The 280063-nt window shown below is 32.6% G+C and overlaps 37 protein-coding genes, 2 long non-coding RNA genes and 1 other non-coding gene across 75 annotated transcripts in view; 22 read left to right on the forward strand and 18 right to left on the reverse strand.

The window, feature by feature from the left end:
• Positions 1-3696: 3696 nt before the first annotated feature.
• Positions 3697-5486, forward strand: LOC115700525 (F-box protein At5g39250). The gene is made up of 2 exons (XM_030628074.2): positions 3697-3855; positions 4422-5486. Exon 2 carries the CDS (start codon positions 4482-4484, stop codon positions 5241-5243), a length of 762 nt encoding a protein of 253 aa, XP_030483934.1. The 5' UTR covers positions 3697-3855; positions 4422-4481; the 3' UTR covers positions 5244-5486.
• On the reverse strand, positions 5000-6543 carry LOC115700526 (expansin-A23). The gene is made up of 2 exons (XM_030628075.2): positions 6355-6543; positions 5000-6271 (listed from the first exon to the last, which is right to left on the reverse strand). Exons 1-2 carry the CDS (start codon positions 6488-6490, stop codon positions 5655-5657), a joined length of 753 nt encoding a protein of 250 aa, XP_030483935.1. The 5' UTR covers positions 6491-6543; the 3' UTR covers positions 5000-5654.
• Positions 6544-16382: 9839 nt separating this feature from the next.
• LOC115698551 (sister chromatid cohesion protein SCC2) lies at positions 16383-27575 on the forward strand. Of its 3 annotated transcripts, none has more exons than XM_030625641.2 (28): positions 16383-16969; positions 17680-17789; positions 18363-18493; positions 18600-18696; positions 18791-19047; positions 19271-19378; positions 19512-19623; positions 19805-19901; positions 19994-20180; positions 20350-20781; positions 20858-21390; positions 21473-21683; positions 21817-21867; positions 21952-22110; positions 22198-22365; positions 22576-22875; positions 22964-23116; positions 23245-23414; positions 23807-23915; positions 24538-24696; positions 24780-24884; positions 24952-25185; positions 25483-25616; positions 25693-25974; positions 26051-26435; positions 26521-26613; positions 26695-26820; positions 26924-27575. In XM_030625641.2, exons 1-28 carry the CDS (start codon positions 16710-16712, stop codon positions 27161-27163), a joined length of 5403 nt encoding a protein of 1800 aa, XP_030481501.2. In that variant the 5' UTR covers positions 16383-16709; the 3' UTR covers positions 27164-27575. The 3 variants fall into 3 exon arrangements, with proteins under 3 accessions (XP_030481501.2, XP_030481500.2, XP_030481502.2); XM_030625640.2 differs by having other exon boundaries at positions 16384-16969; positions 24535-24696; XM_030625642.2 differs by lacking the exons at positions 16383-16969; positions 17680-17789; positions 18363-18493; positions 18600-18696 and having other exon boundaries at positions 18910-19047; positions 19508-19623; positions 24535-24696.
• Positions 27576-28141: 566 nt separating this feature from the next.
• Positions 28142-31041, reverse strand: LOC115698554 (biotin carboxyl carrier protein of acetyl-CoA carboxylase 2, chloroplastic). Of its 2 annotated transcripts, XM_030625645.2 has the most exons (7): positions 30302-31041; positions 29688-29741; positions 29431-29591; positions 29012-29336; positions 28842-28913; positions 28615-28680; positions 28142-28530 (listed from the first exon to the last, which is right to left on the reverse strand). In XM_030625645.2, the coding sequence occupies exons 1-7, from the start codon at positions 30452-30454 to the stop codon at positions 28507-28509; spliced, it is 855 nt and encodes a 284-aa protein (XP_030481505.2). In that variant the 5' UTR covers positions 30455-31041; the 3' UTR covers positions 28142-28506. The 2 variants fall into 2 exon arrangements, with proteins under 2 accessions (XP_030481505.2, XP_060958010.1); XM_061102027.1 differs by having other exon boundaries at positions 28142-28680; positions 30302-30977.
• A 136-nt stretch (positions 31042-31177) lies between these two features.
• On the reverse strand, positions 31178-35781 carry LOC115698552 (probable mitochondrial-processing peptidase subunit beta, mitochondrial). Its single transcript, XM_030625643.2, has 9 exons — positions 34890-35781; positions 33854-34018; positions 33551-33688; positions 33317-33468; positions 33103-33211; positions 32654-32752; positions 32294-32359; positions 31695-31802; positions 31178-31575 (listed from the first exon to the last, which is right to left on the reverse strand). Exons 1-9 carry the CDS (start codon positions 35565-35567, stop codon positions 31489-31491), a joined length of 1602 nt encoding a protein of 533 aa, XP_030481503.2. The 5' UTR covers positions 35568-35781; the 3' UTR covers positions 31178-31488.
• Positions 35782-45185: 9404 nt separating this feature from the next.
• On the forward strand, positions 45186-47210 carry LOC115704630 (uncharacterized). The gene is made up of 3 exons (XM_061103444.1): positions 45186-45542; positions 45908-46771; positions 46866-47210. Exons 1-3 carry the CDS (start codon positions 45186-45188, stop codon positions 47208-47210), a joined length of 1566 nt encoding a protein of 521 aa, XP_060959427.1.
• Positions 47211-50532: 3322 nt separating this feature from the next.
• LOC133029964 (uncharacterized) lies at positions 50533-51826 on the forward strand. The gene is made up of 2 exons (XR_009683894.1): positions 50533-51439; positions 51498-51826. It is a non-coding gene; the product is annotated as an uncharacterized LOC133029964 (long non-coding RNA).
• Positions 51827-52972: 1146 nt separating this feature from the next.
• Positions 52973-54663, forward strand: LOC115700636 (small ribosomal subunit protein eS19x). The gene is made up of 5 exons (XM_030628247.2): positions 52973-53127; positions 53210-53339; positions 53582-53672; positions 53759-53942; positions 54368-54663. Exons 2-5 carry the CDS (start codon positions 53256-53258, stop codon positions 54432-54434), a joined length of 426 nt encoding a protein of 141 aa, XP_030484107.1. The 5' UTR covers positions 52973-53127; positions 53210-53255; the 3' UTR covers positions 54435-54663.
• Positions 54664-56697: 2034 nt separating this feature from the next.
• On the reverse strand, positions 56698-57156 carry LOC115700306 (uncharacterized mitochondrial protein AtMg00810-like). The gene has a single exon (XM_061103445.1). It carries the CDS (start codon positions 57154-57156, stop codon positions 56698-56700), a length of 459 nt encoding a protein of 152 aa, XP_060959428.1.
• Positions 57157-58468: 1312 nt separating this feature from the next.
• LOC115701266 (microtubule-destabilizing protein 60) lies at positions 58469-61812 on the reverse strand. 2 transcript variants are annotated; one of them, XM_030629015.2, is made up of 8 exons: positions 60469-61812; positions 60306-60354; positions 60120-60212; positions 59769-59888; positions 59576-59674; positions 59015-59074; positions 58818-58912; positions 58469-58740 (listed from the first exon to the last, which is right to left on the reverse strand). In XM_030629015.2, exons 1-8 carry the CDS (start codon positions 61407-61409, stop codon positions 58623-58625), a joined length of 1575 nt encoding a protein of 524 aa, XP_030484875.2. In that variant the 5' UTR covers positions 61410-61812; the 3' UTR covers positions 58469-58622. The 2 variants fall into 2 exon arrangements, with proteins under 2 accessions (XP_030484875.2, XP_060958011.1); XM_061102028.1 differs by having other exon boundaries at positions 58469-58912; positions 60469-61663.
• Positions 61813-68665: 6853 nt separating this feature from the next.
• LOC115700715 (UDP-glucose 6-dehydrogenase 1) lies at positions 68666-71612 on the forward strand. Its single transcript, XM_030628343.2, has 2 exons — positions 68666-68977; positions 69817-71612. Exon 2 carries the CDS (start codon positions 69842-69844, stop codon positions 71282-71284), a length of 1443 nt encoding a protein of 480 aa, XP_030484203.1. The 5' UTR covers positions 68666-68977; positions 69817-69841; the 3' UTR covers positions 71285-71612.
• A 3991-nt stretch (positions 71613-75603) lies between these two features.
• Positions 75604-78700, forward strand: LOC115700307 (uncharacterized). The gene is made up of 3 exons (XM_030627875.2): positions 75604-75790; positions 76477-76648; positions 76923-78700. Exons 2-3 carry the CDS (start codon positions 76507-76509, stop codon positions 78173-78175), a joined length of 1395 nt encoding a protein of 464 aa, XP_030483735.2. The 5' UTR covers positions 75604-75790; positions 76477-76506; the 3' UTR covers positions 78176-78700.
• A 4600-nt stretch (positions 78701-83300) lies between these two features.
• On the forward strand, positions 83301-86007 carry LOC115698836 (uncharacterized). Its single transcript, XM_030626032.2, has 2 exons — positions 83301-83808; positions 84018-86007. Exon 2 carries the CDS (start codon positions 84042-84044, stop codon positions 85752-85754), a length of 1713 nt encoding a protein of 570 aa, XP_030481892.2. The 5' UTR covers positions 83301-83808; positions 84018-84041; the 3' UTR covers positions 85755-86007.
• Positions 86008-87931: 1924 nt separating this feature from the next.
• LOC115700461 (small ribosomal subunit protein uS13c) lies at positions 87932-89113 on the forward strand. The gene is made up of 3 exons (XM_030628000.2): positions 87932-88265; positions 88533-88757; positions 88851-89113. The coding sequence occupies exons 1-3, from the start codon at positions 88152-88154 to the stop codon at positions 89016-89018; spliced, it is 507 nt and encodes a 168-aa protein (XP_030483860.2). The 5' UTR covers positions 87932-88151; the 3' UTR covers positions 89019-89113.
• A 713-nt stretch (positions 89114-89826) lies between these two features.
• LOC115700460 (alpha-1,4 glucan phosphorylase L isozyme, chloroplastic/amyloplastic) lies at positions 89827-97341 on the reverse strand. The gene is made up of 15 exons (XM_030627999.2): positions 96947-97341; positions 96052-96290; positions 95836-95937; positions 95106-95282; positions 94705-94980; positions 94025-94296; positions 93514-93631; positions 93060-93437; positions 92755-92907; positions 92494-92622; positions 91813-92049; positions 91226-91302; positions 90830-91016; positions 90477-90677; positions 89827-90355 (listed from the first exon to the last, which is right to left on the reverse strand). Exons 1-15 carry the CDS (start codon positions 97161-97163, stop codon positions 90239-90241), a joined length of 2880 nt encoding a protein of 959 aa, XP_030483859.2. The 5' UTR covers positions 97164-97341; the 3' UTR covers positions 89827-90238.
• Positions 97342-105623: 8282 nt separating this feature from the next.
• On the forward strand, positions 105624-107724 carry LOC115700559 (BAG family molecular chaperone regulator 8, chloroplastic). Its single transcript, XM_030628128.2, has 2 exons — positions 105624-106499; positions 106583-107724. The coding sequence occupies exons 1-2, from the start codon at positions 105873-105875 to the stop codon at positions 107387-107389; spliced, it is 1434 nt and encodes a 477-aa protein (XP_030483988.2). The 5' UTR covers positions 105624-105872; the 3' UTR covers positions 107390-107724.
• Positions 107725-108870: 1146 nt separating this feature from the next.
• LOC115698609 (protein FAR1-RELATED SEQUENCE 5) lies at positions 108871-111719 on the reverse strand. The gene is made up of 2 exons (XM_030625728.2): positions 111527-111719; positions 108871-111268 (listed from the first exon to the last, which is right to left on the reverse strand). Exon 2 carries the CDS (start codon positions 111244-111246, stop codon positions 109138-109140), a length of 2109 nt encoding a protein of 702 aa, XP_030481588.2. The 5' UTR covers positions 111247-111268; positions 111527-111719; the 3' UTR covers positions 108871-109137.
• A 6908-nt stretch (positions 111720-118627) lies between these two features.
• On the forward strand, positions 118628-123740 carry LOC115699096 (probable galacturonosyltransferase 14). Of its 2 annotated transcripts, none has more exons than XM_030626332.2 (6): positions 118628-119627; positions 120479-120534; positions 120728-120883; positions 121061-121651; positions 121727-122029; positions 122730-123740. In XM_030626332.2, the coding sequence occupies exons 1-6, from the start codon at positions 119417-119419 to the stop codon at positions 123012-123014; spliced, it is 1602 nt and encodes a 533-aa protein (XP_030482192.2). In that variant the 5' UTR covers positions 118628-119416; the 3' UTR covers positions 123015-123740. The 2 variants fall into 2 exon arrangements, with proteins under 2 accessions (XP_030482192.2, XP_030482191.2); XM_030626331.2 differs by having other exon boundaries at positions 118823-119627; positions 120725-120883.
• An 890-nt stretch (positions 123741-124630) lies between these two features.
• On the forward strand, positions 124631-127340 carry LOC115701106 (membrane-anchored ubiquitin-fold protein 1). 3 transcript variants are annotated; one of them, XM_030628804.2, is made up of 5 exons: positions 124631-125277; positions 125688-125984; positions 126429-126593; positions 126897-126998; positions 127093-127340. In XM_030628804.2, exons 2-4 carry the CDS (start codon positions 125852-125854, stop codon positions 126950-126952), a joined length of 354 nt encoding a protein of 117 aa, XP_030484664.2. In that variant the 5' UTR covers positions 124631-125277; positions 125688-125851; the 3' UTR covers positions 126953-126998; positions 127093-127340. The 3 variants fall into 3 exon arrangements, with proteins under 3 accessions (XP_030484664.2, XP_060958028.1, XP_030484663.2); XM_061102045.1 differs by having other exon boundaries at positions 124936-125418; XM_030628803.2 differs by having other exon boundaries at positions 124936-125375.
• Positions 127341-129142: 1802 nt separating this feature from the next.
• Positions 129143-131793, reverse strand: LOC115699097 (bZIP transcription factor 17). The gene has a single exon (XM_030626333.2). The coding sequence runs from the start codon at positions 131600-131602 to the stop codon at positions 129365-129367; it is 2238 nt and encodes a 745-aa protein (XP_030482193.2). The 5' UTR covers positions 131603-131793; the 3' UTR covers positions 129143-129364.
• Positions 131794-133831: 2038 nt separating this feature from the next.
• On the forward strand, positions 133832-139512 carry LOC115699335 (chaperone protein ClpB3, chloroplastic). 2 transcript variants are annotated; one of them, XM_030626685.2, is made up of 10 exons: positions 133832-134497; positions 134605-134826; positions 135186-135423; positions 135676-135871; positions 136006-136060; positions 136206-136356; positions 136856-137164; positions 137583-137848; positions 138004-138930; positions 139040-139512. In XM_030626685.2, the coding sequence occupies exons 1-10, from the start codon at positions 134252-134254 to the stop codon at positions 139367-139369; spliced, it is 2940 nt and encodes a 979-aa protein (XP_030482545.2). In that variant the 5' UTR covers positions 133832-134251; the 3' UTR covers positions 139370-139512. The 2 variants fall into 2 exon arrangements, with proteins under 2 accessions (XP_030482545.2, XP_030482546.2); XM_030626686.2 differs by having other exon boundaries at positions 134608-134826.
• Positions 139513-140631: 1119 nt separating this feature from the next.
• Positions 140632-142039, forward strand: LOC115699338 (uncharacterized). 2 transcript variants are annotated; one of them, XM_061102043.1, is made up of 6 exons: positions 140632-140778; positions 140877-141014; positions 141225-141298; positions 141392-141471; positions 141561-141712; positions 141788-142039. In XM_061102043.1, exons 1-6 carry the CDS (start codon positions 140775-140777, stop codon positions 141868-141870), a joined length of 531 nt encoding a protein of 176 aa, XP_060958026.1. In that variant the 5' UTR covers positions 140632-140774; the 3' UTR covers positions 141871-142039. The 2 variants fall into 2 exon arrangements, with proteins under 2 accessions (XP_060958026.1, XP_030482550.2); XM_030626690.2 differs by having other exon boundaries at positions 140656-140778; positions 140874-141014.
• On the reverse strand, positions 142029-149357 carry LOC115699336 (EID1-like F-box protein 2). Of its 17 annotated transcripts, none has more exons than XM_061102034.1 (7): positions 149031-149357; positions 144494-147715; positions 144331-144421; positions 144084-144151; positions 142647-143421; positions 142490-142573; positions 142029-142384 (listed from the first exon to the last, which is right to left on the reverse strand). In XM_061102034.1, exon 2 carries the CDS (start codon positions 147667-147669, stop codon positions 146044-146046), a length of 1626 nt encoding a protein of 541 aa, XP_060958017.1. In that variant the 5' UTR covers positions 147670-147715; positions 149031-149357; the 3' UTR covers positions 142029-142384; positions 142490-142573; positions 142647-143421; positions 144084-144151; positions 144331-144421; positions 144494-146043. The 17 variants fall into 17 exon arrangements, with proteins under 17 accessions (XP_060958017.1, XP_060958016.1, XP_060958022.1 ...); XM_061102033.1 differs by having other exon boundaries at positions 144261-144421; XM_061102039.1 differs by having other exon boundaries at positions 143955-144151; positions 144261-144421.
• Positions 149358-154672: 5315 nt separating this feature from the next.
• Positions 154673-157345, reverse strand: LOC115699345 (uncharacterized). The gene is made up of 6 exons (XM_030626701.2): positions 156754-157345; positions 156296-156445; positions 155943-156201; positions 155635-155853; positions 155392-155534; positions 154673-155206 (listed from the first exon to the last, which is right to left on the reverse strand). Exons 1-6 carry the CDS (start codon positions 157036-157038, stop codon positions 154907-154909), a joined length of 1356 nt encoding a protein of 451 aa, XP_030482561.2. The 5' UTR covers positions 157039-157345; the 3' UTR covers positions 154673-154906.
• A 527-nt stretch (positions 157346-157872) lies between these two features.
• On the reverse strand, positions 157873-160199 carry LOC115699348 (uncharacterized). The gene is made up of 2 exons (XM_030626702.2): positions 160006-160199; positions 157873-159219 (listed from the first exon to the last, which is right to left on the reverse strand). Exon 2 carries the CDS (start codon positions 159066-159068, stop codon positions 158277-158279), a length of 792 nt encoding a protein of 263 aa, XP_030482562.1. The 5' UTR covers positions 159069-159219; positions 160006-160199; the 3' UTR covers positions 157873-158276.
• A 13303-nt stretch (positions 160200-173502) lies between these two features.
• Positions 173503-175463, reverse strand: LOC133030079 (uncharacterized). Its single transcript, XR_009683975.1, has 3 exons — positions 175006-175463; positions 174580-174636; positions 173503-173823 (listed from the first exon to the last, which is right to left on the reverse strand). It is a non-coding gene; the product is annotated as an uncharacterized LOC133030079 (long non-coding RNA).
• A 16711-nt stretch (positions 175464-192174) lies between these two features.
• LOC115699640 (cyclic nucleotide-gated ion channel 2) lies at positions 192175-197109 on the forward strand. Its single transcript, XM_030627143.2, has 8 exons — positions 192175-192750; positions 192842-193490; positions 194394-194609; positions 194698-195014; positions 195097-195208; positions 195318-195554; positions 195657-195743; positions 196430-197109. Exons 1-8 carry the CDS (start codon positions 192719-192721, stop codon positions 196919-196921), a joined length of 2142 nt encoding a protein of 713 aa, XP_030483003.2. The 5' UTR covers positions 192175-192718; the 3' UTR covers positions 196922-197109.
• Positions 197110-200801: 3692 nt separating this feature from the next.
• On the reverse strand, positions 200802-200908 carry LOC115701782 (small nucleolar RNA R71). Its single transcript, XR_004008762.2, has one exon. It is a non-coding gene; the product is annotated as a small nucleolar RNA R71 (small nucleolar RNA).
• Positions 200909-208216: 7308 nt separating this feature from the next.
• On the forward strand, positions 208217-211178 carry LOC115701316 (phosphatidylinositol 3,4,5-trisphosphate 3-phosphatase and protein-tyrosine-phosphatase PTEN1). 4 transcript variants are annotated; one of them, XM_061103009.1, is made up of 8 exons: positions 208217-208316; positions 208436-208817; positions 208906-209082; positions 209469-209582; positions 209684-209872; positions 209949-210221; positions 210305-210406; positions 210506-211178. In XM_061103009.1, the coding sequence occupies exons 2-8, from the start codon at positions 208539-208541 to the stop codon at positions 210725-210727; spliced, it is 1356 nt and encodes a 451-aa protein (XP_060958992.1). In that variant the 5' UTR covers positions 208217-208316; positions 208436-208538; the 3' UTR covers positions 210728-211178. The 4 variants fall into 4 exon arrangements, with proteins under 4 accessions (XP_060958992.1, XP_030484934.2, XP_060958994.1 ...); XM_030629074.2 differs by having other exon boundaries at positions 208221-208316; positions 208441-208817; XM_061103011.1 differs by lacking the exon at positions 208217-208316 and having other exon boundaries at positions 208323-208565; positions 208708-208817.
• A 2165-nt stretch (positions 211179-213343) lies between these two features.
• LOC115700895 (protein RETICULATA-RELATED 1, chloroplastic) lies at positions 213344-217781 on the forward strand. Its single transcript, XM_030628562.2, has 7 exons — positions 213344-213955; positions 214527-214625; positions 214813-215036; positions 215681-215750; positions 215892-215971; positions 216535-216599; positions 217301-217781. The coding sequence occupies exons 1-7, from the start codon at positions 213506-213508 to the stop codon at positions 217492-217494; spliced, it is 1182 nt and encodes a 393-aa protein (XP_030484422.2). The 5' UTR covers positions 213344-213505; the 3' UTR covers positions 217495-217781.
• Positions 217782-222336: 4555 nt separating this feature from the next.
• On the forward strand, positions 222337-232600 carry LOC115698683 (AP-2 complex subunit alpha-1). 2 transcript variants are annotated; one of them, XM_030625818.2, is made up of 27 exons: positions 222337-222795; positions 224267-224401; positions 224861-224986; positions 225164-225226; positions 225311-225408; positions 225513-225720; positions 226224-226295; positions 226409-226501; positions 226752-226853; positions 227070-227167; positions 227419-227500; positions 227626-227714; positions 227817-227922; positions 227997-228062; positions 228653-228759; positions 228846-228950; positions 229040-229160; positions 229282-229464; positions 229683-229919; positions 230366-230446; positions 230589-230753; positions 230836-230922; positions 231014-231139; positions 231258-231338; positions 231433-231504; positions 231800-231879; positions 231964-232600. In XM_030625818.2, exons 1-27 carry the CDS (start codon positions 222664-222666, stop codon positions 232115-232117), a joined length of 3069 nt encoding a protein of 1022 aa, XP_030481678.2. In that variant the 5' UTR covers positions 222337-222663; the 3' UTR covers positions 232118-232600. The 2 variants fall into 2 exon arrangements, with proteins under 2 accessions (XP_030481678.2, XP_030481679.2); XM_030625819.2 differs by having other exon boundaries at positions 224270-224401.
• A 349-nt stretch (positions 232601-232949) lies between these two features.
• Positions 232950-234693, reverse strand: LOC115698798 (2-oxoglutarate-dependent dioxygenase DAO). Its single transcript, XM_030625981.2, has 2 exons — positions 234246-234693; positions 232950-233783 (listed from the first exon to the last, which is right to left on the reverse strand). The coding sequence occupies exons 1-2, from the start codon at positions 234641-234643 to the stop codon at positions 233210-233212; spliced, it is 972 nt and encodes a 323-aa protein (XP_030481841.2). The 5' UTR covers positions 234644-234693; the 3' UTR covers positions 232950-233209.
• Positions 234694-238906: 4213 nt separating this feature from the next.
• LOC115698498 (2-oxoglutarate-dependent dioxygenase DAO) lies at positions 238907-241788 on the reverse strand. Its single transcript, XM_030625573.2, has 3 exons — positions 241227-241788; positions 240603-240927; positions 238907-239589 (listed from the first exon to the last, which is right to left on the reverse strand). Exons 1-3 carry the CDS (start codon positions 241619-241621, stop codon positions 239338-239340), a joined length of 972 nt encoding a protein of 323 aa, XP_030481433.2. The 5' UTR covers positions 241622-241788; the 3' UTR covers positions 238907-239337.
• Positions 241789-245983: 4195 nt separating this feature from the next.
• On the reverse strand, positions 245984-249646 carry LOC115700462 (uncharacterized). 2 transcript variants are annotated; one of them, XM_030628002.2, is made up of 11 exons: positions 249590-249646; positions 249317-249390; positions 248716-248797; positions 248452-248561; positions 248002-248120; positions 247814-247911; positions 247518-247605; positions 247299-247436; positions 247065-247176; positions 246795-246934; positions 245984-246402 (listed from the first exon to the last, which is right to left on the reverse strand). In XM_030628002.2, the coding sequence occupies exons 3-11, from the start codon at positions 248775-248777 to the stop codon at positions 246346-246348; spliced, it is 924 nt and encodes a 307-aa protein (XP_030483862.1). In that variant the 5' UTR covers positions 248778-248797; positions 249317-249390; positions 249590-249646; the 3' UTR covers positions 245984-246345. The 2 variants fall into 2 exon arrangements, with proteins under 2 accessions (XP_030483862.1, XP_030483863.1); XM_030628003.2 differs by having other exon boundaries at positions 248716-248805.
• Positions 249647-249843: 197 nt separating this feature from the next.
• On the forward strand, positions 249844-251595 carry LOC133030641 (uncharacterized). The gene is made up of 2 exons (XM_061103446.1): positions 249844-250336; positions 250861-251595. The coding sequence occupies exon 2, from the start codon at positions 250861-250863 to the stop codon at positions 251593-251595; it is 735 nt and encodes a 244-aa protein (XP_060959429.1). The 5' UTR covers positions 249844-250336.
• An 8-nt stretch (positions 251596-251603) lies between these two features.
• LOC133030642 (uncharacterized) lies at positions 251604-253381 on the forward strand. The gene is made up of 3 exons (XM_061103447.1): positions 251604-251725; positions 251969-252757; positions 253211-253381. Exons 1-3 carry the CDS (start codon positions 251645-251647, stop codon positions 253379-253381), a joined length of 1041 nt encoding a protein of 346 aa, XP_060959430.1. The 5' UTR covers positions 251604-251644.
• LOC133029967 (uncharacterized) lies at positions 252751-254037 on the forward strand. Its single transcript, XM_061102046.1, has 2 exons — positions 252751-253728; positions 253820-254037. Exons 1-2 carry the CDS (start codon positions 253394-253396, stop codon positions 253959-253961), a joined length of 477 nt encoding a protein of 158 aa, XP_060958029.1. The 5' UTR covers positions 252751-253393; the 3' UTR covers positions 253962-254037.
• A 1314-nt stretch (positions 254038-255351) lies between these two features.
• On the reverse strand, positions 255352-256113 carry LOC115700021 (uncharacterized). Its single transcript, XM_030627570.2, has one exon. It carries the CDS (start codon positions 256111-256113, stop codon positions 255352-255354), a length of 762 nt encoding a protein of 253 aa, XP_030483430.2.
• A 6646-nt stretch (positions 256114-262759) lies between these two features.
• On the forward strand, positions 262760-268852 carry LOC115700514 (DNA repair protein RAD5A). Of its 5 annotated transcripts, none has more exons than XM_061102050.1 (20): positions 262763-263606; positions 263696-263829; positions 263936-264071; positions 264212-264265; positions 264338-264484; positions 264573-264733; positions 264832-264916; positions 265006-265257; positions 265335-265481; positions 265572-265727; positions 266058-266125; positions 266214-266336; positions 266417-266516; positions 266636-266748; positions 266846-267127; positions 267273-267473; positions 267570-267663; positions 267757-267828; positions 267963-268061; positions 268307-268852. In XM_061102050.1, the coding sequence occupies exons 1-20, from the start codon at positions 262884-262886 to the stop codon at positions 268427-268429; spliced, it is 3270 nt and encodes a 1089-aa protein (XP_060958033.1). In that variant the 5' UTR covers positions 262763-262883; the 3' UTR covers positions 268430-268852. The 5 variants fall into 5 exon arrangements, with proteins under 5 accessions (XP_060958034.1, XP_060958035.1, XP_060958036.1 ...); XM_030628060.2 differs by having other exon boundaries at positions 262764-263606; positions 264356-264484; XM_061102051.1 differs by lacking the exons at positions 267570-267663; positions 267757-267828; positions 267963-268061; positions 268307-268852 and having other exon boundaries at positions 262760-263606; positions 267277-267443.
• Positions 268853-272275: 3423 nt separating this feature from the next.
• The window catches only part of LOC115701260 (DDT domain-containing protein PTM), an 8537-nt gene continuing 749 nt past the window's right edge, over positions 272276-280063 (reverse strand). For both annotated transcript variants that reach the window (XM_030629009.2, XM_030629010.2), the window contains exons 2-10: positions 279476-280063; positions 278231-278899; positions 276840-277971; positions 276112-276400; positions 275827-275951; positions 275224-275684; positions 275103-275131; positions 273823-274359; positions 272276-273715 (exon numbers count right to left, since the gene is read on the reverse strand). The exon at positions 279476-280063 is cut by the window's right edge. In XM_030629009.2, the coding sequence (XP_030484869.2) occupies positions 272748-273715; positions 273823-274359; positions 275103-275131; positions 275224-275684; positions 275827-275951; positions 276112-276400; positions 276840-277971; positions 278231-278899; positions 279476-280063 (4798 nt within the window). In that variant the 3' untranslated portion in view covers positions 272276-272747. The remainder of the gene's footprint in view (positions 273716-273822; positions 274360-275102; positions 275132-275223; positions 275685-275826; positions 275952-276111; positions 276401-276839; positions 277972-278230; positions 278900-279475) is intronic.

Genomic DNA, 280063 nt, shown 5'->3' on the forward strand with positions numbered 1-280063 from the left:
CCTTGTGTTTTTGGGTCGGCAGAGGGTGCCATTATCAACATGGGGTCACTCTCATTCTGCCCTTTTTGGTTATAAGCCCTACCCAATTGACCCCACTTGTTTTGTCTAACCTGGACAACTTTCACTTCTCTAATTTTCCACTTTTTCCTTCTCTCACGGCTCACCTCACCACCTTACCTTGAGTTGTGGCCTTAAGCAATTGGTGGTAGTAGTACTAGTAATGTGGTTTTCGACTTTCGATTGGGTTTTATTTTATTTTCTTAATTTCGTTTTTCAAGATTCAATGACTTACTTTTTCTTTTCAATTTTCAACAATAATAATTGGTTCAAACCTCAAATTTGTCACTCAGTTTAACTACCTAAGTAAGTAGAACTAAATTTTGTTACGTTTATCAAGGTTGCTATTGTGTTTACCGTTACAAATTTTGTGACTTTACTATATGAAAAAGTGATGATTAGTAAAAACTAACTTTGTTTCTGATGAAGTATATTTATTAGTTGTATTTTTTTTTTATGTTGTTTAATAAATAAAATTATTTTTATGATTTTAGTTTAATTACCGTAATATTTTTTATTATTTTTAAAATATCATTTACTTTTTTTATTTTATTAAATAATAATATATTTTTTTAGTAAAAAAATAATAATAGAAAAATATTTTTTTAAATATGTGAAACGAATTTAAATTTGAATTATAATATTAAAAAAAAAAACTTTATATTATATAGACATATTTAATATAAAATAAAAGATAAGAGGGATATGTGTAGTGAGTTTAAATTTGAATTGTAAAGTTTTGAAAAAAATAATACTTTTTGTTATATAGACACATTTAATATAGCTAGGTGTTGTCCATATTTCTGGTAGATAGACATGTGGCGTAATATAATCACCATTTAAAACTAGGCTTAAACCTTCTCGTGTGGGAAAGGCCAAGTCAAACTTGGAATGGGCCCAGATCCCCCAAGGATTAAGGGCTCTGCCTCAAATACATAACCTTCTTTTGAGGCCCTGAAGACGCCTAGCCTTTCAGGACACGAAAGGATTGAAGGCCTCTTAATAAAGATAAAGACATATCTGGATGCAGGGCGCAAAGGATGACACTTGGAAGCCTACCACAGATCGGGAGCTGGATGTCTATCGTAGGAAGAGTATTGGATACTATCCGAAGGTGAACGTCAAATGTCTACCTTAGAACGATGTGTCCACGTCTCTGACATAAGATCAGATATTATCCCTTGCGTCAGACCATGGTAGTGCGTGCACCACTAATACCCATTTTTGTCCGACAGCTCCACTGACACCTTATTTTGCCAGGTGTGACCTCCGTGCAACACGTGCCTTATACCAAACGGTCTCCTCATCAGTACAGAACCATCGTCCCATGAGCCTAACATTCTTAGTGGGTTTCATAGTCATGTATATTGTGTATTTTGCCCTAATAGTGGGTCGACTTTTACAAAAAACGTGGATGAGTCACAGGTATTCCCAGACTCGAACTCCAGTTTATATAAACCTCACTGTCTCTTCATGCAAAGGGATTGGTTTTATTATAAGCTCTCTTCTTCTACAAGAAATACCTAGAGAAACTATCTTAGAGCAAGGGTTAAGGCTCCATATTGTAAAGCTCATTTGTAACATGCTTCAAAGCTTAAAAGGCTAATACAATGACTCGTGGACTAAGGATAATTAACGCCTAACCACGTTAAAATTCTTCATCTTATTTACTTAATCTTTATTTAATTTCCTAAAGCTCTTATTTAATTATTTTTCAAAAATCTCAATAAATATTTTGGTGTTTTCATTGAGAATTGGAAGAAGTGTAAAGCAACAGTACGTTTGCAACAATGGTGGCTACACGTAAAATAGTGGTAGACAAAAATCCTCGCGTAAATCCTAATGTTTCCATGAGCGATGTTAATCCACTCCCTCTAGGGCATGCCCAGCCAAGCCATGTGAAGAATGGGGAAGCATCTGAAACTGGTGGAGGAATAGATGAGCCCACCAAACGTAAGGAACAGTTTATCAACGAGAACCCTCACGACAAGGAAAAGGAAGAAGAATATGATGGAGAAATCAAAGACGACTAATACAAAGATGGATACTAATATGAACAGGACCCATACCTGCTTTGAGTGTCCAGTGAGTTACTTGAAGCTCAAAAAAAGCAAGCACAATAGGAAAACTTATCTCAAAGAATGGAGAAAATGATGGCTTGTCTCCAGACTAATCTTGGCGACCTGGACGAAGACTCTAATGAAAATGCTTTGGAGGAACCCAATGACAAAGAGAACATAGTGAATCCCACAAATGTTGGAACCCCAACTCCTACAAAGGACAAAAGAAAGCAGAAGGTGGGCGAGCTTCAAACCAAAAATGCCCTAATACCCCTTAAGAAAAGTGTGAACGCGACCAATCAGCCCTTACGAACACAGAAGGCCACCAACACCTCCGGGCTTGGACCCCCTCTGCTCCACAAGGCAAAGTTGTGCCAAACAAAAGGTTTGGTGCAAAAGTACCAAAGCCTAAGAGAAGAAGAAACTGCCTTAGTGATACCATTAATCAATATGATAGGGTAGAGGAATTTTTCTATGAAGACAATTAGTCAACCGTAGACCTTTGGAGGCGTCATGATGCCAAATACGAGAAAGCCAAAGGAGAAAATACAAGACCTCGAGGGAATGATCTGAGGAACCATCTAAATGACAAGGTTCGTGAACACGACCTTCCAAATAGTGACACTAAAAGACTGGAAGATCAAATTGCTGCCCTTACCAAGTTAGTCCGAAAGCAATGTGGGGCCCTCCCAAATTAGACAAATCATTAAAGTCCCACTACATGAAAACTTCAAAATGCAACAAAAGTTGTATGATGGGCAAACGGATTCTAGGACCCACCTGTCCAAATACAACTAGATGGTGCAAGTGGTAAGAGTAAGTGATGACACTAAATGCCTTTGTATTTCACTAACACTAACCAAGTATGCGGAATACTGGTGAAAGAAGTTGTTTTTTGTATCAATTCACAATTGGAAGGACTTACAATCTACCTTCCACAAACAATTTATCGCTGCTAAACACTATGATATGGAAGTCGGGTCCCTCACCTACCTCAAATAACAGCCAGGTGAAAGGCTAAAGAACTTCATCCAGAATGATGGAAAAAGAAATAATTGGGTAAATACTATTTTGGACCCTATGTTTTGTAAAAGTTACTGATTGGACCCTGTGTTTTGTTAAATGACAAAATGGACCCTGTATTTTCTAAAATAGTAAAAATAGGATCCTGAGCTTAATTTTTGACAAATTTTTTTTAATATAACATATTGAAGACAATTCCTAATATGAACAAATACAAAAAATATAAACAGTTTTGTCATAGCACTTTTAGATTGGATTATAATTAAATTTTATTTTGACAAAAAAAATCAATTTAGGGTTCTATTTGTACCATTTTAAAAAATACAGGGTCCATTTTATCATTTAACAAAACAGAATGTCCAATTATTAACTTTTACAAAATACAGGGTCCGAAATAGTGTTTATCCAAAAAAAAAAAAAAAAAAAGAGAGAGAACTTAGACTTAACAATACAAGTCAACAATAGAAGCCCAAGTTAAGAATTGTCATATTTGGGTAAGCCCACAAGCCCATTTAGGCTTGAGATTTATATTTTTTAATTAATATATATAAAATATATTTTCAGAAAATTAGAATGATTGAGGCTGAGGGGCTTATTTGGTATTATATTTCTAATCCAAACCTTTCTTCTTTGATCTCCCTGCCCATTGTACCCGAAAAGAAATCTCTTTCTCCCACTGCTAATTAGGTTTTACGAATTCCTGACGACATTTAAGGTACCCGAATTCGAAGCTTCCTATTTATATATATATGTATTTTTTTTTTCTCCATTTGTGGTGATCAGTAACTAGGTAAACGTTAGTTCATTTCCGCCATCAAACTCTAGGGTTAATCCTCTCTCGATGGTTGACAGTGCATGCTTTTACCAATTATTATCTGTTGTTAGAATCTGGATTTTATTTTGTTGCTGTTATTGTTATTTGTTATATAAAAAAATTGCATTCTATCTATGAGATTATAATTGGTAGGTTGATCACACTTTTGGGGACATTTTATTAGTAGAGTTTGATCAGTGAAATTCAACTTCATGAGCTTTTTTATATTGTTATGCTGAGCTTACTGTAGTTAATAAAGAAAGGTATTAGATACAGCTGGTGAGCTGGGTTACGTTGTTAGTTTTTGATAATGGGTCTTTTGTTCAGTGAAATTGTATACCTATTGTTTGTATAATCCTTGCAATGGGGTGACTTTTAGGAGCTCATCTATGTACATTCAATGCTATAATAACTTTGTCATGGTAAAAATTTGACTTTTTACTTCATCTCTGTTAATTATCTGACAGGAATTTCAATGAGTGAAGCCATCTCAGTTCTGTTTTTGAGTTGGAGTTTATGAGTTCAAAATGATTAATGAAGAAGTCTTGAAGGCTGTTTTCCCTTTATTGGAGGCTGTGGACCTTGCTTCTTGTATGAGAGTATGTGGGCAATGGAAGGATATTGCCTTAGAAGATTACTTTTGGAAATGCTTGTGTGCCAAGAAGTGGCCTTCAATTTGCAAAAAACCCAAACCTCCCACTGTAACATACTATAAGCTGTATAAATCCTTTCATAAGCGGCCACAGAATCGAATTCTTCCTCCTCCAAGGATTTCCTTTGATAACTTGGAATTTTACATTGACATATGGATTGAGGATCGATTAATCTTCTCAGAAGCAGTTCCAGGTACTGCCCTCCAGTTGGGTTTTAAGATCTTGCCATCAGGAATCTGTGACAAGCTTAGAACTTACTTAGATGGCCCTGACTACAAGATGACACTTCCTGTTGAACCAAGATTTACAGTTCCTGTGTGTCAGACTGTTAGTGTTTCTGTGCTTGTTGGACGCAAAGATTCTAATAAGGTTGCTTGTATAATTAATAAATCTATGTTTGATTATATTGATCGGACAGCATTTAGGGCCATGGCATTTGACTACCTTGAGTTTGCTCCTGTGTACCCTTTTTCTTCGAGCATCCGGGCATGGATCTCTTTGCTTTTTATGGAAGATGGAAGCAGCGAAGGCAATGATGGTGCCCTTGATGTTTTCGGGATTCAAATGGATTTCTGTGATGCTGCAAATTCCAAGGAGGAAGTTTTGTGGCTATTGGACATGCTTGATTGGAAGTGAAGTGTTGAATTGTATATAGACTATGGAAGAGTGCTTTCGAAAAGGTCATAAGATGCTGCTCTCTTCTCTGTTTGTGTCTGTACATCATATTACTTATCGAATATGAAAATTGTTGTTATATTATCATTTTAGTCTCCCCAATAGGGAGTACCAATAATCTGTCTGGAGTTGACTGAATTTTTCTTGTACCAAACTATGTTCTATGTTAGAATAATTTGTCTACGCCTATATGGGATTGCAGAATATATTGTTGAATGCACAAAGTACAAGAAAAATGTTCATAGAAAAGTATACCTCATTAAATATGTAAAAAAGTATATTTCATTATTTAGTTTTAACAATTAGTGAAATTGCTATATGCAACCAATATTTTCTAGACAAATGCATCTATAAGCAGTTGAGTTTATACACTCAGAAGTTTTGTCTTCCCTCAAAAGTTTGCCCAAACTGCCAATTTGTAGGAGCAACGTTATCAAACTGCAACACTTTGTTATCACTGGTGGTCACTTGGAAAGACAAAGCTTGGCCAACTAAGTTGATTCCGGTCTGCCAATTTTGACCCCAGTTGCGAGACATTTGCTGCCAGTCAGTGCTAGAGCCCTTGATTTTGACATTAACAACATCACCTGCTCCTCCAACATTGTACAACAACACAAGAGCCCAATAGGGATTTCCCTTCACCTCAAACTTGACTCCTCCAGTTTTGATACAAGGAACTCTGCGAAAACGAACAGGCACAATCCCCGCTTTGTACTGAGCAATCTTCAAGAACATAGGCATAGACAGATCGAAATGCTTTTGTGGCGGATTGCACCAGTTTCCATCAGGTTTGGAGTAATTTGGAGGACAAAAATTAGTGGCTGTAACTGTAATATGAGAATGAGGTATGCACCACTGAGGTGAATCAACGCATGCTATCCTAAAGCAAGCACCACAAGTTTGGCCGTTGTTGAATAGTGCTGTGCTTAGTGCTGTTGTCTCAAGACCATAACCTTGTTTGAAAAGGTCACCATAGCCACAAGCTCCTTCTGTAAAATGTTCAAAACAATTAAAAATGATACATAAATAATGTGCCAAAAAGAAAAAAACTATATGCATTGTGATCACTTACGCATGGTTTCTCTACCAGTCATGTCACCATAAAATGTTGCATGAGCATCTTGCCAATCACTGATGAATTGTCCATCAATGGTGACTAGGGTAGAAGTGAGTGCTACTAAGGCAATCAAAATATGAAACTTAGCCATGGCTGTTTGGTGAAATGTGTCATTGTGAAACGTTTAATTTATAGGCAGAAGAGCAATGAATTACAGGAATGAAAAAAGGTAATAATATACATTATTCTTATTATGACCTTGATTTCTTTCAATTTCTCTCATTAATTTATGATCTAATTAAATCTGCTATATAAAGTAATCAGCTGAGAATGGAAAGTTCTTATTGTAACAGTAATTACTAATGTAATGAAATCAGTAACAGTCAATTTAATAAGTAGCTAAATGGTATATGCAACAAGTCTATTTTTCTAAAAAAAAAATTATTAGTTACGTACATACACACAAAGAAAAAAAAAAAGGTTTGAAGTCACTATAAATACTTTGATCTACTGAATTCTTTACAAGTTAACTCTTAATACATCCCAAAACTGGTGGTATTGATTTCCTTAAATTACTATTTTATTGAAGCACTGATCTAAAATGGTCAGAACTCACAAATCATCATATGGATACGTGTTGCATGGGATTTTTGCCATTTATGTTTTTTTTTTTAAAAAAAATAATAATAATTTATATACATATAAGGTAAGATTTTATTTAATGAGATATTAATGGGTATACTGTAAATGGAATTTTAGATGGTAATCAAATTAATTATTGATTTTCTAACCTTAAGTGTATTTTGTAATGCATGAAGTGCAAGCATACAAATCTTTCTTTCTTTTCTCTTTTCTCTTTTCTTGTCATAAATTATAATTAGCAAATATTTTATTGTTGACGATTATATTAGTATCAATTTGTATTTATTATCATGATGTTACCAAAATAAACAAATATAATAGGAATTGAAACAAAGAAGCAACATACTCTTTTTGTTAAAGATCATTTTTAAAAACGATGACATATATAAACAACAGAACTATGCAACCATTTTGTATATCATATGATTTATGTTTTTTTAGAACTTATTTGTTACACCGTTTTGTATTGTATTGTATTAAATTGTATTACATTGTATAATATTATTTTATATTATATTTGGTATTATCTTGTATTATTAAATTATATAAAATTATAATATCTTTACTACATAAATTCAAACCTCAAAACCAAATTTCGAACCCCAACTATGGCCCCAACCTCAAACCCGTACCCAATCTCGGCCTCTAACTATTTTTAAATATCATAATACAAGTTAATATAAATAATTTTATATGTGTATTAAATAAGATTTGTATTATATTAAAATTTATAATTGTACTAATAATTAATGCAATATAAAATTTTATCAAAACATAGCTGATTTTTATTTAATACAATACCACATTATATCATCTACTAAACAGACCTTAATAAATTATTTATTGCATTAAAATATTTTGCTTCTATAAATAATGACTCATATATTAGGTTTTGAAGAAACATAAATTCCATTACTATAATACTGCATCTAAATGCTAAAACATGAAAATTAAATATGCTGAGATTAAATAAAAAAAATTAAGATAAAGTCTTTAAAAACCAAGGACGTAGAAAGTCTTAAAAACTTACATCGTCTCCAAGCCATGTCTTCAGAGTATGTAGTTGGAGGAACCAAGCTGAATCGTGTCTACCAGAAAAACACTTTCTCGGATACTTGTTCCCAATCTGGCTGAAAATCCAACTATGAAAAGTCGAGAGCAGCTTTCGATCAATGACTCTAAGTGGGTTCACATTCACAAGTGTCTTCGATGCCCTGGACTTCTTCTTTATTTCACTGTACTCATCGAACCACCTAGGCCGCTTTCTCTTTCTCTGGTTCTTCCTTAGTTCTGGAGCTGTCTCTAACACCTGTATCTCAGAATCCTGAGTATCCCCGATGCTGGTGATCTTCGTGTTGTCAGGTGTACAGAACATATCATCATCATCTAGTCTATAATCATTTGGGAGAATAATTTTATTTTCCAGTGAATGAGGCTCTTCTTGTGATTGTGGTTGTGGATGTAGCTGTGTATCTGGTGTCGGCCTTCCAGGATCTTGCAGGAGTCTCATTATGGTCTTCAAATGACCTATAATCTCTGTTTGTCCTCTTAACAGAGCGGTATGGCCTTCCCTCAAAGCAATTTGCTCACTCTCCACAGTCTCCAACCCTGCCAAAATGGCAGGGTATACTGGTTCGCGAGCCTTTGAGGTGCTGGGAATAGATGCTGACGGGCCAAAAGGAGGATCCTCTGATGGTGGAGATGGTGCAGGTGGTAGGGGTGTTCGCGGTGCGGGTGGTGCAGTTTTTGACTATTTTTTCAAACCAACCCGCACATGCAGTTTTTCAAATTTCCCAAACCGCACCCGCACCACAAAATTAAAAACCCGCAAAAACCGCACCGCAAAAAATAGTGCGGTGCGGTGCGGTTTTTGTGGTTTATGCGGTTTCGACTATCACTAAATAATTAAACTATCACAAATATAACAAACTTTGAGCAAAACTTGTCAAAATGCCATGAGACTTGAAAATAAATATGAAAAAAAAAAATTAAGTGTCAACAATACAATAATTAGTAGACTTTAAGTTTTTTTTTTGAAAGAATAGTAGACTTTAAGTTGAATATTCACATATTGGACCTAAATAAATATAAAAATTAGTATTTTTATAATATGCGGTGCGGTGCGGTTTGAACCGCATATTAACAATTCAAAACCGCAAACCGCACCACACCACACCGCGCGGTTTAGGAAAAATTCAAACCGCGACCGCACCGCAAAGAATTTCAAACTGCATTTTTTTTGCGGTGCGGGCGGTTTAAGCGGTTTGGGTGGTTTGATGAACACCCCTAGCAGGTGGTGTACTGTCTCTAAATATTTTGGCTTCATGTGCATGCTCTTCTAATGTTGAGGCAAGCTTCTGGGCTTGGCTGCGCAGAGCATCTTGAGTTGGTTGCCCATCGTTGCCCAACACTAATTCCTCCAAGTTAACAAATATCGGCCCCTCACCGTCAGTGATAGTCCTCACGAACTCTTTCTCATTTTATCGGGGATATAACATAGAGTACACTGTCAACTGAAAATAAAAACCAATGTCTTATTATATGGAAATTAAAATAAAATATATATGACTGCAAAGCATAAAAAAAAACTTCATTTTTTGAAAACAATCTTATAATTTTATCCTTGTCGAGTGTGGTCTTCTCCTTACTCTCCTAGTTAACAATTATTGGAAAGCGATGTGATTTTCTCATTGCATATTCATTGCCCAACTCCAAGATGGCCTCATAGGCCCAATACTGCAACGCTACAGTATAGCCGTATGATGAGTATTTCGCCTCCTTCTGAGAAACTCCCTTCTCAATCTTCTTGTACATCTGATTCTTAATCTCTACAAAATCTTTGTTGAAAGTTTCCATCAACTTGTTGAAGGAGATCTTTCCCCACAGATACTCATAGAAGAATTCTAAGTTGTCAACCATTCTTAGCACAAATGGAGGAACAACAGTCTTCTCCTCCTTACCAGTGAGGACGCCCATAACAAACAAGGTCATCCCCAACTTGTACACATCATCAGCTTCTGTGCAACTCTCAAAAACTTTGCGCAATTGGCCAAAGCTGATGGATGAATCACCGTTGAAGTACTCGACAATCAACCCTTCTAAATTTCTTTTCTCTTCAATTTCTTGTTCCGTAGGCCTGGGTAACAAGTTCAATCCCGTCACCAAGGCAAACTCGACCTGATTGAATCTGCATCTCTTCTTTCCAAAAAAAAGTGTACCTCATTTAGCTTCTCAGATTTGATCTTGTGCATGAATAACTAATGGATCAATGCCCTGGAAAAATCTATCGAATTCCTCTCAAAGAATTGTTTAAAAGGGGATTCCTTCACCTTATCCCATAATTGGAACTCGTCAAATATTTCCTTGATCTTTGGATAGTAATAACTTCCACCACGCCAAGTGATACGGCCGGTGTAATGCTCTAAGACTAGAATTAGAAGGTGTGTCGGTCTTGAATTTTGAAAGAAAAAAACAAAAGAAAATTCAAGTAAGAGATTATGTTGCACACTATCGGGCCTTATCAGACCAATATCGAACAAAAAACAAAAAAAGCATGAAAAAAATGATGGGCTTACATCAGACTGGGTATCGGGGGTATCAGACCAATATCAGACAAACACAAAAATGCATGAAAAAATGAAAAATAAAAAATAAAAAAAAGCTCATTTAACCATCGGGCTAAATCGACCGTGGTATATGGCCATCGTCCCCATCAGACCCATCGAGCATGATATCGGACCATATCGGGCCTACTAGCGCCAAAAAAGGGGTGCATCGGGCCCTATATCAGGCTACATCAGACTACATAGGACCTATGGGTAAAAAAGGATGCATCAGGCCTATATCGGCCTATATTGGGCCGCTATTGGGTAAATCATCTTCAACCTCCAGCCCATACCCATCGGACACCCCATCGGATGGGCATCAGACCTACATCGAACTCGATGGCCGTAAACCATACACACGATAAACACAAATCACATAGATTTAACCCTAAATTTAACCCTAACTAACAGATTTCACACCACATTGCAACAAAACAATTGATTTCTACCATAAATCCATAAATCCATCAATTTAAGACCAAAAATTTCATGAAAAAATTGAAAAAAAAACTCACCTTTGACATTGATGCTGGTGATGGAGTAAACGTCGGTGGGTGGCTCCTCTCCTTTGTTTGTTGGTCCCCTTGTTTGTTAGCTAGTCCTCTCACTTGTTAGGGCAGTTTCGTGTGGGAGGTTAGGGTGTGGGCACCCGAGAGAGCGAGAGAGCAAGAGAGATGCGAGAGGAAAAGAAAGAGGGCTGATTTTGAATGAGGAGGGTAATTTAGGGATATTAGATTTGTTGACATATGCTACTTAGATTTAGGGGAAAAAATTTTCCCTAATATATGCATAAAAAATCAAAATTCCCTAATATTATTGTGAATGTATGAGAGGTGATGGATTGTTAATTTTATGGTAAAATTAAGTGTAGGCCTCGATATTATTTTTTTCTATAAAATAATGTAAGCTAATTATGGGGCATAGAAATTTGTATGTAAATTTTTATTTTCTAAAATTAATTGTTTACGTAAAATTTTTACAATGTAATACTCATGGCATGAAAGCTCAGTTTCTAACCTCGAAACCCAACCATGCATGACCACAACACCTCATGCATGTGAGCTCAGGTTCATGGAGGAACCCCGACCATGCACAGCCACGATGTGGCTTCAGGTTTCGTGCCCCATGAACCATCGCATGCCCATGCATGCATGTGCATGCTACGCATGAAGGACATGCAACGTCCATGACCTGAACGGAGTAAGGGACTTCAGTCCCTGAGATTGACATCGAAGGTCAACGTCATGGCAATTTGGCCGCAAGTCCTCCATCCTTGGTCCAGGACCGAAGCATGCATGGACTGTTTCGTCCAGTCGTGGAGACCCATTATCGGGTCCGGGTTTACCTGCCAGCTGATCGTCCTTTTCGTTATCGGCCATAGCCACCGTGGCCGTGGTGGCTACTGCAGCCACCGGCCATGGTGACCACTCCCCTCCTATACTTGAACCCACTATATTATATATATGTATATATATATAGTGTATTATACATATAGTATATAATGTATATATAGTATATAAACACTCTATATGCACTAATAATTATCATTATTATTATATTAATATAATATATAATTTTAAGGGATATTTATTTTTAAAATAAATAAATAAATAAATAAATAAATAAATAAAAATTGGTTATGGATTTAAAATTCAAATTCAATATCTATAACCATATTAAAACAAAAGTTACTTTGATCCCAACTAAAATAATAATTATTATTATTTTAAGACAAACTATACGTGATAATAAAGTTTTCTTAAATAAATAATTTATTTAAGAATAAATTAATTTAAAATTATTTTAGTTAATTTATGGGTTATAATTTATCTTAAATAAAATAAATTGATTAAATTGTTTTAATTAATTTAAAGAGTTTAAAAAATGTCTTAAATATAAAATTTATTTAAGAATAATTAATTAAAAATATTTTAATTAATTTTAAGACTTACGAGTTACGATGATCTTACGAAATTATAAAAATGTCCTTACAGCGATAAAGAGAAGATTTTAAATTTATTTCTATTTTTTAAGGGTTGTAAAATTAAAAATACTCAAATTTTACCTGGTTAATCATTATTGTTTATTTATTATTTTTAAATAAATATTCATTAATAGTTGATTGATAACATGTTCATGGGCACTAGTGAATTACATGTCATACATAAAAATCACACACAATTATATTATCATGCATCTTATAGTAAACACATAATACAGTAGAACTTCTATTTAATAATACTCTATTCAAGAATAACCTCTAATTTGTTATAAAAAAATCAAGTCCCAATTTAGGCCAGTTATAAATAAGAATAACCTCTAAATTGTAATTAGTTATACATTTTTTAAGTCCCGTATTACCAAAGTATACATCTATATAAGAATAATTACATCTTAATAAAATATATATATGTATTTTGTAAATTTATTTATGTAAAATTAATAATTTTATTTTAAATTATAATACATGTATGAATATTATATTTACTCTAAAATATTTCTATTATGATATAGTATTAATGATTATTTATTCTTATTATTGTTACGTTGATATTTTTTGGTTTTTTAATTTTTTTTTTTCTAGTGTAACTCTATTTAGTTATAACCTCTCAATTAGAATATAATTTATTTAGTCCCAAGTGTATTCTTGGATAGAGGTTCTATTGTATTAGGATTGTCCTATGTGCTTATGTGTTTACTACTCTTGAAATCGAAAGCATGTAAATTGACTTAGATTAATTTAAAATTAACTTGCTAGTTTAAAATTAATATATTAATTTTAAAATAGTTTTAAATTATGAGTTAAAGATTTTTAATTCAAATTTAATAATTGTTGACGAGAAATTTATTTATAATTTGAGGTTTTTATTATAACTAAATTAATTATAATTATTAAAGTGGTTAATATGTATTAATTCTGAAAATTAATAAAATAAACATATTAACCTAAAATAGTGAGTGGGAGAAGGAGTACATGTTAATATAACTTACGGTCTCCATTATTGGTCGACACCGAAAGAGTATAGACTGGCCTCGAGACGACTTTATTTTTGTCTCCCTAAGTAAGACATTTGTCTATACTATTGTTTAAAGTTGATTTTTTGACTAAGATAAGAGGAAGTGATGTATTTTAGTGTGATACCAACCATAAGGCAGCGTTACTAAGTTAAGTCATGAAATCTGAAATAATGGGTTACACTCACAAAGTGCAACTAAGCTTCCATGTGGTTAGTTGTTAACTTGACCAAACTACGGTACTTCATATTTTGAAAGTGATTTAAGAGATATTTAAGTTTTGAAATTATAAAGATGGGAACTATCTCATAGGCTCAATGAAATTGACTCAATACCGACTCTAAAGTGTTGATCAATTGTCAAAAAGTTTTATCGTAGAATAATTTAAACAATATTGTATATGTTTTACCTATATACGCTCATGCATCACGTTTACTGCTGATTGATTCCTTGATTCCTGTTGGTTCTCCTTACGTTCGAATAGAGAGAGAAAAGAGGCTTTAGTTTTTCTCTTAATTTTTTTTTTTGAAAAAAATCTGATAAAAGGGATAAAACTAAACCTTGTAGCCAAACCATTAAATCTAATATAAGGAATAATCCACAAAATTCACAAATTTCACAAAAAGACAAAATAAATTATAAAATTCTAATTTTGCCCCTTGCTTCACACTTAAATAATCTATATAAGTTTAGGAGTAAAATTGTCCAAAACCATAATTCTGCCTAACCGCGATATTCCAAATATTCCATATGAATACCCCGCTAAATAAAAAGTTTTAAATTCACCCATGTAGTCTTATTGGCCATCCATTACATTTTCCATTGTTATTGGACAAAAACTATAAAAATTATAAATTTCATATTTAGCATAAATTATATTCTTAGAGTTTAATAAAATATTTGGAATTGAGAAATTACAACTTTAATGCCTATTTTCTAAAAATAAATAGGACCCACAACAAATATAATTATGCATAATCATAAAATATCAATAATTAATGTTAATCGCCCTAATAATTCATAATCTAATCACACGGTTACAACTATAATATTCTCGTTTTTGTCTTTGTCAAATTTTCTTTCACAAACTGGTTTATTTTGATTAATGATTGTTTACGTTTTTCTTGCTCAATTACAATTTTTTTAGATTCGTTAATAAAAAATCACGTTAACAGATTATGTGAAGATATATTTCTTGGCAAGGACCTTTAGTCACCACCTGTTCAAAAAAAAGAAAAAAATCTAATAAGAGTCCATGAAAGCCAATTAAATCATAATGTACAACTATATACATATATTACAATTGGCATTTCCATGAAACCAAGTCTTACAATTGGTATTTCCATGAACTCCTTCTAAGTCAAATTCATGAATTGGGCTTTAACTTCTTTTTTCTTAGATTCACTATAAAATCAACTTAGCATAAGACTAATATCAAATGTCTCTCTAAACTGTTCCCCACTTTGAATATTTGGTAGAGATGTATATTAGATGAAACATTATTAAATGATTATGGTGAATAAAGTTGAAAAGAAAAAAATTCATAAAATCAACCAACATTTGCTTATATTTAAACAAACCAATAATATTTATATACATCTGCGCTTAAATAATAATAATTTAACATGAGAAGAGTAGAAGTTATGATTATCTAACTCCCCAAATTGGAAAACAAACTTTAAAAAAAGAACCCAAACTTATTATGATTTTGGAACAACATGTTTTTCCTGAATGATTTTGAAACGACATTAAATCAACCAAAAAGAAAGAACAAAAAAGAAATACTCACCTCATGAGAAACCCAAATTAGAAAAAAAAAAAAAAATACATGAGTTATAGAAGAAGAGAGAAGATTGAAAATAATAAAAACTTATCAAAATATAAAAGTCCTAAAAAAAAGTAATTCTGATTTAGTGTTTGGTGCCAAAATTATAAAAAAGTGGCAAAAAAATTATAGAGAAGAAAGTAAAAGAAATAGAGAGAAAAAAAAAGAGTGATAAATTAATAAAATATGTTTTAAAGAATGAACAATATTTACATGTAGCGACATATTTTAGCTATGTCGAAAACAAAATTAAAATGACTCATCTGATCACTTCATCTCTTCTTTATTTTTAAGATATTAGTATTTTGAAATACATTTTTATACGATTTTAAATTCTAATCATATTTTTTTTTTTCTATTTCTAATAAGAACTCGGCTATTCATTCTAAGCCAACTATTTCGATCCACGTGGTGGATGCGGGTTGGTTGATAGGTCTACAGTGAAACTTGTCGACCACCCACATCAATCACGTGAATTGAGTGGTCGGGATACTTGAGATGAGTGGTTTTATTGTCCTAATAATGTCATGTGAGATCATCTTATATTCATGTGTTTTTTTTTAAGTACAACATTCATGTATTCACTTAAGAGGATAATTGTAAAATGTATATATTAAAAAAAATTAATATAAAAAATATAAATTTGTAAAAAAAAAACAAAAATCTATAAATAAAATTGGATCCGAAAAACTTTAGTTCAGCTGGACATGACGGTTCTTAAACTGATCCGGATCGAGTCGGATCAGATCCGAACGATCCGTTTACACTCCTAACTGAAATGGGTAAAGCTTCCACAGCAAGCTAACACGTATTAAGAATTTAATTTTGAAATTGTGTAGGGATAGAATAAACATATGTTCAATCTGATAAAAATAAATAAATAAATAAATAAACATTTTCAACCAAAGGAGAATTCCGTAATTGTAAGATATTTTTCAATTTTAATTTTTAATTTTCTTATTGGCTTCCCATCTACAGATTTTCGATCTTCTCAAATTTTAATAGGGAAAAAAAGAAAAAAAAAAAGATTTATTTTCCATTTTCTCACTTTCCCCGCCAATTGTCTCCCACATAAAAATTCTGTTCCCAAATCTCTAATTCTTAGGGCTTTCAGTATTTTCAAACTGCTCTTGCTCTTACTCATAGTTACTCTCTCTGCGAAGAAAACCCTAATTTCGTTGTAAAAGCCCCTGGATTTCTTCGTATTTACAGGCTAAGCCACTTGTCCGACCTTCATACATGCCCTTACGGTGCCAATTGGGGACTCACCGGTTGACCAATCGATGAGTTATCAGCAACCCTCCGGCTTTGGTCCCGTGGCCTGGAGCCAACGCGGCATCGGTCTCACCAATACTATACACTCTGAGGTTGCGCCATGCTTGCCTTTGCCTTCTCTTCCCGTCTTCTGTGGTGCTTCAGACCCCGAGCTCAGTTTGTTCGACGTGCCAAATCGGAATAGTTTTTGGGCGTTGGATCGGAGTGAAGTTCTTGCTCAGTCGGGTAAAATTGCTGATCTGCTTCGACAAACTGATGTTTCTTACTTGTAAGTGTTTGCTTCCTCAGAACTATTCGAATTTTCTATTTTGGTGTATGAAGTTACATTTCGAAATTTTGATTTTGTATAGTGAGTGATGTTTTTCTGGAAATGTAATTTTGATTCGTTGTTACATTTGAATTTATGTATTTACGTTGTTTTAGTAATTAGAAATGCTGTTTTAGGTAGCTTACGTATAAGTAATTTGAATTTTGATATTTCTTTTGCATTTGGTCTCATGTAAAGTTTGTAATTTCTTTTTCTTCTTAAAGCGGAATTTGATGATTAATGAGAACTTAGTTACTTACAGTAGTCGAATCATTTGTTTATAGAGTTACCATTAAAGCGAGGCCAATAAAATTATTAGTTTCACAGTAACTTAAATAATTAATGGTATAAATAATTTTGCATTATTTTGGGTAAAGGAACCTTTGATGTAATAAGATTCAATGGCATTATCAAGTGAGTTGACTGGTGATTGCGTGGGATAATTTTTATTTTATTTTTAAAATGGCAAATTGAGAGCAAAATTTGATACTTAATGAGCTTTTGGTTAAGGTTTTTAATATGATTCCTCCCACATTACGGGAAAAGGAATGTTGGTAGACCATCACATATCTATATGAAGGGGAAAAAAAGAAGCAAATGGTCATATCTTCCTTATATATCATGGTTACAGTAGGTCTCTATACATTTCTCATATATCGTGCCATTTGCAGGAACCTCAGAGAGGACTCCAGAGCAGTTTCATATGGTTATTTGGAACCATTAAATCTTCACGATGAAGTGCTTAGATTCAATCCAGAAGCATTTGACTTAAGTGATCCAGGTAAAGAAAGTATTTGATTGCTTTTTAGCTGCCTTGATGGCTTGCTTAGAAGTTAGTAGTAGTGCTTTTGAGTTCGCAATTTAAATTGAATCTACGAAAGCAATGATTGGTTACTTTTATTTGATATTGACTGGTACTTCAGATGTTGGTTAATTGATTTCCTTAGTTTTATATACATAGCCACTTATTCCATAGTATGATGAATTTGGTTTGACCCAACAGTTTGAATCAGACCTGCAAAACATACGACTAGTTTGTATCTTTCTGTATCCGTCATATTTAGTTATAATAATTTATTTTTTTATATATCATATGCGAACACTTAAATGTCTATTATACATTTTTTTAATGCCAAATGGGTACTGTATTGTTAGGCAAAAATATAGACTCTGGGATATTATTGTATCTCAATGATTGCTTGTGCACATGCTTGAGCCTTGTTGTTGTCTTCTGGTTTTTTTCTTCTTCTTCTTCTTCTTGCTTTCCCCCTGTTGCTTTGCCTTGACATAGTTAGTCTTAAAACATATACAATGTACTATTCTTATTGTTTCTTGCACTGTTCAAGTTTCTCAGGTCCTCTCAAGGACCAGATCTCTGCTGGTACAGTACCTGAGAAGACCTTCGAGCCAGCATTACCTATTCCAAGTCATGATCAGAGGGGTGTCACAACTCGCAGTCGTCTGTTTAGTGAAGCTCCTGCTCATGTATAACACCACCCTTGTTATTTTTGGCTAAAGATATACATGCATCTACCTTTGGTAGTTTATGTTTGAGTTTATTGTGTGTTAACCTAGATGTTGTAAATTATAGGATGTATCAATGTCATCTTCTAGAAAAACAAGAGCCAAGAAGAAAGTCACTGAGAACACTTCAACATCAGTTGAACCTGATCCAACTGAGATTCAAGGTTGACCTTGAGGTTTTTAAAATTTTTGTTAAATCAATAATCTTTCATGTTTGCTTGTTTTACTAATATATTATTTTTCCTGGTTTTCTTGTAGATGCTGTTATTAGCAGTTTTTGTGAATTGGTGGATGACTTCTGTGGCAAAGCTGAAATATTTGGAGATGACCAGGATGAAGCAGAATGGTTATCCTTGCCTCTTTCTGATATTAGAGACATTGTAAATGAGATAATGTCTATTCGTACAAAGAAACTTCTACATTTGCTTCCTGTAGAGAGTCTTGTTAGACTTTTGACAGTTTTGGATCAGCAAATACATCGGTCTGAAGGCTTGTCCATTAATGATTACGAACATGTAAGTTTGAGGCGTACTTTTCATTGTCGCATGATCTTGTGCATATTGTATGGTTTTTTTTTTGGGTTAAAACTATGTTAGATTTTATTTTTGTATGTTGAAAACTGCATTTGAGTTTGGAAATATTAGGCGAGCTTATTACGTTGCAGAGAGTTTCTGGATTTGGAATGAAGTAAACATCATAGCCTTTTGCATGATCTTCTTTCTATCTTTATTTTTTCAGTCTGATTCTGATGTCTTTTCATCAATTTTTTGCGCGCTCGAGTCCATTCATGCCGTTCTGGCAGTGATGGCTCATAATGAGATGCCAAAGCAACTATATAAAGAAGAGGTGAATTCTTTTTTTCATTTTTTTATTTTTTATTGAGGGTGGTTGATTTTATGATCTTAATGCTTCAGTTTACTTAGCTTAATCTCGTTACTTATGAGTTACGGAGATGACTTACATGAACTTTTGAAGCCAGATAATTGAAAGAGTTCTCGAGTTTTCCCGGCATCAGATTGCAGATATCATGTGTGCTTATGATCCATCATACCGTGCTATTCATAGACCAAATGATAATGGGACAGTTGAAGGTGATGTTATGCTAGAACAGTTTGAGTTTCATTGAACTATATATCCTAATTTGCATTAATCTGCATATTTTGTTTATTAACTTATCTGATATTTGCACCCATAGGGCAATACTTTTTCTATATGCTGTGTCTCCAGTTGTTGGATTGATATTGAGTCTTACTCTCAACATTTCTTCTACAGCTGAGGAAGATGAAGATGACGATCCTGAGTTTGGCTCAGCAACGAAGAGACGACGTTCTGCTAAGACTGTTAAAGTGAAGAGATCAGCAGTAAACAAGTGTGCTTATCTATGCTGTGTCTGTGACATTGAATTTGGCAATATTGACTTACTGGAGGAGTTTTTTCTAATTTGTTACTCTGTATGTGTAGGGTTTCTGCTTCTGTTAATACCATGCTTCAAAAGATGTGCACTATTCTTGGCTTGCTTAAAGATTTGTTGATGATGGAGAAGTTGTCAGATAGTTGTATCTTACAATTAGTGAAAACAAGCTTTACGACATTCTTAGTGGACAATATTCAGCTCTTGCAACTCAAGGCAATTGGTTTGCTTAGTGGGGTAGACATCTGTACCATTATCATCTCCTTTGCAGCTTGTTCTCTCTTCAAGCATGCGACACGTGTGGCACGCTCATTTATGTTTATGAATATGTTTTTAGATTGGTATAATGTTATTTCTCAGTACTACTGTTTTGTAAGTCACTGATATCTATTTTATGGTGTTTCAGATATTCTATTCATACTCACAACACAGGACTTATGTGATAGATGAATTACTACAGCTCCTTTGTAAGTTGCCAATGTCCAAGCGAGCTTTGAGAGCCTATCACTTACCTGATGAGGAACAAAAGCAGATTCAGATGATAACTGCTTTACTTATTCAGTTGGTCCATTGTAGTTCAAACCTTCCTGAAACATTAAGGCAGACATCAAATGGTAATCCCATGTTGGAATTATCACTTGAAGCTAACTATCCAACAAAATGTCTTGAGGCCGCTACTGAAGCATGCTGTTTATTTTGGACTCGTGTACTTCAGCGCCTTGCTAATTTGAAAGCTCAGGAAGCATCTGAGTTGAAATTAATGATGGAAAATCTTGTTACTGATCTGCTGACAACACTAAACCTTCCAGAATATCCTGGTTCTGCGCCTATTTTAGAGGTAACATATTTCATTATATTATTTTGTTTTTGTAATTAGGTTTAAGCATTCCATACTGAGTCAGTGCTATTTATAGGTCCTTTGCGTATTACTTCTCCAGAATGCTGGCCCAAAATCCAAGGACATTACTGCACGTTCTATGGCCATTGATATTCTTGGTACAATTGCTGCAAGGTTGAAGCGTGATGCTTTATTTTGCAGCAAAGAAAAATTTTGGATATTACAGGAGATTGACAGGAAAGATGAGACTGAAGAGAATGATCAAAAAGATGAATGTGCTATTTGTTTGGAAGGGAAAGTTGAAAGATTGTTTTTGATGTGCCAAGACTGCCAAAGAATGTTTCATGCTGATTGCTTGGGAGTAAAAGAAAATGACATTTCTAACAGGGGATGGCATTGCCAGATATGCGTTTGCAGGAAACAACTTCTTGTTTTACAGTCCTACTGCAAGTCACATTGCAAAAATGATGGGAAAAAGGATAAAAATCGAACAGAGAAAAAGTCTGACTCTTCTTTTTCTATTACAGAACCAGAGATTATTCAGCAGTTACTTTTAAATTACCTTCAAGAGGCCAGCTCAGCTGATGATGCTCATCTCTTTGTTCGCTGGTACGTAATAATTGATTTATTTTTTATATTTTATTTATATTGTTGTTAAGTATTTTCATTGTACTTATGCATGTATTTGTAGGTTTTATCTCTGCTTGTGGTACAAGGATGATCCAAATTCAGAACAGAAGTTAATGTACTACGTTGCTAGACTAAAGTCAAATGAAATAGTGCGAGATTCTGGCTCTGTTTCGTCATTATTGAAAAGAGATTTAGTCAAGAAGGTTACTTTAGCTTTGGGACAAAACAATTCTTTCTCCAGAGGGTTTGATACAATTCTTAACATGCTTTTGGTTAGTTAACTGTCTCTTTTTCTACATCTTTGTTATTAATAAGGTGATAACAATCAATAAAGGGAAATATCAAATTACATTGCTGTTACTTTTTTTTCTTCTCATTTTTGTTCTTTGAAATTTCAAATTACAGGTTGGTTTAAGGGAGCATTCTCCTGTAATAAGAGCTAAGGCTTTGCGAGCGGTAAGTGGAGGATTCTCTTAGAATTTTTAGTCTTTCTTTAACAACTTTAAATTTATCATTCTTCTTGCTTGTTATGATGTGCAGGTCAGCATCATTGTAGAAGCTGATCCTGAGGTACTACGTGACAAACGTGTACAATTGGCAGTTGAAGGAAGATTCTGTGATTCTGCAATATCTGTAAGAGAAGCAGCATTGGAACTTGTTGGCAGGCATATTGCCTCGCATCCTGATGTTGGTTTGCAGGTGTTACTGAAACTCCCATGCTCTAGTTAACAGTTAACTATTATGATGGTTAGTTTCATTTTTTTCTGAGTAAGGGTTTTCTTGCAGTATTTTGACAAGGTTGCAGAAAGAATCAAAGACACTGGAGTTAGTGTCAGGAAACGAGCTATCAAAATCATTCGTGATATGTGTACTTCAAATCCAAACTTCTCTGAATTCACCAGAGCTTGCATTGAGATCATTTCACGGGTTGGTGATGAAGAATCAAGCATACAGGTAATAGAAGTTATAAAAAAAAATAATGGGGTTGGGGGTGGATAGGGGGTTGTGCTACATTTTCTCAAGAGATAAGTATGTCATGTCAAAAACTTTTTTCAATGATGATATGTATATATGACCAGTATTCTTCGCAGAAAGTTGTTAGGAATAAACTGAGCACTGGCGTTGAGGAAATACGCTTATCAAGTTGTTTTTCCCAATTTTCAGGACCTTGTTTGCAAGACATTTTATGAGTTTTGGTTTGAAGAACCTTCTGGTTCACAAATGCAAGGCTATGGAGTTGGAAGTTCTGTTCCATTGGAGGTGGCCAGAAAAACTGAGCAGATTGTTGAGATGATGAAGAGGATGCCAAACCATCAATATCTGGTCACTGTCATTACACGTAACTTAGTGCTTGATTTTTTTCCTCAGTCAGCTAAAGCAATTGGTATCAACCCACAGTCACTTGCATCAGTTCGTAAGCGCTGTGAGTTAATGTGCAAGTGCTTATTGGAAAGAATATTACAGGTATGGTGATTTGTGTGCTTTGATAAACACCCTAGACTATTGGCTTTTTGGATTTGAAAGCTTACTTTCAGAATTTCTTTTCGGTTAGGTGGAGGAAATGAGTGGGCAGGAAATAGAAATGCGTGGACTTTCATATGTACTGGTTTTGCATTCATTTTGCACTGTAGATCCAACAATATGTGCACCAGCTTCAGACCCTTCACAGTTTGTGGTCACTCTTCAGCCTTATCTTAAGAGTCATGTAAGTCCCTTTCGTTTATTTTTTTTTTTCCAAGTTTGAGCATATACAAATTCACAGAAGTATATTTCAGTTGAATGAAATGCAGAAATTTTTTGGTCTTTTACTCTTTTTTTTTTTTTCGTGTTCAGTCTGATAATAAAGCGGTGGCAAAGTTATTGGAGAGCATAATCTATATCATTGATTCTGTGCTCCCTTTACTTCGAAAGTTACCTCAAAGTGTTATTGAAGAACTAGAGCAAGACTTGAAGCATATGATTGTTCGACATTCCTTCTTGACTGTTGTCCATGCTTGCATCAAGTAACTTTGTTTGCTTTTTTTTTTTTCCTTTCTAAATTACTATTTTCTTAACTGTTACTGTTTCCATGTATGCACACTACTTTATATAAGGAGGCAGTAGTTACTCCGAAGACAGTTTTGATTCCTCTTCTGTAAAACTACTGTGTACGTAGTTAAATAGAAGATTATGTCATCTCTACTGGGGTGCAGTGGGAGAAAAGTGAACTAATTATGTGTGGCATTCCCCACTTGTAGTCATAATGCCTGTATTCAATGTTGTGTATCATAGTATGTTAGCAGTAGATTTTACTTTTTACTTTACACTCTGTAATGATAATGTGTATGTCCATGCTGATTTTTACTCAACATGTGAGACTTGCATTTCTATATCTCTCATATTTACATTTGAACAGGTGCCTATGTGCTGTGAGTAGAATTGCTGGAAAAGGTGCTACTGTAGTAGAGTATCTCATTCAGGTTTTCTTCAAACGTTTAGATGCTTTGGCAGTTGAGAACAAGCAGGTTGGTTGCTAGAATCAAGAGAAGAATGTATTTTTAATTGTTCTGTTCAAGAAAAGAATGAAAATATATATTGTTCTGGTTGCATTTTATTGTCTTAGTGAAATTGAGGTTTTGCAGTTTTAGTATTTTTCTGACATATGTATGGTGTTTACTGTGCTCTAGTGTCATACTTCCCATTTTATAATGAAATTTTGGATTTGATCCTCTTTTTTTCAGTCTTTTCTTTGTTGGTAAGCCTGAACTTTGATTGTGGGCAAGCAGCTATGTTTCTGAGCTTATTTGCATCTTCATAGATTGTCATTGAACTCCAGTATTTTTGTGGATTGGTATAATTTCTCTTCACTGCTTGTGGGGCTTGACTTGCACAGGACCTTGACAACACCTGGAGTTTCTATAGCTTAATTTAAGATTCTCAATAGGCAGTACATAAAGGATCAAATCTGGAAAGGTTTCTGCATATATGTGTTTTGGAATTCTTAGAGATCTCTAACTTGACTTTTGGCATTTTAGCCTCAAAGAGCACATATCTGTAGTTGCTATAAGTTCTGGATTATATTAATTAGCCTTTCAGCAATTTTTCATGAATAATTATAAATGTTGGTACTTTTGCTTATCTCAGCAGGTGGGCCGGTCTCTTTTCTGTCTTGGATTGCTCATTCGATATGGCCATTCTTTGTTGAGTAGCTCCGGTAATAGAGTGGTTGATGTAGCACACAGTATCAACTTATTTAAAAAGTATCTTCATATGGATGATTTTGTGCTAAAGGTTAGAGCGTTGCAGGTGAGCTACCATCTCTTTTCCATCTCTTTCCCTACTTTCTTATCTATGTAGTTTATTCATAATGTTCCTTTCCACATTTGCAGGCATTAGGCTTTGTTCTAATTGCAAGGCCTGAATTCATGTTGGAAAAAGATATTGGGAAAATGTTAGAGGTGACCCTGTCATCAAGCTCTGATGATCGCATTAAGGTAACGTTGTCTGTTGGTAATATTACTTTGTAGCAGTTATCACATTGCTAATCATTGTATTTATCAGATGCAATCACTGCAAAATATGTATGAGTATCTTCTTGATGCGGAAAGTCAATTGGGAGCAGATGCTGTTGACAACAAGACAGTCCATTACTCTGTAGAAGGTGGTCAAGTGGTACCTGTTGCTGCTGGTGCTGGAGATACTAATATCTGTGGTGGTATAGTTCAGTTGTATTGGGATAACATATTAGGAAGATGTTTGGATTTTAATGAACAAATTCGCCAAACTGCTCTTAAGGTAAAAACCTGTCTATTATGTTGTTATAAAAAATATTTTAAATGTTGGTATTTGTATCAAATAAATGTGTGAAGTCTGGTATTATCCTTGACTATATTTCGAGATATGATTATTATTTTGTATTATGCCCTTTTGCACTAATTTGATGTCATTTATATGATTAGTCTTACTATTACCACACGTATTATAGTAATTATGATTATTAGAATGGTTGGTACACTTATTATTCTTATATGTTTTTTGTATTATCATTATCACACTCTTATTATAGTAATTATGATAATATGTTGAATGCAGATTGTTGAAGTTGTTCTGCGCCAAGGTCTTGTTCATCCAATTACGTGTGTTCCATACCTCATAGCATTAGAGACAGATCCTTTAGAAGTGAACTCAAAGTTGGCTCATCATTTACTCATGAATATGAATGAAAAGTATTCCTCTCTTAATGCTTTTGGCTCTTTCTTTTTCTCTTTTTCCTTTTACATGGAACTAAAAACAATTTTATAGGTACCCTGCGTTTTTTGAGAGCCGCTTAGGGGATGGCCTTCAAATGTCTTTTCTATTTACACAATCCATTAGCTCGAGTTCTGGGCATGTGAACGCCACCAAACCTTCTAGCAATGCAAAGGGGAAAACTGATCCTGCTTCTTTGACTCAAGCAAGGCTAGGAGTTTCTCGTATCTACAAGCTTATTCGCGGAAATCGAATTTCAAGGAACAAATTTATGTCATCTATTGTCCGCAAATTTGATAATCCAAATTGGAGCACTTCTGTAATACCTTTCTTGATGTAAGTTAAATGTCTAGTTTTAGTTGTAGAGCTCCTTTCGGTCCAAGTGAACTAACGATTTTGTTTCCTTTCCCAGGCACTGCACAGAAGTTCTAGCCTTGCTACCATTTACATTACCTGATGAACCCCTCTATTTGATTTATGCTATAAATCGAGTAATACAAGTTAGGGCTGGTGCCCTCGAAGCAAAACTGAAAGCTTTGAGTTTGCATCTTTCACAAAGAGTTGCCTCTCGTGAGAATGGAAAAGTTAGAGATGAATCCAGTGCCCAGCCTATTATTCATAATGAGATGGCTTATATGAACATGAGTGAGACAAATTATGAAGAGGTAGCATCTCATAATCATATGTTTTTAGTGGATTTGAATGGTACAGTAAAACCAGAGCCGGAAGATGGGAAAGTTACCTCAGATCAGGGTGAATCTTCTGGCATATCAAAAGAAGAGGAGCAGATGATCCAGGTAACGTATAATTTATACTTTATCATTTTTCCTCTGTTACAGATAAAACGCTTTTTTTGTAACTCTCATCTTCTGTGTTCTACAGCCGGATTGTCTGTGCGCTATTGCCTTGCAGCTTCTTCTGAAGTTAAAGAGACACCTTAAGATTGTTTATAGCTTGAATGATGCACGTTGTCAGGTAAAGACCCTCACTAGACAAGCGAGTTTTGTATTTCAATGGTGGGAGTAGTGAATAATGTTGTTGTTTTTACGATACCAGGCTTTTTCTCCAAATGAACCCCTTAAGGCTGGAGATGTATTTTCCAGGCAAAGCATTCCCTTTAACATCAGCGACACACGGACAACCTTGCCCACAACCTATCAAGAATTAGTAGAAATTTATCAGGTACTGGAAGCAATGATTGAATTGTGCTCTCTCTCAGTTTCATCTCTTAGATCTGTCAGAACTGTCTCTGCACTTTTTGATCACTGGTGTTGTTATTGTACAGGATTTCAAAAACGCACTTAAAGAAGATACTGTTGATTACTCAACTTACACAGCAAACATAAAGAGGAAACGCCCAACCCCTAGAAAAGTGAGGAAAGCTGCTGTGCCACTGCCAATGACCAGAGGAGGAGACGACGATGATGATGATGACGACGACGACGATGATTGGGCTGGTGGAGGTCGAAGGCTGAGTAGTAGTGGGAGGAAAGCCGTTAACACCAGGAGTAGGGTCCGATTATAGTTGTAGATATATGACAGCTAGGCTAACCTGTACAGCTTTTAGGTGGAAAGCAAAAAAAGATATAGGAGACAGAGCAAAAAAGAAAGAAATTTGGGAAACAAGAGAGGGATTTGTTAGAGCAATGCAATGCTTTCTCTTTAATGTTTCCGTCATTTGTAATTGGTTTTTGGCATTATAGCAATTGCATTATTTTTTTATAAAAAGTTAAAATGCATCTTTTTTTGTTAGAATTATAGTTTTTCCTTTGGGATAACGTCGTGGGGGTAAATTTTTTGAACTTTCTTCGATTCCTTGGAACAAAGTTCAGTTGAACTACCTAATTGGTTTCTGTGTCGTAAAGTCCCACGTCTTAGGGCATGCTTACATTTGTATTTTATTTTTTATTTTATGAGAAGTAGTCCATGCTTTTTCATGTTCTTTTTCTTTATTATTTAGTGAAAAAGGAACAAAGCTCTAGAGGTCAAGCTAAACTGAAAAGAAAGTGGACAACAAAAGTTGAGCACAATAACATAGAAACAAAGTAATTGTACTTTTATCATGTCAAGTACAATCGTGCCTAAAAGGTAAACTGAGGATGACAAGCTATTGAAGCACTACTGGGCACCAGCCGAAGCAACAATGGTTTGCAGGATGTTCGTGCCCACTGCTGCCAAACAGACAAACCCTCACCATGAAAGTCCCACCAAAATGCTAAAAAACCATGGACAACCTAGCCACCAAACCAAGAGATCGCTGCTGAAGCCCAAATACAGCCATCACCACCCCCTCGGCTCTAGCAGCAAAGCATTTACAGAGAAAATGATGCTAGGTTTGATTCAATACTACTTAATACAAGGAATGGCATGCTTTCACGTTCTATTCAATAGAGACTATAGATGTTCGAAAAAATGAATAATTAGATAGCCTTGATAGGTATCATTGTTTTAAGATTTACGATAAGTAGATTTGATAATATTCACTAATTTGTGTTTGTGTGAGTTTTTGTTGAATAAAAGGTATAATATTCAGTAATTGAATGCTCATTGTTATCATTTACAAGCCACGCAATAAAAGAGATGTATAAGAAGAGAAAATTATTACACTACCCAAAACTGTCAATGCCATTTCAATATTTAACATTACTCACTCATTGCGCAACATATTCAGCATTTTGCCATATTATACTCTTAAATTAATAAGTTTGTTGTCGGAAAATTAAATAAAAATAAATACTTGAAACAAACAACGTACTAACAAAAGTGAAAATACAACACATTAACCGTTGCAGTTGCAGACCTAAACTCATGAAACAGTGTTTGCACTTGCACGAACAAGTTTGGAAAGGTTCTCAGCCAACAAGTTACTCATGGTATAATCACGTACAGAGGCTGCATGGGACAGTGGTTATTGCTTAGATCAGTAGTTGAGATAAAAATACATATAAATAGACGGAACAGAGAGAGAGAGGTTACCGTGTCCACGCTAACGGGCTTCCCGTCCTCAGCCAATACCTCTGCTACAGTTCCAGATTGATCAGCCTGAAAGATGGAATTGTAACTCAGTACTAGAAATATTTAAGCATTTTAATGTGTAGATTTGACTGTATGTACTCAATATGGTGTAAAACGTTCAAAATCATATAGAAATTGAGTGAGCTAACTATTTATTAGATATGACTAATTAAGAACATAGGGGATACCTCTATTTCATTCATCAGCTTCATGGCTTCAATGATGCAAATGACTTGACCTTTCTGTACTTTATCTCCTACCTGAAGAAACAATATAGAGTTGCATATATTTTAGTATAACATGCCTGGGCAAAAATAATAACAGAAAAAGCCGATTGATAAACTAAGACATTAATTACCTTAACAAATGGTGGCTCCCCAGGTGCAGGAGACCGGTAAAAGGTACCAGCCATGGGGCATTTTAGTGGCGGGTGAGATGACTTGCTAGACTGTGCAGGGGCAGGTGAGACAGGTGCAGGTGCGGAAGGAGGAGGGCTTGCAGGAGGAGCATAAGATGTTGGGGCTTGTGGTGGCGGTGCTGATAGGTACATGCCTTGGGGATAATGAGTTTGCATTGGGGCAGCCGGGGGTGCTGGTTGTTGAATAGCTTCCTTTTTCCTTATTAAAAGCTCACAATCCAACTGCTTCAATTCCAGCTCCATAATATCTCTTGAATCCACTAGCCTACAACATCAAAATGATATACACCTCAGTGACTATAACATTCAGATTAACCAATTTCAAACTAATAAAATACATGAGACTCATTCAAGCTTACTTGACAAGGTCTGATACTTGAGCCATGAATGCCGCGATTGATGATGGATCAGGAACACTGTTATGTGCAGTATTTTCTTCCAAAGACTCATCCTTCTCTTCCGGTGACTCGATAGCAGACTTTGGGGGAGGTACAGGGATAGAATTTGAAGCAACAGCAACCTGAAATTCAAAAATTAGTTTTATTAGAAATCTTTGGTGATCATTCATCTCTACAAACATACCAAGATTTTTATAGCACACATTTCAACTCGTTACCTTATTTAGCTGAGCATGCACCTTCCATATAGCTGGCTGCTTACTGTTCTGAGACTGCAGAAGATAATCTCACATAAGAAAAAAAATCACAATGAAATTCTATTACTTTTGTCTCAACATAGAAAGCCAGTGTGTAACATTGACCTTCCTCTAGTCATTAATTCATCATTAAAACTTACTGAATCACAAAAAAAAAACCCTTTAACAAATTCTCTCACATTTTGTTTTATTACTAAGTACTTACAACTCTGTCAATTTACATCTTTCAACATAAAGTACATTAAACCAATTTGAACCCACAATATGATTATAAAATCTCATTGGATACTAAATTAACACAACAAATCCTCATGTGTATATCAGATTCAGAGCTAGCATTAAATAAATTGGTGTCATCTGACAATGCACAAGTATCATACAGTTTTTAAACTTCAATTTAGTAAAAGGTGGAGTACTAATCAATCATAAACCATGAAATAAAGCCCCTCAAATATTAATTTGAGAGAGGGAAAAGGGTAAGTCTATAAACAACGAAAAGTGAGAGAGAGTAGGTACGCCATGGATTTGATTCGGAAAGAAACGATATTTATATATACATACACACATACACTAACCTGAAAGCCGAAAGAGAGAGATGCATTATCGGCATTTTGAAAGGTGAGCCGCCTTGGGTGGTGGAAAGGAAGAGAATTCCTGACCGTCAAACCAAGGTGACCCAATGAGTTAGAGGCCGTCGCTTTGGGGCAGGGCACCGTGAATGTAGCCATTGTAGTCGTTCTCACTCAAAACTGAAACCAACCCTTTTAATAGAAGAAACCAAACTATGAACTGGTAATGGAACAAGAACACCACAACCCCAGATCCGAGTTTACCAAAGAATGACCAAAAACAAGCCAAAATTGGAAGAAGAAGAAGAATAAAGAAGGGTAATTTAATTATTTATTTCTGATCTGAAAACAGATTTAATTGGGTAGGCGGCGATAGGATCGAAGATATATACGAAACTTTTAACAAAAAGGCTTTGAAGTAACTGTTTGATTGATTCTATAACTTTAAGTATTATTGGGTTTTGTGAATCCGATACTTACAATGAGACCCATCAACATCGCCCTTTTAACTAACCTCAACAAACAACCACGAACCTCAGAACTAACGCAAATTCACACTTCATCTCTCTGTGTCAGACACGTTAAATAAATGTAAATGTACTTATTGAGAGAGGAGAACACAAGGTTAGGTTTCCAACTTTAAAGACTTTGCCTCCATAGAGTACCAATGCGTTTTGGTTTTGGTTTAAAAAAACAAATCAAATCCAACCAAACTCATTTAAGGGCTGTATTTTATTGTACTGTCGGCCTTAATGTTATATGCAATATTTACTTACTTCATCTATGTAACTTGATTATTATTTAATACCATGTGGAAGTCAAAATCAGAGGTTTACATCATCACCATCAATGACCCAAAACATTAGTTGAGAAAGAAAGAAAGAAAGAAAATAAGGGCTTTAAATAACAAACGGTAATTTACACTTTGTAGTTGGAGGTCTCGACATTAAGAGCTATCTGGAAAAACTCTCAGCTTTGATAAATCACAGTATATATCACTGAAAAACAGCGTGTGCATTGCTTATTTTCCGAAAATGAAATGTTGGGAAAGGAAAGATCTAAAAAAAATTTATTGAAAAAAATATAAACCAGCCTTTAAAGCTTTGAAGGACAACAATTGCAAAAGAGCAACCAAAGTATCCGATGCCAGACTGCTGGAGAATGGTTGTGCGGAAATAATTATAAGAACGAAACTAGTATCTGTTCCAGTAGGTCCTGCGTCTGAACCAGTTGTAGTCTGGCAAACTCTGGATTGGTCCCATGGCGGCAATAGCAATATCCTGTCGGGAATAAAAGACAAGCCTTAGCAAGTTGTAAGGTAACACAATGTAGTGATGCTGATGTAATTCAAAATTATGGGTGTTAATTGAAAGGGTTAGGGGTGCACTATAGTCTTTACCCTGTCGTAAATAAATCGGTTGGCAACACGTTTGATGGTGCTTGTGTCAACAGCATCAATCCTTGCAAACAGTTCAGCGAACGGAATTCTTCGGCCATAAGTTAGTAACTGCAAGAAAAATCCATTATCAGTAGAAAATTCAGAAAGGCTGAATAGTAGCATGATTAAATTAAATTTAAAACATCAATAAATCAGTAATTTACAACCTGTAGAAAATTCATTATCAGTAGAAAATTCAGAAAGGCTGAATAGTAGCATAATTAAATTAAAGTTAAAACATCAATAAATCAGTAATTTACAACCTGTAGTGTAGGTAGGGTACTATTTTGTTTTATTTTTAGAACGTAAAAAGTTACTATTCTCAATTCTTAGAACGACACCATCCAACTCTGGAATATCACCATTTTTAATTGGAACCCAATACTCGTACAATTCATTATTTTTATTGCGATCCCAGGTTATAATCATATAAAAAACAAACATAAAATAATAGTAAAAAAACAATGTTAAAATAAGAAAAACTTTGGCATCAAGTAAAGCTCCAATTCTTTGATCCTGATCTAATTCTTACTCATATTTAATATAAAAAAAAAATATACCTGGCGCCCAATATCTTCTGCTACAGGACTAGTCCCATCAATGTGAAGCAACAGAGAAGATTTCAGCTGAAAATGACAGAAAATAAGTTCAGTTGTCATGACTACCACAACTGTATCATACGTTTGACAACCGTTGGCAACATTAAAATTTCATGATATGGATTTAACAAAACTTGAGCAAGACAGTTGGGAACATCAGTATTATAAAACTGCTTTGACAACCGTTTCATATGGATATATTAGGCAACTAATCTAAATTACAAAAATCCCAGTCATAGCCTCAGTTCCATGATTACACCGATGCAAACATGACAAATATCAAAGAATATTCCAGAGCCAGTAAAAGTAGAATGCGAATACCTGATTACGAGCACGGATAACATCAGCTTCTGAAACTCTATAAGCTAACTTTGTTATCTCATACATAATTGCCCAGGCCAAGTCATCTAAGCAATCAGGCTGAAACAAGAGGATCAAGCATTGCAATTAAACTCACTTTTAAGGAAAATATACACATAACATACCATCTGTAACTGACTGTCAGTTATGATTTAATATACACTACAAACACTGAGACAATTTCCAACATAGATTAAAAAAATGCAATCAAACTAATGCAGGCCAAAGACACACTAGATCATACTTAATACAAGTTTAATAATAATTATCAAGAGAAAGATGTCAGTTAGAGCAAAGAATTTTTTTTTTTTGAATATATTTGTACACTGTGGCTTTCAATACTATGCATCAAAGATGCTGCCTGCATAAAAATTCAAAGCAAACATTGAAGTTAAAAGTAGATAGAAAACCTTAGCAACAGCATAAACACCAAACAGGCCGGTGTCTTTGTAGTTGGTGTTAAAAGCCATCATGCTTTCTGCAATTTCGTTAATGCCAATCCTCTGTGCCAGCTCAGAACTGTAAGCAGCAGGACAGAACTAATCAATACATGTTCTCTTTGAATGAAATTGCCAAAGTGAACTGCTGAAGACAAAAATAAGACATGTTAAACAAAAGGCTCACCCCATGTGCTTTCCGCCACCAGCATTCTTATTCCACGAGCCCAACAGAGCTTGCATGACCATCAATGGAATAGAGTCTGGATCTGTCCAAGATGCTCCATTGAAAGCAATGGCAAATTGTGCAAGGGGAATATCATCATCAATGATTCTAACCTGATGATGATATCAAAAGGATATTTTAGTTAAAGAAATAACGAGCCAATAGATGATAACCAAATAGGATAACATTTCACACCTCAGAACCGGTAAAAATGGCAGGTTCCTTTTCAACCAACTGAGAAGCAGTTGTTGAATCAGATGACAGCTTGGTGAAAGAATTCTTTACTGCCCCAACAAAATCTTCATGCTTAACAGCTCCAGAAGCGACAATTACCTAAAACAGAAGTTCCAAAAAATAATAAAAACTCATCATAATCACTTTAAAATGAAATTCTCAAAACTGTTATCTTAGTATACATATCCCAGGTTAAAAAAGAAGCCTGCTTCAACACTTATTACAGATCAATACCATAATTTAAAAAAGAAAATTCTCAAATACCATTCTGGGAGCTGTGTAGTGTGTTTTAATATAGTTCTGAAGATGCTCCTTAGTGATAGTCTTAATATTCTGAGCAGGACCAAGAATTGTTCTGCCGAGAGGAGTGTATTGGAAAGCAGTTGCATGCAAATGATCAAAAATAACTTCCTCAGTTTGCCCTTCAACCTGCAGCATCACCAAGACCATTAACATTACGAATATGAAAGAATAAAAATGCCTGCAAAACGCCGCTTTGAAACCGGTATACACATGAATAAATCAGAGGCAGCAATAGAAACTTAGAGCATGTTTGGTATTGTTTTCTGTTTTTTGTTTTAAAAAATTGTTTTTAGAAATGAGAACAAAAAATAGTTTTTGAAGTTTTTAAACACAAGTCACGTTTGGCTAGTGATTTTTAAAAACAATATTGACCAAAAGTGAATTAGTTTTTAAAACAGAAAACAACATTTTGTTGTTTTCAAAATTCTTGTTTTTTGTAACTTTGCTTTCTGAAAACTGTTTTTAAAAAATAAGGCCAAACAAGCCAAATTGTTTTTAAAAACAATTTTCGGTTTTTAAAAACAGAAAACAGTTTTTTAGTTATGATGCCAAACATGCACTTAGCTTCCACTACCCTTAAACTTAGCACTCTGGTAAAGTGGAGTACACGAATCAAGAAAGAAAGTCAGGAAAAAATGAAACATTAAAACCAAGCAAAGATTGTTTTTTGAGTCTGCAACCTAATTCTACAAGATCGGATAGATTAAACCTACAGTTTTCATCAAACACTTCATGTGACATAGCTACGGCATGAAAACTTTTTAACATTAAAAAACACAGCTTTTAATAAACTAACCAATTAAACAAATCAATCAGAATAGCATAACTACATATATACATATACATGCCCAAACGACTATAACTTAAACTACAAATTTGGATTTCCACGATAGCAATTATCAGGCCTAGTTCATCCGGTAAGAATATTTCTTCTGATCAGACTAAAAAGGATTTAACTTTAGGCAATACAAAATCAAATAGCAGAGTCGTCCATTACCTCCTCCATTTCTCTAAGAATGACATCACGCTCGCGACTAATCCGGTGCTCTTCGAACTTGGAATTCTGCAAAATATCAGAAAGGATATCAAGCGCCTTCGGCACGTCCTTGTCCAAAACCTTAGCGTAGTAAGTGGTCTGCTCCCTCGACGTGTAGGCATTCAAATGTCCACCCATGTTCTCAATCTCCTCCTCCAGCTCACGCGCCGTCCTCTTCTCGGTCCCCTTGAAGATCATGTGCTCCAAGAAATGCGCCGTCCCATTAGTCTCTTCAGTCTCAAATCTAGAACCGGCATCGATCCAGACACCAACGGTAGCGGACTGAGCCGCGAGGTTCGATTCAGTGGCCACTCTAAGCCCGTTAGGAAGAGTAGTGATCTTAGTCTCCGGTGCAGAAAGGATCCGAGTGTGATCGGTGACGGTCGGGTGGGGCGACCCGTATTTGAGAAAACGAGGGTCGGGGTTCTCGAGCTGCTGGAGCTTGGATTTGACGGCCTCAGCGAGGCGGTCATAGATCATGACATCTGGGGCCGGTGGCGACGGAACCGGAGACTGCGATGAGGCGATCGCGGGTGAGGTGGATGCGGTTCGAAGCGCTTGTGTGAGCAAGGTCTGAACGGGAAGTGTTCGGTTGTGTGAGCGGCGAGCTATGGTGGTAAGGAGATGTTTGATCGGCATGGCTACCGATTGGGGGACCTCTCGGAATCTGTCCGCTGAGGGTGTGCTATGTTAGGGTTTTATTTTGAGAAAAATTGTATTTTTGGTTTGGGGAAGAAGAAGATGACCAATGAAGCCAAATATCTCTCTCTTACTCCTGACTTTTCTCAAGGACCAAACGACGTCGTATACTCTTGTTTTATGTTCTCACTATTTGGGCCTAAACCTAATGTTAGCCACAATTTTATGAAGAAATTGCATTCTATACTTATTTTATTTTATTTATTTTAATTTTTATCTTTATTTTTATATTTTTTTAAGATATACCTACTTTTATAGATGATGTCCTTATATATCCTTTATGTTAATATAAAATATAGGCGAAGAACGAGCGTATATTAGGCAATTCACTCAAAAAAAAATGAGTATATTTTAATAAAATATAATATAAGGGTATTTTTATTAATAGATATAATAAAAGAGGTATTTCTCAACTCAACTTCAATTTCTTGAGTAAATTGCATTGTATATTTATTTTACATTGTTTATTTTAATTATTACCTTTATTTTCATATTCTTTAATGTTCCCATTATACCCCTTAGGTTAATGTAAAATATGTGCTAGACTTAAGTAGTGAGTGAGGGTATATTGGGCAATTCACTCAAAAAATTAGGTATATTTTAATGAAATATAATATGAAGGTATTTTTGATTAATAGATAAAAAAAAAAAAAAATATTCCTCAACTTATCCTCAATTTTTTTAAGAATTATTTCATAAAATAAAATATACAAAGGCAAAAAATTAAGTAAAAAAAAAGTTTTACAAAACTATTTAATTTTAAGTAAAGATTTACATATTTATATTGTCACATGGCAAAAATTACATTTTTACTGCCCTAGTCTTTTTTCTTTTCTATTATACTGTAAACATCGAAAATAAAAAATGAAGCCTCCATCTTTCACACTCACGGACAGACCACCACAGCAACACTAGAACAGTCATAAAATAACCATTAATTCTAACGAGATAAAGCACAAACATTAAAACTATTAATATTGGGGTTGTCATGATTTTTTTAATATTATTTTTGGGTTGTTGCACTGTTGTTTCGTATGTTTAATAAATGTTGGTTTCAAATTACACAGGTTAAACCAACTACTGAATATTTATTTAATGTAGTCAAAATGAAAGAATCATAGACATTAATAGTCTTACCTCCTATTGAAAGGGTGAAATTTGAAAGCCAAAAAAAAAAAGGATGGAAGTTGGTTGGGAAAAGAAACAACATAACAAATGCAGCAAAATGAGAGGAGTTGGGGCACAATAAAAAAACATACAGGATAAGGTATCAAAAATGAAAAGAAGTAGAACAACTAAAAAATAATAGTGAAACAACGGAGGAAAATTGAACATATATTGGAGCATAGGATACTGAAGAAAATAACTTCCATATAAATTTTATTATAAGTTGAAGAAAATGATAAGTTGAAGAAAAATATGATAAAGAAATAAAAGAAAACAACCTTAAAATAATAATAAAATAAATCAATAACAGAAAATGATAAGTTGAAGAAAGATGGTGGACTTTGAAGTACGATAGAGATGGAGCCAACACTTTGAGACCAAAGAAACTGAAGAACATGAACTTAGTGGGAGTTTCTAAAAGATTTATATAAGAAGCTTATCATAGAGCAAGCTCTCCATCTCTCTCACACACACAACTACACTCTTATCTTTCTTAATTCTTCTTCTTCTTCCTCCTTCACATACTCTTTTTTTATTTGTTGCCTACTACAAAAAGAGAGGGTTAACTTTTATTTGGGTAATGTTGTAGACTTAGAAAAAAAATAAAAAGAAAGAAGAAGACGAAATGGGAGATAAAGCTCAAATACAATGAAAAATAAATAATGTGTTTAGTGGTTTGCTCAATAGGAATATACATAGGGAAATTTGAAATTCTATGCTTAAAATGCCATTTTATTTTTTTCCTAAATATATAGTTATTAAAATTGTTCCTATATGCCAACTTTTCTAATTTTCCTAAACTACCCCTCACATTTCAAACAATCATCCTCTCTCTTCCTCTTGCTCAGCCGAACCGTCCCCCACGATACCCATCTATCACAGCCAAAAATTGTTCAACCCATCCCTCTCACAGCCACCCATCTCCGTCGACGCTCGGCAGGACCTACCCACCGCCGTCGAAGCTCAACCCCGACCAACCACGGCGACCAATCTCAGGCGAACCCGAAGCAAAAATGTCGAAGGTGTGTTTGGTTTTCTTTTTTTCTTTTCTTTTTTTTTTTTTGTAAGTGTTAAAAGATTGATTTAGATGTGTTTTTTGTTTGTGAAACTTTGTTAGATTGAAGAGAGAGGTCCGACCATCGGCTGTGGGGTTTTTTTTTTTTTTTCTTCGGATTTCGAGAGAGAGGAAGAGAGAGGCCCGATGGTCGGACCTTGGGGTCCGATTGGTCGGACCCCATCGGACCCCAAGGTCCGACCATCGGCTGTGGGTTTTTTTTTTTTTTCTTCTTCGATTTCGGAGAGAGGAAGAGAGGCCGATGGTCGGACCTTGGGGTCCGATGGGTCCGATTGGTCGGACCCCATCGGACCCCAAGGTCCGACCATCGCTGTGGGTTTTTTTTTTCTTCGGATTTCGAGAGAGGAAGAGAGAGGCCGATGGTCGGACCTTGGGGTCCGATTGGTCGGACCCCATCGGACCCCAAGGTCCGACCATCGGCTGTGGGTTTTTTTTTTTCTTAAGATTTCAGAGAGGGTCGGGGTTGAGCGTTCGACAGGGGTTCAGTTCGACGAAGGAATGCTTGGGGTCGGGGTCGGGGTTGAGGGTTGGTTCGTTGAGTGATGGTTCGGCTGGCTGTGTTTTTGAGAGAGGGGGTTCGGCTGAGAGAGCTAAAGAGAGAGGTTGATTCAAATGAGGGGAGTAGTTTAGGAAAATTGGAAAAGTGGTCATACATAACCAATTTTAATAACTTTGGATTCAGGGAAAAAATTATAGGTATTAGTAAGTATATTAATTCAAATTTCCCTATACATATATGAGTGCACTCTTAATGGGTATTACCCATGAATGAGTAATATTAGAAAATTTTGAATTTTTATGATTAATTTTTCTATTTAATTAGAAAAATTTCTCATTTTGACATTATATAGGTTGAGATTGGTCTATCAGTTGAAAAAAAAAATAATAAAAAAAAAATCACAAAAAAGTGATAAAAAAAAGTTGAATTCGACTTAAATATTTTACATATAAACATATTTTTTATATAGTGTAAAAAGAGGTATTTTTTGATATTTTTTATAATTAAGTAGCTAAATTAAGCATAGAAATTCAAATTTCTATTTTATTATTCGCTAGCGGACCAATATCTAATGGTTTAATATTTTTAAAATTAGTATTTATAGTTAAATTTATTTATTACCCATTAATAGGTAATACCCATTAAGAAGTATTCCATACATATATATTTCTATACTAGCAAAAAACTACGTGCGAGGCACGTATACTAAATTTTATGCTAATTTTTTTTATGTTATTTGAAAGTTATACAATTAAAAATTAAAGAAAAAATATTATTAGTTATTATGTGAGATTATTATTATGTGTATATGAAGAAATCACAAATTAATTAATCTTATAATCTTAACTTTAATCAAATACGGTTCTAGATATATGAACAATAAATAATCACGTAAAAATAAAAAATAATTATTTGAATAAAGAATTCAATATACACAGTTATATATATGAATTCCATTATTCAAAAATAATTAGTCAATATATGGACAATAATTTGTCACGCTATATGTTTCCAAATAAAGAAATCCACCTCCTCATAGTCAAAAATAAATAATACATGTAATACAGATCTTTGTAGTACCTAAAAGAAACAAAAATTCAGTTACCATAATCGGAAAAGGTTTAAGTAATCTAAATAATGACTAAGAAGATCTAAATTACAAAATGAAAATAACATGTCTACATGAGTATGATTTTTTTGTTATATGAGCATGATTGATATAAGAGAAAATAGATAAACCTATATAAATATATTTAATATTAATTTTGACAAAGAAACAATTTAATTATAAACAATTCTAAATATCAGCTTGACAATTTTAACACACTAATAACTCATTAAATAACCATAATGTATACATCATGATAATTTTATTTTATTTGATATCAAATGATAGAGATTATTGAGGTTTTCAACTATGGAAAATACACTATGATCAAAAAGTAATGATCATTAATTGTATATTTCAAAGAAACCCTAATTTCCATGAATGTCCCTAATAAGATATAAACAATAAAGTTGTAAATTAAAAAAAAAAAGTAGCAAAATTTCAGTTAATATAAGAAATAGAACAAATTGAAGATTTATACAATACTGGAATTTGAACTCTTATAGGCCATTAGCGAAGGGGCAAAACTCGTTAGATCCCCTAGTAAAACACTACCTTAATGGTCTGAACACAAAAATTGTAGAAGTCAAAATATGAATAAATTAGCATCATCAACAAAAAAGGAAAATTAAAGGGAAAAGACTTAATAATTACGTGACAAATAATTATTAATTGAATTAAAAAATTAAGATTATAAGATTAATTCAAATTATTGTTCATATATTGATTCTAGAAAGAGTAAAATTTAGATTATAAGACTAATTGAATTAAACTTTTGATACTAACAAAATTGTTACTTTAATTTTTCATCACACTGGAAACATATTGTTTTAGCTCTATTAGACAACTATATTTTCCCTCCTAAAAAGTCATTTTTTTTTATAATTGAAAGATGTGATGTTTGAGTAATTACATGTATCGTGTAATTGAAGATTTTATGTTGAGTTATTTTTTTGTTTTTATTTAATGATGTTTCTTTATTTTTTTTTCTTTTGAATTTAATGAGATTTATTTTATTTTTATTTTATTATATATAAATAAAAAGTGATCCATGAATTTATCATAAATCATTTTATTTTTAATAATAAACCATTTTATTTTTAATATAAATAATAAATCACCCATGAATTTCTCATAAACCAATAATTCGGTTATATAGGGGCACTTTATATCTTTATATATTAAAAGTGCCTATCTAACGACATTTCTTGGTTTAACAGAATATACGTTAAATTAGGTTTGATCTCTCGTTAAAAGAATATTCTGTTAAATTTAAGGATTAGTTTGATCCCCCGTTAACAAATAAACCCAATAATTAAACCCAAAAAATTAAACAATCTTTTAAATATTAATAATCAAATGAGATAATAGAACTTTTTTCAATTAGAAGATTAATGTACATTTTACTATTAATAACATACATTATTATAACACAATTATGTTTTACTTACTAAATATACTGACACATATTTTATTTTTTTAAAACAAATCGTTCAAATAATTATACTATTTTAATTATTAATTAAAATAAAAAACAAAAATATTAAATAAAACTAATAGTACGTGGCTTGGCACGTAACGATCACCTAGTAGAATAGATAAAATGTGGTTACAAAATTCTTCGTTTAACATTTTATTTTTAAACGTTAATTTTTCTTTAATAAAAAATAAGGGAGACTAATGTTTCCCGTTAGCATCCCAAAATAAAATTTACATTTAGCTTCTTCTTCATTTACCCCTATTGTGATTGACATATTGGAAGAGGGCTAGTACTTATCGATTTTCGGAGAAAGGGAGCAAAGGAAGAAACTTTCAACAATGATCAAGTAAATCCACATAGATTTATCAATCGTTCACAAAATTAACATATATATATATACTAGTGAGCGTACTCGTGCTATGCACGTGATGCATTTTTTAGTTTTTCTTTAAAAATTAATTATTTTAAAAGAAGACATATTACTTAATTCTTATAATAATTAAATAAATATTTTTTAAAAATAATTATACATATTTACAGTTAGCTATATACACATTTTAATATGATAGAGTTTATATTATCTTTATATAGATTTAATTATTAAACTAATGAGTTAACGAATTATTAAGCGACAAAATTAAATATACTACTATACAAATTTGATTTAGTGTTGGATGTTTTGCTCTTTTTAAGTTTTATATGCATATATATATAAATAAAAAAAATGATTTATCTCAATACTTCACTGTAAAATAGTACTGATGATAATGTATTTGCCTATAAAACAATATATATTTTTACATAGTCTAAGAAAAAAATAAAAATAGTATACTTAACATTTGTTAAAATAATAGAACCGAACAAATATTTTTAAATAAAACCAAGAATATCAAATTACGCAAAATACTCCAAATTATACGTAAAATTAAAACGAATTTTCATAAAAAATTAAGATTAAAATAAAAATTACGACAACTTAATTTCATTTTTATATCTTTAAATTTAAACTATATGTATAAATTACTGCAAGAAAAATGAATAAATATTTCATTAATTATTAATTAAAAAAATTAAAATTACAAAATATTAATTTAAAAATATCATTACATCCATTATAAATAGTTTTTTTTTTTTAAAAAAAAAAATGGAAGAAAAAGAAAAAAGAAAAGAACACATATAATTAATGAACTTTGAATATACATTGAACTCTACCAAAATTTAAAAAAAAAAAAAAGACAATAATTAAACTTTATATGTAAAAGTTTAAACTATCTTACAAAATGTTAGGAAAAATACATAAATTAGTTCATTAAATTATTAATATTTAGAAAATAGAAGGAATCAAAATTACAAAATAATAATTCAAAGATATCAAATTACTATTCATCACTTATTAAATATATATATATATATTAAAAAAAATGAGACAAAATTTTCAAATAAATAAAAAAAAATATGAGTTTTGAGACTAAACAATATTAAATATATAAATACATATTTGCTATAAATGGGAGTTTTTTTTTTTTCAATAATAAAAGTTATTTAGTAATTCAATTAGTAGAAGTTTATAGAGTAATTTGCGGTATAAATATTTAAGTTTAACTCTCAGTTGTAAATAAATACCTAAGTTTAATTTTTGGCGGTAATAATAATTATATACCTATAGAGTTCCAGAAATATAACTTAGGTATTATTGCCGCCAAAAATTAAATTTAGAATTTAGATATTTATTTATAATTGAGAATTAAACTTAAGTATTTATACCGCAAATTACTCAAATTTATAAATATCAAAATTTTACATAACAAAAATTAAGTTTGGAGACCAAAACAATACAAAGTATTGAATAAATATATATATATATTTGTTAAAAGAGAATTTTCTTTTTTGTAATTTCATAATTAATAAAGGTTATTTTGGTAATTCAATTAAGAGAAGCCCATAAACATTCTCATTTTTATTATAGTTATAGATATATAGAGAGAGAGAGAGAGAGTTGGTGAAATGGTGATCGACATAGGGAATGGGAGCAGAGAGACGATTCCAACAATCTTGAAGTATTGATGGTTAATTCATAGATTCAACTCGTGTCTATTCTTATGCTTTTATACAAATTAGGGTTAATTACGATTCTTCATCCCCATTTTCGTAGCCCTACCATGGCCGGCCAGAGGGTGGGACAACCGGGGCCTTGGCCCCAGGCCCCACAATTTCGAAGGCCCCGCAAAAATTAAAATTAATATTACATATATAAAAAAATAAAAATATAATATATGTATATATAAAAATTTTGGTTCAATAATTACATAAAATGGCTTATAGCACAGTTGGTAATAGAGGGGTTTTATGTTGAGGTCTGATAGAGGGTGCTGAGTTCGATTCCTACCTCCCACACATTTTATTTGTTTTAAAAATTCAAAGGTATGGTTAAAATTTGTAAAAGATATGTATGTTTATTTATTTATTTTTATTTATTTGATAAGAATATAATATTTTAAGATATATTCAATGCATTACCTAAAAATATATATATCATATAATGTTTAGAAATAAATTTATAGTAAATTGTTGGGGTTTTTTTTCTTAAAAAAATATTATTTTTAAAAAAATATTATGTTATAAATATTTTTAGAAATGAGCAAAGATTATGTTTAGTAAATAATTTTTTAAAAATTACTCTTGATGCAATCAAACAGATAAAATAATTTATTGTAATTCTAATAAATAAATCAAATATTTTTAAAAAATAACTAACAAGAATATTATAACTTAAATAAAAAATATATTTATTAATTATTATCTATTTTTTAAAATTTATAAAAACTTATTACATATATTAAAAAAAATTAACATAATTTTTGACATACTATTGATTTTTTTTTTTTTACAAAAGTCCTAAAATATATAACACTTCAATAAAGATGCTATTAATTATAATTAAATATTACGTTAAGCTACCTTATATGGTGAGAAAAATTATTTGTTATATGAAGATAAAAAGTTAAATTATATTGTGTCAAAATTTCAATAATAATCTCAAAGTAAAAATAAATAAAATTATATAATATATATTTTATTTTTTTTTGTAAAAAAAGCCCCATTTCAAATGGGAAATTTGACAATATATGCTTAAAAATAAAGAGTACACTAAAACTATGCTAGCATTCTTTATATTATGAAAACTATACTTAAAACATTTATACCTTACAATTTTACCCCTAAAACAAATAAAATCATAACACTTTCTCTCTCTCCATCTCTCGGATTTCTCTCTCTCTCTCTCTCTCTCTCTCTCTCTCTCTCTCTCTCTCTCTCTCTCTCTCTCTCTCTCTCTCTCTCTCTCTCTCTCTCTCTCTCTCTCTCTACAATACACACATTGCCACCACCGGAGCTAGTGTTCGGCCGACTTACTCAAAGGGAACTTGAAACCCAACCAAAGCTCTAAGAAAGTCATTCCTTTAAACAATAATGGGTATGTAATTTCTTTAGTAATTATTGTTTGATTTAGATGTATTTATGTTGAAAGTAATAGATCTACACATATCCGTGGTTTTTATGTACCCTTTTGACACCCTTTGTCAATGAAACACGAAATGCAGCAAGTCTGCGAGTTTACTGGTTTTTTGCAATTTTAGCGATATGTTTCGACATGTTAGCGACATTTAGCGATCCTTTTGGCTAGAGGTTAGGGATGACTTTTAGCGACATATGTCGACATGTCGCGACACACGTCGCGACACATAGAATTATTGTGTTATATTGTGGATATATTTAGTTTTCTCGACAAGTTCGCGACGTTTATCGACATATTTTTTTGTGATTGGTTCGCGATAAGTAGCGATAGGTTAGCGATATCTTGCGACATATTGGTTTGTTATAATTTGTGGTCATTTTGGTTTGCAGATTCGAATGTGTTTGTAGTTGTACTATATGATGGGGCTTGGGCAGTTGAAGGTTTCAACTGGATTTTCAATAATCCCAAAAGTAAGATGTTAATGTTTGAGGTTGACACTACTTTAGAAAAGATGAATGATATTTTGTATGAAGAATTGGATATAGACCCTATTGTGTATGAACTGAAAATAGAGGTGTGTTATATGTACATGAAAGGCAATATGATACCGCCAGAAGTTTTAGTGAAAGATAGTCAAGTAAGATTGTTCTTAAGAATGAAGGCAAAAATGAGTGTGGAGAACTTGCTGCCTTGTTTGTGACTAAGGTTAAAAGGCATGCGCTTTTGGGGCTACTCCGCCAACTTGTCCTCCCGAAGTGTTGTTGGGAGTTTTGTCCCGAAACGAGATCCGGTAGTAGGGATGAATGAGCAGGCCCCTACTAATATAGAGGAGGATAATAGGGTTGACTATGGATTTGACCAGTTCAATGAGTTTGATGGTGCATTTTACAACAATGATCCTATAGTAGATTTGAACGAGGATGGTGATGCGGAGTTGGAAGTTCATGAACCTATAGAAGTACCTTCTTTAAGGTTAGAACTACCTCCACCATCTCCACCACGTCCAAGGAGCAAAGGAAAGACCAAGAAAGAAGAACCCCTCGGAGTGAAAATCACGAAACACTGTGCACCGGTAGCAGCGCCTGTGTCCTCCTCGTAGTATCGTACCATCCGATTTTGAAGTTTGTACAAAATTCAAACCTAGTGTGTGGACAAGGGAAGACATAGAGGAAAATAATGTTTATACAACTTCTTTTCTTGGTACACATTCGGGGAAATATATGTTGGCAAGTTTGTATACAAATAAGGCGAATTGAAAAATGTGGTTGGAAGGTTTGCATTGAAAATGAATTTTGAGTTCATGGTGAAGAAGTACGGGACCGATGTTTTTTATGCAACTTGCGGGGGTTCGGATTGCAAATGGAGAGTGAGGGGGAGGACGAGGGCACGTTGTGACATGTTTGAGGTTCTTGTATTCCACAACGAACACACATGTAGCTGGATTCTAGACATGCCGATAACCGTCAAGCGACAGAGTGGGTTGTTGGCCACCTCATTAAGAACAAGTTCAAATCGGATGGAACTAAGTACAAAGCTAAAGACATACAAAGGGATATGTTTCGGGAGTATGGGATCAAGATGAGCTATGAGAAGGCTTGGAGGTGCCGAGAGAAGGGACTTTTGTATTCTAGGGGTACGCCAGCGGCGGCTTATAGTCGATTACTGTTACTTTTACGTGCTGGAACGAAGAATCCAGGTACTATTACAGACATTATCACAGAGGATAACAGGTTCAAATCTTGTTTCGGTCCTTTGTTTGCTTGTAGGAGGGGATTTAAGTTTTGTCGTCCGGTGATTAGTATCGACGGCACGTTCTTGAAGACAAGGTTTGGGGGCACAATGCTAGTTGCTGTAGCGTACGATGCAAATAACCAACTGTTTCCGATTGCCTTTGCAATTGTTGACAGCGAGAATCATGACTCTTGGAAGTATTTCTTGCAAAAGTTAAAGGAAGCGATTGGGGAGGTTGAAAACTTAGTGTTTGTATCGGATAGGCATCAAAGCATTGAACATGCTGTCGAGGTTATTTTCCCCGAAGCATGCCATTGTGCATGCTACAAACATATTTCTATGAATGTCACCCACAAGTTCAAGACTGATGTGTGTAACACGCAAATATGGTTGGCCGCTTACGCATGGTCGAAGAGGGAATGTGATAGACATTTGCAGGTGCTCCGACAGATGGATCCTCCCATCGCTGCTTATGTTGACAATATAGGATTAGAAAAATGGGCTCGTCCTTATTGTCTAGGAGACAGGTACAACATCATGACAAACAACGCTGCAGAAAGCCTTAACAACGTGATTTGAAGAATTCCGGGCATATCCAATAACTACTCTAGTTGAGTTCATAAGGTTCACACTACAAAATTGGTTTGCTAACCGTCTTGAGAAGGCAAGTAAGTGTGTTACCCCTTTGGCAACTCATTTTGAGGAAGATTTGATAAAGCAACACGAGGATGGTAGACGTAGAAGTGCCCTACGTAACGGTGCACAATTGTTTAATGTTGGAAGAGGTGCTGACGGTTCTGACTTTGAAAAAGGCGGAGATGTGAACTTAGTTGAGAGAACATGCACTTGCGGCATGTTCCAATTGTTGAAAATTCCTTGTCCCCATGCATGTGCCGCAGCGCTTACTCAGAATGTCAGTGTGTACGCTCTGTCATCTCCCTATTACACAAAGGAGACGTGGAAGATTGTCGTAAATAAAGTCGCGAAATGTCGCGAAGATTGTCGTTAAATAAATTTGCCTGATGTCGCGACAATGTCGTGACAATGTCGCGACATGTCGTTAAACAGAACGTGGAAAAAACGCGACCATGTCGCGAGAATGTCGTGACAATGTCGCGACATGTCGACAAATAACACAGAAAGAAAAAAACTTCTGTGTCAGCAACAATGTCGCTAAAATGTCGCTACATTGTCGCTAACACATCGACAATACAATAAAATGTTGCAAAAAAAATGAAAAATACTAATTAATGATTAAATACTTACCCCATCGTGAAGCCACTCTGACCTAAGAAACAGAACTGTGAAGAACTTCACATCGCCAACACCGGTGTGCACATTCCTAGGTCGAGCATTGGGAATGTCTCCAATCAACCACCTCTTGAACGTACGAAACAATCTACGGTCTGCTGGTCTCTCCGGGTCTACGTTCTCTGGAAGAACTCGCCTCTTTTTCTTTTCCGCAGTGTAGTCGTTCAAGTACGTTGGCGGCTTCCTCTTCCTCACAAATGGCACATTTTCTGGGGGTGCAGGTAGAAGTAGGACTTCGTCCTGTGATTGTGTATCCCCAATGGCCGTGATGATTGCGTCCAATGGAGTTGACGGTGCCTCGTTATCATCTGCTTCCCAATCTTCTGGGAAGACATCTTCGTTATCACTCGCCTGTTGTTCCTCATTTTGCGGTGCAGGTGTGGGCTCTGCAGGTGTGGGCGCTCCTTTTACCATAGCCATCAACTCGTCCATCTTAGCCAGTAGAGTCTCCTTCAGATCTTTCTGACTCTCTGTGAAGGACCGCCTCATACTGAGATGGCTATTTACTAACCCCGTACGTGCCAACATGACGGCTTCTTCTTGGGACTCAAGCTTCTGCAGCGGGCCTCAATGCTATCCAACCTCTTTACAAGGTCGGTATCCACGGTTATGCGGGTTGGAGCGAAGGACTGCCGAAGTAGATGGCTCGTGTACTTCAGTGCGGTGGTGGTGGAACTAAATTTGCCTTTGTCACGGCCTCGTTGATGGTCTTCGCTTGAGTTTCAAACACAGACTCTTGTGTACCATCAACGTCCACCGTCTGTTCTACGTCCATCTCAAAGCAAAGAGGGGCTCTACCCTCATTAATACTCTTGAAGTATGCCTCTTCACTGGGCGGGAAACAAGCACTTCTTCACCACCAACCGAAACAAAAAAGAAAACACGAGAATAATTAAAAGCTGTTAAAAGAAGTCAAAAATTATGATAATTGAAAAAAGAAGCACAATGTCGCTACATGTCGATAACATGTCGCGACATATGTCGCGATAACGGTCTGACCACTTCTTTTTCGACATCGCATAATGTCGCTAACATATCGCTAACAATGTCGCGAATATTCATTTTCAATAAATTTAAATAAAATACAGAACAGTAAAGAAACATACCCGACTGTTGAATAACAGTGCAATGTCGGTTGCCTTGACATCTTGTTTCCGCCGGCCCTCGGTGTTTTCCGGCTCAACATTACGGGAACTTGGTCCCGTTGCGGTGGGCATACTTCTTCCCCAACTTCTCGGTTGCTTCGTATGCCCCGATGCGAAAGGCGGTACATAGCCACTAACTTGTGTACTTTGCCTCCCGAGCAATCTTCTTCCCTTCTTCTTGTCAACATTATCCTTGTAATGTTGCATATTCTTTCCTAATGTCTCCATCAGCTTACGAAAAGCGCGCTCGCCCCACGGATACTTAAAGAAGAAGTCGAGATCGTTAACAAACTTCAACATCTCAGGCCAAACTTGGACATTGCCCTCCTTTGATACTAATACACCTTCAATGAAAGCGATCAGTCCAAGCTTGTAGGCATCATCTTTATCTTCGCACCTCTCAAGTTGGATCATAAGGGAGTCCAACTGAACAGAACTCTTCCCTTCAAAATAAGTCCGAACTAGATGGTCGTTGGACTTGGCGTGTATTTCCTCGTACGTAGGGGCCTTACCCATAGGTAAGCCGGTAATGAGTCCAAACTCTATCCGTCCGAATCTCATGTCATTTCTCCCTACATGAAACCAAACCTCATCCTCCTTTTCGTGTCCACTTTCATTTTTCGTAAGAGGAGGTTTGTGGACCAACGCGCCGAGAAAGTTAACTCTCCAGCTTCCCAAAAGTGTCCGAAAGGACTAGCCTTCACTGTCTCAACCAAATCCATCTCAGTAAACTTGGCCTTGATATATCTGAACCTATCTGTACCCCGATAGGTAAGACGTCCCGTGAAATGAGAGGTAATTGGAAGTTTAAGTTCAGGAGCCATCTGCAAAATTGTCAAAAAATTTGTTAGAAGTATGTCGCGAAACATGTCGCTGTATGTCGCTATACATCGCTAAACATAATCCTGATCAAATCGCCAAATACGTCGCTAATATATCGCTAATGAATCGCTAAACACAAAAAAAGAGGCTGCAAAACTAGTCCTATGTATAACTGTTATATATCGCTAATATATCGCAAAACATGTCGCCAAACACACATACAAGTCGATAAAAATCATGAAACCTAGGTACTAAAAATCAATATCGCTAATTATGTCGCTAGTATGTCGACAACACGTCGTGAAAAGACGTTTAACAGAAAATCCCTAACTTTTTCTAGACGATGTCGCGTTATGTCGTGAACATAGTCGCCCTACGTCGCAAATTTTGCACAAAAACCAGAAAATATACCAAAACAATGAAATTCAAACGAAATCAAACAAATTGAACCTAAACTAACTACATTACTTTAAAATGAAGCACAAACAGAAGAAAAAGTAATGAAACAACAAAAAAGTTTAGAAAAATACCTTTTTTTTAGGTTTTGGATCTGGGTTTCGTTTGGTGTCGCGAATGAGGGTTTCTCGATCTCGTCTGGGGTTTCACGATTTCTTCTTCGAAGAGTTCGCGATGTCGTCTGAGATGGGTTTCGCGATTTCCTCTGGATGCTGGGGTCGGGTCGTGAGGGGGTGGTCCGTGAGTGGGGTGAGGGCTGTCTGGTTTGCGTGAGGGGTGGGTGTCGTGGGTGGTCCGGTGAGTGAGGGGTGGTCCGGTGACTGGGGTATGGGTTGTCTGGTTTGCGTGAGAACGAGAGAGAGAGAGAGAGAGAGAGAGAGAGAGAGAGAGAGAGAGAGAGAGAGAGAGAGAGAGAGAGAGAGAGAAAACTGAGAGTTAGAGGGAGAGTGAAAGTTTGAAATGGGGAGGGTAAAGTTGGGATTATAATTAATTGGAGAGTATTTTTTTAATTTTTTTTTACATAGTATATTAAAACAATATATGCTATATTTAAGCATATATTGTCAAAACTCTCAACACCTTGAGACGGGCCTGAGCCCTACCTATCATTTGATCTCTCTCTCTCTCTTAGTCACACTCCCATCGATTATTTTCTCTTATAGGGATTCAACAATCTTAATGATACCAAAAGGTGAGGACCCTGTATGAGTCATGATTAGTCACATAAGGATTGGTATATTCTGAAAGAAATTCAAAGAAACAATGAACACATCCAGATCTTAAGTGAGCAGAGGACTGAAAATTACATTTAGGAGTGTGTTGGATAAAATTCAGTTGGGTCTTCAATATCAGGGGTCAGATTAGGAGTCTATTTGTTTCACAAATTTTTGGTACACACATGGTACTTGTTGCTTTCTGAAAAAGATTTATAAGGCTATCTACTCACTTTATTTAATTTGATAGATTTCATACTTCGACGAGGTGATTGTGACACTATTGTAGAATATCCGATTTTGGCTTATGTGCAGATTCAACACTAAAAGGGATGAGGTAAAGAGATGGCAGAATACAGATTATAAAAGGATCTTTCTAATTATTGAGAAACGCAAGAAAGTGGCCATGAAATATTTCTCAGCAATGGCTGGAGAGATGGTAAGTTTTCAATCGCATATAAAAGGAACGGAAACACTTGTAGTTGACTTGGTGAAGAAAGTGTGCACTTGTAGGGCTTTCCAATTATCAGGCATACCGTGTCCCCATGCTTTAACTTCTATATTGGCACCAAGATTGAAGGTATATGATTTTGTTGATGACTGATATAAAGAAGAAGCTTACATGGTTGCATATACTGGTATAATAAAGCCCATGCCTAGTCCAGATAAGTGGACTCAAACTGGGCTCAACCCCATGCTCCCACCTCTAAAGAAAGTCCTACCTAGAAGACCAAAGAGAGAGTAACCGAAGTAATGATGAACCTCCACCAGGTGCTAAAAAAATGTCAAGGGTGAGATTCAACATTGCAACAAATGAAAATCTCTTTATGTGTTATTTATATAATGCAGCCCAAAGTTACTAAGAAGAGAAGTAGACCAATTAAGGCTAACCCACTTCCTGCGAGAGTGAAGAAAAATGCAAGGAGAAGGAAAAAAAAAAAGCGAAGGAACATGCCTCTGGATCTCAACAAGAACAGTGATGATTTTTTTTGAAACCTATAGTTGTACAGATCATTAGATACTCTGTGGAGCAGCCTCTTTTGATTAAATATTTAGATTGGTTTAGTGCCTTGATTTTAAACATATAATCATGAAAGAAACATGTGAACAAAACATATAACAATGTCAATATATAATTTATGATTTTTATTGATAGTAAATAAGATTATATTGAAATTGTATTTAATTTAAGGCATTAAATCACAACACTGCTACCATCAAATGGTACATCACCGTACAAACATCGGTCAACCCTCAAATTGGGCCTCATTTACCCAACCCAAAATCAATATTATAATGAATTTTTTCTCATTAGTAGACTATTTTACACTTCAAACCCTAACGGATTCGGGTCTACCCGAGGACCCGAATACAACATATAAATAAGGTTTTTCACTTTTATGCAAAGAGTTACAAACTTTGGTTAGAAAATTTGATAAGAATACTTTTGTGTATAATACTCCATAGCTATACTCTTAATAATATTGTCTCGTAGATTAAGGTTCATTAACACGTTTACCATGTGAAAGTATTTGTCTTCTTTACTTATGATCACACTTTTCTTTGTCTTAATCTATTTTAATTCGGGTTTCGAAAAACTCGGTAAATAAGTTAAAAAATTATTTAGTGGAAAAAAGATAAAAAAAGTATTAAATTTGAATTAAATATTTTTCTATATAAATACATTTTTTATATAGTGTAAAAAAAATTTGAACTTTTTTCTTTAAGTTTAGTGACTTAAGTATAATAACTCAAATTTTTATTTTATTCTTCATTAGATTAAGATCTTATGATTTAATAATTTTAAAATTAATATTTATAATTAAATATTTTAATAATTATTTTATCTAAAATATATCTTTTTTATTGTCTCACTCTTAATTTTACTATAATATATAAAAAAGAGCTAAAGTGTGTGTGTGTTTTTTTTTTAATATATACTTTTTGTTCACATTGCGACCTCTTCAAAAAATAAGTTATTTATTATTGGAATTTTTGCACTAATAAAATTTTCAATTTTTTTACTTTTTAACTTTGAGGTAGATTTTTTTTTAAAAATCTGTGTAGGTTTTATACTGTATACTGTGTTAAGTTTTTATTGTTATTTTACGGTTGCTTTTTAGTTGTTTTATTATTGTTTTAATTATTTTATTTTGTTGTTTTATGGTTGTTTTATAAAAAGAAAATATTTTTATAAAAAATTATGTGTGACAGTAAAATTATAAATTTTTGTCTAAAATTGAGAGTTTTTTTTTATTTTTTATTTTTTTTATTTTTTATTTTTTTATAAAATCCCTTTTATCATTTAAATACATATATATTTACAGAAAAATAAGCCCAAGCCCAATAACAAATAAGGTGTAGATTAGGGTTTCATATAAATATATATTTCTATCTCATACTTTCCTCCATATCTGCTCCCACACTCTCTTCCGGTGACTCCCTCTTTGCGCTCTCCGCCGTCAACTTCTTCAGTCAGGTATGCAATAGCTTTTCATTTTCTTGTTATGGCACATCTGTTGTTTCAAATTTTTAAACTTTGTTAATTTCATGGTTAACAGTACACTCGCTAGATTTTCCATTAAGGGAATCTAGCCTCCGATAAAGATGGCGACCTCCAAGACTGTCAAAGATGTTTCACCTCATGAATTTGTCAAGGCATACGCCGCTCACCTGAAAAGGTCTGGAAAGGTTTGTACTCTTCCTCAATATCTTGTTTGGTTTGTCAGAAAACGCAGCAGAATAGTGAAAACTTATAACCCTAACCTTGTTCAACCATGTTTTGTTCTTGGTGACAATTGTATGGTATTGTTATTCATTATTTAGAAATATTAGTCAGGTGTTATTGCTTTGTTATCATAATGAAAGTTTTTATGTTTTTGGGTATCGATTCAACGTGTTGTGCACAATAATGTATGATGTTATCTACACAGATTGAATTGCCAGACTACACAGATCTGGTAAAGACTGCCAAGTTTAAGGAATTGGCCCCCTATGACCCAGATTGGTACTATATAAGAGCTGGTATGTGTTTAATTGGTGTGTGTTTTGATATGTAATTGTTTTGTATTTTGTTTTATTACTGTCTAATGTGTACTTTTTTTATGTAGCATCTGTTGCAAGGAAGATCTACTTGCGAGGCGGTCTCGGTGTTGGGGCCTTCCGTAGGATTTACGGTGGAAGTAAGCGGAACGGAAGCCGCCCACCACACTTCTGCAGAAGCAGTGGTGCGGTTCTTAGGCACATCCTGCAACAATTGGCTAACAATAACATTGTGGAGGTCGACCCCAAAGGGTAAGACGTTTTCATCTTTAATTGCTTGTAGCACTGAAGAATATGTATCCACCTTGACTATGAAGTTAAATATTTGATTGATTTGTTTATTTCTATTGCCTTAATCTTAATTAGTATTGTTGGAATCAAATATGTGCATCATGATCATAGTTGAGATTTTTTTTCTTACATGAATTTTTTCAATACTTCAATAGTTGAATTAGTTACTAGTTAGATTATGATTCAATTTTTTCTTTTGGGGGGTGGGGCGTTATTAATGGTTTTTGGTTCACGTGACAATCGACTGTGGGATTTTAGAGCAATTCATTTTTGTCTTTGTGGCACTATTTTAAATATGTTTTTTGATTCATGTTTGCTACTAATATTGTTGTGTTCTGTTTTTTAATTTGCAATTTGCTTTACTGTTGCTCTTTTTTGTGTAACAGAGGGAGAAAAATTACTTCTCATGGTCGGCGTGACCTTGATCAGGTTTCGGGCAGGATAGTTGTTTGAACCTGCTGGAATACAAGCATTTATGTGGTTTCATTAGGTTTATATAATAATATAATTTAGCTTTTGAGAGTTGTTACTTTGGGCCAACTTTTTTGAGATAGAACATGTCTTTGTTTATTGGTGAGCAGTTTTGAAATATTTTCTATATTTTCCCAGACTACTTGTACAAGTATTATTTCGTCTTGATGATTGCATTTTGGGTAAAGTTCAATTGGAGTAATTCCACTGATATTTGTTCTAGATTAATAGTTTAATGCCCGTATGCGAAGTTACTTGAATTTTGGATCCAAAAGTGTTGGCACTTAAATTATTAGATTGGATATTATATTGGGTTTTTTAACAAAAATACTGGATTTTGAGCAAAAGTTTTTTTTATAAAATTATTCTTTTTAAAATAACAGTGGAATAATTAAAAATTAACTGTGAATTGTGAAAATTTAACATAATATACAAATACAATATAAAATTTATCAAAAAATATAGTATTTTTTTAAAAAAATTTGGCTAAGTAAAAAAAATAACAAAGATGTAAATTATAGTATGTGTTTTAAAAATGATGTGTTGGGCTCTTAAATCAAAGGTTTTAATGAATTTATTCAAGGAAAAATGTGGAAATTATATTGTTTATTCATTTCATTTTATTTGTTTTAATTCTTATATTTATTTTTACATTCTTTAAAATATAAATAAATAAAAAAATTATGTTAGGCGCAATCCACAGAGCTAAACATAAATAAGAAACAAATTGAGAGAAATATTCCAAATCTGCTACCTGAGAGCCGCCACTGGCTGTAGGATTTAAAATCCATTGGACAACCTCCCTAGAAGGATCAAACTGCAACATGTCACTCCAAATACCCCAACTACATTTGAACCAGCATTGCCTAGCAAAGGGGCAATAGAACTAGAGATGATCCAAAGAATCTTGAGCACCATGACAAAAGACACAGTCCATCTCATTTCCAAAAATAGCTTTAAGCCATGTACCACAGGGAAGAATGCCTTTCCTAATCTTCCATGAAACAGGTTTCACTCTCTCTCTTGAGGAGAGGTGCCTTCAAAAGGCACTTGAAAATGTTATCGGTATCTCTAAGTTGTTGTTTGGTTAGGAGATCTATCATCTATGAACAGATTTAACAGAGAAGTTACCATATTAATATTATATTTTACTATTTGCGAAAGAAGGTTAACTATGTAAGAGTGAGCCCAAAATTAAAGTGAGGTTAACTATGTAAGAGTGAGCCCAAAATTAAAGTGCAAAACTGATTGCATTTTCAATGTTAGCATTACATATCTATATGATAAGTTTGTGGATAAGAAAAGTCTTTTCACACAAGAACATTGTTAGGAGGGACACTGTATCTTCACATTGGTATAATATTGTCTGCTTTGGGTCTAAGCCCTTACAGATTTGTTTTTGGGCACCTTTCCAAAAGGCATCATACCAGTAGAGATATTGTCCATTCTTTATATCAACAATCTTTTTTATTTTTAGTCAACGTAGAATTTTGGTTGCACACCCAACAAACATCATTTGTAGCACGAAAGCAAAATTAGGTTTTCCAGTTGTTCGATAAACTCATATGGAGAAGAAAATTGAAATTAAGAAGTAAATATTTCTGAAAAAAAAAAATATATGAAAAATTGACAACTACAAATCTTAATCAAAATTCCAAGTTCACTTTGCAAAAAAAAAAAAAAAAATCAATTCCCAAGTTTATTGTTTAGAAAGTCTTCTGGGTTCAAAATGTGAGCTCATGTTAAACTTCTTAGACATTGAAGCTGAAGACAAAACGAAAGAGAAAGAAAGACAGAAAAAACAAAGAGAAAGAAATGAAAGAAAGAGTGAATTGAATTCATTACAATCGAGAGAATCATACAAGGATCAATATATACAAGATGGAAGAGAGAATGAGCTGAGACAACTCACTAACAAACTACCAGAGAAACAATTAGAGTACTTCACTAACTGTTTTAACATATTTGACACCCTTGACACTCCCCCTCAAACTTAGAATTGAAGCATCTTCAATTCTGAGTTTGTGTCGAAAAGAGCTGAACCTATTGCTTGAAACAGACTTGGTTAGGCCATCTGCAATTCGGTCAATAATTGGTACATGTCTGATGTCAACATCTCTCGCACAAAATACAGATCAAGTTCAATATGCTTAGTTCGTGCATGTAGAACATGATTGATAGTTAGGAGCGCAATGCTGAGATTATCACACCAGACAACTGGAGTTCTAGGTGGATAAGCATGAAGTTAAGAGAGAAGAGATTTAAGCCATGTGATCTCAGCAACAACATTGGCAAGAGAACTAAACTCTGCTTCAGTATTGGACCTAGAAACAGTGTGCTGCTTCTTGGAAGACCAAGCAACAAGATTTGTGCCAAAGTAAATGGCATAACCTGAGGTAGACCTTCTGTCATCAACATCTGCTGCCCAATCATCATCACAGAAGGAACTAATTTCAGTGTGTGGGGGTTTCTTCAAATGCAAACCATGATTCATTGTGCCACTGAGATACCTCAGTATTCTCTTGACAACAATCCAGTGAACTTGCAGAGGATTGTGCATAAATTGACACACTTTGCTAACACTAAAGGAAATCTCTGGCCTGGTTATGGTCAGATATTGAAGAGCTCCAAAAGTGTATCTATACAATTGAATATTCTTAACAAGATCACTGCCATAGACTGACAGTCTGAGTCCACTAGTCATAGGTCCAGCATCCACTGGTCATAGGTCCAGATGCTGGTTTGACTCCTTGCATTTGTGTTTTAATCAACAAATCTCTAATATACTTTCCCTTGAGAAAGATGCAAACCATCTATAGTGTACTTGTAGTGTACTGAACTTCTATAAAGTCTTCTTGGTCTAAGAAGATTAAAAACTTGTATTTTGATTATGGCATGTTTTGGCTTTTGAGCTTTAAAACAGCGGGGTTGAAAAATGAAAAAGAAAAAGGTGGGAGTGAAGATTTATTATTAGAACCTATGTCATGTTTTGACTTTTGAGTTCTAGAAAACATGTTTTGAGTTCTTAAAAGCAAAACAACGGTATCCGTTTGGTTTGGTATATGGTGAAGCTTTATTTATTTATTTATTAAAATTTATAAGAATTTTATCTATTTGTATGTTTGGTCCCGCAATGGATCTTATAAAGGAATCGAAGTATTAGTATAATTGTTGTAATCTTTTTTCAACGTAGTAATCCTTTTTACACTAAATTTCAATGTTTTTATATTTTTTATGTAAAACCAAAAAAATAATTTTGATTTTAATGTTCTTTCTTATAACATCAAACATGGTAAGCCATTGAAGTTACCTAAGTGGCTTAGGTAGGGGTGAGAGAAAGGGGGAGTGCAAGGGTTATAACCCAAAACCCAGTAATACCATTCCAAATGCCATTTTAATACGCTCAATTAAAATTGAATATTAGATATTTTATGCTACAAGAATATAATATAAAACAAAATTTTAAAATGATACTTATTAGAAAAATAATAATTTTAAATTAAATTTTGTATCTATTTTAAAGCTACATTGATATAATAATTACTGTTTCGCGGAACTTTTTATAATGTCTCTTTTTATCGTGTAATAATAATGTCTCTTTTTGTAATCAACTCTCTAAAAAAATTTTATCGTGTAATTTTTCGTTTGTTTCGCGGTGTTGTAATTTTGCTGCCCATAATGTGACTAGATGGACTTTCGATCGAAACATTACTGGTTTTGTGGAACCTTCCTTAATACCTTTTTCTATCCTTTGTAATGACCATGAGGTCTAATTTTCCCTATCTATATAACGCTTTATTTTCAAAGAAAAAAGATATAATAATTACTGTAAAAATTAATAATTTTAAATTGAATTTTGGATCCACTTTAAGAAAGCTATATTTCTGTGATCATCTTCTGAACCCCATCTCTCTACTAGAACAAAATATTATACACATAATAATGCCACTGGTGTGGCAAAACACTGAGAAGGGAGCAGCAATATAAACCACAAAGGGAAAAAAAAAACAAAGCAATTGGACAATGAATGAGCTATATTGGCAGGTAGCTCCATTCTTCTTTCTTAGACTTTTTATTACTATAAAAAATCTCACATCATAACAATTGATTGAATAACAGAAGAGAATTGGGGGAGGAAATATCTATAAAAAGCTCTTCTTCAAGCTATTGTCAATGTTGTTGGAATGTGAAGGAGCTGGCATCATTCCAGGACAGGCAGCACTTGATCTTTTTCTGTTGGGGAATATGAAATCTGGGTTCTTTTGGAATTGTTGGATTCTTCATCGACCTATCCAACAAAACCGAAATCTCAGAACACACTAAATACTATCATCAATAGTTAAAGGAAACTGTCTTTTTGTTTACCTTCTTGGGATGAAAGGTCTATCAAAATAAGGCATGGGCTGGGCTTTTGGAACGAGTTCCTTTCTCAGTCTTCTAACTTCTTCCTCTTCTGCCATCTTTAGTAAGATAAAGGAAAGAAGAAACAAAGCAACATTAATAAAAACTCATTGAAAAGTACCAGGCTGTGTGTATGTGTATCAGCTAAAAATTATTATTACCCTTTGTTGTCTCTCTCTTTCCATCTTATATAGCTCTATCAGGGTCATTTTCTCTGCTACCTGGTTGTGAAAAAAGGTGTATAATGTAAGTATACACATCAAACTTCCATAACATATAATAATTACTTATGTTACAAAGCTGAGTGCCCAGTTAAGGCAGGTTCATTCATGATGACTCACACACCACTTCACATAGACATAGTAAACTAAATGATACCATTTCATCACTGCACCATAAACTTTACTTCTTTTCATAACATAGTAAGCTAAATAAATTATATCAATTCATCACTGCTCTATAAATTTTTCTTCTTCTCCATGCTTAGTAAGCTAAATGATACCGTTTCGTCACTGCACCATAAACTTTACTTCTTTTCATGACATAGTAAGCTGAGTGCACAGTATAAGCAGGTTCATTCATGATTCACACACACCACTTTCACATAGTAAGCTAAATGATACCATTTCATGACTGCATAAAAAGTATCTTCTTTTCTTTGCATAGTAAGGATCATAGAGATAAGGGGGAAGGAAGGAAGATTCAGCATGATAAAAGAGCACCTGATTATCAAACTCAGCTCGCTCTACTGCTCGAACATCACTGTGAAGCTTCAGATCCACAGGCTTTGTTCTCTCTTTCACTGGAGGTTTTACAAGACACTGAAATGACCATATTAGGAAACTCAGCCAAAGGATTCTATATTGAATTGAGAAGCAATAGACTATAATAGAAACAAGAGATTGTCAAGCTCACCTCTGGTTCATCTGTAGTCCATGGAAGACCCTGAGCAACTGGTATCCGCTGCTTCTCTTCTTCTACTATTATCTCCTGCAATTTCTTAACGAATTCCTCTTCCTTCATTCTTCCCCTTTGCTGCAATGAGAATTCTCCAAAAGTTATATTCAATTTCAATGCTAGTAATGTTTGTATTCCGTGAACAAACTTAATCACAAACACACACACACCCGCACTCACCTATTATCACTCACACACAGTTACATACATACATATATACAGTGAAACACAATCATTCACACTCAGACACACGCAGGCATTACTCAGAAAGTTATAAACATTTTCAATGCTAGTAATGTTGGCATTTACCTCTGTTCTTAGCTTGAATGGTTTCTGAGAAGTGGCTTTAAGCTTCTTCTTTTTCCATCTACTACCACCAATTGTGCTAATCGATTCTAAGCTCTGAGATTAAAACGCGAATAAAATGAGCCCATCACTTTGTAAAACATATACGATTTCCTTAACAATCTCAAAACAGTAAAAAAAAAGTCTTACATTTCTTCGACTCCTTCGCCCACCATTAGAGGAATTCCTGCTTGAAACACTACAATAGGTGCAAACCAGCAAATAAACCAAATCAGAAACTCAAAATGAGCAAATTCTAAACATATCAGATATAATACTTATTGAAAAAGAAATCATAAATTGGGATTCCAACCTTCCTTGACTGCCATCCCAAGAAGACGAAACCGAAGCTTTTGGATCCAAACCAAGATTTTCAGATGTCAAAAACAACTCGGATGGACAAAACGATGAAGATGAAAATTGCATTTCAGGAACTTTAGGAGGAGGTAATCCAGGTAAAGCCCACATCATTGGCTTTTTGGTCTCTACTAATTCCTGTTCCTGATCAGTCTTCTGATCATTAGACTCCTTAGACTTTGGTATGGAAAGAAGTTTCTCAAAAGCATGAACCAAATGCATCACTTTTCCACATTCAGGCGCACTGTTCCTTGCTTCTTCCAACAACTTTTCCCGCCTTCTCTTCACTGTCGAGCAACCTAATTGATTAGGCGAATCAACCTCACCAGATTCGCCATTATTGGAATCATTAATATCTCCTGCCTGCCCCTGATACCCATCGTCGACGTGAAGGTCTTGAATCATCAAACCCTTAGCTATTTCCTCTTCCAGTTCACTCTCAGCTCTATCAATAGCTTTAGAATTGTTAGATTCCGATACTTCCCCACTAACGGAATCACGACTCTTGAAAAACTCCTCTTGCGAAGCCCGGAGATTCTCATAAGCGACACAAAGACACTTCTTAGGATTACCACCAACGACCTTCTCTTTACACTTGCAAGCAACTTTCGGAGCCACGTTCTCTTTCTTAGAGTTCTTCTTCTTCGCCACTACGAACTTTCTTTCCCGGATCTTATTCCGCGGCGAGAAAGCAACCGGATTCTGGTTCGGATTTTTCGAAACCGATTTCTGAGACTTGGCCGATTTGATCACTGGCGAGTTCGTCGTTTTAGGACCAGGGGAAACATTAGGGTTCAGATTCTCCGAACATCTCAAAATTTCTGGGTTCTTTGATCGAGAACCATGTGAATCTTTTACAGGAGTCACCGCACCGGCGTTCTTGCCGATCAAATCCATCGGGAATCTGAGTCGCGAAAGGAGACACTTCGCCGGAAACGATTAGGGTTTCGTGGGTTTTTGGTGAATCGCTCAGTTTTTTTTCTTTATTTTAGTTAGAACTGCACAAATGAATGAATGAATGAAATGGTGCAAAGGATGAGAAGAAATGAGAAAGAAGACGTTGAGGTCTGTACGCTCTGCGTGTAACGGCTAGTTTTGTGGGGCCGTTGGATTGAAATTTTTAAATCATTGTTTGAGTTTCTACCGTTGGATTGGTGTTTAAGGGAGACAATGGGCTGATTTGGATTTGATTGACAACCGTTATGGCCGAGATAGTTGCCTAATTTTGCCCGTGAAGTTACCAAAATACCCCTGGTCTTTTTATCATTCCACGGTCGTAATGATAAAATTTTCAGTAACAAGACTGCTAATCTCTTTTTTTAGGGTATCCTTATATGTTGGGGAATTTTAGTTTATATCTTTCTTTTTTCATAATTACTTGTTCAAATATTGTTAAACCTTCACCTTTACCGCCTAAGTTAACGACGCATTCTTCAAGAAACGACATTTCAATTTGTTTTTCTTTAAGTACAAAATTTTAATTTGTTTCTTCTTCGTGCTTGTGCCGTATTTAAAAGCTCAGTCCGTATTTACAACACTATACATAAGTAAGAAATAGCCCCAACCGAATTTGATTACTATTATATTTAATAGCAAGATGAGAAAAAAAATGAGCTAACTAGTTACAACTTCTATTAGTATGCTTAAAAGAAGAACACCTCTGAAAGCACTCAGCTTGCTTGACCTCAGCTGCAATCACCTGGCCCAGCCCACAAAAGTCTCCCTAGCTAGATATACTAACATCACAATTAAATTAACACAAAAACAACCATGTCTAGGAGGTTCCTATCACTTAATCACCACAACTCCTTTTTGAGAAAAAACGTATTTTCATTAAAACGAAAAGAAAACCTATAGGTCATTAGAAATAATATCAGTTGGAATTGGGTCAACCTCAATTAAACCAAACTGATAACAAGCTAGCCCCCATTTAATTGTTAGAATCTATGCCTTGAGAAGCATGTAAAAATATCTCTAAAACATTTTCATATATGTTTGAATGTAATTAAATTATTAATATTAAATATTAAATGATTTACATACACATATTTAAAAAAAAAATTATTCATACATCTTGTATTGTACGGAGAATTAAGACAACTTAGCTATAAATAAAATAGTTAGCAGTATATTAAAGTTATAGAATCTTTAATCAATGGCAATCTCGATTCAAATTACTGATATAGTATGACATCTAAGTGAATGTGTTGTATTTAATAAAAATTATATATGGCAAGGGTCGATATGAAATTAAACTGTCTTTATCAAACATGTTTATTATAAAGACCTAATTCATATCATAAAGATGATCGATAGTAAATCAGCCTGAATCTTAATTAATTATGAACTCATGTTCATGTTATTAGTTTTTTTAATTTACTCGTTAAAACTTTTTATAGAAGATAATTTTTATAACTTCTGCTTTAGGAATCTAATAATATGGATAGCTGGGAACATGATCTACAATTATGGAATCCTGACTTTCCTAACAGATCGAATGTTGGTTTCTATTAAGTGTTAATTCTGGAACTAAAAAGTTGTGCACAAATTTAAATTGGATCAAAATTATACTTTCATTAGTGAATTAATGGTACCAAAGGATAAACGAGTAATTAGAAGGGTAAAACATTAATGTTATCTCAATTTGCCCACCTGACGTGGCATGTCTACGTGGCCAACATTAGTAGCATGTAGCAGTACAACTCGCCAATAAAGAAGGCCAAGTCATCTACTTAGTACTTCAATAAACGAGAAGTCTGAATACTCAAGCGGGATGACGAAGTGACAATCAACCACCTCAAGGAGGCTAGCCGACCACCCCTGGCCAGCCCTGTGGCCAGCATAGGCCAACCATGTTCTGGACATCCCATGGTCGGCCAGCTTGCATCTGGCAGGTGCATGGCAAGCCAGCTTTTGGCCTGTCAGGACTTTGGTGTACAAATTCATATATGGATAACAAGCCAAACCACGAATTAAGTCTAGACTCGAATGAAAATTGCACATATTGGGATAATTAGATCTGAAGTGTTTGGATCTTCGGAACAGTGGGCTCATATTTTATTAGTCGTCGGGCGATACTTTTGTATATGAAATATTTTTGTTAAGTTTGTAAAACAAAATCAAGATCTCAAAATTATATAACTTTTAGTATTTAGTAATTGTTTATTTAAAGTTTAATTTTATTTAAAGGTTTTAATTATTTACGTTTTTTTATAAATTTTTGATTAGTAAAAGAGTGCGCAATAAATTATAAAGTATAAAGTATGACGACGTGCCTAATCTATTAGAGTGCTACATTGGCAACGTGTAACATTCTATTAGAGTGTTACATTAATGATGAAGAAAATATGCCTATTGAGATTTTTAACATTCCCTAGCAAAAATAACCTCCCCACCCCATGCCAAAGGAATGTTATTTAGATAAACGCCACTCTCATATGTATGAAATGACTAACTTAATTGTGACAAATGCTTAAGTTCGTGAATTAAAACGCTATTAAAGAATAGACTTAATTAAATGATAAGTTGGCAAAATGTTGGAGACCATGGCTAATATTATACTAACCATAAATTATTATATTCATGAACATCCATTAAGAAATATACTTCATAACAATACTTTATAATAAACTAAAATATAGCTTCTTTGATAATTAAAGAGAGGTCCAAGATTTCAACTAAACACATGTATTCCCCTTGATTTTTTAAATATTATTATTTATTGGGTAAATACCATTTTGGACCCTCTGTTTTACAAAAGTTACTAATTGGACCCTGTGTTTTGTTAAATGACAAAATAGACCCTATATTTTCTAAAATAGTACAAATAGGACCCTGAATTAATTTTTTCTCAAAATAAAGTTTAATTATAATCCGATCTAAAAGTGCTATGACAAAACTGTTTACATTTTTTGTATCTGTTCGTATTAAACATTGTCTTCAAGTTGGTTGTATTAAAAAAAAAATTGTCAAAAATTAAGCTCATTACTATTTTAAAAAATACAGGGTCCATTTTGTCATTTAATAAAACACAGAGTCCAATCTGTAACTTTTGCAAAACACAGGGTCTAAAATGATATTTACCCTTATTTATTTATAATACTCACTCAAAATGTGACATTTATTTATTTTTTCTATACTTTTAATTTTTATTAATTTTTGAACGGAGAAACTTTAATAACTTTTCTCTATATATAATACAAATATATTTTTAAGTATGAGCATCAATTTTGCTACAACCTTAGCAAGTTTTCTTATTTTTTACACTTAGAAAAATTATAATTGTACATGCTCATAATATAGCTAAGTGGGGTCTTGGGCTTGATAGTGAGTTCATCTGGAATGGTTCTTTACCTTCCTTGTAGTCTTGTGGTGTGGTTTTGTTCTCCACAAGAGCTTATTTCAAAAAAAAAAAAAAAAAGAAAAATTATAATTGTAATGGATTAAAATAATTTTTAGGGCATAAAAATAATTTTACTTTTACGATAATAGCCAATTAATAATATAATGTGGCAGGAACAAATACACCGTTTTACTAAAAGAAAAAGAAAATGACGGGCGAGTTGACTTGAGCTTGTGACAACTAAGAGCGGAACTTGCTAAGCATAGCAAAAAAGAAAAAGCGCGCAAGGAGATAAGAAGGGTGTATTTACGTGGATCAATCTGAACAGAAGAAGGAAATAACATGACATACGTTCCGGCTTATAAATAAAGGATCTCATCATTCAAAAAAGAATAACATATTCTTAATCACACTAGACCAATCAAAACTCTACCAGAATACAACTCAGAAACACTTACCAGCTCGAGAACATGAATCAAAGAAAGGAATCATTGTTAACTTAGGAGGAATTGTGTAAACTAGCAGAGTTATAATTTTAAGACTGAATTAATTCTGGTGTAAAAAATTCAAAGTCGAAATACAATTTTATTATTGAGCTAATTTTTAGTATAAAGAATTATTTTTATTTTTTATTTGACAGTGTATTTTTTATTATAGCAAACATTTTACCAATTTTTTAGAAATTTTAATTAATACGATATTGAAATAGAGTTTAAAATATATAATTGTTTTATGATATAGTTCAAAATAATTAATTGCACATATGAAAAAAAAAAATTTGACTTAGCATGCTTAAATGTAAAGCATGATCTTTTAATATATTGCTAAATTAGAAATAGGGTATCTACACTTTTAATATATTTTCCTCTCAAAAATACTCTTACATTTCAAAAAAAGCCCCTCTCTCACTCTTCGGCATTGAACCTTGACCCAAAACTCCTGCTGTCGAACCCAAACCTAAAACCACAACCACATGCCCTCGTCGTCGTCTACTCTGATGATCTCTCTCTCTCTCTCTCTCTCTCTCTCTCTCTCTCTCTCTCTCTCTCTCTCTCTCTCTCTCTCTCTAAGTCTTCTCGTCTCCACCCCCAAATCCTCAAATTCCACGAGCTCAACCACCCCAAACTCTCGAAATCCCCACCCATCACTAGAGTTCTCAATCAATCGCTCATTTTTTGCATTTTTTCTTCTGGTTTTCCAATTTTTATGATATTTAGCGATGTATTTGTAATGATATACCAAATATGAGGTTATGGATGAAGTTTAGCGATATTTTGCGTATTTAGTGATGTAGTTACGGTATGAGACTAAAATGAAAAGCACATCGCTAACATCGTGAAAACTTGAGTATGTTTTAGTGACATTTAACGATGTATTTAGTGATGTGTTTTAGCAACATTTAGTGGTGTTTAGCGACATCGTGAAAACCAAGAAAAAAATGCTAAAAATGAGTGATGGATTGAGTACTCTGGCAATTTTGAGGATTTTGGAGTGGTTGAGCTCGTGAATTTCAAGACTTTAGGGTGGAGATAGCGAAACTTAGAGAGAGAGGCCATTAGAAAAGATGCCGACTGGGGCTTGTGATTGAGGTTCAGGGTTTGGTACAATGATAGGGGTTTTGGGTCGAGGTTCAATGACAGAGAGTGTGAGAGTTAGAGAGAGAAGCTTTTTTAAAATGTAAGGGTGTTTTTAAGAGGAAAAGATAGTAAAAGTATAGATACTCTATATTTAATTGAGTGGTATATTAAAAGACCATGCTTCACATTAATTTAAGCATAGTAAATCAATTTTTTCAAAAGAAAAGTCACATTTATAAACTGATTATGTAAATTCTATTTTCAATACTATAAATTATTTAAATTTTTTTAAAATAAAAGAAATAATATTATAACTATAATATAGATAAAAAGTCATATTAAAAAAAATATATTATAATTTCTACAAGAAAAAGTATGGTAATGTTTAATAAAAATCTTCCTATAATAAATATAAATACATTAGCAATCTAAATAAACCAATTTGTTCCTATCTTCAAAAAAAAAAAAAAAAAAAAAATTCCTAAAAATATAAATATATTAATATATATATATTTTTTTGCTTGAGCCGAAAAGCTCAATGTTCATAATGAGAAATTGCGAATGATAATAATGCTATAAAAGAAGTTAAAATGTAAGATGCATCGTATTCAATATGTGAAAATCGACTAGTTATATAATATTTTTTTTTGAGAGAATATTATCAACCACTAATGTTTATTATATTATTAACATAAAATACATTATTTTTACCATTTAATATTCATTTGCAACACATGGTCCGTCTTATGTTATCATGCATAAACATATAATTCTATATTAATAATAAAAAAAAAATCTGACATAGCATAAAACTGAGACTAATTTAAAGAAATGGCAGTAGTGATAGTGGATAATAATTTTGAATAGAAATTTTTTTAAGTAATTAACGAGAAAGAAAAATTAAATAATGCTTCTAATTATTGGATGTAAGAGCATACATTATATTTTCACTTTCTATCTCAAAAAAAAAAAAAAAAAATCACTTTTAGTGATAGTCCCTCGAACTTCATCTTAAGAAAAAAAAAATAATACAAATTCAAAAAGATACATGTAGTTTATGTTAGACATGACACTTATATAAATTTAGAGTTAACATATCAATTTAATTAATTAATATATGTGATTTATTTAGTTAGAGTTAAAACTTAGAACTTAAAGCTTGTCACCTCAAAATTTACTTCAACATCATAAATTGAGGTCTCTATATTTATTTCAACAATATGTAAAATGGAGTATAAAGTTCTTATATATTTATGCTTTCACATGTTTTTACAGACTTCCTTCACAATGAGTTTCATTCATTTATCACAGCTCTAATTTCAAAATATACATATTTATTTTTCTTTATTAATATATATTATTATAGTTGCTACTGCTTTTGTTGGTATTATTATGAGTCATCATCACTCAAGATTTTGAAGCTCTGGTCTTCCATTTTTCTAAATATATAAATGGCTTCAAAATTACTCCAACAATTCCTTTTTCTGAATCTATAAGCAACTCCATCCCTTGATTTTGAAGTTTACCCTTTAACACTTTTATTAAAAATGTATCATTACCTTAATGCACAATTACAAATAAATGTTGATATTACTTCAAAAATTTATAAAGAAAAATGAAAAATAAATCACTTGTCTTGCAAATTAGTATATCTTTAGTCACTTTCAATTTTATTTGGTTAAAGTCAAAGTCAACATTTCATGTTAAGTGAAAACAAAAATATCACCATACTACTTGGAAGTATGTGATCAAAGTGGGCATGTATCCATTCTTATAAGTAATGATATCCCACCAAAAAAATCCATTTATTCATTAATTACATTGCACAATGTAAGAAATTTTTTCATTACATTACTTTGAAAGTTCCAAATGTGATGTTTTTTAATAAAAAAACTGTGATTTTTCTAATAAATAATGTAATTTTTATGACAAAATTACTTTTTTTAATTAAAAAAAATCAATTAAATGTGTCACATTTGTTACAAAATAAAATCACTAAAAGAATCAATAAATATGGTTATTGCAAAGATAAATAGAGGAAGAAGCTGAGTTTTTTCTTCATATTATTCCAAAATTTGCTTTTGACTTTTTTTTATCCATGTGCAATTAGCAAGGGTGTTTAGGTAATTTCCCTTGAACCCCATCATTTAGACCGCGTCTAAACTTTGATTTACCATTATACCCTTTTTTATACACCTGCCAAATGGTATAATGTCTTTTTTATTTTTTATTTTTTTAAAGTCTAATTTTAATTTGATTTTTTTCTTAGACAAATCCAATTTTAATTTTTTTTTTATAAGAATCCAATATTAATTAAGTTAGGAGAAAAAATAATTAATTGTTGGTAGGACTAGAGAGGAGAGATTCACATCAAAAGCAAGCGGTGCATGTCCTTAATTGTCATTTTGACCAATCAGAGGGGTAGATCTTGGACATACATTGGGTATTTAAGACAACCCAAAACCATTTTTTTTCTTCAGACTCTTCTTATTCTCTTCTCTCGTTCAGAACCAGAAAAAAACTTAACTAGCAAAGAATTTCAGGAGGTAATGTTACTGTCAAGCTTTAAATTTCATATCTTTGTGTATATTTTTGCTGTGATTTGTTGGGTTTTGTGTGAATTATGGTTTTGTTTTGTTTTTCCACGTCGGTATTGGGGAGAATGAGAAATGGCTGTGTTGGTCTCTGATTCATATTAGATTTGCTTTTGTAGGATTGAGTTTTCCCTTTCTTATAATGGGTTTTGTTTTTTATGTCATGAGAATGCAGATCTAACTTCATTTTTTGTGATTCAACGTTGTTTTGGGGGTTAGTTATTGTATTTGAGTATAATTCGTGATACTTGGCAATTGGATCTGATTTAATTATTAGTTTTACATTAGAATTTGCGGTTTTATCACTGTTTTGTGTATAAAAAATTGTTCTTTGTTGGTTTTTTCCTTCGTAATGTGCTAGATCTGATGTGTTAATTATGGTTGATCAATTTATAGACCCTTTAGCTGGAATGGTTAGTTGATCTCTTGTGAAATCATATATATATTGCTCTCTATTATGTTAGCTTGTGTCTTTAAACTGAATCTAGACTTGTCAGCTTTGATGTACACATTTAACTCCTACTTAGGTATCTAGAATTTTGGAATGAATATTTATCAATGATTTTATCTTGAGGCTTAATTCTTCTAGCTGTTGTTTGAAATATTGGGAAGAAAAGGGTTGGGAGATTTGAGTCCTACATGAGACTAGATCTGGGAAAATGTATTGGGTGACCATTTGAGTTTTTATGTTTAATAGGAAGTTGAGTGTATGTGATCAATATTTGATTTAAAGCATTATGAATTCTTTTTTTATTGTCCTTTTGATGTATATGAAACTTCATTTTGGACAGGTTGTAGAGTGGTAGAAGAGAAAAAATGGTGAAGATTTGTTGCATTGGTGCTGGATATGTTGGGGGGCCAACTATGGCTGTGATTGCATATAAGTGCGCCTCTGTTGAGGTGGCTGTTGTTGATATCTCTGTGCCCAGGATCGCAGCTTGGAACAGTGACCAGCTTCCCATCTACGAGCCTGGCCTTGATGATGTGGTCAAGCAGTGCCGTGGCAAGAACCTCTTCTTCAGCACTGATGTTGAGAAACATGTCAAAGAGGCTGATATAGTCTTTGTCTCTGTCAACACACCAACCAAGACTCGGGGTCTTGGAGCTGGCAAAGCTGCAGATCTGACTTACTGGGAGAGTGCTGCCCGTATGATTGCTGATGTTTCAAAATCGGACAAGATCGTTGTTGAGAAATCCACTGTCCCAGTCAAAACTGCTGAAGCTATCGAAAAGATTCTCACCCACAACAGCAAGGGAATCAAATTTCAAATCCTGTCAAACCCGGAATTCCTTGCTGAGGGAACTGCTATCCAAGATTTGTTTCACCCTGACCGTGTCCTCATTGGAGGCAGGGAAACTCCAGAGGGAGCTAAGGCCATCCAAACATTGAAGGATGTTTATGCTCATTGGGTCCCCGAAGACCGTATCTTAACCACCAATCTCTGGTCTGCTGAGCTCTCCAAGCTTGCTGCCAATGCCTTTTTGGCCCAGAGAATCTCCTCTGTTAATGCCATGTCAGCTCTTTGTGAGGCTACTGGTGCCAATATTTCAGAGGTGTCATATGCAGTCGGCAAGGACACCAGGATTGGACCCAAGTTCCTCAATGCTAGTGTTGGTTTCGGTGGATCTTGCTTCCAGAAGGACATATTGAATCTTGTGTACATCTGTGAATGCAATGGCCTTCCAGAGGTTGCAGAATACTGGAAACAGGTCATCAAGATCAATGATTACCAGAAGAACCGGTTTGTGAACCGCGTTGTTTCCTCCATGTTCAACACCGTTTCAAACAAGAAGGTAGCCATTCTGGGATTCGCCTTCAAGAAAGATACCGGTGACACAAGGGAAACCCCAGCCATTGATGTTTGCAAGGGTCTATTGGGTGACAAGGCCAGGGTGAGCATCTATGATCCCCAAGTGACAGAGGACCAGATCCAGAGGGACCTTGCAATGAAAAAATTCGACTGGGACCATCCTCTTCACCTGCAGCCAATGAGCCCCACCACCGTGAAGCAAGTCAGCGTGGTTTGGGATGCCTATGAGGCCACAAAGGATGCTCACGCTATCTGCATCCTAACCGAGTGGGACGAGTTCAAAACTCTTGATTACCAAAAAGTATACGACAACATGCAGAAACCCGCCTTTGTATTTGATGGCAGGAACGTTGTTGATGCCGAAAAGCTGCGTGAGATCGGCTTCATTGTATACTCCATTGGTAAGCCCCTGGATGCATGGCTCAAGGACATGCCTGCTGTGGCATAGAGAAAGAAAACATTGTTCGGTTCGGTTCAAGTGAGGCCTTGGGCTTCAGACACATTCAATACCACCACCCTTGAGAGGCAGTCAATTGGATTCTATTATATTTTTTTTGTTACTTTTTCCTAATTTGCTCTTTTTTTTTTGTTCCTTCTTACTTGCCAACATTGATCAGGATAGTGATTCAAGTTCGGTGCAAGTAAGAAGCTTTCTCTGTTTTGCCTTGCATTAAATTTCAACTTGTGGGTACTGTCTGTTACTTTGTTAGAAGACATGATATCATAATTTGTTGTTCCAATCTCCTATCATAATTAGAATGATTACATTCTTGAAACCAGTCCTCTTTCTCTCTAAATTATATAAATATATGTATATATGCACTTATTTTAGAGAAGTATAGCCATAAACAACATATGAATCTGGAAACTGTGGATTTTGGTTAGTTGTCTGTCGGTGTTAATAGTTGACAACCTACCTTATACCGAAAAGGCATCTGTTGAGGCTTATATTATAGGTAAATCATTCGAAAGCTCTTGCTTATTTGGTGGTTATTTTTTAAGGGATTATTTGGTGACACTTTATAGAACTCGTGTCATGAAAAATATTTGTATAGTAATCTAATAATTTCTTATATACTATGAGAGAAGTTGGTGGAAAACACATGGATGAAAAAGAAAAAGAAAATAGAATGCTTCTAATGCTTCTCCTTAGTTTTCTTAAGGAATCACATTGACTAACTTTTATATATTTTTGTATACTTAAAAATTGAAAGACATGTCACTTGAAATAAAATAGAAATATTCTTTTTTTAAAAAAGACAATTTATATAGTTTTAAACACTTTGAAAGAAAACAATTATGATTTATTTTTTAGTCGAGTAAGAAAAATATTGATAAACTATGATAATAATGTTTTAATAAAAATAAGGAATACAAGGAAAATACATATCTTTTAACAAAACTGAGAATGTTTTGTTAGAGAATGTTTCTCTTCCATCTCAAGTACGCATATCAAAAATATCTATTTAGTTGGATTAGGTCGAAGTTTTGATCCGAAACATTCAAATAATTATTAGATATATGATCAGATTTATTTCGCCCTGCCTAATTTTTTTTCGAATCAGATTTGATTTGATCCGATTTCAATATATTAAAAAAAAAAAAATTAATTCAAGACTCAAACCCGAACCCAAACCTGGACTTGAACTAGATCCACTCGGGACCCAAACCTAGACCCGAGACTGGACTAGGGACCTGCACTTGGGACCAAACCCAAACTCGGGTTCTGAGACCCAGATCCGAGCTCAGGACTGGACTTGGACTCGTGTTTCGAGACCGGACCCAAACTCGAACCTGAGACCTGAACCCGGACCCCTAACCCAGACCCAAGACTCGAGACCGAACCTAAACCCAGGATTTGGGACCCGAGACCGGGACCCGGACTCAGACTCGGGACCCTAGATCTAGACCCAGACCCAAGACCTTAACCCAAACTTGGACCCGGGCCCAAGACTCAGACCTAGACCTGAGCCCGAGACCCGAAACTGGACTCGAACCTGACTCGTAGTTGGTGTTGGGGTCGAGTTTATTGAAAATATATTATAACTTTACACAATCTATTAATACAAGTCAATATCAAACATAGTATAGTATTAAATAATTCGAATTCAAAATTAAAAATGGATATAAAATTATAAGTTTAGATATAAAATTGAAATTCTAAAGGAAAAAAAAGGAAAGAAAAAGAAGTCGGGTCGAATCTAATCCGATTTGAGTATTCGATCTAACGAGGCGGGGCGAACGGATTATTACATGATTTACATTGAGTCAGATCATAGCAAATCAGATCTGACACGATCCATTTGCACTCCTAATCCCAAAAACTAAAAGTTTTGCCAAATGAGGCACACTATTGATAAATCTTGGAATAAATTTGCACCCAAAATGCCCTATTACATACATTTCATTACAAATCCAACTCACTTTTCCTCTAGAGGCTTGTTCAACATACCCACACTTGTACTATGTTTACAATTTAACTCCACCCAACACCAAACCATATTTGTAAATACGAATTGCTAAAAGGTATGATTAGTGCCTAACATTCTTCTTAGTGTCATACTATAATAGGATAATTAATGTAATTATATATTAAATCACATATAACTTAAGACAATATATTTTAAAGAATATCGCTAACCAATTATGGAGCGTACCAATAAAAATTGTTGAGCAGTGCATAATGCTCTTTTGTAAATATATGTGATAGACTAGCATTTTAATAGTAATGAGAGGAGAAAAAGGTGGATCCATAAAAGCACATGTAAAATTTGTAACAATACTACAACAACCCCCAACAACATTAATTAACAATCAAGCCACCTAATGGCTTCCATTTATGTGGTCCCCGGCCGTGTCTTACTTTTATGGGGTCTTGAAGAAAATTTAAAAAATGAACCTTTTATTTGAAATCTAAATTAAATTCAAATAAGATTTTAAACTATTTTTCTAAAATTTTTTTGGGACCTTAACGGATTAATGTTTTAAAAAATATATATTAAAAGAAAAAAAAAAAAAACTAAAAGACCTTTTAAATTGAAGGGTCTTGAGCAACGACTCCGCCCACCCTATCCTAAAAATAGATAAATTTTGTAGAACCGTATCTATACCACTTTTCTTAACTAATGTCTCAAAAATTATGTAAATAATTCGTTGCCCATTCTAACATAGAAGCCATTGTAGTTACAAATTTTCTTATGGGGCACACAATTCCTAACATTACAAGCCTCCCAAGCAAGAGTAAAAAAAAAACTCATATCTATGATCTACCAATAGGATCCTCTTAAAAACATGAGTTACTACTTTAATGTCGTTTTCCTTCCACATCTTTTATATGCAAAGTGGACAACATCCAATTTATTCAATTGAACCGATTTAATTCAATCAATTTACAAAAAATTGGATATCTAAGTATAATAGGATTGGATTGAATAATAAAAGTTGGATTCTAATTGAATTGAATCGGTTATTGGGTGTCAATCTTAAATCTAAAGATTAAGCTATTTATATGAAAACTTTGTAGCTTGGTGAGGGTTGTCTTTTGCTATTGCGATTCAATTTTTGCTACTCCGATAAATCTTGTCTTTGTGATAGGGGTGAAAATCGGTCGGTTATGGTCGGTTTTTAAAATTTTATAACCGACCGGTCGGTTACAGTTTTTATTTTACGAAAACCGTAACCGACCGTTTAGAAATTATAACCGTATAAAACCGACCGTACGGTTTTTGGCAGTTTTCGGTTTGGCGGTTTTAGGTGGTTTGGGGCGGTTTTTGGCGGTTTTGACGGTTTTTTGGTTAAACTATTTTTTTTATTTCAAGAACTGAAACCGACCGCCATGTCGAAAAAACCGAAACCGAAACCGACCGCCAAATTCGGTGATGACGTGGAACCGAAAATTCGGTTACGGTCTGGTCGGTTTGATGGTCGGTTTCGGTTTTTCGGTTTTTATGAACACTCCTACTTTGTGATATGGTTTTGAGTATTTTAATCTTATTTTTGTGATATAGTTTTAAGTATTTTAATCTTGAGCTGCAATAGGAGAGTAGACAAGAGCATGCATTATTATTTCATCATGGAGACCACAAACAGGGCATAGACCATTGACATCCACCCTCTTAGTGATCAATTGGACTTTCATGGAATTTGAAGGTCAGAATGCAAAAATAAAAAAAAAAGAAACAAATTATGCACCATATTAATGTAGATTCAAACTCTAACACCATTAATAATGTGTAATTTGGTCCATGAAGAGAGAAGAAAAAAAGTTGAAAATACGAAGTTGTAACAATAAATTTTATGAATTGTCAAAAAAAAAAACAATAAATTCTATGAAAAAAAATAATGTAATAGTATAAAAAGATAAATCAAGCTGTCAAAACTAAGCAAAGAATAAAATTTCGTAATATAAAAACATGTTGAGGAGTTGATATTGTTTTGCGCATTGCAATTAGGTTAATGTTTTGATATTTTTATGTTGTTCTATAGTTGTTTTTGTGTTGTTTTATAGTGATTTTCATTTTGTTTGTTAAGTTGTTCTAGTTGTTTTCTTTAATTTACTAAAAAAAAATATTTTTCAAAACTTAATACAGTAAAAATATATAAAAAAAAAATATAACAGTAAAAATATAAAATAACAAAAAAAAGGGTATTTTTGTAAGATTCTTATACCAAAGTATATCATAAGCATTGGATTTGAGATGGTGGTAGTAATGTTTGTTAGCCCAAGCCCAATAAAAAGCCCAATGATAAAGCAGAGTGGGTTTCATTCAATTTCATCCTTCCATAGTCATTGGACAACATCTTCGCTTTGTTGGTTCTCTCTCTCTCTCGGCCTTTTGGCTTTCGTCATCAGCGGTACCCTAGAAATATTATCAACGGAGATCGGAGATCGGAGAGGAGGACGTCCGTTTCACTCATCGGCCGCCGGATAAGGCAATTATTTCACTCTCAACAGGTACTGTACTTTCGTTTTTGAGCCTACTAATCAGGATGAAATACAGAGTGAAGGTTAAAACTTTGTTTGGTTGTTTGAGTTTTCTCAAGTGATTCTCTCTGTTTTGTATAGAGTTCTACGCTGGAATTCTACAAAGATAATGATTTAGCTATTATCCAATTCTCTTTTATTTTTACTTTTTTTTTTTTCCTTCTTTTAAATAATAGTTAGGTTTGTCATATATCACACGACATGTTAATGGGCCCTTGCTATATACAATCTCTAACCTCAACCCTCAAACCTCCACTTTTTGTTACAGAGTCCCCACCGCTAGTCCAAGAACTCGGTGGTGCATTTACTTTAAATTTGGTTACTTAAAAATGTACATATATTTCCTGAATTTTATATCCACAATAACTTGCAAGAGGAAAAGTTTGGTATAAGTGAAAGTTTTGTGTTATATATGTTAATATATGTGGAAAGATTTGTCTTACGTGAATTTATGTTCAGTAGATAATGGGAGTGACAATTGTTTATTATTTGACTTTGAACCCTGATTGCCTAGTTACTTTTTTTTTTTGTATTTCTATCATTGTTTTACTTCATGTAGACATTGTTTGCTTTGCTTGTTGGTTCACATGCAATCGTTAGGTGTTTAAAACTTTTTATGTGGCTTGTATATTTATGATCCACTGGTTTAAATATAGCCAACTCTTACTGGCGGGAAGCCAAAAAAAATGATAAACAAGCGGCCCTTTATTGATGAGGATTCTTGTGAAGTTGCTTCCAAGCACCCAAGACAATTAGAATGTGTTAATGAGCTTGCTCCAGTTGTAGATATTGTTCCATCTCAGAATGCTCACCAAAAATCTTTCTCAGGTATAAATAAACCATTCAATTGTTTACAGTTAGGTTGAATCAATGGCTGAGTCATTGTTATGGACAGTACTTATGGTGGGGTATCTTCTGCTATAATTGGACGTTCGTCAAATTTGTGCTTTGTCTTAGTAAATTTGCTCAGAGTCTTGAATAGCTGTTTTTATTTATTTTCATCAAGATGGCTGAAAACATTATGTTGCTGCTTAAGAGTACTTAGCTTAGCAATTAAATGGAGATATTGACTAAAATATTCCATTGTGATGATATGGTGAAGGTGATGACAGTTTTAATATATGTCAAGACAAAGGAAGATTTTCAAGTGATTTGATTATTGAGGTCTCAAAGCAGACGAAAGAACCTGATAATGATGTTTCAAGTAGCATTTCTCATTATTTGTGGTTCAACAACAGTGTCATTGATGGAGATACAAGGTTGGATACAGCTGCTCATGTATCACTATTTCCAGATTACTTTGAACATGGAGAGCGACTGAGGGGTTTATTTCAATCAGATGACATTCATGCATCTCCAGTTGATTATTCTCCTCAAAGGTCAGTTCCCATAGGTCCAGAGCATCAAGTTTATGTTCCAGAATGGGATCAACAGGGTTCAAAGTTGTCAGATTATCAAACTACTACTCAAAATTCAGTATGTGGATCTAGCCTGGACCTTATGGTTCATGAAGATGAGGAGAAGATGGGTACTTGTGTCATCTCCATGCCCTTTTCGGATGCATTCTCACAAGATAGAGCAAGTAAAAATGACTGTGTGTGCATTGATGAGGGTTCTATCAGATGTGTGAGACAACATGTTATTGAAGCTAGAGAAAAATTAAGGGAAAATATTGGACCAACTTTATTTGAGGAGTTGGGTCTTTGTGATATGGGTGAGGAGGTCGCCAAGCGATGGACTGAAGAAGAAGGACATATTTTCCATGATGTTATTCTTGCAAACCCTTTCTCGTTAGGTAAGAACTTTTGGGATCATCTCTCTATGGCTTTTCCTTCTCGAACGATCAAGGACCTTGTGAGCTATTATTTTAATGTCTTCATGCTTCGAAAGCGTGCTGGACAAAACAGGTTTGATCCGCTAAACATTGATAGTGACAATGATGAGTGGCAACAAAGTGATCTTGGAGATCTTGAGGGTGGTGAGGACTCTGTTGTAGAGTCTCCTGCTGATCAAGAGGCTTCAGTTAATTATCAGCAACACTATTTGGAAGACTGCCATGAAGACTTGGAGGATGCAAATGAGATTTATGGTTGTAAAGATAGTGCTGTTGTGGTTTCTAGTACTGTGACGGATGAAGAGGATAGAGGGGACATAATAGATAATGGTACAAGGGTGGGCGTTAAGGATTCGCCTGGTACTTATGGTGAAACTGATATGGATCTGCTGGGAAAAATTCCCAGTAAAAATGATATAGAGGAGTCTGATTTTCAAGATGATTCCTGCACATCTTACGAGTTTCAGAGAGACGGAATAGAACAATACTGTCCACATGACGAGAGAAGTCTGGGGAGCTAATGTAAAAGTAGTGTTGGTTGATATCTTCAATCCTAGATGGTTTATTTAGAAGCAACTTCGTATCCGACTTCCAACCTTGGCAATTACAAATATTTTGAATTGTTAAATATGGTGAAATTGGTGGATTCCCTGGACTGACCCCAGTACAACTTGTTGGAGGTTAGTTGCGACTGATTACTGTTGTGGTTTACACGAGTGATTCTTAGTTTATTGCTTCCACGGATTAAGCAACTTTAGTAGCTTAGATTAACCTCTAATGGAAATTTGCCTATATAGCATTGTTATCTGCAAGAGGAAATTACTCTTTTCCATTTCAATAAGTCCCATGACCATGGGTATTGGCAACAATACAGTCTTGAGGCCAAGGTTTTCTTGTAGAAGTGAATAAGGCAAAATGTCTATTTATCAAAAGAAAAAACAATGAAATTCTTTTTTTCTTATACTCTCCCTTGTTTGGTTACCTTTTTCTTTGTAAGCTCAACGCAGGGCCACCTGTTTGAGTATAATAAAATTCATTTTCATATAGATCTCCCCCCCTCTCTTTCTCTGTGTTGGTGTTAGTTTCATTTTTGGTAATTTGTCAAAGGGTGATAAAGCAAAGGAATATGACTTTTATGCAGAAGGCTGTGAAGAAGTTGTTCATCTCTCAAGTAAAAGTTCATGGTAGTTACAAGTAACTTGTCTCTGTCACTGTAACAAAAGCTAAATTGGGACTTAAAAGAGAAAAAAGTAAAGAAAAAGTTTTAATAAGATATGATTTGATTGACAGTCTTAGGTGGTTAGATGAAACAACTCTTAACACTGATTTTAATGGTTTGTTTAAAGAAATAATAAAGCAAGACTCTTTTGGTTTAGTGCAGCTGTTATGTATTGGTGAAGAAGCATGACAAAGCATAAATCCACGTGACAGGTAGTGCATTCACACACCCATTATTAACATAATACCATTCTATATAATAATCAATTAAACTAAGACTTGTTTTTTTTTATTATAATTGTGCCAAAAAGGAGTGTGCGTGTATACTGTGCTCATTTATGTGACATGAGAAGAGTTTGAATCTTCAGATGTTTGCTTCTGTATTTATATATTTGTTCATATTAATCAAAAAATTGTAATATCTCATTTCTTTATATATACGTATATATTCCACTTATACTACACATTCCATTATTTTACGAGAAACTCTAAATAATTTATGATACTAACTGAACTAAATTAATCAGATGTATTATTACTTAATATTTTTAATATTTTTTTATAAATGTATATTCCATTATTTTGAATTATAAATTATTCATAATTTTTTTTTAAAATAATAAAATGTATACATTATTATATAAAAAATTTCTACTATAATATAAGAAATATAGTAAAAACAGTACCAAGTAAAAATAATAACGGTAATCATATACCGGATCCTATCAAAACTCCGTAATTAAAAAATATTGTGCTTCTAAAACTTTATTTCAGCCGAAAGAAAAATAATGTTACTATTGTGCACATTTAACAGAGAAACTTCATTATAAATAATTGTATTTTTTTAGGTGGGGAAGGGGGAGGGGGTGTGTTAAGGACAAAGGTGAAAATTAAAATCTAGTGATCCAACAATGGCCAGCTTTTCTTTTCTTTTTCTTTTTTTGTTCCAAGTAAGGGAAATGCAAAGGTGCCTGTGTTCATGGATCTGAACCATGTTGCCAATGCCAAGGCAGAGTGTGATCATCCAAATAAAACCCTTTTAATTCATATATTTAATTCATAAAGCAACCTTTTTAAATTAGTCTAAACCAATTTAATAATTTGACTTAACTAAACAAAGGGTTGTCAATTTCAACCTCTTAAACACCGTAGACCTCGTATGTACATCATTAACATAAAAATAAAATAAGATAACATAAACTATTTATCAAGTGTGGGGCCATACTATGTCACCCCCTATAAGTACATTACATTTATATATTATCATATATTATATGGTATATTATCATTAATTATACTCCAACTCTCTGTTTTTTTTTTCTTCCTTTTACACCCTTATTTTATGTTTTATTTTTACATTTATGTGTATGTATATATATGACAAAGAGTATCCATATCTCTGACTCTTTCCCCCACTTTAGGCTTATCCTTATGTAGTGCCTACATTCATGGTGATTTTGCTTATTTATTTATTTTCATTTTGTGTTATTGGTGCTTGATCTACATTATTCATAATGGACAACTGAAAATGAAAACGACCTACACCTATACATGTAAAGTGTTATGTATATATAATTGGTAAATCAAAGGAAAGTGCATATATACATCTAAAGTTTAGGCCTCTAGGTAACTCTACAATATACTTTGTTAAAAGAGTATTTTGATAGACTGTCTATCTGTTTTGGCACTCAGATAAACTTTTTAGTTAATTCTTTTATGATCTTATATGTTATAATTATTTAATACTATTTGTAAATTTTTAAAAATTTCTGAGTAATTTATAATGCCTAATATAAGATTTATATCGTGTTGTGCACGCGTGACTATTATTTTTTATATGCGTGTTAAATAACTGTTTATTTCTTATTTTTAGCATTGAAAATTATTCGAAATTTTTAAAAATTTATAAGTGGTCCTAAATAATTATAATACACGCAATTATAAAAAAAAATTATATTAAAATTTGTTTTATGCTAAAACAAATAAAATATCTAGTAGAACGATTCTTTAAGGATCTACTAGATAAATTTCTTATAATTTATATATTATGTGAAAGTAATTATTTTCTCCCTTTTTTGATTATTTTTTATGATATTTCAAAACCTTCCTTGAAACTTATGTTGATTATGTCGCACTTGGAGCATCTTCAAAGTGTACCATACCACCAAATTGGTGTGAAATTTTTACACTATTTTTTATACCATTTTACTCTAAAGATTAAAGAGATACTAAATTGGTGTGTATTAAATTACACACCATTAATAGTATTGAATTTTAAATCTTTACAAAATTAGTGCATAATTTTTTCTTTAAATTCTAACTCTTCTTTTAACATGTTTTAAAATGTAACCATTAATTCTTTGTTGATAATATATATTATTATATTATAAATTACTTATTATTGCCTATTAATATAAATATTTGTTAATTTTGTGTGACTTTGTAATGTGTCACCTCAACAAGTTAGAGAGAAACTAACTTGATTTTACTAGTTAGTAGCTGTTAGTTTTTATTTCGTGTAATGATCTATAAATATCCCTAATATTGTAATTAGAAACTTAGTCTCTTACTTGTAAATTCAGGTTAGACATAGAGTAATCTTCACTTATGTTCTTTGTGTTCAATCAACGTTGGAGTTTGTTTGAGCTTTGAGGGCTGTTCTTGGATGTTCCTTGAATCATGCAAATGGTTGGAAATTGGTGGCTCATTGGCTAATGCAAAAATAGAGTGTGCATACCTTATTGTAATCCATTAGGCTTTTTTAGCATCTCTCAATAATATTGACTCGTGGACTAAGTCTCGTTAATATTTTTCTCAAAGTGAATGCATCATAGTCGAAAATTAAATTGAAGCTTCAGACTTGATTTTCGATCACAAATAGAGCGTGTTGAGCATCCAAAATTTAAATTTTTTTACTTATTATATTCTAGTACGCCAAATTTCATGATAAATCCATCATATTCATCTCATTTAACATATATTTTTATTTTTTCATTTTCAATTTATAAATATACTTAAACTAACCTATCAGTTATCACACCTAAAGTAATACAACGGTTAGAGATGGTCTTGCCAAGAAGAGATTAGTTAAAAGTCATTTTCTTTTGATTCAAACCTTAATGTTATAGTTTTGTTATTTATTAATGTATGCTTTACCAACTTCAGCTCTTTATTAACAATAATTATTTTCTGGTATCTGATTCTAACATGAAGACTCTCCCCTGTATAGCTACACCCAATCTATTTATAGTTAATTTTTGAAAAGCAATCTATACTCCATTCAAAAAAAAAAAGGCACCCTATATACTACTATTTTTTTTTTGAACAACCCTATACTACTAATTAAAATGGTAGTTAATGTAATATACATTATATATAAACTTAGGAGGCGTTTGGTTGGGAGGAATGAAAATATAGGAATAGGAATGGGAATGGGAATAGGAATAGGAATGGAATGGAATAAAATTTAAAATGCATAAAAAAAATTGATAAAAAAATAATTAATTTTTTTTTTCTTGTTACATTGGAATGGTCATTCCTTCCTTTTTAAAATGGAATAGTCATTCCACCAAAATGGTGGAAAGAGCATTCCATTGGAATGCCATTCCAATACTTTAAAATGCAACCAAACAAAGGAATGGAATGAAAATTGTTTCCTTTCCATTCCATTCCATTTCATTACCTCCAACCAAACGCTAATTCATTATCAATCCATGCACATTAAAAAAAAAAAATCAATACATAAATTTTAAAGGGATTATTTTAGAAATACCCAAAAATAACTAAAAAGTTACATTTTTTTTTTTACATAATTTTGAGTTTTTTATTTTTTATTTTTTTTTACATTTATAGATTTTTTTTTTCTTATAAACCGTTGTTTACACGCTGTTTTAATAAAAACCGTTATTAACCCATTGCAAAAATATAATGTAACATAAAAAACAAGATTAAAATAACACAAAATCGTAAAGATAAAAATAAAAAAAAAGTTCGTAAAAATATATTTAAAAAAATCTATTTTTAAATGTATTGTTAAATTTCCTGACTTTAAATACATTGTTACAACAACCTTAATATCTGTTTCATCACCTAATTAGTAAAAAAAAATCTCAAATCATTTGTATTAAATTTATTTGATATGCATATTTTTGTAAAGATTCTTCACTTGAAATGCATCCAATCTATTTTATTTTTCTTTCCTTTTTTATGTTTAGGGACCATGGAGGCTCTTTATCCATTGGAATATATTTAATCATTTTCCTTTTTTTAAAAGAAAAAATATTCAACCAAGGACAGCTCATAAAAAATAATAAGAAAACCACACAAGCACAACAAGGTAACTAATAACTAATAAATAAATGGAAAAAACCCCATATATTTTACGTAATTAGCAAATTGCCCAAATTAATTATTTTTTTTACTAACCAAACCAATGCTTCAGAGTAAAAAGTTAAATCCAAATATGGCATTGTTCAATCAAGTTTTGATCTTTACATATATAGATGATGAATGAGTAAGTGGGCCACATTCCCAATTTACGATTTTTTTTTTCTTTTTGTTTTAGCTTTGCTTCCATGCAAGGATTTCTGCACCTTACCAATATAGAATAAAAACCTTTGAGAGAGAATTAACTCATTTGTTTAGTAAAAATGAAAACTTTGAGAGAAAAATAGAGAGTATTATTAGTCCAAGAAATCCATATACTGACTTTGTAGTCGGTTTTTTCTTTTTATGTGTCTATTAAAATTCATTACATTGTGAAAACAAGGGGCACTATAACCATTTCTCTTCAGTTATAGAGACCTGTTGGTTGAAGATTCCAAGTACTGAGTTAGTGAGTGAGAGAGAATCAACCACTTTGAGCAGGTTATTTGGGGACCCAGATCTTGTTAAAGCCGAAAATGGTTTATTCTCCAATCACTTAACAAAGAAGAAGGTAAGAGAAGAAAAAGCAAAGTCTTCTTCTACTTGTTATGAAAACTTTGGTTATATTTTTTGATCTGGGTTTTTGTCGATTCCTCTGTTTCTTGAACGGGGTTGTGTTTTTCTTTTGTTATCTTCCGGGAAAAGTTTAGATTTTTGTTGGAAAATCGAGCTGTGTTTTGTTTTTTCTGATCTGGGTTTCCCTTGTTGTCTTCATTTTAGTTGGTCAATCAGTACTATTCTACGATGGAAAAAGATCAAGAACAGAAGCATGTATGCAAATTCTGTAACAAGAGTTTCTTGAATGGAAAGGTCTTGGGAGGTCATATGAGGTGTCATGGAGCTAAAAATTCAACGAAGACGGAGAAGAAGCTTAATAACATTGTACACACAAACATGGAAGGTGGTGAGCGCGTTGGCTATGGCTTAAGAGTCAACCCCAAAAAGTCTTGCAAAATTTCAGGTGGGTCGACCCAAGAAACTTCAGAGCAAGAAATCATCTGCCATGTTTGTGATAAAGGGTTCGATTCTTTGAGAGCTTTGTTTGGTCACATGAGGCATCACTCGGGTAATAAGAGAAGGAAAATGGTTTCGTGCAAAGAATGTGGGAAAGAGTTTGAGTCATTGAGGGCTGTCACTGGTCACATGAAGAGTCACTCAGAAAGGTTTAGGGTCCCCATTGAATCGAGTGAGAAGCTTTTTGGGGATAGTCAACATAGTGGTGGTGGAACTTCTGGCTTGGTTAAGAAAAAAAGATCAAGAAGATCGAGGTATAATAATAACAATAATACTGCTGCTGCTAATAATAATAATAAGATCACTCCAAATTCTTCTGTTTCTAATTTGAGTGAATGTTCTTATTATGATAATGAGTATGATCAACAAGAAGTAGAAGAGGTTGCTGTTAGCTTGTTGATGCTGTCTAAAGGGGTTAGGAATTGGGATGGATTTACTTCACTTACTGAGTCTTCTGATAACATTTCTTCAGCTCTTGAAGTTAAGTCTCCTAACACAAGTAAGCGAATTCTGAACAATGGTACCCTCAAGAAAATGAAAAAGCCAAGGTTGGAAAAGACTCAGTTTTGCTTTGCAAATTACAGCAATTATTTCCTTGATGACAAGAAAGTGTCTGGCTTTACTGAACTCAATTTTGGGTCTGCAAGTAGTGATGATAAAGTAGTGAACTTTGATGATCAATCTGCATTAGCTCTGGTTGATACTGCTGAGATTGAGAAAGACAGTAATGTCATCTCCATTGAAATGGAACTGGAAGAAGAACAAGATGATGATGATGATGATGATGATGAAGTGGGAGTGGATCTAGCTACTGGTTTTGGATCACTGAAGCCTTCTTGTTTGAGTGAGAAAAAAACCAAGTTTGATTACTCCAATTCTGGGTCTGAAATGTTGGAAAATTCTCCTAAGAAAAATGGCTGCTACAAGTGCAGGACCTGCAACAAGATTTTCTACTCTCACCAAGCACTTGGGGGCCACCAAACTATTCACAGAACACCCAAAAACTGTTCAACATTGCAGATTTACAGTCGCCAAACTGTCACTCAGTTTGAAGATTTTCCTGGAATTGAAGCTATTGGCAACTCTACCAAAACTGATTTCAATGAGGTGTCATTGGATTTGGTGCTGGAGGTGGATAATAATAGAGTAAGTACCATGACAAGTTTTGAGATTAAGGAACACAAATGTCCCATTTGTTTTAAGATATTTGGTTCAGGCCAAGCTTTGGGGGGCCATAAGAGAGCTCATATTGTTAAAGATACTGAAAGTGGACCAGAACCGATCAATATACTGAAGCATCATTCCATTTGTGGTGTCTCAGATGTACTTGATGGTGTTCCAATGACACCTGGGAATGAGGCCAATACTGAGGTTGACCTCAAATCATGGTGGCTCAAAAACGGCCAAAAGCATGAATTGCTGGTAGGTTTAATACCCAACTGAGTATTAGTCATTCTTTCTACAGTTCCTTTGGAGTTTTTGTTTTTAACTGAATTCTTTTTTTGTTTTTTTGCTGGTTTGGGGATATATTCATACAGAAAGAAAGCAAAAGCAAAAAAAAAAAAAAAAAAAGCTTTCATTTTTGTGATTATTGCTTGTAAATGTCAGTACAGCAATTCTTTTTCTTTTTTAACCTCTTGCAGTGATAGTTTGAACAATTTTTTCACCTGGGAAAATCTCAAAATTGATTTTTGTACATCATTGATCCTATTTGAATGAAATCAAAGCAAAATGGGTTTTGGTGTTTAGTTAAAATTAAAAGGCAAATAGAGAATTAAAAAAGATGGCATCTAAGCTAATAATGGTTTTTTAGTCACCGCCCACTATATACATGACAACCCCATCTCATCTAACTGTATATCTTTTATATTATATATATCATTGATCTTTGATTTTTGCTTTGTTGGATAATTATTATACACAACACAAGATTTGTTTACTCTTTCTCTTTCTAGTTCATTTGGCTTGGTCCCAAAGGAAAACAGTAACTCCATAATAATATCTCAGTTTATGCTTAACTGGCCTATTATAAAAAAAAAATAAAAAAAAAAGTTCCAACCTTGAAGAAATTTATGAAATCAATATGGAGGAGACAAAAAAGAAAATAGTAAATGCAAATGGTTGCATTATGGCGAGTTGACCAACTAATACCTTTGTTAATCCATAGTAAGTATCCACTCAGCACTGAATTTCGGGCTTGAATTTATAAAAACCAACATGATTACAAAGTAAGAATTAATTACACCAAATAGTGCTTTTTTTTTTGTACTCATTACTGAAGAGCCTTTTAAGCATAATCTTTTGGACATAATAGGGTTTATTTGGACATAATTCATTCTCATGATAAACAATGCTTTTTCAGAAGATAATGTCATGCTATTTTCTTTTGAAACTTTTTTCTTTTTGAGAAATTCAATTGGTATTTTTTTACACTTTGAATAGATAAATTTACACAGTATTATTTTTGGTAAAATTTTTATACTCTTACATTCAAATATATATTTATTTATATTTATTCGACGTTGTATAAAAAACACACAAATAATAAAAAAATTATATGAAAATAACAAAAAAAAAGTAATTATGGTATAAACACTGGCAGACCCAATGAAGGACCAGTGTGGGCTTAAGCCCATACTGAAAAAAAAAATATATTTTTTTTACTTCTTAACTTAAAAAAAATCTTTTAATTATTCTAATTGCCCACAACAAATGCGCAACAAAATGGGACAAAATGGGAGATCAATAGTTGAATGATAGTTTGACAGTATATCTCAAAAAGGATGTATTCAATGCTATTGACAACGAGTTTATTATTCATCGTTTTCAAAACATGAAAACTCGTCGATGACAACTCTAAAGATATGAGCTTAAAAATTGATATATTTGCTAAAATTTTAAGATATTGAATATGTTATATATTTTAAACATCGTTTTAGATTGTTTTTTTTTTTTTCTATTAGAAGATTTTTAGTGCTTGATATTTAATATCTTTTTAGTTGGGAATTGAAATATTGAATTGTGTTTTTCTTTATATTTACTTATTTTTTTAGAATATTTTTATATATGAAAAAAATTTACGCCCACCCTCCAATTAAATTCTGGGTCCGCCACTGGGTATAAATACTTAAGTTTAACTCCTAATTACAAATATATATCTAAGTTTAATATTTGGCGGCAATTAAGTTATATTTTCGTAACTCATGTAGGTACTCATTTGTTAAATGATAAGTAAATTGTATCATTGATTGGTCTAAGTCATGAATTTTTATTTCTTAAAAAAATTAATTTATATATATCAATAAGAAAATGACACGTGGATAATGACTTAACATTTAACGGTCAGGTACTTGCAGACTTATTACTACCGTCAAAAATTAAACTTAGGTATTTATTTACAATCGAGAGTTAAACTTATGTATTTATGCTGCAAATTACTCTAAAAATAATATACAAATAATAATAAAAGCAATAATAATAAGAATACACGCAAAAATTTTATGAAAACATAAAAGTTTATATTTTTTATAAATAAAATTTAAAAAATAAAAAAATATTTAAAATTCTGTGTAGCCATATTTTTCTAATTTTTTTTTAATTATTTTAAGTATTTATGAAATTAGTTCATATATAATTTTATTTTATTTTAACATTTTTTTAAAATTAAAAAATAAATAAATAAGATGTATAATAAGATGACTATTTTTAATTATTTTATAAAAAATAATAGGCAAAAGAGGAGAGTGGAGAAGGATAAGCAGTCCAATCACCACTTCGTTATCGTCATCTTCATCCACACACACAGAGACACAGACAGAGTCAGTCATTTACAGCGCTAAAATGGCACAAACGCTGGCTATGCCTGTGGCGCCCTCTCTTGCTGTAATCTGCAATGGCCGACCTACTAACACTCTCTCCAACCGCCTCTCCTTCCCCATTGCTACCCCACCCAAGGTACCCTTTCTATTTCTTCTTTATTTTTTTCTTCCTTTCGATTTTCGAATTCCCTTTCTTTTTTTGTTTGGATAGCTAGCGTTTGGTTTTGAATCATGTCTCAAATGATTTTCTATTCTCTTTCCTTTTTTCAATTTTAATTGTTAAAACCTTTGATGGGTTTTGCTCCCACCTGCCTCAAAATAGAAGAAAGTTCAATTAAGGGGTCATTACAGTGTTTCTGAAACTGGGTTTCGTCTCTTTTTTTTTTTTTTTTTAATCAATCAGATTGGTGGTCTAAGCGTGAAATGTGCTCGTGTTGGAGGGGTTGAGATTCCGAACAACAAGCGGATTGAGTTCTCTCTCCAATACATTCATGGAATTGGTCGAACCCGAGCTCGCAAAATTCTTAATGACCTTAGCATAGAAAACAAATTGACCAAAGACTTTTCTGAAGAAGAACTTATCGTTATTAGAGATGAAGTCTCAAAGTACATGATTGAGGGAGATTTGGTAAAGCCCCTTATGTCTTTATTTTTTTTAAGGGTTTAGCCTTTGGCATTGTCATTAATGGGTTCTCTTGGTTTTGTGGGTTTATTGATTCAGAGACGTTTCAATGCTTTGGCTATAAGGAGACTCAAGGAAATTCAGTGCTATAGAGGAGTACGCCACATTCAAGGCTTGCCTTGCAGAGGTCAGCGCACCAAGAACAATTGTAGAACTTTGAAGGGTAAGAAAGTAGCCATTGCTGGAAAGAAAAAGGCCCCTCGTTAATAATCATCATCTTGTTTGTACTTCTAGTATCAAAATTTGTCAACTCTTTGTATGAACTTGCAAATGGTTTTGAGGTAATCAAGTTCTGTTAATTATTTTGTTTTGTTGGTATGCTCTCTGTGAAATATTAAGGTTATTGGCAGTGTGGTAGAAATCCTGATGAGGTTTTGAAATCTAAATTCTTTTTATTTGTTTTTATGATGCTATAGAAGATTTTTTTTTTCTTTTGAAGTAATAATATGACCGGCAGCATCTTAGAAAACAATCTTAGCTAGCTTGTTTCAGTCTCTCAAGTTAGAATGATTCTAAGTATCCAAGGAAAAGTTTTATATAGTTCTCGCATAATTGAGGAGATATCTAAAATTGATTAATCTACTTCATGGTGGTGAGTTTCTGACTGCATTGCTTTTTTGGCTCTATTCGTAATTCCGAGCTGCGTTTGGTCCCTCAAATTAGTTCTCTTTCTATGTTTTAGTTGTTAAGTGGCTTGATGTTCCAACATTTATATGAACGTGTGGATAAGTAGTTTAATTCTTGGATATCTCTCGAATGGATCCAATTTAACACCATTTTTTATGTATAATTCTTCTGGGTATGTAATTTATAATTACGCATGCTAGTCGCTCTCTCTCTCTCACACATTCCAAAATATGTACATATTGTATAGTTGTAAGCATACATTCCAAAATATTGTCATTTTTTTAAACTCCATTATCTTACATGACCTGTGTGCAAGCTGTTGCAAGCCTTTAAGTAAGGCTGATTTTGAAGTATTATATAATGCAGAAACCACACGTTTTCCATGTCGTTTTCTTTATAACGAGGATCCTGTCATTAGTTCTCATTTTATAGTCTTTATTACAACCAACCACATTAGAACATGTATTGTCAATATGTATAAAGCTTTTGTTGCAAGTCAATGTGCGATGGTCATGTGGTGTGGGGGCGTAGTAGTCACTTGAAGCAGTGCTCCTCTGTCTGTCCTATCCATGTGCTCGTTCTGAGAAATCTTGAGTCGACATAAATTTGCAAACACAGAACCCAAAAAAGAATAGAACACTAGATCTTTATTTAGATTGATACACACTGTCACTGAGCTAGCTAGTGCTACACTTTATTACCCTACAAAACTCAACATAGAAAATAATAAAGATCCCCCAAAACACAGTGGTGGACTAGTTATTGCTTGCTATAACTCGATATTACAACTCAACTTCTATCTATGGTAATTCGAGTGGCTGAATGTTCCATATGTCCTTGGCGTATTCATGAATGGTTCTGTCACTGCTGAACTTGTATGAGCCAGCTGTGTTGAGGATTGACATTCTTGTCCATTTCTAAGCAAAAACAATGGTCACCCGAGTTTGCTGAGTTAGATAGAGTTTGAAACATGGATTGAAAGGAGAAGAAGAAACATGTTAAGAGTTATAATTGGAATTTAGAAATGTATATGCGGACCTTCTGGTCACGGTATGCCTCATCAACTTTATCTTGGCATTCTAAGTAACTGGGGAAGTCCTTGCCCACCAGGAAATAGTCCGCACGGCCATAACCTTCATTTCCTTCCAAGGATCCAATCATTTCATCATAGTTGTAAGGCCCGAATACACCGCTTCTCACGAATTCTTTCACTTCTTCGAAACGTGGGTCCGGAACAAACTACCATATCGTACCAGTTAGTAGGTTAATATGAGAAGATTGAATAAACGAAGTCATTGTGCTCATGAGCAGCATTTGAATGGATAAAATCTTTTAAACAAACAAAAATTGAGTAACATGAAACCGTCAAAATGGTTATTATTACTACAAACCTTTCCTTCAGCTCTTTCTTTTCGGAGATCAGCAATCTCGTGAGCCTTTGCACCAAAGAGGAAAAAGTTATCTTCACCAACCTCTTCTCTTATTTCAACATTGGCCCCATCCAAAGTTCCAATCAGGATACAGCCGTTCATGGAAAACTTCATGTTGCTGGTTCCACTGGCTTCCATTCCAGCAGTACTAAAGGGAGAAGACGAAAGGAAAATAAGCATTTCAGATAAAAGAGACCTTCGGAAGTCAGGGTATGACTTTCTGCTCAATCTTGCTAATAAATAAAGCATGAGTGGTGGCCAAATTTAAGAAAACGGTCTTTCATTTCGGATATATGCAGATGACTGAAAACAAGTGCAAGCAAGAAAAATCTTGTATGCAAAAGTACGAAGAATTACCTAATGTGCTGTGAGAGCTCACTTGCGGGTATTAGCAATTCAGCAACACTAACATTATAATCCGGGACGAAGATAACCTAATAAAACAAAGTATAAAGGTATGATGTAAGAGAAATGACGCTAAACTTAACGGCAACACGCATGTGCTCAAAGAAATTGGGTGGTTTGAGAAAACCAACTCATCATAGTTTAAAGTGTAACTAATTCAAAAATTCAACTAACATAAATCCATACATGGAGGAGTTATATCATTTATCTAGCATCATAAGGTTACACACTTAAGGATGTTGCCCGGATATGCCAAGATACATCAGTGAGATGAGAAGTATGAATATCAGATCATGAAGCATCTGTCTACCATACAGTTGCAGCTTACATGTTCTCTAGGTCTAAGATGTCAATTCAAAACGAAACCTACTGGAGAGATATACTGTTTCCTCAAAATCAGAGAAAATAATCTCAGCCCAAAAATTAAGATATTGTGAAGTGACGCAGTTTTGAGTAAGCAATTAAATAAAAACACTCAGTTAGTACCGAGTACGAAAGCTATGCGTAGCTTCATTTTCAGGAAAAAAAACTACGTGTACCTTCAATAGGTCACCAATTTCAGGATCATGATTTATAGTAGCGCCAACATCTGTGATAAACTTCACAATTCTTTTTGCCTGAACATATGTTGCAAATGCTTTTCCTCCAAAAATACATACTCGGGGAACAAACATTTCTTTTCTTTCTGAAGCAGTCATTTCTTTCATCTTCTTGTAGCGATAAACAATTCCCAAGATATTTAAAAGCTGTCTCTTATATTCGTGAATGCGCTTCACCTGAGAGTAGTTGGTCCAATTTAAGTCAGACATAAAGGAAGGACATATACACAGTAACAGTAACAAGAAAATTAAGACAATTTGTCATAGAGAAAAGATGGCATCACATTTGCCAAATCTAATGCATTTATCTACAAGCTCCATTAAACGTTCAATTTTGCGAAATATTGACCCAGTCCAGTTACACCATCAAGCAAACATATAATGATATAATCAATTGGGAGTTGAACAATGGTGGGGGTCATCTGTCATCATCCGTAATTTTCTCAAAAGTATTAAAACCCAAAATTTTGATGCTGTAAAAACAGTCACACTTATTCCATTCCCTTAATAGTTAGTTAGTTAGTTACTTCTTCATTGTAGTGATAAAATAATATTCATTGTCCAACATTTGTTCAAAAAGAAGAAAAAAAAACACACCTAATTCCAGCAAAATTAAAGTACCTGAACGTCAAACAAAGCATCAGGGCTGACAGAGTACCCCGTTCTCTCCTTGATCAGTGACACAACCTTCAACTTATTGTTCCTTTTAGCTGCCCTCCACTGGCTGTGAAGATCCTCATTATCTGCGAACTATCAGATACAATAAAATCCCGGTAAGTGTACAGCACAGAGTATAATAATCTGTATTCAGTGAACATAAATTAACTAAACACGAACTCAGGCAATCATACAGAAAAGTCACTCCACTGCTGCTGCTTTTACCTTACGTAGATCTGCCAATTTTTCAGTATCTAGGACCCATTCTTCTGTGCCAATCCATTTAGTTATTATTTCACTCAAATCTGGATTGCAAAACCGGATCCATCTTCTTGGGGTTACCCCATTTGTTTTATTCTGAAACTTCTCCGGCCATAACTGCCAAAGTTGCAAAAGAGCTATAATAAGGGAAAATAATTTCACAGCTTTGTAAAAGGCCTTCACTTGAGATAAAAGAATTAAACTGCATTACATTCTGATTTCTGTATAGATAGACAGAAAAGACATACTCCTCTGGCTGACATATTTACCTGATAAAATGAATTGAAAACTTCTTCCTTGACTATTTCACTATGTATCTCAGCGACACCATTTACTGCATGACCACCCACAACACAGAGATTGGCCATACGAACAAGCTTTGGCGGTTCTGGTACCGGCTCCGGTAACACCTGTTCTTTCTCATCAGGGCTTTCCTCTCCAAGTTTGTCTTCTTCATCAAGAGATTCGACTTTTTCAACATTTTCAATTTCAACTTCTTCAACAGGTTCAATTTCTTTGGGTTTAACAAGTATATCCGCATAGGCCTCAGGATAATCCACATTTTCTAATATCCTCATTTCTTTCAGTTTCTTTTCTAACAAATCATAATCTGCTGTACCGTACTCCGAAATTATGGTTCCAATAACCTGAAAATTGATACAATAGGAGTTAGAGCAATAAATAGCAAACAATTAGGTGTTGGTTTACAAGTTACAACCCTACCTCCTCATCTATCATTTGTATGATCTCAATATGTCGAGGTAGAAGCTTTTGCATAAGTTCAAAGCTCCATTTCTCCAATGCCTCAGGAAGAACAGTATGATTTGTGTATGCCACAGTTCTAGTATTATGGAGATTAGGGAACATGAGGAAATGTTAGGGAAAAAATACATTCATAATGAATACTTAAAAAATGTAGGCACATGTGCAATGTATATTTTGGTTGGTGGAGACCAAACAAGGTTAGGTTGGGACCAACTTCATCTAACATATAAACTGAATTCCATTATCAAGTGTAATATGATGGTACTAAAGAAAAGAAAAAAAAAATGCAAAATTGGGAAAGAAAAAATGCCGCAAATTCATTCACGTTAATCAAACTAACTTATAATATATATTTCCTTTTTCTTTTAAATGATGGGAATAGTAACAATAAATTTTAGATACTAGTCTCTTGTCTGTATTAATACACTCCTCTACAGTGAATGGTATGAAGAACATGAGAAAGTAATACCTTTGAGTAATATTCCAGGCATCCTTCCAGCTTAAACCTTTCAAATCAATCAAAATTCGCATCAGCTCAGGAATGCAGAGAGTTGGGTGAGTATCATTCATCTGAACTGCAACCTTCTCAGGGAATTCTTCCCAGTTTACAGATGCTCCAGATCTTCTCTCAAAGCGTGCAATAATGTCTTGAAGAGAAGCTGAACATAATGTATATTGCTGTTTCAGACGAAGGACTTTTCCTTCAATTGACTCATCCCCAGGGTAGAGTACATAACAAATCTGATATACAAGAAAAGTCATCTTTATCTTTTCTATAAGTGGTAAACAAAATTAAAGCAGCATGCAGCATTTAGAATAGGCATCGTCGGAAGTCAGACAACCAGAGCTGAGAGACACTCGCATAAGTATAAATTATAATTAGACATAACTTGTACCAGAAATGTTGACAAGGGCAGGCACAAAACTGGTTGGCCATTCTGGCACCTCCATTAAGATGGAATCCGAGATCGATATTATATACAACATACTAAAGAACGGCCCAAAAACATGCTATAGCCTCAATATTTGAAATTCTCAATAGTCAATACCATAATGAAAACTCTCAACATCAAGACTTTTCTGATATGAATGGCCAAAAAGCATATCAAATGATCAAAGGTAATAAAGGCAAACTAAGCTTGTACATACTTTTTCAGCGTTTCCAAGGGCTTCATATGCTTTGGTATGCTCCCCAGAATTAAAGGCGTTCAAATCAAAATCTTCGGATGGAGCTTTGGTTGACCAAAGGCGGAGATTAATTGTGGTTTTAGTTTGGTATCCTGGTATCGGAACATCATGTGCAACAGCTTTTATGTCTTCTCCTCCAATCCAGTGTCTTATACCATCTGATCCAGTAACAACCTTGCCGTAAAATTTAACAGGATAGGAGACATCATTTCTTACAATTTCCCATGGATTGCCCGACTGCAAGGAGAAACAATAATTATTTAAGGACAGACAACTCAAGATAACAGTAAATGTACTGACAATGCCATTAACCTTTACAGACAAAAGCAGATTAAATAAAGATTTTGAGCAGAGAACATTACTTCAAGCCAATCCTCAGCAATTTCTTCTTGGCCATCTTTTGTAATCAGCTGTTTAAATAAACCATATCTGTATCTAAGGCCATAACCCCATGCCGGGTAATTGAGAGTTGCTAATGAATCCAAAAAGCAAGATGCCAACCGTCCAAGGCCCCCATTTCCGAGTGCAGCATCTGGCTCCTACCATAAAAGAAGTCAAGCATTTATTTACAATAACACAGAGAAGTCATATACCGTATTAGATCGTTGAACTGAAACAACAGCTAAATTGGTTTCACAATAAATAAGAATTTTTTTTATCAAATGAGCTCATGTATTAATCTTATTTTAGAAGATCGTGATTTTTTAGAATTTGAAGTTATCGCATCATAGGTTTCCATAACTACCCCTTTGAAAGAAAACAATTTCAAACTTTATATTTGAATGAGGGGAAAAAAGTGTATGCAAACCCCATTTTCAGCTTAAGTGCACGTCTCATCCTCAAATTCTAGAAATCTGTTTCCAATGCTTACGAATTCTTGTGGTTGGTTTTCCACAAACAGAAATAGAAGATGTTGATTTTTGAACAAACGATACAGCATAAGAACAATGAAATGTTGAATGTACTGAATGGCCAAATAAGTATAAAAAATACTAATGAAAGAACTCTCGTGTCAATCAAAAGTGACAAGACTTTGATGTTGCCAAGCTTGAGCTTGTAGATATAAAAATTATAAGAAAAGAGTGTTCTAACCTGGGAAGCTATCTCTTCTAATTTGTGTCCAAGCTTATTCAAAGCCTCTGCATAAGCACCACGGAGCTCTAAATTACCAACTGCGTTTAACAGAGCTCTACCCTACAAACAAAATTAAAAATTTTAAAATGTAGAAAACATTGACATACAGAAAATAATTTGGTGATATAAATTATTTCTGCCTGCAGAATCATTGCAATATAAATTATGACAAACCTGGAGAAACTCCATTGACAAATAATATGCCTGCTTCACATTCAACTTCTCATAATAGTCATATGTTGCATTCCAGTTAATAATGAGAGAATCACGAACACTTTGGGCAGTGGCAAAGTAAGCCTTAGGAAGATCAAGTCGCTCAGGAGAAAATGATGGGGTGAACTCTGCATGATATTTTATACTTGAAGCGACAGATGCAGCATCAGTTGTGAGTGAGCTGAGTGTGGTCGAAGCTTCTAAGGACATATATTAAATGTCAGAATCTAGTATATCAAATCTAAAGAAATCAAACTCAAGAAGCAGTGTTCAGATACAGAAACGAGGAAAAAAATCTCAAACCAAGGTTTTTTTCTCTGATGTACATCTCCTGGAACTGAGCCAAATAACAGGAACTACTCATACATGATTGATGCCAGCATAAAAAATAGAAATAAGCTAACTAGATTGTAGATACAATGATTATCAACCAGTAACTATCTCCTTTCCAAATATCCTAAATGATTGAGATGATTTGTAGTGTGTGATCGTAACCGAATGGTAGAGAATAGAGATCATCAAAAAGCATCTTCAACTCACTTAAATGTCGATTTTATCTGAACTTAACAGGTATTAAAGAAAATGAAAGAAAGATCAATTGTACATTGCCTACCAAACACAGCTCGTTAAAGTTGATAAGAAATTAGTCACTATTTTATCACAATTTGCCATGTTTAATCTATATTAAACTCAATTTGACCTCAGAAGCTCCTTTCTACCATCTCATAAACCTTATTACCCAATGTTTAAGTCAATAAACGAAAAGAATAACAGAAACACAAGATTTCATTATTCAAAATACCAAAAAAAGTAAGTACAAATTCAGAGTGAAAATGAGGAAGAAGACAATCAAGACCTTCATCGGCAATCGGATCCTTCAATTTCTGCGTCGGCTCACTGGAAACGCTCTTCACGGAGAATGACCGCCTCGATTGCTTTCGATTCAGTGACCTGGTAAAAAACAGCTTCGATTTGCTGCTTCTGCATGTGAAATCGATCAATCTGGAGCGAGATTCGTAGTGAGGAAATGGCCTTGTTCTACTACAACTGGCTGAGAATTGCGATGTCGCCATTGGAGCTCTCTCTGCGAAATCTCACTCGGATCACGGACTTGTAGAGTAGTGGAGATAGTGAGACTTCTTATCCTCTATAAATATAGTCCCAGAACTTCTCTCGTGCTGTACTAAATAAATTATTATTATTATTATTATTATGTAAGAAAATAAATAATTATTTTTTAATTACAAGAAAAAAATCTAATTTCCATAATTTAAAAAAGGGTCCGTATTGAAAACGACGCTTCTCACGATCCCCACTTGAATCATGTTTTTTATTTTATGTCGCGGATGTTCGGATTTCCCGCGTTCAAGTCTTCCTGGAATTTTGCCACGTGTTATGTCAAGTCAATGGTGTTGTTACGCGTGTTGTTGAAGTAATCAAATTGCTTACGTGTTTCCTATTTATTGGTTAAACTCGTTTAAACACAAGAGTTTACTTGCATTAATAACAGAGGATACGTACTATGATGTAGATTTTTTAATTGTTGGTGAGTGTAGCTCAACATTTAGACCGTCCACTTGGCAGCAAGCTATTGGTCTTAAAGCAAGCAAATGTAATACCAGTTATTGAAATAATAATAAAAAAAAAAGCTAATTAGTAATTTTTCTCCCCGATATTTATTAAATTGTGCCCCTGAATTTTTTTGGCCGTTAAAAATTTCCTCCGAATTATTGAGATTGTTAAATTTAAGGACTTTTATCTAAGTTTAGTAAAAAAATTCTAACATGGATGAAAGTTCAAGGGGCATGATTTTAAACATATTAAAGTTTAAGGTCATGATTTGGTAGATATCAAAGTCTTGGGAGCATGGTTTTGTACATAAATAATCACTGAAACAATAAAATTGAATGAAATTAGACAAAAGTCCTTAAACTTAACAATCTCAATAGTTCGAGAGGAATTTTTAACGACCAAAAAAGTTTGAGAGGTACGATATAGACATGTCAAAGTTTAGGGGAAAAATTACTAATTAGCCAAAAAAAAAAATTAATAATTTTTTAATGCTAAACTCTCTCAACTATCATTTTATTTGCACACTCTCCAAACTCAATCAAAGGTAAACTTTCTAACCTATTGAATTATTATTAGTAAATTTCAGGTGTCATCTATTTATCATAGTTAACTGTCAACATAGATTACTTATTTTGTGCCAAACCTGACAGCAAGTTATTAATTTTGGCACAATATTTGGTATGATGTAAAATTTGCACCACAATAAATGTACTACTTTTTCATTTACATTTATGTATTTCTATTATTTTTTTTAGTATATTTAACTATCACATTAAATTATAAAATATTTATATTATTTTTTATTGTATTACATATTAAAATAATAATAAAATTGATTATAAAATTATTAAATTTTATTTTTTTTAATAAAACATTAATTAGATATTAAAGTTTACATCAAAATTTTATAATTGTGCATTGGAACACAAAGTTAAAATTTAGTGTGAATTTACCATAAAACTACTTTTTGTACTAAATATAGCACAACTTTTACATCTCTTATTAAAGATAGTCCGAGAGCTCCGTGATCAATCAAGAAGGTAAGGGACCCATCACAAATCAATAAGGTCAGAGCTCCATCATGGATCAAGAAGGTTTGGGCTCCAACCTAGGAGTTACATAAAGACTTGGAGCAAGTTACATTTTGAACTCGAGCCTTGACAACCAAGTGTGTGGCTTGAGTATGGAGCATGTGTCAATGAAATTTAGCTCCATCACGAAGGTTACAATAATAACCAATGTGCTACCCGAATCCTTCATAGGAGGAGTATGAAAGTTACAAAAATAATTAAGTTACCACTGAAAAATGGTGAACCTGTGACAATCAGTAGTCCCGTGATCCGTAAGGGGAAACACCGGGTAAGTTGTGCAATCCCACACCGCCTGGGGAAGGTCAAGTGGGATGATTCTGAGACTGTGTAGGTATGGGATTACACAGTTGAAGAGAGCTTAAATGGATTGATTGGTACTACCTATGTCAACAAGGTGCATCTTGTTTTTCGGTAGCCCATCTCGAAAGAACTCCACAGTTAAGCGTGCTTGGCTTGGAGCAATTTCAAGGATGGGTGACCTCCTGGGAAAACATGAGTGAGGACAAAGCACGCTGGAAACACTCGTGTTGGTCTGTAGGGTGAGTCATCAATCCATGAAGCATCCAGAGTAACGAACTCGTGTATAAGAGCCATTAGTCCGTGGGTGTAAGGACCCAATGGAGGCTTGAAGCGCGGACATTACAGAACCATTATAAAAATTTGATGTTGTTCGCGATATCAATTATTTATCACCTACGTTTTGTTTAATAACTTAAGATTGCTTATGTTTAATTTGTTTTACGATGTTATTAGATTTATTAACGAAAAACTATATCAACACGTACTAAATGTTTAAGTGTTTGCTTCAAAAAAAAAATGATGTTTAAGTGTTTTTTTGTTTTTTATTAAAAAATAGTGGAATTTATACTTAATTTTCTAATAATAGTTAATATGAATTGTGAAAGAAATTTTCCCTTCTATTTGTACTTTTTAGTAGTTAATCCCCTAGTATGAAGATAAATTAACACTAATGATGTGTAATTGTGTATCTAGATTTGATTTGAATGCAAGACCCATTTTGCCATTTCTAAGGGGTTATGGGCCTACATGATGAGATGATAGGGCCATTTCCGGACAAGAAAGTGTCAAATACCAAAATCATTATTTATTCATACTTGTTTAATTATATTCCTCCTGTGTCAAAAAAAAATAAAAAATAAATAAATTAAATTCCTCCTACATTAACGTTGTTAGCTTTAAGTCTTATGATAATTATTAATTGCTACGGTGGTCACACTCACGTGGACTGTACCATTACACCAGCAACCTTGTTTTGTTTGTCACCAAAAAGTCTCAAACTTTTAATTCTCTTTGCAATATCATTGTTTTGCTTTTTTACTTTTTCTAATTAATTATCATCAATTTTTTTTTTTTTTTTGACTAATTATGATTTTTATCATCTCAACTTTGACACATATCAAATTATGCTTTTTAAACTTTTAAGATCATTAAAAATGTTTTCTGAACTATTGAGATTGTTGAATTTAAGAATTTGTCTAAATTCATTCAATTTTACTATTTCAGTAATTGTTTATGTACTAAACCATGCTCATTAGACTTTGATATGTACCAAATTATGCTTCTCGAACTTTGACATGTACTAAATCATGCCCCTTGAACTTTCATCCATGTTAGACTTTTTTACTAAAATTGGACAAAATTCCTTAAATCCAACAATCTCAATAATTCAATGAGTATTTTTAACAACTTTAAAAGTTCAGGGGGCATGATTTGGTACATGTTAAAGTTCATGGGACAAAAATTCTAATTAGTCATTTCCTTTTTTATCTTTGCTCCAATTACTAGTATCCTTCCTCCACGTACACACTATAGTATCATTTGGTAATACTTTTATTTTCTAATTTTTAAATCACAAAATAAAAGTAAAATTTTTGTTTTTAACAAATAAAAATTCATTATCTAACCACTTTTGTTTTTAATTTTAAAAACAGAAAACAAAAAGTGTATTCTGTAAAGTTCATTTTCATTTTCCTTTTTTGATTTTATTTAAGTCTGGTCTAAGTCCATGGTCAGATTTAGGTTCGGGTCAGAGGTTGGGTTCAACACTAGGGTCTTGGGGAGGATTTAGATCTAAGTTTGGTCAGAGTCCAAAACATTAATAAGAAAAAAAAACTTTTTAAGAAAATATTAAAAGTGGCTTTTTTTTTTTCAAAATTTTGATTCTCAATTAAAAAATTGAAAAATGAACAGTTTTATAAAACGTATTTTTGAAAAATATTTTTACTTTTTTTTTAATTTTTTTTTTTTTTTAAAAAAAAGAAAAATAATTAAAAAAAAAAGTATTACCAAACAGCACCTATATTTTTATATAAATTATTCCAATTTTAGTACATATGCTTGTTAAGGATGAAAATTGAGTGAGTAATAAACGAGTAATGCACCTCCTAACCTTGTCCCCATTTTTTATTTATGTCTCTCATCCCACCTCTGTCACGCTTAATCCCCGATGGATTTGGAGTAGGGGAATCCCCATTTGGTATGGAGACCCATTAGGTACCCACTAAAATTAAAACAATAATAATAATAAGAAAATAGTGTAATATAATTAAAAGTAAAAATAAAAAACAAGATATTGATTTTAAAATAAACAAACATTCTATCTATTAAAAAGTTTTTATTACACAGTAAGTTAAGGAAGATTAATAGTCAACTTGGTAAGTATAACCAATATAACTTTAATACGTAATAATTAGAAGAAAATTATATGAAAAGTTTGGAAACTATATATTTGGAGTGGATAATATTACCCCTTACCCGCTCCGAACTCACTTTGGGTACATAAAATTGCACCCCACCCCGCCTCGTTACCCATTAAAGAGCACAAAGAGGAGCCTCAAAGTGAAAGGTACCACTTCTAATGCCCAACACACTAGCAAACCACACCTGCCTAGCCAAAGGATAACCAAAGAAAAGAGATGCCAAAATGAATCAACATTCTCATTACAAATAGAACAGTTAACACCATTACCATAGCGGCTACCACATGGTAAGATGTCTCTTTCATGTTTCTAAAGGAAAATTTTGGTGCGCTCATGGAGAGGGGCTTTCCAAAAATCCTTCCAACCAAACATCGTTACATACTCCAAGTTACATTCTCCAATACAAGCTTTAGTACAAGTGTGATAAGGTCATCTCCAATGGGACTTTAAAAACCTAAATATGATGTAATTTTTTTCACCAAAGCCTCCAACCCAACAGTAAAAGTAAACCTATTTTGGTGGGAGTCTACAGTGTCCCACTAATAATAGTGGGCACTTGTAGACAACTGCATTTTTACTTTTTTCTCTTTTTTTTTTTTTGTACTTTTTAATAATTAAATAATCCTTTTTAAAAAATAAATAATTATATAATAATCCAATTTATTAATTGAATAATATAATAATAAAGAATATACTTTTTAGTGTTGTAGTTGGAATTGGAAAAATATTTAGTGTTGAAATAGTATTTTTTTTTAAAAAAATTTATCATCTTTATTAATTGCAATCCATAGTGATTACATGATTAAAATCTGGAGTAACATCACTACTCCTGATAACACTATCAACAACTAAATAGGATGCTCGAGCTAAGAAATGAGCAACACTATTTACAAAACGTTTAATAAAATTGACATTAACATCTCGCAAGTCACTTAACAACATCTTACAATCAGAATTAATACTCCAAAGTATGAAACCATAGGAATAGAGCTACGTAATGCTTGCACCACAGTAAGACTATCAGTTTCAATGACAACCTTCCTCCAGTCTTTCCGTTTAACCCAACTCAGTGCCTCCTTAACACCCAAAGCTTCCGCCATTTCGGGTTGCAACACCCCTGACCGACAGCAGGTAAAAGCTTCCACCAATGTGCATGTTTCATCCCTAATCACCCCTGCAAAGCTATAAGTTGCAGTTCCTGAAAAAATGACAGCATCTACATTAATCTTCAAGGTGTTTTCAGCTGGTTTGGCCCAAGTTTCAAGTTTCAGCACCATCGACATCAGTAAGGAATGCAGTCGTAGGATTAAGTGTTGAATCTTGAGCCCAAGTCCAATCTGCGAGTAAAGCTTGAGCTAAGTGAGCAACACTCGCAACAGTAGGGGACTTATTAGACCATACTAGCTCATTTTGATGTTTCTGAATTGCCCAACATGTCATTGCGATCAACCTTCTTTTCTCCCCATCCGCCTGCTGTAGAACCGTAGCAAACCAGTTGGCAAAAGAACCAACTACCGTCAAATTAACACCAGCACCCAACTGTTGCCAACACGCTTTGGCAAAAGAGCAATCCACCAAGCAATGGTAGATGGTTTCATCAGTTACTTTGCACACAGGGCAGATGGTATCAACAGGCACATGTCTAGAACGAAGTCTGGATTTCGTAGGCAGACAGTTAGTGGCAGCACGTCATAACAAGTCTTTCACTTTCGGAGGAACACTTAGCTTCCAAAGAGTATTCCAAAAGATGGAATTATCATCATGTGCACCCAACTCTTTGCTTAATTGTAAGAACTTATAAACTGATTTTACTGAGAAATGGCCCGAGCTCTCCCAGCTCTAATACCGAACATCACATAAACGACTAGAAGACAAGGAAATACTAAGAATCAAGTTAGCATCCCTTTCATTAAACATATCATGCACCAAGTCAATATCTCAAGCCAACGTATCAGTTTCCATAAGTAGTTTAATTAACATTTTGATCAATAAGAGCAGGATTATTCGAAGTTACTCTTAGATTATCTTCATTCCGCAGCCACGGATCCAACACTATATTAATTCGAAAACCATCACCAACTCTACATCTCCATTGGAGTTGCCCTAGAAGCCTTCTTAATTAAAAATGATCCATTAGGGTCTTTTCGAACAAACTCATTGTAGTTCCATTATTTTTCCATGATGTACTTATTTTTTATTATTTTTAATAAAAATGGTTATTGTTAAGAGAAAATATTGACACATATTCATATAGTTTTATTAAATATTAAGAGCATCTCCAAAGAGACATCAAATTTGGTGTTACACTATCACCAAATTTGGTGTCAAAAATTATTTCTACTCCAACCACAACACCAAAAATTACACTAAAAAAAATATTCCTTATTATTATATTAATTTTTTAATAAACTAAAAAAATAATATCATATTAATTAACAAAAATTACCACAATTGTTATATTTAAATAAACTTACTCATGTGATTAAAGACAATTGTTATATAATAAATTTTTACTTAAATTATAATTAAAAGAAAAAAATAATTTATGATATTCACATTTAAATTTACACAAAAATAAATATTATAAGGTGCTTTTACAATGTATTCTTTTAAATAAAAGAGTCACGCAACAGAAAGTTTGAATTTTATTTTCGGCATGTTAAATTTTTTTAAATTTTTTAAAATTTTGCAAGATGTTTTAAATAACTATAATGTACACGACCATAAAAAAAAAAAAGACTAAACAAGTCTCCCTAATGCCGAAACAGGTAGGAGTAAATCAGTGCACCACTTTTAAAGAAGTGCTTTATTTTCGGCTTATTAAATTTTTCTAAATTTTTTTAAATTTTACAGGATGTCTTAAATAATTATAATATACACTACTATATAAAAAAAAAAATAGACTAAAAAAGTTTGTCGGGTGCCGAAATAAATAGGTACATCACTTTTAAAAATGTGTATTAAAAAATTTCCCCAAAAATAATTCTTAATTTTACAAATATAATAATATAAATATATAAATATTAATTAAAGTATTAAAAAAACTAAAAAAAAAAAAAAAAAAAAACAATGCCGTCGCTACAGTGCACGGCATATAAGCCGTGCACTGTAGATAAACCCTCATTTTGCAGTGATAATTGCTGCCTCCTTGGAGCATTAACCACTCCATTTTTCAAGTTTTGCTGCCTCCTTGGAGGTGCTCTAACTAATATAAATTTGAAGAAAAGAAAAGATAGATTAACTTTACATTCTATCCATTTAAAAAAAAATTGCTTTTTCATTTTTACACTTCAAAATAGTTTTTTTTTTAGCATTTTTACAGAATTCTACACAAAAACTCCTATTGCAATTAACGCTACAACCTAAATCGTAACAAAAAATCGTATAAAAACCCCTATTGCAACTAGCGCTGCAACCACTTCAGAAACCCAAACCGTAAATTTGAAAAAAAAAAGTTAAAAAAAATAGTATATGGAGTAATTCCCCTAAAAAAAAAAAAAAAAACCTTACATTCTATTATTATTATTTATTTATTAAAAATTGTTAAAAAAATTATTACTGTTTAGTATCTTCTTTAATGTTATTATTAGTGTAACTAAATAAAGCATCTCATAACCACTTGAGGCTAGCTCAAGTGGCCATAAGTGAATGTGTGTTAACGATTGTAATAGATAAACGCTTAAATAAAAAAAAATCTCATATAATTTAAAAAGATTACTTTTAGAGACAATTTGTTGAGACACCTAGCATTGGTCTATTTATTTTTAAGAAAAAAAAAAGGTTAATTTCACAAATGCACAAAAATAACAAAAAAAAAAAAAACAACAAAAATACGGTTTCACGGAATTTTAAATATTTTTACGATTTTTTTTATTTTATTTACATAAAATACGGTCTTTTTATGTTTAAATTTTGTTCATTTGTTGTTAATTTTTTGTTATATGTATGTTATTTTTTGTTGTTTCTTTGTTGTTATTTTCATGTTACTTTTGTGTTGTTTTTTTGTTGATTTTATGTTGTTTTCGTGTTATTTTTTAAAAAACCGTAAAAATATAAAAAAAAAAAACATTCTTTGAACATAAAAATGTAAATATTTAAAAAAAAAAAAATAGTGCCTTATGTAATTATTTAAAAAAAAAAAAAAATTGGTAGTGGCCTGTGTGATGACTGATGAGTGTAATTTTTCTATAAGTTTATCTTTTTAGGCCTATAATTTATTAATTTAGCATATTCCCTCTTTATTACCATTTCTTATTATTATTAATTACTGCCTTAACCAAATTTTGCAGCTTTAACTAAATCCAGAAAAGGCAAACAAAACCCTCAATCTTAGCAAACATTTGCTCAAAACTCGAGCCTTTTGCAAAAGCTTTACCTTGAGTTTTCCATTTTACCTCCCATGGCGGCTCACCACCACCACCACCCTCCCCCTCCTCCTCAATGCTGCGGATGCTCTTCTGGCTATGGCTGTAGCTCTAATTGCGACTGTAACACCACTCACTTCAACCAACCCCACCATTGTTACCCTTCATCGTCATCTTCCATAGATTCGCATCCCCTTCTTCAAGTTATTGCTTCACATGTTCTACAGTCTACTACTGCTTCTGCTCAACAGCAACAACTCTACTCTCACTACCCAAAATCACGAACCCAGAACCGGAAAATCCATGACCAGTCTCGACACTCAAAGCAGCGATTGAGTCAACAAGAGCCAGAGCCAGAGGAGACCCATCTCTTGATCTCTTCTCTTCTTTCCCGTATTGAAGCCCTCGAAACCTCTCTTCACCGTTTCTCTTCTGATCGTTCTCATTACTCTCTTCGAGATGTGGCCGCTCGCGTGATCCAACTCCAGTTCAGAGCCTTTCTTGTTCGCAGATCACGAGCACTTAGGGAGCTCAAAGATCTTGCTCTCGTTAAGTCGGCCTTCACATCTCTCAAATCATCAATTTCTGACGAGACCCATTTTGATATTCACAATGTCTCTTCTAAAGCCATGGATTTGCTTGTTAAGCTCGAGTCTATTCAGGTAAAACATTTTATATCTATTAAATTTGTTGATTCATTATGTTTTCGTTCATGGACATTTCTTTATATGGTTTTTCGTTTTAGGGTGATGATTCCATGGTTAGAGATGGGAAAAGGTCTATCAGTAGAGATTTGGTTCAGTTTATGGATTTCATTGATGGGGTTGCCTTGAAAAGGCGTGAGCTTTCTATTAAAGCCAGGAAGAATGCGAGGTTTAGTCGAAACAGTGACCCACCTAAGGTTAATGTGAGCAAAAATGGCTTGGGTAGAGATCAGAGGGAAGTGATTAGAAAATTAAGAGAGAGAGTTGAAAAGATTCGTGGGTATACAATGGTTCCTCAGGATGATGATGAGTATGTTGAGTTTGAAGGATTTCAACATGTCAGTGATGAAGATAATGAGGCTGAGAACCCTATAGTTGTTATTAGTGGAAAGAAGGGTCCAATTAGAAATGGGGTGTTGGCAAACAGATCAGGGGATCAGCCTAGAGTGAAAAAGAGTGTGAGCTTTGCAGAGAATGATAATTTGTTCAAAGTTTTTAGCAATTCAAACGAGGCTAGTTCAAATGAGGAAGATAGTACTTCTACTAATTCTAGTGATGGTCATGGAGATGATGGGGAGAACAATGGGGCTGATGTTGAAGAACTTAAGGGCTTTTCTCTGGGCACTGAGGATGATGAGGAGGAGGAAGGAGATGTTGTCAGTGTAGGATCTTCACAGACCAGTAATGAGGAAAGGAATTCTAAAACCGAAAGCGTTACAAAAGGTGAAGTTAACTATAAAATTAAAGGGCATAATGAAGAGTTTGTATTCTCTGCTCCTTTGCCAGTTCAGATGGATGACAAAGCTGATTTGATGAAGAGGAGAAATGAGGTGAAAATTTTGAGGTAAGAACTAATAAGAAGAGCCATTAGCAGCGGTCAGAGTTGAGACATTATGTGGCTAGTGAATAGTAATTAGGTTCTAGTTTTGTTATTGTATCTTCCACAATTTCATTCTAATTATTCAGATTAATTTGTCAGAGCTGACAGGCATTAATATTGTGGGGCTTTATTAGATTTGTTGGTCTTTTCCCACAATTCCATTGACTTAAATATGCCAATTATTTGGTCTCAGAGATTTAATGTTCATGGAATGAGTGGTTTGGCTGTTATATTTCCCACCTCAATGTTGTAATGTTTTAGGACACAGGAGTTGAATGTATTTGTATCATTCATTGCTACTTCCATTATGATTGGCCCCATTTTGCAGCGGAAGGAGGTTAGTATTAGACAGATGGGTGATTTGTGGTTCAAGAGATTTGTCTGCACAATGCTAACTATTGTCTTGTTTAAACTAGTCACCATTTAATCAATCCAGAGTTTAACCTTTTCCTGCTTTGGATTCTATTATTTTTAAGGAAAAAAGGAAGAAGATAAAGTCTGCAAGATTAACATTCTATTATCATTCAGCTAGAAACTGAAAAAAAAAAAAGGATATGATTAAGAGGTAAAAAAAATGTCTTGAAAGTTAATCACCGTCAAAGACAATTTCTGTTCTTGGGGTTCATATTAATTTTGAGAAAGGGTACCATTAACAAAAGTTTCAAGAAATAGCCTGAATTTCATTCTTACAACTTTTTCTCTGGCAAAGCTTAATTGCTGAGATAAGTAAGGCCCTTTTAGTCTCAGCTTCAAGTGGTGAACCAGCTTAGAGTTCAGAGGAAAACAACAGCTGCTGAACCCTTCCATTTGCATCGTATAATAAACTTATTGGTAGAGAAGGAGCTAAATATGAGACATTGACTATTTTCATGATGAAATATGGGCATAACTAAGTTCTCAACTCATTATTCGATTTTATGATTTCTTCTTTCTAGGATTGTTGTTCTATACAATTAAGAAAATTTTCATCTATAATTCTCAACCATATTATGAAATATAGAAATCAAGATAGGATATGCACAGAAAAAAAAATGGGGGCGTGAAATTGATTTTTTTTTTTTTTTGCTCGAACTGATTAGCATACATCAAAAGCCATTAATTTGTCTCCATCAAAAGCCATTAATTTGTCAATTGTGTAAAACTAAAACATCAAAGAACCCTACACAACATGACCAAAAGTTTAGGCCTAAATATGAATTGATTAAAGAATTCGGTAAATTTATGTTAGTAAAAATTACAAGTTTTCATACAATTTGTGTAAAAATATAGTTTTTTTTTTTTCTCAAAAAAGTTGTTTTATGGGAAAATTTCAAAATAAATAAATAAAATTAAAAATATGAGAAAATAGCATAAAGTAATGGGGAAGGAACTGGTCACCTTAAACTATTCTTATATTTTTAATTTTTTTTTTTCCACAAAATAAGTTCATGCAACTCATTATCCACACTAGCTCCACAATGAATCAATTTATTTGAAAAAATATACATCTTCTCAAAAATTTGGGACCAATATTCTTTACAACATATACAGTTATGGTATAAGAGATAATAACAATACCATTGATATGTTTAAACTGAATCCTTAAAAGTTTATCATGATCAGTGCACTTACAATGTGAAAATTGCTCTGCCACATATTTGGAGATACTAAGGTTTATGCTGAAATTTCTTTGTTGGCTTGACATTATCTTTCTCTTTTTCATCAGATGAAACTGTTTTATCTGACTGTAATCTTGGTATTATTATCGTCTTGCTTACTTGGGCTGCTGACCATTGTTTCTAGTTTTGGGGTGTGAATGGCATTTTTCTTGGCCCCAACAATTTTAATCCTAGCTTCCCTTAAGGCGTTTAATGCCACCTTGAAAATATGGTCAGAAGCCATACCTTCCTCTGCACATTTAATGGCTTCCTGATACAAAATATTGTACTGCAAATTCTTGCCTTTATGAGAACTACTCTGATTGCCAAACCTTGAAAATTCATCCGAAACAGCCTCATCTTTGGCACTTCTTGTCCACCTCTTTAAGATATAATGTTGTGGAAGCATAAACACATTTGTTATTTTGAATACTGCAAGAACATGTCTGCATATGATCCCTTCAAACTCAAACATCTTGCAATCACAAGTGGCAATTTGCTTGTTAACTCTGAATTCGACAGCATAAACTTTATGTCTTTCATCAAATCTAGCTACCTCGTATCTGGTGATTCCTTCCTCGTCTCCATATAATTTCACAGCAAGCACAAGAGACTCGAAAACTTCATCCTGAAACATGGAGAACATTTTTCTTGTGTACAGTTCTGCTGCTTGTTTTTCCACTGGCAATGGGGTTTTCAAAACTGGTTTAGTATAAAATGTTTCAAACTCTGCCTTTGCTTCTTTCTCATATTGGTCATTTAGAGCCTTTTCATATTGTTCTGCAAAATCTTGTAAGGTAGTCCCTGCATTCACGTAGCCATGAAAAAGTGAATTGACACTCCCACTTCTCTGAGCACCATACATGCCTGCAAAGAATGTGTCCCTTACAAGGATGGGAACCCACAATTTGCGGTCGATGTAAAGCGATTGAAGCCAATCATTTCCCCTAAGATTGTATTTGTCAAGAAGCCCTTCCCAAGTTGATTCAAATTCATCAGGTGACTCATTCTTATTAACACACTTCTCAAACTCCATTTGAAAGGTCCTTGGGAGTGCACCATAAACCAGTCCCATTTCCTTGGGCATTTTGCTCATGATATGCCACTTGCAATACCGGTGTTTTGAGTGTGGGAAAACTTGTTGTACTGCTTTACCAATAGTTGAGTCATAATCAGTAATAATCAAACCAGGTTGGCGTCCAGACATTGCTTCAAGCCAAGTAGTGAAGAGCCAAATGAAAGTGGATTCAGTCTCATCAGCAAGCAAAGCACAACCAAACAACATAGACTGTTTGTGATGATTTACCCCTGTAAAAGGAGCAAAGGGCATTTTATATTGATTTACTTGATAAGTTGTATCAAAGGCTACAACATCAGAGAAGCAACTATAAGCAATTCTAGATCTTGTGTCAACCCAGAACACACTGCTTAGCCTATCCTCTTCATCAACCTGAATGGCATAATAAAATGAAGAATCATTAGCTTGCATAGTCTTAAAAAACCCAAGTAGACTTTGGGCATCTATACCAAAAGAGCTCAGCCTTCCTCTTCCAATGTAGTTAACATTGGAAAATGACATTTTGCCAAAGCTGTTACCATCCTCATCAGCCAAACCATTCAAAGAACTACTTATGCTCAATGTAGGAGACCCAATAGAGTCACTTAAGCTCTTGTTCTGATCACATTCAAGCTTATGCGACCTTAGAAATTGCCTCATTGTTGGAGTGACTAGCTCATGGTTATGCTCTTTCTCTAATTTTGCCACAAACCATTTCCCATCATCTCGTTTTCTCACAGTCATCACTGCCTTGCAACCTTCCCTAGTGATAGGCCTACAACGCCTCCTTTTAACACCATTACAAACTGTATCCAAATCCGAACCCGAACCCTTCCTCTTCGCTCTTCTATCTCGACGAAAACCTTCTTTAGAACAACAAAACTCCCGGGATATGATTGAATTATCCTTTTTTGACCGATAATATGAGTTGACACGGACACTAAAACCTATCTCCTTAGCATAGGCATTGTAAAAGTTTCTAGCATCATCTTCAGAGCTAAACTCCATACCCAAAGTGGGTAATCGTAATGGAGCTTCAACAACATCCGCAACACAATACTCATTGAGTACTTCTTCAATGCCCACATAAGAATCCGCCATTTCTTTAGATTGTTCCTCTACCTCTTCCATTTATGTTGTTTATGTTCAAAACCTTTGACATTGTAACAAAACCAAAATGTAATCTTTAGTTCAGAAATATTATTAAAATCCAAAACTAATGAATACCCTTTAAAGCTTTTTGCATATTGATTATGTTTGTTTACTCTAATGTTCGAAAAATGCACACAGTATAATTACAAACTATGATTTGTAGTCTATACAAACCATACACATATGAAGAGTTATGTGTTATTTTTCATTTTAAATAAAGAACAATATTAGAGAAATATGAAAAGGAATACGCCATAACCTGAAGAAGGATGAGGCAGGCCGCCACGGACGATAGGCTGTGAGAGGACGATAATAACGCTCTGCTATCTCTTAAAACTCTTATGGATTAGAAGCGTTAAATAATAAATACTAGCGGTTGATGAGTTTTACTGTACCAGAGGATCTAACGGCTATAGTTTCAATATCTATGTAAATCATTTTAGTGCTTTTTTTATTTTTTATTTTATGTCATTGAGTAATATTTAGCAAAAAATAAAAAAATTATCTTCAAATAAGTTGCTCTTCATGTAAGAGCACACCCAATAGATGTTTTAAATTTGGTTGTTCTCTAAAATTAAGAAGAGAATATATAAATTTATCAAAAATATGACATACAACATAAATTTTTTGGTAATTGAATAAATATTATGTTTCAATGTTTGTGTGATTTTATCAAAAAAAAAAATATTTTTGTCTTATGTTGCTCATGTGTGAGTAATTTATGGTAAGTATCAAACTATAAACCCATAATAAGATTTTGATAATTAGATAAATGTTATGTTTATTATGATTTTATCCCAACAAAATAGATGCTTTTTTTTTTTTACATAAATTTACAACTTTACATCAATGAATAATCCTACTCTACATGTAAAGTAACACTATTCATTATTCTAAATTTATTTTATTAGTTTCTTTAGTTTTAAATTAATTTTTATATATGTGCATTTAACGAGATTCTCAGAAATTAAGTACGAAAGTAAACAAGCTTAAGAAAGAAATAAATTAGAGATAAGAGACTAGATTTTTACGTGGTTTGAGTATTAACGAACTCTAGTCTACTAGTCATTGTGATTAAGCTAGAAAAGCTCAAAGGTATTTCTTACAAGTGTTTATGCTCTAGTTGAAGAATCTTAATTCTTAATACTTCTTCCCAAAAATTAATTTTTCCTTCTTCACATGAAGGAGTAATGCTCTATTTATAGAGAAGAATCGGGTATGGGCATACCCAAACCCAATAGGGTTTAAGAGCAAATTCGAGAAAAAATGAGCAAGAAGGATTAATTAAATGAAGTTTTATTGCTAAAGCACCAAAAAAATAATCCAAAAACTAAATTTAAAAAATTCGGTACGATTGGAGCTTCTAATGTTAAAGAATTGAAAAGTGTGGAGTAGCGACTCAACATTAAAATTCAACGTCAGGACTCTGAAAGGTAAAAACTTTGATAGCAAGGTCGTGTTCAGCAAGTTTAGAGGCAGGCTTAACATTGGGATCCAATGTTAAGGCATTGGAACCCTTAAATCCTCGTTGTCCGAAATTGGGCTTCAAGCACCGCGACACTACAAAGGTAGTGTCACGACGCACTTGTGGCTGAATGACATAGGTCGTAACATAAGAGAATGTCGCGACTTGCCTCTTTTAAAATGTGAAAATTAGGATTTTTATCTTTTTAAAATGCTATATAAAGGATCCTTTTCAGCACTTTTTAGGGGAATATTTTAGGAGTACGGAAATTAAAAGCGAAAAGTGGCTCTAAAGACTTTCAACATTTATTTTTCGAAGAGTTCTTCTATTTTCTTTATTTTTCTTATGTTTTTAATTGCTATCGAATGTTTTCAATGATTATGAGTAGTTAGACTTTTTATTAGAGTGTTAATGGAGATTGTTTGACACTTTATTTTGATTTTAATATGATTTGGTTCTTTCCTAATTTCTATGTGCATATATTTCATTCGTACATAATTACTTTTAATTGCTCGATCACTTTAAATATTTTATAATTTCAATGTAAAATTTGAGAAGTAAGTGTTGATTATGTACGTGAAATAGACATAAATTTTGATATAGGACGAGAGTACATATATTGTTTATGTAGCATTTAGGATTTTTATGTTTAATGCCTCCTATGTGTTTAAATTTATCACAAGAGTAAAAAATAGATTGAGATTTATATGTCCTAACCCGAATATAATTTTTTTTAGTAATTTCTCTATAACATGAAAAATTAGAATTTGAGAATTAAATTATAATAGCAAGTTTGTTGAGAAATTAATCAATTTTCAAACTTAAAGCCTACTAATATCTAAAACTAATTTAAATTAATTGAAAAATTATTGTAAATTAATTTTAATCTGATAATTAGATTTTAATTAGAAAAATAAGATTCTACACTACCAAAATTTGAATTTTATTTCATTGACAAACTATTTTTAAAAGTTGAACAAATGGCAAAATTAGGCAACACAGGGGAGTACGCATTGCATACTCCCCTGCGCGTTAGGGGGAAAACCTGTTGAGGGGAGAGGCTGCAATGCATCCTACTTGACCGAGAAAACTTGGTCACGAGGTGCTTCAAACAATCCTGTGTCCAAGAATTCTCGGACATGCACTGTTTGAATCCGCGTGAATGGCGAGTCACACCCCTCGTCCGTGCGCGTCCACCTACAACCTAGCCTAGATATTTTTTCAACTTAAAAAAATCATAACTAATTTAATTTAAATCTAAATTGAGTTCTGTAAAAGCTTAAATTGATTAATTTTTCATCTACTTTCCAAAAAAAAAAAAATACTTCCAGTATGAAAATAAAATTATTTTTTGTCAAAATTTTGTAATTAACAGACAATCATTAATTAAGCACATAAATCAATATGAACACATCCAAATCATCATTTTAAATCTATATTTCATGAAAATAAATTATTACCATGACTCTAAGACCAGTTTTTGAAAGCTATTTTATCAAGATCTATATTTACTAACATGTATGTTTGATTATATTCTATAATCTAACATCCTAAACATGAATTTCCTAAAATAATGAATTAAACACATATAAAGTTCTAGAAAACCATACATTGGTGGCAGCAGAATATTATGGTTCCTTCCGTTCAGATCTCTAACCCTTGTTCTCCTCCGTTTAGATCTCTAACGCCTGTTCCTTTCTGTCGCATAGTAATAACAAGATTTGAACTTAGATCTCCTTCAGGTATTGGAATTCTTCATAATCTTCCACACTAGTACTGACTAGATATGAGTGGACAAGGTGCTCTATCACTATAGGGCTTCGAAATTGAAGAGAGAGAGAGAGAGAGAGAGAGAGAGAGAGAGAGAGAGAGAGAGAGAGAGAGAGAGAGAGAGAGAGAGAATTCGAAAATAGAGAGGAGCCTCTCTATTTCAATTTTTTGACATAATAGACTAATGAATGGTCGTCAAATTATGAGCCTCTCATATTCTATTTATAGGATTCTTTCTGGGGTTAGGATTTAAATTATATGAAGTTAAAAAAAAATAATGGCTAAATATTCACTTAAGTGGCCGGCTATATAATGAGCCCGACTAGTTTTAATTTTACCCTTTATTTAACAACTTATCTTTTTTTTTTTCATAAATGCCATATTTTAACTTTAAACATTTAAATGTCAAATCTATTTATTTAATAATTATAATTCATTATCAAATAAACTTATCATTTAACTTATTTATTAATTAGACCTTACGAAGTCTTTTAATTAACAAATAAATCTCAAAATTTCTTTTCTTCTCAATTAAGTTTTTGCTTAGTAAAAATTCATAAATTATACATAGTCTAATTTAGAATTATAATTGATTAAAATCAATTAACTGAATTTACAAACCAATATTATCTCAACTAGTGTGGGGACTATGAACCTATATAATAAAGCTTCCAATAAGTACATCTAGAATATATCGAGTAAATTCTTTATCTTATTAATTTCTCTTGATTCTACTATAAATTTAAAATTACACTCTTAATTATATTCTTAATTATATAGAATGCTTTATATATTCAAAATACAGATATACTATTAATTATACTATTAATTATCAATCGGTATAATATATGTAATGAAGAGTGCTATGAAAATTAAACAGGATGGCATATTACATTTTTTTTGGGTACTTAAATGGCATATTACAGCTTGAACTTTCCTATACTTTACCTGATTAGTTCCTTTCACATAAATATGATATGGTATCAAAGTGCCTATTCCATTTGTTTTTCAACTTTAATAACATTTTTTTTTTTTTTTTCAATTTTTGGTTCTCTACTTTCTTATTTATTATTTTCTTTTATTTAGAAAACAGAGTCTTCATTCAATTATATAAATTTGGCACAAAATCATATGGTTTTTGTGTTGAAAATTAAATAAATAAAGTAGGATCAAATTCAAATGAGTTTGGGTTGGCATTCTACTGATCAACCTCTTTCTTTTCAATGTGTTTATAAATGAAAGACTGACAGCATGTAATTCTTTAAAAATCTCACTTGTTTTTCCTCTTAATGTTATTGGGAAACAACAAGAGACTTGTCTTGTAATAGACAACTTGTCCCTATATCTTTTATTTAAATACAAATATAAGTATTTTTTAGTATACTAATGCCATTATTAAGATCTGTCAAACAAAGCAAAAAATGATGCTTAAGAAGGTAAACCAATGGAGGGTCTTCTTGTCTCCTTATGGATCTACCCTAATCACATATTACTTTTATTATAAATTTTAGGATAATTTACGATATAAATTTATTTTTGATAGTAATAATACTTAAATTATATTTTTGGAACTCTATAGGTATCTAATCATTAAATATCAAATCATTATCTACGTGTCATTTTTTTTTTGAATTTTTTTTTTTATCTGGACCAATTAGAGATTGTCACGTGATAATTTACTTAACATTTAATTATCATGTATTTACTGAGTTTTAAAAATATAACTTAAGTATTATTGCCGCCAAAATTAAACTTAAGTTTTATTTACAACCGAAAATTAAATTTAAATAATTATACTGTAAATTATTTTTTATTTTTATTTTATAATATTATGAATTTGAGTGGCATAACTAAGAAGCATGTGCAAAATGTGACTTGCAGAAAATGGATGTGTGTACTTATCTTTACTGGTAATATATTATTCTCTTCTGTTTAATATATTATCGTTACTAGTAATTGAATATATTTAGTTATTTACTTCTGTTTTAAGCTTTGAGAATTTTTAAAAGAGATTTTCAACTCATTAAAAACCCAAACAACAATGAAAATGCACTTACAATTTAGAAGTCAATTAAGTCAACAAACACCTAAAATGGGCCACTTTGGCTTTAGAATAAAGCTATTGTATACACTTTTTAAAACCCATTGTCTCCAACTCATTACAACACCTCATGTGTCATATGCTTTTATTCATCTTATGATTTATGATGTGCCCTTTAAATGGGTCCCCCATGTTCAGTTATAATACATTTTATGTACTTGTACAAAGTCGTTTTGCTAGTTTTGGCCTCAAAACATGACATTTTCACAAGTAGTGATACGATGAAACCCACTTATGATACTCTTCCCTAACATTTTATATAGTCTATATATATTTTGTTATATAACCAAATTAAGGTTAGGTTAGTTTAGGCTAGGTTAAGATAAGATGATGAAGCTATAATTTGTCTCTAGCTAAAATATATATACAAATAATCCAAAAATCCTTCTGTTTGAATAATTAGATTAGCAAAGTTAGACATATACGCAACTAATACAATCTCTATTTTTTCTTCTTCTTTCCATAATCTCAAAGTCTAATCAAATTCTAACTTTTGACTTTTATATTTGATTGAATATCATTTAATGGTGTTTTACTACAAATTAAATTATTTATTAAAAATTAATTTAACAAGAAAAACACAATTAGGGGTTTCTCAGATATTTTTATACAAACAAATTTGACCAATTATAAAAGTTCTATTTGGTGCCAATTTTTATGGGCTCAGTCTGAGTTAGTCTAGAACAAATATGGTTTTATTTATTTTTAATTTTTTAATCAGTTTCAACAAATGATGATGATTATTGTGGTCCAAAAAAGTGTACAACTCCAACCATGCACACCTAGAATTGGACCCAAAATTAAAAATCTATAATTCTTTTCTTTTCATTTATTATTTTACAAAACTTGTTTGGCCATATTTCTATGTCTCTTTCATATTATCTAGGGGAGAAGTTGATCATTATAGTCAGCAACTGAGTTTTTTCAGCAGAATACAGTATATATAAACAAGTATACATAAATAAAAATAAAATTAAAATAAAATGAGTTTGAAGAGGTCCACAGAATTTTCTATCCCAATTGCCCTATTGTTTGGCCCTATATACAATGGAATTAAGAATATAGCTTCACCCCAATTTGGATTTTGTGCTCATAATACAGCACCAACTACCAAGTCCCCCCAATCAATTTTTCATGCAGAGTTTTGAAATTAACTTGCAAGGTGATTTTTTTTAACTTTTATAACGAAAGTGACTGACTTTTATTCAATTCATTTTACATGATTTTGTTTGTAACATTTTATTAAAAAAAAAATTATATTGATAATAGTAATTTTAGACTTAAGTGGATACCAGCTTTTGTCACTAACTAAATGTATGGACAGATGATTTTTTTTATATGTTTTTATTATTATTAATGCTTATATTTAAACACTTTAAAAGCTCTTTTATAATCTCATGTGTTATATCACTTAAAAAGTTAAAAGGGTGTTAAAAATTATGAGAAAAAAATAGTCCAAATTTATTTTTTCATTTTTTAATACAAAAGATTGTGAACTTCTCACCAATCCCAATTAATGTATGGTCATTTGCATTATAAATTTATAGTTACCTTTAAATTAGTGTAAATGGATTTTGTTTCAATAAATAGCCATATAAATTTCAATAAAATCAATAACTTTTCTTTGAATGTTATTCAGCAATTTTCAACAATTAGAATTAGAATTACTCTCAATTAGTGCAAATAGAAAGTCTTTCTAATTAAATGCTCTTTTAATTTAATCTCTCTTAATTGACTTATAAATTAGACCATAATATATAATCAAATTAATTGACAAACGTTACAACTTTCCATAATTACAAAAATATTCATGGGTAAAGTTGGAAACTCCCTCCTCATTCCTCTATATCTTAACTTATACTCATGAGATTATACTCTAGTTTAACTTATATATAAGATTAATAATTAATCATAGTAAATATATTTAAATTGTAATAAAACACTAAAATTAAGAATTAGAATATGAAATTGTATCCACATAAATGAATGTTAAGGCAAATGTGGGTAGAGCATAAAACCAGGCCACACTCGTCTAAATTTAGTACCAAAACTTAGACCCACTCACTCATTGCCTTCTCTTCTCTCAAAACCCCTTAACTTAAGCACATCAAGTTTAGACTTTCTCTCTCACCCAAACACGGTTTTGACCAAAAAAATATATTTTTATTATTTATTTATTTTATATATTTTTTTTTTTAAAAAAAAAAGAAAAAAAAAACATTATTTTCTCATTGTAAAATTTGTATTTTTATTTTCCGGGAAAATGAAATGAAATTAGATCGGGGCCGATCCACCAATGAAAAAGCTCCTCAAGAACTCGTAAAGAAAAACTTAACACACAAAACACAATATCAAATACCAAATTTTCTCTCTCTATATTTTCTTTTCTTTCTCTCTAAACATTCCCATTTGGTCTGAGATTATTTCCTTTTTTTTTTTCCTTAATCCAACGGGAGAGAAAGTGTTTGGTGACGCAGAAATTCAAATTAAAAGATATAGTTTTTGTGGAATCATAAGGAGGAGAAGGGAGAAATATACGAAACCCAGTTGTTGAATCTGGCCAATGCGGTCTTTGAGAAGGCCGCAACGAGAAAAACAGCAGGAGAAGTATAGATCTGAATTGGGTTTTGAATCGGGAAGGCATTGTCGGTGGTCGGTGGATGATTTGGGGAAGTGGGTTCGGATCTGATGGTGGTGAGTTTGAGGCTATGGGCGTTGTTGTTGCTGTTGTTATTGGTAGATGTTTCTATAGTTTCGAGTTGGGGCGTTGGTTCAATTTGTGCTAGCGTGAAGAAGGGGCTGCATAAACGACGATGCAGCTTCGCTTCTCGCCTAGCATGAGAAGCATCACGATCTCAAGCACCAATGGCTTTATTGACTTGATGAAGATCAAGGTCGCAGCTCGCCATATCTCTTACAGAACCCTTTTTCACACCATTCTTATTCTTGCTTTCTTGCTGCCATTTGTCTTCATTCTTACTGCAGTTGTTACCCTTGAAGGTGTCAACAAGTGCTCCTCATTTGGTACTTTTCTCAATCAACTTTGTTTTGATCACTCTTGTATTTGATAGATCTTGATTGTTGTTCCACATATTGGTTTCTTTCTCTGAATTTAATTGTTTTATCATATGGGTTTGTTGGTTCGTTTGCCTGAATTTTGATTGCTTTGTCATTTGGGATCAGTTCCCACATTTGTTTTTTGCTCTGAGCTTTGATTACTTTGTTATTAGGTTCACTTCGATTTGAATCAAGTTCTACGTATTAGTTTATGTGGCATTTCTAGCAATTTCATTCGTGTGTTCATGTTGTGGTGTTCTATGGTATTGGCATTTTGTATCACTAGATTGGATTAATCTGTTCATGCAACTTCTTTAGTGATAGCTTAAAGCTTCATCTCATTTGGCTCGAGTAGTCAGTTCAAATTAGGATAAACTTTAGGACTTTCAACCTTAAATTCTGCAGAGCAATAACAATTTACTTTTGACTCAAGTTGTCATAGAAGATCAAGCAGCATTTCATCGATTATTCTTCTGCATGGTTTTTTTTTTAATTCAATTTTTAATTGTGATATGCATAATGAAATGTGGTGATTTTGATTGCTGTACTTCAGGTCTTCTAAGATCTGTAGTGGAGAATGGTATATGTAATGTGGTTTGTGTTGATTTGAATTTGAATCTTTGTATATCTTCTCCTTTGAGAACAATAATACGCATTTGCTAGTTTATTCAAAGCTATATGATCTTTCTATAATCATGCTGCTTTCTATGTCCCTTTCTCTTTATTACTTTGTTTCTTTGATGACGGTCATCGACTTTTATCCTTTAATGCTGTTATGATGAGTTAATGATTTTGTGCTCCTTTTATTTCATGCTCAGATTGTTTAGGCAGACGGTTGGGACCAAGGCTTCTTGGTAGAGTTGATGATTCCGGGGTAAAACACTTTCTCTATGAGCCAGTTTTTTTTTTTTTTCTAATTTTCTTTTAAGCTGAATTCTTTATTTTGTTTTGACTAACAAATTGTATTTATACGTTTTTCTTTCTCTTTTTGTCTAGATCTTTGGTTAACTATTCTCTTTGGTGATATTTTAAGCTGAATTCTTTATTTTGTTTTGATGGTGCAGCAGAAACTTGTCAGAGACTTCTACAAGGTTCTTAACCAAGTAAACGCTGAAGATATACCAACTGATTTGAAATTGCCAGATTCATTTAGTAATCTTGTTTCCGAAATGAAGGACAACCAATATGATGCAAAGACCTTTGCTTTTATGTTAAGGGCAATGGTATGTTACATGTGCCAGATTCATTTTGTCACTTATTTTTTATTTTTTTCAAAGCAAATATAGTTTTTCATTTTCCCTTTGTTTTATTGGATAATATATGTAATCTGCAAGGATTCCTTGCTGTCGTAAATCTAGGGATAAATTGTTTCTTACAAGTGCTTGCTTATTATTGCACAGATGGAGAAACTTGAAAAGGAGATGAGAGAGTCCAAGTTTGCTGAGCTGATGAACAAACATTTTGCTGCAAGTTCCATACCTAAAGGAATCCATTGTCTTTCTCTTCGTTTGACTGATGAATATTCATCCAATGCTCACGCGCGCAAACAGTTGCCTCCTCCTGAGTTACTACCTTTGCTCTCTGACAATTCTTACCACCATTTTATACTGGCAACCGATAACATTTTGGCTGCTTCAGTTGTTGTTACTTCTGCTGTCCAGTCATCTAAAGTCCCCGAGAAGATAGTTTTTCATGTCATTACTGACAAGAAAACATATGCGGGTATGCACTCATGGTTTGCTCTAAACCCTGTATCCCCTGCCATTGTTGAGGTCAAAGGTGTCCACCAGTTTGACTGGTTAACCAGAGAAAATGTTCCTGTGCTCGAAGCTGTAGAGAACCAAAATGGGATAAGAGATTATTATCATGGGAATCATGTAGCAGGAGCCAATCTCAGTGATACATCTCCTCGAACTTTTGCTTCTAAATTGCAGGCTAGAAGTCCAAAGTATATATCATTGCTCAACCATCTGCGGATCTATTTACCTGAGGTATTTATTTTTAATATATTTTTTGTTAAAAAGAAAATCTTTGTGATCAAAGTGCTAATTATGTCCACGATACAGTTATTTCCAAACCTCAACAAGGTTGTGTTTTTGGATGACGATATTGTGATCCAGCAAGATTTATCGCCACTTTGGGACATTGACCTCCAAGGAAAGGTTAATGGAGCTGTAGAAACTTGTAGAGGAGAAGATGAGTGGGTAATGTCTAAGCATTTCAGGAATTACTTTAATTTTTCCCATCCCCTTGTGGCAAAGAATATAGATCCTGAAGAATGTGCATGGGCTTATGGAATGAATATCTTTGATCTTAAGACTTGGAGGAAGACAAAGATTAGAGAGACATACCATTACTGGGTCAGAGAGGTAAATTCAATCAGCCATTTTCATGATTTTAGTATATTGTGACTGCTCCTTTTTTATTTTTTTCACTATATGATTAGTTTTAGTATTTGGAAGACTGTTCCTCTTTGCTCCATTTTTATGGATTTAAGTAAATTGAGAGTCTAGAAATGACACTTTACTTTTAGTTTTTAATGCAAAACATAAACTTTTAATTGTGTAATGCTTTTTTTTTTTGTGTGTGTGTGCCTCTGTCCAAGTCAGCTTCATGCTCTATTCCGCGTAGTAGGGCTAAACATATTTTTTGTGTGGACATTATAAAATTTTGAAGGCAGCAGTTTCACTTTCAGACAATGAAAGTTTGTTTTATACTTTGTTTCTTTAAGATGGAAGTTTTGTACACTTTTAGTTGACAATGAATAAGGTTGTCTGGACTAGCACTAAGAAAATATATAATAAGATTTGCTGAGCAAAAGTAAACTTTGTTAGGCTTACTCCATGTTTCTGTAAGCTGGCAGTTTTGTTCACTTTTAGTTGACAATGAATAAGGTCTTCATCTAGAATAGCACTAAGAAAAACTATAAGAAGATTTGCTGAGCAAAGTAAATTTGATTAGGGCTGTATTCGGTTTTGTTTTATTATGTTGCGTGATTATTTATATAGCGAAATATTGAGATTGCTGTTTTTTTAACCCTCTTCTAATTTTGTGGGTTTTTCAAAGCAGAATCTGAAGTCAAACCTGACATTGTGGAAGCTTGGAACGCTACCACCAGCTTTAATAGCATTTAGAGGTCATGTTCACCCAATAGACCCATCTTGGCACATGCTCGGATTGGGGTATCAAAATAAAACCAGCATTGAGAAAGTAAAAAAGGCTGCAGTTATCCATTACAATGGCCAGTCAAAACCATGGTTGCAAATTGGTTTTGAGCACCTTCGGCCGTTTTGGACAAAGTATGTCAACTACTCCAATGATTTTATCAGGAACTGCCACATCTTGGATTCATAGTCATCAAGCTGGAAGAAGAGCTAAAGCGAAATACCGGAAAATGGAAGAAGATCACAGTTGATACAGGTTTCATGTTAGTTTTTTGCAGCAAGACAGACAATCCAAGCAAGAATTGTCAAAAAGGGCATAAGTTCCCCTGTTCAATATGTACTGTCATCCCTTCCACATCTGCAGACAATGACCAGCATCCTCTGTCACAGGCATATGAGACTCATTCTTTCAATCTGTATCATAGAAATCCGTCTATTTTTTTGGTTGGAGAAGGATATAGTATTATTGGTCTTCCCATTGGGGGGGTTTTGCTTGATATTTTTTAGCGCATATTTCCGAATAAAAGTGAGATACTGAAGATTAAAAGACTGCCTGCCTGTGTCAACTCCATTATGCTGATTGATTGGGTGCAAGGAAGAGGAAGGTTAAGTTCTTTTGACAGGCTCCTCCATTTGCTCAACTCAAATATATTATGTTTTTTGCCCCACAAATTTTTTCCCACCACTTTAATTTTTTTTTTCCTTCTTTGTTTCATTTTTGTTAGTGCCCCATATCTTTCCCCCCTTTTATTTGATATCTTAGCATCTTTTGCAAATTTAGGAGTAGTTCCCTGAGTTTTGCTTTGTTAAAGATCCCATTGAAATGGGGAGAGCTCTACTTAGAACATATATTGTTATTTGTTATGTACGATTCACCATAGACATTTGAAATGTGCAGAAATTCTTTACCTCCTTCCTTTCCTACTCTCTTTTATCTTTCTTTCTTAGTCACTGAAATGTGACCATATTGTTTTGTTTATTTCTTTGATGTTACTTTAGATCAAATTTGGCAACCCAGTCAAATAATTTATAAGTTGACTTGTCATTTTCCTTTTACCTAGTTGATGTTTCTCCAATTTTCTAACTCTTTCTTAAAACATAGGAATCGTTCACGTGAAATGTCGTTTTTGTTGGATTTTTTAAAGAGGGTTACAGAGGATGATAATATTTTCTAGAGGCATTAGTTATAAGATTCTTGATCATAGAATTTTCCAAGTTGATGATGACAAAGAACCCATTTTGGGATATATTTTTCTATGTAACACTTGACATAGACGACCAAATCTTTGCATTTCTGATCATTTCAATGTGCATGAGTGGAGGAATAGATAATTATAGGGATTAGAGAGGGAGCGGGTTCTTGTTTTGATTCTTAAACACCAAAATTCCTAACTCTTTTGTCATTTTGCTCATCTTTTTTTAAATTAATGATTTTATAATCATTGATTAGATGTTTACAAAATGTTATAAGCACAATTTGGGTTTGATTCTTCCAAAAATTATATAATAGAAGAATCTGAAAGGTGCTTAGACATTTCATCCACCTCTTCTCATCTAACATATTAATATTTATATAATAATATAAATGAATATATATAGAGAGAGAAAGTGGAACAAGTACATACTTCATATTAGCCACTACTTGGCATTTGGTAAAGAGTTAAATATAAATATAAACGATGAACCATGTCTTTTCACTGTGTTGACTTTGCCATATATTTAAGATTAGACATTGTAAAAAGTAAAAACAAGAAAAGAAGGCATATATTGTATGTAGTGTGATCAATTCATTTATGATCCTATTCTCTGAATATGTTATCACAATTTATTTCATATTGATTATGTTTTTGAATGTTGTGCAAGCATAGGTATAAGTACATTAGAAAAAGGTCAACTTTCTAATTTATTTTTTTCTTGGCAACTACGTCGAATACCAATTGGCAAATTTTACTTTGAAGTAATGAGATTTAATTGTATAGGATACGAAATGAGTTGATTGGTGGGTAGTGAGGGATGATGATGAGGAGGAATATAATGCTTTTGTTTATAGTATACTATTATTATTATTTATGATGAAATAATGAATGAAGAATGAATGAATGGGTTGGTAAGGTAAAAACATTGGGAAGAAGGCAAAAAAGGGTTAAACACTCTTTAAAAAGAGGGAAAATATGTCCATTTCCATAGCATTAGGAGATTTGAGGGAGAAGGCAAGAATGGAGTCATTGACCACAGATTTAGAAGACTTTGAAAACTCCGAAACAGCCTCTTCCTCTCACTTATTTATTAATATTATTTAAAATCTAATTGCATCCACTATTCTTCTTCCCTTTGGAATTTTGAACCGGCTCCCTCTTTCGCTGGTTGGTGGTGCCAAACCAGAACACACAACACATACATACATACATACATACACATATATACATACATACCCAGATCAGTTTTTGAGTCAAGTAAGCCAAAACCCAACAAAAGTTTTTATCTTTTTCTTTCTTCTGTGCTTTATGGTCCTTTTGGAGTTGACCCAGTTCAGGATTTGGCTTGATTTAAGGTTTCTATGCACACCCATATCAAAATTTTGTGTGATTATTTTGGTTAGTTAATTAAGAGTTGTCACTGTGTACATCTTTGTTTCGTTTGTTATCAATCCAATTTGATAGTCGGTGCTGCTGATGTAATTTTCACACAACACTCAATGTTTTGGTTCTTTAGGATTAAAATTCATTACAATAATATGTGTAGATATACATGACTTTTATCACTTTATTTTTATTATTATTTCATTTGCAACTTTACAAGTTCAATTTTTATGTAAACCCCACTTCAAAGAACTCAATTTTTTTACCTTTTTGTTTTTCAACAGAGTTTTGAAGAGTACAACTGAAGATTTAATGAAAACTTTTCTGTTTGAGATCTGATTGAAGTATTGGCAAAATCCAATAGAGTTAGCCAAGTGCTGCCAGATTTTTGGTTCTTGGATTCAAAGGATTATATATTAAATCTACTGAGTTTGTTGAATTGTTGAAGATGGCTGTGATTCAAGATCAGTTGGAGATCAAGTTTCGGTTAACTGATGGATCAGATATTGGTCCCAAAACTTTTCCTACAGCTACAAGTGTTGCAACCTTGAAAGAAAGTATACTTTCTCAATGGCCTAAAGGTTAGAGATGTACCCTGATACATACTGTGTTTCTTCAGAATTTACTTATCTACATATTGTTATATTTTCAGAGTTCTAACAGAAAATTACTATTACTCTGATGATTGTGTAACAACACAAGGAAGTCATATGACCCATGTATGGCTTTTCTGTATCTTTATTTTCTTGGTTTCTTTATTTTCTGTTTTTCAATCCTCACTGCTTTCTTGAGTGTATTTATCAAAGAGATCAATATGACATAGAACGTTTTTGGTAGTGAATTACACAATTGACTTAGCTTCCTATTATAGTTTTGAACATGAGACTATGTGAATGTAGTAATTAACACTTTCATCACCAAAATCATTGGATCAATTAGTGTAATGTTCTTATCTGAAATTGTGTTAGTATTACAACTTTGGCCGAGTGGAGTTAACTAAACATGAAATTTATCTGTTTCAACAGAGAAGGACAATGGTCCAAAGACAGTAAAAGATGTCAAGCTAATAAGTGGAGGGAAAATATTAGACAACAGCAGAACAGTTGCAGATTGTCGTAGCCCCTTATGCGACATCCCCGGTACAGTTACAACCATGCATGTTGTAGTTCAACCACCACCACAGGAGAAAGGTAAACATTTTTTGGCGTCTCCACTTCTACATTCCTAAGCTGCAAAAAGACTATATATCCATCATTGTTTTAAACTATGCTTTTCGGGTCTTTGGGACCTTGAGGAAAACTGGAAAAACAAGTTACTAGAAACCTTTCTTAAACGTTTTGTGATTCTTCATATTACCAACTCGAACTCCAACCAACCACTATATTAATCTAGTTACCTAACTTTCAATGCACTATAAAGGGAAAAACTAGCTTTTGCATTGGTTTATTTATGGTATTTAAAAGCTTATTGTTGTTGATTCTTTCACTTAACAGAAAAGAAAGCGACTAGCGAACTGAAGCAAAACAAGTGTGTCTGTGTCATATTATGATTGAAAATAACAGAGGAAATGGGAGTTGGATTGACATCATTTTTAGGTTGGTACATATTACATAATACATATTACAGATTGATTCTTTGCTTAATCAGTAATTTCATCTAGGATTTCTGATCAAACTTAAGCTTATGCAGATAAAGAGAGAAGTGGAGCTTGTAAAATTGGATAACCAAGTTGGATGGCTCGTGTTGGTGGGGTTCAGGATTTGTACTTTGACTGCATGCATATACAGTGATATACGTATACATAATACATATATAGGTGTTTTAATGTTGTTTTGTCAGTGGTTTTCTTTATAGCAGTTGAGTTGTATTTCATATTTCAATACCATTCTACATTATTTATTTGTATTCCATTGGATTCTACAATTTTTTTTGCTCCATTTTTTTCTTCATAATATATACATGATGCTTTAAGCGAGGAGAGATGAGAATGTGAGTTGTCGTTTGCCTTGTCATTAAGGCAGAATCAATTGTCGTTTTTTGTAGGAGAGTTTATGAGAGGAAGGAAGAAAGCTCAAACATTAGATTTGCATGTAAAAAAAAAAAAGAGTGCTATTTAACACATCTAAATGACGTGGTGTTTTATAATTAATTAGAGATATTCTTTAAAAATTATTGTTTTGATATCCAAAAAAGTACAATCACAGGTGCTTTTAACATTTCTTATAAAAGTAAGTAAAAAAAATTTATTACTAAACTTTTTTAAATATTATTACAATTGCACTTAATTTTTTAAACTCAAATTTTAGTGGTAAAATTTTTTAAATTACTAAATTCTTAGTAAATTTATAATATATAAACTGCTTATGTCAACATTTATATACAGTGGTACATTTATATTACTACACTTAATATTATAACAATTTACTACCACTTCAATAGTGAAATAATAGTTGAACGATGGTTTTTCAAGCGCCAATAAAAGCCAATGAAAAGAATCTTTTCTCCAAGCAGCCAACATGTTCTCAGTTATCTCTTCCAAAAGTTCTAACTCATATATTATATACATAATTCCATTCAGAATGGGATTTTTATTTATCATCAAGTTTTACGATCTTAAATATTTTATTTTTTCAATAGCAATTATAAAAAAAGTTAATTATAATTTTTACTGAATTTTTTTAGCTGTTAAAAATTTCTTTAAACTATTGAAATTAGAGATAGAAATTGGACGGTTAATGTACGGGGAATGCAATCCCCGCCCTCATCCCCGCTACCTATTTATACCCCCATCCCCGCACCAACCCCATCTAATAACCAACAGATTCGGGGTAGGGGAATACCCATTAGTTATGGGAAACCCATTGGGTATCCATTAAGGTAAAATAAAAAAAAAAATTAAATAATTGAAAAAAAATAAATTAAACTAATATTCTCACAAATATTTATTATGCAAGCATAACTTAGTAGAAAATAAAAACTAATTATGTCTTAAAGTTTGAAAAAACAAAACAAAAAAATCATAATCCAAGTATAGGATCATAGTCTCATACCTCTCAAGTCTCCCAACAAATTAAAAAGTAAACAAAGATGAAATTAAGAATCGAGAAGAAAAAATCTATACACATGTAATCTACAATGATCATCAGTTCACTATCTTAGATCTTCATAATTTAAGCATATGATATATAATTTTGATTATGGATGATAATTTTGATTATCAATGATATATATACTATATATATGTTAAGAATAAAAATGAAATTATATATATCTATATCGGGGTCGGATATGGTGCAGATAGTATTATCCCCATCCCCGCTTCGGGTATTGAAATTGTCTCCCACCACCGCCCCATTAACCACTAAGACGGGAAATCCCCACCCCATTAGGGGCGGGTCCCCGCGGTTACCCATCCCCGCGGTATAAATTTCCATCTCTAATTGAAATTGTTAAATTTAAGAACTTTTGTCTAATTTCATTCAATTTTACTATTTCAATGATTTCTTATGTACTAAATCATGCTCCCAAATTTTGATATCTACCAAATCATGCCCCTCAAACTTTGACATGTACTAAATCATACCCCCTAAACTTTCATTCATATCAAATTTTTTTTACTAAAATTGAATAAAAATCCTTAAATACAACAATCTTAATAATTAAGAGAGTCTTTAACGATCTTAATAGTTCAAGGAGCATGATTTGATACATGTCAAAATTCAGAAAGTAAAACTCCTAATTAACCTTATAAATATATTCATTAAAAATATATAAATAAAATATCCAAACAAAAAGTTGTTGACCAGCTCAGCCATTTTCGAATTGGAGGCCATGGGTAAGGTTAATAAGGTTAATACTTAATAGTATAAATACTATAACAGAAGCAGCTTAACTATACTATTCTCCTATGTATAAAACTGGGAGTTTGGAAGTGAATGAAACACACACTCAATTCAACTTTTTATGCCCAGGCAGTTACAAGATGAGGACCTACTCGTGGAAGAACACATGAGTAAGTAACATACTTCACGCTGTCTATAAGCACAACTACAAAGATCCTAGAAAGAGACTTTGGCTTCATCATACCATCAACATCACCACTGCCACCCTCTCGCGGATCAACAAGTACAGACACAACCATAGAAGAAACAGATCTGTTACCTTGAAACTCATCTTTCCCAGAATTTTTAGTCACATGCTCTTCTGTTATGTTATAATTGGACCCAGCAAGGGGAATTGCAACCCTGTGTAGGATCCTTCTGTTGCCGCCCTTGAGGCGTGTTGTATTCTGCCTAGAATTCTGATGATGTTTCGTTGATACATTGGAAACTGAGGATGCAGGAACTATAGCTCCTGATGCAGAAGCAGGTGACACATCAAACTGAAAGACTTCTGTACACATCCCTGAACTCAACAATGGCCCTGCAAGACCCTCACGGAACCACTGTTGTAGTCTTCCATCAGCTGCATTTGACTGTAAACGGTCCTTTCTAGTATTAGTACTAGCACCAGAACCAAGAGCCTTGTGGCGTTCTGTAGGATTTCTGTATATAGGAGCATGTCCCCCTCGGTTACCAGCTTCAGGAGCAGTGTATGGAGCCAGATCTTTAGAGATGGCCAAACTAGTCTCCCTATTACTCTTTTCCGAATGAGCAAGTGATGCCTTAGTTTTTTCGCTAGCTAAGACAGAGTGTATTATCAAGTTCCCATCAATCTTGACTAGCTTATCATTTCTTGGAACGTACAAGGAAGCAGCAAGAGGTTCACTTTCATTTCGCAGACGAACAAATTCACCATAACCTGGTTTAGACTGAGAGCCTCTTTCTTGGTGCACAAACTCTACCGTTTCTCTAAAACCATCAGATTTTGCACCTGATATTCCTACTCCTTTATTTTCTCCAGATCCATTCATATGTGAATCAATTGATAAAAACTGGTAATCGGGCCCAACAGGAGCTTTGTCCCTTAAACCACCGAAGCTAACATCCACCACAGGAACTAATCCACCAAATAGCAAGATGAAAAACAACAAACCCAAAAAACTAATGCTAGCCACCTTCTTAGCTCTACCCTCAGTCTTCTTCTCTGATTTTTTCACCTTAGGGGTTGACACTGTGTGTTGGGGTTTCAATCTAGGAATGGGAACCAAAGGGACCTGAGACCCTTGTGGTTTCAAAACATATGGCGGACCTGGCATCCAAGGATAACCCATGGGTGCCATTGGAGGATGCGGGTACATCCCCGGAGGAGGTGGCGGGCACATTCCACCACCACCACCCAATTGCTGCCTCAAAGAGGCGTTCTCTGCCATAATATAAGATATTTTACTATTCAAATCGGTTATGGTAGAATGCATATTCCTAACCTTGTCTTCCAGCTCCTCAACGTAATGCTTCTTCCTCTGCCTAGAGAGCTGTGCGCTTTCCCTATTCCTAATCAGCCTAGCCTTCTTCTTGTCGTCCTCTTCATTAACGGGAGTCAAATTAGACTGCGAATGTGATTGAGAATTCTCCACCAGCGTTGACGACCTCCTAAATTTGGAGGTTCTCGACTCCCCATTCCCTTCTTCAGTTTCCTTTTTCCTCTTTGACATGCAATTTTTCTCAGTCTCCAACTTCACCTTCAGATTACTAAAACCATTATCCGAATTCACAGGCGAATTCACGCCTTCTGAAACAGCAGAACCGCAATTCCCTGAGCCGTGAGATGAAGCCGGCCCACCGGATAACTCATGATCATCAGGAGACGCAACAGACATAGCTCCAGCAACATCATAGCTACCAGACTCTGACGATTGACAATTGAGATAACCTGCAACATCATAATCCTTACCCCCAGAAACAGTAGAGGTATCCGAATCCGTAGACGCTGACTTCGAACCTACAGCAGCTTCCGAAGTAGTCGGGTTGACCCCTCGATCCGTATCCAAGCCGGGGGCTTTATCAAACCCATCCGTAGTTAGAAAATCGTCGGTATCAGAAGGCAGGTAAAGATCTTCGATGTCGTCAAAAGTCAGTTCATACTCACAATTATCCGGAAACCCTAACCCTAGATCTGAGAAGAAATTGTCGGAAGGTGCATTGTCTGAGGAAGAGAAAAACTGATGATCGAAGGGTGGGATGGGAAGAGAGTCGATGTCGGCCGAGAAATGACCGTCGGTGGGGTGCATCGGTAGGTCAGCGACCACCGGGTCAACCATCGTCCACTCTTTCTAGGCCTTACCACAAGAGAGAGAAAGATGAAATGACAAAGTCACCCTTTTTGGATCAGAAACAAAGGAAACGATTTCCTTTGCGTGCTTTTTTTTTACCTTTTTCCCTTTGCTGGTTTTGATTTGAACTGAGAAGGGATGAAGAACTTCTTTTTCTTCTTGTTTGGGTTTGTTTCGTGGACTTGGGCTTTTTTTTACTATAGGGCCAATCCTTTTAAAACAAGATATAGGCCCAATCCTTCGTAGAGAAAAAAGACAAAAACAAAAAAAAATTACATAAAGTACCATTTTTTATAAAATAAATTACATTTTTACGTTTATAGAATTTTTTTTTACAATTTTACAGTTTTCTATAGAAACAACATAAAAACTACATAAAAATAACATCAAAACAACAACAAAAAATAATATACATATAACAAAAAAATCAACAACAAATTAATAAGAGTACAACATAAAAAGATCGTATTTTCAGTAAATAAAATCAAAAATATTTAAAATTTCGTGAAATGTATTTTTTTGTTTATTATTTTTGTGTATTTGTGAAATAATTCAAAAAAAAAAAAAAAACTCACCCATTTTCTCTCAAAAGTGAACGTGGCAAAACTTCAGATTTTTTAATATTTTTACGGAAATTTGTGGCAAAAGTTGTCAAAAAATTCAGTTTGATACAGATAAGTTCTCAACCTCGAAAAATAACAGTAATTGTCCTCAAGGTCATGCTTTTTAGTTGTCTGTTAGTCCTAATTTTAACTGAGCCGTTTACTTTTTTAAAATTACCATGTGTCGAAATATTATTAGTCCAAATTATTATTTTAATTTTAAAAAATAAAATAAAAATAAATAAATCAATAAATTATTTACAAATAATTTCTTTTATCTTTTACGTTCTTTTCTTTTTCGTCTTCTTCTTCTTCTCACTGCCATAAACAACCAACCAGCACCACCATTGTCTTCTTCTTATCTTCGTTCCACAACAAACCCTTTAACTCTTTGTGTACAACCGAGTACAAATTCGAAAGAAGGTAATCATGAGCATTAGGGCTGTTGAACCCATCATAAATCCCAACAAAAACTCAGTCGTGCTCCTCCGAAACGACAACGTGTACTCGATCTTCCCCTGCTTTTCCATGTGCCCAATGAAGATTCTGAGATTCGGATGAATCATCGTCCTCCAAACTACCTTCGCTGCTCAAATTGATGTTACTCCCCGTCAAGTTCTCATTGTGCTTCTTCGGGTTGAGAATCCAGTTCGGATCTTTGATTAAGATGACCCCTTTGATCGGAGCCACGATCGAGTTATGACCACGATAAATCGTCTTTGAAATTGCTCGACGGAGGACCCAAATCAGCTTCCCTTTCCTTGATTTGGGTCGAAAAGCGAAACCCCCTTGGGAGAAGCTTCTCTTAAACTTATCAGAATCATCTTTTTCCATTGGCCCGGAGAGAATCCCATGGTTGAGTGGGCCAGACATGGCATGTTTGGGACTCGTCTTCAAGCTTGGGAGAAAAAAAATGGATAGAGTGAAATCGGGAGAGAGAGGATGAAGGAGATGGAATTAGGGTTAGGGTTATTAGTTTTAGGTTATTTTGGGAGTGAGAAGAAGAAAAAGACGAAGAAGAAAAGAAAGAAAAAGAAAAAAAAATTATTTTTAAATAATTTATTTATTTATTTTTATTTTTTAAAATTAAAATAATAATTTGGACTAATAATATTTCGACATGTGACAATTTTAAAATAATAAATAGTTTAGTTAAACATAAGACTAAGGGACAAATAAAAAATGAATAATTAGATAAGGCACCATTTTTTGTAAAATATTTACATTTTTACGTTCAAAGAATGTTTTTTTTACATTTTTACGGTTTTTCAAAAAATAACACGAAAACAACATAAAATCAACAAGAAAACAACATAAAAGTAACATGAAAATAACAACAAAAAATAACATACATATAACAAAAAATTAACAACAAATGAACAAAATTTCAACATAAAAAGACCGTATTTTATGTAAATAAAATCAAAAAAAATCGTAAAAATGTTTAAAATTCCGTGAAACCGTATTTTTATTGTTTTTTTGTTGTGCATTTGTAAAATTAACCTAATAAAAAATATGAATTACCGTTATTTTTATTATATATTCTAATCATATAATTTAATTTAAAATCATCGGTTAGAGATATTATCGTGTAAATCTAGGACACGTGTACGAACATAAAGAAACTGATGAGAACCAACCAAGGGATGAGAGCTGAGGTGAGCCCAGCCCAACCCAAACCACCAGACTCCCGACGTTTCACGAACACTCTCCACTCTTCTTTCTTTTGTTTCTTTTCTCTCTATTCACAACACAAACCTCTGTATTTTTATGGTGTAATTGTTGGGCTTCATTTTCAAAACCAAATCACCAACAAAGAACACTAAACAAAAACAATACTCAAACAAAGTTTTACTGTGAGTTTTCTAAATTCTCACGCAAAGCTAAACAAGTCTCTTCCTGTACTTGATTATTACTATTTTCCTCTTTTTTCCAAAATTCTAGGCAACTGTAAATAATCACACTTTCTACATATATATAATTGCAACTGGAAAAATTTTGAGTGGAGTGGACGGAGGAGTAGAGAGCTGTAAAAATGGCTTCCACCACTTCCTTTGCTTCTGGAGTCAGTTTTCATCTCTCTTCCAACCGTTGTAGTAAAACTGCTTTCTTTGCTCGGCCGCAGCTTTCTTTGATCTTTCCTCCGAAACCCAATTCGTTTCGGGCCTTAAAGTCGCTGCAATTGAAGCGAAATGGTGCTTTCTCGAATGGGTTTCAAAGATTTGGTCGGAGTTCGAGGCGGCTTGTTGTTCGTTGTGATGCTTCGACTGGAACTGGAAGGGTATGTACGTTATGTGTATTGCTTTATATACCATTTTCTTCTTCTTCATAAGTTATTTTGGGTTTTCAATTTTACTGAATTTGTTTTTGGTTTGAGAACAATGGCAGCAGATTACACAACAAGAGTTCACTGAAATGGCTTGGCAAGCCATTGTTTCTTGTCCAGAAGTGGCGAAAGAGAACAAGCATCAGATAGTGGAGACCGAACATCTAATGAAGGCCCTTTTGGAGCAGAAGAATGGTCTTGCCCGTAGGATTTTCTCAAAAGTTGGGGTCGACAATACTCGTCTTCTTGAGACCACTGATAAATTCATCCAACGCCAGCCCAAGGTAGCCATTAATGCGTTTTGAGTTAATCCTTTCAGATTTATTTATAGCCATTCATATTTGTGTTGATACTTACATTTTTCAATCACTCGAAATTGATGTAAGAACCTGATTAGTTAGTTTTGAGTTAATCCTTTCAGGTTTATTTATAACCATTCATATTTGTGTTGATACTTACATTTTTCAATCACTCTAAATTGATGTAAGAACCTGATTAGTTAGTTTTGAGTTAATCCTTTCAGGTTTATTGATAACCATTCATATTTGTGTTGATACTTACATTTTTCAATCACTCTAAATTGAAGTAAGAACATGATTAGTTAAAGCTTTGTTTGTTTGTGTTATGTGTACAATCCATTTAGGTTCTGGGTGAGTCTGCGGGTTCAATGTTAGGTCGTGATTTGGAGGCCTTAATTCAACGTGCCAGAGATTACAAGAAAGAGTATGGTGACTCATTTGTGTCTGTGGAGCATTTGGTTCTTGGTTTTATTCAAGACCAACGGTTTGGGAAGCAATTGCTGAAAGATTTTCAGGTGTCTACTCAAAGTTTGAAAACTGCAATTGAGTCCATAAGGGGTCGCCAAACAGTAATCGACCAAGGTAGTAATTTGATCTTTCACTACTTTTATGGCAATCTAATGCAGCTGCATAACCATCTTACCTGGCTTACTAGATGCTTCTTAATGTATAATTCTCAATGTTTAACTCTTGTGACTGAGCATTGCATAAACACTTCCTGACTTTATTCTATTCATTTATTTGTGTGTACGTTGTTAGGTTGTGTTATTTGTTTCCTAGTTGTAAGGAATGAGCTTTTCTTTTTTATTTTTAATAATTTTATATTTTTTGCAGATCCTGAAGGGAAGTATGAAGCATTGGAAAAGTATGGAAAAGACTTGACGGCCATGGCTAAAGCAGGAAAACTTGATCCTGTAATAGGAAGAGATGACGAAATACGCAGGTGCATTCAGATTCTCTCTAGAAGAACAAAGAACAATCCTGTTCTCATTGGTGAGCCAGGTGTTGGTAAAACAGCTATTTCTGAAGGGTAAGTTACTCCATTTTATTCTGAAGGTGTAGTTGAATTATCTAATGATTGTTTGGGACTTCAAACTTTGTTTTGCTAAGTTTGGTTTGGTTTCTCCAATTTTTACTTTGATTCTGACTATATCTTTTCTACAGGCTAGCTCAAAGAATTGTGCAAGGTGATGTGCCACAAGCTTTAATGAACCGTAAGGTGTGTGCTATACTAGCTAAAGAATGTCTGTCCTTTACTATTTACGTTTGTTTATGGTTGCCCTTGTTAGGTTCATTGCCATGTTGTGGTCATACAATTTTAATTGAATTTTTGGTGTTGATCCAACTCTGCTTTCTCTTTGCAGCTTATATCCCTTGACATGGGTGCACTAATTGCTGGAGCAAAATACAGGGGTGAATTTGAAGATAGGCTAAAGGCGGTTCTCAAGGAAGTAACAGATTCAGAGGGCCAGATTGTTCTTTTTATTGATGAGATCCACACAGTTGTTGGTGCAGGTATGATTTGCCTTGTCTCTCTTATTTTGATGAAATGAATTACAATTTTAAAGAATAATTTGTGTACTGGGACCATTCCATTGTTTAGTTTGTCAAATGAATGAAATGATAATAATTCTAATAGAATACGATTCCATTATTCAGTAGAAATAAGTTTCCAATCCTCCACCATTAGACATCTTTCTCCATTCCTAAAGTAACTAAAAATTAAATACACTTACTTTCTAACCTTTTTGTTTTACGTTCTCAAATTAAAGTGCAAGGTCTGTGAAAGGAGATATTGTTTTTGTCAATACAACACTTGTTTTATTTTATTCTTACATCAAACCAAATAACACAATTTTCATTTCAATATCGATTCCAAATTTTTTCCTGAAATTCCAAATATTATTCCCTTTTCATTTCTTATTCCATTTCGTTAATATATTTAATTTATTTCACCAAATCGAAAGCAACTCTAGTTATATGTTTGGTGTTAAGCTGTCATTTTCTGTTTCAGGTGCCACAAATGGTGCAATGGATGCGGGCAATCTCTTGAAGCCTATGCTTGGACGAGGGGAATTGCGGTGCATTGGTGCAACAACACTAGATGAATATCGGAAGTACATTGAGAAGGATCCTGCATTGGAGCGTCGTTTCCAGCAAGTTTATGTAGATCAACCTACAGTTGAAGATACAATATCAATCCTCAGGGGATTACGTGAGAGATATGAGTTGCATCATGGAGTCCGAATATCTGATGGTGCCCTTGTTGAAGCTGCTATTCTATCAGATCGCTATATCAGTGGGAGATTTTTACCTGACAAAGGTAACACAGTCCACTAGAGCAGTCAATTATTATTTTTGTTACCTTTACTAGAATTGATCCAACTCAAGAAGATTAAGTTCAAGAGTACCAACAAAATGAGGTGTTTGGGGACATGGCAAATTTGCTCATTTTAGAACTTTAAGCAGAAGACACTTAAAATTTATTTGTTCTTTCAGCTACTTAAATTTATATGATTTTTTGGTAGTTGTTTGAGATTTATAGCTTCACCAATAGTGATAGCTCAAACATCAAGCATGGGGTTTGCTCCCATATGGTTTGAGGTTCAAGTCCCTGATGGGTACTTACATAGCAATTGTTATAGTTTCTTGGTTGGGTTAGGCGGGAATTAATTTTACAAAAAGATTTATTGCCTCACATCTACATGGCAAGGAATGCTAATATACATTTGTGCTTGCAGCTATTGACTTAGTTGATGAAGCGGCTGCTAAACTGAAAATGGAGATTACTTCGAAACCCACTGCTCTTGATGAGATCAATCGTTCAGTGCTGAAACTTGAGATGGAACGGTTATCTCTTACGAACGATACAGATAAAGCTTCTAAAGACAGGTTGAGTCGCCTTGATGCTGAGTTGTCTCTCTTGAAAGAGAAACAAGCTCAGTTGACTCAGCAATGGGAGCATGAAAAGTCTGTGATGACCGGGCTTCAGTCAATCAAAGAAGAGGTATTTAAATGTTCTTACTGTCATGAATCTTAAGTTTGTTCCATTGGTTACATTTCATTATTAATATTAGTACAGAGTGATTATGTTTTTTCTATTCAAATTGGAAGATACAAAGTTTTGGAGTTTGAATTAACCATCCATTTTCTCTTGTGCAGATCGACAGGGTAAACCTTGAAATCCAGCAGGCCGAACGGGAGTATGATCTTAACCGTGCAGCTGAACTGAAGTATGGGAGTCTGAACTCACTGCAGCGCCAACTTGCAGCTGCAGAAAAAGAGTTGGATGAGTATATGAAATCAGGGAAGTCTATGCTCAGAGAGGAAGTTACTGGAAATGATATTGCTGAAATAGTCAGTAAATGGACCGGTATTCCTGTTTCCAAGCTTCAACAGTCTGAGAGGGAAAAGCTGCTTCACTTGGAGGAAGAGCTGCATAAACGTGTGGTTGGTCAGAACCCTGCAGTAACTGCCGTTGCTGAGGCCATCCAACGATCACGAGCAGGTCTATCAGATCCTCACAGGCCAATTGCTAGTTTCATGTTTATGGGGCCAACTGGTGTTGGGAAGACAGAGCTAGCTAAGGCCCTTGCTTCTTACATGTTCAATACAGAAGAAGCACTTGTGAGAATTGACATGAGTGAATACATGGAAAAACATGCTGTGTCAAGATTGATTGGTGCGCCACCTGGTTATGTAGGGTACGAGGAAGGAGGACAGCTGACAGAGACTGTTCGCCGGAGGCCTTACGCAGTTATTTTGTTTGATGAGATTGAGAAGGCACATTCTGATGTCTTCAATGTCTTCCTTCAAATATTAGATGATGGCAGAGTAACTGACTCGCAGGGTCGCACCGTGAGTTTCACAAACACTGTCATCATCATGACATCCAATGTTGGTTCACAGTACATTCTCAACACAGATGATGAGACCTCACCAAAGGAGTTGGCCTATGAAACCATAAAGCAACGCGTAATGGAAGCTGCGAGATCAGTCTTTCGCCCTGAGTTTATGAACCGTGTGGATGAGTACATAGTATTCCAACCCCTGGACCGCGAACAGATCAACAGCATTGTGCGCTTACAGGTAAATCTTCTCCTCATAGACCAGAAATTTACTTGCTATATTTTTATCTTATGCTGTGGAAATTCTTGAACCCTCTGCTAACTAAGATTCACTACGGTTGTTATTGCAGTTGGCACGAGTGCAAAAGAGGATTGCAGATCGCAAAATGAAGATCACAGTAAGCGATGCAGCTATCGAGCTTCTCGGTAGCCTTGGCTATGATCCTAACTATGGTGCCAGGCCGGTGAAGCGAGTGATCCAGCAGTATGTTGAGAATGAACTTGCCAAAGGCATACTGAGAGGAGATTTTAAGGAAGAAGACAGCGTGGCTATCGACACAGAAGTGACGGCCTTCACCAATGGCCAGCTCCCCCAGCACAAGCTAGTCTTCCAGAGGCAAGAGCCTGAAACTGAGCCTCAAGCTTCAGAAGGCCAAGAGGCTTTGTCAGGAACCGTATGATTGTCTTTGAATTTCACATCTTCACAATAAAATAGCTTTTAACCTAAATTTTGGAACGTATAACAATGCTTCAATAGAAATTCGTTGAGCTAAGATGTCTTTATTATTGTCAATAAAAATAAATAAATATATAATTCAAATCAGTGATTGATTCTTACTTTAATTCATCGTTGACTTCATTTAAAATATATGTCAATACCATTCTGAAACCACAACTCATGCTTTTCTCTGGTGTAATGGGGCAAAAAGAGTATGGAGGCTTGCGCTTGCTGCTATGGCAATATATCACAAATGAGCTGCAAGAATTATTTGATTGATGTATCTGAAATCCTCTCAAAGCAAGATTTGAAGTTTTCTTTACTGTTTTATAGATCTAGTCTGAGAGGAATGCTGAGGTTCACAATAAAGTTGCAAAACTAGCTAGAATTTTTCTTGATTTTGCTACTTCTTCACCATCAATCCGACCACAATCAGGTGGGCTTGAACAAAAATGCTGCTTTATTGAAAGGAGCTGCTGGAATTGGTGCAATTGTAATGAACAGTTTAGGTAGCATTGTTGTTGCTCTTTCTAAACTGATTCCAAGAACTTTTAAATGCGAGAAGATGGAAGCTTTAGTTATATTTTGAGCCTGAGTTTGCAATGGTTAGATGATGTTCATTTTAGGTGCATTTTATCGAGACTGATTCGCTTAGTGGGAATATGAAGAATTTTACTGATGTGATCTCTAGTCAGTAGTTGACTGTTCATTGCTTACCAACAGATAAATCTATGCTTGTGAACAATCAACTTATGCCAAACGTTTGCACCATAATCAATTTTTCCAGCTTGAACAAAGAATAAGTAGAAAGATTTAGCTTTAAACTTACCATGTTTCCCAACATTATTTAGAGCTTTTTCATCAACGGAGTTTTTAAGTTTCGAAAGCTTCTTAAAATACCAACTCAGTATTATACTTAAACGACATCGACTAAAAAGTTTGACCCTAAGTAAATGGCATTCATCGACTAGAAGCTTTGACCCTTTTAAGTAAATATTCACTATTCATATTTTATATATATAAAAAAAGAATGTCATGAAATTGTTCTATATTACTAATCTCGTATTCTAGAAAGAACTGATCCTCTTTTTACGACAGATGTATAAGTATGGTGTCGTTTTCATAAAATTCATGTCGTTTTCTCATGAACGACGGTAAGAACAATAAGCGTTAATGAACTTGTCTTGTCGTTTTGGCCATTTCCTATGCCACGCAAACAAAAAACAGACGACGCCGTAATGACGAGGGTTCTCTTTGAAACAAGGGCGGTTTCCTTGTTCTTTATTACTTTACTGGTGTCCCTGTTGCTATCTTCCTTCTCAAATTTCAATTTTGGTTAATCTTAATCATCATCAACGAAACCAATTATGGGTAAGGTAAAGCTATTGTTTTTTTTTTTTCTCCTCTATCTTGTATGTTTTTATTTATCCCTTCTCTTTACCTATTTTTTCTTGAATAAATTGCAAAAGGAGATTCGGACAGAGGGAAGGTGAAGGAGAATGAGGTCAAGGAGGGAGTAGCTTCAATAGCATTGTTGCCATGTGGGTCCATATCTGGCCACTTCATCCAACTTCCCCACAATATTTGCTATGGCCTCCATGGAACTGGTACTCTCTCTTTTTTGTTATTATTATACACATACAGTTCCTGTGTTAATTTATAATTTCTCTAAATATAAAAAACTGTCATTTTTGCAACTGGGTTTTGTTTAAATTTCACATTTTTAGACTCAAAGTTGTGTTTAGGGTAGTATCAAGCTATCAGTGATTGTTTTCTGTATACTATAATAACTCAAATACTTGGTTTTGATTTGTTAGAACTGGAATGCGAGAGAGAGTGTAGCAGGGGTGAGGATTACCGTCTGATCAAGCTCACAATCATAGATTACAAAGTAGGAACTTTTTCTCTTCATTCTTTTTGCTTTCCCTCCAAAATAGTAAGCAATTCAAAATCCTTGCTTAATTAATTTCCAATCTTTTAACAGAGAAAGAAAGAAGGAGATGCTTTTGTGGAGTGTAGAGGTCATGATGCTGCTCGGTTAAGTAGCATAGATCATGCTCATGGGTAAGTAAAGCCAGCCACCTTTTATATTTTCCATAGAAAGCTATGATAAGGAGTTCATGACATGTATTTACACACCCATTTGTGAGCAGTTGGGAGAAAGATGTTGTTGGTATGGTTGAAGAGAAACATGGGAAGAACAAGATAGTAGTTTCTTTCAACTGTGAGACACTGAAAGCTGAGAAAGCAGCAGAAGACCATATCAGAAACTTCATGCCTAAATTAGCCGGTCTTGATGCTGTTGGTACGTTTTGTTCTCTCCCTCTGTGAAAGTTGTTCTCATTGTTCTTCCACTGAGTTCTTTCTTAATGACTTGCAGTAAACATTGGGCGGATGAGCATTACAGGGTTGGATTTTGAAGATGAGGAACTTGAATCAAAGCAGAATTTACCTGAACTCTAATGCATGTTTCTTTCCCTATAAGAGTAGTAGTATTCCCATCTTGGTCAATTTTGTGATTTTGAGCCTTATTAATTCCTAGTTTTAAAGATTGTGATGTTGGTTTGGTTAAAACTTAAAAGACAAATCAATATAAAATATATTACAGAGATGAAATCTACTTTGTTTCCGGCAATTCAAATTGACTTTTATGTATTGAGTAGATATTTAATGCAACTGTCACAAACAAGTGCAGATATATATTATTGCACAAATCAATTTGACACACACATGCCATACATAATGTATACGAGATCATATATAATTCTTGGATACAACTTTTTTCCCGTGCAAAGAATAACCCAAACATAATCGTCAGCAACAGCTTCAACCCCAACTGAAAATATGGACATGTCACGACTGCGAGCTTGAAGTTTCGGATCAAATTTTAATGGTTAAATTTCAACATCCGCAGGACATAAGTTAACAATTGCAACGGCACATCTGACTATCCAACTTGGGGACCAAATGGATAAATCTGCAGAAGAAATTTAAAACATTACTTAACAAGTTCTCATAAATCTTCACTTGAAGGTGAGAAAGCTATGTTAAAGGGGTGTGTGACTTTGGGGCAGTCACTTACTGACAGATATGTAATCTTCCTTTAGATTACAAAGTCAAACACTTGTAATCTATAAGAAAAGCTTCACTCGAATCACTGTAACATCTATGCATACAAAGTCAAACACTTGTATCTGGGAAATGATAACAGAAACATTTTGTTGAAGAGCATATCATACCTGCTTTACATCCTCTCCCTCACTCCACCTCAGATGTTTCTTCTGAATCAGACAAAGGCAAAAGAGTGCATATGCCAAGCATGTGCCCGTTGAGGCAAACATAATACTCGATACAATCTTCATAAGCACCCAACCTAACACTAGCACTCTGTGGAATCATTTTAGCTTGCAGCATGTTCCACATCTTTGCCTTACAATAAGGGCACACCTCAGTTGGATGAAACTCAGCCATCCTCTTAATCAGCACCTTCCGAACCTTTGACATTGCAAACGCCTTGAAAACTCCACGGAAAAAACCGACATCCCCATCGTCCCCTTGGTTAAGATGTTCACAAGGGTCAGAAACATACAATTCATCTGTTCTACACTGTGGCAAGAGAAAGCTCTTCCCTGATGTCCTGGAAAATCGGGTCTTGTGAACAAAGTGACCAGGAATTTGAATGTTGTTAAATAGACCACCTCTTTGACACCCTGAACAGTAAATAAGTAATTTCCCTAGTGCCCTCCAGTTTCCATCTACATTGTGACTCCCACCAGATTGCAGATCATTCATCATCTTTGGCGCCCTTGTGTGGCAAAATTGCTTCCATAATACCCGCTTAGCAAGATCATCAAACCATTTACAAACACAGGAAAGAGTAGCAATCAACTTAGGATTCCAATTCAACCTATCAAATACTATGTAGATCGCTTCTTCACTCAGATGCCCTTTTGTGCATTGGCAGCTTGCTGAGTGTATGCAACGATACTGCTTGTTCAGAATCATGGTCTCTACCTGGATAGATATGGAGGCATAAAACAACAGATATCTTCCAAGCATGAGAAAATAAAACTGGAAAAGAAATGAAGTATTGTACAAACAAACCAAATACAGATATTGATCTATGATAGACTTAGTAAAACAAAATAATTATGCAATTCCAAGGCCAATTTGATAGTGCCATCATTATATACTATGCACAAATTTCATAGCTCAATCAAGTAGGACTATAATAAGAGCACTGAACTAGTACTGCTGTAATTGTAAGAGAACACATTATATATAAATCATAATAATATTAATTAATAATAAAATAAAACCCTCTTTCATAACAATACTAAACTGGAACAATTGACATCCCAAAGCATACAGTTTACTATAAACCAAAGCCATTCCCATTAAAAAGTGTATATCAGCTTCTACTTCAAATCTAAAATCTCAGATCCATAAACCCTTTTAAGTCAAAACACAGGGTTCTGGAAAACAAAAAAAAAAAAAAGAAAAAACACCCCCTTAAACATCAAGCAGCTATCTAATAAAATCTTCACCTTAATTTTACAATAATTCAATAGTGGAAGCCCTAGCCTAATTCAAAACCAACGAAACACTCGCCAAAGACAGTGAAAGCAGAGACGACCCTGATTATCTCAACGGAGAGACCCCCAAAATTCTCTTACCTCAGATCACGAACCTCTCTTACTCCTTCCGCATAATCACAACTCTGCAAAACTAGCCCCCGTACAGCCTAGGGTTTTGGCAAAAAAACACCAGAACCACACACTCAATTATATGAAAAAAGAAACAAAAACGCCCACAATAATAAAAAAATAAAAAGAAAAGCTTGTAAACTATACACAGAACATAGGTAATATTTCGTATAGCTCAGGGGCAATATGGTCCACAGAAGAAAATAAAAGTACGAACTTGCAGAGAAAAAGAGAGAGAGAAAATGAAGGTCAGAGAGGACAGAGGAAAACGATGGCTTGGCTTGAGGATTCAGAGTTGAGCTCCATACCTAACCATAATACAAAGAATTAAAAGAAAAAAAAAAGTAAATAATAAAAATTGGTGGGAAGATCAAAGTCACCTTACGAGTAGATAAATAACGAGTGAAAATGCGCCACGTGTCTACAAGTGGAGTGTGGGGACCAGTATGTATGACGTGGCAGTAACGTGATTGGTGGTGACAAGGTAAGGGCATTGGCGTTTCTTTTACTGTTTTTGTTTTAAAAATGGCCGGAAGAGAAGAGTAAGGAGTATAAAATAATAGTCGAAGGTGGACTTCTCCGTCTGCCCAAAGATTCTATTATTAGTAATTTATAGTATTTTAATTAGGAAAGTGACACGTGTCCCTCATTTTTTTTTTTTTTTTTAAAAAAAAAGTTACTGTATTTACCAGAATATTAAGTAGAATTAATTAGTAATAACCAATAGTACTACTAATTGCACTAACCAACACGCTATACTAAATTCATTGGTCTGTGTATGCATCTAATATAATGAATCTACACTCTTTATTTATTTATCTAATAAAAAGATAGTACTATGATGTGACTGGCCACAACTAGGGTGGCGTGGAAATATATACCCTTGTCAACTACATGTAGTGAAGTGACATTTTATAATTCCATATTAAATTACATTAATCCTTTAATATTTCTCTACTATAAATCTATGCATATTTTTTTTTCGAAAAAAAAAAGAAATAATTTAGCAGTTCCAACAAAAAAAAAAGGAAATTTACAAGTGGCTCATTGTGAATGCAGTAAATACAGTCATTAATACATCACTGTTAGATACAAGGTTCTTGGTAAGACTTCCCCAAAAACAAAAATTAGCGTTAATAAATGGGTCAATTTGTAAGTTAGTGGCACTTGCTTGCATATATAATTACATTATTGTATAGGTTTTCATTAAAATATTAGAATTTTTCTTAATTATACTTCTTCTTTTTCTCTTAATTTAATAGGTCATTTGTCCACTTGATTTACAAAGATATAACCTATGGACTACAAATTCCAACTTTGATACTCCCCACATTGAGCTGACTAACATTATTTAGAAAAAAAATACAAATATAATCTGAAATAACAAGTTAAAAATAAAGTATGAAAATATAATGCCACTGTTTTAGTGCTGTTAAAGAAAAGAGAAAAAAAAGCCATTGTTAAAGAATAAAAAGCCACTGTAATGTTATGGTTTATTCTCACTGGTATTAAAAGAGAGACATTATTACAAGACAAATGCAAGCATTTATCTTCTCTCTTTTCATGAACTAAGTACATCAATCAATATAAGAGTTTTTTCTTTTAACTGTTTTTATTCACAAACAATGAAATAATAATAGAAAGTATCAAATTCAGAAGCAAACGCATATACCCTTTTGTTTTGTGTATGAAGGGTGCCAAAGATCAGTAAGTACACTCACCACTCATATTCAACTCAACTCAAATTCAATTCTACACATCTCACCAACCCAGGAATGAAGTCAGCTGAAGCAATCTATCTTTACAATTTCTCAAAGTTCCAAAAGCTTGTAGAATACAAAAACTTTCCCATACAAGCTTAAGCTTATTCTTCACTGTTTTTTTTTTTTATGATCATTTGTATGTTAATTAAAAGAAGATTTGTTCCACCTTAACTGGCTGTGTTTGAAGGTTTTTTGTCTTGAAGCGATATCACTGTTTCAAAAGCTCCAACCAAGGCCTTAACTTTGCTCTTTCGGGTTTCAGCTAGTTTGCTTGCTGTTTCTTCAATGACATTGTTGAACAAACCTTGAGCATCTTTCTTCCCCTGCACATCTTGATGTTTCAAAACCACTTTTTCTGAGCCGGCTTCAGCATTCGTGTCATCAACTTCTTCTCTCTTCTTAAACCTTCTCCTCCTCGCGTCTGCAGTAACATTTTGGTTCTCCAACACTCTCCCTCTCCTGAACTTGAGCTTCCTCGGGGCATCATTCTCAGTGTGCATATCCACCACCTTCCCCCTTCTGAACTTCAATTTTGAACCTTTGTCATCATCTTCTTCCTCACAAACCAACCCTGAACTTCTGCGCATCTTGTTGTTCGAGTCTAGTGTATCTGAATTCTCCATGCTTTCTGTTTCACTGTCCTCTGAGAAAGTGTAATCCTCTGATTCACTTATTGTACACTCAGACTCCATTTCATCTTCTTCTCTTTCTTCATTGTCACCTTCTTGTTTTTGTTTTTCATCTTCTTCCTCTTCATGAGGTGATGAATATGGAGACGAAGATGAACAGCCTCCTGGGAGCGGTGAAGAAGATGGCGAAGAGAGGCATTCTGGGAGGGGTGAAGACTTGGGTGACAATGACAAAATATATGGCAATGATTCAACTCCTGCATCACAAGTTTCATTCTGATTCGATTCTAAAGTTTTCTTTTCAGTCTCCATCTTGATGACATACAGAGTTTTTTCTGGGACTTCACCATTCTTGGATTCTGTAGGCTCAGCTATTCTGACTTCATTATTAGTTTCGAGGGGAGAAGCATTTTTCTTTAAGCTCCCTTGCTGCTTTCTGTTTAAGCTTACAACACTTTTTTTTGGAGAGGTTTTATTGGGCAATGAAACTTTTGGTGATGCTAGTCCTTTTTTTGGAGCCACTGTACTCCCAGTTCTCTTGCCAATTCTTGTCTCTCCATTTCCGTTTAATCTTCCTGAGGATTCTGGAGAAGACAATGGCTTCACTGCAACAGAATTCAAATTTGGAGAAGTTTGATTCTTACCAGAAAAGCTTTTTGGCTTAGCTTTTGTTGTTGAAGATTTCTTTGAAGACAGTTCCAGCTTTTCAGTAGAAGCTGAAAGCTTTTGCTTCATAGTTTTCGGGGTATCATGTGTTCGCGGTTTTGAAGGTAATGCAGATGCAGCTTCATGTTTGACCGAAGATGGTTTCTTCCTCTCATCAGTCTTGACAACATTCAGGCTATCAAGTGATCTCGTCAATGCCTTTCGGTTAGAAATGTTGCCATCCTTAGGCGAAAAAGTTCTAGAACCAGGAGAGTTCTTGAGTTTCACTGTGGTAGAGTTCCTTTTCGCTGAAGAATCAGCAGCAGTTTCTATTGAACGTCGACTAGCACTAAGTTTCGCAGCAAGTCTTTTCGGTATAGGATACCTTGCCAACTCCTCTGCTTCATGTTTCTTCCCAAATTTACAAAAATCATGACAAGAACCAGTAGAAGCTCTTAGATAATGAGGAACCAACTTTTCTTTCTTCCCTATAGGTGGGGTGATGCTCTCCTCAGCCATCACAAAGGAGCAATTTATGTCAAGCTTACTTTCAGAACAAGAAAACCTGAAACCAATCAAAACTAGCTTATGATATTGACCAAAAAGAATAATAGTAGACACACTTAACATCCAATCAAATTGAACATTATTATTTACTTTTCTTATGAGGGATATAAGGAATAGAAAAAGAAACTTGTCAAAGCAGCTATGACAATGGAAAGTCAAATGCAAAATTGATGGGGATACAATTACAAAACAAAAAGTTAAGCATATTATTGACTGAAAACTAAAAGGGCAAAAAATTATTAAAAAAATATATAGTGGTTTCCAAAGGAGGTAAATTTTCCTTATGCCAAATTTTGCAAAAAAGGGAGTTTCTGAGTAGTGATGTATAATAATAAAGATAAATAAAGAAAAGGTGTTCCTGCTTCTGAAGTTTAAATTTAGTGAAAATGTTATTTCTTTTGAATAAAATAAATCATCCTCATCACATAAACAAAAAAAAAAAATAACAAGAAATTCTGATGACTAATGATGACAGAATTACACCTTTTGCCATAAAATAAGGATTTTTTAATAGAAAGACATAATGAACAAGATGAAACCAATAAAGAAAACAGAGAAAAGGAAACTGAAATCATCGCCTCAAATCTAAGAAATCGAAAAACGTTTATATTAAATGAAACTTTGAGATCAACTAATGTATCGATTAATTTGATATTTCAAGATATATACCTATATATGCATTAACCTCAATAGTAATCAAAGATCTCTAGTATTAAAATTTTTAAGCCTTGACAGATCAAAACACACACAAAATCAAAGTTGATGTTAGATAACTGAGAATCTTTATTTAATTAAAATTAATAATCAGAAGAGAACTGAGAATAAGTTCCCATAATAATGAAATTCGTTAGATTCATCTCAGAAAAAGAAAAAGAAAAAGAAAAACTTTAATGTAAGCAAATTCATGTTGAAACAATAATAAAGCTAGGAAGTATAAACAGATTTACACTATAAAGATCTTAACTTGATGCAAAACCCATATCAGAAAAATCGAAAATGCAAACGAAAAATAAAAAATAAAAATTACTAACACCACATTTGATAGCAAAGCGTCGTCACTACGCTACCTTTCGAACAATAACAATGTCACAAGAAAAACTAAGACGAACCCAACAAATCATATAAAGAAGTTGAGCAAAAACACCAGCTCAAGAGAAGCTTTCTTTCGAACCCATTTGTGAAAAGGGAATAAAGAGCAAAACCCACATCTCAGAACTCAGTTTGTGAAGATTAAAAACTAAAAAAGTGAAACTTTAATAGAGGGTGTGCTGTGCTGTGAATGAATGAGATAAATATTATCAGAAAGCGCGTACCTTTTTCCTTTTAACGAAGTCTTGTATGATAAGCGTGGTTAACCAGAAAGCGAAGATAAAGGAAAGAAAAGAAAGAAGAGGTAATATGAATGAGAGACGTTCGAGGAGAGGAGATGAGATGGAGAAGAAGACGGTGGAGAGAGTTGAGTAAGAGGGCCACACCTACTTTTTCTTTTCTACATATTATTTTGTTTTTGTTGAAAAATATTGAGTTTCAGAGAGAGAAAGAGAGAGATCGTGCAAGCAAGCATTAACAGTTTTGGAGGTTTTTCTGGTCCGAAGGGCTTTTCCTTTGCTCTCTCTTCTAGAGTTTGGCGTTTTGTTTGTTACAATAAGAATCCTTTATATTATTATAAAACAAAACAAATATCATTTTCAACACGTGTGGGCCCCTCATTCGTATCCAATTTTTTTTGAACTAATTATTTTTTTTATTGTGAGTAAGTACAGATTTGTAAGCTAAAAATGGTATAATCATGTATAAATATCTTCTTTTCTTTTGGTTTTTTTGTTTTGAAAAGATAAAGATTACATTTTTAAAATTTTGATATGTGATAAAGATTACATATTTGAAAAAGAATGTGTAATATTTCGGGAATGTCTTTTTATTTTTTTTATTTTGGGGTTAAAATATTGAAATTCCAATATTGGAATATTTGAGAAAATGTGACATCCAAGGAAAATATCAATTTTTTGAAAATATAAACATACTCTAAATTTTAAAAATTTGTGTATCCTTCCTTCATAGAATAATCAAGATTCTTTCTTTCAAAAAATTCCATTCTTTGAACAAGGAAAACATTGACCATATGCATTTCACTAACCATTTCTTGTCTTAATAAGGGAAATAAGGAATCATCTTCATTTATGTTAATCATTATTTTAATTTTTTTTTTATAAAAAAACTTAATATTATTTTTTGAAATGAAAATCTTGTGTTATACTATTACTATACAGTCAATCCTTCCTTCTATAGTCACATTTTAAACATGTGAAATAGAAAAGTTTGGTAAATAATTTGGGGTACATTTATTGTTATTATACATAGTTTTGAATCTGAATGGTTAGGAGGGGGTTTATTGAAAAAGATGTTTCACGCCATATTAAAAGGTCAACTAAAATTTTAGGTTTTCCCTTTTTTTTTGTTGAACAATTTCAAATGATTGCCTTATCTCTAAATACTAAAATGTGGAATTTCTTACCAATTTTAAATAATAATGAAAAATTATTGGCGAAAAAAAACTTAAACGAGATTGGTTGGTTCAACTAAAACAATTTATTTTTCTTAAATAACAAATCTTTGATCCCCATTATTTTTAATATATTATAAATGTAAAATATTTTTACCACCAAAATTGACTTGATATATATGTGGTATGATTTTTTTCTTAAAATGAAAAAAATGTACAATAGTGAAAATGCATGAGTACCCAAATATATATACTGCTTACAAATTTTAATATATAATTAATAGACTGGTCAGCCATTTCTTTTAAAAATTAGGCCATGTATTTTTGTATTTGAAAAAAAAAAGTAGGTGATATATGGTCCTCATGATTATTCTTTTTCATGAATGACTTTATTAAAAAAAACAGAGAGAAGATGAAAGTTGAAGAAGAAAATACGTCTAATAATATCAACAATATTAATAAATGATGAAAATATGCATTAAAAAAATGCATTTGGCAGAGTAGTTTTGAAGTTATCTTTTAAATTTTATTTTTTCTAAATAAAAAAAGGGTTTTATTTGTATAGAAAACTTGCCATTATGAACAACCATGAATATATTTAAAAGCATGGGCCATTTTCTAATAATAAGTTACAACTAATCTAGACATTTTTGTTCTTTCGGCTTGGCAATTAATCGACCTAGGATTTGAATTTCAAAAGTTAAATATTTTTTTTTGTAAGAAAAATATTTAACTCATAATTGGGATTCTTTTCCCCTTTCCATCATTATTACATTTAATATATACATGTAGAAAGAAACCATATTGTTTTTAAAATTTAGTATAAAAAATAATTATATGAAATAGAAATACTTTGGTTGAGATAAACATTAGCAATGGTATGGGGTAATTCTCCTTTTTAGGGGCTTTTTCATTTTTATACTTTAAAATATATATTTTTTTTTTGCATTTTTACGGAATTAGGCATAGAAACCCCTATTGCAACTACCGCTGCAACCTAAATTGCAACAAAAAAATCGTACAGAAACTCCTATTGCAACTATCGCTGTTGCTACAACCACTTTAGAAACCCGAACCGTAAATTTGAAAAAAAAAATTAAAAAATAATATATATAGAGTAATTCCCCTTTTATAATTTAGGTTGTGATTTAAATTGCAGAATTAAATTTATTCGTGTTTCATGCATTTTTGTATAAATGTAAAAAAAAAATTACTTTTATAACTTAGTTATTTAAGATCATTTAAATAACTAATTATTACCAATATTTTTTTAACCAATTAGTTGTTCTAAATTGATTTTTTTTAATCAATGTTTATATACATTTTTTTTTGTGTCGGCTATAGTTATTGCTGTTGACTTTATAATAAGCCTATTTCATTGGAGCATTACAGAAACTTAAAATATTTCCTTTTCAATAAAAAAAAGCACAAACTTGATATATACCACCAAGAACATTTAAATATATTAATAGACAAATTCCATTTCACAAGTCTTCTTTAAAACAGAAGGAATGGAATACTTTTTATTGTTATATATATATATATATATATATATATAGGTTTAATTTTGTACTTGAAAGAAAGATACAAAGAACATTTATAATTGGTAATCAAAGTAAGATGATTAAGCTTAAGCCTATAAAATAAAAATATTTATGTTATTGTTTTGGGGGACTTCAAAAAACACATTTTCATTCCATATAATAAGTATATATTAAATAAATATATAATTTGGCTATTTGTGACCTACAAAACTCACAAGCCAAGAAAAAAGATGTCATGACATAATTAGAAGACATGATATGAAAATCACACTACAAAAAGTCTTTAAGAGAAGAGAGAGGTCTTTTTTGGGGTTCCTTCGTGGGGGAAAAGTGTTAAGAGATAACGTCTCTTTAATTATACACCAATCCATCATGACATGAGATGAGATGACCCATAATTCAGCAACAAAAAAGTTGGTGCCTGCCTTTAATTGGTTTGCAATTGCATTCCTTATATATATATATTAGATTTTAGACCATCAAGCCTTCATTTCTTTATTAATAAAAACAAGAAGATAAATATGAAGATAGACTACGTGAACGCATGCTCTACATCTATTTATCCATAACCATAATATAATATCATATATATAGCTTATAGACATATATATATATATATTTTTGAAGTGGGGAATTTTTTTTTTTTGACAAAAGTGGGGAATTTACTTTAGTCCTAGTTTTTATTTGTGTATTTACTAATTGTTTTAACTTTTTTTTTTCACGTGGGAAAAAGTGAACAAGTTTTGCCCTATTTTTCATTGCTCAATATAGATAATAGTAATACAATAAGGAAAATTTATATAGTATACTAATTTTTACTATTTCTTTTATAAAAATATTGTCAGGCGGTATTTTTTACTTTTTTACTGTGTTTTTTTATAAGTTTCATATTACAGTATACGTGTTAAGTTTTTACTGGTGTTTTTAGTTATTCCACTGTTGTTTTGAGTTGTTCTGTTTTGTGTTTTACTAGTTTTATAAAAACACAGTATTTTTGAAAACTTTTCCGTGTGACAGTACTTTTGTAAAAATTAACCCAAATTTTAGTATTTTTGTAAGTTTACGTACAATAATCTTTTGGAAACCTTTTACGAAGATAAGACCAAAATAAAAGTCAAATGAATACTGAAGTGATAAACCAATAATAATAACTCAAAATTATTGTAACAAGTAGTTATTTATAAAGAGCACCTAAATTTTTTTAAAAATTTAAAATAATTATGGTATCAAAAATAAAATTTAAATAATTTATTGCATATAAAAAAAGATTGTCACATGTATAATTAAATATTTAAATATTATTTTCGACATTATAATTACATTAAATTTTTTTGAAATTTTTTTAGATGGATCTAAATAAATAAAACACACACGAATATAAATAAAAAATTAGACTAATTTTTTTCTTATAAATATTAAACTAGATTAGAGTTTACCGAAACACCCCGGAGTGTACTATAAACTTTCCAAAAATATTTTGTATATATATATAAAATTTTAAATAAATATTTTGTATATTTCAAAATGAAATAATTTAAGTTTTTTATTTGATAATGAGGGTCGCAGAAACTAAATGCCCTAACATATTAAATTGACAAAGTTATATGGGCAACTGGCATTACTAATCTCAGGTGGCCATTCAAAAAAATAAAAATAAAGTATTAGTGGTAAGTGACAAGAAATGCAATAGAAAAATCACCTTGGATTCTCTTTCTCTCTTTATAATCAATAATCACATGCATGGATTAGTAGTATTATTATTAGTATGGGTAGTACAATTCTACTTTTGTATATGTTAGTTGAACACAAAAAAGTTGTATTTATGTTTATAATCAATAAATGCATATACATCATGCATGTATTAGTAGTATTTGAAAATAAGTTTTGTACAATTGTTTACTATTTTCTATAAGATAAAATAATTAAGCGTCTAATAAAAATATTTGAATCTTCTATTTAATATTGTAAATTATTTAAGATTTTTTAAAAATTTATAAATAATCCTAAATACTATCCATTCTAAAAAAATGAAATAAGTACATACACATTATTTTTTGTAAAAAAAAATTATATTTTAATTTTTTTAATATTTTTATAATTTTTTATAGAAACAACACAAAAATAATAAGAAAACTACATACAAATAACATCAAAACAATATCAAAAAATAACATATATATAACAAAAAATTAACAAAATACAACATAAAAAAACTGCATTTTATTTTCCGTAAATAATCCCAAAAAAAATTAAACTAGATGTCGAAAGAGTGCTACTAGAATCTCTTCCACCAAGGTACTTTTCCTTAGCTTTGGGCTTAAACCCAAGAAGCCGGCCCATGTAAGGGTGGTGGGCCCATATATATAAATATAGTTGGTAGGAGGGCTTAGTTACAAGGTGACCCTCCAACCAAAAGTAGGTCTTTTTATGGGCCATGAATGATAAATATGAATCTCAAGTCTCAACCTTCCTCTCACTGTTATTCTACTTCAATTTTCTTCTCTGCTACAATTGTCAACTGTAATAACTAGTACTACTGCTGCTCGATCTTCCTTTTATTTTTCTTTAAAATTTATCCCAAAATTAACCGACAAAGATATGTACAAGACTATAAATATAGATATAGCTAGTGTAGTAAAGACATCTATTGTAATAAAATTTAATAAGGACGTTTTGTTTTGAAGAAATAAAATAATGTGACTAGATTATTCAGAGTTTCTAATCATAATTATTAAAGGAACATTCTATTGTAAACGTAATGGAGAAAAAAAAAAGTAACTACACACATTTATGTTTAGAAAAAAAAAAATATCCCAACTACTACACTTTTGATGGTATTTGAAGTCATTTAGTGACATGTTTTAAAACCAAGCCATGGCCTAAATAAATAATATTTATCCAAGCAATATACACACAAGAATATTTATTCCCAAGCAAAAAAATACTTGCCAATATTTCTTTCTTTTACATCTATAACTTTCTACAAAATCAAATACATTTGCCCAAGTGGGGAAGATAAGGTTGGTAAGTTAGCTGGTACCAATTGTAGCCTAAAAGTATACACTGAGATTATATGATTATGACTTACTGATTTTGATAGGTGAAGAGGTATCAACAAGCAATTTTGCAACTCATGTTTGTGTCATCTTTTTCGGCCTGAAACAGTTTTCTTCACAGCTCCCACTGAGACTAGAAATTGATCAAGGGATGATAAAGTCTTCATGTCATCAGGAGGGAAGTAACTGCCAGCTTTCCCCATGAGTGATGCGAAGAGAAGAGAGACGGTTGGTCGAGTGACATAGCGCTCACCCAACAGATCATCCAGAAACGCGAATGCAGCCAAGAAGGTAGACCTATTAGCGTTGATTGGACCGGCAAAGTGAGCAGGGATTATTCTCTTGAAGTTCCAGTCCCTTGTGATTCTATCAATCCAATCCCTCACCTGAATTTTCAAACGTTTTCACTTTTCAGTTTAGTCATATGATTATATAGATCATAGAGCTAATATTTTGATTCCATTACTACAAATCCATCACTTGGTTTGTTATAAGAAAAGAAAATTCAAGCAACAAAATGAAAAGTTCTTTGCTTTGGTATCATATTGTCCTCAAATTAGTATGTTTTTACCTTCTCTGGAACTTTGCTGAACACTAATGTCTTTACAATTGGCGAAACAATCAGCTTCTGTGACATTTGAGCAAAGCTGGCATTAGGTTCCAACAAATTCGATGGACCAAGAAATAAGATTTGAAGAACCATCCTTTCCCACCCTGGAACAAAAAAATAGAAAAATGTAACCATATTCAATTGCATCATAATCAAATTTAGTACAAACGGTTTCCTCATTGGAATTTCAAATGGAGAACCAACCTTTTTGACGGTTCATACTGTTGTCAACTACTGGTTCATTAGGGACTTGTTTTCCTTTACTAAGAATTTTTACAGCCAAACCATTCTTTGCAGATGCCAACAAGGATTCTTTGCTAATACACTTGGGTGGCTGCTTCGGAACAAAAATGACTGCATCTGTTACCAGTAGTGTTCGTGAACGCTTATGATAGAAAGCTACCTCAACATATGGCCCAATACCTGAAAAATCCATAGGAAAAAGGGATTCTTCATCATTCTTCAAAACCAAGAGTTTAAAAGTAAGCACATATGTTTGCAGTTCATATTACCAACTTCTGGTGAGCTTAAAACTTTCTGCTCAATCTCATCAGCCCACGGAGTAGACAAGTCCTCGTCTTTCAAGGTTTTAGAACGAAAGATTCCAAAAAACTCAAGTGGCAAATTCAATGGCCAACTCCACTGTCTTGGCGCCACCCAAACCTGAGCCCGAGGAAACTTTCTAGAGAATGGACCAACAAAAATTTTGTGCTCATAAGCAAATGTAGGGAGAACAATGTACTCGACCGGAGCTCCTAGCTCTTTCACAAGCTGAACGGAGAACACAATACTCATTAGAAAAACTCTTAATCTATGTAAGCAGAATCAGACAAAGGTGAGGCGACAATAGAAAATGAAATAGAACCTGAATGCATTCATCAGTGGGAGCAATGGGAGCATGAATCCATAATCCACCAGATTTGAGTTTGATAACTGTCATTCTAATGTTTGTTGAGACACTACTGAAACCCAATGCTTGCTCTTGTTCAAATAGCCATATACTGCCTTTCACAGCCTATAGACATGTGGAGTGAATCCAAAAATGACTGTAAGAAAGCAGAACTTCTAGATTTGTTTAAGAAAAATATATACTTTTGAGCCATCAGAAATAAAAATTTTATCCAAGGTTTCACTCAAGCAAATAAGCAGTTTATGAATTATAGTTTGTCCTTTTCAAGCCCATAGTGCTGAGAGAGAAATAGTATTAGGCTAGTTCAGTCATTCAGATGATACATATGAACCAATCAAGCAGCAAATCCACAAAAATACTAAGTGAATTTTCATAAGAATAAAAGAGATGTTTGTTAAGGTAAGGGAGCTGACCTCAGTCCTGGAAGTGGTCCTATTGAGAAAAGGACCAAGCGGGAATGGGAAGCCTGTAAAGTTGAAGTAGAACCTGCCTCCATTACTACTACTGCTATTATTGCTGCTGGGATTTGCTGAAGCGACAACCAAACCGAAGGAATCTCTACTCTTGTTTCTTGGTCTTTGTTGTAAACACAAACCCTTCAATGACCCACCAAAAGAATTAGCACTTGGGTCTCTCAGGAAAGTGGGATTTTGAAAAAAAGTGGATTTTGCTGAGGAAGAGGCAATGGCTGCTGCCATTTTCTCGAAGCTTTTCCTTTTTCAGTATTCACCGGAATTCTTGAGTCTAAACTCTAAAAGCTTGTAAATTACAGGACATGCTTTCGACACGTGGAGGTCTACTTGGCTTTTCTCAGCTTGAAATCTCTAGGATTTTCAGAATTTATGTGGTCGATGATGATTGATGAGAGGCAACAAATAATAGAGAGAGAAGATGTGGATGTTCAAGTATAAATTTTTTCTAGAACATATAGACACCTAAGTTCAATTTGGAGCTTTTGGTTTAATTTAAATACATTTCTTTTCATTCAAAACTTTTTCTTTTATTTTTTGAGTGAATTTTTAGTCAAATAGTTATTATTAGTAATGATTTGTGTGATTCTTTTTTCTAAGACTAATACCAGTAGAGATTCAAATTTACCAACGTCAGTGCACCATATTTTATGAACAAAAATATTTGTAAAATTACTTTTACTAATAAAGATTTTCAAAACTATTTTTACAAAACCCTCTACAACACTGCACAGCCATTTCATGTGTAAGGATGTCAAAGAGGTGTGTAATTAGCAGGTCAATGAATGTTTCAGTCCCCCCTGCCCCGTCTCGCCAAAGTCGGGGGCCTGACCAAGGACTGCTCTATCTCCGCTCTATTCCCCATTTGATCGGAGAATCCCCCGCAGAGAAAATACATCCCTATTCATGTGCATAACATCAATACCAACATCTCTTATTCAAGAGAAAGATTTAACAAACAAAATCATTAACATTGTTTTTAATAGCTAATTACAACTTATAGACCAACCAACCATACGTCTGACTTGGGAAAAAAGCCGTCAAACTCATTAAAATCCATTATTGTCGAAACTATATACTATATTGTATTGTATTCAAACAAAATCAACTGAATTTAGTTACATAACAAGCATAGAACTTATTGTAACATATGAAAAGGTTTCTCCTCCTCTTCATACAAACAAAAAAAAAAACAAAAAAACAAGAGCTTAACGGACAATGTATTGATTCATACTACTGAGTTTACCTGAAATCTGAATTCTCACTAAATCGTGAAGCAATTACTTTCAACTGCATCATCAAACTTCCACATGATCTCAGATAATTGTAACAATAACAAAGAAAACTTCGAATATCGGTAAAGTCGTCAAATTACACATACTGCTGCAATATGGAGGTGATACCACGTAGGACAGTAGGTGAAACTTCTATTCACAGAGCTTGAAAGCTTGGAAGCAAATGACATCTCAAGTAACAATTTCTCTCACAAGCCAATCCAAACTAGGATATGCAAAGTACAATATGAGAAATGACGGGAGCGCAAACAGAATTGTGACGAGTATGTACAGAGCCAATATGGCAGCACTGGCTGGTATGGCATATAAGACAATAAGAAGAAATATCACAACCAAGGGAAACTTGGCTGTCAAATGAACAAAGAAAAACAATGACTTCCTAAGAGACGAATGTAACCTTTCCATAGTTAAATAATTATTGACATGGACATGGTCATTTGACCTTGGTGTCTCAGGATGTCGGATATGATGTCCCCTCCTAAGATTACAGTGGCTAACTTGACTAGCCGTAGATGTATTGCCATTTATAGGCCAGGGTTGTTGATCTTCAGTGTAGGTTGAAGGAGTCTTAACTCTATCACCATTCATGCTCTCAACCATCCAAAGGAGAAAGTAGTTCTTTCGAGGGAATCTGAGATTGCCACGGTAAACCAGACGGAAGGACAAGAGATTACACCAAGGACAGGAAATGAAGAGTGGGAGCTGAATCGGTAGAGTGGGGAATTTCACAACTGCCCATTGCAGTCCCAGGATGCAATTTTTACAAAGGGTATGCCCACACCATAAAACATAGGGAACATTCTCAACAATGTTGAAGGATTCCCAGCATATTGGGCATTCTAGCCCTTCCTCTCTGCCAACCACCGAAGACCCCTCATCATCAGAACATTCAGAAGCAGGCTTCGAAGGGTCCTTCTTCGATCCAACAGTCCCAGCTATGCAAGTTGATGCAAAATTCCACATTTTGGCCACGCAGGTTGAGTGATTACACGCACAGCACCAAATAAAAATGAACTAAGTAGTACATCATAACGATCTCATTGAGGAATGAACCAGGGATAACAATTGTGATATACCCAATATTGACATCCAATGTGAGCCAGAAAAATTAAATCTGAAAAGTAAATGGTTCACCGTTAAATTAATTTAAAACATTCATCTTGGATTCAAACAAATTAACATGAGTAGAAAACAAATATAACCATTAACCAGGCAGCTTTTCTATCAAATTCTAATACAAATACAACAAAACAAAATGGTTACTTTTACAAAGTCACATTATCACTTCGCAACCACTTTCAGCCGTCCACCCAATCAGATTATAAAAGACAAAACATAGACGCACAAATACATATACAATGCGAAGAAAGCCGAAACAAAACGAATAAAAAAGCTAACATGGAAACTAGCTGGGATCAGCTGATCAAGCAACTCGGCACGTATATTACATATATTATAATGACCACTTTCTCAGGAAAAATTAACTCCAAATTGGCATCTCTAGAATTGGGACTTATTAGCAGATCGCCATCTCTTCAACACCAAAAAGAAAAATGCTAGCAGTCAACGATCAATAAAAGCCAGATCGTGAAATTTTCATTTCATACTCTAAGAAATTACTCATTTCAACTTTCAAGGGTGCGCCGAGAATAAAAAAGATATATATTTCCAACACAACAGCCAAACTTGAGAAATTCACGGTGTTCATCAGAACCAAAAAAAAATCCAATTCAAATATGCATCTATAAGAAACAACATCGTTAAAAAAACGTGAGCAATTACACCATCGTTTCGAAACCAAAGCAAAATAAGATAAACAGAGAAACTTAATTAGGAATTAGGATCAAATATGAGGAAAAGAAAAAATCAACACGGAGAGAGAGAATAATCTTATTCTTACGGAGGAGTAAGATTGAAGATCGACGTTGAAGAGGGGTGAGAATGCGAATCCACCATGAGATATATTCTAGGGTTTAAAGAAAACCCCCGATTTAATTTTTTGTGTTAGGGCAAGGAGTGTGAGAGCTTGAAGCTCTGAAGCCTGTGTATCCACCCGGCAGACATAAAAGTCCAAATTGGTTTTCCAATTTCTTTTCTTTCTCTTTTGTCGGATTTGATTTGATATTTTTTTGTGAAAATTACATGAAATATGGGATTTCATAATAAAGTTAGAAAAATATGGCATTTTTAGGTTTGCCACTCTTCTATGGCATTTTTTCACATTTAAGATTTTTTATGGTACTTGATATGGCATATTTTTATAAACTTATTATCCAATCCCATATTTTATGTTTTTGATTTTAGCTTAATTAGTTTTATTTATTTTTTAATTTATTTTACACTTACATTTTAGAGTTTCTTTTTATTTGAAAAATTTACACCAAATACTACATTTTTTTTTCAAACATTACATTTTTAATTTGACAAAAACATTTTACTTTTATTAATTTTTTTTTCTTTTTTACTTATTGAAACTTCAAAAAGTTTTTTTTTTAGTCTTTTTTATATATTTTTTAGTTAATTTTGGCTATCTTTTTTCTTTTCAACTTTTAAGTCAGTTACTACTTTTTTTTTTCTTTCTTTCGCTTATCTCTCTCTATTTTTTTTTTCTAATTTCTCTTTGTGTCTCTTTTTTTTTTTTAATTTTTTTTTCTCAACCTAATTTTTTTCTCTTAATATATATAATAAGTGTACATTTTTATATTTCATTTTTTTTTACAAAAATTAAACTTGTTTTTTTTTTATTTAAACTACTATTTGTTTTTTTTTTGTTAAAAACTAATTATTCCATTAAAAACAGCAGAAAAAAAAAAACCAGTTTCATCAATATCATCCTGAAAAAAAAAACAATATAAAAAATCATAATCTAAAAAGAATCCAAACTTTAAAAACTAGTTTCATCAACATTGAAAGAAACTAATAATTTCATTTAAAGAATACAAAAAATAGTTTCATCAACAAGATAATGAAAAAAATTACAATCTAAAGACGATACTAACTTTAAAACCCAGTTTCATCAATATTAAAAGAAACGAATTATTTCATTAAAAGAGGCAAAAAAAAAAAGTTTCATCAATAACATAATAAAAAATACACAATGCCTAATAACTAAATTTTTACAAATTAACGATACTAAATTTAAAAACCAGTTTCGAACATATAAATATCAATACCTAATAATCAAACTTTTAACTTCATTCTTTATTTTGGCATTTAATTTTTTATTTGCTTGCTCAAAAATTAGAGTTAATTTAAACATACAATATGCAACAAATATAACAAAGAGAATCATAAATTAAAATCAAAGAGAAAAAAAAGAAACAAAATAAATTAAAGAGACAAAAATGCAATAAAAACCATAAAAGAATAACAAAAAAAAAACAGTGGAATGTGAGAAACCAGTTAGTAAAACAACCAAAATAAAAACAAACAAATAAAAACCAGTTTCTTGAAATAAATTAATAAAAAATTGAATAAAACTCAATTATGAACAACAATAAAAAAAAACTAGTTATAAAAACTAGTTACTTAAAAAAACCAGTTATGAAAATAATAAAATAACATGTGTGTCAGAAACTGATTAATTAAAATAAAATAAAAATTGTTGTTCAAATATCATACAATAATAAAACTGGTTTTATACAAACTAAAAAATATATAATAATATCATAAAAATTGAACAACCCCATTACAGAACAGTTAAAACCTGTGAAACCAGTTTGGACATGTGAAACCAGTTTTGACATTATAAAAAATATAACAAAATACAAATGTTAATAATAAAGTTAATTGAAACCAGTTTCATCAGACAATCAAATAAAAATACACACACACAAATATACAAAAAAAAAAAAAATACTAATCACAAATATAATCAAAACAACACATAATGCCTACCAATAATTTAATAACAAAATATAAGTGTAAGTTTCCAACCTAGAAACAAAATAATAAAAAAGTAACTTGAAAAAAAATTCTAATAACATAATGAAACTATTTTTTTTATTCTTTTAATGAAATTAATAGTTTCTTTCAATGTTGATGAAACTGATTTTTAAAGTTTATATTATCTTTAGATTATAATTTTTTATATTGTTTTTTCTTCAGGATGATGTTGATGAAACTGGTTTTTTTTTTTTTTTCTGCTGCTTTTAATGAAATAATTAGTTTTTAACAAAAAATAAAGAAAAAAAAAATAGTAGTTTAAATAAAAAAAAAAAACAAGTTTAATTTCTGTAAAAAAAAAATAATATCTATAGTTGAGATCATTTTTTTTTTATTTTAGTATTTTATTTTTTTAAAAAAAGAAAAAATAAATAAAAAGAAACACAAATTTAAAGTTTTTTATGGCATTCCTCAAGACTTTTTCCCATATTTGTAAGTTTTTTAAAAAAATGTCATATTTAGTGTAATTAAGTTTTTATGCCATATATATCAAAACTTATCTTTATTTTCCCATATTTTTGTAAATAGCCCTATTTTTTTTCCTAGCGTGGGCCAAAGCCCGACCCGAGGCCCACTACTAGTCATATACTAAGCCCGATCCAATGGGCCGAATACCAAATGGATCCCTTTGAAAATTGATCTCCATCTCATTATAGGGAAATATAGGATTTGGTATTTTTAAATTTTTTACATTTTTATGGGATTTTTCCTTATATATTTGTAATGTTTAGTTATAACGATATATAATATTTGGTGATTCTACAATGCACTCCCTTAAAAGAGTTTTTCGATGCACCCTTGACTTGTTTCGGCATCCAGAAGAATTTTTTAGTCTAATTTTTTTTTATATTCACGTACGTTATAGTTATTTAAGATAACTTACAAAATATTGAAAAATTCAGAATAATTTACAATATAGAAAATAATGTTCAAACAGTCTATTTTACACGCGTATAAAATAAAATAGTCACGCGTGCAACACACTGTTTGAATGTATTTTTCGACGTGTTAAACTTTTCTAAATTTCTTAACATTTTGCAGGATGTCTTAAATAACTATAATGTACATGACCATGAGAAAAAATTTGACTAAAAAATTATTTCGGGTGCTAAAATAAATAAGGGTGCATCAATATATCCATTTTACGGGGGTGCATTGTAGAATTTTTCTATAATATTCTATTTCCTTTTTTCAGTAACCAGTTTCTCCATATCTTATGAGTATAGGATAGTAATTTTTTTTTATATATTTTATTTGCATTATTTCTCAATTTGTTTATGTTTAAGTTATTTTTTAGTAACTGATTTTTGTGTTTCAGGTATCAGTTATTATGAAATTGGTTTCTCTGAGAGAGATTTTTAATTGATTGTTTATTGTAATTTGTTTTTGTGATTTTTTATTTTATAATTGATTGGTTTTTGTATTTTAATTTACTGAGTTTGTTTTGTTAGATACTTGGTTTTTGTGTTTAACTGTTGATTTTAATTTTTTTTTAGTAAGTTAGGTTTTAAGTTTTAGTTTTTGATTTTTTTCATTTTGAGAAATTTGTTTTTGTGTGTTAGTTTCTATTTTGATTCATTTATGAAATTAGTTTTTTTTGTCAGATTTTTAACTAGTTAATAAACGTAATTGGTTTCTTAGTGTAAGATTACAACGTCTAACTCTGACGACGACTCCAATATCTAATTTCTATAAATCTTTTAAGTTTATTTATGGTATTTTATTGGCCCTATTAGCTTAATAAACCCTTCTTTAATTTGGATCTCTTCCCAATGTTACAAAATAATTGAGGGGGAGTGATCCATATCATATGGCCATACATATATAATATAAGTAATGATATGTGCACACACAATAAATATTTATATGACAAGTAAGTTTAACTAATTACTTTTATTTATAAGATGGGTTATACTTATCAAAAATTACTTGCCACATACGTGTGTATCATATTGTTTGTGAATTATGTGTATACCAATCATTATTGATAAAATATAATAAAACTTTGCTATTGAACACTAATTATAGTGTTCTACTATTGGTTAACAATGATCCTAAAAAATTATTAAATTAAGCAATATAAAATTCAATATTTAATTACATTAATAGCGATATGACACCAAAAAATATACTAAACACAACTAATACTCTCTAACATTTCTCAATATTATACATAAAACTATATATGTACCTTAATTTTCTTCCATTTTTCACATTAAATATTCTACCACGTGATTTTAAGTTGAAAGTCATGTGACTCATGTCAATATATCTACAGTACTCTCCCATATGATTAATCTCCCTAACCTTTTTTAATTCTTAACATAGAATTTGGGACCGCTGCCCCTAAATTTCGATATATATTACGTATAACAATCATTATTGAAACAAATATACAAATTAAGAATTAACAGTACATATAAGAAAGCTCACAATATATAATACGAAAATATAAGCCCATTTAATTTCTTTAAGAGGGGATCACATGAAAGATCTTGCGGCTGTTTTCTTCTTGTGTGCTGATACTCATCCTCACAATATATATATAATATATAGAGACGATTTTGTCTCGTGATGTACTTTTACGGAATGTATTTTGTGGTACATTAGATGAGTCTCGGGATACATTAAATGAGTGTCAGGATACGTTTTTACTTTTTAACTTTAATTACTCTTAGATTAATCTCAGTCGTCAGATCAAATAACTCCTTCATCTGACGACTACCGTACATCACGAATTACAATCCGTGAAAGTACAAAATAATATCCCATAATATATATATATATACGTACGTCTTTTCAAACAGTTGTCAATATAAATTCATTTCAAATTGTTTGTATAAGGAAAAGATATGCTTCAAAAATGTTGTTCCAAAACTGGTCTGCTGGTCGACCTATATATATAGCTATTATTATAACTTATATATATTAGTTACTATCACAAACCACAAAACAACAAAATTTATTTGGTGTCCTCTTCTATAATTACAATACAGACAATATATATACTATTTGAATACTCTTATATATATCCCTCTTATATATAAAATTACAAAATTATTAGTTTTCCTATACCTATATTATCGTTTAATTAAATCAAGAAATATTATATATGAGAATAAACATGTGATACTTCTTTTTATTAAAATTTATTAATTATTTCAATTTTTAATTAAATAAATAAGCACCATATCCATATATGTGTTTTCTTTATAACATAATTTGAAGAATTAGAAAAAAAATATTCCAATCAAATCATGGTAATTTATAACAAATAGTATATATTGACGGGCAAAATAATAATAATTACAATTACATTGTACAATAATTAATAAGATGATTTTGATTTTGAATTAATTATACAATAAATTATTTATTTATATATAGACAAAATACAATAATGAACCACCATTATAAAATTGTTGAACGATATAAAAATAAGTGGCTGTCATGCCCTCACAAAAATCATTTAAAGTATTAATTGTATTGAAAATAGAAACCATAATTTATTATGCAACCTATTAATTAAATTTTAAATGGGTGGTAGATGAAAATTTTAGCTGAATAACATTACGTTAGCTGAATTAATATTGAAAAATAACCATAATTGTAAGGGTAAGTTGAAAAATGTCTTTTTTATTAATCATTTAATCAAATTTAACTCTAATTTTATATTTATTTGAAATATACTTCTTTTTATATGTATTGTACCCAAAATACCCTGACATAAGAGAGTCACATGGAGAGTATCTTGAAGTGACAGGGGCAAAATTTGTACAATGTGTAAAAAAAGAGGTAAAAATAATAGATTTAAAAAAAAGGATAAAAATAAAAGAGGACAATATAAAAAGGGTATAGAGTGTAATTTCTCCATAATTCTATGTACGTATATGCCTAGGGCCCACCCAGCCCAGGGGTCCAAAATTTTTTTTTCCTCTTTTAAAATTATACATTTTTTTTTACCGATTTTGAAAAATACCACATTTTTTCTAACATAAGGGCCCAATTTTTTTTTTTTTCTATGACGCACTTTGTTTCAGGGCCGGCCCTGATTGGACCATATATTTAATAGAAGTCTGGTAAACATAAATAATTCCAATTTAAATTTTAAATGGGTGGTAGATGAAAATTTGTACATGATTATATAGAATTAATATATGCATATACGTACATATATTACATAATTAATTTTGTAGATTTATGTGACTAATCATGCATGCATGCATAATATAATAAGTTTTAATTTAACTGTGTCAACATCAAATCATCACAAGAAAAGGTTCTAACAGTGTACTAGCTAGCTAGTAATACATCACACTACTATGTGGAGGAATCAATAGTACGGATATACGTGCATGTTATTAATAATTTACATATGAGTTAAAATAATGTACAAGACAATTAAAGAATCTTCTTTGAAAAATTAAAGCACTTTTTTTTATATGATTCTTTATTTATTATCATTACTTTTATTGAATTGAATTAATAATTGATAAGAGTGATAGACATATTTACCGAGAATGATGGAATAAGTCGACCCCGCCTTGTTCTTTTTTCTTTTTTCTTTTTTCTTTTTTTCATTTTTCCCTTTTTGTTTTTATTCATATTTTTATTAGTTGGTTTTGGGTTGGATCTCCATTATTCTCATATCTAAAATCATGTAATTTAAAAGTTAAAACACGAGACTGTACGATATATATACATATATGAAAAGTGAGCTTTAGGAACCTTCCACTTAGATTAAATTACATATATGCGGCATGCATTGCATGATGTAGCCCTCTAGCCTTCGATCGATTACTATCTAGAGTCTAGTATTTGTTTTCAATGTTTACACATGCGGACAATAACTATAATAGAGTTGATTCAGAGAGAGAGAATGGTGTTATGAATTCTCATTACCATTAACATTGAGTACAACAAATATGCATATATATATACAACAAGATAGGAGTAACAGAATCAAGAAAGGAAATTAATAACCAAAACAGTTGGAATAAAAGAAATGACTAACTACCTATAGGTTCAATCACAATTGTCACTAACATCCTCAACATTATCCCTCAAGCCGTTCGGGAAGCATTCTATGGACATCTTGCTATAGATCGAAAAAATTAAATTTGGGAAAAGTAAATGCCTTTGTGAATATTTGAACTAGTTGTTCTTCATTTGGAATATAAGACACATCAACCTGGCCTTTGAGAACAAGATCTCGAACATAATGCACACCCACCATGCTTAGTTCGAGAGTGAAAAATGGGATTAGAAGCTAGCCAACACTTGTGCCTCCTAATTGTCACACCATAATTTAGGCTTGTTAGGGAGATTGATCCCAAGTTCTGTAAGCAATGAAGCCACCCAAACAAGTTTTGTAACAGTAGTAGAGAGAGCCATATACTCTGACTCAGTGCTAGATCTAGAGACAACTTTTTTATTTTTGGAAAGTTGGCCAAGTTATCAAATTTCCCCCAAGCATAACACAAAAACATGTGACAGACTTTCTGTCTAAGATGTCACAAGCCCAATTAGCATCAGAAGATCCTTCCAACTGAAGCCATTTAGCAACTTTGAACACTAGACCTTTAAATAAGAGGGTGCTTAACATACCTTAGAACACTTTTACATGCACACCAGTGAGAGGTAGTGGGAGCTTGCATAAACTGACTCAACTTATTGACAACAAAAGACAAATCAGGTCTTGTGAGAGTTAAGTATTGGAGAGCTCTTATTGTACTTCTGTATAGTGTGAGATCCCCAAAAGGTTCACTATCTTTGGTGGACAATTTGTAACCTTAGCACATGGGAGTAATACAAGTCTTAGAATCCAACATGTTGGTCTTTTTGAGAATATCTAAAGCATACTTAACTTGACATATATGAAGATTAGAGCTCTTCCTATGAATTTCAATCCCTAGAAAATAGCTGATTGGACTAAGGTTTTTAAAAGTAAATTGAATGTGAAGATTGTTTATAACCTGTTGGAAAGCCTGAGAGTTATAAGCACTAGTCACCAAAATATCATCAACATATACAAGAATTAGTAACAATTGATTGTTTTTGTTGGAGTAGAAGAGGGAATTGTCTAAGGCAATTTTCAACTTGTCATGCCAAGCGTTGGGAGCTTGTTTAAGGCCATACAAAGCCTTGTTTAGTTTACATACATGATTAGGAAATTGAGGATCCTCGTAGCCTTTTGGTTTCTGCATGTAAACAACTTGTTTGAGATCACCATTAAAGAAATCATTGAAAGCTAACAACAAGAGTGAACATAATCCTTATGGTCCTAGACTTAACCACATGACTAAAAGTTTCAAAATAGTCAACCCCAGCAGTTTGTTGAAATCTTTTTGCCACCAATCTTGCTTTAAATCTATCTAAGGTATACCATCAGAGTTGAGTTTAACCTTATAGACCTACTTATTTTCAATATATGATAACCATATCTGAGGTGTAAGGAACCACAACCTAAGTATTGTTCTATTTAAGAGTATAATATTCCTTATCTATAGCACGTCTCCACCTGGGGATTTTGAGGGCCTGTAACACACTAGTTGGCTCACAAAAATCACCATTACATTTAGTTATTTCAACTGCTAATACTCTTGGTTTCACTATACCACTCTTCGACTTGGTTTGCATAGGGTGTAAGGCGATAGTGGGTTGATGAATAAGATGAGGAATAGAGTCCTCAGTGGGAACACTAGAAGATATGGCGACTCATGCTGAGTAAATGATAGATATATAGGGTGACAAAACCCTAGTGGAGGAGATAAGGAAGATGTGGAGCAACTAGAGGAAGAGGCAAGTGGGGAAGTGGACTGAGATGCTTGTTGTGTCAATGCCTGAGGCTGAAATGAGGCATGAGGAATGGGAAGATAGGCAACTGCAGGAGGAGAGACAAATAAGGTGCCAGAGGTAGTGGGAAACAGTGATGCATAAGGAAAGCATTGTTCATCAAATATGACACTTTTGGCTATATAAAGTCTACCAGATGGGTGAAGACACCTATATCCCTTATGTGTTGGACTAGCCTAGGAAGATGCATATGGATGTTTTGAATTCAAACTTGTGAGAATTGTAGGGTCTAAGAAATGAAAAGCAAGAACATCTAAAAACTTGAAGAAAGTTATAATCAGGCTGTTTGTGGAAAAGAAACTCAAAGGGAGTCTTATAGAATCTTTTATGTATTGGTAGTCTATTATTGAGATAGGTTGCTGAAGTAACAACATCCCACCAGAATTTCAGAAGCAATTGAGCCTGTGCCAAAAGAATAAGAGCCATCTCAGTGAGATGCCTATATTTCCTCTCAACTTTTCCTTGATGTTGATGACCGTGGGGACAAGGGTGTCTAAAGTTGAAACCAAGTTTGGTAAGGATTGGCCTAAGTGGTCTGTATTCCCCTCCTCAGTCAGTTTGTAGAGTTTTTATTTTACAGCCAAATCGTCTTTCAACATAAGCATTAAACTGTAGGAAAATATTTGTTATTTCAGATTTTTGTTTGAGAGTTAAAACCCCAAGTATATCTAGTGAATTCATCAAGAAAATGCATATAATATTTGTATCCTTCAGTGGATTCATTATGGGAAGGGCCCTATAGATCGGTTTGAACTATATTAAATGGAGCAGTAGCCATGTTTTGAGAAACAAGAAAGGTAAATTGATACAATTTTTTATATTGACAGGCATGACAGAAATCAACATCAGTAGAAGAAATATTAAAATGTTGTAAAATTTTATTCAAAACAACTTTATTAGGATGACCAATTCTTTTGCGCCATAGATTGACAAGACTTGACTTTTTTATTACAAGACTGTGAGGATTGATTTATAAACTCAGACATAGACACAACATGAGTAGATGACTTAAACTTAGGATGTAGAGGATTGGACTATGCATTTGATTGTGGAGAGATAAGCTGGTACAAGCTATCCTTAAGGATGCCCTGAAGTAGAGGGTTCTTCGAACTCTTGTCCTTGATAAAATAAAAATCAGGGGTGAATTCAATTTAGTAAATTTGGATGTACTAATAAGATTAGTAATGGCAGGTACATGCAAAATATTCTTAAGGTATAGTGATCTATTAGCATTGGAAGAACTAGAGCCAACGTGAGAAATGGAAAGTTGAGATCCATTACCTACAACCAATTTTGCCTTGCCTTTGTAGGAGGCCTTCTGCATTAAATTGGAGGCATCAGGGGTAACATGATTAGAGTGACCACTGTCTAAGTACCAACCGTCATTAGGGGCAGAGGAAGTTGTGGACATAAAGGTCTGTGGAGTTTGAGCTGTAGGTTGAGACGATGAATCTTTTAAGCCAGTGAAACTCTTAACAAATCGACGATAATACTTTTGCACTTTATGCCCTGGTCTTCCACAGAGTTGACACACCACTCCAGAGCCATTGTAACAACCTTGACGTCGATCGTGAGACAAATTTTGTGATGATCCAAAGGTGTAAGATCGACCATTTTGAGAGGCACCAAAGGGAGGAGGCTTTTGAGTGTGCGCGAGATTCGCAGTAGGAGGACTGAGATCCAACAATGTTGTGGAGTGAGTGAGTTCAAGGCACATTTAATGATCTTGAAACATGTATTGAACTTCTTGAAGAGTTAAGCGATCTTTGGAAGTCAAATTAATAACCACAAATTCATGTTCAGTCCCAACCCCAGTAAGAATGTAGAGAATGAGTTGTTCCTCAGTGATGGGATTGCCAGCAGCTCGAAAACCATCAACAAAGCTAGCTCTTCATCTTTAATATGTATTCTATTACGGTTTTGAGAAAGTAAGTATACACTCGCTCCAAAGCTCTAATTTTTGTATTTAAATTTACTATTTAATTAATTTTTTTACACTATATAAAAAATATATTTATATTTAATATTACTTTTACTTTTATTCATCTCTCTAGCTCAAACTCATTTTTTCTTTTTATTTTTCTCTTGGCCAGATGAAACAACCTCAACCATATATGTGAAATTGAAGAGTTTATTTTAAGTAGATAGTAAAATTAAGCATAGAAACTTAATTTTTTTCTAAGAATATCATTCATAGGTAATACCCATCAAGAGTAGTGTACTCATATCAATATATATAAAAATCATATAACAGTGTTCAAAGAGCATTTTTAATGAAATGCTATAAATGTAGTGTATATGTATTTTTTAGCTAATGTTTATAAAATTAAACTCCAATAGTAGTGTATATAACTACAAAAAATAGGGTCTATACGAGCACAAATGTCCTCGTTAGAACTTCACATGTCCTTGGTAAAACAATATAACGAGGACAAATCCTCGCTAAAAGGTCCTCATTAGAGACTCGTCGTTAGAAGTTGCTTTCTACCGAGGACAACAGTGGTGTTCTCGTTAAAGAGTCTACCGAGGACAATGTTGTCGGTACAAGCTTGGATATGTTGTCGGTAAAAGCTTTCATTTTGGCCTAACGAACCCATCTATACCGAGGACATTGTCCATGGTACAGTCTTTTACCGAGAACAATTTTTTTAAAAAAAAACCACATTTTTTTATTCATTATTAATTTTCATAATAAATATATCATATGAGTTCTTTATTTTCACATTAATATTGCTCAAATTATAGTAAAAAATAAATTTTATTAATAAAAATACCATAAATTTAATTTTTTATATTTTAAAGTTATAAGTTTAATTACCTAACATGTTAATAAAATGGTTCGTGAAAGAAATAGACACTACATATAAACACAACTACTAACTCTGTCCTCCATTATCAGAATGATCAGATTGTTGAGGTGGATTCTGCGATCTCGGAGTGACACAATTTGTCCTAACTAATTCCTCCAATTGTCTAATTCTCTCTTGCATGTCAACTATATATGACATCAGCTCCAACATATACACCAGTCTGAGGTGGAGGAGGTTGGGTAAATGTAGGTAGTCCTGTCATCTCTCTTGTGCTAATTAGACGCCCATAACCTTTTTGGGGCCCACGATGTTTTCCAAAAACAGATTGCACAAGTGATAAATCTTCGTCTTCTGGATTAATCACATTGCCTGACACTTTAGTATTTGGGATGGACTGTGTTTGTTGTCTCACGTACGTCAATCATTTTTTCCTATTAAACAATAATATTTAAATTAATTATAAAATTTATTTAGACAAAAAATATAAAGATAATATTTGTTTAAAACATACTCATATCTCTCTAGCAGTGTCAGTCACCCATCCTTTACCCTGCTTATGGTGAGTGGCCTACCAAGCATCTGGGATCGGTGCCAATCGTCCAGACTCTGGATCACGCTGTGATATAGGTGTAATTTTTATTATTATTATTCAAAGTAATAATAACAAAACACAAATAATTCAAAAATCTACCAAAACAAGAGAATCAACCAATCTCATTCAACTCTATACACCAAAGATAAGTAGAATAACATAAACATGATCAAAATATATACCATCTCATCTCAGCAATAAGATGAGCAAACTCTATTAAAGCAAAATATAAGTTCAAGAAACAGAATGACCCTTGATTAACTTTTCAAAAGTAAAGTTTATAGCAGCAGGAAGCAAAAAGCGTAAGCATGATCAAAATATTAACATAAAATTGTATTTACAAACAAAGAATCCATTATATTCACAGAAATGGTCTCTCTATTTATTTACTTTTACTAGTACTAGTAAACTAAAAGATCTCTTAGACAGGGCCATAATAAGAAAGATCAGCTCTTTCTAAGCACTAAAGGAAGCTTGTAGCGGGGACGTTACAGGCATACTACTTAATTAAACTATAATAATTTAACATCTTATGATCATACCATTAATATTTTTTAACATTTCATTACAAAAATCCCCTTTAGAGGCGGTTTTTAAGCCCTTTCAGCGTCGGTTTTCGCAAAATTCGCTACCGACGCTGATCAGGGTGACGCTAAAGGGTTTATAAAAACTGACGTCATATGTACCCCTATGGCGTCGGTTATTATAAAATAACCGACGGCATAGGACCCCTATGGCGTCGGTTATTATTAAATAACCGACGCCATATGGGTACATATGGCGTCAGTTTTTATAATATAACCGACTCCATAGGGGTTTCTTAAAAAAAATTCAGCTTTAATTAATATATTTTTTTTACATTTATTAAAAATCTAAATTTATTTTTGTATTATTAATTAAATTAAATTAAAGCATAAATAAAATTAAATTAAAAAGTTAAATATATACAAATTTACATTGCTCTAAGTGTTTATATATTAGGTATTTTTTCATTAATATTTTATATTTTATAATATGTGTTTGTATTCTAGTATTTTAGTATCATTTTTATAATTTTTTAAGTTATGTTTTATATAATAATTACGATATTGAATAATAAAATAATGTGTAATATTTTAATTATTATGTAATTTAGTATTTTTATACATTTAAATTTTATAATATGGTTTTGTATTTTTCTAGTATATTATTATTATTTTTATAATTTTTTAAGTTATGTTTTGTATAATAATTAGTTTATTGAATAATAAAATAATGTGTAATATTTTAATTTTTATGTAATTTAATATTTTTATACATTTAAATTTTATAATATGGGTTTGTATTTTTCTAGTGTATTATTATTATTTTTATAATTTTTTAAGTTATGTTTTGTATTTTTCGAAAATTACTCTAAGTATTTAAGGATTATCTAAATATGTATAAAAAATATTCTTATAAAAGTAAGTTAAAGAAAACATACCTTATACCAAAAATTATGTACTTGACTTCCGATAAAGTCACTTCCGATAAAATCCTAACAACCAAGTTTAAGAGAAACTAAAATCAAATATTATCCTAATTATACCAAAATTTCGGCAGCATAACGGCTATAATTGAACGTTTCCAAAAAAATTAAACCTATTAATAACATTTTCCTAACACCATTAATAAACAAAATTTGAGAACCTTTCAAATATGAACTTTGACATTGATGATCATGCTACTAACACGAACATGTTTTGAGTCAAATATAAAGACTTACTAAGTATAATAAATGCATAGACACATCAATTAGATTATACAAGACAAGTGCCTAAAGTAACAAACAAAACAAATGTCACCTAATTTCACGAACATGTTTTGAGTCAAATATAAAGACCTACTAACACGAACATGTTTTGAGTCAAATATGAATGTGTTATGTCACCTAATTTCTTACAACTAGCGAGTAATAACCTAGTTATTTATGTTATGTACTTTTCCTTTAACATTTATGTTTTTTATAATAAAATTTGATCCAAATTCTACCGAAATTTTAGCAGCATAACGGCTGTAATTGGACGTTCCCAAAAATTTTAAAAGTGCTTAAAGTAACAAATTACAAAACAAATATAACAATACAGAACAAATAAACTAACATAAACAATACAAAATTTATCCACCCATTTGACCGCAGTACATGTATTCGCAGAACCTACTTCACTACGGATGAATATTTAAGATATTCAAACTCAACTAAGCATGCATTGATAATTAATTATACTAACAAAAGGTTAGCGGATGGATATACCTATTGCAAATCCGATCAACACCGAAATATGTCGACCCTCAAATATTAGCACACAACCTATAACATAATGCAATATACAACCAATTTAAAATTTTAATTATTAAATTACTTACTAGTTATTAAACAAAATAGCAAGTTACCAGCTAGTTACTAATTTCCATAGTTAATTTTTTTAAAAATAACATATAAATATATATACGTATATAATCAATTATATATTCACACTACCATTATTTTAAAAACTTTATCTCTAAACTAATTAAATTCATACTACCTCTCATTCTCATTCACAACAAATATATATACAATATAAATACACAAAATACACAAATAGTATATACACACAACATATATATAAACACATATTTAATAATTAAACACAAAATATATACATATATATTATATATCAAGTTAATAAATATTTACCTTATAAACGCAATCCGGCGATAAAATGCTACAAAAATCCGACCACCTCTAGAACACACACAATATAATATTAATAAAATAAAAAAATTCTAAAAAAATTTACAAAAACGAAATAATACCAATGTACATAAATAAAATGAATAGAAAGCATATTTATACCTTAATGGACGTTGAGACTCAACGTTTTCTCCGCTAAAATCGGTGGTCGGAGTTATACCCACCACCTTTCTTTATAATAGGTTCGGTTTGGTATATAGAGGGGAAAAAAACTAAACTTTTTTACAGTATAGGTTTACGTATAGAAAATAGAAGATTTTAAGACAAAAATGGGGGTAAAATGGTTAAGAAATGAGGGAGAATGAGGTTGTTTTAGTGGTGGTTGGCGAGGGTTTTTTCGTGCGTTTGGGGCTGCTGTAGGTGGCTGTTCTTCGTGTTCAGTAAGGTGTGAAATGAGGAAGTGAGGAAGACGAAGCTGAAAGGGTCTGATATATAACCCTATGGCGTCGGTTATTAGGTATTAACCGACGCCATAGGTGCCACGTGTCGAATAAAGGTGGCACCTATGGCGTCGGTTAATACCTAATAACCGACGCCATAGGGTTATATAAAAAAACCCTGATTTTCCCTAACCCCCAACCGACGGCATAGATATATATACATTCTATACCTACGGTTTTTACCAAAAAACTGCCTCTAAATGTCAATGCAGATATTTTCACCCCCTTTAGCTTCCCTTTTTATAAATTGGGTTGAAAAAAGGGAAGCTAAAGGCTTATAAATCTCTCTAGCAGTGTCAGTCACCCATCCTTTACCCTGCTTATGGTGAGTGGCCTACCAAGCATCTGGGATCGGTGCCAATCGTCCAGACTCTGGATCACGCTGTGATATAGGTGTAATTTTTATTATTATTATTCAAAGTAATAATAACAAAACACAAATAATTCAAAAATCTACCAAAACAAGAGAATCATCCAATCTCATTCAACTCCATACACCAAAGATAAGTAGAATAACATAAACATGATCAAAATATATACCATCTCAGCAATAAGATGAGCAAACTCTATTAAAGCAAAATATAAGTTCAAGAAACAGAATGACCCTTGATTAACTTTTCAAAAGTAGAGTTTATAGCATCAGGAAGCAAAAAGCGTAAGCATGATCAAAATATTCACATAAAATTGTATTTACAAACAAAGAATCCATTATATTCACAAAAATGGTCTCTCTATTTATTTACTTTTACTAGTACTAGTAAACTAAAAGATCTCTTAGACAGGGCCATAATAAGAAAGATCGGCTCTTTCTAAGCACCAAAGGAAGCTTGTAGCAGGGACGTTACATGCATACTACTTAATTAAACTATAATAATTTAACATCTTATGATCATACCATTAATATTTTTTAACATTTCACTTTTTAAGTGACAAAATTTTATTTTCAGTCACAAATTTTATTATACCAAAATAAAATAAGATCTTTTGCTAGATTATTCAAATAATAAAGCTTTAGAATCTTTTGATGTTGGAGTAAGAATCCAAAATTGAAAAAGAGGCAATAAATAGAATACAACAAATGGAAGGACCACATCATGTACAGTTAAAATTGGTTATTGGTGAATTGTAAATTATTTTAATATATATAAATATATATAATTTCTTTGTTATAGTTTATTCACGTACAAAGTGAACAACATGAATCACGATTCAATTTATATCCCATCAAGTTCATATAGCTTTTGGATTTTTTTAATGTATAGACTGATTAAGAAAGAGGAATTAAGTAAACTTGTGTATGGTGAGGTTTGAATGTATCTTGTAGCAAGAAAGTTAAGAATGAAGAGAGAAGAACAACTGAGAAACCAAAGAAAGGGAAATAGAAATATTTTATATATAGACATATTTTTGATAGTGCAAGAAAAAACATTGTTTGATATTTTTGTAATTAAGTAGATAAATTTAGTATAGAAATTAATTTTTTTTTATTATTCGATATTGGATTAAAATTAATGGTTTAATATTTTTAAAATTAATATAATTAAATTTGTTTAGTAATTATCAATATATACTCATTTACAGATTTTTTTTTAACCCAATCTATTTTTGAATAAGGAAAATTCATTAAGATTAACAGGCCTCAGCCTTAACAATGTCACGCAAAAAAGACGGAGCATTCAACTCATTATACGTACAACCTGACGATAAATAAGATGTCCTAACAACACAATGAACAGCTTTATTTGCAAATCGATTAACATAAGAAGGTTACAAAGAATTTAGCAAATCTCGCTGTTCCAGACGTGTTAGTTATATACATAAATATATATATATATTATATATTATATAGTACTAAACTCCTAATTCAGTTAATTTTAAAGCTATTCACCATTAAATAAACCCCACAAAAATAAATAAATTAAATAAAGTATACCTAAATTTTTTTTAATAACAATTAAATTCCTACATAATACAAATTTTGAATTCGTCACTAGCTACATATACTTATTAAAGGTACTAAACATTATTTGTGCTCGTTAATAATAGGATAAATATGTATTCACACAGTCATAGGCCTTTATAACTCCCATGCATACACACACAACTTCACTTTCTTTTCTTTTCTTTTTTCTTTTTTTTTTTTTTTTTTTTTTTTTGAAAAGGATTCGAAAAAGAATAAGACTTATTAATTTCTTGGCAGTAATACATTAACACTTGTGGACCACTAAATTTCAGGCACCAACGTTTTTACTGTACATTTTGCTGTTTTGTTCGAATACCTCAATTTCAGTGCTTTAATATATGAGATCATCTTCAAGGAATGGGTGTAAATTTTGTGTTGAATTTAGCTAAAAAAAAAAAAATGAATGAATAATATTATATTTAGTTTAAATTTTATAATTATGCTCTAAGTAAAATAAATATTATTAATTACAGTTTCAAAAAAATAAATAAAAAAATTATATTTATTGTTGCGTAAAATTTGATTTATGTTATATTTTGTTCAAATTTAGTATAATTTTTAACATGTGTCAAATTTAAACCACATTATATATAGTGTGTACACCAACAATTTTATTTTAGACCACTAATTTGTAATTTAGTTATATTTTTACAAAAATCCCTTATTTAATTATATATATAAAAAAGAAAAATGTATGTTACGTACGGTCATTAGGCTTTATTTAGGAAGTTTCGGCAATTGGAGGAGTTAGGTCAAGTATTGATATGGGACACGTGTTGATAAACTGTACGTCCATAACTTGAAAACGAACAAAGTCACGTACTAATTTCTAGCTTAACACACTTTAAAACACCAGCTCCCCAACATAATTTTGTACCATTTATTTCCAGTCATATTTTTCTAATTTTGAAAAAAAAAAAAAACTATCTACAAATTCAAATTTAGATTATTATCTGTAGTACGTAATATATAAAATCCAAGATACAAAATATATATGTGTGAATGCATTATATTATTGGTCCATATTAGAGTATAATATATCAAACAGAAATAAAGTAAACAAATTCGATAGCTCATGATTTTCACAAAAAAGCGAGACAAGACGTACGTAAAATTAAAGTAAATGCAAACGTTTCTATTTGTTTTTTTCTTTAAAAATTATAATCAATAAAAGGAAAAGTTCTCGATCGTTACAAGTTTTGTATCATCTCATCTTTATTTTGTGTGGTTATTATATATGAGAGAAGATGTTCTCATTAATTATATCTATCGTTAAATTATTTAAGGGATAATTTTTTAAAAAAATTAAAAAAAAATACTATTGTACAGAATTTTAAATTATTTTATAAAATTTTAGATTTTATTTACACAAAATACGATTTATTTTTTATGTATTTTTTATGTTGTATATTCTTGTTAATTTTTTTTGTTATTTGAATATTATCTTTTATGTTGTTTTTTTATTACTTTCATATGGTTTTTTTTTTGTGTTTTAATAGAATACTGTAAAAATATAAAAATAATAAAACTTTAATCAGGGCCGGCCCTGAAAAAATATGGGCCTAAGACGAAATAAAATTTTGGGCCCCTTAATAAATAATAAATTAACCTAAAAAAATTAAATGCTACATTCCATGACATAAAAGTAAAATAATATTAAAAATGTGAAATAACATATTTGTATTTTAAATTTGTTTTATCATCCATAATAATATTTTTATCTTGTCAAAATTTTAACCATACAATAAATCAAATTCATAAAAAGAAAAATAAAAGAAAAAACTATGAAGTCTATATTTACCTATAGCTAAAATAATTTCTAACAACTACATTAGATTATAATCAATAATTATAATAAGATATTTAAAAAGATATAAATTAAAATCACTTCAAATAATATTCAAGAAAAAAAATTATTATTTATTATTATTATTATTATTGAAATTAAATATTATATCTTGATTAATGATTTTGTTTTCATAATGTTAAAAATGTAATTTTAATTAAAGCAAAATAAATAGGAAAATAATAACATAATAAGAAAAGTAGGAAAAAAGACAATAAAGAAATAAAAAAAAAAAATAGATAAGCTTATAAAGTGTTAAATTTAGAAAGAAAATTTAAATAATATTTATATATTTAAATTTTTTTTAGCTTTAGTTATCAAGTGTATGTATTTGTAGTTGTTTCTTAAATAATTTTTTTTAAAAAATATTAATGATAAGAAGTGATATCTGGTGGGATCGAACTTAGGTTCCAAACAACTTAAAACCTATCATCCAACTGCCACTACGCTGGGGTTAATTTGATGACAATGAATGTTAATTTTAGTTAAATATAGTAGTAAAATATTGAGGTCTTAAAATTTTAAATGGGCCCCTAGAAAGAGTGGGCCCTAGGCACGGGCCTAGCCCGCCTATGCCTAGGGCCGGGCCTGACTTTAATGTAGAAGTATAAAATTCTTACCAAAAATAGGAATTTATGTAATTTTCCAATATTTTCATTAGTTTTTTTTTAATTGTTTGATAATTTCTTTTCAATTTGTTTTTGATTTTTTTTTTACCTATCTCTTGCTTAAGGTAATATTATTGTACATTTAATTTTACTCATTTTTTATACAACATGTATGTTTTTTGGTATAATATAATCTAATATATTTATTACACTACAAGAAATGTCACTTTTGCCAGCACAAAAGCAAAAGTTTAGTATTGCGCTGGTAAAATGGAATTTACTTTTGATGTGTTGGCAAAAAGGGGTGGCGAATTAACGTTGGTATTAAAACTTTTTTCAGCACAAAATGAAGAGCGCTAACAAAAATGACTTTTTCCAGCGCATAAATGTGCTGCTAAAAGTTAGATTTTAGCCACTGTAAATGTGCGCTGGTAAAACTTTAACCTTTTTGCCAACGCAGCTTGCGAAATGCGCTAGTAAAAGTTACTTTTATTAGCGCAGTAGCGAACTGTGCTGGTAAAAGTGACATTTCTTGTAGTGTTAATTATTTTTTTTAGACAGAACTGTTATTTTTGTGATCATATTTAATGGCTCTTCTTATTTGCTCTAATATTCTAGCTTAGTTTTTTCTCTTAAGAAGTTTAAATTGATTATTTAATTTTTACTTTTTAATATTTATTGAAATTTTTTGTGTACCATAAAGTTAAGTAGTTTGTTTTTGTGTAAGTTGTGACTTATTTTATTATAAGTATAGTAGTATGTGATCAGTGTGTTTTGTTGAATTTTAATATATGGTGGTGGTTGTTTTGTGTTTATCTTAAGAATATCATAAACTAACAGTGACACATGATCTGTTCCGCAGTTAGTAAAAATAAGTTTTTCTTGATAATATAATATTTCGGAATATTTTTCGTTTAAATAAAAATTCTTATTTTAATATTACCATTAAGTAGTGTGCTAATTAAATTTTATATATTTTATATAAGTATGTTTTTTATTTTCCTTATTTGGTCAACATGCAAAGACTTCAAAAGATAAGTTTTATTACAATTTTCTTTCTTCAAAATTTTACTATATTATTAATTTATATGACATAATTTTAAAATTATTTTTTTAACATTTATTTATGAAATTATTAAATTTATTTATTTGATATTTTGGTTAAGGTATCAACTTTTCTAACAGCAGCTCTTGCTTTCTTGGTTGGATTAAGATGGACTCAAGGAAATCTCACAATGATTTAGGCAGAAGTTGTAGCTCTAATAATGGTTCCTAGAATTGGACTTTCTCTCTTTTCTTCTGAGCCTGATTATTTAGATTTGATCTCTACTTTTTTAAAGAGATTTTCTTCCTATAATAATTTAGGCTCTCTATTTAATGTATTTTTTAGTTTATTGTCAAATTTTCTTAAGACGTCCCTTATTCATGCAAATTATTCGGTTAATATGGTTATACATGAATTAACTGCGCACACAGTTAGGGTGGATGGTGAGCTAATTTCGATAGAGAATCTTCGATCTTTTCTTCATGATGTACTCATCGCTAATTTTTTTTCTCAACAAAATTTTATTTATTGTTCAACAAAATTGTACTTTTTCTATTTTGTGAATTTTTAGATTTTTTTTTTTACATTATTTTAGTTTATCATTACTCAACTCTAGTTAATATTTGATCTAATAATACTTATGTAAAAGACTTTTAAATTGATAATCCACCTTTATGAGTCATTTTTTATTTTTTTTATTTATATTAAATTAATGCATGACCATTAAAAATATATATATATTAATGTATGGAATACCACACATCATCTTGTTTAACCACAATAAATATTTTTATATATTAAAAGTGGCTATTTAACGTCATTTCTTGATTTAACGGTGTTTGATTCAGACGGTATCTCAAATGGTTGTATATTTTTTTTTTATTATTTTTAAGTTAGTGTTGGTACAAAATCGACGAAAAAAGGTATAAAATATGATTTTTATACTATTCCCGTCAGTTATAAAAGAACGCGATATTTTGATAATGATTGTAAAATCGACGTAGAAAAATACTTTATCTGCGTCTGCTAGCTGTATATACGTCGGTTAGAGAACCAACGAGAATAGTATAAATATCAGTTAAAAAAAGATGAAAATTGGCCTTTTTGTAATAGTGCTTATCGAGCCTAGTTATTATATACTCATATGTCCCCACAAGGAATTTTAAAGGAAAGTTTATGATTACTTTGAAATAAGAACTGGAATTTTATTAATATATAAATTAAAAAAATTTACTCCAATGTTTGCAAAAAGATAGTTAGAATTACAACTTCATTGGTAATAGAGTCTTAGATGCTCCCTGTTTCAAGTGTTTTTTACTAGCGAGCTGTTTAATCATGCTAGTTTGTAAAACTCCTGCTGCGATTACAGATTCAACAATATAAGGACCTTCCTAATTTGGGTTGAAAAACCCTACTGTAGGATCTCTTGTGTTGGAAAATACTCGCCTAAGTACTAAATCTCCAACTTGAAAGTCTTGACTTTACTCTCTTGTTGAAGTACCCCGTGATCCTTTGTTGATAACCGACATTTCTCATTTGTGATTTCATCTCTCACTTCGTCGAGTAGGTCAAAAGATTCTTGAAGTAATTCTTGGTTTTTCTCTTGATCATAAAATTCTCTTTTATGTGACAAGATTTTTGACCTCCACTGGAAGCATGGCTTTCGATCCAAAGGCCAGCGAGAAGGGGGTATGTCCTGTTGCTATTTTTTCAGTAGTGTGATGGGCCCACAGTACCTTTGGTAGTTCGTCAACCCATCTTCCTATTTTAGCGCATTGAGTTTTTCCTTTATGGTGTCCTTGAGGGTTTTGTTGACTGCTTCAACTTGTCCATTGGCCTGGGTCGCGAGACTGACGAGAAAATCTTAATGATTTTGTTTCTCTCGCACTCTTTCAATTAGAATTCCAAAGCTACACATTAAGTTTTTGACCACAAAGTCTAGAACTTTTTTAGAAGTGATCGTAACCTATGGCTCAATCTCGGTCCATTTTGTGAAAAAAAAACTACTGCTACCACTGCGTCTTTTGCTCCTCCTCGTCTTGTGGGTAATGACCCAATCAAATCTATTTCCCAAATTGCAAATGGGTAGGGCAAAGTCATCATACAGAGCTTTGTTGATGGGATCCTTGGAATGTGAGAGAATCTCTGGTACTTATCGTATTTCTTTACAAACTCATGTGTATCTTTGTAGATTGTTGGCCAATAATAGTCTTGACGGATAATTTTATTTGATAAACTCTGCCAACCAGCATGGTCGCCACAAAAGCTTTCATGAATTTCTTTAATGATGTTCTTGGTTTTTGTTGATAATACACATCGAAGTAATGGCATTGAATATCCTCTTCAGTATAATTTTCCTTCGATTATTGTGTATCTCGACACTTTGTACATGAGCTTTCTTGCCTCATTTTTTTTCTAATGGAAGCTCTCCGCTTAAAAAATAATTCATGATGAGTGTCATCCATGTCGGATTGGCATCTATCATCTCTACATCTTCTTCCATCTAGCAAATACTTGGTTCCACTAATTTTTCAATAATGGGAACCAAGATGAGGTCATTATATTCAGATTGCGATGCCAACTTGGCCAAAGAGTCTGCGTCAAAAATCTATTATCGTAGAATTTGTTCTATTTTAAAATAATTGAATTTTCTAAGTTTTTTCGAACTTTTTCTAAGTACTTGGCTATTTTTATTCCCTTTGCCTGATATTCTCCAAGGACCTGATTCACAATCAGTTGCGAATCACTTAGGCAATGAGTAAAAATAGTTGAAAAATAGTGAAATGAGAGTGTTTTAGGTGGTGGTTGGCAAGGGTTTTGGGTTTCAGCAGGTTATTTCTAGTGGTTTGGATCATGAAATGAAGAAGGTGAAGTGGGGAGAAAGACGAAATGGTGTAGGTTTATATAACCCTATGTCGTCGGTAAGTTATATAGTGTGCCTATGCTTTCGATTATTTCCTAATAACTGACGGGATAGGATTAACAAAACCCCTTTGCGATTTTTGAACCCCAAAACCGACTATGTAGGTGTAGTTCTATTCTATACCTACAATTTTTATAAGATAACCGCCTCGAAATGTCAATTTTTTATTAGCGGGAATATTAGAGGACTAGTTCCACATTATTTTGGAACACTTATTTATAAGTGTATATATAGCGTAAATTTGAGCAATTGGGTTGGACCCGAATGAGTACCCACTTTTGTGGTGTGCACTTTATCTTTTAGAAAAATGTATTTATTAAATTATTTTTTTATTAATTGAAAATAGTTCTTAAACATTTTTAATTAATTAATAAAAGTGAGACATTTTCTTCTCAGATTTTTTAGCCACAATCCGACTCACTCTCTCGCTATTAGAAAAAATGATTTTCTTCCCGTTATTCTTTTCTATGCGTTCTCTACATAATGCATTAGAACCAACAGGAGAAAAATATTCTTTTCTCACAAAAAAATTAGGGTAAATACTATTTTAGACTCTGTATTTTGAAAAAATTACCAATTAGACCTTTTGTTTTGTTAAATGACAAAATGAACCCTGTATTTTTTAAAATTGTGCAAATAGGACCCTGAACTGATTTTTTATATAAAACTTAATAATAATCCAATCTACAGATGTTATGATAAAACTGGTTACATATTCATATATCTATTCGTATTAAAATTATTTTAAAGTTTGTAATATTAAAATAATAAAATTGTTGAAAATTGAACTCAAGGTCTTATTTGTATAATTTTGAAAAATACAGGGTCTATTTTGTCATTTAACAAAACAGAGGGTCCATCCAAAATAGTATTTATCCAAAAAAAAATTGTAAACAGTTTTATATTATGATATGTATTTCAGGCCGTAATATTTAAGTGTGGTATATTGACAGTTCTCTATCATGTAATAGAGGTCTAATACCAATAGCGGAACTATGTTATGGTATGGGGTGGCCATACCCCACCCCTAGTATATTTTGGAGAATTATTTTCAATATATATAATTTATAAAAATTGAATTTAGTTATTAAAGAAATATAATTAGTTTAGTTTACCTCAATGTACATAAATAAATGTGTATTATATTATATACAAGTTGTATAGGTGTATTTTATTTCTTATATTAATTTAAAGGTTATGTGTAGGATTTGTCCCTCGAATTAATACGATTATCAAATCGTCTTTTGAATTTATTTACTATTCCCTTTGAACTATGTCACAATGCTAAAATATAAGACTTTTAATAAGTTTTATCCAATGTGACTAATCAAATAGTTTTGAGACTTGTGTGTCATTGTCACATAAGTGTCACATGTATAATTTAAATAAAAAATAATTTGAAATTTTAAGAAATTTATTTTCTTATCAATAATTAATAAGAAAATTTAAGATTAATTTATTTGTATTTCATATAATTTAAGGTAAATACTATTTTGGATCCTGTATTTTGCAAAAGTTACTAATTGGATTCTATGTTTTATTATATTTTAAAATGGACCATGTATTTTTGAAAATGTACAAATAGGATCCTGAATTAATTTTTTGTCAAAATAAAACTTAATAATATGATTTGGTCTAAAGATGTTAAGACAAATCTAGTTACATTTTCTGTATCTGTTCGTGTTAGAAATTATCTTAAAGTTAGTTATATTAAAAAATAAAATTGTTAAAAATTGAGTTTAGGATCCTATTTTTACTATTTTAGAAAATATAGGATCTATTTTGTCATTTAACAAAACAGAGGGTCTAATTAATTACTTTTACAAAATATAGGGTCCAAATTAGTATTTACCCTATAATTCATAGTTAATAAGAAAATATTTTTTAAAATTTTAAATTAAATATGTGACGCTGACAATAACACATCAACTATACATTGACATGTTTTAGCGAAAAAAATTTCAAGGAGTACGATATGATCATTGTAATAGTTCAATGTTATAAATTTTTAAATAGCCTAATTTTATTATTATTTTCTAAAATAAGTACGCTTGACCTTCCTATTTAGCACCTTTATTGTCTGGTTCCGCCATTGTCTCATACAATAGTTCGATAATTCCATTCATTTTTATTTTGTGCACCGACTTTTATAACATTTAATTGCTAAACCAATTTAAAATGAAACAAACTTGTTTCAATTAGGGTTTCCAATTTTAGGGTTTTCTCTCTAATTCTAGCCAGGCAGCCACCACCATCCCAACATACAAAAGACACTTTACACTTTCGATTGATAGTACAGTAACTTTTTAATAGAACACATATGTTTCAGTGGTGACAGCAATAATAATTACATATCTTCCATGGTTTTTGAGCCTCAAATTAATTCTTTGTAATGATCGATACCCACAACCACATAACTCCAAATACTACAGAGTTGAAAAACGATTATTGTTTAAGGCTGAATGAATAAAAGGGACTAAATAAGTAAATATAGACATAGACATATTTATATATGATATCACTCCAATTTTGTTATATATATTTATATAAATACACAAACCCTGGCCGAGTATGACTCCCCCAATTGCATCCCCACTTTCAATCAATCTTTCGTGCAATAATTTCTTAAGACTCTGGACCATTATTATGGCTGATTATGTATAAATATATATGCTGATTATGTATATTAATATATATATATTTATGGACCACAATATTATATCTTAAAAGAAAAAATCAATGTGGAGTGGACAACCAGACAGCTACTGATATTGAACTATCTTAAGTTTTTTTTAGAGTTTCTGCTAAATAATTAATATTTATTTATTTTCTTTTGACAATTATATTTCGCAGTTAATTGATTATGATGATGTGTAAATTAATTAATATATTAGTTTTTGAACGATTATATACCTAATTTAGTTAATATGTTAAAAATATTTTTAGTAAAATGTGCCAAATTTAAATTGAGTTTTAAGTGCATATTTAAGTATAATTAGTAATTTTACTCCATAAATTTTTAATATTACTGATTTTGGTCCTTAAAATATACTTCTTGTTAAAATTCTCCTCTGAACTTTTACATTTACAGAAATTTAGTCATTCTATTAAAGTTCCATCCCATTATTCCGTTTGAATGATGACGTGTCTTTGTCAATCAATAATTTTGCCCCCTAAACTTTGACAATTATCAAATCATACCACTCTAAAATAAAAATGAGAAAGATTCAACATTTTTTAGTAAATTTTAAAAAAATAATTTAGATCTTAAGAAAAATTATTTTGAATGATTAAAAAAATTAAAAAATAAATTAAAATTTTGAAACTAATTAAGAAATATAAAAAATTATTTATTTTTATTAGAATATTTATTTAGATATTAAAAAAAATATATTAAAAATTCAATTTGTAAAAACTAAATTTCATGGGAACAAATTTTGAGTATATTTTATTTTTTAAAAAATGTAGATTTGTTTAAGTATACATAACATTTTTTTAGTTTATTAATTTATAATTTTTTTAAAAAATTAGTAATTTTATATTTTCATTAAATTTTTAATTATTTTTCTTTATTTATTAAGATATGAGTTTATAAATATAGGTAAGTTTAATTTTTTCATCAAAAAATCTTAGTTTATTTAAGTTATTTATTAGATTCTTAATAATTTTGGTTTAATTTTTAAGATATGTGTTGATAAATAAAATAAAGTTTGAAAATATTTTTTTAAATAAAATTAATATTATTTAATTAATTTAATATTTTTATTTGATTTTTTAATAATTTTTTTTTGAATTAATAGAATATTATAATTATTTAAAAAAATAGAATATCATTGTTTTTTAATGATTTTTTTTTGTTCAAAGTTTAGAAGGTAAAAATGCTAATTCGACTAAATTCGACTAACCCCGAGATAAAATATTCTAAAGTGACCAAGCAACCCTGGCTGCTTCTTCAACTGAATTCAACTTACCCCGAGATAAAATATTCTAGAACTAGCTGCTAAACTGCACCGGAAAAAAAAAACCACCACGGTCAATGCCTGAATGGTTCCAACCAGACACAACAAACAGATAAGATAATAATTGTGGTACTAAATCAAATTTGCACCGAAATCATTTGATATATTATCATTGTATCACACCCCATAGGTCTCCATATGTAAATATATTTAATATGAAATAAAAAGATGAAATGAATCATTTACCTTTTGAAGCGAATTAAGGTATCCTTGAATCTTTTAGTAAGTTATATCATATAATGGTGATCCTTGATCTTCTAAGTCTTCTACACCATACACAAAGATTAGCGTGAGCTAATTCGGATAAACTAAAAATAATGATGTTCTTGATTTTCTCTCAACACATGAGCAAGAACTCTAAGAGTGAATAATGTTTTGATTAACTTTTTTCAGGTTTCGTAATTAAATTATACATATATAAGGATTTAAGATATATACATGTATTTTAATTTAAACTAATAAAACAATAATAAAGGTTTAATTAAATAACATATTTATTAATTAAATTTTAAAATAATAACATTTGAATATTTAAATAAATATTTGCAAGTAATTTTATTGTAGAAATTTATTTTGTATTTAAATATTTAGCTTAAACTAAATATCTAATAACTAATTGATCGAATAAATCTCTGAATTAATTTGAGGGACTATCTTAACCATATAAAATATTTGTAATAACTTTTAAAATTTAAATAAATATTTATCTTTCGATGTAATTTATTAATCCAAAAACAAATTCAATGGAGCCCATCGTATCATAAGCGTCTATCACTGTGTAATAACACAGTGCTAGGCACTACTATTGTCTTAACCAAACAATGGTGATTTTAATTTTCCGTACAATAAAAGTCACAACATCATATATGAATGAAGAATTTTTTTAATATTTATATATAAATTATTCAATTAAAAATATTAATAACATTCATGCATATATATATAAAAATGTTTAACTAATATTTATAATTAAAAATGTCTTTATAGTAGCCAAGATCAGACAATAGAAAAAGAAGAATCAGATAGCCAAGGGTCCGTAAGAATATCAATATATTACGCCCCAAACCCACACGCACTCTAACACCAAACTTGACTATAGTTTGAATTTCAGAAATGCTCTTCCAAATGAAACTAGTATTATGGCCTAGTTGGACATTAAAAAAAACTACGAGGGTAGTATCTAATTCGGATAAACTAAAAATAAAGATGTTCTTGATTTTCTCTCAACACATGTGCAAGAACTCTAAGAGTGAATAATGTTTTGATTAACTTTTTTTAGGTTTCGTAATTAAATTATACATATATAAGGATTTAAGATATATACATGTATTTTAATTTAAACTAATAAAACAATAATAAAGGTTTAATTAAATAACATATTTATTAATTAAATTTCAAAATAATAACATTTGAATATTTAAATAAATATTTGCAAGTAATTTTATTGTAGAAATTTATTTTGTATTTAAATATTTAGCTTAAACTAAATATCTAATAACTAATTGATCGAATAAATCTCTGAATTAATTTGAGGGACTATCTTAACCATATAAAATATTTGTAATAACTTTTAAAATTTAAATAAATATTTATCTTTCGATGTAATTTATTAATCCAAAAACAAATTCAATGGAGCCCATCGTATCATAAGCGTCTATCACTGTGTAATAACACAGTGCTAGGCACTACTATTGTCTTAACCAAACAATGGTGATTTTAATTTTCTCGTACAATAAAAGTCACAACATCATATATGAATGAAGAATTTTTTTAATATTTATATATAAATTATTCAATTTAAAATATTAATAACATTCATGCATATATATATAAAAATGTTTAACTAATATTTATAATTAAAAATGTCTTTATAGTAGCCAAGATCAGACAATAGAAAAAGAAGAATCAGATAGCCAAGGGTCCGTAAGAATATCAATATATTACGCCCCAAACCCACACGCACTCTAACACCAAACTTGACTATAGTTTGAATTTCAGAAATGCTCTTCCAAATGAAACTAGTATTATGGCCTAGTTGGACATTAAAAAAAACCACGAGAGTAGTATCTAGTCTTATAGATTCGGCTATAACAAGAGAGGTGTCATTAACCAAGAGTTACCAACCTTACTTACCCAATAAAGAGAGATCATCAACAAAGACTGCGAAAGCCAAGACCGCCAACACTTTTATGCTTACAACAAACGATTCCAAATCATTCAGCTTACCCCATAAAAATTGTTAGAGCAATAATTCCACTAATACTTTGACATCAGATGTTCCAACTGACTAGCTACACGTTTCCAAAGGTAAAAGAAAGATAGCACGACTAGGCAATGCTTGTGCCACAATCTTAAGCATAACCTCCTTACCGGCCTTGGCTTTGGATAAAAAACGACCCTCTCAGCTTTGAATTTTCTTTTGCATTTTCTCTTAAGGAATCTTAAAATAGCATATATTTACTCTTACCCATACTATATTATCAGGAGCAATATATACATACCTATATTACCTGATGACTTCGCAAGCATGGTTTTAATTAGACCACCCAATATATATATACACCTTACATAAACGTTTTTATATTTTTATAGAATGAATTTGTGGTCGTCATCGATATCACATGGAGATACATATATTGTTACATGTGTTACACACTATATACCTAGTAACATATATATACACACTATATATATATATGTTATAATAGACACAATGTTATTATTAATTAAAAGTTGGAATCTACTGTACGTAGATCACCCTAAAAAATATATATATGTATAGAATATGTAACGTCCCCGCTTCAAGCCTTCATTGGGTCCTTACACCCACGGAATGAATGGCTCTTATACACGAGTACGTCGCTCTGACTGCTTCCTGGATTGATAACTGACCCTACAGACCAACACGAGTGTTTTCAACGTGCTTTGTCCTCACTCACACGCATCCTGGGAAAACTTCCCAGGAGGTCACCCATCCTTGAAATTGCTCCAGGCCAAGCACGCTTAACTGTGGAGTTCTTTCGAGATGGGCTACCGAAAAACAAGATGCACCTTGTTGACATAGGTAGTACCAATCAATCCATTTAAGCTCTCTTAAACTGTGCAGTCCCATACCTACACAGTTTCAGAATCATCCCACTTGACCTTCCCCAGACGATGTGGGATTGCACAGCTTACCCGGTATTTTCCCTTACGGATCACGGGACTACTGACTGTCACAGAATAGAAGTGGTCCCGGCGGAAGTGGTCATTCTTGATGAGTTGATCAGAGTTTGAGTGGTCCCCATATTATTAGTCCCAACCTTGATCGATCGGACAAACTCAGACAGCGGTTCGTCGGGCCCGCCACCTCCCCGACCCAACCCAACCCAACCCTCTCCCACGAGACTACGTACGTTTACGTTCTTAACCATCTCTCTCTTCATTCTCTATATACTTACATACATGTGCACCCTGACAATTCGAAAAAAATTACAGTACTAAGGATTTTTGTTTTGGTATATTTCGTTTTGTATCCATATCTACATCCACTTATTATAAAATAGATTAAAGTATAATAAAACAATTATCCCACCCAAATAAAAAACTTACATAATAAAAACTATTTTCTACTATATATTTACCCCTTGTACTGTAGTATATATTTGGTTTATAAAAATATAGCAGTAATATGTACTCCACCATTAAACATGTTACACCATTTCCGTAGTTACCATACAAGTTTGGTTAAGGTAATAATATAAAAAGAGATAATTTTTATTAATTTTTCTTTTTGTTTGGTTGCATTATTTAGAGTATAATATCATTCTAAATGTATTGATATTCTAGGAATGATTATTCAATTTTAAAATGGATAAAAAGATACAAAATAAGAAAAAAAAATTAATAATTTTTTTTTATCAAACTTTGTATGCATTTTAAATTTAATTATATTCAATTTCATTTATATTCATATTCATATTCTCATTTTTTTTTATTCCTTTAAATCAAACGCCATTTTATAGTTAGAGCATTGATACCATTTATAATTGCTAAAGTTATACACATCATCTCAAAATATATATTGTTTTATTTTCGATCTCATCCACATAAATTTACATAAGATTTAGCACTGTTTCTTAAAAAAAAAAAATACTCCAATAATTAACAAGTCAAAAAATTATCACTATAGTCCTTACATAAATATTAAATTAATTAACTTTAGGGGTAAAATGTAACTTTCATCTTAAAATAAAACTAACAAACAAAAAATAGAGAGAGATGGAGAATACCACCCGGCCGTGGTCTCTGTTGCCACACACACTCACCCTATATATAAACATTTGTATTGAAATATAAATCCTATCGCATATGTAGCAAAATAGACAACTTTCATAAGAGATGCTCTTATTACAACATCACAAATATGCATAGTACTACAAAAAGGTTTATACATTAGTGGATCCAAGTAAGATGAGATCGATGGAAGAGAGAAAAAAGTAATTTTGTGTGTTTATAATTGGATTTATATATCAAAACTTGGCACCATTGTTATTTGCTAACCAAATAAATACAATTTTTTTTTTTAAAAAAAAAAATTGATTGGTTGTTGGTGATAGTGGGACCATTTGATACTTTTTATGAAGTGTTACCATGGAAGATGCGATCTTATTATAACTCAATCTCACTTCTCTCTCTTATAAATATATCTCTATACTTCACTAAACTTCTTCCCCTTCTTTACTTCAATTTCTCTAAGCAACCAACTTAAAATTCATCTCTCTCTAGTTATAATCCCATGGTTGTTAATTCTCATCTCCATCTTCAATTAACATGCCTTCCTCCCACTTCTCCTCCCTCTCAAGGTACATATATATATTATTTATATATACATCAATATGTATATGCATGGTTTTCAATTTTTATATATATATAATAATTGTTTATGATAATTAGGTTGATTGGAATACAGCGGGAGAGCTCAGGGTCGACTTCACACAGCGACGCCGATGAATTCATCAACCCAAACTCAAGCACGGTGGAATGCTACGCTTGTACTCAGGTGGGTCTACCAGCGTTCCACTCCACCAGCTGCGACCGCGCCAATCAGTCTCAGTACTGGGAAGCCTCGGCTGGTTCATCTTTGATCCCAATTCAATCCCGAACCGACCTAAAAAACGACCTCCTTTTAGCCGCGGCTGCCGAAGCCAAGCGACGCCGACTTCCAACCGGCTCGTTCGGCCGCGTGCTCGACCCTCGAAGCAAGCGCGTGCAGAGATGGAACCGCGCGGTCCTCTTGGCCCGAGGGATGGCTCTTGCAGTGGACCCACTCTTTTTCTACTCGCTCTCTATCGGGCGTGGTGGCACGCCCTGTCTGTACATGGACGGCGGTTTGGCTGCGGTGGTTACCGTGCTACGCACGTGCTTAGACGCTGTTCATCTCTGCCATCTCTGGCTTCAATTCCGGTTGGCTTACGTGTCGAGGGACTCGCTCGTGATTGGGTGTGGAAAACTCGTGTGGGATCCACGTGCCATCGCTTCACACTACGTAAGATCTCTTAAGGGGTTCTGGTTCGACGCCTTCGTTATTCTCCCTGTTCCTCAGGTACAATATCAAAAGAATAATTCCTTTAGTCTCTGTTTTCGTTTCAATTATGAAAACCACAATTACGATATTACCCCAACTAACTGCCATAATTATAATAATAATCTTTCTCCAATTCAATGATTAATACCACAGAGTAACTGCCACTCATTCTTATATCCCATATTATTTTATATTATCGTCATTCTATTATTGCTATATACATGTCACTTCACTTCTTCTCTTCTCTCTCTATTTTGCATGTGTTTGTACTTGCGGTAATTAAAATGATATAAATGAATTAATACATGTAACTTTCTTTACTATATGCTAATAGTGGTAAGTTGTCCAACGATGGGAAAGGACATTAACTCTGGCGTTTTTTCAAGAAGTAATAAAGTGACATGGAAATGAGTCATGGTAGCTATAGCTATAGTTACTTTAATTTTCGAGTTGCACAAAAAGTTTTGCCTACCTTACCCTTTATAAATGACAATTGGCTTTTAATTATATTCTGCAATTAAGAGTTTGAATGTTACATATATGAGTTGCTCACATGTTTTGTTTTTCTTCGTTACTTATTCAAGTTTGGTACCAAAAGACTTTTTGAGTATAATAATTAGATGAACTTATTAACTATAAGGCCAAACGATGGTCAGCCCAGCTGTAGTAGTTAAGACATTACTTTCCGAAAATTGATAAAAGACATACTTTTCTTAGTATCATATTACTATTCGTATAATTTAAAAAAAATTACTTAATATCACTAATTAATCGTGGGACGCTACTTATTAAAGATGCTGGGAACCACTTATTCCCAATAACAACGCTCTTTTTAAAATTAAAATTAGCATGTTGTTTGTCAAAATTTCATCTCGCTATTAATTAACGATACATATTGTCTTTAATGTTACTCAATTTCAGGCCGTGTTTTGGTTAATACTACCAAAATTAATAAGGGAAGAGAAGATTAAACTCATAATGACAATACTTCTGCTGATATTCTTGTTCCAATTCCTGCCTAAAGTCTATCACAGCATATGTTTAATGAGAAGAATGCAAAAGGTCACGGGATACATATTTGGCACAATTTGGTGGGGTTTTGGTCTCAACCTCATTGCTTATTTCATAGCCTCTCACGTAAGCTAGCTACCTTATTATTCATAAAACTCATAAAAAATTTCAAGCCTTACAATAACATGAACTAGTACTTGTGTTATAACAACAGGTTGCTGGAGGGTGTTGGTATGTCCTTGCAATACAACGTGTGGCTTCATGTCTTCGCCAACATTGTGACAGAAATGTCAACTGTAACCTATCATTGTCTTGTAGAGAAGAAATATGTTACCAATTTTTGCTGCCTGCCGGCACAGTAGGCAATCCTTGCGTCGGTAACTCGACGACGATTATTAGAAAGCCGCTTTGTTTGGATGTTAATGGGACATTCAACTATGGGATTTATCAGTGGGCACTTCCAGTTATATCTAGTAATTCTGTTGCTGTTAAGATTCTCTATCCCATCTTTTGGGGATTAATGACACTCAGGTAATCTTTGGGGACTTATTAATTCTGTTATGTTTCAAAATGTAATGAAGTGTAATAATGGTGTCTATGTATCATTGATCAGTACCTTTGGGAATGATCTTGAGCCCACAAGTAATTGGCTGGAAGTGATTTTCAGCATTTGCATTGTTCTATCTGGATTGCTCCTTTTCACATTACTAATAGGAAACATCCAGGTAAATGGTTATTAGTAACCATTTTAATTTCAAACTTTTTAATAACCTTTTGGGATGAAAAATACGAGAGACTGACTAACTTGGAATTTTGTATGCGAAAATAAAAAAGGTGTTTTTGCATGCTGTGATGGCAAAGAAGAGAAAAATGCAAATAAGATGTCGAGACATGGAATGGTGGATGAAAAGAAGACAGTTGCCATCTCGTCTTAGACAAAGAGTACGGCGTTTCGAACGACAGAGATGGACAGCCTTGGGAGGAGAAGATGATATGGAATTGATTAAAGATTTACCAGAAGGTCTTAGGAGGGATATCAAACGTTATTTATGCCTTGATCTCATTAAAAAGGTACGTAATAGTAATAATAATATCTTACTCAACAAAATAATCATAATACTACACTCTTTAATTCTTAATTAACAAGTATATCCTCTGTTTTTCCTTTTCTAGGTTCCTCTGTTTAATAACTTGGATGATCTTATTCTTGACAACATATGTGATCGAGTTAGACCTCTGGTGTTCACAAAAGATGAAAAGGTTAGAGAAACATAAGTATTTATTTTATTTTTTAATAATAATTTTGATGCATGCACTTAACACTATTTATTAGGTTTTTTTTTTTTTTTCATCAGATAACAAATCATACTCTCTGAACTTATAAAGTTGTTAAAAATTATAAACTATTGAAATGGTTGAATTTAAGTATTTTTTTTCTAATTTTAATAAAAAAAAAGTCTAACATGATAAACATTTAAGGGGTTTGATTTGTTACGTACATTTTAAAATTCAAAAAATATGATTTGTTAAATATCAAAATATAAAGAGTATGATTTATTACATGCACAATCACAAAATTAGTTAGTAAAACTGAACGAAATTAGATAAATATCCTTAAATCTAATAATCTCAATAGTTTATGAAAAAATTTAGAGACATAATTTAATACATGTCAAAATTGAAGGATCAAAAATTCTAATTAGGCTTTAGTTAATGGGTATTTTATTTTTTACCCTTTTTTTACACACATAAATTCTAAGACCATATTGTGCATATTTTTAATTTATAAAGAGGTTTAGAGCCCTGGTTTAAGAATAATAGTTGATCTCTATACCAATATGAATGTGAAATTTCAATATTAAATTGCATTATAGTTTGAGAATATTAATTTTGAGTGGACAAAGCTAAACAAAAGTTTGCTTTTGTTTTTGGGAGTAAAAAAACAGATAATAAGAGAAGGAGACCCTGTGCCAAGAATGATATTCCTTGTGAGGGGACGCATAAAACGCACACAAAACCTAAGCAAAGGATTAGTAGCGACCAGCGTGATCGAGGCAGGGGGGTTCCTTGGGGACGAGCTTCTGTCGTGGTGTCTCCGAAGGCCTTTCGTGGAGCGCCTACCGGCCTCGTCGGCCACATTCACATGCGTCGAATCGACAGAGGCTTTCGGCCTTAACTCGGAAGACCTGAAGTACATCACAGATCACTTTCGCTACAAATTCGCCAACGAAAGACTTAAACGAACGGCTAGATACTACTCTTCGAATTGGCGAACATGGGCTGCTGTGAATATACAGCTCGCATGGTGTCGTTACAGGTTGAGGACAAGAGGTCCTGTGATTCCTGATATCTCCCATGAAGCTGAAAGTACTGAGCGTCGACTCATGCAGTACGCTGCCATGTTCATGTCACTTAAACCCCACGATCATTTAGAATAAAAAGAACAAAACAATTTTTTTTTTTGAAATTTTCTTAGTTAGAGTACTCAAAATCATGCTTTGTTCAATAAAGTTTTTGGTAATCTAGCTATTTCTTGTTCACCATGAATTATTGGTGTTCGATCATGTAAAAAAAGAACAATAAATGGTGTGGAGGGGGAATCAATGTTATTAACATTTGGAATTTATATTGATTTTATTAAACATTGAGTTGATCGGATAGTTTTTTACTGTATTAATCTATATTCTTAGTAATCAATAGTTAATAGGCTTAGTATCTATGTTTAAGGTCTAAGTAAGTTTTTTTAGTTGACTGAAGCTTTTGATGAGCACGCCCACTCCAATTAGAGTTATGCAGCTAAATACCCTTCCTAACTCTATAAATACATCAATCACAATTGTATATAATTTTGTAACTTGGGATTGTAAATTTATATAACAATATTGTCACTTTTTCATCACCTAATACTATTACTAGTGTTGTCTTTAACATTTTGTGATGAGACATTACATATGGTTTTGAGTGAAGATAACATAGTGTCTTTTTGTGTTCTATTTAATTGCCCTTTATTTGATTAGTAAACGACAATGAATGGGTAGTGGGTTGGTTCTTAAAATCTTGTCGTTTTCCAAATAAAATGACAGCCGATGCTGCTGCTGGGAATGTCCTGCTTGCCTCCTTCTTAAGTATACATCCATCTTTTTCTTTTCTTTTTGGTATTTTCTTTTGTTTACTTTTATTTTTTTTGAAAAGGACTTTTGTTTAGTTCTCAATTATTTGAAAAGTTGCCATTATCATCGATTTTGTCTGGATCGTATACTAATAAATGTAATTTGAATTTATTTAACTTGAAAAATAGAGAAAGTAATCGTGAAAATCTCTTATGAATTGACGAGTTTGTTTCAAAAGAATAACACTAGCAAGTTGATATTTAAAAAAAATAATAATAATAAGTTGGGAAATATTTTTTTTATATATATATAAATTAACTAAAAATAGTTGCATATTAAATTTTTTTTAAAATCTACCTACTTTAATAAGTATACTTTCAAATATACCCTTATTGCTATTTACAGATTGATTGAGTTCTTTTATCTCAAACAAATAAAATAAAATAAAATAAAACATTGATTCTGCCATATATGGCATATAGTGTAATTTATTTTCCTTTAAAAAGAACGACTTAAAAATGGTTAAAACTTAAGTAAAACTAGCTAATGAGTAATGGTTGAATATATAAAGACCTAATTTTTTTTAAAAAAAAAAATAGCAAACATAATTCAAGGGGTAAGCTTATTTATCCAAACATAGCATTTATCCTTGTTCAAAAAAAAAAAAAAATAGCATTTATCCAATAAAATATGTTTATTTATTCATCTAATTAAAAATCTATATTAGTGAGATAATATTGGAAAAATTAAAATTTGAAGGGGTACTTTTAAAAATGTGTAAAACTTAAAAAAAAAAAAAAATAGAATATAAAGTCTGTTTACAAATACAAATATTTTCTAAAAAAAAATTACAATACTAAGGATTTTTTACTCAAAAAATATAAATTTTATTCTAGTTTGTTGTATGTTTGAAATACTTATTGAGGAGTGCTAATTACAACCTCTTATTACAACCTTTTAGTCAACCATTACGTCCGAAATCACATGCCGAAATTTTTTCATAGCGGTATTTGTTATAGTTACATTATCATCCCTGTAAATTTTTGAAAACTTTTGAATAGTTTACAATACTGAAAACAGAATTTTTGATATTCCAATTTACCACGCGCGTTCAAAAAACTTCAAATGTATTTTTGATACTGTAAACTATTCGAAAATTTTCAAAAATTACATGGATGATGTTGTAAGCATAACGAATATTGATCCCAGTGAAAAAAAAAATTAAAAAAATATTCCAACATATGTTTTCAGGTGTAGAGGTGTTAGGTTATAATTAACCTATATTTCGGGTCTTTAAAGTTAGCATTATCTCGTCTATTGGTGTCTTTTGGAGCAGTTTTACGCTTGATTTTCATTATTTCAGGTTCCCGGGGTGTTAAAGTTCGAATTTAGTCAAATGGCGAAAAACTGGGACAAACTTGGAAAAAATTGGAAAATTCGGTTCCAGAAGCATCAGTAGTCGCGACCTCCAGAGAGCCAGGTCGCGACCCTTTTTCCTGGTCGCGACCCTGGTCGCGACTTCGTGAGTTTGGCAGAAACTCGGTTTTTCGAGTTTTGCCTGTAGTCGCGACCAGCTTAAATGCTAGTCGCGACTAGGTACGGAAATCGCAGATTTGACCTAATTTTGATTTTTCACTCAATTGGAGGCTCACCACTCATCCCTATATAAGGAATACGACATTGAAGGTCAGAAAAGAGCAAAAACAGACCTAATAGTGGAGGCAAGTGGAGAGGAAGCTATCTTGAAGACCCGGAGCGATACCACCTTCTAGTTTCTTTCTTTTACCCTTTTTATTCTTCTTTATGTTTGTTTTTATTTCTGAATTAATCATGGATGTTTTTAGAGTTATTATGAACTAAATTTCCCAATAAGGGAGGATGATGATTGTTGTTTAAGTTTATGCCTAGTTAATAAATAATTGTCATTCCTTCATCTTATGTGTGAATACTATCTTTATTTGTGTTTAATTTCATGTGCAAGCTTGATCACCTTTTACATGTTCTATGATCCTAATTCGAAATCTGAAAAGTGAGAATTGGGAATGCTAAAATTTGGATAGTCTAGGTTTTGATGTAAAACGAAAGTATTTAGATAGCCTTAGTGACTAATAGATTATTGCTTAATGCTGATTTTGTGTTGATCTAATTAAGAAGTTAATTAGAGAACATATTATTTAGAACCTAAAAGATCTGAAAAGAGTTAGGTTAATTTATAATCTGTCTTTCACATTGAGATAAGGATAGTAATTAGGTATTAACATTGGTAGCTTATCAACAGGATTCACCTCCCTAATCTCTCATCTTGATTAATCTTCGTTTATTTTCTCTTTAATTTCTGAGTTATTTACTTTTAAAATTGCAACTTATTATTTTACCAAATAGAATCATAAGTATAGTTTAGTAGTACTCAATCCAATTCCCTGTGGTTCGACCTCACTTGCGTGAGATACTACTTGATACGTACACTTGCGTAATAAACAGAATTTTCGTAACAAGTTTTTGGCGCCGTTGCCGGGGAATTGTTTAAAGATTAATATTACACAAAATTATACTAACTTCTACTTTGGTATATTTTCTCTTGCTGATTTTTTCTAACCTTTTTCTTGCAATATTTTCGTGATCTATTTCAGGAATCATAAGTGTATGCGCCGTCAAGGACAAGCAGTGATATTACCAGTTGATCCCGAAATCGAGAAAACTTGTAGGAGAAACCGAAGGAACAAGAGGCAAGAGGGAGTTTCAAAGAATCGCCGAAACTTCAGAAATCATGGCTGCTAATGCTGCAAACAATGGAGGCAATAACGGTAACAATGGTGGCGCAGTAGAAGATCAAGCTAATGGCCGCAGCTTGAGAGATTACATTCTCCCTACTCTGACGGGGGTGCAGTCGTGTATCAGGCCACCGGCAGTGGATGCAAATAACTTTGAGATCAAACCTGCCATACTTCAGATGGTGCAGTCTTCAGTTCAGTTTGGTGGCCTTCCTTCTGAAGATCCTAATCTGCATCTCTCTAACTTCATGAAACTTTGTGAAACCTTTAAAGTTAATGGAGTTAGTGATGATGCTATTCGACTGAGACTGTTCCCATTCTCTCTTAGAGAACGAGCCAAGAGTTGGCTAAACTCCTTGCCACCCAACTCTATCGCCACCTGGAATGATCTAGCAACTAAATTCTTGTCAAAGTTCTTTCCTCCAGCCAAGTCTGCAAAGCTGAGAGGAGAAATTAATAACTTCTGCCAACAAGATAATGAATCTCTCCATGAGGCTTGGGAGAGGTTTAAAGATCTGATCAGAAAGTGCCCTCACCATGGTATAGAGAAGTGGATGCTGGTCCACAACTTCTACAATGGGTTGGTAGGAAACACAAGAACTTTAATAGATGCTGCAGCTGGAGGAGCCTTTATGAGGAAGAGTGCTAATGAGGCTTATGATCTATTGGAGGAGATGGCTCTAAACAATCAACAGTGGCCAACTGAGAGAAGTCAATCAAAGAAGGTAGCTGGTGTGTTAGAGGTCGATGCCATCACAAAGTTGACAACACAGGTTGAGGCATTGACGAAGATAATTGCAGGGCAAGCTAAACAAGCCCAAGTTGTGTGTGAGTTATGTGGGGGAAGCCATCACTTTTCAGAATGCCAAGCTGATGTGGATGATTTGCCAATGGATGAAGCTAAAGCCATTGGAAACTATTCACAGAACAACAACAACAACTATGGGTTCGACCAGGGTAATAACCGAAGAAACAGTGGGTTCTATCAGCAACGAAATCAGAACCAGAATCAGAATCAACAGTTTAATCAGCAACAAACTTCTGGTGGAAATTCTAGTTTGCAAACAGATTTATTGCTTCAATTCATGACTGAAACTAGATCTTCAATCAAAGACCTGCAGACACAGATGGGCCAACTAGCAACTCAAGTAGCAACCCGTCCTCAAGGGAATTTGCCTAGCACAACTGAAGTAAACCCCAAAGAAAACTGCAAAGCAATTACCCTGAGAAGCGGTAAAAATTATGATGGTCCTGAACTGCCACAATCAGCTGATGGAGAAAAGAAGAATGAAGCTCAACCAAAGCCAACCCCAACACCAACATCAGAGAAGGCTACTGACAGCCCAACACAACCACAACAGTCTCCACCAATTAGCATTGATCACCATGTGAAAATACCCTATCCTCAGAGGCTCAGAAAGTCAAGTCTAGACAAACAGTTCACCAAATTCCTAGAGGTCTTCAAAAGACTACACATCAACATTCCTTTTGCTGAAGCCTTGGAACAAATGCCCCGTTATGTGAAGTTCATGAAGGAGATATTGTCTAAGAAGAGAAAATTGGAGGACTATGAAACAGTGGCATTAACTGAGGAGTGTAGCGCTATTTTGCAAAAGAAACTACCGCCCAAGCTTAAAGATCCGGGCAGTTTCAATATTCCATGCTCTATAGGGGGTTCGGTGGAAACCAAAGCTCTGTGTGATTTGGGAGCAAGCATTAATCTAATGCCATTGTCTGTCTTCAAAAGGCTAGGATTGGGAAAAGCAAAGCCTACAACAGTGACTTTACAACTGGCAGATTGTTCTTTGACTCATCCTCGTGGGATAATTGAAGATGTACTGGTGAAGGTTGGTAAGTTTATCTTCCCTGCTGATTTCCTAATTCTTGATATGGAGGAAGATTCAACTATTCCCATTATTTTGGGAAGACCATTCTTAGCCACGGGCCGAGCAGTAATAGATGTTCAAAAGGGAGAGTTAAAGTTGAGAGTGCAAGTTGAAGAGGTCAATTTTAATGTTTTTGCCCCAACTGACATTCCTACCTGTTGCAAGATTGAGATGGTGAAGGGTTCTTTTGTTAAAGCTGATAAGAAGAAAGCAAAGCCTAAAGAGCGACTTCAAATGATTCAGCGTCGTTGGAAAAGATTGATGTGTGGTAGTTCTGAAGGTGAGCTTACTCTTGTGCAAAAATCTGAAATCAACACTATTGGTGGTCAATTTTCTTCATTTAGTACGAGGGCTCTTTTGGATGAAAAGGGTCCACCCAACCCTTTCTGAAAGGGTCTCAGGTAAGTTTCTTCTCTCTGCATATTACTGTATACATTGGGGACAATGTAATATTTAGTTTGGGGGGAGAGGCTTAAAAATTTTAAATTCTGCACTTTAATTTCTGCATTTTAATTTTATGTTTTAGTTTTTTTTTGCTTTAGTTAAGGAATGGCAATAAGCTTGATGATAGTTGTATACTGCTGATTAGTGTGATGTGATCTGAAACTGTAAAATAACTGTGTGCTTGATTTTGTTAACTCTTTGGATTAGTTTGGATGCTTAGAAACCTGTGTTTTTCTGCAAATACTCAATTTGTGAAAATTGTTATAACTGTTTTACTATGGTTTGTGGTAAGATTGACAGGATAGCTTAGAACTTGCATGTTTATTCTTTTGAGGCGAAATCCTTGATAGTGTTCAATTGGAATATGACTTAGGCATTAATTGGATAGTTTGAGCCTTTCAAGCCTACCATAATGTGTATCCCTAGTTACCCTTTTGAGCCTTAACTTGTTGTGTTTTCACCCACTGATTTGAAATTCTGCAACCACACTATTAATTTTTATTCTCACCATGATTATCCGTGATATCATAAGCTATATGATTAGTTTGGGGGAAAAGAAACATTTAGTGTGACGAAATAGTGAGAGGGAGAAAAATTTGTGTAAGATTGAGATGAAAGAAGAGAAAAAATTGTGTAATTCAATGTCACTGAAAAAAAAAATAAAAAAACAAAGCATTGAGAAAAAAGAAGTAAAGAATATGATTTCAGTAATGTTGGAAAATAAAGAAATATATCTTCTCTCAATCTTGGTAAACTTGGGAACAGTATGGGGTTTTAGAAAAAGAAAAGTAAAAAGCTTGGGGGTTCTGTTTGTGTGCTTATGATATCTTGAGCCAAAATTGTCTCTTGCCTATCCCTGAATATCTGAGCCATATTACCTAAGCCTTGAAAAGACCTAATGATTCCAAAGAATACTGTCAACATTAGTGGAGAAAGGTAAACATGCAAGCTTATGAGTTATCGGGCTGTGGAACTAATGGAAAGAGTAAAACTTTCATAATGATGTTTCATATTGTTTCATATTTGAGTAGATTGTTGCAGTTGTACATAGTGTTATTAATTGAGCATCCGAGTTAATTGTTAGAGTTAGTAGGATCAAAATTCTAGTTTATGCAAGGAAGAAAACAGAGCATGAGTCAGCAACGTAGTGATTATCTGATAGCGTAGTTAGTTTTTTTTATCTTACTCGGGGGCGAGTAAGAATCTAGTTTGGGGGATTTTGTTAGGTTATAATTAACCTATATTTCGGGTCTTTAAAGTTAGCATTATCTCGTCTATTGGTGTCTTTTGGAGCAGTTTTACGCTTGATTTTCATTATTTCGGAGTTCCGGGGTGTTAAAGTTCGAATTCGGTCAAATGGCAAAAAGCCGGGACAAACTTGGAAAAAATTGGAAAATTCGGTTCCGAAGCATCGGTAGTCGCGACCTCCGAGAGCCGTGTCGCGACCCTTTTTCCCGGTCGCGACCCCGGTCGCGACTTCGTGAGTTGGCGAAACTCGGTTTTTCGAGTTTTGCCTGTAGTCGCGACCAGCTTAAATGCTAGTCGCGACTAGGTACGGAAATCGCAGATTTGACCTAATTTTGATTTTTCACTCAATTGGAGGCTCACCACTCATCCCTATATAAGGAATACGACATTGAAGGTCAGAAAAGAGCAAAAACAGACCTAATAGTGGAGGCAAGTGGAGAGGAAGCTATCTTGAAGACCCGGAGCGATACCACCTTCTAGTTTCTTTCTTTTACCCTTTTTATTCTTCTTTATGTTTGTTTTTATTTCTGAATTAATCATGGATGTTTTTAGAGTTATTATGAACTAAATTTCCCAATAAGGGAGGATGATGATTGTTGTTTAAGTTTATGCCTAGTTAATAAATAATTGCCATTCCTTCATCTTATGTGTGAATACTATCTTTATTTGTGTTTAATTTCATGTGCAAGCTTGATCACCTTTTACATGTTCTATGATCCTAATTCGAAATCTGAAAAGTGAGAATTGGGAATGCTAAAATTTGGATAGTCTAGGTTTTGATGTAAAACGAAGGTATTTACATAGCCTTAGTGACTAATAGATTATTGCTTAATGTTGATTTTGTGTTGATCTAATTAAGAAGTTAATTAGAGAACATATTATTTAGAACCTAAAAGATCTGAAAAGAGTTAGGTTAATTTATAATCTGTCTTTCACATTGAGATAAGGATAGTAATTAGGTATTAACATTGGTAGCTTATCAACAGGATTCACCTCCCTAATCTCTCATCTTGATTAATCTTCGTTTATTTTCTCTTTAATTTCTGAGTTATTTACTTTTAAAATTGCAACTTATTATTTTACCAAATAGAATCATAAGTATAGTTTAGTAGTACTTAATCCAATTCCCTGTGGTTCGACCTCACTTGCGTGAGATACTACTTGATACGTACACTTGCGTAATAAACAGAATTTTCGTAACAAGAGGTTGACTAAGAGGTTGTAACAGATTTGTATAACATTTGTAATTAATGAAGGAGAAATTACTAATTATACGAAAGTTTACAATATTTTTAACACTTGTTCGCTTTACTTTTTAAATTTTCAATTTTATAAGACATTTTACATTAATAATATTCAACTAGCTTTTTCAAATCATTTTTACATTCTTTTCTTAACCCTAATTTTCTCTTTAAGAAAAAAATTCTTCACAACTCTACAATTCGACTTCGACTTCTACCTCTGCTACTTCAACTTCAACTTCGACTTAGACGCCACATTCATCTTGACTTCGGCATTGAGTTCGACTTCGGTTACCGGCTCTTTCTTTGAAGGGTATCGGTTTGGTTGAGCCGCTTCAACCTTGCCATCGTTCTTATCGGTGCTTTCAGTTACGGATCTTAATTTATTTTTCTGCATCTGTAATTATTATTATTATTGTTAAGCTATTTAGGAGTATTTCCAGAATTATGACTTATGTATTATTGTGTTCCTGAAATTTTCAGCTTGTTAAAAATGGTCCCTGAACTATTTACAGTATTGTGAATTAGTCTATCAAATTTTGTCACACGTGACAAATAAAATTATTATGTAATTAATTTGAAAAAAATAATAATTTTAATTTTTTTAATTTAGTTTTAAGTAAATTTCTTTATTATTAGTTGATTTTAAATTTAATGATTTTATAAAAATAATAATTTTATTTTTTTAATGTTAAATTACACATGTGATATGACGCTAATGTAGTAGTTATGTCATTATTTTGTTCATCACATGTAATAAAACTTGACAGAATAATTAATTTACAACTGTAAATAGTTCATGGACTATTTTAAATGGGCTACAAAATTCAGAAGGCACAATAATATGTAGGTCATATATAGTTCGGGGTGAAAAATCCTAAATAATCTTATTATTATTGGCATGTGTTTGGTTTGGTTAGTTTTGAGTGTGAGCGGATTTTGTTTTGGGCTTAGGATTGAATTTATGGACTTCGATTTGGTTGTGTGGCCGATCTATGGTTGGCCGTGGTGATCTATGGACTTCGAGAAATGGAGAAGAATAGTAGATGCTAGGAGCGAAGTCAGAAATAAAATTAAAGTGGGGTGATTTATTTAGGTGGCGTTTAGTAACACTTTTGTTTTTAAATTTTTTAATCACAAAGATAAAAGTAAAGTTTTTATTTTAAAAATTTTATTTTTGAAAAACAAAAATGTGTTCTATAACCACTTTTCTTTTTCAATTTTAAAAAACAAAAAATAAAAATATGCTTTGTAAATATTATTTTTATTTTCATTTGTTGATTTTATTTTAGTCGGGTCCAGGGAGGTCAGGATTGGGGGCGGGTCCAAGTCTGGGGCCGAGTCTAGTTTCGGTTTCTAAGATCTCATGGAGTCGAAGTCTAAAATATGATTAAAAAAACTGTTTAAAAAAATTTTAAAGTAATTTTTTTTTTTAAATTTAGATTTTTGATTAAAAAATTGAAAATTAAAAACAGTTTTATAGAACATAATTTTAGAAAATATTTTTACTTTTCTAATTTTAAAAACAAAAAACTGATTAATAAATATTACCAAACGCACCCTTAATTTTATAATGAAATGTAAAAGGGTATTTTTGTTGCCTAATACCCTATTCCTATTCATAATATTTAATATCAAATCTCATTTATTTTATTTTTTTGATAAATAATTATAAAAATTAATGTGTGTCATAATTATTTTATTCCTTAAAACATTGCATATATTATTTTAATTAGATAAATACTATATTTGATATTAGTTAAATCTAATAATAATAATAATAATAATAATAATAATAATAATAATAATAATTTCATAAATTGTGAATTTTTGGTTTAACTTAGGTAGTTACTCATGTCAAGAAGAAGAGAAATCAATAGGAGAAATAATTAATCTTTACCATCTCCAGCTCCAGCTTAATACCATTCATGCCCTTCCAAAAAAAAAAGCTTAAAATCATTTATTATTATACATATATCTTATAAATATTTTACGTATTAAAATGTTATATCATTATTGCTATATATAATTAGTAATCATTAATCAATTGCAAAAATACAAAATTTTATGCATAAATAATAAATTCCCTTTTATATACTGTGAACTTAATATATTCCATCTTGACAAATAAATTTTATATTTTTATTAGATTCAAACTATTTTCGATATGCTTGACATATGTATTTGCTTTCTTTTGAAGCAAAACTTGAACAACCTTCTCAGAAGATTTGCACTTACAAAAGACACTATATATACATAAGTAAAATCGAACTTACTAACCTCTATACAATAATGACATTCTTTTAATTATAATATTCAATAATGATAAACAAAAGAGATGATCTAATCCTAAATATTGTCAATATGAGTATTTACTATTTATAATCATACTCATACAAGGCACCACATGAATTCTTCAATTTGACTTCATTTCCAAATTTTGTAGCAACAGATTCGTAAATATATGGTTAGAATCATCAATTGATGTAGAAACCAAAACTTCCCTATTATAATCTGAACATGCAATACAACTCAAATATATACAAAGCAAGAAAATTGGTTGGGAATAAGACAGCTCAAGAAATTTGATTTTATCATATTAAACACATAATATTTTTTGTCAAACTTTCCAACTATAAAAAATTTTGTAACATGTATAGATACGCGAATTTAATTAGAAAATATAAATATTTTTATCAAATAAAATATGTCAAAAATTAATAAAATTAACAAGAGCCTTCAAAAAATAAACTTAGGAAACTCTCACATTCACACAATGTAAGTGTAAAAAATTTGAACATTAACATCATTAAACCTATAATATTTAGTATCACACTATTTTAAATAACAATAATTAATAACAAAAGAAAAAATAAACATATGCTTAAAATATTGTTTTTAGAATGATGACAAGTCATAATTTCCCGCCAAAAGCTGTACCTAAATAAGATTAGCATTGCCTCTAAATTCTAGCCTTTTATGTCTCACAAATTACCTAATTTGGAATACATTTTTTTTTTCTTATACATTGACCACCTGAAAATCATATTTAAAACTATCTCTAGGTTTTCATAATTTTCTTATTTTGGGATTTGTTGTATCACCTTATTGTAAACGATGATCATTCGATGAGGTAAGATCAAAAGAAAAATTCAACAATCTCAAAATCAAGAAAATGTTTTTATTTTGTGTTTTAATTATTATTATTTTTTTTTTCTAGATTAGGAATATGATATTGTTGATTTTTGTTAGGAAAGAATTAATGTGCAGAAAAGGTCAGGCTGCTCAAACCAAAAGGTGTTTTAGAGATGACCATCATATAAAAATGTACATATATTTCTAATTATTGGATCAAATGGGATTAAACTTTTCCAAACAAGAGGTAATTTTGAAGGAAGATCTAAGCTTACAACATCATGTGATCAATTATGTGAGCAAAAGTCTTTATATTCGAAACTTGGTATCAAGACAGAGAAGGAGAATGTTGGTTGAGGGGTATGATCTTGACATGTCTTACATTACAGATCGTTTACTAGCCATGTCATTCCCTGCAGAACGTATGAGAGCCATGTTTCGCAATCCTCTTTGGCAGGTCAAGTCTGTTCTTGACATGAGACATCATGAACATTACAAGGTCAATTTTCAACCATAAATATCATCTCTTTGTTTCTTTGTTTTTAATGGTACATAAAAAATCTCTTGTTTTGATGATATTTTGATAGATCTACAACCTCTGCATTGAGGAAAACTATAATCCATCTCACTTTCATGGCCGTGTGGAAGCATTTCCTTTTGATGATAATCATGTTCCTCAGCTTGAAATGATCAAACTTTTCTGTGAAAATGTGTCTTCTTGGCTTTCATCTGATCCCAAAAACATTGCTGTCATACACTGCATGGTAATTTTCTTCCTCAATTGTTTTTCTTTTGGGTGAATACCATTTTGGACCTCTGTTTTGTTAAAGGACAAAATGGATCCTATATTTTTCAAAATGGTAAAAATAAGACCTTAAGTTCAATTTACAATTTCTAACACGAACAGATACAGAAAATGTAACTAGTTTTATCATAACATCTCTAGATTAGATTATTATTAAGTTTTATTTTGATAAAATAACAGTTCAAGGTCCTATTTGTACCATTTTAGAAAATACAGGGTCCATTTTGTCATTTAATAAACAGAGAGTCCAATTTATAACTTTTACAAAACATAAGATCCAAAATGGTATTTACCCTTTTCTTTTTTATATCATCATCATCATCATCATAACATTTCAATTTTCAGGCAGGTAAAGGTAGAACAGGCTTAATGGTATGTTCCTACCTTGTGTACAGTGGAATGTCTGCAGAGGAGGCTCTTCAATTATATGCTCATAAAAGAACAACAAACAATGAAGGAGTAAGTACTTAGCATTAACAAAGTATAATATTAAGATACAAGGAATCATTACATAACCAATTGGATAGAAATAAAGCATTGGATCGAACTTTTCTTTACAGGTATCGATACCAAGCCAGCGTCGCTACGTGAGTTATTGGTCAAATTCATTGTCATTTCCAAAAGGGGTTGGAAATGGACCACCAGTTGTGAACTTACCTCAACCATGTAGCAGAGAATTGCGTCGAATTCGTCTCTACGACACACTCAACATGGACTCGGTTTACTTTGTGGTGTCTGAGCTGCAACAGGTTTGTTTTTGTACCAAAAAAACAAAACCCAATTCATTAGAGAATTGATAACAATTATGTTAATGCATGTATTTAGATAGCTGGTCAGCTCTACCGTCCACCAGTAGAAGTTGCTAGGAGTTGCTGCAGACAAATAAGAAAAGGATACCAAAGGACTGAAAGTCTTAAGTATTTCCTCAATTTCATTGGAAGTAATGAAGAACAAGAAGAGAAGCCACAAGAAAAAGAAGAAGAAGAAGAAGTAGTAGAAGACCAGCAAAAGCCTCCTCAAGTTGTACAAATGGATACAGAGAGTCCTGTTCTATACCAAAAGGCTTGTCTTGAATGTTATCTACAAAAACCTGTGCAAGTAAGTATTACACACCAATTAATAATAATGTACCTTAATTTTTAGAACACTAATTAATGTTTTAATGATGTTTGGTGAGACAGGTTACAGGAGATGTGCGTGTTATATTTAACCAAAAAATGAATGGTGGGCGTCTCTTCTATGTTTGCTTCAATACAGCTTTCATTAGAAACAGCCTTCTACAAGTACTACTATTTCATACTTTTGTGTGTGTGTGTGTGTGTGTAAATTAAACTTAAATAGATGTGTGTATATAACAAACATTATGGTTAAAACTGTAACAGTTAAGTGTTCGGGAGTTGGACAAAGTTGGGAGCAAAGGAAGATCAATATGTGGCCCTGCATTTTGCCTAGAGTTGCTATTTGGTCCTGCTAATGCAAAGCATACATGCTCAACTTGTCCATCTGATGATGATGATAATGATAACAACAACAACAATGGTGATAATGATGAGTCTGGCAATGCTTTTGGAATGTCTGAAGAGACTGTTGATAGCAAATTTTAAAAGACAAAAGAGAGATTGAGATTGAGAGAGTTGATTTTAGTCTCTCATTCTACAGCTCTTGATTTAACTAATTTGTATGTCTGTCTTTATATTCTCATAACCTTATTATACACCAAATTTAACAATCCCAAAAACCAAACATATGTAGCTTGACCATTAAGTTGTCTTTGAAAGTTTTGTACTTTAATAGGACTTAAAGAGCCATTTTGGCCCTTAAAAAATCACTTTGTGTTTTGATCTTTTGGGTTCTAATTAAGATGCATATATGGTACAAAACAAACTCTCTTTATTACAATAGGTGAGACTTATTTTGTTATTTGTACAGAAAGATGGGTGCATGCACTCCACTCCACACCATATGGAACAAAACCTCTTTTTGACAATAGTTAAATATGTATTGCTTATTATTGTTTTTGACAAATTTGTATGTATATATATTGCTGAATATTTCTTGAGAAAATAGATTCGGATGCGTGTGTATACTGAAATATGGATGTATATAATTGAGTTGAGATTTGGTGGGAACTTGCCTTTTGTAGATTTCCAAGTTTCTGAAATGTGTAGAAAATCGACACTTGAGGCTAGTTCAAGTAGCCATAGGTGGGTGTGTGTGTTTTGGAGGTCCTGGGTTCGAGTCCAAGTAAAGCATAGTTGTAATATATAAACGCTTAAATTAAAAAAAAAAATATGTAGAAAATAATAGTTAGGGGATATCTTCATTTTTTTCAAAGAAGAAACGGAGATAATTCATTAACAGACACAAAGTCTAAAAAATCTCAAAGTACAAGTAAAACACAAAAGATTAAACAACAAAATTTATAGAAAGTCTCGGTCACTAAACACGGGACTCATATAAAGCAAGTGCATTCTTTGCAAGAGAATAGACAATGATATTCTTAGACCTATTACAATGAGATAAGGAAATACTTTGAAAATATTTTCATACATTAGAAATATCATTAAGAACAATATCAAACTCATTATAATAAATATTTTTATCATTGACAGCGAGAACCATACGTAGACAATCGAAAAAGGCTATAACACAGGTCATTGCCTCCGCTCAGGGCCGTCTCAAGGTGATGAGAGGCCTAGTGCGAAATTTGAAACAAGACCTTTTCTTTTAATAAAAATTAAAATAAATTTTAAATAAATTTGGACACAATATCAATTTTAATTCTTTTATCTCTATGTAATAAATAATTTTTTGCATTAAAAATGTACGTGAATATTTTAAAATTAAAAGTAAAGATGACTAGCGTAAGGATTGAACCTTGAACCTCAAGGCTAACACAAGCTCTACTTACCATCTATGCTGGATATTTTTCATATAATTTATTGAGTTAAATATTTATATATTATATGTTTTTATATGTATATATATTAATTTTAATTTTTTCGGGGCCTCCAAAATTGTGGGGCCTGGGGCCAAGGCCCCGACTGCCCCACCCTCTGGCCGGCCCTGCCTCCGCTACATGAGGCTCAAGGTAACCAGTAAGAGGAGTGGCAGCAGTGTAATACTTGTTGTTATGGGTTTTTTTCATGCTTAATTATTAAAGTTATGATGTACTGCTTTGTAGTGGTGGGATAATTTATAACTTAAGTTGTAATAATTTGGGCTTTTTATCATTGAATTACACAAATATTTGTTGGATGATACATACAATAACAAACAAATTATTTCTAAGTGATTGAAATCAAAATCCAAGTAAACTTTAAAAATAAATTTATAATTTTAATATTTAAAAATTATTATTAAAATGAAAAATGCTACATATTTGTAAGTTGAAAAAATTAGATAAAACTAAAATTACTTAAAAACTATATTTGTAAGTTAAGAAATTTAGAAACTTGTACTATCAATCTTAGCTCCCTATAAATACTAAGCTTAAGTTGAGGAGCTAGTGTAACCAACACCATAAAGCTAAAGCTTACTACTTTAGATGCAATTCTCTCTTTTAAGCTAAAATATTTTTTTTATCAAAAAAAAAAAAGCTAAAATATTTTTATATACTAAATTAACAGCCACTCAATAACACTAATACTTCACTACTTTACCATAACATTAACAACCATTAAACACATAATTCACATATCTACCTATTTTAAACTAAATCAATACAAATTTATTCTCAAACTATTGTATTATAATTATATTAGTAAAAAAAAAAATACCACAATATAATATTAATAATATATATTTATGTATTTTGATCAAAATTATATCATATTAAATAAACAATTTTACATATCAAATCTTATTATAATTAATTAAAATATATAATAATAATAGTAATACATGAAGTATAATTTTTTTAAAATAATCAAATCACATATGAAATTACAAAAATAATTATATATGATATAGATTCGTTAATTAATGAATAAATTCACTCTTATAATTTTTTTGAGGTAATATTTTTAGAAGGGAGATATAAAATTCTACTAAAATAGAATGATCATACTAAAAATTTTACATTATGTAAGTTATTTTTGTTAAAAAAAAATAGTCATAGAAACATTTTTATTTTTCAAACTTTACGTGATCAAAATTTTTAACTTTCAAACAATTTCTAACCAATCGAATGTTTACGCGTAAGCCACTAACTCTGGACCTCATCGCATTTGATCAAAGCTTCCTTCCCTCTCGGTTGGTCAACACTCAAAAACTCATTTTTTTCTAACTCCAACAGTTCACTTCAGTCCGTACCAACAACCGCCGTCCTACCCTCTCACCGTCGCCGGCGCTGTTAAAAATCTTCTCTTTACGAAAACGACATGTCTCTTTGTTCGCCTGGATTCTCTGCGTCGCCATCGAACCTCTTCTACACTGACGTTTCGACCAGGCAATGCGGCTTCCACCACCACCACAACCTCGCTGTCGATGGTTGGGTTTTTCATTCTTCCCGCCAGTCTTTATCGATCGAGAACAGTGGGTTTCGTCTGAAGTGCACTGAATCAGACTCCGTTGCTAAGACGATCGAGTTTACTGATCGCGGCGATGGTGGTGATGGTGGGAATTTTTTGGGTGGCGGAGGAAATGGAGGCGGAGGCGGAGACGAGGGTGATGGTGATGGTGAAGAGAAGGAGTTTGGACCGATAATGAAGTTTGAGGAGGTAATGAAGGAGGCCGAAACTCGAGGAGTGAAGCTTCCTTCCGACATGGTTGAGGCTGCTAAATCCACCGGAATTAGGAAAGCTTTCCTTTCCCGGTACTTAGATCTGGAGGTGAAAGTTTTTCAGTGTTTGCAATCATTTCTTTTTCACAATTTCGTTTTTTTTAATTAGTAATCGTTTACTGAGATTAGCTAGCCAAGTTTAGAATCTAAGCTAATTTTATTCATTTAATAAATTTGATTTTTTAGGATTTAAAAGTAAATCCCAGCTTAAATTTTTGTTTAAGAAGCTGAAAAATCAAAGCTTTGTTTGTAAATTGTTAATTTTTTTTCCCATTCACAATTACCAAATCATGCTTTTTCTGAATTTTTTAAGCCGTAAAAATTCCGAACTATTAAGATTGTTAGATTCAAAGACATTCGTCTAATTCTGTTCAATTTCACTAATCGGCTGACATGGCTGAAAATTCTAAGGGCATGATTTGTTACACGCAAAATTGTTAGTAAAATTGAACCGAAGTAGACAAAAGTTATTGAATCCAACAATTTCATTAGTTTGAGAGAAATTTTTAACGACCTAAAAAGTTTAGGCTACGATTTGGTACACGCCAAAATCTGGAGATAAAAATCTTAGCTAGCCTCTTGTTTTCTTTTAAGCTTTTATTAAGCATATGGTTTTGCAGGGATCAGCTTGGCCATTGGGTTTTCTCATGAAACACTGCTCTATGTTACGAAATCGAATGCTGGCAGATCCTTCCTTCTTGTTCAAAGTTGGGACAGAGGTTTGTTTTGGGTGATTAAACTTAAAAGTATTGTGCACAAATTCAATTCATTGAGCTGAGGGACCTTTAGTCTCACCTGAATATGATTTGAAATGGTTTGTGACTGCAATTGTTTCTTATTAATATGATTTTTTTTTTTAATGTTCATTAGTGTTTGAGTAGTTCTTATTGGTTTGGTACAATGTAGGTAGTCATAGATTCTTGTTGTGCAACGTTTGCCGAAGTTCAGAAGAGGGGAAAAGATTTCTGGGCGGAATTCGAGTTGTATGCTGCTGATCTTTTGGTTGGTGTAGTTGTTGATATTGCTTTGGTAGGCATGTTAGCACCCTATGCTCGAATAGGGAAGCCTCCATCCGTGTCGAAAGGTTTATTTGGACAAATACAACAGGCTACCAGGGCACTTCCTAGCAGGTTAGCCTCCCATGGTAGGAACTTTAGACTTATAGAATGGTGAACGAACTAAATAAGTTTTCCATTATTTGTTTTGCTTTGCAAGGACCATATTGTGTTATGTTTTTCATATCAAAACATTATGCTGTATTTTTTGTCCTATGCCTCTTAAGCCTCCTAGTCCCCTTTAACCTATTATGTTTTATCAAATTTTTAATGATTAAGATACACCACATTAGAAGTATTGAGCTAAAGCTATTATGTGGCAACTCAAGAACCCTTTGTTCTTATTCAAGTAGTCACTCTAATATTCACTCTTGTTAAGTGAAGCTCACTTGGATAATTTTTTTTTCTACTGTTCTCACTCTATAGATGTTCCCTTTATTCTTTAATGTTTTCTTCTTTTTTAGTCTCTTGTGCATCATTTTAAGCACCTTTGTTGGGCTGAACAAATGACTCAAATCATTACCAAAATACATGTAATATTTATATAAATGAGAAGGATCAGTTCGAGAAAAAGTTTTTTCACAATAGTTCTCTTAAGTACCTTTTCTATATATGATGGATCTGGTGTTACCTTGTAGGGACTTCAGTATTCTTCAAATGCGGAAGTCTTTTTATCCTTAACTAATTTATTTTCGAAAAAATTATCTTCTCTTATGTAGTGTCTTTGAAGCCGAAAGACCAGGATGTACATTTACAGCGAAGCAACGAGTTGCCACATACTTTTATAAGGTATCTTGTTTTACTAATTCATCAACATCTTTAATAGTAATTATATTATATTGTTGTTTTCGCTTTGTCTTAGTATTTTCCTGAATTGGAAAGCTGTCTAAAATTGTTTTTAATATTCTTATTGGCACCTTTTGGATCCAGGGAGTGTTGTATGGATCGGTTGGATTTGGATGTGGTCTTATTGGCCAAGGCATTGCAAACATGATCATGAATGCTAAAAGGTATGTTCTTGTCATGTATTCCTGATATGAACCAAATAGATATACAGAGAATATAGGAACAAACCAGCAAAAATGATAAAGAAAGAGATGAAACTATTCAGATTCTTTATTAATGAAAGACCGAGAACAATACCATGAAAATGGCTGGTATTCGAGAGACCGCCAACTCTACACAATGGCTGATATTCAAGAGACAGCCAACTCTCCCAAGAGCAAATGCTCAACTCAATGACCCATTTTCCCCCCTCAATGACCCATTTTCACAACTCTTTCCCCTTCCCAATAATTCTAATAATCTCTGTAACTGCCTAGAACAATATGTCAAATTCCCCTCAATGCTTACGTGTCATATTGCTTATTTGGTGTCTATCAATTCCATATCTGACTCTATTAGTTTACATGCATTTTCTTCTGCAAATGTAATTATTGGAACTTAGAACTCAGGAATCATTTAGAAATGAAGAACAGAATTGTGCTATTACATAAATACTTGGATTTCTTATTTTATGATTAGAACTAAGAAGCATTTGCACTACTGATGGATTTCTCTCTTGTACTATCAGGAGCATAAAGAAATCCGAAGAGGATATACCTATTCCTCCTCTGCTTGGAAGTGCTGCACTTTGGGGTAAGTATTGCTCTGTCCTTCAGATATTTTCGAATGGTTCTCTGCTCAGCTGTTACTGTACAAATATATTCTATGCAAGCCCATTTTCTTTTTTGGTCTCTTAGCTGATTGTATTAATTTTTAGTGGCATATCAAGCAAATGGTTTTTCAATTCTGCAACACCATTTTCTGCATCTTTTACAAAATGGATTACCTTCACCGCGGATGATTGAAAGGATGAGATATATAGACAACAGAAACCCTTGTGAAATCACTATTATAGAAACCAATAAACAATTAACAAAACACTTAGGAATATATATTAGTTACCTTCTGACCAATGTCACAACAGAAACCCTTGTGAAATCACTATTATAGAAACCAATAAAAAAACTCTTGCTTTGTAACAAACTCAAATCTCTTTATTTTTAAATACTAACATAACTTTTACATCAAACACCCAATTGTCAGTAATCATTTATTCAACAATATCTACATTCTATGCTCAAAATTATGACTCAAACTTTTAGAAATTAGCAGAAAACACAATTAAATTCTAAAGAGCTTACATGAGTATTCAAGTGAACATAAAGCAGGAAAAATAAGGCTTTGATTACAGAGACTATATTAAAACAAAGAAACTTTGAAATAAGCAATGGATAAAGCATATGTAAATATCTATCTTTTCATTCAATTAACTTATCAGTTTTCCCCTTAATCAGGTGTTTTTCTTGCTGTGTCGTCCAACACACGTTACCAAATTATAAATGGACTCGAACAGCTTGTCGAAGCATCACCTTTGGCAAAACAGGTGCCACCAGTCGCGATGGCATTCACAGTAGGTGTACGATTTGCCAACAACATATACGGGGGTATGCAGTTTATAGATTGGGCTAAACTGAGCGGAGTGCAATAGCTGCAATACATATAAATGTCTCTCATTTTCAATATCAAATAAGCTATAGAAATATTTTATATATTTTCTTGAGCAATAAGAGTTTTTGAGTTTGAAGTAGTACATTTTCTGGGCTTAGACACTGCATTCTCATTTTACAGTCTCTAAGGTAAAGAAAGATAATCACTTTAAAGCATAAATTAGATCATTTTACATATAAACATGACCCTCTTAGGTAGAAGAGCTCATGAAAGTGTTAATATGCTTGGATTTTTTTTAAACTGCTTTGCCATGAAATTACTTTTCTCTATTGTGTTTAATGTCTAGTTATAGTTCTAAAATATATTGAAGAACATTTAAATAGAATGGGATATGGCTTTTCACTCTGGGAAATTTCACATCAACTTTTACTTTTTTGAGGATATTCATTATCCACTATGAGGGAATAGTCACATCCCCTCTCCATCCATATCCCCATACCACTTTAATATTCTTATAATATCATCATTCAAGTTTTTTACCTACCAAAAAAGAGCTTATTTACACAAAATGGGTCATGTCTGAAAATCCACCATGTGAAAAAAAAAAGTTTTGGATGAATGACCCATTGACCCTGCCTTGTAGTGTTTGGAGAAGGAAGGTGAAAAAAAAATATAGTAAATGAAGAAAAATAATATTTGCACAAACAAATTTTGTAATTTGATGTACTTAAAAATAGAAATAGAATATTGTTATTAGATATTAGCCACTAGTTATGTTTAATGCTATTATGTAATAATTATTAAATTAAAATATATAAAACTCGATATACGTTATGATACTACTCGGTATGTATTTCCTTAGAAAATATTATAATGATAGTGTGTATTTTTTTTTTTTAGAATCTATGAACAGAATAATTGTTTCTTTGTTCTAATTAGTATATTTATCATTGTTAACATAGAAACATTCCTGTTGGCATTAACACATTAAACTCATAATTTATTCCATGTCTTAATGCTATAAGATTATATATTGTAATTAAAATCTCATTAAAAGTTAGTAGGTAAGAAACACTCTTTTATTATTATTAAATCTAGCTTACTTCATTAAAATTTAATGTTAAACATATTTTTTTCTTGCTATTTTCAAATAGAAGTGATCTTATTCGATTTATTTTAAAATTTGTCTATTTCATCACTATTTTCACTCCTAATTTTAAAATATTTTTATAAACAAATATATGATTTAAATCTTTGTGTATTTAACAATGTTTTATCAAAAGCTAAAATAAGCTACACTTTTTTCATGTATATAGATGACATGTCAGCTTGAGGGAATTTATTATAATAATAACAGTTGCTATTAATTATAATATATATTGACTATAGTGGAAAATCTGAGTTTTTGAAATTATATAAATGCTTCAATTGAAAGAATATGAAAACTGTTTCAAAAAAAAAAACAAAAAAAAAAAAGAAAAAAGAAAAAAAAGAAAGAACATGAAGGTGTATTTTTATTACTTTTTAATTTTATTTGTATAAGTTTAATATAAGTTCAATGTTTGACATATAGATCGTCATTGAAAATAAAAAGAAAAAGTATTTATAAGAATTTCATTTAAAAAAAATAAAAATAAAAATTATTATTATCATTATTCTGCAACCAAAAAAAGCACCCAAAAGTAATTCTCATCATTATTATGTTTCATAAGTTTTTTTTTTTGGCAAGGTTATTATGTTTCATAAGTTAAATCTCCCATAAACACATCACATTTAGCAGAATGTATAAACAACTTAAGATTTAACCAAATATTATTAAATTTATAATAATTATATGTAATATGAATTAATATTTGTTGTGCTCTAGTAAAAAAATAAATCTATTAGTCAAAACTTTTATAGCTTTTTTAAAAATAAAAATGGGATAATGAAGTTTATACACGTCTACTTTGTTCCGATAAGAATCCAGTTGATAATATTTTTTTATAATATTGTATGAAAATAATTTCATTTTAACTGAAGTTTTTTTTTTGAACAAATTTTTACTAAAAGTTAAAGTACTCGTGTAATAACTTTTATATCTTAAGAATATTGTTTGAAAATTATAACCTCTTAAGAAAATATTATATTAAGATTGAACAATCAAACAAAATTCAAAGCTGAAATGGTCTTCATTTCAAAGTATGCTTAATTATTGTTAAGTTCAATGTTTGTGAAAAGGGATATTGGCGGCTAAACCACCTGAATTTTACGGTTTGTAACACTTAACCACAAAAATTGAATTTTTGGCGGCTAAACTACCTAAACCCTGATTCCGTTTTGCTCTGCACACTTCCGTCCAAAAATCACAGTTAAGTGCCACGGTGGACTGTCCACGTGTACACATTTGTACACGTGTCAAATTTTTAGTAGTCCACGTAATATTAGTTTTAAAAAATAATTATAAATATTTAAAAAAATAAAAAAAATCAGAAAAAAAATAAAATATTTTTTATTATTTTTTTTTTATTTTTCTTTTTTCTGCTTTTTTTTTTTTAGTTTTTTTCTTCTTCTTTTTTTTTTTTTCTTTTGATTTACTCCTTTCTTACTCCTTCTTCTTCTTCCTTTCTTCATCTCTTCCTCTTCTTGCAAACTCAATTCGGGTCCAGCCGAGACCGATCTCCGATAAAGAGGAAGCCATGGTTGCATTTGGGAAGAAGCCTAGCTTTTTCGCTCTGAGCGAGGTCGGAGAGGCAAACCGCGCATTCGAGACCATCTTTGAAGTCCTCTGGCTGAAACACATGTACGGGAATGGACTGGAGAACAGAGGTGTCGAGTCCTCTTCGTACAGTAACTAAAACTAATTCCAAGGAGAAGCAAATTAGTCTTGAAAAATATTAAAACAATATTAGAGAAAACTGGTGAAGCTACACCGAGTTTTGATATTTTCTGGATTTTTTTTTTCTTTTTGATATTCTATACAGAAAAGATGAAATATATAAATGAATAACATATTACAATTACAAAATGAGGGATGCTTGCTACAATTGAACTTTTATGTGTAGGTCTAGAAAGACCAGCGGATGTAGATGAATCTGTGTAACTACTTGATGATGTATACTGGAATTGATCTCTTGTTGTTGTAGTGTCAGTAGATGTTGTATAAGAGGTAGAATCCATGTTTAAAGAATGAGCAAAATACATTGGTTTTGGTAGTTTGGGTGGGAGATTAGGCAGCGGAGCTTCAAAATTGAGAATGTTCACCACTTGTTTGATAGAAGGACTGAAAGAAGGATCAGATTGACAACACCATAACCCAGCTACCATCAAGCTCTCCATCTGCCTCTCATTGAATTCCATGCTTAATCTCTTTCATTTGGGGAAGGAATGGAAGATTGGAAGGATCTTGTAGCCCAAGCATCTGGGGTCATCGAATATCGGTCTCGGCTGGACTAAAAAGAAAAAAAAAATAATAAAAAAATATTTTATTTTTTTTTCTGATTTTTTATTTTTTTAAAAATATTTATAATTATTTTTTAAAATTAATATTACGTGGACCACTAAAAACTTGCCACATGTACAAGTGTATACACGTGGACAGTCCACCGTGACACTTAACTGTGATTTTTGGACGGAGGTGTGCAGAGCAAAACGGAACCAGGGTTTAGGTAGTTTAGCCGCCAAAAATTTGGTTTTTATGGTTAAGCGTTACAAATCGTAAAGTTCAGCTGGTTTAGCCACCAATATCCCTTGTGAAAAATAAATATAAACGATATACCATTTTTTTTTCTAAAAAAAAACCATTAATAAGCTTTTCATTTAACTTACAATAATTTTTTATCTCAAAAAAAAAGCTTACAGTAATTTTTTTTTTAAAAAAACAATCCAAATATAAATTTTAACCTTTGACTTAATAATTATCATTAAAAATGACTTAATTATCCATTCAAAAAAAAAAAAATGACTTAATTATTAGGAATATTTTTCTAAAATGGAAAATTATTAGGAATATCCAAGTTAAAACAATTTAATTTAATGCTGTTAAGATTTAACTGAATGGTTATTTGGAAGACAAAAAAATTAAGGGAACTTTTTAAATGGGATATCACTTTTGTTCTTTTGTAGACCTAGTTTCTATTTTTGGCACATAGCAAAATTATATCTTATTTTTATATATATATATATATATATATTGCATTCTATAATATAGTTATAAGAAATATTTTACTGGTATTAGAAATTTTTTAAATAATTTACGATATTAAAAATATAATTTAAAATAATTAGTTATATTTGTGTAAAAAATAGTAAAATACACATATATACTAGTTATTTGAATAATATTTTTAATATTTTTGTCATAAAAAAATTAAACTGCAATTTCTTTGTATACCAAAAATAGTAAACATCCTACTATTATTTTCCTATATAATAAAAAAATATAAATTATATTTTAGGATAATTTAGATTTTTATCATTTGAATTTTGATATGAATTAAATTATGTTTCCGAACTTTTCAAAACATTAAAAATTATTCTTAAACTGTTGATATTGTTAAATTTAAAGACTTCTTTTTAATTTTATTAATGGATGTCTCACGTCGTTAAAAGTTTAAGGGCATAATTTGAAATATTTTAAAGTTCGCGGAACACAATTTGATACATGAATAATCACATCATTAATAGAATTGAACAGATACAAATTCTTTAATCCAATAATTTTAATAATTTGAAAAGAGTTATAACAATTTAAAAATTGGGAATAAAATTTAATATATATCAAATTGGAAGAGAAAAAATTTAATTAGGCAATATTTTAAATAAACAATTTAGATATATTAGGTGGAAAATAGACAAAATGGTAAATAAATATTGTCTCTCATTGCCTAGTGGACGATAACTCTGGCTTAAGCTTTGTGTCGTTTTTCTAATTAATTTTAATTTTTCTGAATTTTCTTCTTCTCAGTCTACCTTCGTTCACTTTCTCTCTCTAGAAAACCATTTCTCTCTCGCTCTAGATCATAGACACTTCTCTCTCTTCTTTTTCTGTTACGCACTTCAAATTCTCTTCTGCCATTTCCCTGGCTTCGAAGAAATTGGAGCTGATCTTGGTTGAGATACCAAAGCCTTGTTGTCTCAGATCGCGAGCCTGAGGATCTAGAATTCGAGAGAGGAAGAAGAAGGAGGGGGCAATCGAAGCGTTTGGTCTCGGGACTGGATCTGACCGGAGATGGCTTTGTCCGGTATGCGAGGCCTCTCGGTCTTCATCAGCGACATTCGTAATTGCCAGAACAAAGAGCAGGAGAGGTTAAGGGTAGATAAGGAGCTTGGCAATGTTCGTACTCGCTTCAAGAACGAAAAGGTTTGCAATACGAACTAGTTAGGGTTTTAGCTTTTTTTGATGTTGAACATATTGATTTTTTGCTCTTTTTGTGAATGGAGGTTTTGATCTGTAGCTTCAATTGGGTATTCTGTGACTTTTGGGAATTAAATTTGAATTTTCTATGATTTTGTAGTTGAAAGTGAATGTCTGATTGGGTACTTAAATAGTAATATGTAGTTGGATGAATTTAAGTGCAAAGTTTTAGGGATTCTGATTGTGAGCTTAAAAATTCAAGAGCTAATTTCATTTTTATTTTAATGTTGAGGTTTTCGGCAGCAGGTATAGAGAATAAGAACTCAATTCTACATGGATCCTTTTGACTGAAATACCAATTGTTTAGTTGTTTGTTCAGTTGCAAACCCAGTTTAGACAACAATATAAGTTTTTGTTTCTACAATTCTTGTGTATCTTTATAGACATGTGTATCGAGGGACATTTTGTTTCACTAACTTTGAAGTAAATATTATTTAAGTTGTACTTAGATATTGGGAAATTGGACATTAGTTATTAAACTTATTATTGTTGATGCAAAACTGACTGACCCCTCCTTAGAAAAGCATATGAGAATAGGAGTTTCTTACTAGCTTCTGTGATAAAAGTTAACAGTTTGAAGGATACAAGGCACTGTTATTGGCTCAAGCTTATGACTATAATTTTATCACGCTGTTCCTGAAAAACGTGGTATCTGTGTTCTTCGTTTTTCTTGTTAGATCCGTTAAATCCGTCCAGCTTGTTAGAGTTTTATCAAGGTTGAATATGAACAGGTTTCAAATCGATGTTTCCATGGATATGTTATCTGATTATTGATGGAAATGTCCTTTTGTCCATGATAAATGCTCATAAAAGGCCACCAATTTCAGTTTTCCAAAGTAGTTTATGTAATTGCTTTTTGAATCTTGCTTAATTTAGTTACACACCAAGTATTTTAGTACCAATTACATATAATTATTATAGTCAAACTGCATATTTTTTTGGAAATTAGCACAACTGTATGTGGGCTTGTTAAGTTTAGATAATCAATCATGAGTCTATGATGCTCTTCTTTTTTTCTTAGCAATTTCTGCTGCACTGAGACCTCATTAATCACCCTATTTATGCTGGATATATTATATTTTTTGGTTTTTAATCTATTTGGTCTTATGAATTATAACTTAAAGTGGAGAAAACTTGTGCTGGGACTGATTGTTTATCTAAAACTATATATTTATATACGTTTTGAATTTTGAAATTTAGATTGCATTCCCACAATAATTAAATGAATCATTTGTTTGCTCATATAATCTTTTGCTTGATAGCGATTCAGAGCGATTTCCTATTTTCATCTGGTGTGTTTGCCTTAAATTCAGTTTAGAGTGAATTATCATCCTTTATATTATTTCCACATATGAGATACACTGTGCTTGCCAATGAACAAATGACCATATCTTGTTAAATCTATTGTCTATTAAAGCAGAATTTGTCTCCTTATGAAAAGAAGAAATATGTTTGGAAAATGCTTTACATTTACATGTTGGGTTATGATGTGGATTTTGGTCACATGGAAGCTGTTTCTCTAATATCTGCACCAAAGTACCCAGAAAAACAGGTAAGATATATCTTTTTTCGTGTCATCTTATTTATTGATTTGCTCCAATTTCTTTAGTTCGTTTTATTTTTTGCATAGGATCTTACATTAGGTTTGTGACCTGTTGGCTCTGTTAAAATAGCTCCAAGTAAGGTCTGGAGTATAGCTTAAGACGTTCTTAATGATACAAAACAATTCACAGAGATTAGGTTGTTAAATTGGTGGTAGTGTTTAGACTTGTGATGTCAACATTTCTAATTATATTATGATTTATTGATGCCTGGAAAGAAGTGCTAGAATTGTGCTTGTGTTTCATGTCCATAACAGTGATAGATACCACTCATTTAGTGGTTTGTAGTAGTACATAGATAGATAGTTTTATTTTTTTCACATTCAAGTTAATTATAATTTATTTTAATTATGCATGTTAAATATTAGTATTACCTTTATTGACTTCCTACTGTGCTATACTAACTGCAGGTTGGTTACATTGTGACATCATGTTTACTAAATGAGAACCATGACTTTCTGAGGTTAGCCATAAATACAGTGCGCAATGATATTATTGGCCGCAACGAAACTTTCCAATGTCTAGCGCTGACAATGGTATGACAGTAGGAAATCTTTTCTTAATCTGAAGTGACTTTTGTTTGATTCTCAAATCTTTCATATAAATAACCAAATTGTTAACATTTTCCCACTGTTTACTAGTACCATTCTTCATGTTGTGGCATTTGCTGTAGGGTTAACCTAAATTTTGAACATGTGGTGCCATATCTGTAGGTTGGGAATATTGGTGGAAGAGAATTCGCTGAGTCCTTAGCACCTGATGTGCAGAAGTTACTTGTAAGAGATAAATTATCTATAGTTTTAGACTAGCTTTAGCCTTTAGTACAAAGTAACAAGTATTGACTATGGCTCTTGATTTAGCTATCTAGCAGTGCCAGACCACTTGTAAGAAAGAAAGCTGCTTTGTGTCTGCTGCGTCTGTACAGGAAAAATCCTGATGTAGTCAATGTAGATGGGTGGTATGTTTTTTATTTTCCTTTTTCGCTAGGAATATTTCCAAACTATTTTTCTTGTGATTTTTCCTTTCTAAACTTAGCTTCTTTTTTATTTTATTTTATTTTAGGGCGGATCGTATGGCGCAGCTTTTGGATGAGCGTGATCTTGGTGTTTTGACATCCTCTACAAGCCTTCTCGTTGCCCTTGTTGCAAATAACCATGAAGCATACTGGAGTTGTCTTCCAAAATGTGTTAAAATACTGGAGCGACTTGCAAGAAATCAGGATGTTCCACAAGAGTACACATACTACGGTATCCCATCTCCCTGGCTTCAGGTTTGTAATTTCTTTTATCCTGTACTGGTTCATTGCTTATGGCTGACTACATTTGATAAATCTGACGGTTGTTGCCCATTTTTTGCTCTTGGTGCCTGGAGTTCTTATGGTGGGTAATTTTGGTGACTGAAAAATAGATGGGCATTGTTCATGTTGTACTTGTTATAAATATTCTTTTAGGCTATGTTTGGAAGTTGGATTTGTGTGAGGAAAGAAAAAGGTAGGGAAAATGTAAGAACAAAAAAGTGAAATATAAAAAATAATAAATTCTTATATTTAGTATGGAAAGGAAAATTGTATAAAACACTCAATTAAACAAAATTTTCCATATCAAACTTGAAAAATTGATTTAGTTTTTTTGTTCTCCACACTTTTTTTTCCTACCTTCTTCTTTCCTCGCCAAAATCTAACTTCCAAACATAGCCTTAATCAACTATTTTTTTTTAAAAAAAATTGAATATTACAATTCGACTCTAATTCTCATTGGCATATCTTCATCACAGGTCAAGGCAATGAGGGCTCTTCAGTATTTTCCTACAATTGAAGATCCAAATACAAGAAGATCATTGTTTGAGGTTTGATTCTCAAGGAGCTTGCCATAATTCTTCTTATTCTTGGTTTACTTAGAAGTTTTTTTTTTGACTTTTTTGTACGACATTCCATAATCAAGTTGAATTTTGTGTTTCAGGTTTTACAACGGATATTGATGGGAACTGATGTTGTGAAAAATGTGAACAAGAATAATGCATCACATGCTGTTCTCTTTGAAGCCCTTGCTCTTGTAAGCTTTAAACCCCCGAATTTTCTTTTTCTTGTTGTTGTGTTGCTGTTTTAACTTTTTTTGTTATGAAGTTAATTCTAATTGATTGTTAAAATTCATTTTTTGCTTTGTCCCATGTATGTATAGATTGTGTTCATAGCTCTTCAAATAGGGATGAAACTTAAAAAGATATAGATTATTTTTCGACATTTTTCTTGGAATTTAACCTGGATTAATTTTAAGTGACATTTTATGCATGTGCATGTTTCAGGTTATGCATCTAGATGCTGAAAAAGAGATGATGTCTCAGTGTGTTGCACTTCTTGGAAAGTTTATCGCTGTACGAGAACCAAACATTCGATATCTTGGTTTGGTAAGTTGTTTGAACCATTGTGACCTTTCTCATCCTCCACTTTCTCCTCCGCTTTACTTTCTTCGGTTTTTTCCTTAATAACTTGTTTTGCCAAGGTACACTGTAATTGAATTTTGTGAGCTGAAAGTTATATCAGCTAGACTCTAGACTGAACATACAAGTGGTTGTTTTTGTTGCTTGATGGTGTGTAACTTGCTTTTCAATGCTCTAATGTAGGAGAATATGACACGTATGTTGATGGTGACAGACGTGCAAGAAATTATTAAAAGACACCAAGCTCAGATTATCACCTCATTGAAAGATCCTGACATCAGGTTATTTCACTGTCCACTACTTGTTAGATATGACTACCTACTTGTTACTGGTTCTTTTTCTATTTTTTCCTATACTTCGTTTGCTAGTATGGTAAGTGTGGAAGAATACGAAGATGAGGGTTTTAGCCTCTAGAGGATGACAATCTGAATAATTATTACCAATCTATTGAAGTGGTTTTAGTTTATTGGGTAACTTAGTGTCCGCTTATCAAAACAAGTTTATGCTAACTGATGTCAAATTCTATCCTCAGTATTCGTAGGCGAGCCCTGGACTTGCTATATGGTATGTGTGATGTTTCAAATGCAAAGGACATAGTGGAAGAATTATTGCAGGTACACTATTGCTCAACAATTATTGTATTATCACTTGTCCTTTGTTTCCATGCAACAGTAGTTTTCTAAGATAATATAATCTTGATTCAAATATTAAGATGCCAATTACTTTCGTTTGTTTCTAGTATCTTAGTACAGCAGAATTTGCAATGCGTGAGGAATTGTCCCTTAAAGCTGCTATTCTTGCAGAAAAGTTTGCCCCTGATCTTTCGTGGTGAGCATGATGTGTTTGTAAAACTTGCTGTCAAGATGGAGAGCTTCAACTTATAATTTAAGACTTTGCACACTGACATTATTCCCTTTATATGTGACCTAGGTATGTTGATGTGATCCTTCAATTGATTGACAAGGCGGGAGATTTTGTGAGTGATGATATTTGGTTTCGAGTTGTGCAATTTGTTACAAACAATGAAGACCTACAGGTGATTTAAAGTGTTTCTTCTTTTGATAGTATATGTGTTGATTACAGGACTATTAACTTAGTTTATTTGATCAGTCATATGCAGCAATAAAAGCCAGAGAGTATCTTGACAAGCCAGCAATACACGAGACAATGGTTAAGGTTTGTATATGCATTTATTAGTGCTAATGCAAATAAAATAAGTTAAACCATGTGCATCTAATTTGAAGAGCTCTCTCTGAATACATATTAGTATCATTAGTTTTTACAGTATTCACTTTGATTTAGATCAGTGTGTCTACTATAAATTTGAGTTACGGAACAACTACTTTATTTTGCGTATATATTTGATTATCCATCAGTTAAGTGCAAGGAGTGTAGATGTATTACAACACAACCAGACACAACAAGAGTTTGAATCATATTATCTGAAATTGTTTTATTGCTACTAATTATCTTTTATGTGAAGGCTTATGGTTATGAATGTCAACTCATGTAATGCTCTAGGTATAGGGACTTTACTTTTTCAGTCAGTACTTACTGGAAAGGCTGACAGATGCCCAATGTTACACTTTTTTGCCCATATGCTTGTGCACAAAATTTAAAAACGAATGTCATGGTCATTCTTTCCATTGATTAAAAAATTTCAAGTATTTGCTTGGTATTATGTAATTTAGTTTAATAATATCCAGGAGAATAATATTTTAATGATATTGTCTCAAGTTTAACAGGCATTGATAAATATGTAACAGGTAAGTGCATATCTTCTAGGAGAATTTGGCCACCTTTTGTCCAGGCGGCCTGGGTGTACTCCAAAGGAATTGTTTAGCATTATACATGAGAAGCTTCCTGCTGTATCGTAAGGATACTTAACTATTTCTTTTATAGTTTGAGTTGCTGAATTATTATTTTTATTTTATCTTATTCACTTTTCTTTTATTGCAGAACTTCTACAATACCTATTCTTCTTTCCACTTATGCTAAGATCTTGATGCATACTCAACCTCCAGATCCAGAACTACAGAGTCAGATTTGGGCAATATTTAGCAAGTGAGAATTACATTTAACCCTTTTATTTTTAATGATTATGATCAAGTAAGGTTAAAGGGGCCTTGTTGACACCCACTGGTTTCTTTTAGATATGAGAGCTGCATTGATGTTGAGATACAACAGAGAGCTGCTGAATATTTATCCTTGAGTAGGAAAGGTGCGGCTCTAATGGATATATTGTCTGAAATGCCCAAGTTCCCTGAGCGACAGGTAGTTTTTGTTTTTTCGAGAAAAAGCTTATGGATTTTTTGGTGGCTAACCATTCAATATTGATTACAGTCCTCTTGAAGATTTTTTTACTAAATGTAATTTTTTTCTCTTCAAAATTTAGTCATCTTTGATAAGGAAGGCTGAGGATACTGAAGTTGATACTGCTGAACAAAGTGCTCTCAAGTTGCGGGCCCAGCAGCAAATGTCAACTGCTTTGGTTGTAACTGACCAACGTCCTGCAAATGGAACTCCATTCACCGGTCAGCTTTCTCTTGTAAAAGTTCCCAGTGCAAGCAATAATGCGGTCAGTTCTTACTGTCTTTTTTCCCCCCTGTTATTTTACAATTTTTTGCTAATTTTTGTGATTATATGTTTCTTATGCATAATGCCGTGAACCGGTAGCATTCCCTCCCTTGTAGAATTCGAATGGAAGTTTTGTAAACGTCTATTAAAATTTCAGAATATAGTGTATATACAAAATACGTAATTGGATTATGATTTTTAGCTTTAAATTCATAACAGGATGTCAGTTCAGCTGATCAAGGATTGTCCCAGACGAATGGAGTCCTGACTACAGTTGATCCTGAACCGCCTTCAGCTGATCTCCTTGGTGATCTCTTGGGTCCTTTGGCTATTGAAGGCCCTCCTCCATCAGATAATGAAGATTCTCGGCAAAATGTAGTCACTGGGTTGGAAGGTGATAATGTAGTGGATGCCTCGGCTATAGTCCCTGTTGATGATCCTCAGAATTCCGTAGAGGTAAATGGTTACTGTGTTTAACTACTAAATATGCAATTTTTTCCTTTCAAAGGTGGACATAAATGTTTTCTGTGCATTGAATCACACTATTGATAGGACCAGTATTTGTTACTGAGTTATGTATTGGTTCCGAGTTGTCAGTCTTCTGCTTGCACTTATTTTTTGGTTGCTGGAGATATTTTAGCCTGTATTTTCTTGCATCTATCTCTTTATTTGTCAGCTTTTTATATGACAAAGCCTCATTAACCCACAACGATCTGTATCTATGCTATGCTGTTTGTGCTCATCAGTCTGACTTGACATATTGTTTCTATTGTTTCTTATCTCTTCATCAATGTCAAAAGAGTTGGTCAGAAATAATTCTTCTGTATCATTATATACTTGTTTGGAAGGATTTAGGCTTTTCAGTGTTACTTCGACATTTAAGAATTTCTTCATTTTTGCAGCCTATAGGAAATACTGCTGAAAGATTTATGGCTTTGTGCTTGAAGGATAGTGGTGTTCTCTACGAAGATCCTCATATTCAGGTTTTTTTCTTTTTTCTTTTTTTGCATTTTAGAAACTCATTCCTTTTTATTTTTATTTTGGGATATAAGATTTTCCTCATAATTTTTGCTGGCATAATTTTACAATGCCTATTTTTCACTAATTGTTGTTATGGTATTCTAGATTGGTATTAAAGCAGATTGGCGACTATATCAAGGCCGTCTTGTTATTTTCTTGGGCAACAAGAATACTACTCCACTTGTTTCGGTTCAAGCTATAATTTTACCTCCATCCCATTTAAAGATAGAGGTCTCATTAGTACCAGACACTATTCCTCCCAGGGCACAGGTATGCTTTACAATAGTATAATCTGGCTTTTGATAGACACACAGGTCACTTTGTCATCTCGTATTTTAATTCGGCTGCATAGGTACAATGCCCTCTTGAAGTTGTGAATCTCCGCCCAAGCAGGGATGTAGCAGTTCTGGACTTCTCATACAAGTTTGGTAACAATATGGTACTAACATCCTCATTTTCTGCATCTTTTTGGTTGCCTACCTGGAAGCTAGGTTATCTGTGATTATTATCTTATAATTTTCCTTTTATAGGCCAATGTAAAGCTTCGTCTCCCAGTCGTATTGAATAAATTCTTTCAGCCTATAATGGTGTCTGCAGAAGAGTTTTTCCCTCAATGGAGATCACTTTCAGGGCCACCTTTGAAGCTCCAAGAAGTGGTATGTTTTCAGCATTTAATGACATCTGCTTCTCAGGGTCCACTGCTGGTTCCATTGTATTATGCTCAGGAAGTAAGCTATGATATTTTTGATGATTTATCCCGGTTTATTTATCCAGGTTAGAGGCGTAAGACCACTATCCCTCCAGGAAATGACCAATTTATTTAATAGTTTCCGGCTAATGGTTTGTCCAGGGCTTGTAAGTACATATATCCCTCTCTTACCTTTTTTTCTTCTTCTTAGTGGAATTTCAGTTGTGTAGAGTTACTCACTGTTACATTGTCTGTTTTTAGGATCCAAATCCTAATAATCTCGTTGCAAGCACAACGTATTATTCAGAAAGTACACAGGCCATGCTTTGCTTGGTAAGAACGGTTTGCTTGTTTCTTCTTTAGTGCTTCATCGATGATTATACAAACCATCTGTTGAGTGCATAAAATTGTGACTGAAATGAATTAATATCTGTCATCATGTGTTTTTGGTTGTTTGAAATTAATACTGTATAATTAGAGGAAAAAATCCTGCCTATCTGTACTGCATAGTTTTATTTCCCGGGAACAGATGATATAGCACTTCTTTTGACAAGTTTCGGCTTCATTAATTTCATCTGTCACAAGCTTTTGGAATACGTGACACAAAATTGTTTTTGATGTAATCCAGGTTAGAATTGAAACAGATCCAGCTGATAGGACTCAGTTGCGTATGACACTTGCCTCAGGAGACCCTGCACTGACATTCGAGTATGTATAAGTGTTGTCGATCACTGACACACTTTCTATTTAGCAATCTTGTAAAAAAAAAAATCTGACCTTTTTCCTCTGCAGGTTGAAGGAGTTTATCAAGGAACAATTAGTAAACATACCAATAGCTCAGCGTGCACCTTCTCCTCAAGTGCCACCAACACCTCAAGTGGCTCAACCGGCCAGTCCAGTTGCAGCATTATCGGATCCTGGGGCCATGCTTGCTGGCTTGCTGTGATGAAGAAGAATGCAACGACATCTGTGTGAGAATTTGTTCAATATACACTTGCAAAAAAGAAAAAAAAAAACCTGATTTATACAAACTTCCCAGCCATTATATTCACCCCCCTCGAGTTGAGAGGTCGAGTTAAAGATGATGATGCTTGCTGCAAGGGCTGGCGGGAAAAACAAAATCGAGGGTGAGCTAATTAAGTTGTGGTTGGTCGGTTATCGGCTTTGTGTTGTGAGTAGGGATTTTTGAGGGGTTGGTGGGGGTTTTGGAGATTCTTTTTCTGCACATTGCAGTTGTGCCTAAGTAAGATAGTTTTTTCATTCTCATTTTCCTTTTTCGCCTTTTTTTTTATTTTCTTTTTCCAAGGGTAAGTGAGGGTTTTTGTTTTTCTTTCTTTTTAATCAATCTTTCCCAAGTTAGTGAATTGCTTTCTGTAATACGATATTTGACAGCGTGTAAGATACCGCATCAAGTAGTCTAGTTGTAAAAGTATTGATTTTTTTTTTTTTTTTGTTAAATTATAAAACTCCTAGTAAATAAGGTAGGTAAAAATAATTGTTTGAGGGGAAAAAAAGCTACTACCATATATAGACTTATACCATTCATATTCATGTTTTGAATTAATTATTGCAATGTTTGGTTTAATAAACTGATTTGGTGTAAGAATATAATGGAATAGGACCGTGTGCTCAAAATATCCATGATTCTTTAATTTAAAAGAAAATAGTAAAATATATATTTTTTTTCAGTTTTTTACTATATTTTCATTAGAATATATCAATATTATATTACTTCTATAATGGAGTATATTTTATATGTAATCATTATTACAGTAATAAATACTCAACGTAATCATCATCATATTACATTAGTTTTCATTAAGGTAAAGGGAACATTACAGTACAGCTCAACAATTTGGTCACAAACCTCATTTTGGGGCCTTAACTTTCTTTCTTTAAATATAAACAGTAATTCTTAAGCATATTAGGAATTGAGGTACATACAATTAACTCAACTCTTAGGCTAACCCTTGCACCATTTTAAAGTAAACTCTTATTCTTATCATATTAAAAAAGAAAGACCAGTTGGTTTTGTTCCCTAGGCAATATTGTGAGTTTCTATGAATTGAAGAGCTTCACCAGTATGCAATTTCTCGGATAATCTGAGACTCCTGTACTCTTCATAAATGAAAGGTTTATAGAGACAAGGATGTTCATCATCTACAAGCTCTTGAGGAATTTCCACTGTTCCATTTTTGGGTCCCAAAAGAAATGAAGCTATTGATACTCTAATTGATGCTTCTTTGCATTGTACTCTATGTTTCACATTGCAGAATCTCCCATTGCTCCATGCCTTAGCAACATCACCAAGATTGAGTAATAGAGTTCCTGGGCATGGCTCAATAGGCACAAAATCACCATTTTTGTTCATGATCTCAAGTCCACTAACATTTTCATCTTCTTGTAGAACAGTCAAGAAACCAGAATCTGTGTGTAATTGAACCCCAGAAGATCCCACTGATTCAGGGCTGAAATTGTACTTGTTTATTCTGAATTGGCAAACCCATTCCTTAAGTGGATCAATTTTTTTTACACCAAGGCTCTTTGCTAATTTTCTTCCCATGTCCATGGCCATCTCATGTACTCCTTTAGCATACTTTTCAATTACATCTCTGATAAAATAAATAATAATAATGATGAGATTTATTGAACCATACAGTGACTGACTAAGTACTAAATCTAAGATCTAAATTGTATATTAAGTGAGATTCAAAGTTGGGATAAGATATGATACTTATCATACCAATTCAGTTAAATATGATTTGCAACTAATAATGCAATTGCATAGTATTAAAAACTTTGAGATGATTTTATGACATCCGATCCTTATACATATACATATCAAATGTAAGAGAAATAAATTATGTTTTTATGCCCATTTTCTTTTCTTTTTATTGTTAACAATAAATCATTAATTTTATTTTCCTTATATTTTTAGTCCTATCATAACAACAAGAACTGGTGTATGTGTGGGCATGTTAATGCTCTTAGTCACATATAATTTTGTTCTTCTTTCTCAATGAACACATATAAACTTTAATTATATAATAAAGAGAATGAAAGAAAAAAAAAACCTTTGATAAGATGAGGCATCCAATTGGTCAAAAAATGAATTAAGGGCCTCTAGTGAACCAAAATCATAGAGGCCTAAACCCTCATAAAGAGGATTCATTAGAGACGGCGCCATGTAACCGCTTCCGGTTACGACGTCAGTGTTTCTCTGCTTAATCTCTTCGGGGAGATCAAGCAGAGAACGAACAACAGTCTTCATTTCAGACATTAGAGGTGTGGGAATTCCATGGTTGATGATCCTGAAACAACCCCATTCCTCACAAGCTTCCCTCAGTTTCTGGTAAGCTTTTTCTGAATCTAATAAGTCTTCAAACTCTCTCATATCAATCACTGGAATATTACTCTTACTATTATCACTCTCTTCCATTACAATATTAATCACTTCATCATTATTCTCCATTTTTTTTTTAATTTCCTTTGTATAGAGACACTAGTATTTATATATGTGTGTGTGGGAAAATAGCATGAAAATAATGTATAAAATAAATATGTAATTTATTTATTTATTTATATTAAATAAATATGAAAATTAAAAATTTATATCAGTATTCTCTGTATTTTATTTAATGTATTTAAAAACTAATAATATCTTTATATATAAAATGTAATTACTTAACAATTTTTGTTGGTTTGAAAGAATATTTAAATATTTAATGTACCATCGGATATACTGATATATCTTTATCTATTTTAGTATCTGAAATATTTTTTTAGTCAAATTTTTTCTCATGATCATGTAAATTATAGTTATTTAAAATATCCTGTAAAATTTTAAGAAATTTAGAGAAGTTTAACACGCTAAAAATTACGTTCAAACAGTTTGTTGCACGCGTGACTATTTTATTTTATACACGTGTAAAATAGATTGTTTGAACATTATTTTATATTGTAAGTTATTCCGAATTTTTTAAAATTTTGTAAGATATCTTAAATAGCTATAACATACATAAATATGAAGAAAAAAATTTAGACTAAATTTTTTTTCTGGATACCGAAATAAATAGAAGATGCAACAGTGCATCTCTTTTAATTTGATACATTGTAGAATCACCCTATATTTTATATACATTTACGTTTCACTTTTTGGATTATTTTTAATAAATATACTACCATATCATTCAATTCAGGGTAAATATTATTTTAGACTTTGTGTTTTGTAAAAGTTATTAATTGGACCCTCTATTTTATAAAATGACAAAATGGACTATTTTCTAAAATTGTACAAATAGGATCCTAAACTGATTTTTTGTCAAAATAAAACTTAATAATAATCCGATTTAGAGATGTTATGACAAAACTGATCATATTTTATGTATCTGTTTGTATTAGAAATTATCTTAAAGTTTGTTATTTTAAAAAATAAAATTATTAAAAATTGAGTTCAGAGTCTTATTTTTATCATTTTAAAAAATATAAAGTTCATTTTGTCATTTAACAAAACAGATAATCTAATTAATAATTTTTACAAAACATATGATTCAAAATACTATTTAGCCTTCAACAATTTATCAAGATATATAAATTTGAATTATTATTTATTTTTGCATAGGTTCTATTCTGTGTATTATATTATTTATTTTTCATTTATATATTCAAGGAATACATCATTAATATTATTTCTAACAAAGCTTTCACGAGAAGAAAAGGTTGCTGACATCAATGCATATTCCTTTTCCCATGTGTTCGATGAGATTACACGACACCACTCTTAATTAGTGTATTGTACAAAGCCACTTGAAAAATTGAAACTATTTTTTCATTTTCATTAATTTTTTTGAAGTTGATGGTGGGACTAGTCTTTCTCATGACCATGTTTTTGTCTACAAAAAATGACAAACAAATTAATTAAAACTTTTTTTTCATGCAAAATTCGATGAATGTATTCAACCCATTATAGTATAGAGAAATGGTAAGGGCATTGTTACTTATTAATTAGCTTAGTATTTTGGTGACGTGCAATATTATTATTGGTATCACTTGAGGCTAGCTCAAGTGGCCATAAGTGATTGTGTGTGTTGGAGGTCCTGAATCCGAGTCCCAAATAAAAGGTTGTAATATATAAACGTTTAAATAAAAAAATATATATATATTATTATTGGTATAAATTAATATTAAATTTTATTTATTTTATTTTAATAAAAATTATAAAAAAAAATATCATTAAGTGTTACCTCATGATAGTGTTGTACCACATCCCAGTTAGTCAGTGAGGGATCTACTTGTTGGCTAGAGGGCCTCTAGCCAATCCAATTATTTTAAGGGCTATTTAGAAAGAAAAAAAAAACTTCACATTGATACTAAATATTAAAGCCAAAAAAGTTTTTTTTTTTTAATGGATTACCCATTTCATAGAGGTATTACAAAGTGTAAGTGAAATATTTTTGTAAAATAATTTAAAATAGCAAAAGTACATTTTCTTTGGCCTTACTAGATAGATACAAAACAACTCGTATAGATTTAGAGGATTGAGGTTAAAGCAATTATAAATTAGCTCTGTTCTATTTATCCTTCAACTCCTTCTCAAATAATTTTTTTATTATTTTAATATTTATATTTGTTTGTATTTTTAATTAGTTGAATGTCTTTTTTTAAAAAAAAAAAAAAAATTATTTATTTATTTAATAAATTTATTTTAAAAATGGTAAAAATTTAATTTTTGTAAAAAAAAAAAAAAAAGATTTTATTACAAATATTATAATCAAATAGTTTGACTTTTAAAAATAATTATAATAGGAACTCAAATATAAAAATAAAAGTATTTATAAATATTAATTATTAAAAAATGTCTAATAAATATTTTAATTAATTTATTTTAGGAGAATTACCCTATAAATTATTTTTTTTAACTTTTTTTTTTAATTTATGGTTTGGGTTTCTAAAGTAGTTTCTTCAAAGGTTTCTTTGTGGGTTGCTATACAATTTTTGGTTGCGATTTAGATTGTTCCGCTAGTTACAGTAGGAGTTTTTATGTAAAATTCCGTTTAAAAAAAAAAAAAAAAACCCTTTATTTTACGTATATAGTTAATTATAATTAATTTAGTTTTAGAAAAAGAAGTTTACCTATAGTAACCTAGCTAACTACTATCTCTAATTCAGTAATTAGCTATCTCTAACTACTCTTGCCTAATACAATACTCATAATTATAATGCATTGTGTTGCAATTTGCAACTTTTCTTTCTCTTGTGTTAAATGAACATAAACAATATTTATTTCAACTAAACCACTCATGTTATTCTTTTCTTTCTGTTTTTGGTTAAAAAGAAGGGAATCCTCCAACTCTTTCTTTTCTTTTTCTTGCCAAATAAAAGACTCAAATTGGATTGTTACTTTGATACTATCATATATGTTATGGTTAATATATATGCAGAGTTTTAATTAGGTCATTATGTTGTGATATTACTAAAAATTTCCACCAAAAAGTAATTAATAATTATAAGAGTAATATGATCACATTCACAACCAAATTTAACAAAAATATCAAAAAAGAAATGGACAATGAATCATCCATGACAAGGAGTCATAGGTATAAGCACCATCCTTTCCATTTTGTCAAGAATAAAATTCATAAAGTGTCATGTCTCCAAATAAAGTTGAAATTGATGTTTTCCATGCTCAATTCGATGAATTATGTCACTAAAATTATTGAGATTTCTTTTCATATAAATAATATATCTTTGTATCTCATGAGTACTGAAAACGAGCTTTTGTTGTAATTATTTTTTCTTATACAAAAATAATAATAAAAAGGATAGAAGGTATACATAGTTTTCCGACTACAATTTTTAGATTAATTAATCTAATATAATAGACAAAATTCTTAAAATCTAATGGTCAAGAATAGAATAAATTAATATTTATTAGTAAAAAATAAATTTTAAATAACTTCCAAAAAAAAAAAAGATAATAATAGTAAAAAAAGTATTAATTATTAAATCTAATATGGCAAAAATCAAAATAAAAATACCTATCAATTTAAAAGTTTATTGTCTATAATAAAAGTATATAGAAATACCCCAAGAGAACAATACAATAAAATCTTAATATCAAAAAAGAAAAAATTTAAACTAATCAAGTTATAACTTCTGATTCACTAATAAAACACCTACAAAATAAATAAAAAATAAATATCAAATATTTAATAAAATATGAAATTTATATCTAGTTGACCTATTTGTCTTTTGATTGATATATCTAGTTGAACTTTGTTCCTTTTTTTTTCAATTTCTTTTTGCTCTATTATTTGTTTTGAGAATGATAAAATAACTACAAATAATAAAAAATACTTCTATTAAAGTTTTTTATTTTTTATTTGTGAGATGTTAAATTATTTGATGAACAAACTAATTTAAAATTATTGATGATAACAAACTAAACTACTTAATTTTGGAGTATTACTATTATAGGCATCAGTGGTGTTCATCACCTTTTAGACGTAATTGGTTAGCAATACTTCCTAAAATTATTTTATTATAAATTATATGAGACTCGATACTTAATTAGACCAATAGCAATATTAACATGTAAGAGGGTGCTAAACACACTGGTACATTTTGACATTTCTCATAATTTTGTATAAGGTGTATACTAGGTTCAATAAATAGTACAAACATTAACACGAGCTGAGTTTTTTTTTTTTTTTGATGAGGAAAAGCGTCTATATCATAGATTCAAATAAAATTAGACCTCTCGGTCGTTACACAAAATATTGTTAGGTACAACCGAAACCGGGATAGACCCAAATACCTGATGAGCAAACGCCCATCTAGCCACATTATGAGCGACAAAATTACAAGTTCTACTTATAAAAGAAAAATTACAATTAATAAAGAGTGGAGAAGACTTAGAACAAAATGAGATATAGTTTTCAAGCGCCCAACAAGAATCCTTCCCATTGAGAGCATTGATGACCACACTCGAGTCAGACTCCACAATCACAAACTTAGATCCGATATCTAAGGCCACCGAAATCTCCAAGCACCGAAACACGAGCTGAGTTATATTATACGATTTTTCTTTTATTGGTGGACAAAGTATAAAAATTGATAATTGTGGGAAATTAAAGTAATGAGATGGGTGTGTGTGCGGTGCATTTTCTAAATATTATTTCGTAGAAGTAGTTGAAGGGCTTCCCCAGCTCTGGATTTGGTGGAAAGTCTTAGGTTTCTGTAATGTTGATAATGGAAAGGAATATATAGAGAAGGATTTTCATTGTCAATCAACTCTTGTGGTGCTTCCACAACCTCATCTTTTGGTCCCAACATAAATGAAGCTATTGAAACCCTAATCATAGCTTCTTTGCATACAACCCTATGCTTCACATTGTAGAACCTCCCATTGCTCCATGCCTATTAATTACAACCATACAATATTCATTTTTAATAAGACCACTCACAATAATTTTTCTAAAATAAACAACGTTTTAAAATATTTAAAGAACTGTATTAAAATTATTACCCTACTGTAGAAACTCTAAACTCTTTTTTTTTAATAATTTTTTTAAAAATTTACTATTTATGGTCTATATTTATAGAATATTATTCATTGCTAACATATTTTATTAATTTCTGAATTTTAATAATTATTTTTTATAGAAATATGTGCATATATTAATTTATATTTTTAAAATTAATAAAATATAAAAAACAACAATATTTTTTAAAAAATCTGCCCCAATAAAAAAATTCAGCATGTGGTATAAAAACTCACTATCTTATAATTATAGTAAACATTATATTAATTTTTGAAAATTTCTAAATAATTTGATATGGAAAATAAAGTCTGGTACAAATAAATATTTGAATCTTTTTTAGATACTACAAATTAAGGTAAATACCATTTTAGACCCTATGTTTTGCAAAAGTTACCAATTGAACCATTTGTTTTGTTAAATGATAAAATAGACCTTCTAATTTGTTAAATGGTAAAAATAGAACCTTGAACTCAATTTTTAATAGTTTTATTTTTTAATATAATCAATTTTAAGACAATATCTAACACGAACAAATAGAGAAAATATAACTAGTTTTGTTATAACATCTCCAGATCGGATTATTATTAAGTTTTATTTTGACAAAAAAATAAGTTCAGGGTCCTATTTGTACAATTTCGAAAAATAGAGAGTTTATTTTATCATTTAATAAAACAGAGAGTCCAATTAGTAACTTTTGCAAAACACAAGATCCAAAATGATATTTATCCTATAAATTATTCTAATTTTTTTAAATAACAAATAAAATATCTCCTCTAACTAGAGAGTTATAAAAAAAATTATAATTTCTTTAAATGCTAAATTTAGAAATGTGCCTAGGGATAGAAACAAATTAAGTGATAATTTCAAACAAAAAAATATAGTTATTACCGTGGCAATGTCTCCAAGATTGAGCAAGAGAGTACCGGGAGAAGGATCCACAGGCAGAAATTGACCATTTTTGGTAATAATTTCAAGACCTTTAACATCTTCATCTTCTTGAAGAATGGTCAAGAAACTATTATCAGTATGAATTTGGACTCCACTGGAACCCAACAATGTATCATCACTGAAATTATACTTGTTTATTCTGAATTGGCATGGCCATGGCCACCCTTTCAATTTCAACACATTCAAACCCAAACTCTTAGCCATCCTTTTCCCAATATCTAAACTCAATCCATTCACTGCTCTACCATACTTTTCTACTATCTCTCTGTTCTCCTATACAATTTCACCAACATTAATAATAATCCTCAAAATCACTCATTTTCAAAAGAAAACTAAAAACCTAACAAAATTCATTTTGTTAAACCAAATTCCAACTTTATATCAATCAAAATGAAATGTAATAGATAACTTTGTTTTAGGCTCTCTCATATGGTATTTATTATAATAAAATAACCTCATTTATTGAAAATTAAAAAATAAAATTAATAAAGAGTTTGTATGATTATTAATAATAAATAAATAAATAGGATTGGATTAAATAAATGAATAAACTAGAAGGTTGACCTTTGGTAGGGAGAGAGACCCAATTGATCGGAAAAGCGACGAAGAGCCTCCGGCGAGGCATAATCATAGAGTCCCAAGGCCTCGTAGAGAGGGTTGGCCGGAGAAGGAGCCACGTAGCCACTTCCGGTGATGACGTCAGCGTTTCTGGCCTTGATCTCCGGAGGAAGATCCAGTAGAGATCGGATGAGGGTTTTCATGTCCGACATTAGAGATATGGGGATTCCATGGTTGATTATTCTGAAACAACCCCATTCTTCACAAGCTTCTCTCAATTTCTGGTAAACTACTTTTTCTGACGATGATGATGATGATGATTTGTCATCTTCATCTTCGAATTCAAAATCAAAATCTCTTAGATCAATCACTGGAACGCTTGTTTCACTCAGTACTACCATTTTTCTTTTTTTCTTTTTATTTTTTCCTTTAAAAACAAAAATTATAATAAAGAATTTTGTAAGTAAAGTCACGGAGAAATGTTACAGGCACCGGTCACTATCACCCTCGTCGAACTATGTATGTATTGGTTGTAATATAATTGGTAGCCAACATGTGAAGAAACTGGTAGCAGTGGTTGGTGCGTAATAACAATTCTTATTAATTAGCAATATCTAATATTTTTTTTGTTCTTTGTGGCAGGACGGTTGGCAACCTCACTCGAAACCCGCATTAAATGGATTTGGGTTGGTTCACACGACTAAGCTATTTTTGGTTTGAGATAATACGTAGATAAATATTAGGGGTTTTTTTAATATTATACCTAAAATTGATTTTATTTATAAAAATACCTTCAACAAATTTATTTGCACAAATACCGATTGCCACGTCAGCATAAATACCGAAATTTAAAATTATTACCGAAAATAGAAAAAACTTGAAAATTCTCGTTTCCAGAAATTTCAGTGTTTTGCAAGTTTTAAAAAGAGCAACTTTTTGGTTGCTTTTGATATAAATAATATATCAATTAGTTACTATTTATTTAAAAAAAATTGTTTCAAGATAATAATTTTTTTCTCATATACATTTAGTTACATTTTTTAATCAAATAACTTTAAAACTAAATTTTATTTATTAATTTTTAAGCTATATTATGTGTTATTTTATTATTTAAGATACTTTGAGGTTACTTTTAGCAATTTTAAACCATATTTTAAATTATGAGAAACATATATATTTTTTCTGATATAAAAAAATATGAACAAGATAAAAGTAACACTTCCCTTTCTTTTATAAATTATTAACAAAGAAGTAACTAAATATTATATTTGAACAAAACAAGTATACCATCTAATTTTATGGGATATAACAATAAATATTATAATATTTCATATTTAAAAGTTTTCTAAATAAGTAACACCAATACATCCTATACAACATAGAAGAGTTCAAGATTAGAAATTTAGTATCTTATATGTCATTTTAGAAATTAGTTGGTATTTGAAAATTTGATTTTCTAGTAAAGAAACTAAAAGGTTATTTCTGATTGTAATTATTTTTTTCGACAATCGTAAAAAAACATATGCTTCTCATATGTTAGAACGATCCCCTTAAAAAGTAGATTGCAGTAATATAATTTTTGAGTTCAAATAATTATTGGTGTAACTAAAAAAACTTTTTAAACTTTTTTTTTTTTTTAAAAAAAAAAAAGGAGAAACAAATATATAAAATAGATGGAGAGAGACATAAAAAAACAAAAAATAAATAAAATCTGACACATTATATATATTAAAAATATAGATTTGAATTGTTGTGTACATTTCATGCTCAGATAATTGTTTATTTAAAGGAAAAAAAAATTCTGACACGCGAAGAAAAAGAAAATAAAACATATTACAATTTGAATGTATACCGCATACTAAATTAAGGGAAATGATATTGGACATATACTTAAATTAAATAAATAGTCATATATCTATAAATAAAATACAGTTAATGTATTTTGGTGTAATTATTCCTTAATAGAAATGGGGCCAAAACCGCAAATAAAATCAAATTAAAGCCATTTGGTGTAAATTTCTATTAAAATATTTATTTTATTATTTATATTTTTTAAAGATAATTTTATCTTAAATATATTTAGTTATTTATTTCATTTTAAAATAATCACTTTGAAAAATAGATTGCGGTATAATTTTTAATTTTAAACTATTATTTGTGTGACTTGACAATATTTTTAAACTTGTGAGAAAAAAGTAAGAGAGAGGAGTGATATCCATTCATTTTAATATTAAAAATTTATTATATATTATAATAAGTTAATCATAATAATAAGAAGAAGAGTGAGAAAGGCACCAAAGGAGAGAGAATTTTTTTTTAAAAAAAAAAAAAGACATTGTAGAACTAACATAAAATTGGATAGGAAAAAATACAATAAACAAATAAGTAAACGTGTCAAAAAATAGAATTGAAAAAAAAAAAAAAAAGACTTCACTGATGCATAGATGTACGAGCGTGAGAGAGAATCCACTTCTACTTCGTTACGGTATACCAATGTGATATTTTCATGATTAAAATACCTGAAGTTATTTGTATAAATAAAATGAGAATTACGTATGTGAGCGTAATTTTCTCTAAATATTATTGGGTGATTCTACGATGCAGTCCTTAAAAGATATGTATTAATGCACCTTTGACTTGTTTCGGCATATAGAAGAATTTTTTAGTCTAAATTTTTTTCATATTGATGTACGTTATAACTATTTAAGGTAACCTACAAAATTTTGATAAATTCAGAATAATTTACAATGTAGAAAACAATGTTCAACAGTCTACTTTACACGCGTATAAAATAAAATAGTCACGCGTACAACAGAATGTTTGAACGTATTTTTCGGCGTGTTACTTTTCTAAATTTCTTAAAATTTTGCAGGATGTCTTAAATAACTATAACGTACATGACCATGAAAAAAAAAATTGACTAAAAAATTATTTCGGGTGCTAAAATAGATAAGGGTGCATCAATATATCCATTTTAAAGGAGTGTATTGTAGAATTTTCTAATATTATTTTGCATCCTGTATTTTATAAAAGTTATTAATTGGACTTTCGGTTTTGTTAAATAACAAAATAGACCCTGTATTTTCTAAAATGATACAAATAGGATCTTGAATTGATTTTTTATCAAAATAAATTTAATTATAACCCGATCTAAAAGTGCTACGACAAAACTGTTTACATTTTCTGTATCTTTTTAAGTTAGTTATAATCTGATCCTATTTTTACTATTTTAGAAAATACAGGAAAACACAGTATCTAAAATAGTATTTACCCTAAGAAAATTATTAATAAATAAACATGTTAAATTTGTTATAAATGTATTTTAATGAACTGTTAAGTTAGTCAAAATTAAACATAATTAGTTTGGCTAAGTTTACTTTAGGGGTGGATGAGACTTGTTTTTGGTCGGATTGTTTATCTCCGTCTATAAACTCTGTTATTGTAAATGACTTCAATAATTAATTTATAATAACAAGTTTATTTCTTCAAAAAAAAAATTAAACATAATTATTTATATATAAACGAATTAAAAGTAATTTTTTATACGATTAATAAATAGATTGGATTTAATATAGAAAAATTATAGTAGATATAAACACAAGTATATAACTAAATTTTAAATTTTATTTTATACATTAAAAATTATTTATAATTTCTATAGAAATCCATAGCATTCCTAGTATAATATAATGTAGACCAATATAACAAAAATTAATGTGGTTACTATAGTCATATTGTTCTATACATATGCATGTATTTGTCCCTCCAAAATTTTGGTGGTATTGGTCCTTTAAGTGGTGGTGCATTTGCTGTTTCACCTTCCGTACTTTTCTTATGGTGAAGAGGTTCAACAATTTTTCTCCATAAGTGTTTTGAGTTGGTTGCATGAGATTGGAGATTTGTAATGAAAAAGGGAAGGAGTCTCTATTGCTATGCTAGAACGGATTACAGATGATTAACATGTTGTTGGAGGCTGCATTGGGCTTTCGGTTTAGGGATTGTATAACTTATTAGATTAAAACAGGTACTTACTACTCAGCTTGATAGAATGGAATAAAGATTGTTTTCTTTCTATTCTATTCTATTTCATTACCTTTAATCAAACGCCATCTAAAGGTTGTTTAGAAGCAACTGTATAATTACTAGAGTGGTAATTACACTGTATTTTAACAGTTACTAATTACATAAAAAAAAAAATAGTAATTGATATTTAAAATAAAAATAAAATAATAATTACACAATGTAGTTACACTCGATTTTCATAGGACATAAGAATTAGATTATAAAGAAATTTCTAAATTACTTCTAATTACACAATTAAATTTAATACAAAGTGACCCCAAGTGTGGAAGACACATTTTCCAATAAAAACAATGACATGCTGAAAAATTTAAAACACCAAAACAAAGGAAAGTTGGATTTATTTGTTGTTCCAATCCAAAAATGACACATGGCAGTTTAACCGCTGAGTTATCATTTCAAACTATAGCTAGTGCACTACTACTCTTAGGTAAATTGGATTTAGAAAGAAGCAAGAATGAATTGTACATATAAACCAGGAAAAATAAAAGAGTAATACTCAAATATTTTACGCATATATAAGTGTGTATTATATTTGGGAATAATTTATATGGATAAATAAATGTGTGTCTACAACATTCTCAACCCTAGAAAAGAAAGGGAAAAAAAAGACAATTCATAATTAAAAAGACCACTTCCATTTACATGCAATTTAGTTGGATAAGCACAAAAATAATGCTTACTTTGCAAAGTTCAAAGAATGTTTATAGATTGAAATTTGAAACCAACAAACAATGTCTCCCTAACTAAATAAGGTAACAAAGAAAAAAAATACTCAAATGTGATCATTTTAGAAATATTCTACTCTTAAAATACAGGTTGGGTGGGAATAATATAGAACAAAACTTAGCATCTAGAACATATCCGTTTCAAATGACAATAATTTTTTAAGTATAATTAGATGACCCAACTATCAAAATTCTGTTGTCTGCAGTAGTGAGATTTCTTATTCTTTTTGCTCTGTAAACTTTGGCTAAAAAATCTACATCAGACCTCGCAGAAAGCACATCCCTACAGCAGCTACATTTTCCATGGAGTAAATAAATCAAGCAATACTTTGGACTGCCTTTTGTCTTCCACCCCCATCTTCTTCGTGCTCAACCTGACAAACAAAAAAACGATGAATATTTGGCTAGCGATTATCGACAGTATTCTTATATCAACCTACCCATATTGTATGTACTAAGCAACAGACTGAGGAGTGACTGGTAATTTTTTTTGCTATTGAGAGAAAATAAATGATCATGTTCTACATGTTGATGAGCCATAAATTAATGTTTGGGAGCATGAAACTAGAGCATTTGTCATCTTGGTTCATAGAAGGGACTCAAACCTGGGGCTCGGACCTTGTTGGAACAAGCTACATCCCTAACCATTAGAGAGCTACCCATCTTGGGTATTAAGTTGCCATATTTTGTTACTTAGCAACATGACCACAAAGACATAGAAAGTAAATCGGGTATAAGTAAAAGTTAAAATGATAGTAACATTTACCTCAACAATTACTCTTGCCTTCTTTTTCAATTTAGCAACAGCGCCATCCTTCTCAAACTTTCTAGAAGCCGCAGCAGACTCTTTTCTCACTCTCTTGTGAGGGAGTGGTTCTGCATCTTCATCATCTTCTTCCACTCCAACTACACCATTCAGCTTTATATGAGTACATCTCATATATATATTTGAACATTTTGCCATAGTCTTATAACCGATAAGCACAATAAAACCAAAGGAATAAATGTTGAACAAAAAACATAGAATCAGCTGTACCATTATCATCATCATCCAAGTGACTTCGGGCAATTCCAAGACCATCAAAATCTTCGATATCATCCTCTTCTTCAAGTTCCTCATAACCTTCAACATATTCAATCTCAGGTTCCTGCATTTTCCAAGGACAGAAAAGAGAAGAGAAAATGTAAGCAATCAATAAACAGTCATTATATATTTTCAATAGCAACATCAAATATAATTTATGAAAAAGGAAATGCTATACATAAATACCTCCTCCTCTTCCTCTTCTTCGCCGGTAAGCTGTAATTCTTCCTGCTCAAGAACCTTGTTGTATTCTTTGACAGGATAGTTATATATATCACCATAAACTCCTTTTTTAAGGCGTTCTAGTAATTCTTTTTCGATACTCTGCAAAAACAAAAACTCTTTACAGATCCATTGGAGAAAACATACTTTTTAAACGTTAGTACACCATTGCAGATTCATAACCTTATCCAACAAGGCAGCTTTTTCAGCCTTTTCCTCTCTCCTAGACTCCCTCTTTTTCTCTTTTCTCGGTGTTGTCATTATTTTCTCCCTGTTAGACACAGAAACAAAAGAGCAAAGAAATACAAGTTAGATGCATCATGTAAAAGATATTACCTAGCATAGCAAGCAACCCTTTCAATGCAATAGCTAATCAAAACATGAACAGTATTCAAACGTGATAATGTCATATTAGAATCAATTAAGACATATATCATGTGATGGAAAGTGAAACAACGATAGCATGAAATAAAATAAACCTTGTTTTTAAAGCAAGCTTCCTCATCCGTATCCTCATTTGTGTCATTTTGGTCAACCGCTGCTTTGTCTTGTGTACAAGAAACTTAGGCCAATACATCTGTGAATTCAAGAGGCTTATGAAAAATTAGCAATTAAACACCTTTGGATCAAAAGAATTCATTACACACTTAATGGAGAATTTTAATACCAAGTGTTTGTCAATGATTTCGAGTGCTTTTTCATAATTCCTGGGCAACTTAACTCTTTCCCACAATTTGTTAGGCATATGAGCTCTTTCAATAGTTTTCATATAAAGATAGAACACTCCTGCAAAACAGTCACAATAACATAATTAGATATACATAATAATGCACAAATCATAAGTTGTAACACCCTACGGACCAAAAGCTGCAAGATACCATATTTCCTTCTCTCAAAGTTGATTTCATTACTTTAACAACTTTATCCAATGAGACCAGTAAACTATTCTCATGAAATAGGTAAGAGAAACCTTGACAGCACACACATACAAATAAAAATTATAAATGGGCAAGACTATTGGGTCTTCAACTTCAACTTTCAAAGTAAGCAAACAAAATCTTAAAGCAAAAACTTCGAAAAATCATAACATTAGGAAGAAAAAATGAAAATCAATTACCATCATGGTCACGAATGGTGGCGTAGCGACTATTGGCAAGAGGGCAAGAGCTCCGGTTACAGATTCCAGTCACATTATATGGATTGCGACAAAAAATCCCAGTTTCAATTCTGCAACACACAAAAACACCAATCACCATCTTTCACAAATTTCTCATCAAAAAACTTAAAAGATGGGCAGTAATGGAAAACTAGAGCGGAGAAATTCCAACTTTAAGAAAAGACAGAAAATGAAAAAGAAGAAGAAAAAGAAAAAGGTGCTTACTTGGCCATGAAACTGCAGTGTTTGTGCCTGATAACCTGCCATATAATCTCATCGTTCTGCATCTTTTACAAAAATGGTTTACCTTCACCACTAATGAATGAAACAATGAGTATGGACTACGAAAACCCTTGTGAAATCACTATTATAGAGCTACTCAAAGAGAAGAGCACAACTAATAAACAATCAACAAAACACTTAGGAATACAATCAACACATATATATACACATATATATACACATGCGGGGTTGTTTAAGAAATTCTTTTGTTTACTGTTGTGAAATACAATACAAGCCTAACCCTACTCATGTGTATATACTGCCCAATTAATTTCATACAGAGGCAGCCTACCTCTGTTTCGATTACTTATTTACCTTGTTGACTAACACACAAGTTCCTCTCCTCTATATACCTTGTTAATAACACACAAAGAAGGCATGTCACACCATCTCTAATCCAACGGGTGGGACTAAACTAAATTTAATGTGCTAATTCATGGAGCATAAGACCTGATCCTTGATGTTATAAAGCTAGACTTGGCAAAGGAAACTTAACTCAACCAGAAAATGAGAGAGAGAGAGAGAGAGAGAGAGAGAGAGATACCTGGTTCAGTGAAGTGACGTGGAAGGGAACAACTGTGGAGAACGGCTAGGGCTTCAAGCTAGGTTTTGATTTTCCTGGTAAATAAAACACATCATTTTCAGAGATGTTAATTTTCCTATTGTGTAAAGGTAAGGGTAACCCAGGGTAGAGTAAGAAAAACTGTGTACCAAACAGCCCCTAAAACCCATTCCCGTGAGAAAATCCAAACAATTATATATGTATATAACAGTGAGACTCAAAATACCAACTGAGACAAAAGTCGAAAGAACTTACCAATGCGAACAGGAACAGGACAGCTGAGAGAGAGAGAGAGAGAGGAAAGGCGAGGAGGTAGCTCCGGTGAACCAGTGACCAAGAGAGAGAGGAAAGGCGAGGAGGTAGCTCCGGTGAACCAGTGACCAAGAGAGAGAGGAAAGGCGAGGAGGTGAGCCAACCACTCTTCAATGGGTTAATTAGGTTTTGGGGAATTTTATAAATGTGAAAATTGAGGGTATAGTTTACATTTTTATGTCATAAATAATAATACTAGGGAAATTTGACAATATATGCTTAAATATAGCATATATTGTTTTAATATACTATGTAAAAAAAAATTAAAAAAATACTCTCCAATTAATTATAATCCCAACTTTACCCTCCCTATTTCAAACTTTCACTCTCTCTCTCTCTCTCTCTCTCTCTCTCTCTCTCTCTCTCTCTCTCTCTCTCTCTCTCTCTCTCTCTCTCTCTCTCTTTCTCTCTCTCACGCAAACCAGACAACCCTAACCCCAGTCACCGGACCACCCCTCACTCACCGGACCACCCACGACACCCACCCCTCACGCAAACCAGACAGCCCTCACCCCACTCACGGACCACCCCCTCACCACCCGACCCCAGCATCCAGAGGAAATCGCGAAACCCATCTCAGACGACATCGCGAACTCTTCGAAGAAGAAATCGTGAAACCCCAGACGAGATCGAGAAACCCCCATTCGCGACACCCCCAAACGAAACCCAGATCCAAAACCTTAAAAAAAGGTATTTTTCTAAACTTTTTTGTTGTTTCATTACTTTTTCTTCTGTTTGTGCTTCATTTTAAAGTAATGTAGTTAGTTTAGGTTCAATTTGTTTGATTTCGTTTGAATTTCATTGTTTTGGTATATTTTCTGGTTTTTGTGCAAAATTTGCGACGTAGGGCGACTATGTTCACGACATAACGCGACATCGTCTAGAAAAGTCAGGGATTTTCTGTTAAACGTGGTTTTCACGACGTGTTGTCGACATACTAGCGACATAATTAGCGATATTGAATTTAGTACTTAGGTTTCATGATTTTTATCGACTTGTATGTGTGTTTGGCGACATGTTTGCGATATATTAGCGATATATAACAGTTATACATAGGACTAGTTTTGCATCCTCTTTTTGTGTTTAGCGATTCATTAGCGATATATTAGCGACGTATTTGGCGATTTGATCAGGATTATGTTTAGCGATGTATAGCGACATACAGCGACATGTTTCGCGACATACTTCTAACAAATTTGTTGACAATTTTGCAGATGGCTCCTGAACTTAAACTTCCAATTACCTCTCATTTCACGGGACGTCTTACCTATCGGGGTACAGATAGGTTCAGATATATCAAGGCCAAGTTTACTGAGATGGATTTGGTTGAGACAGTGAAGGCTAGTCCTTTCGGACACTTTTGGGAAGCTGGAGAGTTAACTTTCTGTGGCGCGTTGGTCCACAGCCTCCTCTTACGAAAAATGAAAGTGGACACAGAAAAGGAGGATGAGGTTTGGTTTCATGTAGGGAGAAATGACATAAGATTCGGACGGATAGAGTTTGGACTCATTACTGGCTTACCTATGGGTAGTGCCCCTACAGACGAGGAAATACACGCCAAGTCCAACGACCATCTAGTTCGGACTTATTTTGAAGGGAAGAGTTCTGTTCAGTTGGACTCCCTTATGCTCCAACTTGAGAGGTGCGAAGATAAAGATGATGCCTACAAGCTTGGGTCGATCGCTTTCATTGAAGGTGTATTAGTATCAAAGGAGGGCAATGTCCAAGTTTGGCCTGAGATGTTGAAGTTTGTTAACGATCTCGACTTCTTCTTTAAGTATCCGTGGGGCGAGCGCGCTTTTCGTAAGCTGATGGAGACATTAGGAAAGAATATGCAACATTACAAGGATAATGTTGACAAGAAGAAGGGAAAGAAGATTGCTCAGGAGGCAAAGTACACAGTTAGTGGCTATGTACCTGCCTTTCGATCGGGCATACGAAGCAATTGAGAAGTTGGGGAAGAAGTATGCCCACCGCAACGGGACCAAGTTCCCCAGAATGTTGAGCTGGAAAACACCGGAGGGCCAGCGGAAACAAGATGTCAAGGCAACCGACATTGCACTGTTATTCAACAGTCGGGTATGTTTCTTTACTGTTCTGTATTTTATTTAAATTTATTGAAAATGAACATTCGCGACATTGTTAGCGATATGTTAGCGACATTATGCGATGTCGCAAAAGAAATGGCTGTATCGCTTATCGCGACATATGTCGCGACATGTTATCGACATGTAGCGACATTGTGCTTCTTTTTTCAATTATCATAATTTTTGACTTCTTTTAACAGTTTTTAATTATTCTGTGTTTTCTTTTTTGTTTCAGTTGGTGGTGAAGAAGTGCTTGTTTCCCCGGCCCAGTGAAGAGGCATACTTCAAGAGTATTAATGAGGGTAGAGCCCCTCTTTGCTTTGAGATGGACGTAGAACAAACGGTGGACGTTGATGGTACACAAGAGTCTGTGTTTGAAACTCAAGCGAAGACCATCAACGAGGCCGTGACAAAGGCAAATTTAGTTCCACCACCACCGGCACCTGAAGTACACGAGCCATCTACTTCAGCAGGTCCTTCTGCTCCAACCAGTACAACTGTGGACACTGACCTTGTAAAGAGGTTGGATAGCATTGAGGCCCGGCTGGAGAAGCTTGAGTCCCAGCAAGAAGCCGTCATGTTGGCACAGACGGGGTTAGTAAATAGCCATCTCAGTATGAGGCGGTCCTTCACAGAGAGTCAGAAAGATCTGAAGGAGACTCTACTGGCTAAGATGGACGAGTTGATGGCTATGGTAAAAGGAGCGCCCACACCTGGAGAGCCCACACCTGCACCGCAAAATGAGGAACAACAGGCGAGTGATAACGAAGATGTCTTCCCAGAAGATTGGGAAGCAGATGATAACGAGGCACCGTCAACGCCATTGGACGCAATCATCACGGCCATTGGGGATACACAATCACAGGACGAAGTCCTACTTCTACCTGCACCCCCAGAAAATGTGCCATTTGTGAGGAAGAGGAAGCCGCCAACGTACTTGAACGACTACACTGCGGAAAAGAAAAAGAGGCGAGTTCTTCCGGAGAACGTAGACCGGAGAGACCGGCGGACCGTAGATTGCTTCGTACGTTCAAGAGGTGGTTGATTGGAGACATTCCCAATGCTCGACCTAGGAATGTGCACACCGGTGTTGGCGATGTGAAGTTCTTCACAGTTTTGTTTCTTAGGTCAGAGTGGCTTCACGATGATGTAAGTATTTAATCATTAATTAGTATTTTTGATTTTTTTTGCAACATTTTATTGTATTGTCGATGTGTTAGCGACAATGTCGCGACATTTTTGCGACATTGTTGCTGACACAGAAGTTTTTTTCTTTCTGTTTTATTTGTCGACATGTCGCGACATTGTCACGACATTCTCGCGACATGGTCGCGTTTTTTTCACGTTCTGTTTAACGACATGTCGCGACATTGTCACGACATTGTCGCGACATCAGACAAATTTATTTAACGACAATCTTCGCGACGTTTCGCGACTTTATTTACGACATTACTTAATCTTCTCTTTTTTTATGCAGCACATAGATGCCATATCACACTTGATGAGGAGGAGACGCCATCATTTTCCAGAGTTGTACCCTCAGCCAGGTGTGATTCTGGACACAACACTTCCACAATTCCTCATAGGCATTTGGAGCTGCCAGACTGGTGACAGAAGTACGTTCGAATGGCCAGATGCGGTGAACTAGTACTATCTGGGTATGGAGAGCCGTTACATGCCATGTTGGAAGGATTTGAACTTCATATACTTCGTCCTGTACTTCGATCATCAAAAACATTGGGTTGCTGTTGACGTAGATATTGATATGTGGCAGATTCGGGTGTACGATAATGATTTATCATGCACCACAGAAGCACAGTTTGATGCCATCATGCTACCTTGGACTGAGTTGTTTCCACATCTGCTGAGGTCTACTGGCTATTATGATCAAGTCAACAACAACATTCTGAATGTGGACTTAGGGGACAGTAGCCAACTCAAATCAATGCATGCTAGACGCATGCCAAGTGAGGTGGTTCCCCAAAGTAAAACAAGGTATTTGTTAATATAGTATATTATTATTTCATTTGTCATTACTCTTTATATGCAGTTCAGTCTCTAAATGTGTTTGTTGTTAATTTTTCAGTGGTGATTGCGGGGTGTATGCACTTGAGTACATCGAACACCTCATGCTGAATCGGTCCTTGGACAACATTACAGACGATAGCATGAGAATGTTCAGAGATCGGTGGTGTGTAGACTTGTTTTATCAGAACTTAACTTGGTAAAATATAATTTAAAAGGGTTGTAAATTTTTTGTATTATAGACGATAGTTGTTTTTAGTACTGTACAGTTTTTATATATGGAAAAGTGTTCAATTTAAAAACTTTTACTTACATGTCGCTACAAAATCGTTAACATGTCGTTAAATGTCGAAAATTTTTAGTTTTAGAGTGTTTGGTTTCATATCGCTAAAGCACCGCGAACATGTCGTTAAAATGTCGATAGTACAATCATGTTTTGACTCTTCAGTTGATGTCGTTAACATGTCCCAAGTATGTCGCGAAACGTCGGTACAAAAGACGTTTCCACATTAAATGGTAATTAATGTGACATTTATTATCCCGCCTAACCAACTACTTGATTATGTCGCTAACATGTCGCTATGTGTCGCGACATGTCGCGAAAATTGCCCAGATTGCTTTTTGCATGACAAACATGTGTACAATTGTGTAATTCAATTTTTACATTTATTATCCCACCTTCCCAACTACTAGTTTTCTCTATAAAAGCCAATTGTCTATCTCATAAGTTACACATATTTTCTTAATTTTTTTCCTCTTAAGATAATTCTCTTAGCAATGTCTACTATAAGGAACAAGGGCAAATATCCGATTCTTACTCCTGAAGAGATCAAGCAGGAGCCTGATTGTGGGGAAATTACGCCTCAAATGCAAAAAGTGCTTGACGACATGAAACGTTTTGAAGATGAACGGCTTATGAACGAGTGGAGGTTTCTAAAACTTGAAAAAAAATTTAACAAAACAGGTGTATGGCCGGCTCCACCACCAGGGTTCCCCGAAGGCTGCCGTCGCTGCAAGTTAGGTTATTTAAATGGTAAACAGGTGAAGCCTGGATCTCTATGCAAATATTGCAAGGCTACATGTCGCTTTATGTCGCAAATGTAATCGTTAAACGTCGCTAAATATCGACTTTTCACTGAATAAATAAAAGTTACATTAATGTCGCTATATGTCGCTAACTTAATCGTGAAACGTCGCTATTTTTTAATTTTTTCCAGAATTGATAAAAGTTCTTCCTACATCGCACCATGTCGCTAGTGTAATCGTGGAAAGTCGCAGTTTTTAAATTTTTCCATAATTGAAAAAAGTTCTTCCTGTATCGCGACATGTCGCTAGTGTAGTCGTGGAAAGTCGCATTTTCAGGACCTTGTCCAAAATAAAATAAATTTCCAAACATGTCGTGAAAGTGTCGCTACATATCGCAAAATGTCGTGAAATGCACAATTATATACAAAAATCTGAGATAGTGAGAGTAAATAACCACGTACACAGAAAATAATATCCATAAAACATAGTCATACATAAAAAAATACAAGTAACATGTCATAAACCATAATAATAATAATGCATGCAATTTAAAAACGAAAATGCTGCTCAAACCCTGGCCTTGCAAGTAGCTTTGTTGTGTCTCAATGCGCCACAGTTTGAACATTTGCGTGGTTCCTTGACTTTGGTACCGTTCGATGGAAATCGGTTAGTCCGTAGTCTTCCTGCATTGCTCTTTCTTGGACGACCTACAGGTTTCTTCTCCACTGGTACACCGATTCTCATGTTCTGCATGTGTTCTGGAAGCACCCATTCATCCTCCTCGCCCACAACATTAATTGTTACATCGTAAGTATTCTTCCACGTCTCATTTGTGTAATAGGGAGATGACAGAGCGTAGACACTGACATTCTGAGTAAGCGCTGCGACACATGCATGGGGACAAGGAATTTTCAACAATTGGAACATGCCGCAAGTGCATGTTCTCTCAACTAAGTTCACATCTCCGCCTTTTTCAAAGTCAGAACCGTCAGCACCTCTTCCAACATTAAACAATTGTGCACCGTTACGTAGGACACTTCTACGTCTACCATCCTCGTGTTGCTTTATCAAATCTTCCTCAAAATGAGTTGCCAAAGGGGTAACACACTTACTTGCCTTCTCAAGACGGTTAGCAAACCAATTTTGTAGTGTGAACCTTATGAACTCAACTAGAGTAGTTATTGGATATGCCCGGAATTCTTCAGTCACGTTGTTAAGGCTTTCTGCAGCGTTGTTTGTCATGATGTTGTACCTGTCTCCTAGACAATAAGGACGAGCCCATTTTTCTAATCCTATATTGTCAACATAAGCAGCGATGGGAGGATCCATCTGTCGGAGCACCTGCAAATGTCTATCACATTCCCTCTTCGACCATGCGTAAGCGGCCAACCATATTTGCGTGTTACATACATCAGTCTTGAACTTGTGGGTGACATTCATAGAAATATGTTTGTAGCATGCACAATGGCATGCTTCGGGGAAAATAACCTCGACAAAGATGTTCAATGCTTTGATGCCTATCCGATACAAACACTAAGTTTTCAACCTCCCCAATCGCTTCCTTTAACTTCTGCAAGAAATACTTCCAAGAGTCATGATTCTCGCTGTCAACGATTGCAAAGGCAATCGGAAACAGTTGGTTATTTGCATCGTACGCTACAGCAACTAGCATTGTGCCCCCAAACCTTGTCTTCAAGAACGTGCCGTCGATACTAATCACAGGACGACAAAACTTAAATCCCCTCCTACAAGCGGCCGGTGACCGAAACAGATTACTTGAACTGTTATCCTGCGTGATAATGTCCGTAATAGTACTCGGATTCTTCCGTTCCGGCACGTAAAAGTAACCGGAGTAACCGACTATAAGCCGCCGCCGGCGTACCCCTCGAATACATAAGTCCCTTCTCTCGGCACCTCCAAGCCTTCTCATAGCTCATCTTGATCCCATACTCCCGAAACATATCCCTTTGTATGTCTTTAGCTTTGTACTTAGTTCCATCGATTTGAACTTGTTCTTAATGAGGTGGCCAACAACCCACGGTCTTGCTTGACGGTTATCGGCATGTCTAGAATCCGAAGCTACATGTGTGTTCGTTGTGGAATACGGTAACCTCAAACATGTCACAACGTGCCCTCTTCCTCCCCCTCACTCTCCATTTGCAATCCGAACCCCCGCAAGTTGCATAAAAAACATCGGTCCCGTACTTCTTCACCATGAACTCAAAATTCATTTTCAATGCAAACCTTCCAACCACATTTTTCAATTCGATCTTATTTGTATACGGCTTGCCAACATATATTTCCCCGAATGTGTACCGGTAAAAGAAGTTGTATAAACATTATTTTCCTCTATGTCTTCCCTTGTCCACACAATAGGTTTGAATTTTGTACAAACTTCAAAATCGGATGGTACGATACTACGAGGAGGACACAGGCGGGCTACTGCGGTGCTGGTGTTTCGTGATTTTCACTCTGAGGGGTTCTTCTTTCTTGGTCTTTCCTTTGCTCCCTTGGACGTGGTGGAGATGGTGGAGGTAGTTCTAACCTTAAAGAAGGTACTTCTATAGGTTCATGAACTTCCAACTCCACATCACCATCCTCGTTCAAATCTACTATAGGATCATTGTTGTAAAATGCACCATCAAACTCATTGAACTGGTCAAATCCATAGTCAACCCTATTATCCTCCTCTATATTCGTAGGGGCCTGCTCATTCAGCCCTACGAGTGGATACGTTTACGGGACAAAACTCCCAACAACACTTCTTGGGAGGACAAGTTGGCGGAGTAAGCCCCAAAAGCGCATGCCTTTTAACCTTAGTCACAAACAGTGGCAGCAAGTTCTCCACACTCATTTTTGCCTTCATTCTTAAGAACAATCTTACTTGACTATCTTTCACTAAAACTTCTGGCGGTATCATATTGCCTTTCATGTACATATAACACACCTCTATTTTCAGTTCATACACAATAGGGTCTATATCCAATTCTTCATACAAAATATCATTCATCTTTTCTAAAGTAGTGTCAACCTCAAACATTAACATCTTACTTTTGGGATTATTGAAAATCCGGTTGAAACCTTCAGCGCCCAAGCCCCATCATATAGTACAACTACAAACACATTCGAATCTGCAAACCAAAATGACGACAAATTATAACAAACCAATATGTCGCAAGATATCGCTAACCTATCGCTACTTATCGCGAACCAATCACAAAAAAAAAGTATGTCGACAAACGTCGCGAACTTGTCGAGAAAACTAAATATATCCACAATATAACACAATAATTCTATGTGTCGCAACGTGTGTCGCGACATGTCGACACATGTCGCTAAATGTCATCCCTAACCTCTTGCCAGCCAGTAATCGCTAAATGTCGCTAACATGTCGAAACATATCGCTAAAATTGCAAAAAAAACCAGTAAACTCGCAGACTTGCTGCATTTCGTGTTTCATTGACAAAGGGTGTCAAAAGGGTACATAAAAACCACGGATATGTGTAGATCTATTACTTTCAACATAAATACATCTAAATCAAACAATAATTACTAAAGAAATTACATACCCATTATTGTTTAAAGGAATGACTTTCTTAGAGCTTTGGTTGGGTTTCAAGTTCCCTTTGAGTAAGTCGGCCGAACACTAGCTCCGGTGGTGGCAATGTGTGTATTGTAGAGAGAGAGAGAGAGAGAGAGAGAGAGAGAGAGAGAGAGAGAGAGAGAGAGAGAGAGAGAGAGAGAGAGAGAGAGAGAGAGAGAGAGAGAGAGAGAGAGAGAGAGATGGAGAGAGAGAAAGTGTTATGAATATTTTTTATTTGTTTTAGGGGTAAAATTGTAAGGTATAAATGTTTTAAGTATAGTTTTCATAATATAAAGAATGCTAGCATAGTTTTAGTGTACTCTTTATTTTTAAGCATATATTGTCAAATTTCCCTAATACTATAGGTTTATGGTTTTTTTATTTTTTTATATTTATATGGTTTTTTCATGCCATATTTTTATAAAAAAAAATACAAATTTTATATTTGTAAAACAAACAATAAGTTTTGCCGAAAAAGTCGTTGGCACGGAAAAATCGCTGGAAAAGTTAGTGTCGCCGGAAAATCACTGTCGACGGAAAAGTCATCGTCATTAGGAAAGTAACTAGAAAAGTCACCAGAAATAAATGTCTTTGATATAACTAAAAATATAACTGATTCTATGAATAAAAATTAATAACTCGAACCAGTTATAATTGAAATATAATCGGTTCTGTAACATAATAAATAAAAATAAATAATATAAAATAACTTAAACCAGTTATAATTAAAATAGAATCGGTTCTATAACAGTGTTATAATGAATAAAAACTAATAACACGAAATAACTCAAAACTGGCTATATAATATAATGAATACAAACAAGTAACACGCAATAATTCAAACCAATTACAATTAAAAAATAAAGGGGAAATCAGTTACTAAAATACTGAAACATAAATTAAAAATAAATATATATATATAAAGAAGAGATATGAGGCGGTAACATGTCACCCTAAAATCTCTCTAAAACTATTTTTCCCTTCTATCATTAATTCTCTTATTTTTAATATTTTATTAAAGCATAAATTTATAAATTGATATTTTACTATTATTTTAATAAATTATTTTTATCTTTTCTTCTTAATTCTTTTATTTTTAATATTTCATTATAACACAAATTTACAAATTAATAATTTTATATTATTTTAATATTTTTTTTAAAAAAAAACACACACACTACATATACTATCACACGTTATTATTATTATTATTATTATTATTATTATTATTATTATTATTATTATTATCTATATCTATATATACTAGGTTGATGTTACGTGCAATGCACGTATATTTAATTTTTTTTAATTGGGTTTAATTAAGTGATGTTAAGTGCAATACATATATGTTAAATTTTTTTAATTAGGTAATGTATTTTTATTTTTTAATTTTTTAAATAGGGTTTGAGATTTTGATCTTTCAAAAGTTTTTTAGCTATTGCGACTACATTGGTGTGCTCTTTAAATGTGATTATATATACATATTTTATATATAATAAAAAAATAAATTTCATTGTTATACGTATTTTATATTGATTTCTCCATGTATAAGGATTATATTAGAAAATATTTTAATAAAATTTGAATTTGATCAAAGAATTAATTATGTCTAAATATATATATATATATATATATTAAAAAAATAATGATAGTGATAGATACAATATTCTTAATTTGTAGTTAGGCGAGTAATGTATTTTTATTTTTTTATTTTTGAATTAGGGTTTGAGATTTTGATTTTTTAGAATTTTTTTTAGCTAATGCGGCTATATTAGTGTGCTTTTTAGATGTAATTATATACGTATTTTATATATACAATAAAAGAATAAATTTCATTATTATACGTATTTTATATTGATCTCTCTATGTATATTAGAAAATATTTTTACAAAATTTAAATTTAATTAAAGAATTAAATATGTCTACATATATATATTTTTAAAAAATAATGATAGTGATAGATATAATATTCATAATTTATAGTTAGGAAAGTGTAGTTATGTAACGTCCCCGCTTCAAGCTTCCATTGGGCCCTTACACCCACAGAATGAATGGCTATTATACACGAGTGTGTCACTCTGGTTGCTTCCTGGATTAATGACTGACCCTACAAACCAACACGACTGTTTCCAGCGTGCTTTGTCCTCACTCACACGCTTTTTGGAAAAACTTCCAGGAGGTCACTCATCCTAAAATTGCCTCAAGTCAAGCACGCTTAACTGTGGAGTTCTTTCGTGATGGGCTACCGAAAAACAAGATGCACCTTGTTGATATAGGTAGTACCAATCAATCCATTTAAGCTCTCTTCAACTGTGCAGTCCCATACTTGCACATTCTCAGAATCATCCCACTTGACCTTCCCCAGGCGGTGTGGGATTGCACAACTTACCCGGTATTTCCCCTTACGGATCACGAGACTACTGACTGTCACAATTAGTTATAATTTTTAATTTATTATTTTGTCGTATTAAGAAAAGTGTGTTAAATACTAAAAAATCTATATATTTATATAAAGGAAAGTACAAAAGAAATTGTGTGGTATTTTATAATTTTCATTCTATTTTTACTCATTTGTGAGACTTTTCTATTTTGTGAAGAAAGATTGTTGATACATGTTTTAAAAATAGTCTCACGTTATTTAGGAATCATGTTAGGTGTTATACTATATAGTATAAATAAAGTCTAATAATCGCCACTTTTATTTATAATAAAATTAGTTATTATTATTATGGGAAATTTACATGTGAGTATGTGTTTATTTATTTAATTCTAATAATAACGTGATGTGTTTAATTATTGATATAAACGTTATTTTATACCTTTTTTTTTTTATTTAAATTATGTTAGGTGGGCTATTAAACATGCTAAAGGGATTGATGAGGGTGAAAGGATTGATGACGTCAGTAAATACTAATTTGATGTTCATCAATTATCTTTTTTTACATGCTTAATTTTATTTATTGTTTTTTGTGAACAACTTAATTTTTTTTAACTCTACATATATATTATGAATATTTAGATTCAAAATATTTTCTCTTTCCTCACTTTTTTTTTTTTTTTTTTTTTTATATATTTAAATAGATTTTTTGGCTACACTAATAATTATTTAGTCTCAAAAATTACACATTATGATCTACTATTTAAAATAATTATTTTGGTACATGAAAATCATATGTTTTTTCACTAGCCAAAATCAAAGATAGTATTTTAGTTTCTTTTAGATTTTTTTTTCTTCAAAAGTTTCTTTTATATTTAGTTTACCAACAAGTAAATAATATTCAAATTATGAATTATACTAAATAAAATTATTTCATATTTATGTTTACTTGTTAAATAAAATAAAATAGTATTATTGCGATCTACTTTTCAATGTAATTATTATGTTTGATTATAGTTTACTAGCTCTGTGTTGAAAAAAATAAAATATTGCTCTAATAAACAAAAACTAGTAGGTTTATTGACATATATACTGGCAGACTTTATGAAATGAAATAAATTATCGTTCTAATATACGAAAAAGAAAAATGAAAATTTATTTCAATATACCAAAATAAAATAATAGATTTGTTAGCATATACAATGGTAGGCTATACGAAAAAAGTAAACTAATAATGAAAATTTATTTCAATATGCCAAAATAAACTAATAAGTTTATTTGACATATATCAGTATAGACATATCTGATTATATGATTTTTGGTCTGATCATTACCTATTTATTTAAAATTGATAATTTTATCAAAAGTAGCCAATTGGTATTTTATTGAAATCATAACTAATTGGTCCCAAAAAAAATATCTTATTTGTAATGATTTAAAAGTTATTTGTAACTTTATACTTTATTTAGCTAATCAAAATGCATATATTAATTTACATTTAAAAAATATGAGTGACTTAAACATTTATGATATATATTTTTTTAAAATATCGTTTACTAAAATGGTAGCTTACTAGATGACAGTTCATTATTTTCAAAAATAAATTTGAAAGTTACTCAAATGTATTAATATAACCTGAATAATTAATTGATTATTAAAGTGCATATATGTAAGTTTTAGAGGTAACCAAAATGTATCTCAAATTATAAAATATAATAGTAATATTTTTTTATGAAAAAGTTACTTATTAGTTTATTATGAACATCATAAGTAACCAATATATTACTTTTAAAATGCAGGAAAATTAAAAAAAGAATATTTGAGATTAGTTTTATTCATGCATATTATTTTGTATTTTATAATGAGGTGAGAGATATTATTGTAATTGAGATTTATTTAAATTATATTATATTTTACCTGTATTTTTTAAAAAATTCCTATTATTAATTTATTATTATATATAAAAAAATGACAATATTTATTGTCACGTGCGTAAATATGGCGGGAAAGGTGATCGCGTGTAACCAATAATTTATTATCACTTTAAATTTTCTTCATCGTCCCCGCCCTTTTTAGGGTTTCAGATTCTCAGTTCCATTTCCATTTTTTTTCTTATTTTGGAAGAGAAAACTAATCTTAATGGGCAATAAAGTTACAGATGAACTCGTATCCACCGTCCGATCAATCGTGGGCTCCGATTACTCCGACATGGACGTAATCAGAGCCCTCCACATGGCCAACAACGACCTCACCGCGGCCATCAACATAATCTTCGACACCCCAAATTTTAAATCCAAAGGAATTTTAGGGGTTCAGAGGAATCCTCAAATTCCCAATCAAAATTCGAGATCAGAAACTCGACCCGTTAGTGTTAGCAGTGTGAATTCGAAGGAAAATGGTGGTGGCGGGAACAAGAATTTTTCTTTGAGAGGAAATTTGGGGATTCAGAGGAATCCTCAAGTTTCCATTCAATATTCGAGATCAGTAACTCGACCTGTTACTGCTAGTTGTGTGAAATCGAAGGAAAATGGTGGTGGCGGGGAAAAGAATTTTTCTTTGAGGACTGACGGCAATGGTGCCAACTTTCCCACTAAGTTCGACGGTGAGGAACCGGAAGCCCAATATGAATGCTCTCCTGAGAGTTCTCTTGAGGAAAAATGGTGGCTTGTGGGTTGTGGCGAAGTGGCAGGGTTGTCTACATGCAAAGGAAGTAGAATCAAGCCTGGTGATGAAGTGGATTTCACATTTCCATTGAAGGGTTTTGCTACTTCGCCTTCGCCGGGCAAGGCTTTAGGTAGGGGTCGGAATGCAGCAGCCGCTTGTTCAGAGATTGTGAGGTTTTCAACCAAAAATTCAGGAGAGGTAATGGGGAAATAAAAAGATGGTTTTCTTAATGTTTTGGCTTTATTATATGAATTTGGGTTGATTTAGTTTCTTATCTATTATTGTAGATTGGTAGAATACCTAATGAATGGGCTCGGTGTCTCTTTCCACTTGTGAGGGATAAGAAGGTTAGAGTTCTGGGTTTTTGTAAACACACACCTGAAGTGTTATGTATTATGGACACCATTCATTTGTCAATAAGGTATTCTCTTTAATCCAAAGTTTACTTAGTTAAATGGGCTTGATATGGTGTGTTTTATATAAATGTTGTTGACCAGTTGACTTATCTATGTTTTGTGTTCGATTAGTGTCTACATCGATAGTTCCATGTTCCATAAGCAACATGATACTTCACTTAAGGCAGCTAGCAGTTCTGCCGACGAATCAGTGGTTCATCCTCTCCCGACATTATTTCATTTGCTGGGTCTAGCTCCATTTAAGAAGGTGATGGTTCTTTGACATGTTTGTCATTATTAAAAATCGGCTTGCTTTTTATATGAGAATTAGTTATATTACAATGCATTAGCATTGTTTCTTTATGAGGTGCTAAGGATAGTTTCAACTTTTTTACGACTCTTAAATAGGCAGAATTTACCCCTGATGACTTATACTCAAGGAAGCGACCATTAGACTTGAAGGTACAAACATAATCATTTGAATTTCTCTAATAATATTAAAGTGGAAGATGAGTAGTAGTATTACCTAAACAGGGATGTTCTGGATTTCAGGCCTCAACTTTACTTACGCGGAAGCTTAAGAATCCTTCTGCAAATGAAAATGAAGGAGAAGATGAGGAACCTATTTCAGATGCTGATTTGGAGAATATTGTTGGTGTTGGAAACAGTTCGGAGTTAGAGGTATTGGCATTTTGCAAGAATATTTTACATTAGTGGAATTTTCTCCATCCACGGCTTCTAAATTTCCAAATGGATTGCTGGTTTGTAGGAAATGGAACCCGCTGATACACTTCAGTGTGAACTTCGGCCTTACCAAAAACAGGCTCTTTATTGGATGACCCAGTTAGAAAGGCTAGAAAAGGGACGATGTACGGATGGAGAAGGAACAACTCTTCATCCTTGTTGGGAAGCATATCATCTTGCAGACAAGTGAGTTAGTTTTCTTATATATTATATGTTTATATGCATATATAAGTATATTTAAATCCTTACAAATTTGATATATAGCATGGTGTTTATGAATACAGGAGAGGACAAGTTGTTTATTTGAATGCATTTTCGGGTGATGCTACTACACAATTTCCAAGCACTCTACAAATGGCTAGAGGAGGAGTATGTTTTGAAAGAAAACTCAGAAATAAAGTCTAATTGCATTTACTTTTATCACTTTCGTATGTACTGATTTAAAATGCATTTTGAAGATTCTGGCAGATGCTATGGGATTGGGAAAGACCATTATGACCATAAGTCTCCTCCTTGCTCATTCAGAAAGATCATTTGTTAGCCAACCTTCTGGTGAAGGTAGTGAAGTTGGGAATAGTTCAAGCTCGCCAAACCTCCCAAAGAGAACAGCAAAACTTCCCGGGGTTGATAAGCTGACAACGCAAAAGACCACACTTATGAATGGTGGGAGTTTGATTATATGTCCTATGACTCTGTTAGGGCAGTGGAAGGTACTTTTTTCATTCTGGTGCCATTTTTTCAATATCAGTTATCTATTTTCTATATCCTAACATATACGTTTTTACAGGCAGAGATAGAAACTCATGTAAAACCCGGATCTTTATCTGTTTATGTTCATTATGGACAAAGTAGACCAAAGGATGCGACATTCTTAACTCAAAGTGATGTAGTGATCACAACATATGGAGTATTAGCTTCAGAATTTTCCGCAGAGGTAATTCTGTTATTTAGATGTTTTTCTTGTCACATTATATGATACCTTTCTTAAACAGAAGGTGAATGACTGCAATTTTTTTTTTGGTAGAATACTGAGGAAAGTGGGGGCCTTTACTCAGTTCGGTGGTTTAGAGTGGTTCTTGATGAGGCACATACAATAAAATCTTCCAAGAGCCAGATTTCTATGGCTACTGCTGCTTTAGTTGCAGATTGTCGGTGGTGTCTTACTGGCACCCCTATTCAGGTGAGTTGTGGGAAATGATGAACATAGTTTTTTTCTTTTAAATTTGGAAAACTGTTTTATTAGCTTATAGTAAAGTCTGGGTTTGGTTAAATATGAATTGGTGTAGATACAGTTTTCTTTTTAACATTTTTTGCATCCACTGCGTTGGTCTAGCTATTATTTAGTATACTCGTGCCATCTTTTGCCCTGTACTTGAAGTTTGTGTTTCTGTACATAACAAAGAAGTTTTAATATTGACATAAATGCGGGTGTTATGCATTATTTATCAGAAACCAAATTGTGATCAATCTGGTGCTTCTTTGTTTTCCATTTTGATTATTATTGTCACAGAACAAACTAGAGGATCTTTACAGTCTTCTTCGGTTTTTGAGGGTGGAACCATGGGGTAACTGGGCATGGTAAGTTATGTGTTCTTAAGATCTTGGTAATCAAGCCCAATTACTAGACATAACAATTTTTTTTTTGACACGTTCTTATATAATATAGGTGGAATAAACTCATTCAGAAACCTTTCGAAGAGGGAGATGAAAGGGGGTTGAAATTGGTTCAATCTATCCTAAAGAGAATCATGCTACGGAGAACAAAGTTTAGCACAGATCGCAATGGCAAGTAAGTTGATGAAGATCATGGTATGCAAATTTATTATTCTATTGTAGCCCATGTTACTAAGGACTTTTTGCTTGTTGCAGACTGATTTTAGTCCTACCACCAGCTGATATTCAGGTGATTTACTGTGAACTCACAGAAGCTGAAAAAGATTTCTATGAGGCCCTTTTTAAAAGATCCAAGGTATATCTCTCTATAAGAATGCAATTATCAAAATATGATGTGCCCTTGGATTTATTATCATTTTTGGATATTAGGCATATTGTCCAATGCTTGACAACTTAAGTTTTTTGATGTAATAGGTGAAGTTTGATCAGTTTGTTGAGCAAGGACGGGTACTTCATAATTACGCTTCCATATTGGAGTTACTTTTACGTCTTCGTCAATGTTGTGATCATCCCTTTCTTGTGATGAGGTTCTATTCTTTTCTCTCTTTTATACTGGTTTCAGATTTTGTAGTTATGATGTAATTGGTTTGATATCTTGCTTTTATCTTTTATCTATTTATCCAGTCGAGGTGATACACAAGAATTTTCTGATTTGCGTAAACTGGCTAAACGGTTTCTTAAAGGAAGTAATAAGAATTCTGAAGAAGGAGAAGACAAAGATCTGCCTTCCAAGGCTTTTGTACAAGAGGTTTTAGAAGAGTTGCGTAAGGGGGAAGAGGGAGAGTGCCCAATTTGTCTCGAAGCATTTGAAGATGCAGTTTTGACACCTTGTGCTCATCGCCTATGTCGTGAATGTTTGTTGGCAAGTTGGCGAAATGCTACTTCTGGGCTATGTCCTGTTTGTAGGTATCTTCAAGAGATGTTCTTCTTTCAAATATGGATTTTGATGTCAAATTACCCAAATTTATTTATGTAATTATTATACTGTCCTTATATTGGAAAATGTAATATTTTACAAGTTCCACGATTTAACCTATTGCTCCTTTCATAGGAAGATTGTTAGCAAACAAGATCTTATAACCGCCCCAACTGAAAATCGATTCAAGGTTGATATTGATAAAAACTGGGTGGAATCAACAAAAGTTGCTGTTCTGTTACGTGAGCTTGAGGCTCTTCGCTTGTCAGGCTCTAAGAGCATTGTGTTTAGCCAATGGACTGCTTTCCTGGATTTGTTACAGATTCCTTTATCTCGGTGAGAATTTTTAGTTGCTTTTAATTTTTATAAAGTAAATATTTCTTGTATCACTCTCAAGAATTATCGTTCAAGTTTTATCATTTTCCTTTGCAGGAGTAACATTCCATTTCTTCGACTAGATGGGACTCTGAATCAACAGCAACGTGAAAAAGTTCTAAAGCAGTTCTCGGAAGATAGCAGCATCCTGGTTTGTTATGTTTAGCTCTGTACATTCGGTAGTTAATAACTCGGCTATTTGGATGTACTCTTTAATAGCTTTGATTGCTGCCTGCTACCTCAGGTGTTGCTGATGTCACTAAAGGCCGGGGGAGTCGGAATCAATCTAACAGCAGCTTCTAGTGCCTTTGTCTTGGTATGTGTACATATTAATTAACACCCAATTTGGATATGGCTTCTCTTACTCCATTTACAATTGCTGAAAGCATAGCTGATATGCCATTACTTATGCATTCTTTGCTATTTCCAATTTTATGTGCATGTTCATAGGATCCATGGTGGAATCCTGCTGTGGAGGAGCAAGCAGTCATGCGAATTCATCGAATCGGCCAAACAAAAAAGGTGACAATCAAAAGGTTTATTGTGAAGGTATATTTACTTCTCTTACTAAAAAACGAGTTTTAAATATTTTGCTGCTGTATATTTTGCCCCTAAGTGAATAAACTAAACAAAGATTTATTTCTTTAGATTTAGTTAATAAACAAATATTATTTTTACTTAATTGGATCTAATCCTTGAGAGGTGTTAATTGCATGGATATGGAAATGTCATTGTTATAAATTTTGGATCCAACCCTTCAACTGATGCATTTTTTTCATATTCTCTTATGGCAGGGTACAGTAGAGGAAAGAATGGAAGCAGTACAAGCCCGTAAACAGAGAATGATTTCTGGTGCCTTAACCGATCAAGAAGTTCGTAGTGCTCGATTAGAGGAACTGAAGATGCTGTTCTCTTAGAGTTCTGAACGAGCTGTAATGCTTTTTCTCCATGGAGTGAGAGAGCTCTTTCTTTTCGAAGTGTCTGTTACCGATTCAGACAAGATCCTTCTCTCGAGTTACAAGGTACAAAATAGTATGCCTCGAGTTTATTTATGAAAAATTCAGTGAAGAAACTCGAATTTTTGGTGATGGATTGAGTAGGCTGATAGGATCATTGGCTTAGCTTTGGTGAAGTTTTGCTCAGTGTGCAATATCAGGTCATGACTAGTGATTTTGCATAACGTTCTGATGTAAATATTTCAAGAGGGACTTCTATTATATATATTGGTTGTATTGACCTTAGCTAGTAACTCAAGATTTTTAAAGTGCTCTTTATTAATATGTAGATGTATGTATGGATGGATATTTGATAATTAATGTTTCAATAACATATGGCCCTACTGTGTCGTTTGTCAATTATTTGGGGATTTCTGTCTTCTTACCTTTTATCTAACATCATACTGTTCATTCAGAAGTATAAAGATAATCAACTCTTTTTTCTCTTTATATATTTATATTAACTTTTATTTAGTTTCAAAATCATAATATTCTTTTATTTATATTAACTGAGCGCTCCCAACAACATCTCCACTTTATTCTTTAAAATACATTACCAAATTTTTATTTTTTTTTTTATTTTACACTAGGTGTGTATAAATTGATCTAATTTAATGACAATCAACTGATCTAATTACAACCCATCACTAAATATTAAATATTTAATTATGATTAGATTAGATTGGATATTATTTTTAAATATCTAATTAGATCGGATGTTGGATGGGGTGTCCAAAAATTTAATACACCCAACATCTAATCAAACTAATTAATATTTTCATTTAATTTGGATGAATAATTAGACTCTATATTATGCATAAAGTATACATGTATATATTAAAATTTTAGAAAATTTACATTATACTTGATTTTTAAATTTTTTTTACATTTATTGCTACATTTTATTTTTTACAAAAATATTATGCAACTTTTTACCTATATACTGCATTTAATTTTAAAAAATTCTTTTATATTATGCAGTGCTAAGTTATATTTCTGGAACTCTGTAGGTACTTGATCATTAAATTTTAAGTCATTATCCACGTGTCATTTTCTTATTAGTATATTTAAACTATTTTTTTAAAAAAAATAAAAATTTAATGACTTGGACCAATTAAGAATTACCCCGTGACAATTTACTTAACACTTAATATCTAGGTACCTACATAATTTTAAAATTATAACTTAGGTATTATTACCACCAAAAAATCAAAGTTAGATATTTATTTACAATTAGAAGTTAAACTTAAGTATTTATGCCACAAATTACTTTAAAGATTATTATCCTTATCTAACATATCCAAATACTACTAAGAGGAAGAGGAAATATAAGCGTGTTAAGCTTATTATTGAAGATTCTCATGATGATTTTGAGCTTGAAGATAAAGATTTCGAAGTAAACAAAGTGACAAGGGTATTATTATGTGATTGTTGGCTTTTTAACCACATTTTTTTTGAAGTTATATGGGCTTTTTAAGTAGTTGTGCTTTTAGGAGTTTAGAGTTATTTTACGGTTGTTTTAAGGATATATCGAGCCTGCATTTGCATTGTATACATGTATTTGAGGATTTTTTTAGAGTATATTCTCTAATTTTATTATTTTAATCATGATTCTTTATACTATTTTTGTTTCTGTCATTTTAGGGTTGATATAGGTTTTTAGTTATTTTTTGGTGGGTTGTAGTTGTTCTTAAGCATCCTTTTTTCAGTTTTTTTTTCATTTGTTTGAAAAATTGATCCACGTTTTTTCAATTGTAGTTACCATTACTTCTTGCTATTCTCATCTCCATCATCTTTGAAATTTTCTTCTTCTTCTTAAGCTTCCTTTTTGGTATTTTTTATTTGTTTAAAAAATTGATCTATGTTTTTCAATTGTGGTTACCGACGGTTGTTAAGTTGGTTTTATGTGTTATTCGGTGTTTAGTATTATATATTTGATTTATATATATTTTTTTAACGGTGTTTTTTTTTTTTTGAATTGATTTTTAATGTATTTAGGGTTAAAGAAAAAATTTCAAGGTGAAGGTTCGCTCTCATGATATTATGGAAGTCCCCACTGGCAAAAGAGTTATTGAAGTATAGTACTTTTTGTGATTTTATTTTATTATCTTATTTTTATAGTTTTACTGTTATTTTATAATTATTTTAGTTGTTATTGTTTTAGAATTAGAGTCATTCTGGCTAGAATAATGATTGTTTTCCAGTTGTTCGCTGGTTGATCAGTTGTTTCCGACCATGGCTGTTGAGAATAATGAGAATTCCTTCATTTTGGCATAGACACAGTATAAAAAATAAAAATTAGCCTAGGATGGTATAAATGTAATATTCAGTATCACAGTATTTTTGTAAATTTTTTCCTATTTTACAGTGTATGTAAGTTTTCCTAAAATTTTACTCTTTATTTTTTTGATCTGATAGATTCAATCCAATCCAATACATACTGGATCTAAACTATTAGATGGATCTAACCGATGCAAAAAATATTAGGTTTGAAATATTGGATAAATCCAAATTAAGCCAATAGATGTACATGAAATACACTCAATGGATAAAACCAATCCAATCCAGCATCTCATAGATGTTGGATCGATTAGATGATTAAAATTAATTGGATCGGATTAGATGGTAAAATCTAACTTCCAATATATAATTGGATCGGATCTGAATAAGCTTAAAAATATTAAATATAGTCCAATAAACACCCCATACAACACAACATATATCAACTTCTCTATTTTTCTCTATCTTCTTTATATTATTTAAATAATATATTTTTTGATATATATAATACATATTAATAAAAATGAAATAAAATATAATTAGAATATTATTAAAATATGTTTAATGGATGAATAGTGCTTTTCTATAATACTATATGTAGAGAAATATTTGAAAAAAAATAGAAATACTCTAAATAGAGTAATTTACATTATTTGTTAGAAGATGTTTTTGCTCCATTATTTGTTAAAAATATAAATTTTTAAAGAATCTTTGTCTATGAAAAAAATAATTGAATACACTTTTTTCCCCTTTTCTTACCCTTTTGTTTTTCCTCACCAAAATCCACCTTTTGCATATAGCATAGTTATCTTCACCTTTTTTTGTTTCTTTCAAAGTAACATATTTGATACTCTTACAAGGATATTATAAATGTGTATAGAATTTAAATTAAATAGGTAATATATGTATCGTGCAATTTTTTTTTTTAATAATTACATAAAATATTAATTTTTATTTTTGTAAATTTTTTATATTTTTACACTCAATTTTTTTTTATATATATTTTTAGACTTTTACAGTATTTTATAAAACAACATAAAAACAATAAAAAATTACATAAAAATAATGAAAATATAATATTTAAACTACTTCCAAAAAACTACAAAAAAATTAACAATAAATGAACAAAAATGCAATATAAAAATACATCAAAATACTATATTTTTTGTAAATAAAATTAAAAAAATATTTAAAATTCTACATAACCATATTTTTGTATTTTTTTTTTTTTTGCGATTTTTATGTTATTTTGGAATTATCCCATTTTTTTGACTAAGATATGTATCTTACTACATATGCGTTTTTAACCCTATAATTATCATTTTGTGATAATCAATTAACCTATAATAACAAAAAATCCATTGAGAATAGAAGATCATCTTGCCTTTAAAATAAGACAAAATAGTTCCACATTGAATCAAAAATATAGAATACATTCACAACTACAATTAAAATATAGAAAATAAATAAGAAGCTTGCTCTGTAGAATGCTCTCACTCCAAACTGATCTTCAGTCAAGGAGGAGAAAAAATATGGAACATCTTTTCATTTGCAAGCAATTTTTTTCAGTTAGATAAGCACAATATCAAAAAAATTTGCTTATCTTCCAACATCACAGAGAATATTTGATTTGTAGCTTTAAAAACAACAATGGCCTCCTTACAATCCTAATAACTACTAGTGAACCTTTTTCGATTTCCTAAACTGTCCCGGAGGGAAGGAAAAATCGCAATGTAACCTACAATGAGCTTTGCCAAGAAGGAAAATCATTATCAACAAAGACATGATGATCAAACAGGCCTCTGTATGCAATAGGAAAAAAGAATAACCACTTCAAAATGATACAGTAAAAGCTTGCCTTTCAGCTTGTGTCGGCTTATCTTATCTGTCGTTTGAAGATTCTTCGACACAAAGATCACAACCTGTCTCTGTGGGCATTTGGGAATCGATAAAAATGTAACTAAGACCACTCTTGACAGTAGCATAGTTTCTCGCCGCCATCCCAAGATGATGCCTCTGTTGGAGTTAAACAATGCCTATGTGTCCAAAACCCGCAAATTTGACAAGAAAGATCAGGGGACGGTTCTGATTGCATACAAACATTACATTTTCCAGGAGGTTTTACAAGCGGTACGGTCTTTGATTCATCGTTTGAAGTGGTTGTTCCGTACTGTTCAGAGACGTAGTTGGAAGAATTAGTGCCAACAGTTTTTCCCTGACCTGGTTCATCCACAGAACCATCAACTCCCAGCAACTCTGAGAAAGTGAATAGTGTTTGGGGTTCGAAATCTAGATTCCCATAATCTAAATCATCAAACAATATTTCCTCTTCAATATTTTCCAATTCTACAGAAGCATTCCATTCCGAAGGAGGGATCGACATAACATCTGTGGCTTCCATGGGGTTTTCCATTTGATAAGGAGGGTAGGCTTCAACATCAGAAAAATTACCATCTGGATAAATGTCGACATCTCCTTCATGCTTCATTTGCCTCCTGACTGGTAATTTATGTGGCACTGCCTTACCTGTATCCATTTCTAAATTAGGCTCCGTTATTAACTGAGCATCAGTCGTTAGAGGAAGAAGAAGAGGATCATTAGGTTGGGACACTAGTTCCGACGGAAACATTGGAGTAATAGGTTCACTTTGTTTAGAATTAGAAATGGTTACAGGGTTGGAGCCCACTCCAGAACTTTCTCGCTCTCGCTGCTTCAACGTGAAGCGTATTTTTGGAACTCGAGGTGCAGGTGTAGCAGCTTCACTTAGTTTAGAATAAAGAATATTTCGGTCTTTTTTTTTGCTCCCAGGTTTAGGATCTGCATAAGGACATACAGGGGATTTTATCCTCCTACACTTGCAACATTTGAAGCCCACCATATCAAAGAGTCTTGTCTCGTCGAATTCAAGAGCATCGGCGTGATACCATTCTGAAAAAGAACACAATCATTCTCAATGTTAAATGTGAAATCAGAGAATGGAAGAGCTTTCACTACATAAAAAAGAAAACAATAAGGCAGTAATAATATATACGTACTCTGGCATGTTTCACAGCACAAATACGTTAAATCTGGCCTATATGGCTTACAACAGAGATTGCACAAGGGATCCTTTCTATGCACACCTGAACCACCCTTTAAAAGAATGTTATTATGCCTGAAATTAACACTGGCCTCACATGACTCTAAATTACCCTTCTTCCATATAATACCCCAAGAACCTGACTTCGGCCGACTTTTTGCCACAGAAGTAGATCTAGAAGAATCCTTTCTTGCAGTGGAAGTAGACTTGAAAGAAGCTTTTTTCGCTGCAGAAGATGATTTCGGAGCTTTTTTCGCTGTTGAAGTAGGTTCGGAGGCAATTTGTTTGAGTTCTGGACGAGTGTCCCGAGCCCTGGATCCCTTATTGGCAGTCATCAACTTTTGATACACTGCCACTTCCAACTGAAAAGGACTAGTTGGAGATTCATTGCAAGTTGCGTTCTTTCCGTGGCACTGCTTGCACATTGTGAGGAAGGTAACGTCCTCATTCGTAGGAAATGATGTAGTAATTGTGCAGTCACCATGACAGGAACCTGCAAAATATGGCACAAATAAGTCATCAGTAGAGTAGAATACAAAATGACAAAGCTCACATAACCACGGAAAAATAAAGCCTATCAGTGACAAATTTCACTTGCCAGGAACAAACATTATACAAAACAAAGTGTAGCTCCATACAGATAAAACCTTAGCTCGTTTAATACTCCCCCAGAACTGAATGGTTTACAATAGAAGCAAAATAAAATAAGCTTAACTCAAAAAACCAAAACTGTATATATTTTTACACCAATTTTGACCCTTTCTACAGTGACCTTTTTGAAGGAAAAAAAATCCAGCTAAGCTTGAGTTCAAACACAAATGCACAAAAACAATGCTTCCCCTTGCATTTAAGACCAAGAGCATCCAAGTTAGAGGATGTTTTACACTTCTAATTGATTAAAAACATAGATAGCCAAGGGAACAGTAACCTGGAGGTAGTGAGAGAATCATATGATTATGTTTATTTAGTTCCTTTACTTTCATTTTTCCTGGCTCAGTAGTCAAGCATCTCTATGTTCGAGGTAACAAGTTGTTTTAATCTGAAACTTGCACTTCATAAGGAATTCTATTTTATACATATGCAACTTTGAACGCTTTGACAAAAAGAGAAAAGAATCTTTTTAGTATTTCTGAGAATGTTTGGGTTATATTTCTGATATAACAATAACCAAATATCCAAGTCCCTCATAAACATCTACAAAGACAAAATTGATATCCTAGCGAGAATATAACATACCTTTGCATATGCTACACTTGACAACATTCCTGAAAATATCAAAAAAGCAATTCATGAGCTTAGGTGAATCTGGGGAAGAGAGAGAAGAACGAAAACAAGAGATTGAGGTGAGAATGATTACTGGACTACAACATCTCGATGGCATGAAATACAGGTGCATAACTCCAGATTATCTCTCTTGCATGTAAGATAGAAAAATATGTCTCTGTGAAGAGGCTTCAACTGTTTTCTCTTTGTAAGCAAATTAAAATGCCCCTGAACCGATGGCAAAGACCTTTCACTTACAGTCATTTCATACAATTTAATCAAGTGTAAAGGAATACGATTTTCAGGAAACCAATACTTGTCCTTTCCATCCTGACTTTTCTCTATTTCAATGATGCTCTTCATTACACGTGAAGGAAGATGCTTTTGGCTACCAAAAGCAACTCCGTAAGTAACCTTGCTTTCTACAACTTTTTTGCTACAAACAAATGCATTTCTAAAAGCAGAAGCTTCGGCATCAACATTTTTCCCCTCCAAGATATTTAGCTCAGGATGAACGAGTTCACTCCATCTTACATGCAAATCCAAGTATCTGACCTGATCAAAATTTTAATCTAAGTATTAAAAGTTCAGTTCTGAACTTTATAATTCTAAATGCTTCCAAATATGAGAGAACAATAAACAAAAAGAAAGGGGGCAAAGAACACAGTATAAATGCAATGCAACTGATATAACAAACCTGAAGTGCAAGCTGGGAAGCATTTGTACTCATTTCAACAGCAGCTCTCCAAACCAACTGTCTGTTTCTTTTAGGAATCTCTGGACCATCAGTATAAAATAATCCAGAGATCTTTTTCGAACCTCCTATAAACAGAAATCCACAAAGCATACATTTAATTTCCAATTAATTGTGTATCACTAATGAGAAGAAAATGCACGTCTTCACCTAAATCATGGTCATGTCAGTGAATGGTTGAATGACTTGTTTTTATGGGAAGGGTTAAGACTAAGGTAAAGCAGTTACCTTGACGAGCTGCTTTTCTGACCATCGAAAGGGGCAAAATTGCTTTCTGGAATACAAGCTTTGATTGCTTTCCCCCTTGCCACCAGACAAAACTTTTATTATGGCTACCATCAGTTGTCAATTCAGAGATCACAGCTTGCTTCTTGCTACGCTTTCCAATAGGACCACGTTTTTGTGTCACTCCAGCAGTGGACATTGCATTTTGCATTGCAGAATATTCAACTAACCAATCATCAACGAGCTTAACCCAATCACTAGAAAGTGCAAGGATCCGGATATTTTCCTCAAGCTGCAGATAAAACAGGCGTCCAACAGGTTGTAATTTCGACGAGGAACCATTGCTTTTATTATTTAGAACATTAAAAAAAAAGGGCATCCACCAAATTGAAAAATATTCGTAATTCGTCCAACGTGCATTAGCATAAATGGTGGGAAACTTGTCAATAACAGAGTAAATGATCAACTAAGTACAAAAGCATGCTAGGTTTATGATCAACTAAGTACTAAAGTCAAATTCTAGATGACTTTCTTATTAACTGTATTGTATACATTTCTACACTGCAAATCTTAACTAGACCTTCAAAAATCTAAATAATTTATACTTAAGAGAAAGATATCAAACTTAAGTTTTGATCTATAAGGGACAAAGATGCAACTTGAAAGGCCACAAAATACAAAGTACAGAAAATTGAAAGGCAAAAGCTAATAGATCAAAGAACAAAACATACTTGAAGCAGGAAGCGTTTTAATTCACTGCACGTTGATGCTTGTTCAACCTGTTTACGCCATTCTCTCCGATAATTTGCATTCATGTAGGGGCCATGTAATAGACCACATAAACTTTCCTCCATATACAATATGTATGTTGCAATGCTTGCAATAATCCCTTCACTCTTTATGGAACGGATGCTGGCAAGGGTCTTCATAGCACTTTTAGTGGCAGACAAGGCAGCATGATTTAACATGCACCCTCTTTTGCTCGAAACAGAAGCCTTACATGAAAGGCACCAACCACATCTCTCTCTTGGAACCTCTACAAGCTTCTTATCAGAAGTTGGCCAGAAGAAACGTGAGGCTGTTAGTGAGAATGCTTTAACTTGCAAATAGTTTTCAGACGAAGCTTTTTTGGAGTCTGAAGCATAAGCTTCAGAATTCCGAGTTCCCTCTGGCAAAAGAGTAGCCAATTTAGCAGCAGCTGATGCAGCAAAGTCCCCATGCATGTAGTAATTTAAGTAGGACTGAGGTTTATAAAGGTGCCCCATAAAAACACAATTATTATTTGAATTGTGTTGATCCTTCCCTAAAGCTACAGTTCTGCTATCTTTTCTTTGAGAAGATAGATTCACCAGACAATTACTCCCATTAGGATGCTCAATGTAGCTGCAATTGCTGTTTTCTGAAGAGTATGCAATAAGTGATCTCTCAACCAAATTTTGACTGGTAATATCAGATGAATCAGCATGCTGTCTAACTAAACTTGTCGATCCATTCCCCTCATGCAGCTTCGTATTTGTGAGAGGGTACTCCAATTGCTTGGTCTCACCACTAATCTGAGATCCAGGACAGTGGTCAACTTGAACTGGGTGAATAGATGTCCCATTATCTACACTACTTTGATCTATACTAGCAGTAGGACAGTTGGAATCTTCTTTTAGATTTGATAAATTTGCATCCTTGATGGTCATCTCTGAAAGGGGTAAGATACTTGAGGGAATATCCCAATATTGCAAAACTGCATGGCAGACCCCCAAATACAAAGATTCATGTTGTGGAGAGGTACAAAGCATCTGCAGGACTTTTGGAATGTCCTCCCTATTGTAATATCGAAGGCATGGTTCTTCCGTGACAGAAGCCTTGAGCCTGAAAAAACTATGTCAGCAGATTGTTCAACGAAGACAAAAAGTTTAAGCAGCACCAATAACAAACCCCAAAAATATGCAGAAAGGGTCAAAGTCCAAGGCTCTAAATGAAAATAAAGGATATACTTTTGAAAGACCAGTTCAAAAAAATGGTGTATCGCAAAAATAATCCATCACGTATAAGGATGTTCGGCATAGATTCAATAAATAATGCAACTACTGAAACAAAGGAGTATATAACAAAGATGAAGGAAACATACACCAACAAGTAGTTGCAAGTACCCATGAAGATTTGCCCATATGAATCAATGCCAAGTATTTCTGCTCCTCTAAGGGACGTTCCGAATGTAATAGTTGGCCCCAACTTGTTAATTGTACACTCTGGACAATACCAAGAACCTTCTGGTATAGACAATTTCATAACACCTATACACCTGGTGTGATATGCGGATGGGCACCCATCACAACAAAGCAAGGTTCCATCCATGCCACAAAGCCGACATTCATCACTATTTCGATCCACATCCATATCAACAGCATCCAATTCACCTTTTTTACTCGTTTGGCTCACTTTAAAAGCCCCAATAGATTCTCTTTCCTTACAGGCAGAAGTTTTTGAATACCTGGGATGAACCCTTTTCGGTTTGATTTCAGGAGGATCCATTTCTTCTGCATCGTAATCGATTCCAACTTCCGACTCCTCACGTAAATCAATTTCAGCCCTTAGTTCTGCAGAATCAAGGGCATCATCACAAAGGACTTGCAGAATAAGCAGTTTCCTACCAACTGATAAAGAATAATAATCCCTTCCCAACACCTCATCGTAAAATCCCTTCCACTCAGGTCCTTTTGTGTATCTCATAATTGTTAAATACTGGACCATAAAAACAGGCCAAGTCAATGTATCAAGCAAGCTCCAATCGATGCACCTGAAGATCAATTACGAAATAATCTTAAAGTTCAATAAAACAAGTCATCGATACAAGAAAGTTTAGGAACCCATGATGGTGAAGTTAATAAATAATCACTTAACCAAAAACACGTTGGCAATCCAAATACTGGAATTAGTAATTCACATCTAAGCATTGATAGCCAACAGCAAACCCACTGTACAAATAATAAAATTAATAACCTATTATATAAAAAAACAATTCTTCTAAATAACATAGTTTTTTTAAAAAAAATAATAATAATAACAAAAGAGAGAGAAGGATAATGGTGTCAATTTGGTGAATATATATTATAGGTAGCTTTCAATGTGATGCTAAACAAGCAGCAAACTTTCTGGTTCTAAATTCAAAAGATGTCATTTGGGGTACTTGCATTTGCACTTCAAGCTTTTCAATTGAATTGGAAACATTCTTTCAAAGCATTGCTTTCACAGCTACATAACTAACATGAACAATGATTCTTACTGTGCCTCTTTAATTATTCTTCGAAAAATGCTATTAAAATTATCTAATCTACAGAGCACGCAGATAAGTATAAATTTTATGCATAAGTACCTCAAGCATTTTGATGCAAGCTCTGAACCATCTTCAGAGATTCTATCAAGATGACGCCTCAGAGCACGCATAACAGAAACATGGATTGCATCCGACAATGTATTTGGAACACGACATTTAAGAGATCCCACAAAATCATCCAAAGTAAATGGGCTCAAGAACAAACAGATGCTAAATGATCGCAAGAAACCATAAACTGAGAAAAGTTGTGATACATACTGCTCCGGAACACCGATGGTACCGGAAGAAGGTGGCAATTGAGGTGGAGGAACAGCTGGTACCTCAGCTTCAATGCTCAAGTCTCTATCCCTGGCACACTCAGAAGAATCATTTGATGAATCAGCATCAGCATCAACTTCTCCATCATCATTTCCAGTAACTGTTCCCCCAGGCAAATCAATTGTTTTGGATGCTTCAACCTTATCCACATCGTTTTTCGATTCCACATCCATACCATGCTTCACTTTACTTTTCAATATCAACTCATCAAGTTTCTTCTTTCGGGTGTTCAACTTACTGGTAAAATCCTTGTCGTCCAAAATGCTCCCACGAATCTCACGGCTTTCCAAATCTTCACAGTCCCCATCT

The sequence above is a fragment of the Cannabis sativa genome, chromosome 8, assembly GCF_029168945.1.
Source record: "Cannabis sativa cultivar Pink pepper isolate KNU-18-1 chromosome 8, ASM2916894v1, whole genome shotgun sequence".
NCBI classification, from domain to species: Eukaryota; Viridiplantae; Streptophyta; class Magnoliopsida; order Rosales; family Cannabaceae; genus Cannabis; species Cannabis sativa.

Excerpts from the sequence above, each read along its gene's own strand:
- LOC115698551 (XM_030625640.2), top strand. The coding sequence starts at position 16,710 with ATGAGTTATCAGCAACCCTCCGGCTTTGGTCCCGTGGCCTGGAGCCAA. Across the intron at positions 21,684-21,816 it reads CAATTCTTAACATGCTTTTG|GTTGGTTTAAGGGAGCATTC; the intron begins GTTAGTTAACTG and ends TTCAAATTACAG. Across the intron at positions 22,366-22,575 it reads ATGAAGAATCAAGCATACAG|GACCTTGTTTGCAAGACATT; the intron begins GTAATAGAAGTT and ends CCCAATTTTCAG.
- LOC115699348 (XM_030626702.2), bottom strand. The coding sequence starts at position 159,068 with ATGTGGAATTTTGCATCAACTTGCATAGCTGGGACTGTTGGATCGAAG.
- LOC115700715 (XM_030628343.2), top strand. The coding sequence starts at position 69,842 with ATGGTGAAGATTTGTTGCATTGGTGCTGGATATGTTGGGGGGCCAACT.
- LOC115700526 (XM_030628075.2), bottom strand. The coding sequence starts at position 6,490 with ATGGCTAAGTTTCATATTTTGATTGCCTTAGTAGCACTCACTTCTACC. Across the intron at positions 6,272-6,354 it reads GACTGGTAGAGAAACCATGC|AAGGAGCTTGTGGCTATGGT; the intron begins GTAAGTGATCAC and ends AACATTTTACAG.
- LOC115699345 (XM_030626701.2), bottom strand. The coding sequence starts at position 157,038 with ATGGCAGCAGCCATTGCCTCTTCCTCAGCAAAATCCACTTTTTTTCAA. Across the intron at positions 156,202-156,295 it reads CCACTGATGAATGCATTCAG|CTTGTGAAAGAGCTAGGAGC; the intron begins GTTCTATTTCAT and ends TTCTCCGTTCAG. Across the intron at positions 155,207-155,391 it reads TCAGCAAAGTTCCAGAGAAG|GTGAGGGATTGGATTGATAG; the intron begins GTAAAAACATAC and ends TTGAAAATTCAG.
- LOC115700895 (XM_030628562.2), top strand. The coding sequence starts at position 213,506 with ATGTCTCTTTGTTCGCCTGGATTCTCTGCGTCGCCATCGAACCTCTTC. Across the intron at positions 214,626-214,812 it reads TGTTCAAAGTTGGGACAGAG|GTAGTCATAGATTCTTGTTG; the intron begins GTTTGTTTTGGG and ends GGTACAATGTAG. Across the intron at positions 216,600-217,300 it reads TGGAAGTGCTGCACTTTGGG|GTGTTTTTCTTGCTGTGTCG; the intron begins GTAAGTATTGCT and ends CCCCTTAATCAG.
- LOC115700021 (XM_030627570.2), bottom strand. The coding sequence starts at position 256,113 with ATGGATCCTCCCATCGCTGCTTATGTTGACAATATAGGATTAGAAAAA.
- LOC115698498 (XM_030625573.2), bottom strand. The coding sequence starts at position 241,621 with ATGGTAGTACTGAGTGAAACAAGCGTTCCAGTGATTGATCTAAGAGAT. Across the intron at positions 240,928-241,226 it reads GGTCTCTCTCCCTACCAAAG|AGAGATAGTAGAAAAGTATG; the intron begins GTCAACCTTCTA and ends ATAGGAGAACAG. Across the intron at positions 239,590-240,602 it reads ATCTTGGAGACATTGCCACG|GCATGGAGCAATGGGAGGTT; the intron begins GTAATAACTATA and ends TGTAATTAATAG.
- LOC115700525 (XM_030628074.2), top strand. The coding sequence starts at position 4,482 with ATGATTAATGAAGAAGTCTTGAAGGCTGTTTTCCCTTTATTGGAGGCT.
- LOC115704630 (XM_061103444.1), top strand. The coding sequence starts at position 45,186 with ATGCGCTTTTGGGGCTACTCCGCCAACTTGTCCTCCCGAAGTGTTGTT. Across the intron at positions 45,543-45,907 it reads TCACGAAACACTGTGCACCG|CTGGATTCTAGACATGCCGA; the intron begins GTAGCAGCGCCT and ends ACACACATGTAG. Across the intron at positions 46,772-46,865 it reads CTGCAGAAAGCCTTAACAAC|GCAAGTAAGTGTGTTACCCC; the intron begins GTGATTTGAAGA and ends CGTCTTGAGAAG.
- LOC115698554 (XM_061102027.1), bottom strand. The coding sequence starts at position 30,454 with ATGGCTACATTCACGGTGCCCTGCCCCAAAGCGACGGCCTCTAACTCA. Across the intron at positions 29,742-30,301 it reads CTCTCTCTTTCGGCTTTCAG|TCTCAGAACAGTAAGCAGCC; the intron begins GTTAGTGTATGT and ends TATCTTCTGCAG. Across the intron at positions 28,914-29,011 it reads GGGAGCCACCATTTGTTAAG|GTAGGAGATAAAGTACAGAA; the intron begins GTAATTAATGTC and ends TTGTTTCTTCAG.
- LOC115699096 (XM_030626331.2), top strand. The coding sequence starts at position 119,417 with ATGCAGCTTCGCTTCTCGCCTAGCATGAGAAGCATCACGATCTCAAGC. Across the intron at positions 120,535-120,724 it reads GTAGAGTTGATGATTCCGGG|CAGAAACTTGTCAGAGACTT; the intron begins GTAAAACACTTT and ends TTGATGGTGCAG. Across the intron at positions 122,030-122,729 it reads ACCATTACTGGGTCAGAGAG|AATCTGAAGTCAAACCTGAC; the intron begins GTAAATTCAATC and ends TTTTCAAAGCAG.
- LOC115699335 (XM_030626685.2), top strand. The coding sequence starts at position 134,252 with ATGGCTTCCACCACTTCCTTTGCTTCTGGAGTCAGTTTTCATCTCTCT. Across the intron at positions 136,357-136,855 it reads CCACACAGTTGTTGGTGCAG|GTGCCACAAATGGTGCAATG; the intron begins GTATGATTTGCC and ends TTTCTGTTTCAG. Across the intron at positions 138,931-139,039 it reads ACAGCATTGTGCGCTTACAG|TTGGCACGAGTGCAAAAGAG; the intron begins GTAAATCTTCTC and ends TTGTTATTGCAG.
- LOC115700514 (XM_061102050.1), top strand. The coding sequence starts at position 262,884 with ATGGGCAATAAAGTTACAGATGAACTCGTATCCACCGTCCGATCAATC. Across the intron at positions 263,607-263,695 it reads CAACCAAAAATTCAGGAGAG|ATTGGTAGAATACCTAATGA; the intron begins GTAATGGGGAAA and ends CTATTATTGTAG. Across the intron at positions 266,749-266,845 it reads CATCCCTTTCTTGTGATGAG|TCGAGGTGATACACAAGAAT; the intron begins GTTCTATTCTTT and ends CTATTTATCCAG.
- LOC115701106 (XM_030628804.2), top strand. The coding sequence starts at position 125,852 with ATGGCTGTGATTCAAGATCAGTTGGAGATCAAGTTTCGGTTAACTGAT. Across the intron at positions 125,985-126,428 it reads ACTTTCTCAATGGCCTAAAG|AGAAGGACAATGGTCCAAAG; the intron begins GTTAGAGATGTA and ends CTGTTTCAACAG. Across the intron at positions 126,594-126,896 it reads ACCACCACCACAGGAGAAAG|AAAAGAAAGCGACTAGCGAA; the intron begins GTAAACATTTTT and ends TTCACTTAACAG.
- LOC133030641 (XM_061103446.1), top strand. The coding sequence starts at position 250,861 with ATGGCTCCTGAACTTAAACTTCCAATTACCTCTCATTTCACGGGACGT.
- LOC115699097 (XM_030626333.2), bottom strand. The coding sequence starts at position 131,602 with ATGGTTGACCCGGTGGTCGCTGACCTACCGATGCACCCCACCGACGGT.
- LOC115699640 (XM_030627143.2), top strand. The coding sequence starts at position 192,719 with ATGCCTTCCTCCCACTTCTCCTCCCTCTCAAG. Across the intron at positions 195,209-195,317 it reads TACTAATAGGAAACATCCAG|GTGTTTTTGCATGCTGTGAT; the intron begins GTAAATGGTTAT and ends AAAATAAAAAAG. Across the intron at positions 195,744-196,429 it reads TGTTCACAAAAGATGAAAAG|ATAATAAGAGAAGGAGACCC; the intron begins GTTAGAGAAACA and ends GTAAAAAAACAG.
- LOC115700636 (XM_030628247.2), top strand. The coding sequence starts at position 53,256 with ATGGCGACCTCCAAGACTGTCAAAGATGTTTCACCTCATGAATTTGTC. Across the intron at positions 53,340-53,581 it reads ACCTGAAAAGGTCTGGAAAG|ATTGAATTGCCAGACTACAC; the intron begins GTTTGTACTCTT and ends TTATCTACACAG. Across the intron at positions 53,943-54,367 it reads GTGGAGGTCGACCCCAAAGG|AGGGAGAAAAATTACTTCTC; the intron begins GTAAGACGTTTT and ends TTTGTGTAACAG.
- LOC115698798 (XM_030625981.2), bottom strand. The coding sequence starts at position 234,643 with ATGGAGAATAATGATGAAGTGATTAATATTGTAATGGAAGAGAGTGAT. Across the intron at positions 233,784-234,245 it reads GATGCCTCATCTTATCAAAG|AGATGTAATTGAAAAGTATG; the intron begins GTTTTTTTTTTC and ends TTATTTTATCAG.
- LOC115699338 (XM_030626690.2), top strand. Across the intron at positions 141,299-141,391 it reads TCACAATCATAGATTACAAA|AGAAAGAAAGAAGGAGATGC; the intron begins GTAGGAACTTTT and ends ATCTTTTAACAG. Across the intron at positions 141,472-141,560 it reads AGCATAGATCATGCTCATGG|TTGGGAGAAAGATGTTGTTG; the intron begins GTAAGTAAAGCC and ends ATTTGTGAGCAG.
- LOC133029967 (XM_061102046.1), top strand. The coding sequence starts at position 253,394 with ATGGAGAGCCGTTACATGCCATGTTGGAAGGATTTGAACTTCATATAC. Across the intron at positions 253,729-253,819 it reads GTTCCCCAAAGTAAAACAAG|TGGTGATTGCGGGGTGTATG; the intron begins GTATTTGTTAAT and ends TTAATTTTTCAG.
- LOC115700306 (XM_061103445.1), bottom strand. The coding sequence starts at position 57,156 with ATGACTAGTGGACTCAGACTGTCAGTCTATGGCAGTGATCTTGTTAAG.
- LOC115700462 (XM_030628002.2), bottom strand. The coding sequence starts at position 248,777 with ATGCAGAACGATGAGATTATATGGCAGGTTATCAGGCACAAACACTGC. Across the intron at positions 247,912-248,001 it reads AAATCATTGACAAACACTTG|ATGTATTGGCCTAAGTTTCT; the intron begins GTATTAAAATTC and ends TTGAATTCACAG. Across the intron at positions 247,606-247,813 it reads AAGCTTGCTTTAAAAACAAG|GGAGAAAATAATGACAACAC; the intron begins GTTTATTTTATT and ends TGTGTCTAACAG.
- LOC115698609 (XM_030625728.2), bottom strand. The coding sequence starts at position 111,246 with ATGGAAGAGGTAGAGGAACAATCTAAAGAAATGGCGGATTCTTATGTG.
- LOC115700461 (XM_030628000.2), top strand. The coding sequence starts at position 88,152 with ATGGCACAAACGCTGGCTATGCCTGTGGCGCCCTCTCTTGCTGTAATC. Across the intron at positions 88,266-88,532 it reads CCATTGCTACCCCACCCAAG|ATTGGTGGTCTAAGCGTGAA; the intron begins GTACCCTTTCTA and ends TTAATCAATCAG. Across the intron at positions 88,758-88,850 it reads ACATGATTGAGGGAGATTTG|AGACGTTTCAATGCTTTGGC; the intron begins GTAAAGCCCCTT and ends TTATTGATTCAG.
- LOC115698552 (XM_030625643.2), bottom strand. The coding sequence starts at position 35,567 with ATGCCGATCAAACATCTCCTTACCACCATAGCTCGCCGCTCACACAAC. Across the intron at positions 34,019-34,889 it reads TTCTTAGAGAAATGGAGGAG|GTTGAAGGGCAAACTGAGGA; the intron begins GTAATGGACGAC and ends GTGATGCTGCAG. Across the intron at positions 33,689-33,853 it reads ACTACACAGCTCCCAGAATG|GTAATTGTCGCTTCTGGAGC; the intron begins GTATTTGAGAAT and ends CTTCTGTTTTAG.
- LOC115698836 (XM_030626032.2), top strand. The coding sequence starts at position 84,042 with ATGGAAAAAGATCAAGAACAGAAGCATGTATGCAAATTCTGTAACAAG.
- LOC133030642 (XM_061103447.1), top strand. The coding sequence starts at position 251,645 with ATGTTGAGCTGGAAAACACCGGAGGGCCAGCGGAAACAAGATGTCAAG. Across the intron at positions 251,726-251,968 it reads CACTGTTATTCAACAGTCGG|TTGGTGGTGAAGAAGTGCTT; the intron begins GTATGTTTCTTT and ends TTTTTGTTTCAG. Across the intron at positions 252,758-253,210 it reads GGCGGACCGTAGATTGCTTC|CACATAGATGCCATATCACA; the intron begins GTACGTTCAAGA and ends TTTTTTATGCAG.
- LOC115698683 (XM_030625818.2), top strand. The coding sequence starts at position 222,664 with ATGGCTTTGTCCGGTATGCGAGGCCTCTCGGTCTTCATCAGCGACATT. Across the intron at positions 225,409-225,512 it reads GTAGTCAATGTAGATGGGTG|GGCGGATCGTATGGCGCAGC; the intron begins GTATGTTTTTTA and ends ATTTTATTTTAG. Across the intron at positions 226,502-226,751 it reads TCTTTGAAGCCCTTGCTCTT|GTTATGCATCTAGATGCTGA; the intron begins GTAAGCTTTAAA and ends TGCATGTTTCAG.
- LOC115700460 (XM_030627999.2), bottom strand. The coding sequence starts at position 97,163 with ATGGCGACATCGCAATTCTCAGCCAGTTGTAGTAGAACAAGGCCATTT. Across the intron at positions 95,938-96,051 it reads TGTCAATGGAGTTTCTCCAG|GGTAGAGCTCTGTTAAACGC; the intron begins GTTTGTCATAAT and ends TTTTGTTTGTAG. Across the intron at positions 92,908-93,059 it reads TTTTCAATTCATTTTATCAG|TTATGGCCGGAGAAGTTTCA; the intron begins GTAAATATGTCA and ends CAACTTTGGCAG.
- LOC115700559 (XM_030628128.2), top strand. The coding sequence starts at position 105,873 with ATGGCGGCTCACCACCACCACCACCCTCCCCCTCCTCCTCAATGCTGC. Across the intron at positions 106,500-106,582 it reads TTAAGCTCGAGTCTATTCAG|GGTGATGATTCCATGGTTAG; the intron begins GTAAAACATTTT and ends TTTTCGTTTTAG.
- LOC115701316 (XM_061103009.1), top strand. The coding sequence starts at position 208,539 with ATGGGATTAAACTTTTCCAAACAAGAGGTAATTTTGAAGGAAGATCTA. Across the intron at positions 209,083-209,468 it reads TTGCTGTCATACACTGCATG|GCAGGTAAAGGTAGAACAGG; the intron begins GTAATTTTCTTC and ends TTCAATTTTCAG. Across the intron at positions 210,222-210,304 it reads ATCTACAAAAACCTGTGCAA|GTTACAGGAGATGTGCGTGT; the intron begins GTAAGTATTACA and ends TTGGTGAGACAG.
- LOC115701266 (XM_030629015.2), bottom strand. The coding sequence starts at position 61,409 with ATGGATTTGATCGGCAAGAACGCCGGTGCGGTGACTCCTGTAAAAGAT. Across the intron at positions 59,889-60,119 it reads CATTCAAGCTAAGAACAGAG|CAAAGGGGAAGAATGAAGGA; the intron begins GTAAATGCCAAC and ends TTCTCATTGCAG. Across the intron at positions 59,675-59,768 it reads GGACTACAGATGAACCAGAG|TGTCTTGTAAAACCTCCAGT; the intron begins GTGAGCTTGACA and ends TGGTCATTTCAG.
- LOC115699336 (XM_061102030.1), bottom strand. The coding sequence starts at position 147,669 with ATGGCTGAGGAGAGCATCACCCCACCTATAGGGAAGAAAGAAAAGTTG.
- LOC115700307 (XM_030627875.2), top strand. The coding sequence starts at position 76,507 with ATGATAAACAAGCGGCCCTTTATTGATGAGGATTCTTGTGAAGTTGCT. Across the intron at positions 76,649-76,922 it reads TCACCAAAAATCTTTCTCAG|GTGATGACAGTTTTAATATA; the intron begins GTATAAATAAAC and ends GATATGGTGAAG.